Raw genomic sequence first — 248,324 nt, forward strand, 5'->3', positions numbered from 1 at the left:
ACTCCCACGTAGACACACGGTACAGAATTTTATGCTTTTACTTCTCCACCATATTAACAAAATCATGACAATATCCTTGACTTCATGAAATCATGACAATATCCTTGACTTCATAAATCGTATACGACATATTATGTCGTGGCCATATCGTAGATTTGCTCATTTCATGAAATGGCCAATTTAGTTTGGCCAGATCGTTAAATCGTCAACATTTCACGATTTGAAAGAAAGAAAGAAAAGAAAGAAAGAAAACTCGGCACTCGCCAGCCGCTGCCGCGGCACGCTCGCTTTGCTCGCTCGGCTCGTGCGTTGTTTATTAAATTTATTTCGTCTAACCTAACTTTCTATTGAAAAAACCTTTCGATTCTGGTATTCGCCGGCGCTACCGCGGCACTAACTTAAATGACAATAAACAAGTTCTTAAAATATTCTGAATTTTTTAATGTTTTATGGACTCTCTAAGATAATTTATACGATCTGGCCAAATGTCGATGATCAAACTATGTTGGCCATTTCATGAAATGAGCAAATCTACGATATGGCCACGACATATACACCTATTGAAACAGTACCGACTACCGTACCTAGCGGCTAGCATAGAATAATAACTTGTAGGTAGTTAAGACAGCATTAGGCAAGTTTAATTTGGATAAACTGACAAATCTAAAGCTATCATCATAGTACACGACCGTACCTAGTAATAATATTGTAATGTGAAATGTAATTGTTATTTATTTTAATTGCATTTATATTTTATTTAAAACATGTACTTACACAGATAAGACAGTCGGTATTAATTTTGATGAACTGTCCCGTTTTCTACACCACAATTTTACAATGACCTATTATAAATAAATAGCGATCATAAGAAACCACGTCATAACCAGTAAACCAAGTTTTTAACCTTGTATGCGTCCTACGAAGACTTGTAAAGTGGGCGAAGTGACATCATTTCTGAGATGACCATATATGGTTCGACGCGGTATGACACAATTATGCTAATTAAGCTGGAGTACCTAATTTCAACTTTTTATTGATCGATGTTTAACCTACATAACTAGGTACTACGCGTGTACTTTGCAATTTTAGGTACTGGTTATAAGTACATACTGTAATTTTCTGAAAACTAAATAGGTAGGTATGTAGGTACCTACTTATTTGTTTTATTTCTTTGGCTATGTACCGGCTACGTGGTACATAATATATGTACCTACATCCTATGTATTTCAATTATAAAGTTGTTTCAATATTTACAATAGCTTTAATTTTGCAGATGTTTTGTTTTCTAGACAAATAAAAAATCTGTCATTGACATCTGAGATTATTGTACACTTAAAAGTTAAATTACAAGGCTAGGCGGAAATCAATCAATAAGTAGGTACATACCAACCTTTTCAAAATCTAATACATTAGGTTAATGAAAATACCCACTTTGGATTCAGTAGGTATGTAGGTAGTGAACAATGGTGTTTCCAAACAAGCAACTGCCTGTCGTCTGCCCACATTCATTTAGTACCTACCTAATTATTACGTGATAGCCGAAGCCCGGAAATACATTTATCGTAAGGGCACTAGCACAGTATTATCACAGACTAATAATAATAATTATGTACTACGTATGCTACGTATTATCTAGTAATCAAGTATACCTACTATCTGGTAATACTTTGTGATTTAAATACTATGTACATAGGTATATTTGATTTACAAAACCTTAAAAGGTTTTAAGGTTTTGTTGTAATGACCAATGACATATTTATAATATGTATTCTGATTATGGGAAATAAATATATTGATATTATCTTATTATTGTATGTGAATAAGTTGATTTGTTGTAGGAACGTGTAAAGGAAACGAAAGGGTACATCACATTTAGTATTTATTTCTCATTGAAATTGAGTGCGGAATGCTTTGAACTTTTAACTTAATATTCTTCAGCACCCTCGCCTTCACCCTCAGCAGAGTCCATGCCGACTTCTTCGTAGTCCTTCTCGAGGGCGGCCAAGTCCTCGCGAGCCTCGGAGAACTCGCCCTCCTCCATACCCTCGCCGACGTACCAGTGCACGAAGGCGCGCTTGGCGTACATCAGGTCGAACTTGTGGTCGAGACGAGCCCAGGCCTCGGCGATGGCCGTGGTGTTGGACAGCATGCACACGGCGCGCTGCACCTTGGCGAGGTCGCCGCCGGGCACCACGGTCGGCGGCTGGTAGTTGATGCCGACCTTGAAACCGGTGGGACACCAGTCCACGAACTGGATGGTGCGCTTGGTCTTGATGGTGGCGATGGCGGCGTTCACGTCCTTGGGCACGACGTCTCCACGGTACAACATGCAGCAGGCCATGTACTTGCCGTGACGCGGGTCGCACTTCACCATCTGGTTGGCGGGCTCGAAGCAAGCGTTAGTGATCTCGGCGACGGAGAGTTGTTCGTGGTACGCCTTCTCGGCGGAGATGACGGGCGCGTAGGTCACCAAGGGGAAGTGGATACGGGGGTAGGGCACCAAGTTGGTCTGGAACTCTGTTAGATCGACGTTGAGTGCGCCGTCGAAACGCAGGGAGGCGGTGATCGAGGATACGATTTGGCCGATCAGTCTGTTCAAGTTTGTGTAGGTCGGGCGTTCAATGTCGAGGTTGCGTCTGCAGATGTCGTAGATGGCCTCGTTGTCGACCATGAACGCGCAGTCGGAGTGCTCCAAGGTGGTGTGGGTGGTGAGGATGGAGTTGTACGGTTCGACGACAGCGGTAGAGACCTGCGGGGCCGGGTAGATAGCGAACTCAAGCTTGGACTTCTTTCCGTAGTCCACTGAGAGACGCTCCATGAGCAGGGAGGTGAAACCGGAACCGGTACCACCTCCGAAGGAGTGAAAGATTAGGAAGCCCTGGAGCCCGGTGCACTGGTCAGCGAGCTTTCGGATGCGGTCGAGGACTAGGTCAACAATTTCCTTGCCGATTGTGTAATGTCCACGGGCATAGTTATTGGCAGCGTCTTCCTTACCAGTGATAAGCTGTTCTGGATGAAACAACTGCCTATAAGTGCCTGTGCGAACCTCGTCTGTGAACAAAAATAAACAATGTTAGATACCATTTCAATTTTCATTTTGAAGCTCAATATGACTGAATGTACTGTAAATCTGATTTCATGAACAAATTATGTGTGAAATTAACATGTAAAATTCTATAGCCATAACTATCTTCAGATAATCTGTAAGTTAAAACTCACCAACTACAGTAGGTTCCAAGTCGACAAACACGGCACGGGGCACGTGCTTGCCGGCGCCGGTCTCGCTGAAGAAGGTGTTGAACGAGTCATCTCCACCGCCAATTGTCTTGTCAGTGGGCATCTGACCATCAGGCTGGATGCCGTGCTCCAGGCAATAGAGCTCCCAGCAGGCATTACCGATTTGAACACCGGCTTGGCCAACGTGTACTGAGATGCACTCACGCTGTAGGACAAGGTTTTATTAAATGGATGGAAGGTTTATATTGAAAATATTCTTATTGATTAAACGCATACTGTTCATCATTTGTGTATTATTTCTGTGTACAATGGTAAAAACCGAAGATTTTAGTAAAACAAAGGTTATTATACTTATAGCAATTAGCATGAAAGAATGATCTATTCAAAATCGATACGAACTAAGAAAATTTTAACAAAAAGAAATATCAAGAAAAAAAATCATTACTACTTATTTCTTAAATTCTAATCTAGGTAGCAAGTAGGTACTACATTGTTCAATGAGAGATAATCCCATGAGATAACGGAATAGGTCAATCACCTCTTTCAATCATGGTGAAGTGCAGAGAAAGTCGAGAAAGTACAGCCTCATTTTTTAACGCGAGTTTGTTATATTGTATTGAACTTTCTTGAAATTTAGTATTTACACCGAAATTAAGCGAAAAAGAGAGAATCAACCTTGAATGAGGTCGGAACACGTCAGCGACCGACGCCTAGTGTTAGTACTTATAGAAAATTTACTAAAAATCAATCTAAATAAAATAATATTACGACTTACGCTTAGCTTAGAAAATCAAGAATAATAATAATAATATTTGTAATACTTAGATATAATATTCAATATTGTATTTGAAACAGTTCATTATTAGCAACCGTAAGCTCATGTAAGTGACGTCACGTCTAGATTACCGACAGAAAACAAATTGTTGTACCTACTCGATTTGAAAAACAAATGATACAAAGACAGAAGTTAAGAATAGAATGCAAGAATCAATGAACGAAGTTATTTTCAAATTAAGAATGCCACACCCGGCCTCATGTACAAAATGCCGACAAGATGGCGCATCCACCCGGCATTTCAATTCATGTTAAACTAACAAAATAGCGAGAAAATTTACTGTAATGAAACATAAAAAATAAGAAATAACTGAAACTTACCATTTTGAAGTAGTTTGCTTGAACTAACGTAGAAATAAATTAATAAATTAATGTCAGTCGACGTTCAGCGTACCGGTTAAGAGGGTTGCCAAACGGTTAATAACGTTGAATTTTCCGTTACGAGAACTTATATAGTCGTGGGTTTGCGGGGGTTCGACGCCTCGCTTCCTCAACTCTGATTGGTGGATTCAGTGCCGCAGAGCAGTATCGACCAATGCGAAGAAAGCTGCATTATCTCACCATTGCGGGAATATGTGGGTTGCTGTCTGCTGATTCATACAGGGCTAAGTGATGTAAACAGTATTCAAGATTGATATCGATATTTCTTGCATGGTTAAACCAAAATTTCATGAAAATCCATGTTAAATATAAATTATTCAATGTATATTTCGCAATTTTTTACTAAAATTCACTCAAGAAATATAACAATGTATCAAAAAATTAAATAATCAATTGGGTACATGAATAAATATTCAATAATAAAAAAAATAATTTGGAAAATCCAAAAGTGCACGCCTCATAATTTTTTTTAATAAATATTTATTACTTAATTATTATTTTTGTTTATTTAATAACAATTAAACCACATCGAATCAGACCCTGAAAAATGAAAGGGTTCTATTCCTGAGCATACTCAAGCGTAAGAGAAAAAAAAAGACTCGATTAGTAAAGTATTTCGGTCGCTATCGTGTTAACAAGAAAAAGGATCCGCACATACAGACACACGGACGTCCAAGACAGAACTTTTTTAAACTGTTTTTTAACTAGTTTAAATAACAAAAATGACATCAAAAATATCATGAACGTTAAAAATAGTGTTTTTTCTTAGTATGTGTGTGTATGTATTATCTTACAAGTGCAATGTATGATACATAAAGACATTTTAAGTTTGAAAAATCAGATGTTTTGCGCGAAGTGACAGTAGTACCCACCTCAACGCTTCGCTTATGAGGCGTGCAATAATCAACTTATTTTGAATAAGGCAATATAATAGCAATAATTTAGTAAAATAAAAGTTTTTATCAGTAAATGATTGATAGATAACCCATAATATAATTAAAATAGTATACAATATCCATACTAATATTATTAGTTTGTTTGTTTGAACGCGCTAATCTCGAGAAGTGTTGGTCCGATTTGAAAAATTATTTCAGTGTTTGATAGCCCATTAATCGAGGAAGGCCATATCATCACGCTAAGACTAATAGAAGCGGAGCCGCAGAGCGCAGCTAGTATTTTATAAAACTACAACAGGAAGTTTCATTCCTTAAGTTTAAGTACAGTAATACCACAGACTAATAATAATATACTAGTAATACGATTAATAAATATTATGACATAAGTATTCAGATTTCTAATAATCACTATAATTAAATGGAGATGTTTAAAATTTAATATAATAAGTAGAACATTAATTTATTGTGTAAGTGTGTAAGTATATAATTATTAATTATGATAAAACAAACAATAATTAATACATTTTAATATTTCTAAATTTTATGTTAGAATTGTGAATATTGTGAATTTGATAAACAAATTAAATTTTAATATCAAAACTGTAAACATACTGTGCGGAACGAAAATTAGAAACTGTTTTCTTGCTTTCCAAACATAATTATTAATCATCAATATTAATTTTTCTCATGTCATTTAATTACGAGGTTTACGTTTCATTAACGGGGGGCTACAACGTACATCTTAGTTTGATTTTAAATAATTTCATGTAACCCGCCTCTGTCGCGTAAATAGCTTGATAATGCAGGATCGCATACGATTCATGCTCCATCGTCCGGGGCAGTGAGTGACATGAGACGTGTTCTGCTCATGCCGCATGCATGCCTGCCTCGCATGCCTCGCAGAGAAAGGAGGAGGCGCGCACGCGCGCAGCCGTAGGTGGTAACGGAGGTGGGCCCGTAACCGGGCGTCCGCTGCCAGGATCGTGGACGATTTCTAAGAGTACCCGCGGCCCCGGCTAACTGCGCGGCTCGACGGAACACAGTGGGGTTTTAGTCGGTAAGAATCCGACATAACCCTTGGCTCCATCCCCGGGGGCCGTGGGTATCTTTGGAAGATTTCCCCACTATTAAAAAAAATGTTGTGTGGTTTTATGAAACCACGGTAAAAGTGAAACTGTTCGAACGGTTCCGAACACTGCTTTGTGTAACGCATGTCGCGTGACGGTCGGCTGCCGAGTAGGTATACCTACTCGGCAGCCGCGATACACGCGACATGCGCTACACAGACTAAAAAGTTTGAGACGATGTAATAAAAGTTTCACTTTAAAAAAAAAAAAAAAGGATCGCATACGATTAGTAATAATAGCGTGTACCTGGAGAGAAAAAACTACATTATGGATCCATAATCAGTATTTCAAATTTCTTATTAATTGTAAAATAATAAGTTCTTTCAAGAAGAAATTGTCGAAAATAATTGTACCACGAAATAATGTACATAGAAAATAAATCATTTATCGATACAAGGAGTAATACATCACTGTCGTCTTTGTGTAAGTACAGCTGCGACATTATTATACTTTTGCACACATATAACGATCGGCACCGTCTGGACTTTTTTGGTTATGTTTTTCACGACAATAATAGAATTTAATATAAATTCAATTGAAACGAATAACATTAAAACTTAAAATTTATTTAAACTAGAAAATAATAAGATTACGTTAACGATAACAACAGGAATCAGAAAAAACACCCACCTTTTAATAAAAATATTTATATTACTTATTTGCTTTTCAAATTCATATTATGGTTACGTATGGGTTAGAATTTATAAACTTTATTTAGATGATTCAAAAAGTAATATAAAAATAAAAATAGGTACATAATATTTTCTTAAATCCAATTTCACAAATTGTATTCAACGCCATCTTTTAGATCGCTTGCTAACTAGCATAGTTTAAAATTTGAAAGGGAATGAAAGGAATGTTACGCAAAAAGCGCCATCTATTATAAAGATAGAAAATAATATTATTAAATTTTGTAAATTCGACAGTTTTTATCATTGTTTCAATAAATTATAAACTTAACTTAATTTTTATTCCGTAATTAAATTATTATTTATTACTTATCTATTATAATAGTAATTGTAAAATATAAAAGTAGTTTTTGTGGAAGCGAGTGAGATGTATATATCGTGACTGTTTATTTCCGCTTACGTTTCCCGCGCAGGTTCAAGCGGTTCCACAAGTGCGGGTTGCGTATGCGCGCTAAAATATCATTCAGCGCGCGAACGTTATAGGATGTGCGCTTTCGAACCTACGAATTTTTAAAAACGTACGGGATTCCAAAAATAGGCGACCTTCGATTATTATTGTTATAATAATGTTAACACTGTTTTATTAGTGCATTTAATAGTTACAATTGTGTGTGAAGTGTGGATTTTTCATTTATTTCAGACAGCGCGCTATAAAATTGTAAGTCATTAATTTTTATATGCATGTAACTATATTTTTTGGCATTTACTTACAGGTTTAAGTACATAGGTACATCTGTATTGAATTTTCTTTGGTGAAAAACAAAGTAACTTGTATCCATTTAAGGTCGTTTGATCTCCGTTATTTTCTCGGATATGGCCTTAGTGCCTAGGATCTTGTAGAATCTAGACTCGCCTTGGGCTGAGTTGAAAGTAGGTTTTAGCGGAGTATTGTATCAGTGTTTGTTATTATTATGATAACGAGTTTACTTTCTAAACATATTCATGGATTATGGATAATACCTGAATACTTATCGGTTTAGTTTACGCCAATGATTTTGCATAACATTTTGTATAAAATTCGCAACAGTTTCTTTAGACACGCATTTATTTATTTTTTAATTTCGCCCTCATAGTTTTCTTTCTTTTAATAATTTAATGAAAGTTGAGTCCAAATTCCAAACTCCAAGAAGATTGGTACCTACTATACCTACCTACTACCAATTAAAAACTCGAATTATGTCCCTAACTTTTGAAATTCTTAAATGTATGGCCGTGTTATTGATCTTACATTATAATTTATATTGTACCAACTAGGTATGAAAAACTTCATTCACACTTTTTGTTGCCGTACATTCGGGCCCAGTATAAAATAATAAATATAAACATTTATAATAAAATGTTATTGAAGTTGCAAATAGTCTTGCATGAGTACAACTAGGTATTTAATATTTCCAAAGAAAAATCACACTATTTTCTCATTCATTACAGGTTCTTTTAACTTTTTGTAAACATATTAGTTATAGGTAACTCATACTTAATACTTTATTCAAGGCAAGTTTTTTTTGTTAAATACCTAACTAGGTATATCTTTATTTTATAGAGCGAGTATGTAAATTTGTGATACTTAACATTTGCAATGTGTGTGCTAAATTAGTATTGTATATTATTTAACTGTTAATACTTTTAAGTTTAAACGAAATAAAAAGTAATAAAAACAGTTACCTACTTATAAATGAAATAGGTTTTTTTTTCGTGAACTCTATCTGCCTAGAGACAAATCTAAAAATTCAGTCAGAATGCTTATTGAACTTTTTCGCTGAGAATTAAAAGAAAAGAAATGTATTGAGCAATATTTTTTTTAATATTGAACGTTTATTTTAAAAAATCACATAAGTACCTACCTAGGTATGTAGATATTGTATACAAACCCACACTGATACCTACATAGCCCATAGGTCACAAATACACATACGATCAAGGACAATATTATCGCAAAAGCTCATCTTATGATATTATGAACTTTAACAATCTAACTGAAAAATAAATTTAAGAATAAATAAATTAAAATTCCTAACTATTTTAACTCCAAATCTAGGAGTAAATAAAGCATAGCTTGCACTATCTTAGCGACATATAAAATGAGATATATTTATACCTACTTAATGTTAACGCCTTGATATTGTTTAATTGTTTCGTTATATAATGGAGGAGAGGGGAAGGAGAAAAATACTTTTCAGTAGTAACTAGGTATACTCAGAATATTATTGATAAGATACTATAATATTTTATCTTAAGATACTGTTATATTTTATATTACAGTATCTTAACGCATCCGGTATCAGCGTTCGGACCATCATTTTTCTTTTTGTCATTGCGTAGGTACTAAGACCCCTGTAGAACCGCCATCCTGTTACAAATGACGCGAAATTTTGTGGGTCATTTGTAAAAGGATGGCGGTTCTACAGGAGTCTTAGTACCCAATGACAAAAAGAAAAATGATGGTCCGAACGCTGATACCGGATGCGTTAAGATACTGTAATGCTAAGCGTCCATTACAGGCGGATCGGGCCGGGCCGCATCGCAACGGGCCGTCTCTAATGGACGCGCTCTTTGCTCCTGCGTCCACCTGTACGGGGCGCGGCGGATCGCCTAGGCGGATTTTATCTAACAGACGCTCGCCGCTCACATCCGCCTGCCTGCGTCCACTAGACGGGTCGGGGCGGGCCGGGCCGCAGCGCACCGCCGGCAGAAATCCGCCTGCGAAGCGATATCCGCCAATGCGTTGCGGCCCGCCCCGGCCCGATCCGTCGCTAATGGACGATGTTTCATACAAAACATAGGCCGGCGTATTTTTGCGTTGCGATGCGGCCCGGCCCGATCCGCCTAGTGGACGCCAGCCATAATATAAAATATAACAGTATCTTATGATAAAATATTATAGTACTAGCTGTGCCCGCGACTTCGTCCGCGTGGAATAGTGACTGCATAGTAGGTAGTTACTACTTAACTTTTATAGAATAAACACGTACTACCATAAATAATTAAACGAACTGTTAGTAAAATTTATTACTAAACTGAGCTTAAAAATAAAAATAAATTCCTTCCTTGTATGGATGTTTTTGACAATATATATAACCGTTTCTACGAAAAATCTATTTTTTCATTCGCTGATCTCAAAAATAAAAATTCAAATCACCAGAACGACAGGAAATTTTAATAATTTATTTTTAATTGTGTTTTGCACAATTTTGTTAAATTACGACTGGATGAAAATTTTGTTCGTGGTCGTCGTCGTTGTTGGTAAGGTGAACAAATCCTTATCAAAACATCATACGCTTAAGACAATAATTAGTATAATAGTTTTGACGTTTGTCTCAGCGCTCAGATCTTTCCTGTCTCACGCCGTAGTAACTAAACCGTTTTGACCGTGCAATAAAAATTAAATAAAAAAAAAAACTCAACGCAACGAAGAAAAGTGCATAGAAAAAGGAAAAAATGTTGTGTGGTTTGATGAAAACCACGGTAAAAGTGAAACTTAGGCACAAAATTATCGTATTTGTACGATAATGACTCCGAACACTGCTTTATACCTACTCGGCAGCCGACCGTCACGCGACATGCGCTACACAGACCAAAAAGTTTGAGACGATGTAATAAAAGTTTCACTAATTTTACAAACTTCCCGAAGATCATTAAAAATAAATTTACCATTTTAAATATTTATAAAAATAAAAAAACAAAGTCATCGGGGCTGCCATACCATCATTATCATATCATATACAATTATATTTTTTTTATAATGGTACTTAATTTTAAAGATCGTCGGGAAGTTTGTAAAATTATTATTTATTCCTTTTCCTTCGTTGCGTTGGGTTTTTCTTTTTAATTTTTAAATTTTTAACTTCGGTTTCTTATGTTCATGTGATATTTTCAAGTGAGCGAGACCTACCTCTACCTCCATATTACATTCCTACATCATATTGATATCTATAAGTTTGTTGCTCCTTGACATCTTTTAAGCTGGGCCGTAACCGTGCACAAATTGTAATGGATCACAGTGGCAAAAGAAGTGGTATCTTTAGGAAAAAAAATTGCCAAGAGCCAGGCCTATGTGGCTTTGAGTAGAGTTCAAAATTTCCAGGCTGTGGCTATCCTCTCGCTCCCATATCCCCCTCTTCTTTCACAGACTTTCAACCCTTCTCTTTCCACACCTAGTAAATGGCAGAACCGATTTTGATGTAAACCATATTATCTAATTATACCTATATGTACACGTCATATCCTGTCGTTTGATGCTCCATTTGGTTTATTTATCTAACCACTGTCATCCCTAAATGTAATAAACGGATGAACCGATTTCGATAAAACACATTGCTCTTTTATATTTTGATATGCCGCTTGAGTATATTATTTGACCACATTCGATTATTGTTCATTCCCACTTTCACCGCTGTAATCTAATAAATGGATAAACCGAATTGGATAAAAATATAACTAATATTTTTTCCCACATTCCCACTTTTACCTCTATATACCTAGGTATAATAAATGGATGAACCGATTTTGATACACTTTATCTAAGAACCAGCGTCGGAAAATATGCTGCCTAACACGCATCTAATTCGTATTACCTGTTAGACCTATTATTACGGTGGCACAAACAGACAAACATAGCGGTCAAACACTTATCACCCATCTTTTTGATGGTTAAAAATGGTTAAAAGGGGTTAAAAATATAATACGACATAATTTAAAGGACATTTTATGTATAAAATTTACCTAGAAGTAAGCATAATTCTAATTTGACCCCTTCCCCCCCTACTACCTCAGCTTACCCCCCCACCCTTGGGTACTTTCGATATGATCACCTGGACATTTATAAGGAATAATTACTGTAGCGTATAACAGATAACTTACGTTTTATCGTACACTGTATAGTGTACAATAGAATGCCTTTGCAAATGTTCGCCGTGAATACTTAAATGGTCATAACTTTTTTATTTACAAACCGATTAACATGAAATAAACACTTAATGTTAAATGAAGATTACCACAATATATTAGTGAAAACCGCATCTAAATCGGATAAGCCGTTTCTGAGATTAGCGTGCACAAACATACAGACAAACAGACAAAAAAAATTATAACTACAGTTTTGGGTTTGAGATCGATTTAATAATAACCCCTGCTATTTTTTTTACATATTTTCATTGTACAGACATCACTTTTCTAGAATTTTATTATAATATGTATTGAATATTGATTGACCACGCGCAAGGTTACTAATTTCCACTACATCCTCACGCAAATCGTCAATTTTTATGAACATTGAATCTGTAAATAAAAAAAAAATCAAAAGATAAGTGTACCTAATTTTAATAAAAAGCTACTAACAAATTAAGTTTTATCAAGAACTAAAGTGACCTTCTTTGGGCGTATAATATAGTCTTGTAAAAGTTATACATGATAAAAATAAAATTTCATCATTTTCTTATTTTGTCATAACTTTAACTAATTAAAAACATGAGTCTAACTATATAATTATAATAAACAATAAATATAAAAGCTACAACTTACCTTTTGTGGGAACGCAAGAAGGCGAAAATTAAAAAAAAGCCGAAGATTTTTAAAAATGTAACCAATGAACACAATCACTGTTATCTACTATTACCCAAAGAGAATACAAATACTACGTCTATTACCTATATAACTGTAACTAACATCAAATAATAAACATCTACCCTCACTTATAAAAATTTAGCATATTCACATGAAATATAAGCGCACCTGAAATTTACTCTGGGAAGATATGAATTATTTATTTAACTTTAAAAAAAAAAACAAACTCACCAACATCATAATATTTAAATTATGAATTTCCAAGGAGCGTTAATATTATGTAAATTGATTTAATTTTAATGAAATCTAATAGATGGCGCTGTTTTAAATTTGTCTTTATACTACTAAGATTCATTATACTGTTTCTCTGCCAAAATTACTTAAATGATGTAGTTTTTATAGTGTAAAGGTAGACAATAGCATGGCTTACTCAAAAACAACATTTAAACATGAGTCTTTATACATTGTACGCTGTCGTAGTACACGGAATACGTAAGAAAAATAAAGGTTCACAGCTCCTCCCCCGAAGGTGATAGCATGATAATATGTATATAACAGCCTGACCCGACCTGTTAGTAATATTCATGCAAAATTTGAAGTAAATCCGTGCAGTACTTTCTGAGATTAGCCTGGACAAACATACAGACAAACAGACAAACCGACAAACAGACAAACAGACAAACAGACAAAAATTCTAAAAACTATATTTTTGGCTTCTATATCGATTATAGATCATGGATTATGTATTCTTTTAAAAAAATATTCAATGTACAGTTTTGACTTTCCTACGATTTTATTATATGTATAGATCTTCACCGTGTGTGACGCGCTTTAGGATCCATAGTGGAACCACAGTATTACCATAAGTATTGTAATACTGTGGTGGAACTATAGACTATTTTTTTTACAAAATCTAATTACGATAATCCTAATCCTAATACTATCTAATATCTAATATCTAATATATATATTACTAGCTTTCCGCCCGCGGCTTCGCCCGCGTTTTCAAAGAAAAACACGTTCCCGTAGGATTTCCGGGATAAAACCTATCCTATGTCCTTTCTCGGGTATCAAAATATCTCTATAGGTACCAAATTTCATGCAAATTGGTTCAGTAGTTAAGGCGTGATTGAGTAACAGACAGACAGACAGAGTTACTTTCGCATTTATAATATTAGTATGGATAAAGGCGAAAGTTTGTAAGGATGTATGGATGTATGGATGTATGGATGTTTGTTACTCTTTCACGTAAAAACTACTGAACCGATTACAATGAAATTTAGCACACATATAGAGGGTAACTTGAATTAACACATAGGATAGTTTTTATCCCGGAAATCCCACGGGAACGGGAACTATGCGGGTTTTCCTTTTATAAACGCGGGCGAAGCCGCGGGCGGAAATCTAGTTAGGGTAATTGCGCTGGTTTGCCGTCCAGTTTCGGTTTTCGTCCATTTGACTGACCTGCTACAATCACGTGCGTGAAACTTGAATACAAACCTACCTTCCCGCGCAAGTTTGCACTTTTTACGTTCCATAATGTGTAAGCAACAGTACTATCAACATGAAAATTTGATTTGACAAGAAGAGAGTTCAAAAAATTAACGTAAAAGTGGCCGCTTCCCATCCGTGCCTTGCAGATGTCATCGCGCGAGAGAAAAATTTGCCGGCGACAAAAGTTCATGGTAAGTTAAATCACTGTTTTAGCTAGTTTATGTAATGTTTTTGGTACGTATGTTTAGATATAAGCCTATTAAACGCAATTAGAAGTGTTTATTATACTTTTTTTATAATATTCTTCGAAAAATTAAGTGGACGGATACTAGGTTACCAAATTCTCAAAATATTTGGTTTTCGTCCAAGTGGACGAAAACTCAAACAGCTAAGTACGTGAATATTTGTTAGGTTCTTTTTACTCTATCGGACCTTTAAAATACTGAATAGTTTCTCCCGAAGTGATCTTTATTGCTATTAGTTTAGACTTTTTGGTTTCCGTCCACTGCTTTGACAGTGCAGCCAAAATAAAAAAATATTTAAAGAAGTGGACGAAAACTAAATTTAGCTTTAAACGTTTTAGTTTTCGTCCATGAATGAGTATTGGAGTGGACAAAAATTAAAAATAGCTATTCTTTTGCATTACTTTTCGTCTTTTTTACGTATTGAAAAGTTTTCTATTCAGTATCTTCCTTATAAATAATAATTGGTGAGGGCCAGAGTGCTGTAGGTACCTAATATTGTCATTCATTCAGTCATGTATCATTCTCCTTATGTGAAGTAGAGTCAATTATTCGTAGCATAAATGGGGGTAGGTCAGACATAATACACTGTATTTTTCTTGATTATCATTCACTTGAGACATCTTTTATTCTAGGTCTGTTTTGCCAATGCAATATTTTTTTATTCTTCTTACTCAACGTATCCTAAGAAAGATCTTATTGTTTTTAGATGGCCTCGAAGGAGTCTAAGAAAGCTAGAAAAAAAAACGCTACGTAGGTACACTGAAGAATCTTTAATAAAGGCATCAGTAAGACAATAATGCATAGTTCAGTAAGGTATAGTATAGTTTATTTTAGTAGCTAAAACGTATTATTATGGCTGTGTTTAATATAGTACGTTTCATTTGATAAACAAAGTATTAGAATGAATATTTCTGTTTTTTGATGTAATTTCTCAGTCCTATAATTATTACTTTATTCATTTACATTGTAAGTAACGCATTCCTTTCTTCATTACGAATGATTAAACAGTCATCACTAACGCATATAAAGACTGCCAAGTGCTACATAGATCTCTAGTCTCTAGTGTTGACTAGTTATATTGATTATTATTAGTAAAACTAAACCTGTAAGGTAGTGAGAAATTGTGATGTTGATTAAATAAAAGTATATATTTACCTGTAATTGGTTTTTAACTTAATAATTGACCTACCCTCCTTTTTCTACACGGTGGTCGAAAACTAGCTTACACTAGGACGAAAACCAGTTTTTTTGGACGAAAACTAGCATATACCCTACTTTTGCAGAAAATAATTTAAATAAAAAGATACATCAAAATGATTTATTTTCACTTAATATCATCTTAAAGAAGACTATATAAGGACTAAATAAAAATATTATATGTTTAAGGAAGGGTGCTCCAAAATATTTATTTCGCATCACAAAGTTGGCAACTCCCATAACTGGACGAAAACCAGCGCAATCACCCTATGTATAAAGGCGAAAGTTTGTATGTATGGATGTTTGTTACTCTTTCACGCAAATACTACTGAACCGATTACAATGAAATTAAGCACACATATAGAGGGTAACTTGGATTAACACATAGGATAGGTTTTATCCCGGAAATTCCACGGGAACAGGTTTTTCTTTGAAAACGCGGGCGAAGCCGCGGGCGGAAAGCTAGTATCTTATGAAAGAATAGTTATAATATATAATATTATAACAGATTAAAAATACGAATTATTCAGTACGTATGTATATTTTTTTATTCTTCAGGGTAACGGTATTTAAGGGGTCGTTGACCATTTGCATCGTCTTTTATTTTGTTTTAATTTTTATTATATTATTTTTAACATAAAGAATGAGATAAATTAAAGTTAAAAATAACCTGATAATGAAAAAAGTAACAACAACAAATCATAGATTCATAGACTATTCCAGTCATTATTTTTCTGTGAAACTGACGGTTCGGAAAAAGTTTGAAAACTTATTTTGTTTCATTTCTACATTTCTATATTTTATATTGCACGCCTCATAAGCGAAGCGTTGAGGTGGGTACTACTGTCACTTCGCGCAAAACATCTGATTTTTCAAACTTAAAATGTCTTTATGTATCATACATTGCACTTGTAAGATAATACATACACACACATATTAAGAAAAAACACTATTTTTAACGTTCATGATATTTTTGATGTCATTTTTGTTATTTAACTAGTTAAAAAACAGTTTAAAAAAGTTCTGTCTTGGACGTCCGTGTGTCTGTACATGTGCGGATCCTTTTTCTTGTTAACACGATAGCGACCGAAATACTTTACTAATCGAGTCTTTTTTTTTTCTCTTACGCTTGAGTATGCTCAGGAATAGAACCCTTTCATTTTTCAGGGTCTGATTCGATGTGGTTTAATTGTTATTAAATAAACAAAAATAATAATTAATAAATATTTATTAAAAAAAAATTATGAGGCGTGCACTTTTGGATTTTCCAAATTATTTGCTATGCTCGGAACTGTACTAATTAGGGTTCTGTATGAATTATATGAAAGAAAAGTTAGGATTTGTTGTCTTTTTGTTGTTTTAAACATAATGAAATATATTTTATAACTTTGTATAACGATAAGAAAGATATCTTTGCTTTTAATATTTTTTGTACAAAGCTCCAAATTTTATCATCAATAGCATCTTTACAAATTTTTATCACTCGGTAGGTTCGGTAGATTACAAGATTGTTAAAAAATTAAAAAAAAAATAGATTTTAGACTATATTTTCGGTATATCCCTGAATGACTTGTGTAACTCATAAAGGGTGTCCCGGCAAAATATAACGTTTGCTATAATATAGGTATTAATAAAAGTACGATTTATACGGATATGGATTACTGAACGTCTGAACGGTATATTTTATGATATAGTATGATACATTGCGGTTCAAACACTCAGTAAATTCGTAAATAGCCATGAGCAATTAGGACAAGGCCTATATGAATAACTCCTGGAATTGTTATAATTCATTGAGAAACGCGAAATATTCTTGTTATGACTCGAAACTTTGAAGGCTAATTCATATTATGCATATTATAAGGCTTTTTTCGAAGCTTGCGTAAAACAATGACGAAGTTGCCATATATGCATATATATATGCATATATGGCAACTTCGTCATATATATATGCATATATGCCATATTGACAACTAAATTTCCGCCCGCGGCTTCGCCCGCGTTTTTAAAGGAAAACTCGCATAGTGGGACTATGCGAGTTTTCCTTGGGATTTCCGGTATAAAACCTATCCTATGTGTTAATCCAAGTTAAATAATCTATTTTTACAAACATTAAACAATGATTTAAAAAAACATGATCGATTTTTATTATTGTTAGGCAAATTAATTCATTTTCTACACAATTATACCCACCTTCATATTATGAATTCTGGAATTGACTATGTTCAGATTTTTAATAGGAATTTGATAAATGTTTAGTTCAATAATGGATAATAACATAAAAAGCACATTTTATCAACAAGTATAAACCAATTAAAAAATCAGCCAAACTTTTGTTTTCAAACACCGAGGGCACGTGTACTGCCTTGTAATTAAACTAGATAGTGACCACTTCCGAGATGCACTGCCAAATTTGATTGGCACCAGTGCACTAGTTCCGTAAACTTACCAGCTACAGGATGACAAACTTTATATTTTTAGACTAGATAATCGATTTTACAAGAATCTATGCCTCCGAGGAATACACTACAATATCCTTTCTTTAACGCACACACACACACAGAAGAATAAGAAAAGAAAAAAGAGAGAAACATAGGCGCTCTTATCGCTTAATCAATATCCTTTATCCAGTAATGATAGGCTGTACCTCAGAAGGATAAAAAATAGTTAAGTATTAGATACTTTTCCTTCCTCCTGAATACCTTGTTTAGAAGGAAGGCCAATTGCTTGCCAAAAAGCTATATAGTTTTGTACACTGCAAAGCTCTCTTCAGCTGTGGTTTCATTCAGCCATCACATAGAGTATGGCCTAGAACTGCATAAAGGTACTAGACATTTATAGTAGTAACATAGTTTCTGAACATGGACATATGACCTGATTAAAATGGCAGGATGCAAGATGCGAGCTCATGGAAATCATCGTTTTGGAAATTTTCTGTTTTGTTATGAACATAAGATCTAATAGCTGATTTTAAAATGATGATATTTCCTAAGTGATCAAAATTCAAAATGCATTTTTGTATCTATTTAACTGTTACCTCATTTATAAATAGCGTTATTATATCATCATCATATACGTATATTTTTGTTATGCAAAATTCCCTTAAATCTGAACGGACCTTCGAATTCAACCATTCCATTCTTTTTTACTATCTCCTTACGTAATGCATGATGCATTGGCCACTCACCTCAATCGCACATGCATGAGTAAAGTTCTTAAAACATTGTAATCGAAGGATTTAATGTAAACAGTAGTATGACATCAGAGTGGACTAGCTATATTAAAACTTGGCGGTTCGCCATCCCGGCTCTATCGATATGGATCATAGGAGACGCGTTTAGAATACAATTCACTTTCGTTTTAGTAGGGTTATAACTGATAATCTATTAGGAAAATATAGCCAATCTATGGTTGGGTTTTATTTTATTGGAGAAAGCAGTTTCACTAGTAGTGAATAGTATTATAATTTGTGGTTTAGTAGAAAAGCTCTATACAGACCCGGAAATTGAGAGTAGCAGAAGAAACCATTAAAAATAATAGAAGGGCATTCAGACGTACTTTAACAAACAACTTTTGTCGGTGATTTCGCACTTGGCCATTTTATATTTTAAATATTTCTTGTAATTTAACACCTTGTAAGTAATTGGTTTTAATTTGTTTTTATTAATCATCATGTAAATAAAAATTTTGCACTTACCACATATAGATTTAAATTTTTCGATTGGAGCTTTATGAATAATAAAATGAACTTTTCAGGGTAGCTACCTGATAGTTAGAGCAAGTTTTTTAAAGCCAAACGAAAATCTTGTGATTTTATTTTTTTACGGGCCCTTGAAGTTGTGAACATACTGGATAATTTTATCTTTCTTGACATTCAATTCTTTTTTTTATTCCATTCAAAGATCTAACGATAGTAAATGTTACCATACTGAATAGTGAATTGGCCTATCTTTCAGCTTAGCACCCAAAAAAAAATCAAGCATCCACCCTAATAAGTCCCGTCACCATAAATAATACATATTACCACCACCATAAATCTCATCGTACTCGGCAATCAGTGAAAATTAAAAAAAAAACGCCATATCTCCGAAAATACGAAAAATCGCATGACATACTGATACATGGGGGTGATTCGGATAGCCCTAGAGGTTCTGTACCTCCTGGGCCAGGAGTCCAGGCATCAGTATATCCATACTTCTTGGGACACCCTGTATAGGCTATACCATAAATGTGAAAACAATGGACTTTTACTAATTTTGTTATTGTAGTTAAAGTCTCGATAATATTATAATCTCTCATAAGGAGTGGATATGTAAATGCGACCATTTCGTGAAATGATCGATCATATCATGAAATGAGCAAATCTACGATATGGCCACGACATATGCATTCAAGACAGAAAAAGACTGCCACCGAATTTCAGGAGAAAGATCTGATAAACATACTAATATTATTATCCACTATCAATGATCAATTTCAAATGGAGTTAAAATTATAATGTAAGTTTTAACACGTTACAACAAAGACTACGTGACCCACAACATTATAGCTGTATACGAAATAGGGTTTTTTATTATCCTCAACAATATCGAAGGCCCATGAGCATTAATGTGTCATTATTTCTCAAAATCGTGTCAAGAACAAGTCCTGTGATGACTCGACTTTAGGTCATTTGGTAACCAAAACAAAATATTACAAGTAATTATAAGTAATTAATAGTCATGTTTCTGTAAGCTTATTTCTGTTTATTTTTATTTGCATCATGTTTATTGCATACGCATTTGCGGTTCTTACACTTTTATTAGTCACTTTTGCCTGTTCGGTTTTTTTTCTAATTTTTAGGTCAAGTCTATAAGTTTTTACCAGCTTCATTCCAGTTTATTTTTTCTCTTACAGAAGTACGTTTCGCGGAAAAAAGCAACTAGAATGATGATAGTTTATTTATATACTTAATAGTATGTACCTAGAAAGTTACTATTGTATCACATTACATAACCTCACTCAATATACTTTTCCAAAACATAAATTACAATGCTCTAATATACTTACTTCTAGTATATATGTATATTTGAAAATCTTGAAATGTTATCACTCCACTAGCATTTAAAAGCCATTAGAAATAATATTCTCATACACGTCTCTAACATCAAACGTTGATGTTCCTTTGTTTATTTCGTGGCGATTCATAATGCCAAATTATAATTAGTTTTCTTAGAAATGACGTGTCTCTATGTCGCGTCGTGGCTATGATATTTTTGGTACTGGGGGCTGCCAAGTGGGTCTATAGGAATTAGGAAGTTGCATCATGGGCTTGTGTCTAGACTGATTTTTAATCTGTAAATGTCAAGTGCAGGTGAAAGTATGATTGAAGGGTGATACTTTATTCGGATTGTGCTTCCATTGGCAATGTTATATCACGAAAGTCATGTTCTTAGGTCAATTTTTTACATCATTAGCATAAAATGTACCTATCCATGGTTCTATCAGACAGTTCTTATTACATATTATTAATCTTGATTAAAATCTAATATATGTATATATACCTATAATAATCTATCATTAACATTATTTGTATACCTATAACCTGGCTCATAACATGTTCGTTTAAAATATAATCGCATATATACAGGGTGTCCCACTGTTGGTATACTAAGCCCAAAGGAGGTTATAGTTTTGCATACGCTAAGTACGTAAAAATACTTATAAAATTCCAAACACATTTTTTTTTCAAGTAGATGAATTCTTAAAACTCTTATGTGTACACCCATAACAGGCAACCCGCCCAACTTTGTCACCAGCACATGAGCTATCGTTTAAGATTATGTTTTCATAGACAAAATGCTCACATTAGAAAACGGTATATGCCGGCTGCTCGAATCTAGAGAAGAAAACATGGATTTTCAGGAAAAATTTAGCAAAAAACTTTTGACGTAATTTTGTTGCTTAAGTATTTTTTACGTGATCAGTGTATGCAAAACTACAAGTCCCTTCGCGCTTAGTATACCAATAGTGGGACACCCTGTATAACCAGACTGTTCAGGGTTACAAAAACACTTAAAATTCTCCATAAAAATTATCGAAGCGTTTTAATTAATACGATTTCGTATTTCCTCAACACGCAAGCCTAAAGTCTAATCTCGCGAATTTCTTATTTTTAGCATTTAAAATTCGACACACGTTATCAAGTCAAACCTGTTCCTTGCACCCATTTAGATAACCTTGCTTATCCGACGTGAAGTTAAACAAAATATAAATTATTTATACAACAAGCAATACTCCTAGCTGACTAGCTGTGACTCGCGGCTTCATCCGCAGTCAAAAACTTTCATTCAGGAACGGTAGACGAGAGTATTTGATATGAATTTCAGATTGATCGCGTTTCTTAAAAAACAGACCGACAAACGGATAACAAAGTCTATACCTAAGGGTTAAAAATTTTCCTTTTGTGGTTCGGAACCCTAAAAAGAAACCTGTATTTGACCTTGGGCCTTCAAATGTTTTCATTACAAATATTATCCAAATAAGCTATGGTGTATCCCTGAAAGATAAACAGACATACAGAGTAGAGTACAGACTTTCGCGTTTAAGTGCGGATACGTGTATAGTACGGAGTACCTACAGTTTTAATTGGCAAAATTGGTTTGTTTGAATGAGATCACAGGGCGACCTTCAGTTATTTCATTATTTGGCATTTTGAAGCAAATTAATGATGTAAATTTTTATATGGGCTTTAAACGTATTTAATTGTCGCTATTCGATTTTGGATTTTTATAATTTTGAGAATTTTTAGTGTTTGTTTTATATTTTTTAGTACCTATAACATACTAAAATTACATATAACATAACATAACATAGTCTCAACTCTCAAGTGCCTATATAGGTTGAATGCCCTTTCGACCGCTGATCGGTCAAAAACCTAAACAATTAGCACATTATTGCTCTCCCTTCAAGAATGAGTAATCGCTAATTACTTCACATTATTTTAGCACTTACAAGCAAGTATTTTATCATATGGAACGGTTCATTTGAGAGATTATTCCTTACAAATGTGCTCGTAGAATTTAAATAGTTTTTTACTTTTTTGGAATAAACGTTTATACTATATAAAGACTAAGCAGTACTATGAACTATTCTGTGCTATAAGTTGACTAGAAGCACACAATAATAACTACATAGTATCTTGCTAGAAGTCAGGGTAAAATTTACTATTGTAGTACACTCAAACTCAAAAAATCTTTTTTTTTTTCCAATAAATTTATTTGATTTCAATGTAAATATAACTTAAAACCTGTTTTAGAAAAAAAAAACATTTGACATAATATTCATATTATGTAGTTAGCAAACAACGTGAATGGTAAATAATTTGTTTTAAAATTAAAATACACACATAATATTTTTTTATTTTTACATTCATTATCATTGATTATGTAGTGTCACGTCATTTCATAAACTATTAACGTCAAAACAAAGACAGGCTAATATAATTAATTATGTATTCCTTTTTATTACCTTTATGTTTGCCGTGTTGGGCGTGAAATTATTTAGGTCATAATGTACTTTATTTAAGGCTCAATTAATTTATTTTTCTTCAGTATTTCAATAAAATTAACCCTTTAATTTGCAATGAAATATGCAGTTTTAATTTTTAACTACAAAATAAACTGAACATATTTATTTTGTGAATTCGGTTAATTTTTATCTCAATAGTATCAAGTCAATAACCTTCTATGTGCAATTGAGTAACGACTGTCATAGAAAACATCATATTCTTCTCTATTTAAGTTTACATACAGCAGTAACATCGTGAATTCGAATCCCGGTAGGATTATTAAAATGTTATGCTCTATTAGGACACAGAAGGCTGTTCACTGGTCCGTGTATTCTGCCCATTCCATAATACCTATAATAAACTCGTGTATTTGCCTCAATAACATACACAGTTTATAGCATAATGTATGTAAGTTGTAAACATTCGAATGACATTCAAGTAAAATCACGATATGACATCACTAGGTCGGGACAGGTTATAACACAAATATGGCTAAAGAGGTCAAGTGCATTATCCATAATCTTATCTGTTTGCCATTTATTATAAATAGCTCAGTTTGTATATATTCGTGAAGTACAACATTATTATCTCTAAACTATAAATCGGTTAGAAAATTGTCCTACAAATTCGGTAATAAATATACAAATCAAATAATTGTATCCTTGTTACCTCTGTTAGCTACCAAAATCGAGAGTTTCGTACAGGAAATTATTGGACGTCTCATCAAAATAAAGCTACTCACGGAAAATTAGCTTGATAGTAATCAAGACCAAAAATGGGCGATGAATCCTGAACTATTAGTTATACCATGTTATACTCAAACTCCTTTTCTGTTTGTCAATTAATTATACGACATTCAGAACCGTGCTTTTGCTCAAGCAGGCAATGTTCCATAAATTATGTTTTACTGAGTACCAAATTATAATAATAATTCCTTTTTATTTGCATACCTAACATGTATAAACGGCTTAGCAGTTAGCAGATTAGTTTTATAATAGCTGAGATAAAAACCTAATGAAAAACCTAACCAAAACCCAAATTACTTAGGTAATTTGTAAAATTGTAAATCTGACATGATTAAAAAGAGCAACTATGGAGTTTCTTGCCGATTCTTCTCCGTAGATACTGCTTTCCGAATCGGTGGTAAATGTTAAAAATATGTACTTAATGACGTTTCAAAAGTGCTTCTAGAAGAAGTCTAATTGAATAAATAAATGTTTGAGTTTGAGTTTGAAATGAATATCTAGTCATATAAATACCAGGAGATACATATTATGCTGATATTATTCCTGCCGAATTGTAGTCATAGGTAGGTACATAATACATACCTACTTTATAGCCCTCATCAAGCGATTCCGGGGCTATTACCGTCAGATCAATCACTTTTACGGGCCCCAATTCAGAAGCAATTTTAACCATTATTGTTCAAGTCATAAGATGTTATATCGCTTGCAGTAAATAAAGGTGCAAATTGATGATTGCTCGTAGGTGTAAAATCATTATGTCAGCAAGCGTTGACAAGGACGAGGTAGCGGTTTTTTGTGTGGGTTTAATGTCTTATGTAACTGAGAATTGATGAAACCTATAGAATTATTAAAGTATAATTTGTATCTACTGAGATTGCTTTCTCAGTATGACCAAGAAGATAATCAACATTGATAATTGAAAATAATGACAAAGAAAGTAAAAGATCAAAACGAATAACTTTGAAGCTATTAAAACATTTGAAACCTGTTAATAAAACCTGTAATGTTTATTTTTTGTTGCAAATTTTGAATCGCTGTGTAATTCTTCAGAAATTGAACCCCGTAAATTTGTATTGATTTTGAAATTCCCCAAAAATATAATTAAAATCTTTACGAAGGAATTAAACACCTATGCTATGCATCTTCAAAAAATAATTTACGTGAAGTATTATTATACTTGACTGGTTCAAGAATAGTGGCATCCATTATTTTCGGCGGTTTACTTCGACAGTTCACACCTAAATGATGAAACATTATAAATATAGATTGGCATATACTAGTCATTTCTAACGAAACATTAACAGTCCTACGTGAGGCAGTAAAAATAACGTGTTTGTCCACTCAAACCCGTGGGCGAAGCAGGCCCGCCCACAAAGGTTTTGCAAGTAAAGGCGCCGTAGTACCTACAGTATTTGCTAGACTAGAGAAAGGGCTACACTAAAATGTTAAAGAACTAAACTGCACTATAATACTATAACTAAAGTACCTATGTGACATAAAGATGTTTGATAGAGAGGTTCCTGTTGAAAGAAATCACAGAAGTCACAGAATCAACTGATTGCCTGAAAGTTTTTTTTCGAACCGAAATAGAGAATAGAGGGTTCATAATTACTCATGAGAGTAATTATGAACTCGAATAAGTAATTTGGATTCGTAATATCAATAAGAAATGCCAATAACTAAATAAGGAGCTTATATTATATCAATAAATATAAAAGTAAGTCTACCTACATTGTTTTGTAAAACTTTGATAAAGAAAAGTCAGAATTCAAAAAAACTTTTTAGGTCACGGTTCTCGATATGCACTCTGAAATATTTATTCTGGATTCCTTGAAGCATGTTTTGCTTATTTCTTTAAGTTTCAAGAGCACGTAAAATGTTCCAGATTGAGACCGCTTGAAGGTTGAATTCTCAATAAAAATAGAAGAAAACTAAGCTCATTTTTGTTCTTAATTTAAAACAACGGCGTTAGGGAATGTCTGGAAATCTGCATAAAGAATTTGATTCTTTTGTTATAACTGAAGTATGTTTAACCAAAAGTAGTTCATAAGTAGCCTTCCTACTTAGGTACTAGTTACTACGATCATAATCTATAGGCTGAATAACATTTTAGCCATAGAAGAAAATACAGCATATAGCGGTAGGTACCTTTAGGTTGTAACTCAAATGAAAAAGATTAAAAAAATAAAATTTATATAAAGACTCATCTTCTTCAATTGTGAGTAATGACGCTGTGATGACTCAAATATTTCTTAATTAAATAGATTGTTCACAATTCAAAATAAATCTTATTCAATTCACCACATCAATATTATGACCCAACACATAAGTCAATAATAAAAACACATTTATCACGACGTATTCTGAGCGAGTTCTAAGAAATTGATTCATTAGGCACATTCTATATTAAATCGTGAATTTCGTGTTACCAAGGGTGAAAGGACAGAGGAATGAAAATCAAGTAAAAAGGTGTAGATAGATAGGTGACCAAAACAACATTCGATCTTCCAAAACGGCACATTAATATTATAAAGATGTCCAAATGAGATGGCATGATTCAAAAATCAAAAGTCTTTTCAAAAGAGACGAAGACGAGAGAAGTAAAATGTGGCAAATTAGCAACATTTCGACGTGCCGCTCATGGAGCTCCAGTAGTTGAAATACCAATAAATTTGATGGAAATAGTTCGGAAGTGACACCTACGTGTTTTGTCTTTTTCTTATTTATGCAAATTTTCTGTTAACATTTTCCGTCTCACCCACACTCGGTTTCAAGGAGGATCGGTTTGTGAATGAGAATTTGTCTTTACATAACCTTGCTGATGTCACACCAGGTGGTGTAGTGTATAGTAACAATAAATAAGAGAATTGTGTGTTTACTGTTTAGCTTTGTTTTGTATATTGATAATCTTCACAAACCATGTTTTTGCATTAGTAGATTTTAGATAAGTAAATTATATTTATTAAAGCCTGAACTAACATCGTATTAAGCTCTTATAATACGATTTTAAATACGGGCATAAATACAATTTCTAGGTACATAATATTCCTTTATCTTGTGGTTTACTATCAGAGGTTCGAAGAATACATATTATACAGTCCGGTGTCTTAAATAAACCAAAATTCAATCCTGTTTTGCATACGCCACGGCCGACATGTTTAACTGCCATGCCATTGAGATGAGATATCTTGTTTCTGAAATAAAAAAAAACACTTTATATACCTTTCTTTATTCATTATCTTATATTCAAAGTGTTGCTTTTTATAAATTTATTACTGAATATATGTTACATTTTGTCTTTTATTGGTCCTTGTATTATATGTACTAGGTATAAGATAGCAAGCAGTTTTAGTGATACCTGGATTAAAAGCCTATCATTTATCTGATCAATAATCTGTAAATGTGTCAAATTTCTTACAGATCTGCTCAGCCATTTTCATTTCATGCGTAGGAGAACCATACATTCTTTATTATGTTCATATTGTGTTGACAATCGTAGTACGAATAGTTTAAGTATGGGCATGGGTACAGATTGCTTAATAGTTTGGTATGGGGCTTCACTTGTCCCAGTGACCTTAACTGGGTATAAATAATGTAACGACATTAACAACCATTCATAACTAGATGCACACCTACATCAATTTTCTCTATTAAAAGCCCGTTACTAGATCTCGTTAGAGTCGTGCCTCGTGCCTCGTGACATGCATATTGCAACCAAGTGGTTTATATGACTATGACATCAGTGTGAATATGACTGGCTACGAAGATGCTATTGGATTTAATTCCATTTTAATACTTAAGGGGGGTTAGGCAGTCAGCGAAAATTCAGCTATTCGGGCCTGGTAAGCGGTGAGGGGGTCCGCGTTTAGTATGGAATCAACGTGCTCGAAACTGAAAATCGTAAGCGCCATTCACATTTTTTATCAAAAAGTGAATGAAAATATTTAGTATTTTCTAAATCTAAAACAGTCACGAAATCGAGAAGGTAAATACCTATGTATTTGTTTTTTTATACAAATAATTATATTATCGTAAAATACAGTTGTAATGAGAATTTATATATAACTTCAGGATTTTTTTTATCGAGCAAAATTTTTCCAATCGTATTTTGGAAACAGTCATCCCATCACACATACGTTCTGTAAGTAATACATATTAGAAATTTCAGTGCGAAAAAACTTCAATATTTTCAATTATAGCTCATAGAAAACAGTCCATTTTGCCGTTTTCACCTACTAATTACCTATATGTTGCTCTATAATTTTATATCTGTTTTACCCCGTTCAAATCATTTTAGATGACAAAAGTGTCTTATAAAATCTTCCTTCTTCTATCTACATCTGTATAAAAATCCATTAAACTCCCTTCAATGGCTGAATCAAGAAAACATCATCAGGTGATCAGGCTAAGACCTAAGTTGACTGTACACGTCAACATGTGTAACGGTATGAAATGAAACAATGCTCAAATCAATCACACATCGACATTTACTCAAAACATCTGATTATAAACAGCTTAAAACATCATCTTATTTCTCTTCTGTGTGGTCCACACAGAACATCTTTGTTACAAGTTACAACCATCAACCATGTCCAAGAGGAAAGAGAGGGATGTAGACACATGTGTTAGAGAAGGAAAGGAGATGTGCAAAAATAAACGAAAACGCGTTCAGCGATGATGTCATACCTCAAGACGGATAGCGGTCAAGGTACCTGGGATGAATCCGTAAAACTGGGTATCGTAATATTGTTTGTGGCTAAAAATACTTTTTATAGTTACTCAAGTGAATAAATCAGTTAATATACTGGTACCTAATATGCTTGTGTGTAACTATTTGTACTAGGATTGTCCAATATTCAAAATATAATTTTTTTACTAAAATCTACACTAAATCTCTTGCGTTTCACAGCACGTGTCGCGATTATACACACGGTAATAATTTATAACAGCACAGCTGATTAGTAAAGACATAGTATCTAATGCTACTAGCACAGTATTACAGGAAATAATATTGTAATACTGTGCTACTAGTATATATCTACATATGTATTATATTAATTATCTGTGGTAATACGAAAATCTTTATACACGAAAATCACTAAAGCATAGCGTAAAGAAAACCTTACTTAAATCTACAAAAAATGCATTGTCAATATGACACGTGATGCGATTTTAGTTTTTTTAAGGGCCCTTGAACTTGAAGTGGTGAACATACTGGGTAATTTTATCTTTCTTGGCATTTAATTCTTTTTTTTATTCCATTCGAAGATCTAACGATAGTAAATGTTACCATACTGAATTGGCCTATCTTTCAGCTTAGCAAACAAAAAAAAATCAAGCATCTAGCGCAATAATTGACGTCACCATGAGTGAAAATATCATCGTACTCGGCGATAGGTGAAAAATTGAAAAAAACGTCATAACTCCGAAAATACGAAAAATCGGAAAACATACATGGGGGTGATTCGGATAGCCCTCTAGGTCCTCTACCTCCCAGCTTCCGTTCATCACTACTTTTTGGGACACCCTGTATAATATGTATAATGTATATACCAGACAGAGAAGAGACTTCACTTTCCAATAACCTTAAACTCAAAAACAGCCCTAGTTGATAGTTCTAAGGAAAAACAGCATCCTACATTCGTCACCGCATGCGCAGGCGCATGTTGAATGAATGACGCAAGCGCGCCCACGGCTATTGCCACACAACCTTTATTGGAAAGGCATTTGGTTCATGATTTATAAAAAACTAGCTTTCCGCCTGCGGCTTCGCCCGCGTTTTCAAAAAAAAACCCGCATAGTTCCCGTTCCCGTGGGATTTCCGGGATAAAACCTAGCCTATGTCACTCAGAAATGATGTAGCTTTCCAACAGTGAAAGAATTTTTCAAATCTGCCAAGTAGTTTCGGAGCCTATTCAATTCATACAAACAAACAAACAAACAAAAAATCAAACCTTTCCTCTTTATAATATTTGTATAGATATGAGCAATAAATTAGCTGTTATCAATATTGGTATAGTAAACAGACATACATCATCATTATACAAAATAGACTTACCTAGTTTAGACGTATGTAAAAGAAAAAAATATGAAGACAAATGTACGTCGGCCTACGAACATTGAATGTATATAATATTTAATTCAAAAATTCTTCCTATTTTTATTCTTAACTGATTACTGACTTACTTATTACATAGTTGATTATGGAGCCGAGTGACAAAGATTTTCCTGTATTCGAGCAAATTATCATACACGCAAAGTAAAAATAGTTCGAACTTTTACTGTAATTTTTTTTTTTATTTTTCTAACAGCAAGCAGTCATATAGCGATCATAATTACTTTGTAGCATGATTTAATATTAGATAGGATTTCATTGTCTACTTTACTATAATATTAATCTTACAAACTTTTTTTTAAACGTTTTTATACCATATTTCGTTTATGGTATACAAAGCAAATCAATATATTATAATGTATCCGCATTGTCTAAGAAAGCTTTATATTTCGCTCCTTAAGGGGGGTTAGGCGGTCAACGAAAATTCAGCTATTCGGGCCTGAGGTAAGCGGTGAGGGGATCCGCGTTTAGTATGGAATCAACGTGCTCGAAACTGAAAATCGTAAGCGCCATTCACATTTTTATCAAAAAGTGAATGAAAATATGCAGTATTTTCTAAATCTAAAACAGTCACGAAATCGAGAAGGTAAATACCTATGTATTTGTGATTTTATACGAATTATTATCGTAAAATACAGTTGTAATGAGAATTTATATGATATTTTAGAGGTAACTTCAGGATTTTTTTTTATCGAGCAAAATTTTTCCAATCGTGTTTTGGAAACAGTTATCCCATCACACATACGTTCTGTAATACATATTAGAAATTTCAGTGCGAAAAAACTTCAATATTTTCAATTATAGCTCATAGAAAACAGTCCATTTTTCCGTTTTCACCTACTAAGGGCCCTTAAGCAGAATAATTATGAATCTAAAAAAGGTTTTTCTGTCTTATGCTAAATGTATTTATCAGGATACGAATAGAATATATTTTGTTCAGTTTATGGTCATAATGATTCGCAATTAGCTGCAGTTCTAGTCATTTTATTTTACTTGAAAATAATCTCTGTAATGTAAAAATATGTACCTAATAATCTGAAAACTTGTACACATTTGAATAGATAATATTGGAGGCTTTGAAATAGAAAGTGAAAGCAAGGAAGGATTTGATACGAGAAAATAAACAACTGAAATAAGTATTCATTTTCCAACAAAAACCTAGAATAAATGAATGAAATACGTCAAGTTACCTAACTTTTCACCATGTCAAAAACGTCTTAAAAACCTTACAAAAGCTACAACCAGTCTCCAATATCCCATCACGACACATTAATTATCACACGGCAGTAGTTGATCTAATTCTGTCTAATTTACCGCTCAAATGATGTAACCGGCTGCGGACTAGACCGTATCTCATCTTTGATCTTGTGGTACACATTTAACCTCATGAATTTTTAAACTTATCGTATTACATAAGTTTATGTTTGTCTTTAGAAATATAGAAATAGCAACCTTAGTATTTAGTCCATTGAATAAAAAGTTCTACAGTGCGTGACTCGTGAGTTAGTAACGTAAGATGTTTCTTCGGAAACATGTCAAGAGTCCCTAGATAATTATATATCTGTGATAGAAATGAATATAATATGTGTAGTGTGTAATATAAGATTTACGTACCTATGCTATAGGCACAGAATAATAACGAAAGAAATTGAGTGGAGGTACCGTGATGGTACACTTCACTATCACTATCACTATCATCATCATCATCACTATCACTACATAGTATAAAACAAAGTCGCTTTCCCTGTCCCTATGTCCCTTTGTACGCTTAAATCTTTGAAACTACGCAACGGATTTTGATGCGGTTTTTTTTAATAGATAGAGTGATTCAAGAGGAAGGTTTATATGTATAATAACATCCATTAAATAGTGGAGAAGTAGTATTTTTGAGATTTCTAATGTGATGTCGTAAAAAATTACATTTTCTCCGCTTACATTGCAAACGCAGGCTAAACCCTACGGGTTTTATCAAAATAATGTACTAAGTATTATACACATTGAAAAGATCTACAGAAAAGTCCGCGATGGTATATGTCTATCTCGTATGGATAACCCACAATAACTTTTTTTTGTCATTTACTTTTTACGACAAATAATGGCAAATTTTCGATGATTTTTAACCAATACAGCATTAATCCTTAACCAATTAAATACCTTGAATACATTGTTCATTTAATATAGATCTATATGGCCCTTTACACCGTATGATTTAAGTGAATATTTTCGAAAATATTACAGATTTAAAAATTGCAGCGCTACAGGCCGGCCGCCCTTAAGACGGCCGCCCGGCTATCTATTTTATACACGTGCGAAGCCGGAGCGGGACGTTATGTTTTTATATATGTACAACGTTCATAGTTTTTCTGTAGTGTATTTACTATTTAGTATCAGCATTACACCCGTGCGAAGCCGGGGCGGGTCGCTAGTATGTCATAAAATATTTTTAATGTCTTTTGTCCTTCTCGCAATCTGTCTATTTGTTCCTAGAGGAGTGTTAATGCTCAAAGATTTGTTCCGACTAATTTTATTTTTGTAAAAGATATTGGATTGTTCGAAAAAAAAATTTAATCATGACTGGTTGTTCTTTTGAATCTGGTTAGTGATCTATTTGGTGATCTTGGAATGTTTGGCTATAACCAGCTATATCTACACCCTAATTATGAAACTTATGAAGAAATGAAATATAGTTTATTCTAATCCACATCAATAGTATTCACCTAAGTACATACAAATCGTATATTTGGATCTTACACGATTTCATAGTCTTCGATCAGCAACCATGAGACGTTGATTAATGAATTTCATCCTTACAGCATTGGGATAAATTGAAAATTGCTGTAAATATTGATTTTACAATGTTTATACAGTGGTTAGCTAAGTATTAACACATTGGTATGATGGTATCTGATTTCAACACGGATTTAGTGTTCCTAGTTTTAAATATTTACTACACGGTAAAGTGGTTAAAGTGTGGGCATAGGATTTGTAGAATCGAGAAGTCCTAGGTTCGATGTAACAGGTCTGTTGGAATCAATTAAAAACTTATTTCGTTCTGCGAAAACAAACACTATAAACAAGGCTTACCTACCACTTATACTAGTTCTACACCCGCGGCTTTGGTCAAATGAAAACCTGTATAGTTCCCATTCCCGTAAGATTTCTGGTATAAAACGGTCCACATAAACAGAAAAGACATACTTTTCTCAGGTATCGAGTTATCTTTGTACCAAATCTTATTAAAATCGGTTCAGTAGTTCAGGTCTAGGCGTAAAGAGGCAGATGCACACACAGCTATTTTTGCAAAAAATAAATACGCAGTATGGATTTGTCCCATATCTCACACTAAGTCCAACAACCCATACAAAACAATTTCCTTTTTTACTAAATAAGGACATAAACTCATTAATATTCCTGACAGCAACAATTTAAGTGATACAATTTTATAATTTATTCACAGTATGCTAATTAGGTATTGTGATGACAAGCGATTGACGGTCAGGGTTAGTTTGGACGTTAGTTATGTACAAATTATATTCTTTTTACTAATTACGCATCTGACTTTGTCTGCGAAGCGAGGATTTCGTATTCGTATTATGAATATTTATCTATGGGTTGATGTGGCGTCTTAAACCAGAATTAATTCCAGTGTGGGGAAAAGACGGAAAAAGACAGCTTCATAGCATCTAGGTTCTAGCGCCATTACTTCCCCACTTGGAAAATGGAAATGTACCTCCTGATCGATTTTCCAGGAACAAAAAGGGTCTCGCTAACCTTCATCGGTTATAGTAACGCTCACCCTCGAGGACTTATATATATCGTTCAAGATATACCATGAGAATCCTACAACCTTCCACAGCCTTTGCAGACGGTTGAATATCACCTTAGTGATACCACCTTAGACCAGCGTGGTAACTAGCTTCCCTCGAGGCGGCTGACCCCCGTTTCTAATTAACTAAACATTTTATTTATCACAAACCCTGAAAAAATTTCAACAGCGCGATTCAGAAACGATCATTGTTAATTTCAACCCTGTGCTTAGCACAAAAAGGTCTTTTTTGCGATACTACTCTCGTCTTACGTCTGTCGTATTAATTGCACGCCTCATAAGCGAATCGTTGAGGTGGGTACTACTGTCACTTCGCGCAAAACATCTGATTTTTCAAACTTAAAATGTCTTTATGTATCATACATTGCACTTGTAAGATAATACATATACACACACATATTAAGAAAAAACACTATTTTTAACGTTCATGATATTTTTGATGTCATTTTTGTTATTTAAACTAGTTAAAAAACAGTTTAAAAAAGTTCTGTCTTGGACGTCCGTGTGTCTGTATGTGCGGATCCTTTTTCTTGTTATCACGATAGCGACCGAAATACTTTACTAATCGAGTCTTTTTTTTTCTCTTACGCTTGAGTATGCTCAGGAATAGAACCCTTTCATTTTTCAGGGTCTGATTCGATGTGGTTTAATTGTTATTAAATAAACAAAAATAATAATTAATAAATATTTATTAAAAAAAAATTATGAGGCGTGCACTTTTGGATTTTCCAAATTATTTTAATCTACCCTCCTATAAAACAATAATTGATTGTAGGGATGTAACGATACATGATTTTGCCGATACGATACCGATACCGATATTTGTAGTAATGTATCGGCGATACCGATACCGATACCGATATCGATGGCTTGGTAGAAAAATAAATAGTGAATTATGCATAAAAAGTTACCAACATTTAACAGAGACAACTGTTAATCGTATTCTTTTAAATAAAAATGCCAAATCAAAAAACAACAAAACCATTTATTTTAGTATTATTATTTTACGAAGTCAGTTAAACTTTAAGTAATACACATACAATCAGTACCTAATAAAAGTTTACTATATTGGTAGAGTTTTTTCAGAAAACAAAGTGCGCACGCGCGGGCGGCCTCCCGCATTGTTCATTGGGCGCGGATTTTTGAATTATTTGATATCAAAAAAATTGGTTGTTTGTAAAGTAGGTTTACGATCGAGATGTTTACGTGATAACATAATGCAGTGGCAGCGCTCGAGATGAAACGGGAGATCGGTCCGTCTCTCTCTCGTTATACCTGCGATCGCGCTTGTGAGGTTTTGGTGTGACACAAGTTTATGAACATGTCACCCGACTAAAACGATTTTAAAAACGTTATCACGTTAAAAATTAAAAAAATTCAAAATTATTTCTTTCTTTCCTTTACATACCTAAACAAATTTGTGATTGGAACACTCCTAGTAAGCAAATAAAATGCTTGTGTCAGGAGGTTCCGCTCTTCCTTAACACTATTACAGAAACAGAAATAAAACAATATGAATGAATACAATACAAAAACATAAAAGAAAAGAAAGAATTTAATAAAAAAATATCGGTATCGGTTGATTTATTATCGGCGATACCGATATATCGGCATCGGTATCGGTATCGTTACATCCCTAATTGATTGTTATTGGCTGAATGTTGATAAACATATTACATATTATGATGAATAAATGCTAAATAAATGTTTTTTTGATTTTTGTTAGATCTAGATATTTCTACCTTTTACAGATTTACATTCAATTTGTGTTTTTATTTTATGTTTGCTTCTTTTAAATGCATTATTTAATAATTAATAAGAAAACAATGTATAATAACAAAATGATAAGTCTATAAACAAGTTCATAGCTATTAATAACAAGTAGATATACATAAACGGACGATCGTAACGTAACTTCCTGACACAGGCATATTATATATTGTATGATAGTGTGTGCCTGTGCCGCGCGGTTTAACCAGCATGAAGCATCCGCTCCTGTTGGTCTTAGCGTGATGATATATACCTAGCCTATAGCCTTCCTCGATAAATGGGTAACACCGAAAGAATTTTTCAAATCCGGTAAGTAGTTCCTGAGATTAGAGCGTTCAAAAAAACAAACAAACTCTTCAGCTTTATAATATTAGTATAGATTTACCTAAGTATGTCATGCTTTATTCTCTTATGATTCCGCCCGCGTTCCCGTGAGATTTCCGGGATAAAACCTATCCTATGTGTTAATCCAAGTTACCCTCTATATGTGTGCTAAATTTCATTGTAATCGGTTCAGTAGTATTTGCGTGAAAGAGTAACAAATAAACATACATTCACATTTCACATGCATTCATCTTCACAAATTTTCGCATTTATAATATTTTTTAATATTTTAAGTAGGATAGGATAAAATGTGGATAAGACTAAGTAAAATTAAATAAAATAAGTCGTTGAAAGAAAGGCTTGTGCTTTATGCCAAAATTTATTAAAAAGTCGATTAAAAAGAGGGTCGATGTAACCAAATCGGTTATAATATGAACTTCGAGTGATCACACTTGGAGTTGAGTGGTCGCGATGTAGTAGGGCCCCCAAGCATACCCAATGATCGCGACTCGACTCTTCCCCGGGGCAGGGAGATTGCCTCCACGGCCTCAAATGCTATGCTATATGCACGCTATATGACTGTGACGTGCGATACGTCACCGAGATTAGACTTTCGTCCCATCTGAATGGCGCCACCTTGGACCAGCGTGGCGAACTGGTTCCACTCGAAGCTAGGACCCCGATGTAGGTATTACTTTGGGTGTATAAGATGCGCGGGGACGAAAAAATTTCGCTTGCGCGATTCAGAGCAGTGCTAAATTTTAGGTTTTAGAAAGATTTATTGGCATAGTAATAAGTTTTACTACAATTCCGTAATTTTATGGTAATATGAATGAGTATCATTTACCTATCAACACAAAATTGTATAATGTACAGCTACAAAAGTCAGTTTTCTAGCACTTCTCTAGTACTTACTGCTTTTATAAAACGTTTTGAAGAAATCAAACTGTTTCATAATAAATCATGAAATTATTTAAGATAATGGTTCAGAAAAAAAAATAATCCTTTCATTTATTATTATATATTAAATGTGTGATTTCGGTTTAATTTATAATACTTACTCAAGAATTAAGGTTACGTTGACAAATTAATGTTTTACCAAATATTTTAACTGATTTTGAATCAGCCTCCACCTGGAATCGAACCTAGAACCACTCAGTTTTCTCACGCCTTTTTCTAATAAATAACAAAATACACTCACGTTTATCGATATCTTATATTATGTAAAGGAAACCAAAAAACATCCAAAACACATCCGCCAATAAACATTACCATACAAAGCTAAAACAAATCGTGAAAACCATAAAATTGCGATTTGCAGAAACAATTACGTCACCCCGCGATAATATGTAAAAGTATTTTGCGAAATGCATACGTTAATAGAATTTAAATCTTATTTTAAAGTAACTAAGTTGTGTTTCTACTGAAGGGGTAAATGACGTCACCTCTCTGTGGTGTGTAAAGAGAATTTAATCAATTTTAATTAACAAATATTGCTACGGAATATACGTTACTATATAATCATTTATAAGATCATTTATTTAAAATGCTAAAATGAACTTTTTAGGACATCTTTAGAAGAATTGTAGGTATTTAACAGATTAACTGAAAAATTATGCAAACTAAGTAAAGCTAGGCAATCTAACTACTCAGGAAAACAGGAATTCAATTTAATTTGTAGTTTAAGTTAGGTTCCTTCATTTTTTTACAAAATAAATATTACAATATTTTCCTAAATTAAACAGCTTTTTATTTAATGAAAATAGCAATTTTACATATTAATCTAATTTCTAGTATAATTATGTCTCCTTCTTCAGATTATATTGTATTTAGTATTAGAGCATTAAACCATTAATGCTCTAATAATTTAGTGCTGTATAAAGATTCAAGGAAATAAATAATAATTATGAATCATATGTATTCAAGTCAGTAACATTGATACAAATAGCCTTCTGTTGGTCGCATATTAACACCTAACCTAAGGTCAGGAATGGTCATTTGTAGCAATAGAAAGATTACTAATAGTATGTAGATAGTAATTTACTATCTACATACTAACTGAAAATGAAAAATGAAAAATGAAAATGAAAATGAAAAATTATTTATTTCAGCAAAAACACAGTATGTAACAAAACAAAATTTAACAACATCATATTTTGCTGTCACTTATTATACAATATAATTATTAACTGTAGCTCCCACACTAAGAGAACTTGTGTCGTGGGAGCTGGTACTAGTTTCATATTTTGTCTAATATTCTAGAAGCATTTTAAAAAGTACCTAATGCTAAAAACGTCTATAAAGCTTTCTAGAGAGACTTCTGTTGCTCCCCAAAATAATGGGGTAATGTAACAAATATGCTTCCACAGCTCATCTACATATATTTATTCTAAAACTAGCAGTGCCGCGCGGTTTCACCCGCATTGTTCCGCTCATGTTGGTCTTAGCATGATGATATATAGCCTATAACCTTCCTCGATAAATGGGCTATCTAACACCGAAAGAATTTTTCAAATCGGACCAGTAGTTCCTGAGATTAGCGCGTTCAAACAAACAAACTCTTCAGCTTTATAATTTTAAGTATAGATCACAGATCACAGAAACTAAAGGGTAAAGATTCATCAATATTTTTATCGATTTTGTCTATTTCACTTATTATTTAAGCCGACTCTTCAGAATAAATTACTCATTGACTGATACACTAAAAATATTTATAAGTATATTGTTATCAATTGCAAAACAATAATAAACTTTCATAAAAGGATGCTGTACGTGTCCCTTCTGTATACAAAGTATTTTGCAAATAGAATAGCTGTCTATAATATATCTAGCTAGTTAATTAATTAAGTCATCTAATATAGTTATATTTTAAATAGTCTATATTTTAAATAGGTAAATATATATCCGAATTTAAATGAATGAATCGATTTAAATTGTTTTTCATTGGAAGATAAGGTTACATACCTATAAATAAGTCGTAACTACAGCTACCTACAGCTACGGTATACGGTAGGTATACTATTTAAAAAAAATTGTTCCAAATACTTATTCTTATTTTATTGACATTAATTTTTCCTTCCTAAATTATATCAATGTCTTTTGTTTCAGATAACAGTAAACAATGGCTACTAAATCGTACAGCAAACACAAGGAATACAAGGAATATTCGAGCACAGGCACCGTGCCCTACACCGACGAACAATTCGGTAATTAGATATAATAAATAATATAATATAATTAATATAAATAATAAATAAATAATAAATATTATTAATTATTTTTTAAGGTTTTAAAGCATTCCTATTTAAGTCAAACATTCTAAGAAAGCCTATTTGTGTGCATATAGGTAAATAAAACGACTTTAAATACACCTATAGAATATTGATAACAATTAATGAACATAATATACCGCTGCAGCCTGCAGGGCGAAGTAATTATTGGGGCATTTCACGCGAAGCGGACACAAATTTCAGGGTGAGGTTTCAGATTTCGGTTATATTTTAGTATGTTACACCTGTATATATCCTCGGTATGTATACGAAATATTTTTGCATTTAGAAGCTTAGTTTTCAAAATACAGGTCTTTGAAGATGTCAGTAAGCGCGAGGTATGGGTGACTTCGAATGTAATTATCAGTTCAAGAAAAGTAATTTTTAAATAAATTTATGGCTGAATAATATACCCCATTAAATACACTTTTTATCCTCATATTTCGAATTTCGAATTTATATTTAAAATCCTTAGAAAAATAAAAAAATATTTTTCTTTGTCATTTTTTACAAACTTTGCGTATTTTTAATTTTTTTTAAGATCATTAAATAAATGGCTTATATTATGCTTTAACTTCATGCAAAGTTCTAGAGTGGTCATGGCAGAAGTTTAGAAGCTACATGTATTATAATGGCGAAGCGCGGCAATATCCCCATACTAGGGCCACAGTATTACAATATTATTTCCTACAGTAAGGAATCGCCTTTGATGTCGCGCGATGCCGCCGCCAGCGTAGGTACTTACGCTGCCACACGAAAATACGCTAGGGTTGCAACAAATGGGAAATAAAACAATTGTGATTATTAATATTATGATGAAATCATTTATTCATATGTACATTCAAAATAATTGCGATTATTAAATCTGATGTAATTATTTGTTCATAAATATATAATTACAGATATTGCACTGCTAAATATTATTTACGTGGACACTTTATTTTTGGATGTTCTTAATTGTATATTATAACATTTAACTAAGTAATGCATTCGCATTGGGATGTACAATCTGATTAGAAAATAATGAGGACAACATATACATAGCTTTGATTTTAATTCAACAGATACAATTAATACAATCTTTCTGAAATATTGTTTCCTTCTGGGATTTCAATGTAGATTTACATCCGTAAACGGAACAGTTTGTGCGCGCCATAATAGAATATGTAAGTACCTATGTATAATAAAATTATTACACAAAAAATACGACTGCGTCGTCCTTTCGCGCTAGGTAAGGCAAACTAAGCGTGTTTGCCTTACGCGGCCCGCGTCGCCCGACCCCCGCCAGTTCCCCTCCGTTTCTCTGCACAAGTACATTCGTCGCACTACTGTAGGAAATATGGTAATACTGTGCTAGGGCCTAGTTGGTTAGCGCACCGTACTGAAGTATTTATTTCACTACAGTTAGTTAATATCATCGTTTCAGGTTTTAATAAGGTTTTAAGTGGTAAATAACAAGCAAGAAAATATTACTTTTGTTTTCTTAAAAAATAAATATTCAGTAAAGTAATATGACATTTTTACGACTTTGAATACGGATATCTCGTCAATTATTTATTTTAGCATAAAACTTATTCATAAACCTTCAATTAATTTTTAAAGACCTATCGGTTGACACCTAATTTAATTCAAATTTCTCGAATTTATTTTTCTTCCCCGTTTGTATGAATACTAAAATATAACCGAAATCTGAAACCTGACCCTGAAATCTGTGTCCGCTTCGCGCTAAGGCTTCGCGTGAAATGCCCCTATTATGTATATTAATCACTTATAATACCACAAGAGCTTCAAAATTATCGGGTATTTTCCGATAGGTTCGTTGCAAACAAATGAAGGAGTCAAGTTTTTAGTCAAGGTTAAAAAATCACGAGCGCGAAGCGCGAGTGATTTTTCCTGAAAAACTTGACGACTTTATTTGTGTGCAGGGAACCTTGAGGGAAATGCCAGATAATTTTGAAGCTCGTGTGGTATTCGGGGGATTATTTTTCCGTCCCAAATGTCGGCCAATAATTTCACAATTGAATTCAACCTGTCAGTTTGATGTCAACGACCAGAGAAAATTTTCAAAAAATTATCAGTATAATACCATGTAGGTTGTACCACGTGACGTCGAATGATGCAATTCTATTGGTCGATATTTGGGTCGGAAAAATAATCAGTATAATACCACAGACTAATAATAATATACTACGTATATAATACCATGTAGGTTGTACCACGTGACGTGGAATGGTGCAATTCTATTGGTCGATATTTGGGTCGGAAAAATAATCATAGTAATTGTTACGATTAGGTATAAATTGTAGCTGCGGGCTTAAACACCAAATAAATAGTACGTTATAGTTTAATTGGATCAATTAGGTAATTAAGTAATTAATAAATTTTAAATATTATTATTTTAAAATGTAACAAACCCCTACTAGACTAGAGTAGATAATTTTTGAAACAAAAAAAATCGCAGTCGGATGAAACTCATTAGAAAAGGAGGGGAATATGATGAAAATAAAAGGAAAAATAAATTACGGTCAATCCGAGTTCGGGAAGTGGGAGGGGGGAGCTTTTAAGAGAAAAAAATGGTTTCTCTCGATTTCCGACAAAACTACAAGTCCTACGGAAAAAAATTCAATGGCAAAGTTGTAGGTAATAAAAAGATCTACAACTTTTGTACTGACAATTTTTTCACATAACCTCAAAATTTAGGTGAAAAATTAAAAAAACCAAGTTTTGGTTTTTTATTTTTATCTACTTCAAAATTTATTTTTTTTCTACGAAATTTGGTGGAAACTTGCTTTATTTAGTCCCAAATACACTGTAATTTATTTGATTGAAAATATTTATTTTTTCGCCTTATTTTGAATTAAAACCAAACAAACAACCTAATTTTCAATCGAAAAGTCACCCGTCAAAATATCGGCTGTTTTCAAAACTTGGGGAGCCTTTTATTCATTGAAATCTCTACTTTCATATGGTGTAAAAAAAATAAACATTACCAAAGTAAATGTCCTCAGGAAATGCATACAAACAGTGTGAAAATGAGCTTTTACTAAATCAGGCACACTTCTCAAACTACCTGAAATGTTTTTATCGACATCATTTTGCTTTTGAATATATTGTCAAATATTATATTTAGAACAGATACTTTTTTTTCTTTTGAAATATTACCGAAAAGCCGATACAAGAGAAGATATAGAGTTCGAAGAAGTGCCGACAGTAATCAAACCATGTTATCCATACATATATGTTAATCCTTATCCAATTAAATGATGTTTTATTATAAATAGTTTCAATACCAGCAAAATACTTTTAAATATAAAAAATTGGATATTCCATTCAAGAGATAGTGCGGGACGGGGTAAAGGTGATTTTCATGTGATTAAAAATTAAACCTATAGTAGACTTTTCACTGTCGCGATATCGCTATCTATGCGGGTGAAACCGCAGGGCATTGCTAGTTATATAATAAATATAGTCTATTAAAAAATGTATTAAAAATGGGTTTGCTGGAAAAATCCTGGACAGGACATTTTAATTAATTTTTAAAAAATATTTTTTTTTAATTAATTGCAGTACTTATCAAGACAATAAAAAAAAATTATAATAGACTTGAAGTATGAAACCTACAGAATGTGCAGTCATAGGGTTTTCTAATATTTACCTGGACAAACTGCTAGGTTGGCAGGTATAAACAGAATGATAGAAAAAAATATATGTATCAGCATGAGCGCTGTTGTATAACAAAATTGTTTATTGTCTCAACACTTTAAAAAAAGATTTTTTAATAATTAACTAAAAATATCCTGTCCAGGATTTTTTCAGCTAGATTTTTTAATCGACTACATTTATTATAAAATTGGTCTCTTTCTATTATCACGCCGGTGAAGGTCTACCTATGTTCGGATCTTCTACTATAAGTATATATACATATACATATTATCATATAGCAGAAAACCATCCAAGTTTATAATAAAATATTTCCCTTACAGACATGATAAAATCCGACCTTTTACCAAAAGGAAGCAAGTTAGACTCTCTGGGGAGGTCCGTGGGAGGGAAACGGGAGTACCACTACGAATATAAGGAAGAGAAGCTGCCAGGGGGAGGAAAGTATGATAGGAAGGACTTCCATGCCGTTGAAGTGAGTATTTTAGTATTTTATTTAGAACTTTATGTAGAAATTTTACAAGTTGAATGTATAGGGCACCTCACTTTATTTATTTTTTTTAATGAACACATTAATTTGTTGTGAGTTGTTCAGTTGTGAACTTCACAACTTGTGACCCGTAGATTAAGTATACCTAATAGTGGTAGGTATAGTAAATTGTAATTATTGGTTCTATTACCCAATTGCACAAGCACAATATTATGTTTGATTATTTAAAAAATGTGAATACCACGTTACGGGATAAAATCCTTTGATTATAAAATAATAATAGTTTAAAAAAACTAAAAAACACGCTTTTTATAGAAAACCGAACTAAAAAATAGAAAATTTTATCAAATTAGTGTATTGTCATCGGTCCTCAATAAATCTACAAAGTTTGAACGAAATCTGACCGTTTAAAGTGGATCAAAATCGCGCCCAAAGAAGTCGGTTACAAACATACAAACATACAGGTGAAGCTAATATAAAGCGTGTAAAAACAGCTTTTATTCACCATGATCGGAATTACCTACATACTTCCTCAATAACACTACCTATTATTTCTTTTATTTGTTATTACTCATTATATTTAAAAATGATATTTATTTATCCCTAGGAATTCACAATACCAAAAAGTAAGCCAAAAACGGCAGAAACCAGCTATTACTACGAGCGGGAAGAACGCGAACTGCCCGCGGTCGGCACTAGGACATATAACTATGAGACTACTGGATCTAGTCCTGGTAAGAAAAATTTAAATTTATCAATGGAACTTACCACTTCTTACCTATTCTTTACCTATTTACTTCTTAAAAAACAAGAGCGTGTGTTCCGAGCACACCTGTTAGAAGTGAAACTTCTTTGTCAAGATTCAAAGATACCAATATCGTTGCCTTACTCCATGACGCCATGATTGCCATGACGCGACCTTGAAGTTTTTCTCAACGCGCCTATAAAGAAGTTTGATTTCAATAACTTATAAAAGTTTTGACGCATAAAACTATCGGCTACTTATTACTAATTATCGATTTTATATACTTCACTACAGTTTAGTATTTCAAAGTTTTCAACCCAAAAATTTACGAAATGTTACCACAGATATTGAAGTTCGATTACCTGTTTCTTTTCGATCAATTCAAAATTGTTAACTAGTTTTATAAAATACTAGCTTTCCGCCCGCGGCTTCGCCCTCGTTTTCAGAGAAAAACCCGTTCCCGTAGGATTTCCGGGATAAAACCTATCCTATGTCCTTTCTCGGGTATCAAAATATATCTATGCCAAATTTCATGCAAATTGGTTCAGTAGTTCAGGCGTGATTGAGTAACAGACAGACAGACAGAGTTACTTTCGCATTTATAATATTAGTATGGATTTCCAAATTCAAAATGTTCAACTACAACCAGTATTTATTTACCCCCAGGTTACTCGAAAGTGAAAAGTTCCAAGGTGACGAAAGAAATGACCCAAAATGTTGATGAGCTGGATTCACTTCTGGACGATTTGCAGAAGGACCAAGAACGACAGCTGTATAAGAGTAAGTTATTTCTATTTACGAAATTACACTTAATTTTTTCTTACCGATAATCATCAAATCATGTTGTCTATGTTTCTTGGTATTGTAGTTAGCAATTAAAAAAGATATTAGAAACTTGTAAATTTTGACTTAAATTTTTTTTCGATTTATATAAATAAATTATTTATACAGGCGGTTACGCATCAGACACTGCTGAGAGTACATCGTTCGATTACCGACGAGGGTAAGTAAAAAAATTTGATAAAAAATATTTTCTCACTTATTACACACATACCACAAACCATCTACAAACGCATATTATCCTTGTGAAAGATTTTATATTCTTTACATATTCATAATACCTAGACCTAAATGTTTTTAATGTTTTTATAAATACTTTGACACACACACATCAACAAAAGCTAGGAATGTTCTATATTTCAAAGTATATGAAGAATTTTGAGATATTGTAAAAAAATATATTTTAATACATATTATTATTTAAATTCCAGTACTCCAGCAAAAGCGCCATCTAGCGGATACTCAACGCTAAAAAGAGAGGAGCGTTTAGAGAGCTCCTGGAACTCCCCCCCTCCCCCCACCGTCACACGCGCCGCGGAGATCCGACAAGAGATGTATAGAGAGGAGAAGACAGGTAAGAGAGAGGACTTCCACGTATGTGCTATTGTTATCTCAAATCGGTGGTAAATGTAAAAATATGTAATGTCGATTCAAAAGTGCTTCTAGAAGAAGACTTCTTTTACGAGCTACGTATGTTAGACTAAACTAATTTTTTTTACTGTTTTACACGAAGTTTTATAGGAAAAACAACAGAAAGAATAACAACGTTTCTTACCAGTTACCATCAACTTTTATGGACTTAATTTCATAAAAAAATAGCAAAAAAACTGTTTTTCATAATTCACGTTGTTATATTTCAAAAAATTCCAAAAAAATGTATTGTCCCCAGAATCCCGCGTGGTACCGTCCCAGATATCGCCAGCGGTCCCACAGGTGGTCCCACCCGCTGTGTGTCATAACTGTCACCACACGTCCACTACTGGCACTGTGAGTATCAAAATCTTATATGTATATAAAAATGAATCGCAAAATGTGTTGGTAAGCGCATAACTCGAGAACGGCTGAACCGATTTCGATAATTCTTTTTTTATTATATTCCTTGAAGTACAAGGATGGTTTTTATGTAGAGAAAACGTAAACATGTACCACGGGCGAAGCCGGGGCGGACCGCTAGTTTAAAATAAATATGACATTTAAATAGTTTATATAATACAAAAACTATTTATAAACGTTACAATAAAACATCAAAATTTAGAAACAACGATCAAGATTATTTATCTATCTAAATTCTAAGTGCTTTATCCCATAAGTGTTCAGTTTTATTCCACGTTTTAAAATGGCTGAATATGACATTCCAAGTATTCGAACACCAAAAGATTTTCATCATCATATATTATTGTGCTATGAAATCCTGTGAAAGTAAAAAAGTGTAATCCAATCTTTTAATAAGGCTCAAAAATGCAAGATTACACACACACACACAAACCAAAGTAAAAGCTTGTTAAACATCATCACCACTAATATTCATCACCATTCCAGCTGCCCCGCGCCAGCACGCCGATGAACAAAGTGACGACCACGGTGAAGACTTACACGTACGAAGTGCCCGCAGACCGGGACCCCACCACCGTGCCGATACCGGCCGATCACCAGCACATCACCGAGGAGATTAAGTGAGTGGTGATGAGTTTGTTTTGTGAAGTATAAATGTGTATAGGACGTATAAGTGACTGGTGGAACGTACACGTGTCGGTACTGATCGATTATCGACACGCATCAAAGGGGAGATTAAGTGAGTGGTGATGAGTGTTATTTTTTATTTATTTATTTTTTGTTTTTGAAGTATAAGTTCGTGTTACTGTACCACTGAAAAGCATAAGTGAGTGTTGATGATATTTTGGAGTCGTTTTAGTAGAAATGTGAATTAGTAAAAACATGTTTGAGTATCTAGTGAAAAATTTTCACTACTTCACTGTGAAGCATAAGTGATGATGTTTGTTTGTTTTTTTTCAATTAGAATAGCAATACATATTAATTAACTACGTCTACTACGTCACTACGTCACTGATAAACGTAGATAAGTAAGCGGTTATGACGTTTAAGATTTTTTTTTTCAATTTTAATTACCTGACATTTGTAAATGTTTCCATACATTTTCCCCTAAAATAACCCAATACATACAATTGCAGCACATCATCGCACACAACGGCAACACTCCCGAAGCCCCAGGCAGTACCGGCTCCAGGCTGCCAGTACTGCACACACTGCAACACCACGCTCAGAGAGTATCGGACACATACTTCAGGTGTGTACTACAATTGGGATCACTTGGAATTAGGAATTTGAGTTAGGATATACTAGGATAAGAAATGAATTCAAATTTCGAATTTGCGTAGATATTTGTATCGAAAATGTAGACATATTTTTTCATAATATGTAATCCTATTTACTTAGTCAAAATAACGATAATGAGAAGAAAATTAGTTTTTGTATAAACCTTCACTTGTTCTTGTTTAAATACATCCCTAATATAATATCCGCTGGGTCAAGATAAATAAAATATCTTTTTTGCAAAATTGTCGCTTTTCCTTGATTGAGTAGGACACAAACATCCAAACTTTCGTTTAGTATAGAAAACTCAGCATTCAACACTGTTAATCATGATATTTTACTGGGTTTGTTACGCCTAATTAACTTCTCCCCTACAGTACTCGAATGGTTTCAAAATTACCTGGGTGATCGGCGGCAGCGTATCTTGTTGGATGGTAAACATTCTTCTTGGTGTGCTGTCCCCGCTGGTGTACCTCAGGGTGGCGTCTTATCACCTCTCCTATTCGCCATTTTCATAAATAATCTCTCCTCTCGTATAACTTCTCTCTACCATATGTTTGCTGACGACGTACAGATCTACCTTCACTCTACACCTAGTAATCTACCCGATTCTATTAACACTACTAGCTGTGCCCGCGACTTCGTCCGCGTGGAATAGTGACTGCATAGTAGGTGACTACTTAACTTTTATTGAATAAACACGTACTACCATAAATAATTAAAAGAACTGTTAGTAAAATTTATTACTAAACTGAGCTAAAAAATAAAAAATAAATGCCTAGTTAATTTTCTACGTAAAATGTATTTTAAATTATGTCATATTATTTTTAGGCACCAGAAGGGAAGGGAGCAAATTTATTTTTTTTCCTTCCTTGTATGGATGTTTTTGACAATATATCATGCAGCAACTGAGCGCCGAGACAAACTTCAAAACACAAAGGAATAGAATCCGCTATCGATACTAATTGACATAAGCGTATGATGTTTTGCTAAGGATTTGTTCACCCTACCAACGACGACGACGACCACGAACAAAATTTTCATCCAGTCGCAATTTAACAAAATTGTGCAAAACACAATTAGAATAAAATATTAAAATTTCCTGTCGTTCTGGTGCTTGGAATTTTTTTTTTTTGAGATCGATGAATGAAAAAATAGATTTTTCGTAGAAACGGTAAAATTATCTATAAAAAACTTCAAATACATTGTTTTCTAGGAGCCACCGTTTCTACGAAAAATCTATTTTTTCATTCGTTGATCTCAAAAATAAAAATTCCAATCACCAGAACGACAGGAAATTTTAATAATTTATTTTTAATTGTGTTTAGCACAATTTTGTTAAATTACGACTGGATGAAAATTTTGTTCGTGGTCGTCGTCGTCGTTAGTAAGGTGAACAAATCCTTAGCAAAACATCATACGCTTATGACAATAATTAGTATCGATAGCGGATTCTATTCCTTTGCGTTTTGACGTTTGTCTCAGCGCTCAGATCTTTCCTGTCTCACGCCTGTAGTAACTAAACCGTTTAGACCGTGCAATAAAAATTAAATTAAAAAAAAACCAACGCAACGAAGAAAAGTGCATAGAAAAAGGAATAAATAATTTTACAAACTTCCCGAAGATCTTTAAAAATAAATACCATTTTAAATATTTATAAAAATAAAAATGTTGTGTGGTTTTATGAAACCACGGTAAAAGTGAAACTTAGGCACAAAATTATCGTATTTGTACGATAATAATTATCGTACGGTTCCGAACACTGCTTTATACCTACTCGGCAGCCGACCGTCACGCGACATGCGCTACACAGACCAAAAAGTTTGAGACGATGTAATAAAAGTTTCACTTTAAAAAAAAAAAGTCATCGGGGCTGCCATACCATCATTATCATATCATATACAATTATATTTTTTTTATAATGGTACTTAATTTTAAAGATCGTCGGGAAGTTTGTAAAATTATTATTTATTCCTTTTCCTTCGTTGCGTTGGGTTTTTCTTTTTAATTTTTAAATTTTTAACTTCGGTTTCTTATTTTCATGTGATATTTTCAAGTGAGTTTTTGACCTCTACCTCCATATTACATTCCTACATCATATTGATATCTATAAGTTTGTTGCTCCTTGACATCTTTTAAGTTGGGCCGTAACCGTGCACAAATTGTAATGGATCACAGTGGCAAAAGAAGTGGTATCTTTAGGAAAAAAAAATTGCCAAGAGCCAGGCCTATGTGGCTTTGAGTAGAGTTCAAAATTTCCAGGGTGTGGCTATCCTCCCGCTCCCATATCCCCCTCTTCTTTCACAGACTTTCAACCCTTCTCTTTCCACACCTAGTAAATGGCAGAACCGATTTTGATGTAAACCATATTATCTAATTATACCTATATGTATTATGTACACGTCATATCCTGTCGTTTGATGCTCCCTTTGGTTTATTTATCTAACCACTGTCACCCCTAAATGTAATAAACGGATGAACCGATTTCGATAAAACACGTTGCTCTTTTACATTTTGATATGCCGCTTGAGTATATTATTTGATCACATTCGATTATTGTTCATTCCCACTTTTACCGCTGTAATCTAATAAATGGATAAACTGAATTGGATAAAAATATAACTAATATTTTTTCCCACATTCCCACTTTTACCCCTATATACCTAGGTATAATAAATGGATGAACCGATTTTGATACACTTTATCTAAGAACCAGCGTCGGAAAATATGCTGCCTAACACGCATCTAATTCGTATTACCTGTTAGCGAGCTACAGTGGCACAAACAGACACACATAGCGGTCAAACACTTATCACCCATCTTTTTGCGTCGGGGGTTAAAAATATAATACGACATAATTTAAAGGACATTTTATGTATAAAATTTACCTAGAAGTAAGCATAATTCTAATTTGACCCCTTCCCCCCCTACTACCTCAGCTTACCCCCCCACCCTTGGGGACTTTCGATATGATCACCTGGACATTTATAAGGAAAAACTGTAGCGTATAACAGATAACTTACGTTTTATCGTACACTGTATAGTGTACAATAGAATGCCTTAGCAAATGTTCGCCGTGAATATTTAAATGGTCATAACTTTTTTATTTACGAACCGATTAACATGAAATAAACACTAAATGTTAAATGAAGATTACCACAATATATTAATAAATAATAATAAATCGCATCTAAATCGGATAAGCCGTTTCTGAGATTAGCGTGCACAAACATACAGACAAACAGACAAAAAAATTTATAACTACAGTTTTGGGTTTGGGATCGATTTAATAATAACCCCTGCTATTTTTTTTACATATGTATTTTTATTGTACAGACATCACTTTTCTAGAATTTTATTATATGTATTGATTGAACACGCGCAAGGTTACTAATTTCCACTACATCCTCACGCAAATCGTCAATTTTTATGAACATTGAATCTGTAAATAAAAAAAAAATCAAAAGATAAGTACCTAATTTTATTAAAAAGCTACTAACAAATAAAGTTTTATCAAGAACTAAAGTGACCTTCTTTGGGCGTATAAAATCTTGCGTCTTGTAAAAGTTATACATAAAAATAAAATTTCATCATTTTCTTATTTTGTCATAACTTTAACTAATTAAAAACATGAGTCTAACTATATAAAAGCTACAACTTACCTTTTGTGGGAACGCAAGAAGGCGAAAATTAAAAAAAAGCCGAAGATTTTTAAAAATGTAACCAATGAACACAATCACTGTTATCTACTATTACCCAAAGAGAATACAAATACTGCGTCTATTACCTATATAACTGTAATGGTGTCTTGTTTGACATCAAATAATAAACATCTACCCTCACTTATAAAAATTTAGTATATTCACATGAAATATAAGCGCACCTGAAATGGACTCTGGGAAGATATGAATTATTTATTTAACTTTAAAAAAAAAAAACAACCTCACCAACATCATAATTCATAATATTTAAATTATGAATTTCCAATGAGCGTTAATATTATGTAAATTGATTTAATTTTAATGAAATCTCATAGATGGCGCTGTTTTAAATTTGTCTTTATACTACTAAGATTCATTATACTGTTTCTCTGCCAAAATTACTTAAATGATGTAGTTTTTATAGTGTAAAGGTAGACAATAGCATGGCTTACTCAAAAACAACATTTAAACATGAGTCTTTATATTGTACGCTGTCGTAGTACAGAGAATACGTAAGAAGAATAAAGGTTCACAGCTCCTCCCCCGCAGGTGATAGCATGATAATATGTATATAACAGCCTGACCCGACCTGTTAGTAATATTCATGCAAAATTTGAAGTAAATCCGTGCAGTACTTTCTGAGATTAGCCTGGACAAACATACAGACAAACAGACAAACAGACAAACCGACAAACAGACAAACAGACAAAAATTCTAAAAACTATGTTTTTGGCTTCTGTATCGATTATAGATCATGGATTATGTATTCTTTTAAAAAAATATTCAATGTACAGTTTTGACTTTCCTACGATTTTATTATATGTATAGATTAACGCTGAACTTGCAACAATAGTAAAATGGTGCGATGAATTTGGACTTAAGATTAATCCTTCCAAAAGCCAAGTGATTGTTGTTGGAAGTCAGTATCTTATATCAGAGATTGACTGGGGAATTCTGCCGAGTGTTAAAATTGGGTGCGAGGGTATTCCTTTCAGCAATCAAGTAAAGAATTTAGGTGTAATTATGGACCAAACGCTTTCTTGGTCGCAGCATCTCCAGCATATCAGTCGTAAATTATACGCTGCATCTAACTCCTTACGACGCCTCCGTAACTTTTTACCCATACCGACCAAAATTATGTTAGCACAGTCCCTTCTCCTTCCTATTCTTGACTACGCTGATGCTTGCTTTCTAGACTTAACATCTGAGCAATTGGATAAACTTGAGCGACTTCAGAACTATTGTATTCGGTTTGTTTACGGTCTCCGTAAATATGACCACGTTTCTCATTTTCGTAAGAAGCTCAAGTGGCTCCCGATCCGCCTTCGCCGGAATGTTCATTACCTGCAACTCCTGTATCGAATCCTCTTCAATCCCAAAACTCCTTCTTACCTAAAAGACCAGTTCCAATTCCTGCACTGTGATAACTATTCTCTGCGATCGGTGGACAGGTTAGTGCTATCTATGCCTCCGCACCACACACAGTTCTACGGTGGCTCTTTTTCCGTAAGGGCTACCAGATTATGGAACTCCCTGCCAGTTAGCATCCGACAAGCTCAAACGCTGTCCACCTTTGCCAAACAAGTCCGAAACCACTACTTGAACTTGGCATTTAACTCGGATTAGTAAGATTAATTAATTTATTTATTTGTGTTTTACTTTATTTTTTCTATCTAAACTACAGTATGAGTTTATGTATATATATATTATATTTATTATATTATATTTATTATTTGAATGTGTATTATATTATATTATATGTAATATATATAATATTTTATATGTATGTATTTATTATAGAACATATATAGCTATATATATATTTTGTACTTCCTACCTACCCCCTCTTTCATAATATTACTCCACACAGTAGGTTGCCTGGAAGAGATCACTCTTAAGTGATAAGGCCGCCTTCTGTGCTGGACTAGTTTTTAAGTTTTAATTTTAAGGATTAATTTGTATGCCAGCACAATAAAGTGTAAATAAATAAATAAAAATAAATAAATAAAACTTTTATTTATTCGTTTCAGACCACTCAAGCGAGCGCACCTTCGTACCGGCTGAACCGAAATTGCTGCACCCTGAGCCGCTCAATGGACACGGCCCACATGTGAGTTTCATTTTGAAAAAGAGCGTGTGTCCAGCACACGTGTCAAAAGTGAAACTTCTTTGACAAGATTCAAAGATAACTAAATCGTAACCTTACTCTATGACGTGACGGTTTTGCTTACCTTGAACTTTTACTTCTCACCGCGCCTACAGAAGTTTCACTTCTGATATGTGTGCTCGGCACATAGGCACGTTGTTTTTTACTTTTTTAAAATAAATTAATCATTCTATTTGTTCCCCCAGGGTCCAACAAGCTACAAGTACTCAGAGACGAGCTACTCGAGCGCCAACTCCCGCTTCCCACCCTCCCCCTCCCCCTCCCCCCACCCGGGCACCTCCCCCTCCCCCTTCCCCCGACCCACCACCCCCTCCACAACGCAGCAACCCCCCAAGAGGTTGGACGATCTGATGGCTGATTTTCCGGAGGCGGTGAGTTGATGGAAATAGTGAAAATTTACAATTTTTATACACATAAATTGTTATATTAAATTTATAAAGAATAGAAAAAATTCGATCACGAGGCGGGACTCGAACCTGCAATCTGCATCCCTTCACGCCAACCAACTTAGCCACCCGTGACCCGCCAGAGCGATCGAATTTATTCTATTCTTTATAAATATAAGCGTTTTCAAAGAAAAACCCGATCCTGTAGGATTTCCGGGATAAAACCTATCCTATGTCCTTTCTCGGGTATCAAAATATCTCTATACCAAATTTCATGCAAATTGGTTCAGTAGTTAAGGCGTGATTGAGTAACAGACAGAGTTACTTTCGCATTTATAATATTAGTATGGATTTGAATGCCATAAAACCAAATAAATACAACACAAACAACAAATAAAATCAAATTCAACGTAAATTGTTGTAAATTTTTACAAAAATATAACTAATATTAAGTTTGAAAAACGAGTCGAGTCCGCAACAATTTATCTGGTTTATGTCATATGGCACCAATAATATGAGCCCAATTGCAGCGCTTCCCCACCCAGCCGGACGGCATCACGCAGCGCAAAGTGGAAATATCCCGGGAAACCCGCGAGTCCCGCGACACCCGGGACTCCCGGGACACGCGGGACAAGCGCGAGGCCCCGGGGGCGAAGTCCCCGCCCGTGGGCAGCAGCCGCAACGTCGCGGGGCCTGCTGTGTACTACCCCCCGGGGCACACGCCCTTCGCTAAGGAGTCGGGCTATCAGGCTAGCGTGAGTATACTATTTATTTATTTATTTAGCCCTTATATTCCATGACATTTAGATACAATTTACAACAAAAGATACAAGTGTACTATACATATATATTGCGTACTCGACGTATGCAAAACTATAACCCCCTTTGAGCTTAGTATACCAACAGTGGGACACCCTGTATATTATAAAATAATTAAAAACATCAATCGAATTAGAAAATAGATAAAAAACGTTCAAAAAACATTGTTGAAGGCGATTTTGCACGCAAAAATCAACTAATCTATACTAATTTTATATAGCTGAGGAGTTTGTTTGAACGCGCTAATCTCGGGAACTACTGGTCCGATTTGAAAAATTATTTCGGTGTTAGATAGCCCATTCATCGAGGAAGGCTATAGGCACTCATCATCACTCTAAGTCTCTAAGACAAACAGGAGCTGAGCAATGCGGGTAAAACCGCGGGGCACAGCTTGTTATAGATAAATAGATTAATTGTTCGTTGTATTTAAAAACACATAGGAAATCGACAAAAAACATTGTTGAAGGCGATTTTTCACGCACAAATGTTTTATATTTATGTTTTTGCATACACAAAAAACATCGCATTCCATACGTATTAGCAATATTTCAGTTGTCTTAATAGAAAAATCAGTATTAAAAAAGTTTTTTGCTATATAGGAATACTAGCTTCCTGCCAGCGCTTTCAAAGAAAAACCCGCATAGTGCCCATTCCTGTGAGATTTCCAGGATAAAACCTATCCTATCTCATATGTGTTTGCCAAGTTTCGTTGTAATCGGTTCAGTAGTATTTGCGTGAAAGAATAACAACCATCCATACATAACACAAACTTTTACACCCTACTAATTATTATAAACGTGAAAGTTTGTGAGGTTAGATATCCATACAACCATCCGGATGTTTGTAATTCTTATCGCAAAAACTACTTAACTGATTAAAATGAAATTTGGTATGTAGGTAGCTGAAGACCCAGAATAAGACATAGGCTAATTTTGACCCCAGAAATCCCAAAGAAACAAGAACTATGCAGGTTTTTCTTGGCAAACGCGGGCGAAGCAGCGGGCGGAAAGCTAGTTCAAAATATTAGTAGGATGGATGGAGTTAAATAAAAAAAAAACTTTAAAATTTCAAAATTATTTATTTCAAACTTATAAACATAACATAAGCCAGTATATGCACTATACATATTTATTATAACCCATGGTTGTTCTATACAATATAATCTTCTATAGCTAATACATATAATAAAAATGAATCGCTAAATGGGTAAACTAAACCTAGAGAACGGCTGAACCGATTTCGTTAATTCCTTTTGTATAATATTCCTTGAAGTACTAGGATGGTTTTTTAATTATGGAGAGAAAAAGTAAACATGTACCACGGGCGAAGTCGGGGCGAACCGCTAGTAAATAATACATATTACTATACATAATAATAAATATAAAATATATTTAATTCCCACAGGCGATGCAAGCCGGGGGCGGGAGCTATGCGTCCGGTCGCGCGATGTACGAATACGAATCTGGAGCTCGTTCTAAGGAAAAGCACAGCGAGAGGAAAACCGCAGTTCCCGTGTGTTTGCCGCTTTGTTGTGCCATGCCTTGCGTTATTTTGTAGAGAGACGTGGCGTGTGACGTCATGGAGTGACGTCATAGGGTGTGTGGTGACGTCATCGTGTTACGGAAGATACACCAATCATAATATGATGTCTGATGTTAAAGATGTAATGTTGATGTTACACTAATGATAAACGTTGAAGATTTGTAGCGAATTTTTATTAAAATATAATAAAAAATTACAAGATTAAATTTGTATAATTACTCGCGTTAAAAACTCTCTGAAGAAAAGCGTTGAAAACTGAATATTGACTGTTTCATTATGGACTTCTTGAATATTCAAATAATAATGTTGCTGTCGCATTACGGCATTAGTGTAACATTAACTTAGAAAATAGAATTCGGTACTGTACTATATAATCTTTCTGAAATCAACGAAGGTTGTAAAATGTTGTTAAAAAATAAGTAAATAAGAAAATGTATTTTTTTTGTATTCGTATGAAATCAGACTCTTTTACAATTTATTCTTATTAAACAATTGATAGATCTTTGTAAACTACTATTTCTGTTTTTACAAGAAAATATATATTTACATAATTTGTATGAATGTGAAACTTCAAATTACTTTTAAATAAAATAATATAACTTTTGTTCTTCAAATTAAGTTTGTATAACTTTTAAAATATATTATTATAATGTAAGTAACAACGGGATTTGATCCCAAAATAACTATAATTAACGTATGTCAATTTGTATGTTTATTGGAATATTAATAAAGAATCTCAATGTAAATTTTAATTCAGCGCCATTTAGCGGGCGTGTCTATTTATTTTATGAAAGAGAAAAAAATAATTTTAATAAAAAGATATTTGCATTAAACTAACCGTGCCATTATTGTTAAGTTATTGTGAACGTCTTGTCTCTGTGTAAAGATATTTTTATTATTAATAAACTCTAATTAACTAGAAACTTGTGTTTTATTTTTCTATACAAACCTAAAAATATTCAATAGAAAGTCAAGCCTTCAATCTCCTTTTTATTCCTTTTAACTCAGAGAGGTCAAGCTTACCTGTGAATTGTGAAATTCTTTTTTGGGTACATAAAGGCAGCCGATTTGAAAATTTCGATCACAAAGATGGATTCAAATCCGCGTCTGTTTTTTCTTACCGGGTCAACGCCTCGACCACCCGTGATCCCGCCTGCATCCATAAAAACTATATTTATTTTGAGTTACAAAAAAGAGCAAAGGGACGTACAGTAGGGATCTGTATTATTGCCGTAACATACATGTCTGTGGCCGTAACATTAAATTATCTAATATAGTCAAAACATTGTATTGTCACCGATCGCGATCCCTTGATATGTTAACAAATTGAATTTAATCTGTCCGTTTAAAGTGGGTCAAATTCGAGTCTAAGGAGTCGGTTACATAAAAGTGCAGGTGAAATAAATAAACTTTATGCCATTATGTACATCTAACAGTAAAAATACGCTATCGAGCCCCGCTTCATGATGAAGATAAGCTCTCAGTAGTAAGAACTAACGAAGTAGGAATAAAAAATGCCATCTTTTGAGATATTTATTAATATTTATTTTGATTAATTCAGATAGGACTGTAATCTTTACTTGAAGTACATATGTACAACATATTATTAATTTTTTATTTGAATTTTAAGTAGTTATAAAAGCTCCTAAGAAAAGCTCATACTGGCTCCGCTCGGAAAGCGAAATGATTTTAGTAGGTATGTAAAAATAAGGAAATATAGTATTAGCTAATGTATTAACTGTGATTATGGTCTGATTTTCATCGGCATTTCAATACGGACCAACCTACAATAGTCAGTCCACAGTTAGTCAATGAGGTTTCTTTGCAGATATTAAGATGTAATATTGTAACATATTTTTGTTGGTGAGCATTAAAAGTTTTCTGTTCTATCGTCAAAACTTTCCATTGTGCGTGCGTTGAAAGTAAGTTTGTGGGTTCGCCGCCCTTATCCTCACTAAGAGCTAGCGCGCACGAGCAACTTTGTCTCCGCAACTATTTTGTCTCTCCCACCTATATTACTTGCTCTGTGCCACCTATGGGCTAGTATGAAAGTGCGCGCACGTAGCGACGCAACTCCCCATACAAATTGATGGGAGAGACAAAACTCTTAGGGATCGCTATTTTTTTTCTAAATTAGCTATGTTGCTCAGTGACAATATTATAATGTAGTAGTATAAGGTCGCGTTAGAGATATATATTCTATGGTATAAGCGAAAAAAATATTGAAATCGTTCTAGAAGTTTTTGAGTTCGTTTGATACACATACTGCAAAATAAAAACCTTCCCCCATAATTACTAGTTACTACATAATATGTAGATTATAGATCGGTGCAGTATATAATAATTAAAAAAACCGGCCAAGTGCGAGTCGGGCTCGCGCACAAAGGGTTCCGTAGCAGCAAATATAATAAATTACAGTTAAATCAACCTATCTCAAAAACTATAAGAGATACTTTGATCAAACCAAAAATCGTTGAAAGAGTTAATTAGCATGCATCACCTCTATTTTTTTTAGAATTTTATACCCCGTAGTTATAAAAATAGAGGGGGGGGGACATACTTTTTACGACTTTGAGAGCTGATATCTCAAAAACCGTTCACTTTAAGAAAAATGTTTTTTAGAAAACTTTATATCATTTTAAAAGACCTTTCCATTGATACCCCACACGGGTATGTACATCGAAAAAAAAAATTTCATCCCTCAGTTACATGTATGGGGGGCCCCACCCCCAATTCTTTTTTTTACTATTTAGTGTCATATTTTTGTAGCGGTTCATACAACACATATTCCCATCAAATTTCATCACTGTAGTACTTATAGTTTCCGAGTAAATCGGCTGTGACAGACGGACAGACGGACAGACGGACAGACGGACATGACGAAACTATAAGGGTTCCGTTTTTGCCATTTTGGCTACGGAACCCTAAAAATGTGTATATTAGTTATATGTGACACATTTACAGTAAGTATCTCGTTTCGTAGATATTTTCCAGTTTTTGCAATTGCGTTTTGCGTTTACACTGATTTTTGAATAATAATTATTATATTTACTAAGAAAGGATTATCAATGTTTTACATAGTTACTGATGTCCAGAAATACATTATATTACTCAATATCGGGTATCGAAACCGGTGATTTATACCTTTTATAGATAGCAAACTGTGTGGCAAACAGATATATTTATTTTGCTATACGTTACCTTCGAATTAAATTTACGTACAATTATTGTAGAGGTTCAATGAAATAAAACATATAATCGTAATAAAAACACATATATTTTGCTTTTTTATATTATACCAAAATTTTGGATCAAGTCCAACAAGGCAGTCTCCGGGTTACTTCGACGTCACTATACAAGCTCCACGCCCGGACTCTCCCGCGCTTTATACGTAAGGCCTTTCGATTTGCACAATTACAATGGGTCCACGTCACATTGGTTATACAACAATATAATGTACAGAGAGCCTATAATAACAACAACAATCTCATTATATAGCTAACTTCAAACGTACAGTGCGGTCAAAGCAAATACGTACGTCTATTCAGCTATGATATTAAATTAACTTACAATTTATGATACTATTTTGAGCAAAGATTTGGCTAAAGTTAACGGCCAATATAAATGATATCGTTTAGAATTTATAAGGGACTTTGGATTAGATATAAAATTTATAATATTTTTCACTATTTATATTTTAGGCATTAATCGTTATTTATAGCTAGTTTGGTACTAATATACTTTTCAATTACAAATATAAATATTGTTTATTGAAAGTCTTCACAGATAACCGTCACGAGACATGATTATGTACTAAATTACAACATTTATAACAACCACTCAATTATCATTCTGTGACATATATTGTATGTCATATCATATGCGTTGTTATTGTGAGCTATAAAATAACAAATCTAGTTAAAACATAAAATTAACAAGTTGCTTAAAAGCATCATTCCATACTGCATTTATGAATAAAATTATTAAAAATGCACATAGACTAAACAAAATTTGTATCAAATCTCTATTTTGCGACTAAATTAGCGTGTATTTGGTATTAGTTTAGAAAGCGATAGTTACTTTTATATTATAAATACTAACACAACACAAAACAGCACCGATTGCACGAAGCATTGACATTCAAAAGTGTTGTCTTAAAAAATTCAAAAATGTTGGTACTAAATTAGCAATGTTAGACTAGTATTAGCTAATTTTGTATTAAATTACTGTTTGTTAATTTGTGATTTTACATAAAAACTGGAATATATGCTGCAAACTAATCGAGCTTACATATCTAACTAGATTTTGTAACCAAAAATTCAAACTTTATTTTATGCGACCAGTACAGCTATTCAATCATATCAATAACACTTATATAATCTGAAAGCTATAAAACACAAACATACAAAAAATAAAACCGGCCAAGTGCGAGTCGGGCTCGCGCACAAAGGGTTCCGTAGCAGCAAATATAATAAATTACAGTTAAATCAACCTATCTCAAAAACTATAAGAGATACTTTGATCAAACCAAAAATCGTTGAAAGAGTTAATTAGCATGCATCACCTCTATTTTTTTTAGAATTTTATACCCCGTAGTTATAAAAATAGAGGGGGGGGGACATACTTTTTACGACTTTGAGAGCTGATATCTCAAAAACCGTTCACTTTAAGAAAAATGTTTTTTAGAAAACTTTATATCATTTTAAAAGACCTTTCCATTGATACCCCACACGGGTATGTACATCGAAAAAAAAAATTTCATCCCTCAGTTACATGTATGGGGGGCCCCACCCCCAATTCTTTTTTTTACTATTTAGTGTCATATTTTTGTAGCGGTTCATACAACACATATTCCCATCAAATTTCATCACTGTAGTACTTATAGTTTCCGAGTAAATCGGCTGTGACAGACGGACAGACGGACAGACGGACAGACGGACATGACGAAACTATAAGGGTTCCGTTTTTGCCATTTTGGCTACGGAACCCTAATAAAGGAAGCTTGCTGCTGATTTTTATCCTTATAAAATATTGCAGCTGTTCAATGAAATAATTGTTTTTTTAGAAAGCTCTTAATACAGAATTCTGATCTCTACCGTTATATTATTATGTCCTAAATTCGTGGAGCCTGTACAAAAGTGGAACACTTAATATAAAAGGAAGGCACTTTCAGAGGTATTTACTCGATACAAAAATTTTGGTCGGAGTAACGAAAAATATACTATTACATTGATATGAAATTATTTAAATAATTTTTTTCTTTATTTAAATTACCCTTTTTGTCGCGGTTTTTTATACTTTTCCTCCAAAAGCGCCTGTAGATAGAAATTGTATGTTGCAGTGAAACAGAAAACTTTATCAATATGATATTAGACAATGTATGATTGTCTTAAAAGTCTAAGATATGAATGAATATACTTCTAGTTTTTCATTGTGTTTGATGATAGACATAAAGTGATCATCGCCATACTGTTCTGAGATATTTCAAAACAGAGAAAACACAAAAGAGGAAATAATAAGTGTACTTAGAAATAGACTACATGTATACGACAATAGCAAAAATTGTATAAATTATTCACAAGTTCAGGTGTATATAGTTTTCAAATAAATTGTATTGACATAACCACTTTATTTCTTAAAACAATAATGTACATAAATATTGACTTTTTGCTTTCATTAATCCAAAATAACATTTAATCCTTAGACTAGACACTGTTTAACAATGCCATTCAATTATTTACAAAACCAAACTGTCATCGAGATAATATAAATAAAAAGTGGACAATTTTCGAAATGTCCACATTCGCTATTCCACTGCAACACGGTAAAGATACACGGCCATAATAATTTATCTGGCACATTAATGTGGCACAATCGAGAATAAATGGACCCATTATAATTGTGTTTCAGCCCGCGGCGCGACGTCCAAACACAACTCGAACATAATTTTGTTAAAAACAAACAAACAAACAGTTGCAAGTGTCGCGAGATATTTTCCCTAACGCAATGTTGCAATAATATTAAATATTTTTTTTGCTGGCAACATATCAATATAATAATCATAAATGTACTATATTTTATCTGTACTGTCAATGTCATTGTCATATTCTATCTGTATGTCTATTTTTGTATTGCAATATAATTTTAAAATAGCGAACATTGCCAGTATCGAAAATAGTTTTCAAAAACTGAGATTTTAGAAATCATATCTTCCGAAATTAAATAATAAATAATATAACACTTATATAGAAACTTGTCTAGAAATAATTGTATATATCTATTGAAGGAAAAAATGTTTACCTCGTCGACACTGACAACTTTTTAGTCAGACAACCACTAGTTAACAATATAACTATAATATTTAACAAAAACAAACCAAAGTTCAAACATCGCCACGGGCTTCACAGATAATTCCCTAATTTTGTTGCAACATACAAAATATAAATCATTTTTATGATATTGCCAACTAGAGGAGGGAAAGAGGTACGTTATATAATTATTTTACTTTTTAATAGCATTTATAAGAATAAAAAACCTATCAGCATACAAATTTCTTTTTTAATTGATTGCAAATTTAAATAAACAGATAACAAATCCAGATTTGGCCCCATTCAATGAAACATCTTTGAAATCTTGTTTATTTTTATATTTGAAAGTTTATTTTTGAGGAGTAACTTGAAGTTAGCTAGAAAATCCACTGCCTATCTATACTTACATACAAACCTTTCCTCTTTATAATATTAGTATAGATGTATGTATGGTTTTCACGCATAAACTGCTGGACCGATTTTGATGAAATTTGGCACTGATAATCTTTAGACCCTGAGAAAGAACAAAGGCTATCTTTTATTGCGAAATGTATACCACGGGCGAAGCCGGGGCGGACAGCTAGTAAAATCATAAAAGCAATCTACAGTTACCTCCGTCCCTCCTTAGTTGTGAACACCACATAAACCTTCAGACATTCTGACTGCTAGAGCAATATATATGTATAATATACAATTGGAACTCCTATTATTATTAATTATCTAATTTTTTATAGATCACAATGGGTAACAAGTTAACGTAATTTGAAACAGTCTAGAGATTTTGTCAGAGTCTCGGGCCGGCCCGATATCACATCGCGACACTAATCTCCTAACATTTACACTACACGAACACACTCGAAGCTCTTTGGAATACGACTTTGCGCCGTTAAAAGGTTTTATATAATATGTATACTTAAAATATTTTACATTCAAAAACTCGTCAGTTCACATCTAGGAAGAGTTCTTATAAATGCTTTTTATCTAGTTGATTTAGCCGATTTTGATAAAATAAAGCTTTAATATATCGATATTAAACATTTATCTAGGGCACTAGATGTATACAATGTACGATAATAGTGATATACTCCCGTCGGAGCATCTTCGTGTAATGTAAAAGCCATCCACTACAACTCGTCATCGCCCGCACTCCGGTCCCCCACTCGCGCACGTATTCGAGTCGCACTTTCACTATTTACACTTGCACTTAATCTAACGTAAGGACACTTGGAACACCGAAACGCCGGAGGCTTCGGTCGAGGTCAGTCGATGACGACGTAGGGCAGCGCCACGAGGTCCCCGAGCAGCGCGCACTCGTGCCACTCGGCGAAGTGCGCGGGCTTGGCGGGGCGCCCGAGCGGGTCCCGCTCCGTGCCCGCACCGGCCAGCGCCCGGCGGACCGTCGCCTGCACGTCCTCGGTGGGGAACGGCAGCACCGGCGCGGTCGCGGCCTGCGCGTAACTGTAGGGCACAGAGTTTATACACGACACACACTTTTCGTACAATGTCCGTCCGTCTATGTCGTCTTTCGTCCGCTCGACCGTCCTGTGTTCGGGTGACGTCACCGAGAACTTCTGTTCCGGCTCCTCTCTCGTTTCCTTCGTCTCCTCTATCCTCTGCTCGCTCTCCTGCGGGGAGGGGGGCGGTTTCAGTCTCTCGTTGACATCCTCACTCTCGTTATCTACGTCCACTTCCATGGATTCGACTTTACGATCGCTGTCTGTTTGTATATCTAGTTCTGTTTTCAAATCGCTAGGTTCTTCTTTGAGTTCACTTGTTTCTTTTAAATCTTTTATTTCTTTCGCCTCGCCCGCCGGGAGCATATCCTTCGAGTCGGACGTGTCTTCGTCGCCGGATTCCTCTTTGCACTCTTTAGTTTGTGGGGGCGTTTCATCGATGGGGTACGGTCTGGGCGAGGGCGGGGGCGGGGGCGGGGGCGGCGAGGGGGGCGCGGGGGCGAACTCGTCCGCGGGGAGGTGCACGCACACCGGCACACGCGCCAAGTTCTTAGCGCAGTAGTCATCTGCGTAGTCCGAGTACTTGTACAGCGGGACCACGTTGGCGAACAGACTGGGATCGTCTTTACTGACGGCTGAGCGGACTGCGAACTTGTGCGGGTGTAGAGGGGCCCGAGTCCCGTTGACGCCGGGCACGTACGCGTTATGTAACGCTACCACGTGCGCTGGGTGCACTGTAGTCCGGGAGTTGGCTGGACAACTTTCGTCTGGCTCAAGCTCGGGGTCGCAGATACAGGGCGCCCACTCTTTCTCGTCTTCTAACGGCACGAGAGGCCAAACCGGCGCAGGCGCAGGTTCGGGTATGGGCTCGCTGCTCCCGTTCCGTAGGGGTGAATCTACTTTTATGGCGCAATCTGAAAAAATAAAAGATGGAATAAGTTACAAAGATATAAAATATTAAATTAGCAGTCATCACCGATGATAATATTTTAGGACTAGCGGTCTGTCCCGGCTTCGCCCGTGGTACATATTTCGCAAAAAAAGGCAGCCTATGTTCTTTCTGAGGGTCTAAAGATTATCTGTGCCAAATTTCATCAAAATCGGTTCAGTAGTTTATGAGCCTACAAACAAACAAAGTTTTCCTCTTTATAATATTAGTGTAGATAAGAGTTTCATGTAGTGTGTAATGTAATGTATGTGTGTGTCATAGTATACATATGTACATATGTTTTTCAGTTTAATACAATATACTGCAGATTAGTTTAGAAGTGTTTCATTTACCACCAAACATTGCATTGATAAGAGAATATAAATACATAATTGTAAAACATCTCAGAATAGACATTACTTCTACTTTCTCTCTTTATTTAGTATTTTTCTATGCAATAATAAAATTTATTTTAGCTGAGAAAAGTATTTGCTAACATTCACTACATAATCATGTTTTAATTTATTTTTCCTCGTATTATATTATTTCAAATACAAATAAACTAACCGTCCGGCTCTATGAGCATGACGTCAGGCGAAGCGGGCGAACCGGGCGAAGCGGACCGCGAAGGACTAGCCTTGCCGCGCGACTGGATCTGCTCCAGTAACTCTTGTGTTGTTTTCACCTGAAAATGTTCGTTTGTTTCATAAGCTAACTGGAGGATATAATAATATAATGTCATTTCAAAATAAAAAATAATCACACAGAATTAGAAAACGGAATATAATTCAAAAACTGCATAACGAAATAATAAAATTACCATAAACATGCAAGCTCCACGAGTTAAGAAAAAATTATACCAATATTATTAATGTAAAAAATAAAAATATCCTCAAAATTTTATTTTCCAACGTCTTTTTGTTACATACACATTTTTTTGTTCTTAAATTTTTCTATAACGAACAAAAATTATAACTTTCTTATTATTATTCTACCTATAATACGGTTATTCGACCCCGTGTCTTTTTGCCATGCCACGACTCACGTGTCCTACGGGCTAGGCTTCACCCTGGCTTGGCAAAAAGACGTGGTTTCCATACCCGTCTCGTGATCTATTTTTCTAAATTCAAATTCAAATCTATATATGTATGTATATAAAAGAAAGCCGTGTTAGTTACTCCACTTATAACTCAAGAACGGCTGAACCGATTTAGCTGAAAATTGGCAGATGTAGTTTAGAGCCAGGAGAAGGACATAGGATACTAAATACGTACCACGGGCGAAGCCGGGGCGGACCGCTAGTTATATTTATTTGCAAGAATGTAGTTACAAATTTTAGATGTTTTGTTTACAATATTATGTGGCTAATACATTCTACCCATTGATTGGGTATGCAAATATCTATTAAAACCGTCCCATATTATGATACCTTCTTGCCCCCCGCGGGCGGCAGCCTGTTGACGAGCGCCGCGTACGGGTCGTGCGCGTCCCGGCGCCAGCCGTTCTTGCGCCGCTCCGTGGCCGCCCCGTTGCGCGCCGGCCACGCGTGGGCTGTGGGCGTGGGCGGGGGCGGGGCCGGCGGGGGGCCCGCTGGCGTCTCCGTGCCCAGGCCCGCTCGGCTGTGGCCCCTGCAATCGAAGAGTCAATAAAGTTATAAAGGTCAAGCGCTTCCCTATCTAGAGTAAAAAAAAAAAGGAAAAATTGTTAAGTTCAACAACAACTTACGTAGGACGCGTCCTTTACTGGACAAAAAGGCTTCTCTCAAAGATTTCCAGGACGTTAGGTCGTTGGTTGGATTCGATTTTAAAATTAATAATTGCTTTTGCATTAAAAAGCTACGTTTTTTACCAAGTAATATAGAGTATATTGTTTTTTTTTTGTAAGTATACATTATTGAATATTTTTGATTGACATTACTAAAGTATTAAATTTACTATGGCCATCTTTCGTATAGATATGTATTTACCTTCGTTTTTTAGGTTTCTTATCCCTTTTCGCCTTCTTATCGTCGCTCAATGGCTCCGGCGAAGGCGGTCGTTTCACCGCTGTAATACATTTGTTCTATACTAATTTGTAAATAGTATTTTTGACGCAATTACTTTGATATATTCTGAGATTCAACTTTAACATAATGATAACATTCGACTGTCTGTATGTGTGTTATAAGGAAGAGGGGTATAATATACGAACCAAGGAGTATCATAAAAAAATAAGCAAGCGGAGTTTTGAACATGACGTGTAGGTATTAGATATATGAAGATAGGGCGTGGGCGTGCGTTTGTATTTATGTGTGCGTTATTTGCGTACACGGATGTATCCACATATTATGTGTGTGCGTATGTGCATGTTTGTGTATTAGTTTGTGCAAAGCGCAGGTTTGCGTGTTCGTGTGCGTGCGTATATTATTGCGTGCGCGTGTTAATGAACGCACGCGTGTCTTCTGCCTGCATAGTGGAAGACTGTATGGTGAGTTAATTAAAGTTGTGTTATGTTTTATAATTGTTATTTTTTTACACTCAAGCAATGTGCCAGGCGAGTGTGTGTGTGATGTGTTATTACACAATCACACCCCGGACACTCCATACAAAATTATCGAATAAGTTAATTTGATTAATGTTGTCAATCTTCGTTGCGTATCGTCCTTGTAGAAAAATGCGGACCATTTTTAGCGTGATCGTGCGTGGTGAGGTAAGTGTTTAATTTTGGCGGGAGGCGGAGTGTCCGTTCTGTAGCGTTTAGCTACTATTATGTATTCTGTGACAGTTTAAAGCTTGTATGTATGTATGTGTATACTCACGCGGTGTGTTGGGCTTGTGCGCTGCGAGGGGTGCGGGGGGTGCGGGCGGCGCGGGGGGCGGCGGCAGCGGCGGGGGGGGAGGGTCGTCGTCCACCAGGATCACATCCTGCGAGTCCGACTCGTAGCCGCCCCATGCTGGAATAATAAAAATCATTATTACTTGAAAACAAAGCTCTCTTAACGATAAACTGCTAATAATTGTAGCCTGTGACACTACCATAATTCTGATAATTACAACGAGACCTCAAATGTCGAACTTCGTCCAGTGGTTTGGGCAGTAGGGATTATTTATTTATTTATTTATTTATTTTGAAGAAATACATATACTCCTTTTGCAGTAGGGTATAATGCAGTTTTTCTGGTATTGAAAATAAACATATAAAAAAAAATAGAGAGAAATATTAAAGAATAGTGATTGTTGTAACAATTATCTCAACTATATGAAATCCAGATAGATATAATAGTTAAGATACTAAATTACAAATATTACAATTATACAATAGTCATGCAAATTACCTGGCCTTGACGGAGGTCTCGGGCTAGGCACCGCAGGACTCAGACCATGCTGTAAAGAACATTAGTATTCAACAGCGTATTGTAAATTATATTAAGGGCCGATTTTTCAATGCTTGGATAAAACTTATTTGTCGAATAATGTATAAAACTACCATTTTAAAAACGTATTCTAATTGCCCGTGTTTGACAGTTTACGTGACATTTTAATATTATCGTGCAATACTTAGTGGACAGATAAGTTTTATCCATGCATTGAAAAATCGGCCCTAAATAATTAAAATATATTATTATAGAAATAGAAATAAATTTTTATTCATGTTGTAATTGTTAAAAAATCTATTTTCCCATAAAAATTATGACTCAAGATGATTAGAAATGACTTCTTAAAGTGCAACAAATGACTTCTTAAAGTGCAACACACCTTCACTTCTGATACAGAATTTTTTCATGTTAAATCATTTTCAGAGTGCAGAGTGCGCATGCGCACGTAACATTTTTTATGAATTTTCATTATAAAAAAAAACATTTTTCCCTTGTTGAAGTGAAAACTTCTTTAGCGGCGTTGGGTATAAAATCTTAAACTCGCGTCAGGACACGTGGCCTGATCGAAAAAGCGTAAGACGGATGTATTTTTTTTTTTAGCCCTTATTTTCCATGCATAAGACGGATACCATTCCAAAATATCAAACATGCCGAACGTTAATAATCAAGTTTTCACTTCTGCCGGCACTCCCGGAGTGCAACACGTCTTTTTTTTTCGCATATGATATTGAATTAATTTTTAAGCGAAAAAAAATTGTATACTGACCCGCATAAGCGCTGGCGAGGTGAGTGGCGTGCCCCCCGCGCGCCTCGTCTGCCGCTCCGCAGACGAACGGTTTGATCCTGTACAATATTAGCAATATGTTTTCAAAATTGTATTAACTTAATACGCACTTTATATGTATTTATATGGATGGATTTTAATAAGGCTTATAAACAGTAATTTTTTGGAATGAAGTACTTAATATAAGTTACTTATTTTATATCTTTCTTAAACGCTTTTCATAGTTTTATCTGATAATGATAAATAATTAAATAAATATTCCAGGACAATTTTCACACACGGCATGATCAGATCCCATAATAAGCTTTCGCTTGTGTTATGGAAACCAGATAGCCGATAAACATACATATATATAATTTTAAATAAATACTTATATAGATAATTAACACCTAGACACAGAGCAAACATCTATGTTCATCACACAAATATTTGCCCCGGGTGGGAATCGAACCCACGACCTCTGGCTTGGAACTACCAACTACAAACCAAGCCAACCGGCCAGTCAGAATGATACAGTGAACTAACTTGTTTCCAAGCCTAGCTTTTTAATTAACCGGCGTCTAATATTATCTTTATTCGAACAGTTAGCAGTACTTTATTTCAGTGGCAGTACTTTACATTTTAGCCTACTAAACACAAAGAAAAAGGTAGTAGCATCGAATTGTTCCTGTTATTCTCATAGATCAAAACTCACTTGTATTGTTCAAAGTCTCTTACTCCTTTTAAAATCAGAGACTATACAAATTAAAACTACACATACCGGTATGCGCAGGCGACGCAACATTGGGTATGACGAGATCCCGCCACCTCTTGACCAGAACTTTGGCACGTCTGGCGAGCGTCGGGTCTGCTGTCTTGCGGCGCAACTCGTTCACGTGCTTACCCAGTCGGGTGGTCTGCAATTCATTATAAAACAATTTTGTTTTGGGTCTCTGTAATTTTCTATCTATTATTGCTTTTATATAAATACTAGCAGTCCGCCTCGGCTTCGCCCGTGGTACATATTTACGTTTTCTCTACATAAGAACCATCCTCGTACTTCAAGGAATATAATAAAAAAAGAATTAACGAAATCGGTTCAGCCGTTCTCAAGTTATGCGCTTACCAACACATTTTGGGATTCATTTTTATATTATAGATATGTATGCAATGTAATGCATCTTGGATTAGACCAATGTAAGATGCATTAAATCAATGTAGGATAAGTAAATAATTATGCCAAAGCCAGCTAAAAGCTTCTAAAAGAAGTCTGGTTGAATAAATGATTGATATTGATTTCTGATACTATTTTTTTATCATAAATAGGTATAAATAGGATAGGATTATATGCAAGATTAAATGTTTCATAATCTAGTTGCAATTTGAGTAAAATAGGGTAGTGTACATAATAGAAAATAAAAATGTTATACATCAAAATAGAAACCTATGGACACAAGCAGTATACATGTTCATCATAACTATGATTTCCCACATTTGAGTGTCCACTAACAGTTGTCTTTGGCTAAATGGACTCACTAGAGTGTTACTATGCTAAGCTATGATAAATAGTTAGTAGTAAGCTTAAAAAACTTTGAAAAGAGGAGCTTTTGAGAGTTCTTACAGCTTTTTATTCATAGCTTTTGGCCATTCAACAAAGAAATGAATTCTAGCTTTTGTGTCCTTAGGCTGCACTGACAATTAGATTATACAACATTTGCTTGAAATACCAATATAGCATTATGCAATACTTTTCAAAATATTATCAACTTAAACTTGCTATGCCCTAAGTTATAACAATGGTCAAAATGGGTATTTATATTTGACCCCAATCTTTGTCATTATGTCTTATTTACTAAAAAATTTACACAAATTAGTGCTGTGCTTTAGTCTTGATAGCGTAACAGACTGACCGACTTTCACATCTATACTCAATATTATAAAGCTGAAGAGTTTGTTTGTTTGAATGCACTAATCTCAGGAATATCATATCATGTTATCATCACGCTAAGACTAACAGGAGTGGAGCAACATGAGTAAAACCGCGGAGCATAGCTAGTTGAAAATATTAGTACAGACAGCATAATCCTTCTAAAACACTAGAAAATCTTGACCATCCTACATTTCTGTGTATTTGGTAATAAAACATAGTCTAAATGTGATATTTATGCAAATTCAACACGTCTCACCTCCAACAGCTCTTTTGTGATATTGAATTTCTCCAAAATGGATATAATTTCATTAACTGCCTGCATGTCGACGACCTGAAATTTTAAATCATCCTTGTTAATCAACATAAATAAGGTTTTGTTTATCACATAAACATAATCACTGATAGATTTATAATTATCACAGTACATTAATTAAATTTCAAATCAATTTCTTTTTTATTTAACCAAGGAAACATATTTTTATACTATTAATGGTCGAACCTTCATTCAATCCCTTAAAAAACAGTCATAATATCATTTTTGCGTTCAATTGAACAATCATATTGTTAATTTATGTAATTAGTAAATAAATTTACCCCATATTGGAACTTTTTTTATTCAATTATTATCATATAAATCAGACCACTTCAATATCTATCACAAAAGTAGGCAGTAACCAATTAACATTTAGAGATTCATATCAGATTTGTAATAACTAATAATAATAACAATATGCCACTTGAAGTCTTCAAAAACCAGACTTTTCCTTATCAAGTATGCACAAAAACCAAATAAAAAGCGATTGGTTTTGCTTTTATTGTAGCTAGGTATCACAAGTTTTATGAACAATCAACAATCTGTATAAAAATAGAAATAAACTTGCCACTAAGATGCAAAATTTAAGAACTTTTGATTTTTATCAATTTCTTGCTTGTACTGGCTTACAGAATTAGTAACAAACTTATAATATGAATTATGATGTATTTTATTATTTAATTGTGAAATTGATATAATATTTGAGACTATTGTAAAACAGATTTTTTTTTTATATTGTGCAAAAAATTTAGAAAAGAAAGTTGTGTTAAAATTTATATGTATGATAGTAGGTATATTAATAGCATATAAGTACATAATTTCTAATTTGTTTATTGTGGAAACAAATAGATATTTCGGTTGTATAGTTTGCAAAGCGCATCACTAGAAAAGTTGTGTCATCCTTTCACTTGAAAAAACATTTTTAATGCATATCTTTAAACAAAATCATATCAGATGTAATTTTTGCTTATTAAAACAACTTTATTTTCATACATTTAAGTTGCATAATATTTTGTACATTCAAGGATCGATTTAAAAACAATAAATGATATGGTTTTAATCACATATTCTGATAACTGATAGTAAAGGTTACTAATCAAATTTTTAATGTTGTGTGTAAACTAAATAAACAATTGGACATTTTTAGCACTGCCTGCAATGTTACTAATGACTACAATTTAAACTTATTGTATTCAATGGAACCCATTACAAAACTGTAATAACATAAGTTATAGTAAATGTTTACATATGTATCAGATTCTAATCTCAATAATACAGTCATGTAAAAGAAATATTAGTTTTGTCTACAACAACGCCAATCTTGTGTATGGTTTATGCATTGACTAAAATTTAACATTACTATTAAGTTGATGTAGAATTTATAATATACACTAGCTGTCCTGGCAAATGTTGTTTTGCCTTACGCTTATATTAGGGTATGAAAAATACTTGGCCAAATCTAAGACCTACCTGATATGCAGAGAAAATTTAATGAATATCAGTACAGCCGTTTTGGAGAAGTATGGTAACTAATATTGTGACATGAGAATTTTATAAGAGATAAAGGTACATTTTTGTCCACAGTTTAGGGTGTGATGTATTGTAAAAGTTAATGTGACTCTTAGATATTTGTTGTGAGCTAAACTTGATTAATTGTAGCGTGTGTGTCTTGAACTATTTAAAAATTTTGTTGTATTTTGACAGTCGCAATGTAAACCAGTCAATGCGATAGTTTTTGTGTTGTTTATCCGTCATATCTCTTGAAGCAAATCATTTTTGAGAAATGACATTCCAGCTAGAATTGAGGCATATTATTATGTAGGTGTAGTCTGAATATGACAAGCTAGAAATTTATATTTTAAGAGTACCTACCTAGAAATAAAGATAATAATTCAACTATTGGAAAATTCAATTTTAAAAGCCTAGTATTTTAGCAAGTTTGAACAAGACAGCCTTCAATATCCAGGTATTACTCAATCTCACAACAAAATGATGAGTCACATCTCAAGCTGTTTTTGATTGAGAGATTTTCATGATACTATATTTTGAAATTGTCAATTGTATAACCAACATAAATTATTATTTGTAAAGACACTAATAGCTAACGCAAAATAAATTAGCTTTTTTTATCAGTCATTATCATCAGGAGTCTATATTTCAAAAAAGTATTGGTTCAAATGAAACCATGTGGACACTCCCATGAGAAGACGAAAACACCATAATGCCACATGGTGGTATGTTAATCAAGACTTGGCAACAGACTACCATAACCTTATATAGAAGGGTTTAAATGACCCCAAAAAAGGATTTAACATTGAGTACATATCAAATTGACCCCCTAGCTACTTCCTTTTGAATTATTAATGATAGGGTCATTGAACATGTGCATGGTATAATGACCAGTAGAGTGTGCAAAAACCTAAGTTCATAGAGGGTTATGAATAATTGAAATATGTTATTTCATGTTGTTTACCTGCAATTTGACAATATAACCTATAAGCTTTACGAGTTGTTTGCGAATTTGTATTTATTCTCATCAAAGCAATACGAAAAATATGTCATACCACATGCTAAGAGTAGCAACTGCCAGTGTCTGGTGTAACGGGAGACTTAAAAACTGGACTGACCTGCGATTGCACCATCTAATATGACTAAACAGAAACATATCATCCGATCTTGTTGAAATATTGCATGGCATAATTAGCACCCAAGAACTCCGCTCACACTGCCACCATCCGTACCTATATCCACGTAAGGCCATAACTGACGATAAAACAATCTCATTCCTCATTTAACATCTATCAGGGCCTAGGCCATCCGATTCGACGAGAATTTACAAGAAAATTCACGCGTGGCACAATTCCATACTTTCACATTGCAAAACATTTGGCACTAGGGACGGAGGGACGAGAGGAGAGCTGACGACGTCAGTGGCCCAGTACATCACTTGCAACGCTCACGTATTGAAACACACACACTACATTTCCAAAACTTATCTTATATTTCACGTGTTATCGCAACTTTTATGAGATTTTTTTAGTATTGACGGTCGCACAGTGCAAGTTTACTGCTTTAAAACAACCTCTCAGGAGGTAGAATCGTAACTCGATTCGGGTGTCACGGGCCCGAGCAGACCGTTTCCATATCTCCGACTTGCATATCGGACATTCTATCTTCAAAATTCGGAAACTTACATTGTAATTGCTATCCAACGCATTCAGAAGCCGATTACTTAGCTCATGAGCGTTATTACTCATTTATAAACGAAAATATTTAACTAAATACGACGAACGTGTCTCGGCTGCGTCGTAATGGCGGACCGACGACTACGTATGCCCGTGCCAGGGCATTTTAGCCGAATAATTCAGCTGATATCTACTAGAGGCGACGCACACTCGTGTTTTTCCGTTTCTTTTGACGGGAAAAACTGTGTATTGTCACATCATAAATACTAGATGGCAGCATTGAGTCGATTTTATCTTAAAAAATAGAATATTTATGTTACATCAGTTACCCTAATCATTTTTAAATATAAAAAATTTACATATTCACAAGAAAATTTCCCTAAAAACCATTTTATTAAATGTAAACTACAGTAGCTGTCAGACATTACTTTCACATTATGGCAATATTTTTAAGATGGCAATCTAAACTGTACTAGTACATGACAAATTACCTAGATAGAGCTAATAAAAATATTAGAAAAAAACCAAACATGAATTTGTGGCTATATAATATATATTATTGAAATTTTTCGTTTTTCAAGCAAATAAAACTCTTTCTAATTTCATAAACGTCTATTTAATCAAAACTTTTTTTTTAAATGTTAGTTAATAATGATTATAGTGGTTTTTTTATGTTTGATAAATAAATTTATAAGATAAATTCTTATATTATATGACTGGGAATAATAGCTATAGGTTTGTAGGAGTTTGATTAAATATATTTATTTCTAGAAAGTGCTAATCCTTCTCATGTAATGCTTATTTTTGTTATACATGGCAATACCTTTTCCATCCCCCTTCTATAGAGTAATGAGTTCATACAGAGCACACTAGATCTGTGACACAGAGAGAGCAGCAAGTAGTATGTACTATGCACAGATACTATGTATTACCTAATATTACAGATATTGGCGAGCAGCTTCGCGATGCTAAGTTTACATGCGAACGTGGTTCAACTGAGGACCGACAATTGATTAAATTCATTTACTGTTATTATGCTGTACACATGAAAAATAAATAGATATTTAAAATTATTTTTCTCTCTTTTTGAAAAAAAATTCTATAAACATCTCTTCCCCTTTTCTTATACTTTTCTGCTACTTTTTTTAAACCCGTAGTTTGAGAGATAAAGTACTACCTCTATATTTGACTGACCGGTTGGCTTGGTTGGTAGTGGCCCTGCCTTTCAAGCCAGAGGTCGTGGGTTCGATTCTCACCCGGGGCAAATATTTGTGTGATGAACATAGATGTTTGCCCTGTGTCTGGGTGTTAATCTATATTCTATACTAATATTATAAAGTGGAAAAGTTTGTAATTATGTATGTATGTTTTGTTTTCACGCATAAACCTCTTAACTGATTTTGATGAAATTTTTTGTCACAGATAATCTTTAGACCCTGAGAAAGGCTACCTTTTATTGCGAAATATGTACCACGGGCGAAGCCGGGGTGAACCGCTAGTTATATAAATAAAAAAAAATAAAAAAGTATTTATTTAAAATTATATATGTATGTATGTATTTATCAGCCATCTGGTTTCCATAATACAAGTAAAAGCTTTATATGGGATATTGATCTAAGATATTTTGGTCATGAGATGAGATTCGAACCACTGTTTTTTGACATACTTTGGTGATCAACACCCCGCGGTACGATACCGATACCGATACTCTTATAAAAATATCGGTGATACCGATACCGATACGCTTACTTGGAATTCAAAAATAAAAATAACTACAGTGCGACACAAAAGAGATGAAAATAAATGAGGGCGCCACCGTCGCTCATATAGCAACACTGATACTGCGACGCAAGCGATCTTGATACTAACTATAGAATAAAAATCCAAAAATCTATATAATATAATCTAAAATAAATACCGCGATTTAAACCGTTATAATTGTTTCATTGTAGCAATAGTGTAAATTTAAGACAAAAATACATTAGTATTTTAATTGACCTACCTAGGTCAAATTTTACTTATTAATGTATTTGGAATTAGTTATTTTATAAAAATCGGTCAAGTGTTTAGACTGCAGAGGCGCACATAGAATCAAACATACAAACAAACAAGCATACATGCAGCTCAAACACATTACCCTCTTTCTGGGTCCGTCGGGTAGAAAAAAACAAGGCGATTTGAAAACCACATATTTTTATTTTTTTTGTAGATAAATTTTGTACATTAATATAATTCATCAAAATCTAAATATTCTACTCCTTCAAAGGACTGATCATCACTCTGTTTCGAAGTACTGGCAAGAGGGTACTGGGCATCTTCAGTATCTGTAAATATGATACAGTAAATATGATTTTTTTCTTATGTTTTGATTGATTAATAGATAGATAGCTGTATGAAAACAGTTATCACTATACTTTGTAGTAAAATCTAAACTAGGTACTTTATTTGAGGCTGGTTGGATTGGATATAACTTCTTGACTCAAATTGTGCTGGTCGCACTATAAAAACTAGTTTTTGTTTACATACAAATAACCTCAAATTAAATTGCGAAAACGTAATAATCGCCATACATACATACATTAAACACTCGTCACTAATGGAATATTCTATTTTACGTAGTATTGAGCAAAAATAAATGGAATCTCACCGGTATATTCTGCTGTACGTTTGTAAACGTTTTCCAAATCAGTCAATAAATTTCCAGCTTGAAATTCGGACAAACACCGAATAAAAACTTTATACACCACATCACGGACATCGCTACGTTTAACCTTTTTCATGATGTCTCCTTTTTTATTTAAATTTCTTGTTCTAAATAACAATTTTATCTCAATAATTCTCCACTTCACGAAAAAAACAACAAATTTTTATTCAACTTGACAGCTACATTGCCAATTCAGGGTTGCCAGGTAATGAAAAACGAATTAGTTCCAAAATAATTAATTTCATCTCTTTTATGTCGTACTATATTAACTATGTTAAAAACAACCTACTTCAAACCTATTTGATAAATAGCACATCTAAATAATATATAGTAATTAATAATATCAAATCATTTTTATTTTGCACGCCTCATAAGCGAAGCGTTGAGGTGGGTACTACTGTCACTTCGCGCAAAACATCTGATTTTTCAAACTTAAAATGTCTTTATGTATCATACATTGCACTTGTAAGATAATACATACACACACATATTAAGAAAAAACACTATTTTTAACGTTCATGATATTTTTGATGTCATTTTTGTTAATTAAACTAGTTAAAAAACAGTTTAAAAAAGTTCTGTCTTGGACGTCCGTGTGTCTGTATGTGCGGATCCTTTTTCTTGTTAACACGATAGCGACCGAAATACTTTACTAATCGAGTCTTTTTTTTTCTCGTACGCTTGAGTATGCTCAGGAATAGAACCCTTTCATTTTTCAGGGTCTAATTCGATGTGGTTTAATTGTTATTAAATAAACAAAAATAATAATTAATAAATATTTATTTAAAAAAAATTATGAGGCGTGCACTTTTGGATTTTCCAAATTATTTTACTTTTCTGTTTTTGAAGTCGGTTGTTTTTAACTTAGTTATTTTTACTTAATACTTTTTAGTGTATTTTTCAACACGAATCAAACGAGCCCAAACTCGATAAAGTTGAGTCAATTACTGAGTTCCTATGGCCATCTACCGATTCCATCATCAAATCAGCTCTATGTCATGATAACGTTTCATCGCTATCCAATTTACATACTTATACAAAATTTCAGCTCAATCGGTTACCGGGAAGTGAATCAAATTTACTTACTACATTTCAAATAAGTCATCAAGTACAGACAAAAATGCTCATAAAATAAAAACTACTGGGCCTATCCGAATAAAATTTTTACGGAACCAATTCGACACTATCCCGCATCGAACAAAGAAAGAATCACGTAAATCTGTTCAGAAACCTCGAAGTAATCGGTGTATATACTTACATAAAAAATAAAAAAAATATACCGGCCGAATTGATAGTTGATAAAATTGAAGTCGGTTAAAAATGAAGGTATAATAAATAAATCACAAGTCAGATTTTCCTTTTATTAATATAAAAAGTAGAGACATAATTAGGCAATTAAAAATTTTAGTAATTAAAATTAACATTGATATTTTTGTTTAAAAAACAAAGTACATAATCTTAAGTTTTGCGGAGAAAGCGATTTCGCAAGTCTGTTTGATTATGACCTAGGGCGTATTCAGAAAGAAAGCTTGAAACTTATAAGCGCTTATAAGCGCTTGCTTTCTTTCTGAATACGCCCCTACGCTGGAAAATAGTCTCTCAGATGCAACAGAACTCATTAGTACTTCTGCGCCTTAGATGAAGGATTGGTCTCCGCGCGCGCGCTACGACTAGATACCGCACCACCTAAAAACAATAGCTCTGCGAGTGCGGCAACTCATTTCTGTAGTGTGTGTTAGGCAATTTGTAAAGACGCTAGTGTGTGTGAAGAATTGGGCTGCCAGCTACATAAATTTTACCTAATAAATGGGAAATCTGGCATCTTGGAAAGAAGTTTGAAAAATATTTCTTTTCATCCTGACCTGGCCGGGAATCGAATCCATGAACATGCGACTCAAATCCACTTGCAACGCTACTATACTATAGTCACAAAGGTTGTTTAAAAGTAAAAAAGCGGAAATAAAAAAAAAACATATTACATGAGTCAGTTAAACATGGTTAAACAGAAATAAATTATTGTTATTATACTTTTTTATACATGTGTTAGTAATAGTATTAAAAAAAAAAGTTCAAATTATTGCTAAAAGATTTCCTCAACCACGTGTATTTTTTGGATATGCAGTACGGCAACACTGTATGGCGTCGTATTTTCGTAGAAAAAATTTTCGATGTAAAGGAGAAATTTCGATTAATACGAAAGTTTGGGGATGGTACGTGATCCTAGTGTCTTTCTTATTTTTTGTTGTATTATTTTTAAATAGTTTTATGACACAAATAGGCATTTTACTTCAGATTTTGTTCAAAATCTTTATAAACTATCGGGTCGCCCTCTCCACACAATGCATGTGACACGACTGGCTTGGGTACGCCGTGGGTACGCCGAATTCGGCGTACTATTAGTTGCCGCATTTTTCAAGTACGCCGGCGGTATCTAGTCGTAGCGCGCGCGCGGAGACCAATCCATAATCTAAGTTCTGCGCATTTTTTTTTTCAAGTTTGGGTATAAAACGTCATTGCGCCAGAAAACGAATGGACATAATTAGGCAATTAAAAATTTTAGTAATTATAAAATTAACATTGATATTTCTTTTTAAAAAACAAAGTACCTACATAATCTTAAGTTTTGCGGAGAAAGCGATTTCGCAAGTCTGTTTGAATAAGACCTACGCTGGAAAATAGTCTCTCAGATGCAACAGAACTCATTTGGAAATTAAAGTACTTCTGCGCATTTTTTTTTCAAGTTTGGGTATAAAACGTCATTGCGCCAGAAAACGAATAGACCTGCATCTCTCGATATATTGGGACAACTCAACAACACTCTCACAAGCGCAGGGTTTCTCCGAGCATTGTTCATGCCTCATTTGTAACGGAATAGACGAGACAACACGCTCGTTTACACTACATTTTTAAATTAAAAAATATCGTTGTATCGGTCATTAACTTTTTCGAGGGTAGGCGTGAAAAAGGCAACAGTTACAAATTTCGATCTGATAATTCTTTTATGTTTAAAAATATTTAAAAGCTATATTTCCACCTAATTCTATGGAATTCTAATTAATTACACCTACCAGCACTAAATTATTTAATTTGTCTCCTTTAACCACGCATAAATTTAAAATTTCACATCAACTCTCTCTCACTATGGATTCACTTAAAGAAACTATGGCACAGATGACAGAAAACTTCAATACAAGGATGGAGGAGTTTCAAAAGGAATTGCAGAACAACACTTCTCCTGCTACCACAAACATATCCACGGATTTCGAACTCTTCAGAAAATTTGTTCTTTCATCGCTTAAAAACATCCAAGCCGAAATTGAACTACTCTACAAGCTTCATGACCTCCAGGAAACTCGTTCTCGACGTAAAATGCTCCTGATCCATGGTGTTGATGAAGATAAGAAGGAAGACACTCATGCGTTAGTTTTGAAAACTTTATCCGACAAGCTGCCGGCCATAAAAATCTCTTCTGATTCCATCAGCCGTGTTCATAGAATGGGACGAGCTGAAGTCAACGGTTCAAACTCCAAGCCCCGTTCTATATTAGTTAAATTCAGTGATGTGCAAATAAAAGATAGCATTTGGTTCAAAAAATCTAACTTAAAAAACTCTGGCATTACACTTTCTGAATTTTTAACTAAGAGTCGCCATGAAACTTTTATAGCTGCTCGTAAGAGATTCGGCATAAACAAGTGTTGGACACGGGACGGGAACATTTTTATTATTGGACAGAGTGGTGATAAGTTTCGTGTAACCTCCTTAAATGAGTTGGACTTGATTCCGTGCACAACTTCGGGCGCAACGCAGGTGATTCCTAATGAACAATCTATTAATGATCCCAAAACTTCTAAATGTGTAGTAGCGTCCAGGTCACGAAGGTTAGTTAAACAAACTAAGTAACATGTAATTTTTGCACATATCATATCCTTCTGTCATGTGATTTTAGTCCTTGTCACAATTGCTAACAATTAGTTTTCGTACTTCTTGCTTTTTTATCTTCTTGTTACCCACTTATAAGTAAACAAAATGTTAATTTACCAACTTTAAATTGTCCGTATTTAAGCAAAAAGGAACCACCCAACAAAAACGCACTTCTGAGATATCAAAGGATTTACAAAAACATTTGCAGCTCTGTCAGATGAAGTAAAATTAAAATTTATTTTATTTAAATTGTTTGATAAATTACTTATTTAAGTATGTGTATATAAATTTGCTCTGAATATTCTTAAACTTTCTAGATAATTAAGAAAATGTGCATGTGGTTCCTTTTAACATTTATCAATTGATAGGTTTTCTCTTATACAAAAAGGAACCACATCCCAGGGATTTAATGATATAAATGAAACTATATATTTATAATATCGTAATTAAAGCTTTAATTAATAAAATATATAAAATAATACATATATAGGACGTTTATTCGACGTTATCATCAAATTGGATTTCGAAATCCACCGTGTCTAGTCCATCTATGTGGTCTTCTATTGCATCATCACTAATGAGACCGTTATAAAAACTGTGCATCTTGTGGAATGAGATGTAATATGGACTGAATATCGCTAGAAGGTGAAGAAAGCTTCTCCAGAGGCAGCGACGTATAAGGTTCTTCGTTATCTTCTGTAATAAAAAGAAAAAAGCTTTAAATCAAAACAATAAAGCCGCGTGGCTTTTATACGTAGGTAGGTATATGGCGACAGCAAAATATTATTAGTTCTTATAAAGCTGTGTCCCTACTAGACGACTAAGTATGTTGTATGTACATGCGCCATATACAAAAAACTGGCTAAGTGCGAGTCGGACTCGCGCAACGAAGAGTTCCGTACCATTATCTATAAAAACGGCAAAAAAATCACGGCTTATTGTATGGGAGCTTCTTAAATATTTATTAAGCTATTGCATAGCTTCTATCGCGGGCCTTGAGCGCGGGGACCGAATCGAGAAATTCCGTAAAGAAAAAACCTCACTCCGACGGGCTCGGAGGTGTGGCTTGAAGGCATGCTATGCAATAGCTTTACCGCGGCAGTCCCCGAGTGCCACACGTCTTTTTTTATTCTGTTTTTTAGTATTTGTTGTTACAGCGGCATCAGAAATACATCTAAACGTATTTTACCAAAATAGTAGGTAGGTACCTAGATCATCGACAGTTATTTTTAAAACAGGGTTTTAGTAGTTTCATCTCACAATGACAGATGAATCGTAACAAAATGACTCTTAATTCGACTCGCCTTCGTGAACAACGACATTGTCGTAAAAATACGTAAATCCACAGAGGATTCCTCTTGTACTTACTTAATGAACTATCTTCTTAAAATCACACCACAATCGGGAATGAATCAAAAGTGGATAAAGCGTACCTGCATCTCAGATTCAATAAGTACTTAAATGCATTAAATAAAACTACTTACCCGTTGTATCTTCATTATTATCTTCGGTGTTCGTCTCCAATGCTTTTCTTACCCATTGCTTGCTTATTTATTTATTACTAAACATTTTCACATTTAATTTTAAAGGTAATTAACAAAAACAATAGAACTTACTTCGCGGAGGAAAAAAACACCGTCACGTATTCGAACTACTTCGCTGAATGTCACCTATATTGACATATGTTCGACGTTTTACTTAAAAAAATTGGAGTTTTGCACTTTGAGCTATTTAAGTAATGAAATACGTTGTTTAAAGATGAGAAGCATTGTAACAAGTCAAGGCATTTGGTTCCATATAGCGATGATGACTTTCAGGATATTTTACAATATTTATTTATGCATAATAGAACCGAATGCTTGTGGTTTTATTTTGCAATAAAAAATTACAATTAAATTATGTATTTATTTTACGCATAACCATACCACAGAAACCTGGTTCCATTTTGTGTATTAAAAATAATTGTTATTAATAGAAATATGTGTAATGTATAATGGTACCAAGTAGGTGTGGATCTGTTTTGTATAAAATGACATGATAGTAATTTCGTTTATTTGTTTGAACAAAGCAGTCCCGTGGTGCTGTGGTTCGGTTTTGCTTAATATGTAATTATTCGTTGTTGCTGGTGGTTCCTTTCTGCTTTTAGTATACCCTGTTTCCAACGTAAAAATCATGTGGTTCTTGTTTGTATAAGAATTTAGACCACTTTTGGATGAGTATTCTTCAATAAAAGCAAAAAACGAAATTTGTCGAGTGGTTCCATTTTGCATAAATACGGACAATTTTAATATTATTGTCATTATTGATTTTTGAATAGATCACATTTGGTTTGTGTCAATGTCATGTCAATCACTGTCAAGTGTCAGATGTCATTAATTGTCAAAGCGTTTCGGATAATTATACACATTTTAAATGCGTTCATTTATGTACTCAATTTATTGCTGGGGTGTAGTTAAAATAAGTTATTTAAGTTTTACATTGAACACAATATAAAATCATTGTATCTCAATTAATATTTTATTTATTACATTATTGCCATTCTATTTAAATTTGAAAATATTTATTCATCTATTTTAACTAGTATTATTTATATTTTATTTTTTATTATTAGTATTTTTTTATTCTTATTAGTATCATACTTATTTTAAATTTATATATTTATTGTATATAATCTATAATATAATTATTTTTTATACATATATATAGTAGGTATATTGTATTTATACATATTTTCTTATACACATATAGCATAGAATATAATATTATCTTCAAATCAATATGTTGAACGATAGCACATCTAGTAATGTTAATTATCTGTCTTTCTCCTCTGAAGATCTTGGTAGTGAGGACAGCTTCCACAGTACTTCCTCCTTTACTCCTCTAAACAATCTCCTATCAAACTGCTTCTCTAATGATTCTAAAATATTTAATGCGGTTCATATCAATGCGCAAAGTGTCCCAGCACATTTTCCTGATATGTTAGCAACTTTCGATTCCGTCAACATGCACGCTTTACTTATATCCGAGTCTTGGCTCAAACCCTGTCTTCCTTCCTCCTGCTATTCCCTTCCTGGTTTTAACCTGATACGAAATGATCGGTTCGGCAAGGCTGGTGGCGGTGTCGCGATTTACTTAAGGTCCCATCTCACTTACAAAATTATTAGCCTCTCTCCCCAGCCTCCACCCTCCGATGCTGCCGAACATATCATCATTGAAGTTACCTTACGCCACACCAAGCTCCTGCTTGGTGTGTTCTATAGCCCCTCCCTTTCCGTTAACTACTTTCACTCCTTTGAATCCATCCTTGATCAACTAATTCCTATTTATGAACACTCCCTAATTATGGGTGACTTCAACACCTGCATCGTCAAAAACGATTCCCGAGCCAAGACTCTTACAACTATTATTGAGTCAGCGAATCTTCACCTTCTTCCTCTTAATCCAACTCATACTTTACCTAACTGCACTCCTTCTCTTCTTGACCTCATTATTGTCTCCTCTCCTAACCTTGTCCTTCAGCATGGTCAATATCCTGCCAATGCCTTTTCCCATCATGACCTCATCTACATCTCCTATAATATCCGTCCTCCTAAACACAAACCCAAGACCTCCTTGCGACGCAACTTTGCCGGAATGGATGTTGATCGCTTGTGTTGTGATGCTCAAGATATTGACTGGTCTATCATTTATTCTCAGGACAATGTTGATACTAAGGTTGAACTATTCTCATCACTTGTTACCGATCTGTATGATAAGCATGCGCCACTTAGGCCGGTAAAACTAAAACACCTTCCAGCGCCTTGGTTAACGGATGATCTAAAATCACTTTTGCAGCAGAAGTCTAAAGCCAAAACCAAACTCAAACTGAAATGTAACGACGCGAACAGGGAGAAGTATACTAAGATTCGGAATCGTTGTAATACATGTTGTAGAGATGCACAAAGACGTCACATTCACTCGTCGGTCGAGAACGGCGACCCTGCTAAAGTTTGGAAGTTCTTAAAAACCTTAGGAGTTGGCTGTAAAGATCCCAAAGCTGATTTCAAAAATTTTAATATTGAATTACTCAACCAATTTTTTGCTGGAACTCCTCACTTTGATAACACTACTAAAGTTATGACTATTAACACTCTTTCTTCTATTCCAACTCCAAATTTTCCTCCGTTCTGTCTGAATCAATTTACTAGCAGTGATGTTAAGAAGAATATCATGTCTTTGTCATCTAATGCTGTTGGGAGCGATTGCATTAGTCGTAGCATGATCCTACCTATCCTCGACATAGTCGTTCCTGTCATTACCCACATTTTAAACCATTCCATTTCCACGGGTACCTTCCCCACGGCCTGGAAAAAGGCTAATATTATTCCTCTCCCAAAAAAACCTAATCCTTCTTCTTTTTCCGATTTCCGACCTATCTCCATTTTGCCATTCCTGTCCAAAGTCCTTGAAAAGTTAGTACATAATCAATTGAACATATTCCTTAATAAGAACAACTTATTGAATCCTCTCCAGTCCGGCTTTCGTCCTGGTCATGGTACGGCTACTGCTCTCACTAAAGTCACTGATGACATTAGATTTGGCATGGACAACAAGCAGCTCACATTGCTTACGTTACTGGATTTTAGTAACGCCTTCAATTCCGTTGACTTCGATGTCCTTGTGAGTCTGCTTCGTTCACTTAACATATCTCCAACTAGTATTGATTGGTTTCATAGTTATCTAGGTGGACGCCGGCAAAGGATTCACAGCGATGATGTCACCTCGTCATGGTGTGATATTCAAGCTGGTGTTCCTCAAGGTGGCGTTTTGTCTCCACTCCTTTTCACTATTTTCATTAATTCTATCTCGAAATCCTTATCTTCTCTCTACCACATGTATGCCGACGATGTCCAAATCTATACCCAGTCAACTCTTGCTGAGTTGCCGAACGCTATTCAAACAATGAATAATGACTTGAACTCTGTTGTTGAGTGGAGCAACCAGTTCGGATTGAAAGTCAATCCACTAAAAACGCAAGTCATCATTGTTGGTAGCCCATCGCTAATCGCGAAGGTTGACTGGGTTTCGCTTCCTTCAGTTCATTTGTGCGGCGCTCAACTCCCCTACAGTAAAATCGTCAAGGATCTCGGCATATATATTGACCAAACATTGTCTTGGGATCCTCAACTGAAAGAAGTGAGCAGGAAGCTGTTTGCCTCCGCTGGTGCTTTGCGACGACTGCGTAATCTTCTACCCATTCCGACAAAGTTAGCGCTTGCTCATTCCCTTCTCCTGTCCCACCTTGACTATGCTGATACATCCTACCTTGACCTTTCTGAAGCCCAGTTGGATAGGCTGGAAAGACTCCAAAACTTCTGCATCCGATTTATCTTTGGTTTGAGAAAATTTGATCACGTCTCCGACTTCCGTAAGAGACTGAAATGGCTCCCTATCCGACTGAGGCGAAACTCCCATATCCTTCATCTTCTGTACTGTGTGTTGTTTGATCCAAAAGCTCCAAGCTATCTTCGAGAGAAATTCAAATACTTGAGCTCGAGTAATCTACGCTCCTCTACTAACCTTTTACTTCTGATTCCGGCTCACAAATCAAAATTCTTTCACAATTCGTTTGCAGTTCGTGCGGTTCAATTATGGAACTCTCTGCCCACAAAGGTCAGATGTGCTCAAAATTTGAACGCTTTTAAATTGTTATTAAAAAATTATTATCTATCTCTTGTGTAATTTTGTATACCTGTCGTATTTACGTTTATTTTTATTTCTCGTTTTATTCTATTTTTCTGATCCCTTCTTTTCTACATAGTTACTAATATTTATGATGTATATGTGTGCTATGGATATATATTCGTATATGTATTTATGTATTTATTTTATGTATTGTATGTAAGTGTATGTATAACTATTTATTATAATTATTATCGTATTTATGTATTTATATATTTCATTATTATTATGTATTTTATATTACTATTAGTAAGTAGTTAGCTTTGTATATGTTTATTTTGTACATTTTTCAATGTGTTAGTATTGCCTTATTTTTGCTCACCCACATCATATTGTTAAATTTCCTCTGACTGTTGGGTTGCCTGGTAGATATCGCTACCTAGCGATAAGGCCGCCCTTTGCTGTTTCTGTAGTATTGTCTTTGTTATATGTATTTATATGTATTTTCAATGCAATAAAGTATAATAAATAAATAAAAAATAAATAAATAAAATTAACGTCATAAAATATCGTCGATACCGATATATCGGCAAACCCGAAGTATCGCCGATATATCGGTATCGGTATCGATATCGGATGCACCCCTATTTATAATAATTTTTCATTCAGAATTCTTAGAGCATTCCAGAATTGCATAAATTCACAGAATTATTGAGAATAATTAATAATAACTAGTGTAATTATTTACTACTAGCGGTCCGCCCCGGCTTCGCCCGTGGTACATGTTTACGTTTTCTTTACATAAGAACGTGATAAGAACCATCCTCGTACTTCAAGGAATATAATAAAAAAAGAATTATCGAAATCGGTTAAGCCGTTCTCGAGTTATGCGCTTACCAACACATTTTGCGATTCCTTTTTATATTATAGACTAGCGGTCCGCCCCGGCTTCGCCCGTGGTACGTAATATTTACATTTTCTCTACATAAGAACCATCCTCGTACTTCAAGGAATATAATAAAAAAAGAATTATCGAAATCGGTTCAGCCGTTCTCGAGTTATGCGCTTACCAACACATTTTGCGATTCATTTTTTGTATATAAGAAGATAATAAAGCTAGTTAACTAAAATGTCAAAAATTGTCCGTGGTACCTACCTTGTCTGTGTTCTGTGGAAGAACATATACATATATAATATTATAATGAGTTTATTTTTGAAGTACTTTGGTAATTGTAAAAACGATTTTAAACAATAACAAAATAATCACTTTCTTATTTTAGCGTAGTATTATACAATTATTATCACCGTGATTTTATCTTCAGAGCGGGCAACATTGGAATATATTCTCTGTTTCACTCAAAAGTTGTGTATCATGGACAGTCAAATCATAAAAGAAAAAGAATGAGCTTGCAAAATGACATCTAGAAAAATTATTTACTATTTGTCAATTTGTGAGAAGTGGTATGTCGCGTAAATTTATGATGGCTTAAAGTATTTTAAGAGGAGCTTGTTGTCGGTTTTAGTATTAAGCGATTTATTTCGCTAGTACGGAAGCGAGATAAATTAACGTGATATATTGCTGTGATGGAGAATAAACTGAATTATCGTTTGTGTTAATGGCGAAAATATTAGTGTGTCGGTGTGTTGTTTAGTGAGAGGCGATGGATCGTCGATGCTCACAGTCGGTCCGGACGCTGGTTTTCGACGATTCCGATTCTGATCCACCTAAAAATGAACAGAAGAAGAATTTGTCGTCGTCCGTTGCTCCATCCTCCTTGAACCAGAGCGCTGAAGGTAAATCATAAAGCATTATAGTTATATATTTTGTGCATATGGATTACTGTTTTATTTGTATGCGCGGAGTTTTCTTGATTCTTGATTTGCTCAGCTGTCATATGTTATAATAAGAAGGCGTGACTTATCGGCCTGCTAACCGCGTTATTTAGAGACAATTACGATGATAGCATTCCGCCTACCTATAAATATATAACGTCCTAGCACTCACGTTGACTGTTATGAAATGTTTGGGCTATTAAAATTGCACGACTATTGATTTGAAGTGATTGAATGTGGTATAGAAATCTATGAAAACACATGTTATACACGATTCAAATATAAATAAATATTATCGATGTACCCACATTATTTTTCTTTCTTTTTTATTAAAAAACGATTTTAGATTCGAATCGATCGAATTACGAAATATGTATGTATATTACTATTTTCCTACTTCAATACTGTGTTAATTTATCACATATCCACTATTTTGTAAACAATGTAGTAGACAAAATTAAAGATAAAATATATAATAGATTTCAAATATAAAATATAACAGGAAATCATATATTTTGTCCATGTCCAATATTCCCAAACAACATAATGATTGTAAACACTCTGTAGTAATGTTCTATTGTATGACTAAAATAGAACAATAGGGATGTTATTGTATGTTTAATAGTTCATGTGTCCCTATAAAATTACATTGTAAATTATTGTTCCTACATAGTAATATATCAGTGTAGTAGTATATCAGTGGATATTCTATTTAAAGTAATTATTAATTCTGTGGAGTTTAAAAGAGAACGCAATTGCCTCAAAATTATATGACCAGACTATTCAATGTGGGGATTTTTAATATTAAAATTGTGTTAGTTGCTAAATTCCTTGGAAATGCCTTGACCAATTATTATGCACAAATTAGTTCAACATAATATTATCGTCTATATTATTTTAAGTTCAAGATTTTACAAGTAAAGAAAACAAACTTAGGAAAATACCTAATATGTAACAGCGATAATGTTTAAAAACAGTCTTATCACAGTTTAGTCTACCCGTTAATGTTTAGAGCCATTATCATCTCAGTTAAATTGAACAGGCCATTACTCCTATCTGGTGCGTTTGATATGAACGTCTTTTGAGAATTTCAGGTTGATATTTGGGTGGGTGTGGATCTTTAACATAGTTATTTTTCTGTAGCGCAAATATTTCAACAATATATATTTTGATTTATTTCTATTGTTTCTATATTTGTTATTTATCTCTTTATAATTATTTTTGCTTGCTATGCCTGTGTGAATCTGTTATCTACTGCAGTAGATATTTAGCTAATTCATATTGGTGAAAAGTATGTATGAATATAAAACCTGAACCATGCAGGTGATAAACAATTTATCTTTTTTTATCATTTATTTATGGGCTTATAAAGAATTGTTCATGACAGCCCCTTTGCAACAAGCACCCTTACTATCTAAATACAAATCAAATAAACATTATATATAAAAGAGAACAATGAGAGGGCTTAGGAGCCAGCTTTATTAACTGTAAGAAAAGCTCTTACCAAGCTATATACACCATTCCTGCGCTCTCCAAACAAGGGTTGGACACCCAATTTACTTTTAAAACATATTCTGAATAGTAGCCAAGGGAGAAGCATTTACTAAAATAGTAAGAAATAGTACCCATCCTTTTCCAAATGTCCTGTCACACATTTATCTAAAGAACAAGTTTTTTCTAATGGCTACAAGTTATGCAAAATGTATGCTGGTTTTGAATAAAATCATCTTTTCAGACAATTTAAGTAGTCATTTGCACGGAGACAGGGAAATTGGATTCTTAATTGCAATTTTTAATTATACATTTATAGTAGAGCCATTTTAATAGGCAACATTTGACAGTTCAACAAAATTCAACAACGTAACCTAGTAACGACGACATAGAATAACATGATATTTCGTTTTGTTAGAACTGCACATTTGCTTAACTTTTTTCAATTACGATTACATATTTATAATAATAATGACCGATACAAGTAATTTTAGGATTTGATTTTACTGATAAACCATTCTAAACATAATAAACAATTTCTGATTTAAAGAACTGACGTCGCTGCAATTTTGTGTCAATAAACCTTTTTTCTTTTTAAATACCAGAGACGTTACTCTAAAAATCTAAATCTGACATCTAGAATCGAATGCATTGATTACTTGGGAATAAAAATTATCATAAATTATTGGCATGTGTTTCAAGTTCGATTGACAAATGTTTCAAGTCCGTATGGTACGGGAGCTGTTAACGTTAAAAAAAAAGTCATTTTAGTATAGTTGGTTTTTTGATATACTGTTCCTCTTGCTATTTCGGTTAGAGTCCGGGCTGTCTGGCTGGCCGCAGTGGTTGCGTTTTTTAGTGCGCATCTTATCTGCACAGGATAATTTCCTTAATTTTAAGTCATTTTTTAACGCGTAATCTATACTAATATTATAAAGAGGAAAAGTTTGTAAGTATGTATGTATGTATGTATGTATGGTTTTCACGCAAAAACTACTGGACCGATTTCAAAAATTGTTTCACCATTAGAAAGCTGCATCTTTACTGAGCAACATAGGCTATATTGCATTTTCAAAAAAATTAGAGATCCTTACCAAAAATGCAATAATGTAACCCAAGGTGTAAAAAAATCCTCAATAAAACTTTTGTCATCGCGTGCGCTGCGGAATCTATTGAAGATAGAACAAAAAAATGTTCTACGGTATTATAGAATGGATCAATATCTACAAGAAAGTCCGCGATACCATATGTCCATCTTCAGTAGTTATGTTACTACAACAACTTTTTTACGTTTTCAAAGTAAATAGAAGTGCCGACAGTAATCAAACCATGTTATCCATACACATATATTAATCCTTATCCCATTAAATGATGTTTTATTATAGACTGTTTCAATACCAGCAAAATACTTTTTAAATGAAAAGAATTGGATATTCCATTCAAAAGATATAACGAATTTAAAAGTGTCAATCTACAGAAAATAGTAGGTATACTGTTCGAGCAGGCCGTAGTGCGGGGGTCACGGAGGAATTCTACCAATATGCGTCTTGACGGAACACAGTGGGGTTTTGGTCGGTAGGAATCCGACATAACCCACGGCCCCTCCCCCGGAGGCCGTGGGTATCTATGAAAGATTTCCCCACTAAAACAAAAAAAAAAAAAGGCCGTAGTGCGGGACGGGGTAAAGGTGATTTTCATGTGATTAAAAATTAGACCTATAGTCCGACCTATAGTAGACTTTTCACTGTAACGATATCGCTATTTATGCGGGTGAAACCGCAGGGCATTGCTAGTTTTTAATATTTTGCCTTTAGATAGATCCATCAGACATAATTTTTTTTATTGCAAGACGTTTTTTTCGTTGTTAAATAGGTGCCAGACGCAATTTTTTATTTCGTTTTTATAAAAAATTCAAATTATTTTAGAATGTCTGTAAATTTCATATTATGTTCTTCAAACATAATATAATCTAAAATTAATTAGCCAGACGCTAATTCGATTGTTAAGTATTAAATATGTACAAATAAAAACGTAGTGAAAGTAGGTAAGTATAACAATTTGGTGATTGTGTATATGGAGAGATAGTTTAAAGTGCAAGAGAGATAGAAAGGGTCGGCCGCGAAAATTAAATAACAATAAAAAATAACTTTTTTTTTTCGAAAATATACGATGCATAGAAATTGAATTGTTCCTACTCTAGGATTCCCTGTGTTGTGGGAACAAGTACCTTCCATTGGTACATTTTATTCCTTAGGCTAAAAAATAAACTAGTATTAGGGTACATCAACAATCTTCTATACAAAACAATTTTTTTTTATAACTAACTAGCGACCCGCCTGGCCCTGGCTTCGCACGGGTGCAATGCTGATATTAAATACACTACAGAAAAACTGCAAACGTTGCATATAAAAACATAGCGGCCCGCTCCGGCTTCGCACGGGTATAAAATAAATAGCCGGGCGGCCGGCCGGTACCGCCGCAAACGCTACGTCCCGCAATTTTTAAATATCTGTAATATCTTCGAAAATATTCACTTAAATCATACGGTGTAAAGGGCCATATAGATCTATATTAAATGAACAATGTATTCAAGGTCTTTAATTGGTTAAGGATTAATGCTGTACCTATTGGTTAAAATCGCTTCGAAAATAAGCCATTATTATTTGTCGTAAAAAGTAAATGACAAAAAAAAGTTATTGTGGGTTATCCATAAGAGATAGACATATACCATCACGGACTTTTCTATAGACCTTTTCAATGTGTACTATTATAGTTAGTACATTATTTTGATAAAACTCGTAGGGTTCAGCCTGCGTTTGCACTGTATGTGGAAAAAATGTAATTATTTACGACATCACATTAGAAACCTCAAAAATAACAGTACTTTTCCACTATTTAATGGGTGTTATTATACATATAAACCTTCCTCTTGAATCACTCTATCTATTAAAAAAACCGCATCAAAATCCGTTGCGTAGTTTCAAAGATTTAAAGGGACATAGGGACAGAGAAAGCGACTTTGTTTTATACCATGTAGTGATGATGATAACAATATTAATTCATTAATCTTAATATATATACATAAATCTCGTGTCATAATGTTTGTCCTCAATGGACTCCTAAACCACTTAACCGATTATAATAAAATTCGCACACCATGTGCAGTTCGATCCAACTTGAGAGATAGGATAGTTTAAACATGTAGGTACCACGGGCGAAGCCGGGGCGGACCGCTAGTGTACTAGCTATATAAATTCATGCTAACTACTTTAGTTAAATTCAATACAAACTTAAACATGCGAGTGTGTACTGTGTGTGTGTTCACGTGTGTGTGTCTTGTGTGGTGTGGTGTGTGTGTGTTGTGTGTGTGTATGTGTGTACATCATTATTGAAACTAATTTTCTAGTTGTTTACAGATGATGGAATATTGGAAAACAATAACAATTCCTTAGACGATAACATAAATAATTCTGACAGTGTGAGGGAAGATGATGATGATTATGAAGATGGCTTTTTAAATTTAACAATGTAATTGTTTAACCTTCATTGATAAGTATAGATTTTACTCTATTTTCAATGTATGGTAACTTTAATATTTTATTTTTCACTTTTATGTATTTTTTTTTCATTTTAGCTTTTATTTATAAGAACAAGTGTTAATAATATTGTATTCTTGCAATTATTTCCTGTCGCATAATTAAAATACACTAGCTGATGAGCTGCATGCTTCATTACTTTTTTTTATTTATACACATTATTTAATACTTAACAATCGAATTAGCGTCTGGCTAATTAATTTTAGATTATATTATGTTTGAAGAACATAATATGAAATTTACAGACATTCTAAAATAATTTGAATTTTTTATAAAAACGAAATAAAAAATTGCGTCTGGCACCTATTTAACAACGAAAAAAACGTCTTGCAATAAAAAAACTATGTCTGATGGATCTATCTAAAGGCAAAATATTAAAAATTACGCGTTAAAAAATGACTTAAAATTAAGGAAATTATCCTGTACAGATAAGATGCGCACTACTAAACGCAACCACTGCGACCAGCCAGACAGCCCGGACTCTAACCGAAATAGCAAGAGGAAGGGCGTTTGTCCACTACAAGGAATTTTACGGTCCGGCATTCCGATTTTTTACGGTCCGGTATGGCACACCATTAAATCTATAGACTAGCTTGTGCACCTACGTAATTTTACTGTCCGACATTTTACTTTTCCCTATTCCGGATGGTTTTTTGTGTCTACGAGTCGCTGTAGGTATAATTGTTTTCGAATGCCCACTTGCTTGGATTTTACTGTTTTTACTGCATATGCCAATTGAAAGCAAGCTCTTGTTTTACTTTCTTTTAGTTGGCAATGAGATTTGAGAAGTCGGTATTGTTATTTTATATACATTGACCAAGCATTGACCTATAATTATTATCTAAGTAAGTGTTGGTAAGTTAAAGTTCAAGTGGGAATAGCTTTAGCTCCTCGTCACCGATTAAAATAAATAAGTGAAACACGCATTTTAAATCTCTTACGGAACTTTACTTTTTATTATAACGAAATAATATTATATTTCACCTTCTATATTTTTTACTCGTTTCTTGAAAAATGCAAAAAAAATCATTTTTGGCATTATACCGCCAAACTTCCTTGAACTGTACCACACTGATCCGAGTAAAGACGGACAGGTGCACAAGCAATTCATCGGTTTTTTCATGCCACACCGGACCGTAAAAAATCGGAATGCCGGACAGTAAAATTCCTTGTAGTGCACAAGCGCCCGAACAGTATATCAAAGAACCAACTATACTAAAATTCTCACTTGTCAACGTCGGTAGCTCCTATACGAGTATCGATTAATTCACTTTAATCGATGTTTTTAAGCAGGTTACCACCCTATGAAGATAAAATTGATAGACGTCAAATGTTGCCTATTAAATTGGCTCGACAATAAATAAATATAGTTGTAACATTGTAATCTATACTACTTATCTATACTAATATTATAAAGAGGAAAAGTTTGTAAGTATGTATGTATGTATGTATGTATGGTTTTCACGCAAAAACTACTGGACCGATTTCAAAAATTGTTTCACCATTAGAAAGCTGCATCTTTACTGAGCAACATAGGCTATATTGCATTTTCAAAAAAATTAGAGATCCTTACCAAAAATGCAATAATGTAACCCAAGGTGTAAAAAAATCCTCAATAAAAAATCTGTCATCGCGTGCGCTGCGGAATCTATTGAAGATAGAACAAAAAAATGTTCTACGGTATTATAGAATGGATCAATATCTACAAGAAAGTCCGCGATACCATATGTCCATCTTCAGTAGTTATGTTACTACAACAACTTTTTTACGTTTTCAAAGTAAATAGAAGTGCCGACAGTAATCAAACCATGTTATCGATACACATATATTAATCCTTATCCCATTAAATGATGTTTTATTATAGACTGTTTCAATACCAGCAAAATACTTTTTAAATGAAAAGAATTGGATATTCCATTCAAAAGATATAACGAATTGTTAAAAGTGTCAATCTACAGAAAATAGTAGGTATACTGTTCGAGCAAGCCGTAGTGCGGGGGTCATGGAGGAATTCTACCAATATGCGTCTTGACGGAACCACATGAGTAGACGGAACACAGTGGGGTTTTGGTCGGTAGGAATCCGACATATTAACCCACGGCCCCTCCCCCGGAGGCCGTGGGTATCTATGAAAGATTTCCCCACTAAAACAAAAAAAAAAGGCCGTAGTGCGGGACGGGGTAAAGGTGATTATCATGTGATTAAAAATTAAACCTATAGTCCGACCTATAGTAGACTTTTCACTGTAACGATATCGCTATCTATGCGGATGAAACCGCAGGGCATTGCTAGTAATATTATAAAGCTGAAGGGTTTGTTTGTTTGAACACGATAATCTCTGGAGACACTGGTGCGATTTGAAAAATTCTTTTGCTGTTAAATAGCCCATTATCGAGGAAGGCTATAGGCTATATATTATGATCACGCTAAGACCAACAGGAGCGGAGCAATGCGGGTAAAACCGCACAACACAGATAGTTCATGTATGAATTTATATGATTACTAGCGGCCCGCCCCGGCTTCGCTCGTGGTACATGTTTACGTTTTCTCTACATAAGAACCATCCTCGTACTTCAAGGAATATAATAAAAAAAGAATTATCGAAATCGGTTCAGCCATTCTCGAATTATGCGCTTACCAACACATTTTGCGATTCATTTTTATATGTAAGACTAGATTTCCGCCCGCGGCTTCGCCCGCGTTTTCAAAGGAAAACCCGCATAGTTCCCGTTCCCGTGGGATTTCCGGGATCAAACCTATCCTATGTGTTAATCCAAGTTACCCTCTATATGTGTGCTAAATTTCATTGTAATCGGTTCAGTAGTTTTTACGTGAAAGAGTAACAAACATCCATACATCCATACATCCTTACAAACTTTCGCCTTTATAATATACTAGCTTTCCGCCCGCGGCTTCACCCGCTTTGTCTAAAACCTAATAAATTATATACGAAAACCTTCCTCTTGAATCACTCTATCTATAAAAAAACCGCATCGAAATCCGTTGCGTAGTTTTGAAGATTTAAGCATACATAGGGACAATAGGGACAGAGAAAACGACTTTGTTTTATACTATGTAATGATGATAACATCGTGTAGTATGTAGATGTAAGATCTTTATTATTTACTAGCAATGCCCTGCGGTTTCACCCGCATAGATAGCGATATCGTTACAGTGAAAAGTCTACTGTAGGTCGGACTATAGGTTTAATTTTTAATCACATGAAAATCACCTTTACCCCGTCCCGCACTACGACCTTTTTTTTGTTTTAGTGGGGAAATCTTTCATAGATACCCACGGCCTCCAGGGGAGGGGCCGTGGGTTATCTCGGATTCCTACCGACCAAAACCCCACTGTGTTCCGTCAAGACGCATATTGGTAGAATTCCTCCGTGACCCCCGCACTACGGCCTGCTCGAAACGTACTATTTTCTGTAGATTGACACTTTCAAATTCGTTATATCTTTTGAATGGAATATCCAATTCTTTTCATTTAAAAAGTATTTTGCTGGTATTGAAACAGTCTGTAATAAAACATCATTTAATGGGATAAGGATTAATATATGCGTATGGATAACATGGTTTGATTACTGTCGGCACTTCTATTTACTTTGAAAACGTAAAAAAGTTGTTGTAGTAACATAACTACTGAAGATGGACATATGGTATCGCGGACTTTCTTGTAGATATTGATCCATTCTATAATACTGTAGAACATTTTTTTGTTCTATCTTCAATAGATTCCGCAGCGCACGCGATGACAGAAGTTTTATTGAGGATTTTTTTACACCTTGGGTTACATTATTGCATTTTTGGTAAGGATCTCTAATTTTTTTGAAAATGCAATATAGCCTATGTTGCTCAGTAAAGATGCAGCTTTCTAATGGTGAAAGAATTTTTGAAATCGGTCCAGTAGTTTTTGCGTGAAAACCATACATACATACATACATACTTACATACATACTTACAAACTTTTCCTCTTTATAATATTAGTATAGAATATAGATATTAGAAAATATTAGAAATATTAGAATATTAGAATATTACATGTAAGAAGATTATTAATTACATATATATGTTAAATATTATGTTATGAGACGACTGACCTGAATCACTTTTAACTTGTACATTTTACAGTTAGATATTGTGTTTTTTATGTTGGGAAATTCTCATGGGTTCATTAAAGGCTTAGTCATGAATGTCTTTTAATGTTATGTATTAAACTTTAATTTAGTATGGTATGTTTTTATTGGAAGTTGAAAATTTCATTTTATTCATTGTCTTTATTTTGATAATATGAAGGTAAAAATATTTATCCATTTTAGGAATGAAATAAACAGTCTAACAATGCTCTTTTTTATTGTTTGGAAGTAAAATGCTAATGAAACATGGCAAATGTCTATTTATCACAACTAAAGTTGTTATTAGGTATTCAATTATTTTTACATTTCTAAATGTTTGACATTTTATTTTTTACATTATTTATTATTTCTTAATAAATCTTTTAAACACTGATTTATCACACGATGATATCATGATATACCAGTACTTTATTTATGTCTGACTCAGTTCGGGTTAAGGTGTTTATTTCAATTAGTGTACCTGTGTAGACTATTGATTGCAGTACAAATAATTATAGACTCACCGTACCAATATGTTTTTATTGTTGTTGTTTCCTTATCAAGATAAATTAAAGTACAATATGGTACTTGATTTCAGTAAAATTGTATTAAAAAAGCTGAAATAGTTTTCAGTTACAGATAAAACAAAGTATTGCATTGATTTTTTACAGTGAAACTTCTTTAGGCGCGTTGAGACTTGAGAGTACATTTTCAAGGTCGCGTCATGGCAATACCGTCACGTCATGGAGTAAGGCGATGATTTGGGAATCTTTGAATGATGCCAAAGAAGTTTCACTTCTGACACGTGTGCTCGGCACACACGTTCTTTTTTTGTTGTACTGTGTTGATATTATTATTCTATTCCGCTTAATTTTTATAACACATAAAACTTTTCCCAGTAGCCAATAATTTATAACTATTAAAATAATTATCAACCGATAAAACAATGTCATATCAGATATTGAACCCTTACATACTGCAATCATATATCTAAATCTAAATTTAGTATAACTATCTTTTTGGCAAACTTGATTGTAAAACTAGGTGACATGAAAAGAATGTTGCACGAACAAATATCTTATACTCTACGACAGCTGATAACATCAGTACACTGTATTGATTTGTGAAATGTATTGATATTGTCAATAAACATTTATTATGAGTGAGGTCAAAGGCTTTAGGCATTGTTTCGTAATTTTCGAGAATGTAATTGAGTCGTGATATGAGTTTGTTTGCAACTATACCCTTATCCCGGTCAATTTTGAGGATTCTGAGCCTCAAAAGGAAAAGACCGGTGAAGTGCGAGTCGGACTCGCGCACTGAGGGTGAACAAACTTATGTTTAGGGTTCCGAACCTCAAAAGAAAAAACGGTACCTTTATAAATTATCACTTTGTTGTCCGTTTCTCTGTCTGAAAATTTCCACTAATCAGAAAAAATCTCTGACGGGAAAATTTCTCTGTCGGGAAAATATCTGTCAGAAAAATATAAAATATATAAATATACATATACATATATGTATAAGCCAAGAAAAAGTTCATAATAATATATATAATAAGGAAAATTTCCATGTCAGGAAATTAAAAAAGTACCCACATTATAATTAATCTATACATCTATACAAATATTATAAAGAGGAAAGGTTTGATTTTTTGTTTGTTTGTTTGTATGAATTGAATAGGCTCCGAAACTACTTGGCAGATTTGAAAAATTCTTTCACTGTTGGAAAGCTACATCATTTCTGAGTGACATAGGCTAGGTTTTATCCCGGAAATCCCACGGGAACGGGAACTATGCGGGTTTTTTTTTGAAAACGCGGGCGAAGCCGCAGGCGGAATGCTAGTATTACATACAACAGTTTCAAATCTTACAAAAATAATCGATGCACTTTGCCTGCGGTTTTTACGCGCATACAACATTTCACTTTTATTAGGATTATATTATACATATACAAGTTTTGTTTTCGTGACAAAGGCAGAATTCTTTGCATAATTTCATTCATCAATGTAGTGAATGTAGAATGTGACAATATTTTATGTATTTATTTATTTTATTGTATATCTATATATATATTTATGTATAGTTATTACTAAAGGTCTATATAACCGTTACCAATTGGGATATTCGTCTCTACGATTTCGGCGCGCGTCAGCTGATCCTTGTGAGTTGTGTACGCTAGTGGGGATTGCCTGTGTACTTGTGTAGGCCAATTTTAGTTGATTTGCTAGACATTAGTTTGTGATTAGCTATTAATTAATATTTTATTGTGTCATCATTTTTATGTAGAAGTTAGGATGTGGAAGTTATGTGTGAACTGTGAACTAACAATTTTATTTTGTAAATCATTGAGAAAAGCTTTCTTAATTATGTTTGTGATTGTGATTGTTATTTGGTGATCATGGGGTAAATGGAGGGACATATTTAATAAAGTTAAAATTATTAATAAGCTAGGAAGGTATTACGATGATACTGTTATCTAATACTCAAGCACACCCCGGACACTCCATACAAAATTATCGTTTTGACAGTCACACTGTAGAGACTGCAAATAGTCCATTGAATGAGTCCCTCCAAAGGGGGTCTAGAGTGCGTGAGTTAGTAACGTAAGATGTTTCTTCGGAAACATGTCAAGAGTCCCTAGGTAATAAACATACTAAAACCCCGGGCCACTAGGAGGAGCCCCGGAGTGGGGGGAGGGGGGAAATGGGTCCATTTTTTCATTTTTCGCTTAAATCTCAAAAACGGTACATGTTAGAGAAAAACTTTCAAGGAAAAGTTGAAAGGCCATAAAATTATCTACAAGTTGTACCTGAATCATTTTTTCCTATATCCTACCGTTTCTGAGTTATACGCAGTAAAACATGATTTTGGCTCAAACAATTTCCACATCAATCGATCAAAAAATATTTCTTTCTTCCAAAAAACTCAAATGTGCAACTTGTGACCAGTACTGATAGATTGCTCTTAATTAGGTCTATAATTGGTAAAATAAACACATTCCTCCATGGAAGCTTTTAGGAGGAATCGATTGTCAAAATATTATATTAGGGCAGTTTGAGTTACTGAACTTGATCTTTTTATTTTTTTCTTCCAAAAAACTCAAAAGTGCAACTTGTGACCGTTACAGATAGATTGCTCATAATTAGGTCTATCATTGCTAAAAATACCAGATTCCACCACGGAGGCGTTTACGGGGAATTGAATTTTATCAGGGTAGTTACGATACATGAACTTTTTATTTTTTTTCTTCCAAAAAGCTCAAAAGTGCAACTTGTGACCAGTACAGATAGATTGATCATAATTAGATCTATCATTGATAAAAATACCAGATTCCACCATGGAGGCGTTTACGGGGAATTGAATTTTATTAGGGTAGTTAGTTAAAAAGTTCATGTATCGTAACTACCCTAATAAAATTCAATACCTCCTAAACGCCTCCATGGTGGAATCTGGTTTTTTTATCAATGATAGACCTAATTATGAGCAATCTATCGGTACCGGTCACAAGTTGCACTTTTGAGTTTTTTTGGAAAAAAAAATAAAAAGTTCAAGTATCGTATCTACCCTAATAAAATTCAATTCCCCGTAAACGCCTCCGTGGTGGAATCTAGTATTTTTATCAATGATAGACCTTATTATGAGCAATCTATCTGTACCGGTCACTAGTTGCACTTTTGAGTTTTTTGGAAGAAAAAAAATAAAAAGATCAAGTTCAGTAACTCAAACTACCCTAATATAGTATTTTGACAATCGATTCCTCCTAAAGGCTTCCATGGAGGAATGTGTTTATTTTACCAATTATAGACCTAATTAAGAGCAATCTAACAATACCGGTCACAAGTTGCACTTTTGAGTTTTTTGGAAGAAAAAAATAAAAAGATCAAGTTCAGTAACTCAAACTACCCTAATATAGTATTTTGACAATCGATTCCTCCTAAAGGCTTCCATGGAGGAATGTGTTTATTTTACCAATTATAGACCTAATTAAGAGCAATCTATCAGTATCGGTCACAAGTTGCACTTTTGAGTTTTTTTGGAGAAAAAAAATAAAAACTTCAAGTATCGTAACTACCCTAATAAAATTCAATTCCCCGTAAACGCCTCGGTGGTGGAATCTGGTATTTCTATCAATGATAGACCCATTTATGAGCAATCTATCTGTACCGGTCACAAGTTGCACTTTTGAGTTTTTTGGAAGAAAAAAATAAAAAGATCAAGTTCAGTAACTCAAACTACCATAATATAATATTTTGACAATCGATTCCTTCTAAAGGCTTCCATGGAGGAATGTGTTTATTTTACCAATTATAGACCTAATTAAGAGCAATCTATCAGTACCGGTCACAAGTTGCACATTTGAGTTTTTTGGAAGAAAGAAATATTTTTTGATCGATTGATGTGGAAATTGTTTGAGCCAAAATCATGTTTTACTGCGTATAACTCAGAAACGGTAGGATATAGGAAAAAATGATTCAGGTACAACTTGTAGATAATTTTATGGCCTTTCAACTTTTCCTTGAAAGTTTTTTTCTAACATGTACCGTTTTTGAGATTTAAGCGAAAAATGAAAAAATGGACCCATTTCCCCACTCCCCCCACTCCGGGGCTCCTCCTAGTGGCCCGGGGTTTTAGTATGTTTATTACCTAGGGACTCTTGACATGTTTCCGAAGAAACATCTTACGTTACTAACTCACGCACTCTAGAACTTTTTATTCAATGGACTAAAATGTGTGTGGCACATTTTTGACTAGCGTAAAAAAAAAATTCGCGTTTTTCTGATGAAATACATCCGTAAACAGCACAATATCTAAACATTTTCTCCGAAAAACGATAAATTTGATTAATGTTGTCAATCATCGTTGCGTATCGTCCCTGTAGAAAAATGTGGACCATTTTTAGACTGATCGTGCGGGGTGAGGTGAAGTGTTTACTTTTGGCGGGAGGCGAAGAGTGTCCGTTCTGTAGCGTTTAGGTACTACATATTATGTATTCTGTGACTCAAGAATAAGTGAATGTTAGATATTGTGACAAACTTTATGTAACATCTTGACGTACAGTAGGTTCCTACGTATGTGTGTGGTTTTCGGTAAGATCAGTATCAAATGCAGGTAAAGTTTCGAGAAATATCTTGGCTTTGAATATTTATTTTTATTAAGTAAATTATAATGTGCAGATGTATTTTAACTTGCTATAGTTGGAAAAAACTCAAAAAAGCATCAAGTGGACACTTTTTACAACAATAATTTATTGAAGATTTATTGTATCGAATTAAAGCTTACTACTTTTTATATCTACCTGGTCAATCTCGTGATTGATCATAAAACAACGAGCATAATATTTAATGCGAATTTAACCTTTCAGTAAGTATACATACCTATGTACCTACATTTTCAAAACTAGATACGGTTTCGATCTCCATCTTCGCTCGTATAATAATATTACCAAAAACAACAGTACTAGAAAATAGAAATAGCCATTTATAATGTACCGGTTACATGCCACCGACTTTTTAGTCAGATCGAAAGAGCGTGTGAAATGTCTATTGTTATTTAAAAAAGTGTGTCTTCATACTCGCTTTTATTTCCCGTGTAATGTTCTTCTATTTGATTGCTTATCTGTAATGAAGTTAATCGAGATTCTTGGGGCCTTAACTTATTACGTTTATAATTTTATCCCATCAATTAGGCACATCTGAGAATACAATCTTACATTTCTATAATATTAATAATAGGTTAATTATTATACCAATTCTTTAATGATGCACTTACCTGTTTATCAATATATTTAGTTAATTAGGGAGGAAAGAAAAGCCCGTAAACTTTGCTTTCAGGGACGTATTTAGTAACTCAAATTATACCTTCTTCCAACTTTTTGTAAGCCAATGTAGAATGATGTAACCATCTAATGTATACCAGAATAAACCTGTGTTTAAAAGGAAGTCCTAAATAATAGACCTACGGAGTGGCTGTGGTGTAATTTAGCCAATAAATACATACAGTTTGATTTGAAATTCCCGCTCTGCTTCCGCTCAGCTTCCGTTCGAAAATGCATTTCTCGCAAATTTATAGCTTCCGTGTGACTGAAATATACTCGTATGCTAGCGAATAACAGATGCATTTTTTTATTACCTATATATTTATTATTAAATTACAATTGATACAGTGTATCAGTGCGGAGATTGATCAGATAAGAAAATAAAGGTCATAATTTCAACTACACATAATATAACATACCTACCTATGTCGATGTAATTTTGCGTTGATTACTTTGTACTTCTAATATTGAAAACCTATTTAAGTAAATAATATTATAGAGACCTTACTCATTATTTCTAATTCAAGGTATTATATTTGGTTTGTACTTTGTAGATTAATTACTTCCAAGGACTTTGGTTGACAATTAAAGATAATATGACGTCTTTAGTTAGGTATAAGCTGGTGAGATGTTTTGTTTCTTGCTTTATAATCAGGAAGGATACACTCGTTCGATTTCCGCATGTGTCCGTATTATCCGAGTTGTAAAATGGATAGATAGAAATAAAATAAATCATTTTAATTATGTATTATGTAGGTAATTAAGTTTATCTAAATTTGGTTTCACTGAACCCATCTTCATATTTTTTAATCTGCTAATCTGCAAACAATGTCGTGTCCAGGACACTAGCATTGATAAATCAGTTGTTCTAATACAACGTTATCACTTATCACTGATAGTACATAGTTTGTCAGATGTCGCAGGCGCAGCTTGAGCGAATGACACTTGATAAGAATATTATTGAATACCAGTGATTTGCAAACAATAACAAATGGATTTTCATTATTATGCTCAACACAAAGCTGTCTAGACAATGCCTGAATTAGAATTGAAAACGATATGTGTACGCTCGTTTTATCGAGTGATTTGTTTTGGTCACAACAATAAATGGGCCCTGGAGAAATGTTCTTTAGGGAAATGTAAAAAGTGTTTATGGAAAACAAACTTTTTTTAATGAGATATCGGATAGACAGCATGAACTTCTAGGCCGCTTACTGCAGAATTATAATTTGTTCAAACACATCTACTGCCATTTTGTAGATTCCTTAAAAACGGGTTATATAGAATATGGGTTTAAATTAATCGTATTTTAGAAATTATAGACCGTTCCGTTCCGTTCCAGCCTTTTAAGACGTCCACTGCAGGACATAGGCCTCCCCCAAAGATTTCCATAACGACCGATCACCAGCGGCCTGACTCCAGCGGCTCCCCGCCACTTTATTATAGACTTATTATAGACTACCTTCATAAAAATTCAATAATAAGACTGAAAATGTATGTTTCACGACTGTCTTTTCAAAGATAAACACAACTTTTCGTTTTAAAACGGTCATGCTCATGAACACTACAGTAACGTTACTAACATCGTCTATTCGTCTGTTACACACGTAAAAGTGTGTCAAAGAAATGCCGCTCGCAACACACGATTAGATTGTGTGAACAGCTGTTGGCTACCAGTTCAAGGCCGCTCCTGCGACCCTGGCTCAGTTAGCCGCCCTTCACGCGTCACGTCTTGGTAATTGCACGCCTCATAAGCGAAGCGTTGAGGTGGGTACTACTGTCACTTCGCGCAAAACATCTGATTTTTCAAACTTAAAATGTCTTTATGTATCATACATTGCACTTGTAAGATAATACATACACACACATATTAAGAAAAAACACTATTTTTAACGTTCATGATATTTTTGATGTCATTTTTGTTATTTAAACTAGTTAAAAAACAGTTTAAAAAAGTTCTGTCTTGGACGTCCGTGTGTCTGTATGTGCGGATCCTTTTTCTTGTTAACACGATAGCGACCGAAATACTTTACTAATCGAGTCTTTTTTTTTCTCTTACGCTTGAGTATGCTCAGGAATAGAACCCTTTCATTTTTCAGGGTCTGATTCGATGTGGTTTAATTGTTATTAAATAAACAAAAATAATAATTAATAAATATTTATTAAAAAAAAATTATGAGGCGTGCACTTTTGGATTTTCCAAATTATTGTTTTAATTCGATTACCTCTCTTGAGATGTAAAATGAGTCGATTTATTCATTATACATATTAGGTATAACCCCGACGCTTCGCACACTTTGCAGCGAGCGTGAACACGCACTGAAAATCCGTTAGTCTATAATTTCTCAATGGAAAATACTCTCGTAAAATCAAACACAAGAAAATATAGAATGAGTGATTGTTTGGTTGGTAAGTGGTGCATTGTAAGATGAAGAAATAGGAACTTATGGACGTATAATACTGGTTGGATGATTGTTTTAGACTGTTATATTAATTGTTAGTTAAAGAAATGGGAACGTAAATTAATGATATTATCAATTTATCATAAATCATAATATTTTACGTGTTTTTGACAGAAGTTGTTAGTTGAGATATAAGTAAATTATTATTGACCTCGCTTATGTATTTAAGATTGTTTGTGCAATTTAGATTATGTACTTAAAATGTAGTCGAACTACTATTTATTTTTGCAAGACTTAAATGCTTAATCTAGTGATTAAGAATCGGGGCTAAGTTTTTAGGCTGTAACGGAAGCTGCGCACGCGCCGTGCAGTGGTGCCCGATTTGCACAACTAGCCTATATGGTGTAATGATACGCATTTTGCGATTTCTGGTATGTTCCGGGTTTGATGTCCGGATGAGATCGGAATGAATTTAATAGTGTACTATAAATATGAATTTTCGCAATTGTAATTAATTTAATATGTAGTGTAACTAAATATAGTTCTTTTATAGTATTTATGAAAGGAACTAATTGAAGCACCTACCTACCTATTTATTATTTTTATTTATTTTCATTCAATTGATATTTTCGTTGTATTTTATAAGGGACATTTTGGAGGTGCAATTTGTATGTTATTTATGAATTTAAATATTTCCAAAAATTCATGTCACTCGTTTATTACGATATTACCTGTATCGTGACACGACACGAATCACGATATCGTCACGACATTTCCATACGCACGATACGATGCGACTAATCCCTCCTGTACATTGACCTGACACACTTGCGGTTGACATCTGACGTTGGGTGCGATTTGCGAACCTATGACTTGACCTGCCTCGTTAGGATCGTGCTGATGGCCTGTTTAGTAATGTACCTTATTGCTATATAGTTTGGGTATAATTTACCTTAATGAACAGGTGTGTTTATGAAATGTAGGTATATAGGGAATGTGTAGATTGGTCTGTCTTTGACACGTTATCGTAAACTTTATGGATATTTACTTGAATAGTTAGGACCTTTAAAATCGGAGGTAGTTAGGCGGCACATTATTTGTATAAAAATTTATAATACATATTTAATTAATTAGGATGGTGGTTTACTATAAAGTTGTCTCATAAACTAACTTTATTTTGCAAATAATTACATAATTGTATAAAAATTAAAAATTTGCTCCGATAAGTGCTTTATTAAAAGAAAAATCATTTTTAAAGAAATGTGTATTCAATTCGTTGCCATGTTGAAAATAATTTTCCATTCGTTATATATCAGTATTCAGAGGAAACATTAACTTTTGTTTTATAAACTCGGGGAAAAGATGACGAATTCACGTGGCACGTTTCTTGTTTTGAATTGGTGAAATATAATTTTATATTGCAATACTGAGCTTTTAATTATCTTGAAGATACCTATTCTGTTAAGTTAATAGAAGTGAAACTTGTGTGTAAAATTTCATAATGCCGTCATGGCAATACCGTCACGTCATAAATTCGTCGTTAAATTTAGGTACGGACGTAATTTCGTAATTTGACTTTTCGTCAAATAACGTCCAAATATTTTACAATTGTTTTTTTTGGATATTACGTTCAGCAAAATTAATTATTAACATAATAAATTAATAAGTATCTACACTAAGTTTTCAGTTTTCACCATAATATGTTTTCTTTTCATTTCATTCGAGTCATCGGTGAAGATGATTCTATAGTGTTGTTGTTGCTGTTGCTGTTGCTGTTGCTGTAAGGTACCTATAGAATTTCCGCAAACACTAATTTATTTGAAACGTGTACATGTTTACAATTTACCGTGTTTTTGATACAGCCCGTAGGAAAGTCACGTTGTGAGCTGAATGCAAATGGGCCAATCGGAGCGTGTGCCGTGCGTAGGGCTGCGTCTTGGAAATTTTTATAACCGAAAAAATCTATTATTAAAGTGAAACTTTTATTACATCGTCTCAAACTTTTTGGTCTGTGTAGCGCATGTCGCGTGTATCGCGGCTGCCGTCGACCGTCACGTGACATGCGCTACACAAAGCAGTGTTCGGAACCGTTCGAACAGTTTCACTTTTACCGTGGTTTCATAAAACCACACAACATTTTTTAAAACTGAAACATTTATAAATTAAATTAGACTTTTGCTATGCACTTTTCAATCGTCATAATATAGATTCACGCACCGTATTCTATTTAAATTAGGGATGTAACGATACATGATTTTGCCGATACGATACCGATACCGATATTTGTAGTAATGTATCGGCGATACCGATACCGATACCGATATCGATGGCTTGGTAGAAAAATAAATAGTGAATTATGCATAAAAAGTTACCAACATTTAACAGAGACAACTGTTAATCGTATTCTTTTAAATAAAAATGCCAAATCGAAAAACAACAAAACCATTTATTTTAGTATTTTTATTTTACGAAGTCAGTTAAACTTTAAGTAATATACATACAATCAGTACCTAATAAAAGTTTACTTTTGGTAGAGTTTTTTCAGAAAACAAAGTGCGCACGCACGGGCGGCCTCCCGCATCGTTCATTGGGCGCGGGTTTTTGAATTATTTGATATCAAAAAAATTGGGTGTTTGTAAAGTAGGTTTACGATCGAGATGTTTACGTGATAACATAATGCAGTGGCAGCGCTCGAGATGAAACGGGAGATCGGTCCGTCTCTCTCTCGTTATACCTGCGATCGTGCTCGTGAGGTTTTGGTGTGACACAAGTTTATGAACATGTCACCCGACTAAAACGATTTTAAAAACGTTATCACGTTAAAAATTAAAAAAATTCAAAATTATTTCTTTCTTTCCTTTACATAAACAAATTTGTGATTGGAACACTCCTATAGTCTGTCCACTATAAGAATTGCTTTTTGACAGCTCGACGGGTGATACCAGAAGTGATGTTCAAAAGATTATCGATTGTGATACCATTTCAATTATAAATTCAAAATATTTTTGCTCCAAAATGTAAATTGGTTGAGGTAAATTCATGAATCGAATCAGGTACGTAAATAATAATTACAACGTAAACGTACTAATAAGATATGTTATAATGTGACCACATATCATTTGTATGTTATACCCGGCGCGGCCTAAGATGATCCCTATGACAGTTCGTCTTAGATTGCTCGTATGATGGATCGTGTCGATACTTTACTATTTTATAGGCTAAGGCGTGGTTTGCATTCAGCCACGTCGGTAAACATGTTTTTACAAATATTATAAAATGAATTTTTAACGTCTATGATGTAAACGAAACGGTAAGTAAAACGAAAGTTTTCCAAAACATAAAAATGCACCTTATCATTTTCTCGTAATCTTTAACCCGTTTAACAAAGTGTATATTATTTTATCATGAAAATGGAATCCCCCATTTAATTTTTCTAAAAAACTTATATTATCATAGGTAAGTAAATTAACGCGAACGGTAATTAATTAATTAATTATGCTGCGATCTTCTGTTCCATTCAATAGAGAATGAACTATAGCTTAAGCATGGAAAACTCGTTTCCATTATCGAAATTTGTTTATCGATACTTTCCGCACTAGTCGATAAATGCCAACGATGTAAGTTTTGAAGGACGTAAACGTAAAGTCAGATTGATATAATTTCTCGTAAATGTTAAGAATTGTTATAATTCCAACGGAATATCATTGTAATGGCATAAAGCTACGTAAAAATTAATAAATGCCATTTTTAGACGCCTCCAATACGTTTCTAATTTAATGGTGACGCCATTAGAAGTTTGTCTCTTGAGAATAACTGTCAGTGTCATAGGGATCATCTTAGGCCGCGCCGGGTATAAAACTAAACTAAACTAATATTTTATTATTTATTGGTTTCTATCTTACAATTTGGTTGTCTTTACGGTTAAATTATATAACATAATAGAAGAGTTTTTCTGTATCGGATATATTTTACAGAGTATTTCTATCGATTATTATAATCTATCGACCCATCATTGAATAATTCTGTGTAGACATCACTAAGTGGGCGGGACTTGCCCATGAAGTACGATAATTATTTGTATGACATTTTAACATAGACAATACAATCCTACATAGGCGTGAAGCTGTTAAAAAGCAAATAATATAATGGACAGAGTATAGTAAGCAAATAAAATGCTTGTGTCAGGAGGTTCCGCTCTTCCTTAACACTATTACAGAAACAGAAATAAAACAATATGAATGAATACAATGCAAAAACATAAAAGAAAAGAAAGAATTTAATAAAAAAAAATCGGTATCGGTTGATTTATTATCGGCGATACCGATATATCGGCTTGCCGATATATCGGCCGATATATCGGTATCGGTATCGGTATCGTTACATCCCTAATTTAAATAAAACTCAAATTAAAAAGGCTATTAATTCAACATCTTCCTTGAATTTGAAATCATCTTCTTTGAAATCATTTTTAAACATAAAATCCATACACCATTAAGATGTATAGGTCTACCAGAATCTGATGGCATATTTATATTTCAAAAATACGAGATTTTCATGTGGCAACTTTATTTGACAACTATCAAATTGGTTGTCAAATTATTTGTGTTGATGATTAATTTTTAGGATTTTGTCTTCAAAATCTTCAAAATGTCGATAAAACCGCTGCGATCACAAGCAAGAGGTGTTGTTTACAATGTGTATAGAAAAATATTCGATGAAGAAGGGTCAAACACATCACAATTTTCAATTTTAAAGCGCGTGAAAGATTTTATTGCTAAGTTGGACTTACCCGGTTTTGATACTTTAATTTAAAAATGTTATAAATAGGTAACTATAATATTGTTTGTTGATAAAAATATAATTTTATGAAAACTTATTACAGGAGTTTCCAATTCGGCTATTTGTCAAGTCCAAGGTGTACAAGTCAATTTTATAATGTGATAATACTTACGAAAATAAACATGATTTTATTTTATTATTGTTTTATTTTATAAAAAATTATAAACAATCGTTAAATATACCTAGTAAATAAGTTTTGATCTGCATTATCATTACATCCATATTTTCACATGCCAAAATTATATACATACATATATTCAAATATAGGTACGTGTAAATACATAATATTATACATGTAATAAGTACCTACATAATAATACGTGGATATCTCATTATTAAATACAGTATTATCCACTTGTGTAATGTGACTAATGATATTGAGGACAAAATAAAAAATACGCAGTATCAAGATCGTTCAGTCCATTTTCCCTAGGGTTGCACACTCTAAATTTTGATTTCCCTAATTGCCATCAGATTCTGGTTTACCTATATCTTCATCATGGATCAGACATAGAAAAAGGTCATTCTAACTATGTACTGTGAAGAAGAGCAATCTTTAAATCCGTCATCTCGCTTACATTACAATTATGTATGTTTTGTTTTTTTTTATTCATGATTTAAGATTTGATATTGAAGAAATTATTATTACATAACATGTAGATTCATATTTAATACATTAAAACAGTAGTGTTGGTAGCCCTAGCCGTCACGTGTTCGTTTTCTCGTTACACACAATGCGGTCGCGTATTAGTAATTAATTGTTTAAATACAATTTGTATTATTTAGAACAAGTTCGCATATTTCGTATATTTGATAATTTTTTATTTTTTATTATATCTATGATATTTTCTATTATTACATTATGGGTTGTAAATAGTATTTTAATTTTTTAAATATTAACTGTAGGTACTTAATATATCTAAGGAAATGTTGTGTTACTTCTCTATTCTAATACATATTCAAATAAATTTATTTTTGGAAAATATAAGGAATAGGTATATGGCCAGTATTATTTACTTATAAAAGCTTGTAAGTAATTGATAATAATATGATGGGTCTCTATTTAAATGGAACTGAATATCTTGCTTGAAAATCATTTCGACACGGACCGAATAAATAGAAACTCCAACAGAAATAGAATTTCATATAACCTTTACGGGATAAATGTTAGGATAGAATGTTAAAGTTCAAGTTTGAAATCTATATTTATTCGTGCTAATTTTGACTTGTTGTCCTACTTATATTATAAATGCGAAAGTTTGTGAGGATGGATGTAGGTATGCGTCGTATGTGTATGCATGTGTGTTTGTTACTCTGTCACGCAAATACTATTGAACGGTGAACCGATTACCATAAAATTAAGCACGCATATAGAGGGAAACTTGTATTAACACATATGATAGGTTTTATCCCGGGAACGGGAACTATGCGGGTTTTTATTTGAAAACGCGGGCAAAACCGCGGGTGGAAAGCTAATTGTAATTATACATATTTGTGTAAGACATAAAACTAATTTGTATTGAAAATTGTAGGTAATATACGAATATTGTAAAGTAAACAAACAGCAGTAACAATTATCGAACAATTATACATTTATTAATGAGATAATTGAAGATCGATTCGCATTACATTTATTTGATTTAGCCATGACACTGCAGTCAGTGGCAATAGCCATAAATAATTTACAATTTAATAATAGTTATAAAAATTGTGTCAAGTGCATGCGTCGATTTACGTCGCTTCATCGAACCATCGCGATCACTCTGCTATCATGCTTGAGGCGACAATACTTTTCTATCCATTATTATTAGTATGAGAAAATAAATAATATAATTCATGTACATAGTTTTGAGGATCGCTACAGTTATTCCTTGACATAGGGGTCCAGATGATCATAGTTCAAGTTGACGTGCATATTCTTTTTAAACAGGTATATGACCTTTTTTTTTATAGTGGGGAAATCTTTCAAAGATACCCACGGCCCCCGGGGATGGAGCCAAGGGTTATGTCGGATTCTTACCGACTAAAACCCCACTGTGTTCCGTCGAGCCGCGCAGTTAGCCGGGGCCGCGGGTACTCTTAGAAATCGTCCACGACACAGACCTGTGTCGTGGACGATTTCTAAGTTCTGTATATTCTGTATATGACCAAGCATAACTTTTTACAGAGTAGCCCGATTGTAATAATGTTCTTCTGGTGGATACAATAGGTATTCTAGAGTAGGTACTCTACCTAGGTAGCATTGTTCCAATATAAGATACGGGAAAAAAAGTTTAGAGTAAGGTTGGGGAAAAATTAATTCAGTGTTAAATGTCAGAAGGAGACAGGGCGAATAGCTAGTTTAAAATCATTGAATTCAATTAGCACCTGTGACCTGCGTTAAATAAAATAATATTAAAATAGTGTCAAGTGCACGCATCCATTAGCGACCCATCGTCGCTCGCAATACTTTACTGGCTTCAGCTTCGTGACGACTGACGAGTGACGTCATACGAAAGGGTTTAGAGTAGGGCATGCACCCGGGTTTACCCGGTTCCGAAAAACCCGGGTAAACCCGGGTTTTTTGATGATCTTGAGAACCGGGTCTGAATAGTATGAAACCCGGTTCTCCCGGTTCCGACCAAAATATTAAAATATAAAGTATTATTTATATTTTGCTGCATTATTTTAACAAATTTATTGTAACTGGCAACGTCAGACTCACGTGCATCGCGAATTTTCGTGCCACGCCTCAAGAGTGGCTCTGATTGGTTGTCTAACCTTAGATGCTATAAGTTTTCTACGATTGTATTACCAAAAAAATTAGGCTTCGAAAATGACAAAAATTAGGCTACAGAAATATTTTTATTAGATTTGTCGTGAATTTGAATAGCTGTTGATTTTACTGTTTCATAGTTATAATGATCCAGTAATGTTTTTGTTTTTGGTATCAAGCTGAAATTTATATCGAATACTCCAGTCTTCGGTCTTCAGTCCCTTTTATGTGAAAAAGTCAAACTCACAAGCCAACGCATCAAAAGATACAGCCGTAAATGCTGAAAGTTTTCGCAAATTTCGACATTCGCATGGGACTCAAAACCTACAGCTGGGTACTTTTCATGAACACAGAGCCTATAAATTTGGTAAAGGAACGTCTTTAAATTTTAAAGTTACAACATTATAAAAAATAGGTTTGTTCGGAGCCCTCGGAGCGCGAGTCCGACTCGCACTTGGCCGGTTTTTTGCTTAACAGTTTGCAGTTAATGAATAAGGTTTAAGTTTATAAGTGATATTATGATAACAAGGTACTTTTATAAGACTGATAAATAAAGAGAAGTATTGAAATTTTGTTTCTTTATTAATTTAATAAAATAAGACACAAGCCGCGTAAAATAAAAGGCCCATCAGGTACTTTTAGAGTTACTTTTGTTTAATTTCGTATTTTTTTCCGAAGTATTATAAAAGAACCGGGTAACCCGGTTCTACCCGGTTCTACCCGGTTCTGAGCTCGATTTGGAACCGGGTTTCAGAAACTTGGAACCGGACTCGGTTCTGCATGCCCTAGTTTAGAGTGACGTATGTATATTGTATAGTGTATACGTATAATCCAGTCTGTAGGTATTTATGCTCTACAAAAGGTGGCGTAGAAAATGTTTTGAAACGATATTGTTTAGGTATGAAAGGTTAATCAAAATCCAAGTTTTCGACCTTGACGGACCCAGGCGCTAGCCGCCATCTTGAATAATAGGTGCTAAAATTAGGTATATTTTAAATAACTTCTCAATTGTTTACTTAATCACAAAAGTGTCTATGAGGGGTTCAAAGAAGACAAAATTACCTACATTTTTTTCATACATGATTATTCTGTAAGTCTTAAAGGTAAAAAGTTACAAGCGACGGAAATAATAATATTTACAGAAATCATATAATTTTAATTTTGTTTAAAAATTGTACAGCTATCATTTTTTAATTCTCTTTGATGGCCCGGGCTGGTTAATGGTGGCTTCTTCATTATCGTCGCTGAAATTTTCTGTTTCATTGTCTGTATTTTTAGTTTCCAACCATGAAATTTCGTCATCATGACCAGAAGAAATTGAAGACGCTGGAGCACGCTTTCTAGTAACTTTTTACGGAGGGGACATGGATAAGGAATCCTTAGAAGATATCCGATATGAACGATTCATAAAGTTATCAATAAAAAGTAAATTTAATCGACGAAATTTCATGGTTGGAAACTAAAAATACAGACAATGAAACAGAAAATTTCAGCGACGATAATGAAGAAGCCACCATTAACCAGCCCGGGCCATCAAAAAGAATAAAAAAAGATTGCTGCACAATTTTTAAACAAAATTAAAATTATATGATTTCTGTAAATATTATTATTTCCGTCGCTTGTAACTTTTTACCTTTAAGACTTACAGAATAATCATGTATGAAAAAAATGTGGGTAATTTTGTCTTCTTTGAACCCCTCATAGACACTTTTGTGATTAAGTAAACAATTGAGAAGTTATTTAAAATATACCTAATTTTAGCACCTTTAATTCAAGATGGCGGCTAGCGCCTGGGTCCGTCAAGGTCGAAAACTTGGATTTTTATTAACCTTTCATACCTAAACAATATTGTTTCAAAACATTTTCTACGCCACCTTTTGTAGAGCAGAGGCTTTTACATTTCCCCACAGACTGGACTATATGTATAGCTCGAATTATATGGGTATTACGTGCGTAATTACTTTAAGTTGCGTAATTGTGGTGGTCAATTGGGATTTACTTAAGTAAGGAGAAGCTTGTAAAACCGAAGAAAAAAGTATCAGATGTCTAAACGGGAGTTAGACTTGTTTACGTGATAAAGGATTTGTTTTGGTACACTTATTATCAGTAAATGCACAGATATCATTAACGATGTTTTATAGCTCCAAAAAATGAGTAATTTAAAATTTTAGGTTTGACCTTCTTGCAAAAGGTTGCTGGAATATCTATTGAGGGAGGTTGTACTATAATATTTAATTTGATTTAAAAGCGCTCACGAAAAGAGGTCTAGATTAATTCATGAATGCTGCAGCGTAAAGGGTGAATTGAAATATGTAAGTAGTAGGTTTGTAAAATAGTATAGGCTTTAGAGAATAATATAGAATACTTTTACGTCATCATATTTCGTTTTTCTGTTGTTGGAATGGTCGTATCATAACTTTTTCACTCTAGTTGAAGAAAAGTAGACATTCAGATATGACCTTTCACTATTTTACTCTACTTTCTATGTCTATACATTTTTGTATTAAAACATTTTAAAGGTATTCATAGGTCCATTCAAATTGTTAGTGCTTTCCGAACCGGTGGTAAATTATTTGAAAGCGCTTTTTAAACGAAGTCTAAATTTTGAAGTTAATGGTAATGAATTTTTGGTAATTATAGAATTTTTAAAAGCTTTTTATTCATTACTGACTTCCGAATTTATTATTTACTACCATTGAATGTTATATTGACGCGGTGACTCATAAAAGAGTTTCCCTTATAAGGTGGGTCTTCACTTCAACATGAAGCGTAATTTGATACATTTTAAATGTATGTATAATATCTTCCACGGATCGTAGCACACGAATGAATGTCTAGTGGAATGTAAAAAGGTAATAAAAGCTCGTTTACGTATTTACGCTTGAAACAAATGTATGAAGGCATATTTCTAAGTCTTATATTTATGGTGGTTATTTGGTTGACGTATGTCTTACTTCTGTGGAATTTTCTTTTAATTTAAGTGAATACTAATAGATCATGTTACACTTATTTGCGAGTTACAGCTTGATATCTTTAATGTACAGTTTACATTTCTACTAGCCCACGGCTTCGCCCGCTTTGTCTAAAACATAATAAATTATATTATACTAAAGTCTAAAACCTTCCTCTTGAATCACTCTATCTATTAGAAAAAACCGAGAGATAATCTACTTATTGCTGCTTCTCAATTAGTAAATTAGCTAGTTGGTTTACTACTTGGTTTGAACGAATTCTAAGCCGAGTGAAACAAGGGCACTTGGATAGTTATGCATATTTCAGCCTACGCAAAAATGCATATATGTAAACAGCTATAAATGTTATAGCTGGATGATCTTGCTGAAGGTTGCTACTCGAACTATTTTTAATTTTTATAATCATTATAATAACGTGAAAGCTAGTTTTAAAAATAATGAGGAATGCTTTTTGATATTACACGTTTATGTGAAAGTTTGTATGTTTCGTTTAGATGTTGCTCCAACGAAAACAGTTCGATTTGGATATTACGGAGTAGGTACTATACCTACAAAATGATTTCAGTAGTTAATTAAGAGGAGGTTGCCTTCAATAATTTCGGGCACTGAAAGACCGGTTAATTTTTGAATAAAAAATGAATCGAGCGAAAATGTAACAATAACGTAACTGTCTTGTACATGAAATGTAAAAGACCCAATAAATCATATACTAAAGTTCCATTTTGATTGTATGTGTGACTGTTTCAGAATATAACATAAAATTTAGGGAGCCTCATCAATTTATTTATTACTAGCGGTCCGCCCCGGCTTCGCCCGTGGTACATATTTCGCAATAAAAAGTAAAAGTAAAAAAAACTAAAAGTAGCCTATGTTCTTTCTAAGGGTGTAAAGATTGTCTGTGCCAAATTTCATCAAAATCGGACCAGTAGTTTATGAGCCTATTCATTACAATCAAACAAACTAACAAACAAAGTTTTCCTCTTTATAATATTAGTGTAGATACCAAAAATTTCGTCTAATATCAAAAGCATATTAAAGCTATAACACACTATACTCTGTCCATTATATTATTTGCTTTTTGACAGCTTCACGCCTATGAAGAATTGTAATGTCTATGTTAAAATGTCATACAAATAATTATTGTACTTCATGGACCGGCCCCGCCCACTTAGTGATGTCTACACAGAATTATTCAATGATGGGTCGATAGATTGTAATAATCGATAGAAATACTATGTAAAATATATCCGATACAGAAAAACTCTTCTATTGTGTTATATAATTTAAACATAAAGACAACCAAATTGTATGATAGAAACCAATAAATAATAAAATATTAGTTTAGTTTAGTTTTAACATAAAATTCATAGATATGTGGTCTTATTATTACATATCTTATTAGTAGGTTTACGTTTTAATTATTATTTGCGTACCTGATTCGATTAATGATAATATTTTGAATTTATAATTGGAATGGTATCACAATCGATAATCGTTTGGACATCACTTCTGGTATCACCCGTTGAGCTGTCAAAAGGCAATTCTTATAGTGGACAGACTATAACACGATACAAATATTTAAACGCTAATAAAAATGTTATTTTCACGCTCCCGCGATAATTGACGCTTTACCATACAACGCTGGCGTCACAACGCAATATAAAATGTTGGTGCAATATCACACTTGGCATTCTCGACTCAATGTAAACAAAAGCTTGGAAACGCGCCGACCGCCGCACGTGATGTTTTTGCACGGTTTATAATATTTAAAATATGGCAATAATATGCATACAGACAGATTCAGGTAATAATTCTATTAGCATATTAATTGTATGTATGTAAGAGTGTGGTACCAAAGCTCTGTCCGGTTAACCCGGGATAGAAAGTGACGATGATGTTACTCGGAAAAGATGCTTTTTAATGGTTTTTAAATAGGTGAAGAAGTTTTTGATTAATATCGCGACACAAATAAACCCACACAAAATATATTGATCGAAAAATTTATATTTGTTTGTTATCGGCAAGAACCGCAGCTTTGCGGTTAGCCGAACAGAAATATAGGCTGTGAGAATTTTTCAATTAAATTGTTTAGTGACAAATGATTGTTTAATTTTTAATTTCTCCTCTATTACACCTCTAGTGGCTGCCAAGAAAGTGTATTACAAGTATTATTACATATAGGCCAGTGGAAATTAACATTAAATTCGCAAAGCACGATGTAGATTTGAATTTTTGGTATGTTGTTTGGATCAGTTAGGGTGATGTAAATCCCAATTTGCAACTTCGAAAAAGTTGTGCTCGCTGCGCACCACGTGATAAACTGCGAAAATTTTGGACTTTTTTCACTTTTTGCTCTAAAAGTCATAAACTATGCGTTTCCGACAAGTATCATTCAGTACATAAATTAAGGTTATTAAATTTGCAACAATTTAAGCCTAACCGCAGCTCTCTAAACCTTATAACGACTAAACTGTGGCCATTCGAAGATGGTTCATTTTTCCGGAAATATTGAAATTTTTAGTTTTGCTCCCGTTTGAAGCAAAATATTGGCAAAAACCGCTCGTTCTATGAGAAGTTCGTATAATAAAGTTGTAGTGCATTTAATTTTCTTTCATAAGAGCATAGAACAAAGTCTGTGAGACAAATATTTCACACACAATATCTGAAAAACAAAAAGAAGGTAGAAATAGATTTTTAAAGAATTGAAACTGAGAGCATATAAAATCATAAAAAGAATAATACTTTTTTATTTGCAGGATAGGTAATTAACAAAATTACAAAATTTGGGAAAGTAGGAAAAAAGATTATACGCAAATAATAAACTGCGAAAATTTTGGACTTTTTTCACTTTTTGCTCTAAAAGTCATAAACTATGCGTTTCCGACAAGTATCATTCAGTACATAAATTAAGGTTATTAAATTTGCAACAATTTAAGCCTAATTAAAGCTCTCTAAATCTTATAGCGACTAAACTGTGGCCATTCGAAGATGGTTCATTTTTCCCGAAATATTGAAATTTTTAGTTTTGCTCCCGTTTGAAGCAAAATATTGGCAAAAACCGCTCGTTCTATGAGAAGGTCGTATAATAAAGTTGTAGTGCATTTAATTTTCTTTAATTAGAGCATAGAACAAAGTCTGTGAGACAAATAGTTCACTCACAATATCTGAAAAACAAAAAGAAGGTAGAAATAGATTTTTAAAGAATTGAAACTGAGGGCATATAAAATCATAAAAAGGATAATACTTTTTCATTTGCAGTATAGGTAATTAACAAAATTACAAAGCTAATTAAATTTGCAACAATTTAAGCCAAACCGCAGCTCTCTAAACCTTATAACAACTAAGCTGTGGCCTTTCAAAGATAGTCAGTTTTTCCCGAAAATTTCAAATTTTTAGTTTTGCTCCCGTTTGAACCAAAATATTGGCAAAAACCGCTCGTTCTATGAGAAAGTCGTATAATAAAGTTGTAGTGCATTTAATTTTCTTTCATTAGAGCATAGAACAAAGTCTGTGAGACAAATAGTTCACTCACAATATCTGAAAAACAAAAAGAAGGTAGAAATAGATTTTTCAAGAATTGAAACTGAGGGCATATAAAATCATAAAAAGGATAATACTTTTTCATTTGCAGGATAGGTAATTAACAAAATTAAATTTTCTACAACTTTATTTTATGACCTTCTCATAGAACGAGCGGTTTTGCCAATATTTTGGTTCAAACGGGAGCAAAACTAAAAATTTGAAAATTTCGGGAAAAACTGACTATCTTTGAAAGGCCACAGCTTAGTTGTTATAAGGTTTAGAGAGCTGCGGTTAGGCTTAAATTGTTGCAAATTTAATAACCTTAATTTATGTACTGAATCATACTTGTCGGAAACGCATAGTTTATGACTTATAGAGCAAAAAGTGAAAAAAGTCCAAAATTTTCGCAGTTTATCACGTGGTGCGCAGCGAGCACAACTTTTTCGAAGTTGCAAATTGGGATTTACATCACCCTAACTGATCCAAACAACATACCAAAAATTCAAATCTACATCGTGCTTTGCGAATTTAGGGTTTTTTAGTGTCGATTTCTACTGGCCTAATAGGTTTTATCGACTAGCGAAAGTCCAAGCAGATTATTCTTGTTTTATGTTATACTAGATCTTCGCCCGCGATTTCAAAGGAAAACCCGCATAGTTCCCGTTCCCATGGGATTTCCGGGATAAAACCTATCCGATGTGTTAATGCAAGTTACCCTCTATATGTGTGCTAAATTTCATTGTAATCGGTTTACTAGTATTTTCGTGAAAGAGTAATAAACACACACACATCCTCACAAAGTCACAAACTTTCGCATTTATAATTATTATTGTATTAGTAGGATAGGATAGGAAGTAGGATTAGTAGGATAGGAAGTAGGATAAGATTTTTTATTATTTTATTTTGGATTCAATATTCGTATGCAATTTTGTATAGGTATATGTTTGTCTGATTATATCTGGAAGTTGTTTTTAACATTATTATTGTTTAGTCTGTATCGGAAACCTTATCTTTGTCTTGACTTATTTTCAATGATATATCTATCATGCCCATGTACAATAGAATTATGTATTAATTTTTTGAACATTTAGGTACAACTTTATTTTTTTTTAATATTTCTGAATAGTTTTGTGAATCGAACAGGTTATCTTCGTATAGGTTCATGATAATCTATACTAATATTATAAAGCTGAAGAGTTTGTTTGATTGTTTGTTTGTTTGAACGCGCTAATCTCGGGAACTACTGGTCCGATTTGAAAAATTCTTTCGGTGTTAGATAGCCCATTTATCGAGGAAGGAGGCTATAACTATATTATATCATCACGCTAAGACCAACAGGAGCTGAGTAATGCGGGTGAAACCGCGGGGAACAGCTAGTAATAATGTAATGTTTTATCTATAGCTATTAGCTAACAAGTTATTTTGCTATTCTAGGCAGATAGAAGAAAGAAATAATTAGAATCGATATTTTTTTATAAGAAGAAAGAAGAAGAAGAAGAAGTTTACTTAGCTGTTCTTGTTTTATAAATTGTGTAAATAATGCTATTTTGTTTAAAACAATTATTATTAATTATACAGATAATGATAACATCGTGTTAATTAGGCGCGAGTGATACGGAGGTGTGACCCGTGACGTCACAGGTGATTATATTTACATGGAGTGTGCCAAAGCCCAAATTTTAGATGGCTGGCTATATTCTATGTTGGATATTTTTATTAAAGAAATTTAGACATTGTTCCCGCAAAGAATATGAGGGGTTACCTACACCTATTACGAATTAAATGGTCAGTTTTAAGAAATTGCCCTCTTAAAATATTCGTAACATCAGAATCCGTATAATCCATATGAGAAAGGAGATTATTATTCTAAATTGCCACGTCTATTACAAGTGTGTCTACAAAGATATAAATGTATGTATGTACATACATTTTTATTGTGATGGCTTGGCCAGCTAATAGCTCGTATGAAAAATAGGCCTGTAAAGATAATTGACATTAATTAATTGAATCGATAACCTTTTTAACCGACTTCAAAAAAAAGGAAAGGAGGAGGTTATCAATTCGGCCGGTATATTTTTTTTTACTAACAAGTTATTTAGAAAAGCAAATTCTATGATGAAGCTTTGTTTTTCAAGATATATAGGATCGAAAAATATTTTATAGTCATTTGAAATCCAGCCAATAACTACTTAGCTAAAATAAAAACTGTACAGACTATAAATTAGGGATGTAACGATAGATCGGTATCGGTACCGATATATCGGCTCATATAATAATCTACCTATAGTAAACTTTGATTACTGACTTAGATAATACTTTAACTGACTTTGTAAAATGATAATATGTACTAAATATTTCTTTTTGTTTTATTTGGTTTGGCTTTTTTTATTAAAAAAATACGATTTACAGTCGAGTCTGTGTTAAATGTAGGTAACATTAATGCATATTAAGCAGAGGCGGCTCGCCCTAAGGAGCGCTGGTGCAGTGAACTCCCATAAATAATTATAATAAAATCATACTCCTTAATTTAATTATTAACATTAATTATTACTATTTAAAATCAATCGTAATCTTTAAAACTACTGTTAATACCAATGAATATATCCATCATTCCATCATCCCATACACCTGTATAATACCTACTGTATTAATGTAACGCGCGAAGCGGTGCGCTCACGATTGCGATCCAATGAAAAAAGATTTAGTACATTTCCTAATACGAAATCCAATAGGAGTGAAAGAGAGGGTTTTGCCAAAGCCCTGCGCGTGAAACAAAAGATTTTCTATGGAAAAGTAGCAAAATTCGGAGCGGCGCACCCGCAAACGTTGCCGGTTCGTTTTTACCGCCCGGCAGGACAGCGATAGCGCGCGCGGCGCGGCGCGACGTTGCCAGTTACCACTTCTATTAATATAAACAAACACTCGAGTCAACTTCAATGCTCGCGCGCGATTCATGCAATTTTCTAATTAAAATTATAAAATACGTGTTGAAATAGCCTGTAGTTATAAGTATTACTTGTGAGTGTTAAAATGAACAATAATTATAATGTGGCGTTCATTAAAAAGTGTGATAAAACGTTACAAATTCGGCTTGAATGTAAAGCTAAGGGACCGCCACGGCCTGAACTTGATCTTACGCAAAAATGTACGACAAAAACGAAAACATATACGCGTGTGTTTAAATCTGAACAATATGTGAAAACACCGTGGTTAATATAAATTGTACTGCTTTACACTATGTATTTTCAGTGTTTTATTTCAAGTGAACACCCATAAAATTTTGTCACGAGCCGCCTCTGATATTAAGTGCATAATTCATAATCTATTGATTTACCAAGACATCGATATCGGTATCGGTATCGCCGATTATTTACCTCAAAATTTGAGGAATACTGCTACCGATATTTGAGGCTCAAAATTTTTTCTTAGCAGTCGCGTATCGGCAAAATGATGTATCGTTACAACCCTATTAGGTATGCTATATTTTATTTATAAACGAGAAGCGGAGGTGTGGTGTGTGACGTCACATTCTTGTAATGTTTAACGTATGATTAAGTGATTATCTAGTCGGTCAAGGTCCTAATTTTAGGTATATAGCATTCGTTTCTCGCGGTATGAACTAGAAAGTGAAATTAAAATAAAATATTGTTTGAGTAAAACTGTAAAATGCGTCATGTTTATATAAAACTAGCTTCCGCCCACGACTTTGTACGTGCATCCCCGTTTTTTCCCGTTCCCGCAAGAATTTCGGGAAATCCTTTCTTAGCGGATGCCTACTAACATCTATACATTATATCCATTTTGATTCCTTATTTCCTCTAATCAACAAGTTTCTTCGATGAAATTAGAGGAGCTCATATCTCTACAAAATTCAAAAAAATATTTGTCACAAATTTACCGAATTTTTACGCGAGATCAAAGCATATATCATGTACTTAAAAACATATTCGCCTATACAGGGTGTCCCACTGTTGGTGTACTAAGCTCAAAGGAGGTTATACTTAGTTTTGCATACGCTGAGTTCGTAAAAAATACTTATTAAATAATTCCTGACGCATTTTTTTTCAAATAAATGAATTCTAAAAACTCTATGTTTACAGTTTACTCCCATAACTAGCAACCCGCCCAACTTTGCCACCAGCACGTGAGATAATGTTTTCATGGACAAAATGCTCACATTAGGGAAGCGGTACATATTGCCGGCTGCGCAAAGCTAGAGAAAAACATGGATTTTCAGAAAAAGTCAGAAAAAATTTTTGATGTAATTTTGTTGTTTAAGTATTTTTTACGCGATCAGTGTATGCAAAACTACAAGTCCCTTCGTGCTTAGTATACCAATAGTGGGACATCCTGTATAGGTACTTGTAGTTTGCATTGTTCCAAAGTTGTGAACTACAAGTCCATAAAATAAAGTTTGCGTACGGCAGATTAAATAAACAAAGATAAGCCGGCGGGATATGTTTATTGTTTACACAGCACGTGTTGTTGTTACATCGATTGTAAGGAAGTGTTCGGTAGAAGGTTTATATTTTATTTGCACCGTGGGTACTTGATAAATTTGAATACATTTGTTAATAATTGTTCTGGAACTTTCTGGAATGCTATGTGTGTGCTTTGATTCGTCTTGTATGTTTATTTTCGTCCGTAAATGGCAGCATAAGCTTAATAGTGACCTACATATTTAGAAATGTAAATAATTACTGTTATTTGAAAACTGATGTCACATTAATTAATTACAGAGCCCTCAAAACCCATATCATTCGATTCCCTTGAAATGTTAATTAAAGTTAAATATTTTCCTTTGGGAGTCGAAATATAGGATGGTTTATTTGAAAACATGCCAGCATTACGCATACGATATTATATTATGATATTCATCAAATATATAATATTTAAAAGACGAGCTTTATCTTCGCGATCTCTACAGTGAAATGGACGCAAAGCGTCCGCTCTAATCATTTATTTTGATCATAAAATTTTATCACTTGTTGAGTTTTACAAACTTTTCATTCGTGCAACTTGGCATCGTAATTTGGCATTATTGTACAGTAAAATATCTTTTAATAAATTAGTGACATCTCTCAAAAACAATTTTTATGAGACGAGCGAAAATGAACCTGATGAATAATTCTATACATAATATATTATGTATTAAACAAAATACGTATTGAAACTTAGTATGTATTTTAACTTGCAATTAAAAAAAAACATACCGGCCGAATTGATAACCTCCTCCTTTTTTTGAAGTCGGTTAAATACATAATATGAATATTGATCGTCGATGTTGTAAGTCCGGTTGTGTTTGCAATCGTATGGACGAACACGTGTGATATTGTAGGTACTAGGAATTTGATATAGTGTATAATACGATTATTGAGGTAGGTACATGTAAACTGTTAAACAAAATTACGTGTCTTGAAGTTGATTGTTTGATATAAGAGATAGTTCCAATAATAGTACCTATTCATATTCGGTTTCAATAAGAAATAGATAACGAAATGGTAGAAAATAGACTCTATTTTTATCGCTCATTTTGTATTGTATTCTTTATCTATATATCTTTCATCATTAGAGCGTTATTCAAAATGATGTTTTCCTTACGTCTCCTGAATACGGAAACTTTCGAAAGCTCAATGATTTTTGGAATGTAGAACTGTGCTATTATTATAATTTTAATAAAGTATTAAAACGGCTAAAAAATTGTAGATTTTATTACTTTTATTTAGTTTTTATTAAAAAGGTTCATCAACAGTTGTCACATATGTAACTTTACAATAAATACTTGATCAAATTTATGGTTAATTAATTTTATCGTACTTGTATTGTTTGTATCCTTTCGTATTGTTTTTGTTATTGGTGCAAGTAAAGTAATTTCATTCATTTAATCAATAATTCAATAATTTATTTTAATAATTTTAATAATTTATTTCAACAGATGCGGGTAAACGCAGCAACTTGCTGCGCATGCGTCGCTCGGCGCTCGGCAAGTCGGCACCGACACTATCCGTCCACGTGGTGAGTTAGCAAAAGGATTAATATTTTATACATTAAAAATTATTTATTCTGAGTGCAATGTTCCACCTGGGGGCAAATTAATTGAAATTGGAAAAATTTAAGCTTGTGTTTGATACTGGGTCTTCAACTATCTTCGTTACAAATTTCATCCAAATCAGTGTTGTGATATATAGTCATATGTCGAAAGTCGAAATAGACAAAAAGACCAACGAATTTTTTAATTTATAGTAAGTATAGGTTTACTACAATAATTATTAATTATTATCTACTCTGCTACAATAATACAATAAATTATCGTGTGATGCGATTATTTTTATGTGTAATTATATTACTTATCTAGAACGTGACTTTTTAAGTGTACAAAAAATATAATCGCGTTTTAAATGCACCATAACTTTCCAAACTTCACAATAGTTACTTCTTTAAATCTTATATTGGTGCGGATATACATATTTCATACAAATTATGTAAAGACCTGAATCCGGACTAGTCAATAACCATTAACTATAGTTCAGGATCCATCGCCAATTTTTGCAAGTGATTACTATCAAGCTAATTTTCCGTGAGTAGCTTTATTTTGATGAGACGGCCAATAATTTCCTGTACGAAACTCTCGATTGTGGTAGCTAACAGAGCTAACAAGGATACAATTTTTTGATTTGATGGTTCTCAAATATTTATTACTAACTGAAATTTTTTTTTGTTCAATCTCAAGATATTTATCTAAATTATTCGAAAAAATATTTGTCCTACAAAATCTATGCTTTGATCAAAGAGTCCCCCTTTCCAATGTGTATCGATAACGAGGTCATCATAAATGATTACTACCCAGCTGATTTTTTTGTTTTCACTTAGTTAATATTTATATAATTCAACAGACATATTGTCCTACAAATTGCGTAATAAATATTTGAGAACCATCAAATCAAAAAATTGTATCCTTGTTAGCTCTGTTAGCTACCACAATCGAGAGTTTCGTACAGGAAATTATTGGCCGTCTCATCAAAATAAAGCTACTCACGGAAAATTAGCTTGATAGTAATCACTTGCAAAAATGGGCGATGGATCCTGAACTACTAATGTTAATGAGAAAGCAGCTCGGGTTAGTCCGGGATACATCGCCCATTTTTGCAAGTGATTACTATCAAGCTAATTTTTCGTGAGTAGCTTTATTTTGATGAGATGCCCAATAATTTCATGTACAAAACTCTCGATTGTGGTAGCTACCAGAGGAAACAAGGATAAAATATTTTGATTTGATGGTTCTCAAATATTAACTACTAACTGAATGATTATTTTGTTCAATCTCAATATAATTATCTAAATTATTCGAAAAAATATTTGTCCTACAAAATGTATGGTTTGATCAAAGAGTCCCCCTTTCCAATGTGTATCGATAACGAAGTCATCATAAATGATTACTAACCAGCTGATTTTTTTATTTTCACTTATTTAATACTTATATAATTCAACAGACATATTGTCCTACAAATTGCGTAATAAATATCTGAGAACCGTCAAATCCAAAATTTTTATCCTTGTTACCTCTGTAAGCTACCACAATAGAGAGTGTCGTACATGAAATTATTGGGCATCTCATCAAAATAAAGCTACTCACGAAAAATTAGCTTGATAGTAATCACTTGCAAAAATGGGCGATGTATCCCGGACTAGGTTATTTGTTCCGCTTTCGTACCTTTCAACATTTAAAAACATTCATCTCATGTTCAAGTTTAAAAATTTTTATTTAAGACTTCTTCTGGATCATATTTTGTTACGTAAAAAATATTCAAATCCAATCAAATGATACGCACACGATCTATTGCAGTTACAAGTAAGATTAAAAAGTAAAATATTGAACATATACGTAATGTCGTTTATCATTATAAATTCAAATTGATAAATTACATGGATGATGGACGTATTGTTCATTATAATTATTGTTGCATTTTTTTCCTTTAATTATATAAAGAAAAATTTGTAGACGAGAGAATACAAAATATTATCTTCTATTGACTTGATGAACTTTTGTACAGTTTTCAAGCCATTTTTATAATAACAATAACATTAAATCTCAATCCGATTTGCAGAAAGAGCCATGCGCGGTATCGCGTCGGCCGTCACGTCTGCCACCGCCGCCGCCTCATCATCGACTGTCTCTTGTGGTGAGTGACATTGTTCTATATTCTACTTTTTTAGTGTAGAGGGTAGTTGGAAATATTCGATACTCCGTGGCGTGAGTAAAACATAAATAGTGGCGTGAGTAAAACATAAATATTGTTTCTGTCGATTTTTTTGATGTTTTGTTGTATAAGTATCAATGAGGTATTTTGCACGCCTCATAAGCGAAGCGTTGAGGTGGGTACTACTGTCACTTCGCGCAAAACATCTGATTTTTCAAACTTAAAATGTCTTTATGTATCATACATTGCACTTGTAAGATAATACATACACACACATATTAAGAAAAAACACTATTTTTAACGTTCATGATATTTTTGATGTCATTTTTGTTATTTAAACTAGCTAAAAAACAGTTTAAAAAAGTTCTGTCTTGGACGTCCGTGTGTCTGTATGTGCGGATCCTTTTTCTTGTTAACACGATAGCGACCGAAATACTTTACTAATCGAGTCTTTTTTTTTCTCTTACGCTTGAGTATGCTCAGGAATAGAACCCTTTCATTTTTCAGGGTCTGATTCGATGTGGTTTAATTGTTATTAAATAAACAAAAATAATAATTAATAAATATTTATTAAAAAAAAATTATGAGGCGTGCACTTTTGGATTTTCCAAATTATTTTTATTTTGTTGTTGAGTTTCACGAACAAAAATACGAAAACACATAATCAATAACAGAATAGTAAACAGTAGAACACAATACAATGACACAATGTAAAATTAAAAGTAAAATTGAAATGATAGTGTCATTGTTTAGCCTTTTTTATTTAATTTAAATTTCTACCAATGATAGCATTGTTGTTGTATATAATATATATATATATATATATATATATATATATATATGTCTTAAATATTATAATCAATGAATTCCCTATGTATTCAATGTTTAATATACACAAGTCCAAAGGTGGACAAATCTTTGTTTATATCGCATTGTTGTGCTAAATACATATATCACAAAATGAGCACAATACTTAACCTGATCACGTATGTTTTGGTACGAAAATAAATGAAAATGTTTGTTAAAATGAAGTAATGCCTTACGTAAGACGATATGTCGCGTATTGTTACAATTTGGTAACAATAAATAGGTGGTTATGTAATAAGCTGGTCCTGTCAACTGTCTACTCGTATAAACTATAAAGCTCCATTAATCGTAATATTTACTAGTCTTTTGTTTAATAAATAAATATCATGGAGTAAGGCGACGATTTGGGTATCTATGAATCTTGCCAATAAAGAAGTTTAATTTCTGACAGCATTTTCATTTTCATTCCAGCACACATTCGATATTTTAGTTTGTAGCTGGGTTGGGTTGCGTTGTGGCCTTCTTTCTAATTGTTACAACTTTGAACTTATCATGTTTGGCTTGTGCCTTGTAAGCTTGTTTCATACAGCATACTTAGCGAAGCTAGGTATGACATGAATGTGCAAGAGAACACAATAAATAGTCTTCTGTGTAATAAATAAATATAATAAAGTTATTTCAATAAGTGCTTGGTAAGGTTCTTGTCTATATATATTTTCAACTCGCCCTCACCACATGTCATACCAATTAGAGAGATTTGTCAACTCGGCCTTGCCGCACCAAGTCACGACCAGCTTATAAATTTTAACGATCATCAAGCAGAGCTTCAAGCAGGCGTAGGAAAGTCTATAATATCTATAGATATGCATAGATTATCTTAATATAATCTTGAAATATTTACTATAAGAATCCGGTCGTGAAGACCCGATCCATATTTTTTGCAGATAGATTTTAGTATACGTTTGTCCCTTTTTTTCTTACGACTAATAATTTGAACGTGAAAGAGATCGAAAGATAGAATTGCTCGTGAATTCTGTGTTTAATGCTCCTGACTATGAATAAGTAAAGATTACGATTAACGAATAATAAATCAACAATGTTTATTTTAGTACTCAAGTCAAGAAGGGAATATTTACTACAATGTTTTGTGTATAGGTAGGAGTTTAGAATTTTTATTTCACTTTGGGCTTTATTGCACAATACCAAACAATTTTTCCTCGTATTGCGTTAGATTAAAAGGTTTCAGCTAACAGCCTGTCCGTGGCGCGCAATAAAAACTTTTTCTATACAATTAATAACGGAAAAAACTCCATTCAAAAGTGTTATATAGCGCATAAAAACTATTAAGTTCTAAGTATGAGAGCGGTGGGCGTCCGTCTATGACTCATAGAATGATGTCAAGAACCGAACCAAGGAGAATGTAGCAAAAAACTTATTATCTCTCAATGTTTATGTAAATAGGGAAGGTGTAATGAGGGTAGCCATAATGTCTACGTTTTTAAATCATTTTGTACAGGAGTTTTGCTCGTTTTGATGTGGTGGTTGGAATGTGTGTGTTTGTTTTATTTACTTAGATAGTTGTGGTATGTTTTGATGATATTGTTTTTAGGTTAGGTTGTTTGGTTTGGTTTTAGACGAGGTCCCATGTCTGATTTTGTTGACATACATTGTGCATTTTGTGAAAAAATGAATACAAAATATCCAAGAAAGCCTTTTAAATACGCGTTTGGTAACAATACTAGGTAATTCTCACCGAAAGTTTTTGCACTGTTGATGCGTATTGCGAAATTCGTAATGGTCCGGGAGCCAGCAGCAGATTTTATGACCAAGTTCCTCTCAAGCGGTAATTAGTAAAATGCATCAAAGTATAGTATTATGAAGCCTCGTGAACGTCAGCTGGAGCTCGGTTGGGGGGAAGAGCGGTTGTAGCCTCCCGTATCAGCTGACGGTTTTTCCACCAAGATACAGCCAGCTCCACTAGTTTTTAATCAGTACAAAAACTTTAAGGACATATTAGCGAATACATTATTATCATATGTATGATGTAAGAATTACATAATATCGATAAATAGCAAAGATATAACCATTTGTTTATTTAAGAAAGTCTCACTAAAATCATAGACACATTGCAGAGTTCATTGACTTATTCGTTGATAGTATTACCTAACCTTGGACAATAAAATGAAACAAGACATGTAGGTAGTTACTAACTTTATTTAGTTTAATTCCTAAATTCAAATCTCCCCTTCATAGGTACTTCATCCAGGCTCAGGACCGGCATAATTACTTTTTACAATAAATTAAATAGGTACGTAGGTATGTTATTACAAAACAAACAATATCAAAATAAAATAAGCTATTCTGTATTGAAAGAAAAAACGATTTTGGCGTATTTAAGAAGTTAGAATCAGCTCTATTTACGATACCTAATCTGTATTGAAAGAAAAAACGATTTTGGCGTATTTAAGAAGTTAGAATCAGCTGTTTTTACAATACCTAATTTGTAATGAAAGAAAAAACGATTTTGGCGTATTTAAGAAGTTAGAATCAGCTGGTATTTACAATAATCTTAACTAACCTTACAAGTATTTCAATTGTCCTTCAAAATGTCCACCACCATTGTCAATACACAGACGTGAACGTTTTATTAAATTGTTTTTTAACGAGAGAAGTACCTACGTTTTTTTGTCTTTTCACTTCATCCAATATGCGCTGTTTTAATTGTTCGACACTAACCGGCTCACTTTTGTTCACTTAATTTCACTCCACAAAAAGAGGTCCAAGGGTGTGAGATCAGGTGAGCGAGGACTGAGGAGCCCAAGCTGCAGGCCCGCTTCGACCGATCCACTGACTTCCAAACTCCGCTGTGAGAAATTCATGAACCGCAGCGTTATTCGACATTCGTACTACGTTGAGGATCCTCTTCAAAATACGCTAGTACATTACACGAAAACATTTTGTGACAACGCCTGCTGGTAAGCATTTACCACAGTTCGTACATTTGGCGATCGAGCGTTCGGGACTCGGGTACCTACTTCTTATCTGTACATACGTACTAGCACGAAGCATAAGTACATAATCCCGTGATGTGAATTGATATTATGACATCGTATCGGGAAGAACGTAAACAAACGCGACGAAAAAAAGCAAGTTTTCACTTCCGCTAACAATTTGGCACTGTTTGTCGCGTTGGACTTTGGATCGGGGGGCCGTTGGGGTGCGACGCGGGCGCAGGTCGCAGAGGGAAAGGGGGTGGCGGGGTGAGGAATGGCGAGCGACGCGAGTTTGCCGAAATTTATCAATGGATCTGTGCGGCGGACCTACTCGAAATCGTACGCTAGAAAATTACAACACAATACCTAGTGTGGGTCATTGATTAAATTATAGGTTTAACAATTTTTACATATTTATGTGGACAATTTTGGGACATTTCTGTTTGTTAGTGTTTTTAATTATTTCTTACACAAGTATGATTGGTTAAGGATACTTAACACCCTGTAAAATTTTTTGTACTGATTAAAAACTAGTGGTGTATATTTATCCACAGTTACATATAAGCTATCATCAGGTAAATTTTTGTTTGAGAGGAAATAACGGAAAATAAATTTTTCTTTAAATTTAACTTTCATGTTCGAGACACCAGCTGACGTATAATACACCATGTTGTAACCAGCTGACTATTTTTTTTCGTTGAGATATTGGGTTAGCTACAATTTGACAAATTTTTAGCTGAGAGGAAATGAATGAATGAATGTATTTTTTTCCTATGTGCGTGGGAGGCTACAACCGCTCACCCCCCCAACCGAGCGCCAGCTGACGTTCACGAGGCTTTATAATACTATACTCTCATGCGTCTGACGAATTATCTCATGAGAGGAAATAGTTAACCAAATTTGCACCTGGCTCCCTAACCATAATCTTTATTTACTTTCTTGCAAATGGACATCTAGAATAAATAGAAGGTTAGAACTGGAATGGAAATCAGAAAGTCAGCAAGTTGGTAGTGGTAATGGCGGGATGTAGGGAAACTTACTGAGCCAGTAAGAACTGGTCTGGTGTTATGTAAATAGCGTAAAAGTTGATATCGTAGTTTCTATATGATGTGCTTTCTTGGCGTGGAGGTATAGGTTTATATTTTTAAAGGTATAGTTTATTTTTTTAAGGGTAAGTAGGATTCAGTAGTGAGAATCGTTTTAATTGGTAGTTCCTACTACTTAGTTTATCCTTTGCAAGAAAGAAATAATTTTTTTCCTGCTTAAAATGTTAGCGTAAAAGTTTAGTTAAGGCACCGGCTTTGAGAAATACAAAGAATCATCAAAATAGGTTCAGCTCGTCGAAAGTTCTAGGTAACAAAGCCAAAAACGAATTACAGTCGAATTGTGAAACACCTCCTTTTTTGAAGCCAGTTCAAATAATAGGCATACTAATCGTAAAGTAAAATATGAAGTAACAACAAATTTGGCCAGTGGATTTTAAGTTTTAATGACGTATTTGACTCTTGCCCTGTAACCTTGCAACCCTATAATCAAAACACGTTGAAATATTCCTTGGAAAGTTCCCCGTTGTAAAACAATCATATTTTCCTTTAGATCTAAAATAATTTTGGTAGAATTTTATTCTATTGTTTGTTTCGAGTCGTGCAGTTTGAAATGGATACAGGTCCACTTCACGGTCTAGTAGATAATATATGTATAACATATAACATTACCAAAAACCCGCGGCGGAAATGATCAAATCTAGATTTTCAGTAGTTGTTCAGTTGTTTTGAAAACTTAATAATGACTGAGCTGAGTCTTTCAACACAGATTGACAGATTTTTTTATGAGTATCTATATTCTGAGTCGTAAGAGGAACAAAATAATAGTTTTTGAAAACTTAAATAGTTTATACAGTTTTGCGTGGCCTCAAATATTTTTTGATGATAATTATTTCTTTTATATCTCCCAAGGTCGGTTCAGGCAGATGCAGTTCTCCCGGCACGGGGCCCCTCTCGCCGGCCGAGGGGCCCCGGTGGCACGCACACCACGCGCACCCGCTGCACCACGCGCTGCTGTCGTCTAGCGTCAAACGGGGGAAGGATCTGTGAGTTTTGGTTCTTTGTAATTCTCCTTATACAGGTCGGTTCAGGTAGTTGCAGTTCCCCCAGCACGGTCCCCTCGTCGGCACGTGGGGCCCCGGTGGCATTCACACCGTATATAGTATAGTTTTTTTTATATACATTTATACGGTGTATAAAACTTTTATGCAACTAATGCTTTTTCTCGTAGTAATTGCTGTGATATTCCAGTCTGTTATCATGTGGGCTCGCTACTACACAAAGTAAGATGTGCAAATCATGCATTTTAAATACTTGTCGACCAATGAGGATATATACGTAATATAAAATATTATGTACGTATACAAATCGTAGAGAAAGTATTTGATGATTTGGACAAGCGACTTTAAATCGCATCCTACTATAAACACATAATATGTATATGTTACGGCTAAAGGTAGGTGAGAACATAAACTTAAGATTAGCCGGCTAAACTTAGGTTTATTTTCGACGAGGTGTTAATGTTAGTTTGTTCTATCTTTAGCCGGCTAAACTTAAGTGTAACCGCAGGCCCGTGGCTAAAAATGTCGGGGTGGGTAGATTTGGTTACTATAATACATGCAAGGAACAGGGCGAGTGTTTTCTGGCACTTCGCCGGCTGCTGCCGCAGCACGCTCGCTGCGCTCGCTCGGCTCGTGCGGGTCTTAAGAGTTCTAACCTAACCTAACCTAGCCACCAGCTTTCTGCCCTGAGTCGGGGTGGGTAGATTTGGTTACTATAATACATGTAAGGAACAGGGCGAGTGTTTTCTGGCACTGTGCGGGCCCCTCAAGCCCTCCACCGGCCCGGCGCTAACCAAATCTACCCACCCCGACATTTTTAGCCACGGGCCTGCGGTTACACTTAAGTTTAGCCGGCTAAAGATAGAACAAACTAACATTAACACCTCGTCGAAAATAAACCTAAGTTTAGCCGGCTAATCTTAAGTTTATGTTCTCACCTACCTTTAGCCGTGACATATATAAATGTCAAAGTTTGTATGTGTTTGTGTGTGTAATTTAGTATACAAAAGAGTTGAGTTGAAACAAAAATTGCACTTTTAATTCAAGTATATAATCGTAGCTGAAGTTATACATATATATATTGAATATTATTTTAAGACAATAGGAATAATATAGCATTTGAATGCCATAATACTAAAATATCGTATAGGTAGTAACCATCAGGTGATGCGTCTGCTACCTCATCTCTTGTAAAAAAAAAAGTCGAAATCATTAAAAGTACGTATTTGCTATGAATATTATATTTAATCCGAACAGCATCCATGTCCAGCTTCTTTTGCAATCGGCCAGAATTCGTTCAGTTTTATTTCCATCTAATGGTTTCCTACGATAAATCGGTAGTGATGTAGGAATCAGAGGCGGCTCGTGACAAAATTTTATGGGTGTTCACTTGAAATAAAACACTGAAAATACGTGGTGTAAAGCAGTACATTTATCAAAAAAATTACTTATAAAGGAAATACATACGTCTTTCTTTTTGGTGTGCAAAAATATCTATAACTTAAAGCGACATGACATTCGTAAATGTCTGTTGTTGCTTTCATCACAACCATACAACCACGGTGTTTTCACATAATATTGTTCGGATTTAAACACACGCGTATATGTTTTCGTTTTTGTCGTACATTTTTGCGTAAGGTCAAGGTCAGGCCGTGGCAGTCCCTGCTTTCAATTCAAGCCGAATTTGTAACGTTTTAACACACTTTTTAATGAACGCCACATTATAATTGTTCATTTTCACACTCACAAGTAATACTGATAACTACAGACTATTTCAACACGTATCTTATGATTTTAATTAGAAAATTCCCGAATTTGCATTCGCGCGCGTGCATTGAAGTTGACTCGAGAGTCGAGTATTTGTTTATAATATAGAGAGTGGCAATGTCGCGCGCGGCGGTAAAAACGAACCGGCAACGTTTGCGGGAGCGGCGCACCGAATTTTGCTATCTTTCCATAGAAAATCTTCTGTTTCACGCGCGCAGGGCACTGGCAAACCATCTCTTTCACTCCTATTGGATTTCGTATTAGGAAATGTACTAAATATTTTTTCATTGGAGCGCAATCGTGAGCGCTCCCCTTCGCGCGTTACTGTATAAATACAGTAGGTATTATTCAAGTGTATGAAAATTGGAATGATGGAATGATGGATATATTCATTGGTATTGACAGTAGATTTTTACGATTACGATTGATTTTAAATAGTAATAATTAATATTAATAATGAAATTAAGGAGTATGATTTTATTATAATTATTTATGGGAGTTCACTGCACCAGCGCTCCTTAGGGCGAGCCGCCTCTGGTAGGAATGCGCGCGCGCAGCCAACTCGCTCGACTAATCGAATGTTTTACGTTTACATGTCTGTCTGCTTTAGGAGTAAGGATATGTGAGTATCTCAAGTATTTTGTACGTAATGTGTTTTTTTAGTTTCACTTCAAAGAGGATTGTCGGACAATTTATGCTTATAGGTTCCTTTGGAGTTGGAAAGTTCTAGGATTCGTTTTGTATGTGACGACTGTAAAGGGGTTATATGTTACATATCTGGTTTTATTCAAAATAGGCTTATTAATTGCATTGATGGAAAAATAGTCTTTTATTCGTATAGCATTTATCGAAAAATATGATAAAAGTGTTTCTTGTAACAGTGAGGGCGTTTGTCCACTACAAGGAATTTTACGGTCCGGCATTCCGATTTTTTACGGTCCGGTATGGCACGCCATTAATCTATATACTAGCTTGTGCACTATACGTAATTTTACTGTCCGACATTATACTTTTCCCTATTCCGGATGGTTTTTTGTGTCTACGAGTCGCTGTAGGTATAATTGTTTTCGAATGCGACGACGCGGTTGGCGCAGTGGTAATGTAACTGCCTACTGAGCCGACGGTCCCGGGTTCGATCCCCGGTCAGGGCAAATATTTGTGTGATGAACTCAATTATTTGTTCTGGGATCTGGGTGTTATTATCTATACATATATGTATTTATTAAATATTATATTTATCGTCGCCTAGTACCCACAACACAAGCCTTAATTGAGCTTACTGTGGGACTAGGTCGATTTGTGTAATAATGTCCTATAATATTTATAATTATTATTTATATTTATAATGCCCACTTGCTTGGATTTTACTGTTTTTACTGCATATGCCAATTAAAAGCAAGCTCTTGTTTTACTTTCTTTTAGTTGGCAATGAGATTTCAGAAGTCAGTATTGTTATTTTATATACATTGACCAAGCATTGACCTATAATTATTATCTAAGTAAGTGTTGGTAAGTTAAAGTTCAAGTGGGAATAGCTTAATTAGAAGCTTCTAGCTCCTCGTCACCGATTAAAATAAATAAGTGAAACACGCATTTTAAATCTCTTACGGAACTTTACTTTTTATTATAACGAAGTAATATAATATTTCACCTTCTATATTTTTTACTCGTTTCTTGTAAAATACAAAAACAATCATTTATGACAGCATTATACCGCCAAACTTCCTTGAACTGTACCGCACTGATCCGAGTAAAGACGGACAGGTGCACAAGCAATTCATCGGTTTTTTCATGCCACACCGGACCGTAAAAAATCGGAATGCCGGACAGTAAAATTCCTTGTAGTGCACAAGCGCCCTGACTCTGTTGAATTAGGTAACTTGTGCTCTGTTATTATCTAAGTGAGAAAAAAGAAAGAAAGAAATTCAATAAGGCACCCAAAACATAAGTGTATTTGAATATGGTGTTATATTGATATAGATGCCGTCTCAGCGTTTGCTGCGATTGCATGACTGACTGTGCTGATTTTCAGTTATCTGTCGAACTTAGCATTAATTATTGGAATGTTATATTTACAGAGATGGCAGGAGATGGTCAGTCGCTTCATTACCATCGTCGGGGTACGGGACGACTCCGGGGAGCTCCAGTTTGTCGGTTGGTTCTTTTTTATTTATACAATAATTTGTAACAATATACAAGATAAAATAACAATGAAGTTTAGTTTTGATAGAATTCAAATGCTTTATAATTATTACTTCAAATCAAGGCGTAGCCCTGGAATGGCGAAAGACGCGGGTTCGATTTTTTTTATATTCTTTAAAAAGTTATGTGATCGAAGTTTTTGTGAAGTCACATAGATATTGTGATGTATGGAATTTGGAAATAGATGCAGTCATTGTTGATTTTATTAGTAACGATGGTACAAATATTATTATCTATTCTGTATGATATAAGTTTAGAAGGATATGTGATAATAACGGATAATAACGTCATACGGATGATGATTCAAGTCTATTAAGGAAACCTATAATGTACTAGTTAAGTACACTTTATTTGTTATTATAATTCGTAGCCCAACGCCGGTGATATTCATTACCTACTGGCTATTACCAATAGATATTTGTGTTTGTTTAACATTTATTTTGACAAATTTTTGATTACTCTATACCTGAAATATGAGAGAATTACTTTCTAAGCCAATGTTTACAAAAATCGTTTTGTGACTAAACCATTTTGGAAAACAGTGCATCAAGCATGAAACCAAATTCTTCGTAAAATGATGAATGGATATGTCATAACAGATAAAATATCCAAGAAATATCCTTATCTGTAGTGCATGTTGTGAGCAAACAATTATAGCTATATTACATATGAAGTCATATTTATTAATACATGATTGGTAACATGTGAGATTTTGTAAATAGATTGGCATATACTATTATTTTTTATCATGTGTGTTCGGTGTTTATCATGTAGTGGATATTATTATTTACGTTTACATTACTTTTGCATTTCTAACGGTGCATTTGCATCATACGAGTGATGTCGTGGCGAACGTGGCGATATATCAAATTATATTAGTGTAAACAGGCGTAGACCATTCTTTTGTTGTTCGTAGTGCGTTCGAAAAGATTTTATGCAATATTCTAATACTGAACAACATTGAATACGAGTTTTCGTTTACACTTAAAGAACACGGAAGAATGCTCTTGCTCTAGCCCTAGTTCTATGTTCGTTTGATCGTTCGTGTTCGTTCGTTGAATAAAAACGAGTGTTTAAAATATCAAACAATTTCATTAATATTAAAAGGAAAGGCCTTTTCCTTACCTTTAAGTATATTAATAATTTACAATTTGCTATTCTAATTTTAACCTTACGTATGCAGTCATAAGTGAAAAAATTGTTTGTGACACAGATAGTATGTACATTGTACACACTTTCAAAGAAATTTATGAATAAGATAAAGTATGTTTTATGACTCAATATGACACTTGATGCTACACTCATGAAACGTGTGTAAAAATTGCATTTTATTAATAATATTTTTTGTTTGAGTGCCAAAAGGCGGGATTATTGTATAATGATGATGTCCGTTAAATTTGATAACAGTAGGTATGACAAATCCTATGACTCCAATATTATTTTCTGAAAAACTTCTCTAGATAAAATTATATTTGTTGATACATATCAGATGTATTGATTTTTTTTTAACTTTTAACCATTTGAATCATGTAACACAATATAAAGTAACTTATATTTTTAAATTTAAATAATACTAGCTTTCCGCCTGCGGCTTCGCCCGAGTTTTCAAAAAAAAACCCGCATAGTTCCCGTTCCCGTGGGATTTCCGGGATAAAACCTAGCCTATGTCACTCAGAAATGATGTAGCTTTCCAACAGTGAAAGAATTTTTCAAATCTACCAAGTAGTTTCGGAGCCTATTCAATTCATACAAACAAACAAACAAACAAAAAATCAAACCTTTCCTCTTTATAATATTTGTATAGATTAGGGAATAATTTAAATAATTTGACGACGCGGTTGGCGCAGTGGTAAAGTAACTGCCTACAGAGCCGACGGTCCCGGGTTCGATCCCCGGTCAGGGCAAAAATTTGTGTGATGAACTCAATTATTTGTTCTTGGGTCTGGGTGTTATCTATATATGTATTTATAAATATTATATTTATCGTCGCCTAGTACCCACAACACAAGCCTTAATTTAATTGAGCTTACTGTGGGACTAGGTCGATTTGTGTAATAATGTCCTATAATATTTATTTATTTGGGCTATAGAGTATTATAAAATATATTTTATAATTCAAATTGCTTTATTTGCAGAATGTAGAATTACAAAGATGAAATACTCTATGGTACAGTGGTAACAGGAAATTAATTTTTTTTATTCATGTTTTTCCTTAATTTGTACAAGGACTGATTGAATTTTTGCCACTGATATAAGATTGAACCTTTGACCGACTATATAATGAAAGTTCTATCCACTGAACCACAAAGCTCTTATATTCAATTTTAAATTAATTTTGTTTGCTCAAGGAGCAACTACAGGGTTTCATGCCAACTCTTATCTGTAGAGTTCGAGAAAATATCTCAATAAATATTTGAATTTGAAACTAATACTTTTCCTTTAAATTTTATATATAAATCAAAATAAGTATCAAAATAAATCTGTAAATTAAAATATTATAAAGCTATTAGAATTTGGTTAAAATTAATATTATGAAGAGATTGTTTGTTTGCTTGAACATGCTACTCACAGGAGCCACGGGTTCGATTAAAAAAAACTCACTGCTTTATAGTGCATTCATCGAGGAGAACTATAGGTTATATTTCATAAGCTTAGACCAATAAGTGCAGAGAAATGCATGTAAAACCGCGGGGTATAGCTAGTTAATTAATAAATAATTACTTAAGGATGCTATAGCTAAGAATAGCAAATCACTTATTTACTAGCGGAGTTCGGTGTTGCGTGTCACATTAATTGGGCCCGGAAGCTCTCACTATATGAATCATTTTCTAAGAAAATAACACAAAGAGAGTGAATGTTTTTATGTATTTCATAAATGTAATGTGATCTCATTTATATTTATGGTTGATTTAATGCCAGATATTGTCAGGGTTGCCAGTTTATATTACAAGATGATTTCTGGTGATAAACACAGATATAAGAGTTATAAATGATGCTGTTAATTTCATTAACTTAAGACCTAAATGAGATATATAACAGTAGTGTACCTAATATAAAATTCCGGATTTAATTTCACCTTCAATAAATGTAATGGTTTATATCAACAGAATTTTTGGCAAAAAATAAACGATTTATTTTCTTATAAAACTTTATTAAAAAGGTGTGTGACACGCAATTGTTCACGATATATCGATGTCAGACGGTCATAATATGTTGTGATAGGTTCAGAGATAACGCGCAGGGTCCGATAAATGCAGTGCAAAGTGCTTTGTTTTCGCCGGGAATGCACTCTAGATAAAATGTACTGATAGCGAATATGTAGGTACATGATAGGCGCCCGTTTGTATTGATAAGGCTTCTGTTCTTTATGGAGATGAGATTGCGAGAGGAGATAGATTAAAAAATGTATTAATAATTGTTGTTGAATTAATTAATACTCGTTTTAATTTTATGTGTAAATATTTTTCGAGGACCCTGCTCAAAGGACCAAAAATGTAGTGGGAACAGCGCGGCGTACTATCATTGTTTTGTTTCTAAGTTATGGATCATTTGGAATCAAATAAACAACATCGAAGATAAAACATACGACTCCTTTAGAAGCGCCTGTTAAAACTAGAGGTATACAAGTTGCAATAATTGCACGCCTCATAAGCGAAGCGTTGAGGTGGGTACTACTGTCACTTCGCGCAAAACATCTGATTTTTCAAACTTAAAATGTCTTTATGTATCATACATTGCACTTGTAAGATAATACATACACACACATATTAAGAAAAAACACTATTTTTAACGTTCATGATATTTTTGATGTCATTTTTGTTATTTAAACTAGTTAAAAACAGTTTAAAAAAGTTCTGTCTTGGACGTCCGTGTGTCTGTATGTGCGGATCCTTTTTCTTGTTAACACGATAGCGACCGAAATACTTTACTAATCGAGTCTTTTTTTTTTCTCTTACGCTTGAGTATGCTCAGGAATAGAACCCTTTCATTTTTCAGGGTCTGATTCGATGTGGTTTAATTGTTATTAAATAAACAAAAATAATAATTAATAAATATTTATTAAAAAAAAATGATGAGGCGTGCACTTTTGGATTTTCCAAATTATTTTGATTATTAAACGCCTTATGTGCTACGAAGCGAATGACGCAAACGATGCCTTCAATTTTACTAGTTATAGTTATTATCGTATTTATAGTATTTGTTTTCTAATTGTTCCAGTCGCAATGTTCATCTCAAGAGCGTTTGCTAGCGGTGCAGGCGGCCTGCGAGCCGCCGCGTCACTGCCCGCACTGTCATCAACATCAGAATTCGCTCAAGTAAGTAGTTTACCTGTATTATGTAAAGTAATTTTTTGAGTATTACAGAAAATTCATTTAAAATTTGACTGTGTTTTCAACTGTCTGGCTCTTTGTGTATTTATCTGGATGTTTTAATCTGCATTGTTGTTACCTACCATTTTATACGCTTCTGTTGTTTTATTGATCCCACCACCATTTAATATTACCCACATGAATATATTACCCACTTGACTATTACCCACTTGACTTTTATTCACTTGACAATCACCCACGAGTATTATCTGGTCATCGTTATACTGATATATTTAGTATGTGTGTCCGTGCAGCAGCTCGCAGGGCAGCGGCATGAACTGGGCGTCGCTGTCGGACAGCGGCGGCAGCGGGCCGGCGCCGCGCGCCGCCTCGCCGCCGCACTCGCCCTCGCCCCGCGGCGTGCCGCGACGCGTCAGGAGCAGGAGCTTGAGGTCATCTCTATACACTCATATTTATTACTTTTTACGACAAATAATGGCTAATTTTCGAAGCGATTTTAAACAATACAGCATTAATCCTTAACCAATTAAATACCTTGAATACATTGTTCATTTAATATAGATATATATATGGCCCTTTACACCATATGATCTAAGTGAATATTTTCGAAGATATTACAGATTTAAAAATTGCGGGACGTAGCGTTTGCGGCGGTACCGGCCGGCCGCCATTGGGTCCCCATCGGGTCGCTAGTTATATACTAAAACCTTCCTCTTGAATAGTAAAAAAAGACCGCATCATAATCAGTGGCTTTATACTATATAGTGTTTCGAATGACATAAAACCCGAATATAAAATTCAACAAAACAGGTCGCGTTCCATATTGGTATTGTTCTTTTATGTGGTTGTTTAGGGTGTTTTAACATGTTTCTGATGTGGGGTTAGTGGAAAGGGGGCGATTTTAAATTATATTTAACACGTTTTACACAATAGAATAGTTTAAAGATTAATTTTTGAATGTTGTTATATTTTTAATCTAATTTCGAGATATTTGTTATTTAATCTTTACAATTAAAACCTTAATTATTATTAGGGGATTACCCCAAAACATTCGAAATTCCTATGCACTACAACCAACCTGTATGCATGCAACAAGCAAGTGCTATCACGTCTTTATTCATAAGTGAAGTATGTAGAATAACTTTGATCATATTATTAAAAATAATAAAAGTAATACCATATAATTAAATATATACTGTTAGATGAAATCAAGAATGCACATCACTAGTCGCGGCCACGTCCCCTCCCTAATGCTGGAGATGTCAGTCTATTGCGCGGGAAGAAAGCAGTGTGACGCGACATTCCGTTTGGATATATTAAAAGCTATTAATTCATTAAAAGTCTTTATTTAATATCTTATTAGATTCAGAAGTGGTATGTTTCTCACGAGCATAAACGATATATGTGATTTTTGGCATGATTAATTCGTTAACAAAAGTGTGTTGAAGTTTTACTAACCTAACTAATTGGTGACGGAAAACTTACTTGTTGAACTTTAATTTTGCAATAATGGATGCTTTTCACTGTTAAACGCTTAAACTAACTTTGGTGTGGGCTTTTGTTGTGTTTTATGGACAATTGTTGCTTTCTTAATGATAAATCTTATTGTGTGACCTTGCTCGCGGTACACGTGGTGACAAGTTTGAAATATAAAGTTGGTGTGGTATATTGTGCAAGAGACCTTGGTGAGCTCCATCCATATTGTTTTTTTTCATATTGTCTTAATTCTGTTTGGATTACTAGAACATTAAATAAACAATAACTAACTAGTGAATATTAAAACATTCTAAGTGTGTGGACTATTATAATAATAAATTTTAATATTTTGAATTTATAGAAGATAATTTAAAAAACTTAATTTTTATTTTATTTCTTGTGTGCGTTATATATATTGGACAATTACTATAGAATAACATAGAGGTGTATATGTGTGAATCAGAACAATTTAATAAAAACCTAAGTCTAATTAGATTCTTGATATAGAAAAATTTGTTATAAACCTAATTTTAAGTATATTGTAATTAAATAAATAAGAGTAATATGGGTCGCTCCAAGGATAGGAAACGGGCTCATAGTAGCTCAAGTTCTTCATCTTCTTCTTCTGGGGAAGGTGGGAAAAAGCTGAAAAGTAGGATAAGGAAGAAGGAAAGGAGGATCAAGGATTTGAAAGAATTAGTCAGACAGTTAAGAAAGAAGAATATGCCCGCTAGGAGTGGGACACCGCCCATATCTAAGTCGAGTACTAGTTTTGATAAGGATATGCGACCTGTTGTGCGTTATGTAGGGCGTAACGACTTTGTACCAGAATTTAACCCCCAAACAACATCAGTATCGATTGAACATTGGATTCGGAACTTAGAGAGCACAGCCAAGATGCATGGGTGGGATGAACGTACCCTAGTATGCAATTGCACCTCAAAATTGAGTGGGTACGCTAAAGCGTGGTATGAACAACAAGCTTCATATGAGATTAATTGGGACGAGTGGAAGGAAAAGTTAATAAAGGCATTTCCTTTCACCAAGAATAAACTTTCTCAGATTAGGGAACTCGTCAATAGGGTGAGGTTGCCAGATGAGGACCCAATTGAATTTTTCTACACAAAGCTGGGTATTGGAATGTCTTGCCATCTGAGTGATGAAGTCATAACTGAAGCTGTCATTGGGACACTTGGTAACAAGCTGTGGGAAGTTGGTGCTAAGTCAGCCGGGTGCCGTGATAGTGGTTCTCTTTTGCAATACTTAGCTAGCATTAATTCTGCAGATTTGGGCAATGATAATGGTCAGCCAAGCACCTCCAGACCTAGTGACCAAAAATTAAATAAAACAACAAAATGTTTTTCATGTGGCAAAATTGGCCATAAGGCTAGCAGGTGCTATAGGAGTACTAAGAGGACAACTCAAATTCAGAACAAAAATAAAACTGACAAAAGATGTTCATTTTGTGATCGGGTTGGTCATGTTGAAGCTGACTGTTTCAAGAAACGAATCCAGAAACATTGCAATTTCTGTGATATTAAGGGCCACACTCTTGATGAATGTAGGAAACGGTCCAGAGCGAGTCCTCAAAACAAACTGGTCCGAAAAGTTCAGACAGTATGCAATGATGTCTCAGACAAAAAGTATTTTAAAACTGTACTGATTAATGGGAACCCTGCTGAAGCTTTTGTTGATTTTGGTAGTTCTTGCAATACTATGAAGCATAGTTTTTGTGAGCAACAAAAATTGGAATGCACAACTAATAATGACATGGTTATAAAGGGTTATGGCGATGCTCTTACTCTACCTCTTGGTTTGACTACAGCTGTGTTGACGGTGGATGGACTTGAGTTGAAGACTAAGTTTTACGTTGTACCAGATCAAGTTCAAGATTTTGATATTTTAGTGGGACAGCCATTTACTGAAGCGGAAAATGTGGTGGTGGTTAAGACTGCTTCTCAACTTAGCGTCTTCAAAAGGGATATGGCTTTGGAACTCGCAGAGCTGTGTGAAGACATTGAAAAGGTGCGCCTCTACCCTTATGTTGATGTTGTGTTAAATCCAGGCTTGAATAAAGTAACAGTCAGAACTGAACCATTGGCTAGGGGTATCATGGATGTGAAGCCCAGTGAACAGAGACTGCCAATGCATGAAAAGGACATACTGAGTGGGGAAGTAGAGAGTGAAGATGGATCAGTCGTTATAAAACTTATAAATAGGACACATGGACAGATTGAACTAAAAAGTGAAGAATGTGTAGCTCGAGCTGAATTAAAGAACATGGTCAAAGAACCAGTGAATGTACCTAAATTGGGTGATCACTTGACTGATGAGGAACAGGAAGCTTTAAACTCACTTCTCAAGCACTATAGCGGGTGTTTTGCCGGCAACGGCATGGAGTTAGGGAACTGTAACATTGAAATGAACATAAAATTGACAGAAAACAAGGTAATTAATTACAAGCCATACCGGATGTCCTTTCATGAGAGAGAAGTGGTAAGAAATATTGTGGCAGAGTTACTTGAAGCTCGTATAGTGGAGAAATCAACTTCGCCTTATGCAAGCCCTGTACTGCTAGTGAAGAAGAGGGATGGGGGCTATCGCATGTGCGTTGACTATCGAGCATTGAACAAAATTACCGAAAAAGAAAGATATCCCCTACCTGTTATTCAAGATCTACTGGACAGACTTGTTGATAAGACAATGTTCTGTTGTTTGGACCTGGCGAATGGCTATCACCAGATTAAAATAGCAGCAGACTCGAGACCTTACACGGGTTTCGTCACACCTGATGGTCATTTTCAATACCGGATGATGAGTTTTGGGCTTTGTAACGCTCCCGCCGTATTTCAGCGGGCCATGAATGAAATACTTGCTCCTGTTATTCATGAGTGTGCGGAGGTATACATTGATGACGTCATAATTTGGGGTAATGACGTCTCTAGTTGTCTGGACAATCTCAGGAAAGTTTTAGAGTTGATTGATGCTGCTGGTGTCAAATTGAAGCGGAGTAAGTGCTCATTTCTTACTAAAACTGTAGAATATCTTGGACATGAGATCCATGGAGGAGAGATACGACCATCTTCTCACAAAATAACAGCTGTTGCGGACTTCAGGGCTCCCAGTAATGTCCACGAGCTTCGTCAATTCTTAGGGTTGGCGAGCTACTTTCGCAAGTTTATTAAAGGGTTTGCTACAATTGCGAAACCACTTACAATGTTGACCAAGAAGACTGCTGAGTGGAGCTGGGGTACCGAACAGACTGAAGCTATGGAAACATTAAAGAGGGTACTTACTTCTGATCCAGTCCTTGCAATTTATAATCCGAATCGTGAAACACAGATCCATACTGATGCTTCGAAGTTGGGTCTGGGTGGAGTGCTACTACAGCGACAAGAAAATGGCGACTAGAAAGCTGTTGCTTACGCGAGCAGACAGACCACAGCTACTGAGGTAAATTACCATAGTTTCGAACTTGAGGCGTTAGCTGTCGTCTTTAGCATTCAAAAATTCAAAGTGTACGTAACGGGCATCAAATTTCGAGTTGTGACAGATTGTTCAGCTCTGCGACTGGCATGGTCAAAAAGAGACTTGTCACCTCGCATAGCGCGTTGGTGGCTTGATCTGCAAGAATATGATTTTGACGTGGAGCATCGACCTGGGACATCTATGGTACACGTGGACGCGCTCAGTCGAAATCCTATTACAATTAAGCATATCGAAGAGAAGGATTTTATTAACGCCTTACAAGATGCTGATGAGGATATTCAGTCAACTATTACGAATTTACACTTGGAGTTAGACGCTAATAAACACAAAAAAGAGGGGTTATCTAAGGACTACAAAATTGTAAACGAATTGTTGTGCCGTATTGTGGATGGTTCTGCTAAGCCTGTTGTGCCTAAAAGCGCGAGATGGCATATCATGAAGACCTATCACGACAACAATGGTCATTTAGGTGTAGAAAAGTGTCTGGAGGCTATTCAAGCCAAATATTGGTTTCCTAAAATGCGGAAAAGTGTAGAACGGTATGTGTCAAGCTGCATTGGTTGTCAGTTCGCCAAGAAACCGACTGGTAAACAGCCTGGGCTCTTACACCCGATTCCAAGAGCTCCTGTGCCTTTCGACACCCTACATGTCGATCATTTAGGGCCGTTTTGCAAAAGTAATGGAAAAACTTATATTTTTGCTCTGATAGATGGATTTACAAAGTTTGTGTGGCTAGAAGCTGTTGCCAGCGCCAATGCAAAAGGAGCTATTACTGCCCTAAATAGGATAATTCAAGTTTTTGGTTATCCCACAAGGATAGTGAGCGACAGAGGCACGGCATTCACCGGACGCGAATTTAAGGAATATTGCAGTGAGTTTGGAATAAAGCATGTTCTGAATGCCGTGGCGACTCCACGTGCGAATGGGCAGGTTGAGCGCCTGAACCGCACCATTCTTAATTCGCTAACCGCTCATATGGGCGAGGAGCAAAAAGGGTGGGATAAATACCTGCCTAAAGTACAGCTAGGCATCAACTCGACCGTGAGCCAAGGGACTGGCAAATCGCCGTTGGAGCTATTATGTGGTTTGAGACCCCGTTTAGCTGGGGATATACAGGGAGCGTCATATGCGCCATCAGAGATAGCCCCGAACAGAGAGGAAGCCTCCCGCAAAATTATTGATAACGCCGCACGAATGAAACTGCGGTATGACAAGGGTCGTCGTGCTAGTTTACCAATTGCAGTTGGTAGCTTAGTGATGGTTGAGCGAAAAATTATGCGACCAGGGTTGTCCAGTGGCAAGTTGATCCCTAAATACGCGGGACCATATAAGGTTACTGCAGTTTTGCCTAACGATCGTTACGAAGTCACGTCAGCTGCTAAGGGCAAAAAAGCCTATAAAAACATAGTGGCACGTGACAAACTGAAGTTATGGCGAGCTCGATGTGAGTCGTCATCTGATGATAGCGCTACCTAATGGTGTATTAAATTATTATCAATGAGCAGTTTCGTGTTTTGATTGGTTACTGCGTTGCATATATTGTGCCAATTAAAGTAGTTTGCCTATGGGGCCTTATACATTTGATTTTTATGTAAGAATTATGCCTCCGGGGCCTGTCACTGTCCGCAGTGGTTACCTCCGAGTATCTGATACAATACTTGCCTCTGGGGCCTAGTGTATTTGTTAACACTTGTTTTCGGAGCCTGTTCACACTGAAATAACCTATGTTGTCTGAGGGGCCAAAGCATCATTGTCGTGTTGTACGCTTGCCTTAGGGGCCTTAGCATAGTGAGCCAATGTCTTGTTTGCCGTGAGGGGCCTCAGCATTAACTAATATCCTTTTGCTTGCCTTAAGGGCCTCAGCATTGACAACGACTCGGTTGCTTGCCTCAGGGGCCTTAGCACTATCACCGAAGCTTGCGGTTGCCTCAGGGGCCTCGCAGAGTTGGCTTGCCTCAGGGGCCTTGGCAATATCAATAAATCCTGCATTGCCTTAGGGGCCTCGCAGAGATGGCTTGCCTCAGGGGCCTTAGCAATATCAACGAATCCTGCATTGCCTTAGGGGCCTCGCAGAGATGGCTTGCCTCAAGGGCCTTAGCTGAAGAGCTGCCGAAGCTGTCCGTTCGAGAAGCAAGAATCGTCGTGTCCGCGGGAATGAGTGAGTTCCTGTGGCCGGCCGGGTGAGCTTCCTTCGGGGACCGAAGGGTTGCAGGATGGCCGAGCTGTTAGATGAAATCAAGAATGCACATCACTAGTCGCGTCCACGTCCCCTCCCTAATGCTGGAGATGTCAGTCTATTGCGCGGGAAGAAAGCAGTGTGACGCGACATTCCGTTTGGATATATTAAAAGCTATTAATTCATTAAAAGTCTTTATTTAATATCTTATTAATACATATAAATAATCATAACATATAATTAAATAAAATGTATGTATATATACAGTTCGCCGTCCCGTTCCCCGGGCGGCGGCAGTGCGGGCTCGGACGGTTCCCGCGAGGACGCAGTCACGGCTATGTCTGCGCTCTTCGCAGCTCGGTTCCCGGCCGCACAACGCGCTATGAACGATAAGTGAGTACACACTCAGTGAGTTAGTTGCAACTAACTCACACTTACACCTAACTCATAATAACTGGATTCCTTACTCAATAAATCAAACTAACTCATTAATACTCGATAACACTAACTCATTGATACTCGATAACACTAACTCGTCCACTAATACAAATTTAATCGCATCTTACTTAACTGACTTAGTTATACCGATCAACTTATTAAAACTAATTCTAACAATAACACATACATACTGCCTTACTTACACTCAATCATTAACTAACACGTTTAATTACTGACCTTAATATAGGAATATAAATTAATACCTAAAATTGTTGATTACTCATTATAATAAAATTATATTTTACACTTACAGGTTGCATGGCCTCATAGATGAGTTAACAGAACTCGACAAGAAACCGGACCGGCCGCCCATCGAGAGATTTGTGCAACGACAGGTAATTACTTCTGGACAAGATTTTTATTTGACTGATTATTATATTATGTAATTGTTTGTTTGTAAATATTGAAATATCGAATGTAGAACTTACATAATGACTGACGATCAGTGTACAAATCAGAAGAAACAATTCATAGATGTTCTGTAAACAACACAATTTTTTCACCGTATTAACTTAGACATGGTCTTTTGTTTTCTTTAATGTAAGAAATTCAATTTATGGTCAGCAATAAATTTGTTTATAATACAAATAATAAATTTCTGTATAATATACTTGTTTTGAATAATTTGACAGGTTCTAGAAATGGCGCGCGACTGTCTCCACAAGTCGGAGTCGAAGCAAGTGACGAGCAGTTACTTCTACGACATGGCCGACAGCTTGGACCGGTTGCTGGCTGAGGTAATGTGAATTTGTTGTTTTAGTACAGTTACTAATAATTGAAGGAAAAGAATAAAATAAATATGTATTTGATAAATTAAATAAATGATAAATAAAAATAAACTACACGAAATTATCTTTTTAATCATCATCACCTTATTTTGATATTGTAATTTTATCATTGGGGATGTTGTCTTTTTCGATATCGCTTAAAACAATTGAAGTTTTATTAAACAATAATAGTACTTCTTTCACCGACGTATTGTTAATTAGACAACAATTTTAATAGGCATGATTATATCGTCAATTTTAGGTTCTGCCTAACGAAAATATTTATGCAAATTAATAATTTCCAAATCTTTGATATAGGTAATTCAAATAATTTTGAAAAAAACTAAAAAACAATAATTTTAATTTTGAACTTCACAGACACGCGAAAAATCCCCTGAAGCGGGGGGTCGAGTAGCACCCCTAGTGACTCGACTAACACTCGCGATGGCGCGACCGGCTCGACTACTGGAGTGTCTCGAGTTCGATCCCGAGCGGTTCTACCGGTTGTTGGAGGCCGCTGAGGGACATGCTCGGTGTACACAGGTGATAATAATCCACATCTCAATGGAAAAAAAAGGGTAGGGGGATTTAAATCCCCCAAAATTTTAATTAATGGGTTTCAACCCAACATAAAAGACCATTTAGTTCCTGAACTATTTTTTTTAGATAATTTTTCATTGATGTGTTGATCTCGTGGCTAATTATTTACCTTCTAGGTGCAACTGTTTATTTCAATTTAAAAATTTCATAAATGAGACGCGTGGTTGCGGCGCGTACGGGATAGCAGCTAGTTATGCTTTTTAATATGCACACAATGCAATCAGTCGCACCAATCGCGATAAGCGTGCGATTGTTCGAAGCTGTATCTTTGTTTGATGTCTTTACTCTTGTACGAACATACGCATAAAACGTCACGCAAAGAATTATGATCGTTTGGTGAATATAGAGGCCAAATTTTGCTGCTTTGCAGACGGGGAGTCCTTTTTGCCACCATTGCTATCTTTTTTTTTCTGTTCTGTGTTAGATTTATATTTTTTTCCATGGTGGCAAATAAAACGCTTTCTATTTCTTTCTACGCAGACGACGCGGTTGGCGCAGTGGTAAAGTAACTGCCTACTGAGCCGACCGTCCCGGGTTCGATCCCCGGTCAGGGCAAATATTTGTGTGATGAACTCAATTATTTGTTCTTGGGTCTGGGTGTTATTATCTATACATATATGTATTTATTAAATATTATATTTATCGTCGCCTAGTACCCACAACACAAGCCTTAATTGAGCTTACAGTGGGACTAGGTGGATTTGTGTAATAATGTCCTATAATATTTATTTATTCCGTTCCGTACCGTTATCGCTCCTACTATTCTATTTACTTATTTCTCCTACATTATCGTTTAATTAATTTAGCTGTACTATTAAACAAGTCCGTTTTATGAATTTAGCTGATAATTATGTTCAGGGCATATCGACGGACATCCCGCAGTACATAATCCACAAGCTGGGCCTGTCGAAGGACCCTTTGGCGGAGCTGGCCGTGCCCCCGCCCCCGCCGCAGCCCCCGCAGCCCTGCGAGCCCTCCAAGTGAGTTACATTTATTTATCTTTTATAATTATTGTTGTATGTTTATTTATCTTTTAAAATACAAAGATAAAAAAAGACGGGTTGCACTGGGGGAGTGCCGGCAGAAGTGAAAACTTGATTATTAACGTTGAGCATGTTTGATATTTTGGAATGGTATCCGTCTTACGCTTTTTCGATCAGGTCACGTGTCCTGACGCGAGTTTAAGATTTTATACCCATTACAGAAAAAGTGCTCAACACCGCTAAAGAAGTTTTCACTTCAATAAAAATATATTCATAATATATATTATATTGTTTGTCTGTCTGTCAGGTTGCGTGGCCGCACCTCTCCACCGGGGTCCTCTGGTGGGACACCTTCGGAGAATGATTACCAGGTCATCAAACTGATTTCAAATGGAGCCTACGGAGCCGTTTATTTGGTGAAGCACAAACAGACGAGACAGAGGTATAGTTTATATTTTCTTTGTTAGGTTTTGTAGGTATTTGAGAAACATAAAAAAAACAAAGATCGTTTATCTCCGAGCACACGTGTCAGAAGTGAAACTTCATTGGCGAGATTTAAAGTTACCAAAATCGTGTCGTTACTCCATGAAGTGACGGTATTGCCATGACCCGACCTTGAAATTTTACTCTCAACGCGAGATTTACTTCTACTCTCAAAAAGTTTCACTTCAAAAATTGTTTTTTTTTTAATGCTTAATGTGTAATGACTAATGATGAATGTGTTTAATTTAATACAGAAAATATTAAAAGTAATTGTTAAAAATCATTTTTCAATATTTTTAACTAAAATATATTCAGTGTTAAGGGTACCTTCTGGTTAACAGATACGCAATGAAGAAAATAAGCAAAAACAACTTAATACTACGGAACCAAGTGGAGCAAGCCTTCGCTGAGAGGGATATACTAAGCTTTGCTGATAATCCTTTTGTGGTAAGCATTATGTTTGATTATGTAATACTTACAAGTTTTCTAAATTAAAGTTCAAGTTATGTTCAACTTGATTAATCCATACTAATATTATAAATGCGAAAGTAACTCTGTCTGTCTGTCTGTTACTCAATCACGCCTAAACTACTGAACCAATTTGCATGAAATTTGGTATGGAGATATTTTGATACCCGAGAAAGGACATAGGCTACCTTTTATTGCGAAATATGTACCACGGGCGAAGCCGGGGCGGACCTCTAGTAGTAAATAAGCTTTTATTTTTACTGGCTAATATATTCATCTAAACATGTATCTGTGTCTGTTTGTGACTCCAATAAAGTACCGAGTGTATCAATAAATTTTCACTATCCTTACCTAATATGTTCACGCTGTTCGCTTTAAGTTTTAAATGCTTTATCGTCCATTAGCTTTCCGCCAGCGGTTTCGCCCGCTGTGTCTAAAACCTATTAAATTATATACTATAACCTTCCTCTTGAATCATTCTATCTATTAAAAATACCGCATCAAAACCCGAAGTGTACTTTTAAAGATTTAAGCAAATAAAGGGACTTAGGGACAGAGAAAGCGACTTTGTTGAAGTGAAACTTCTTTATCGGGGTTGGAAAAAAATTTAGTGTAACATTTTTTCGTTACGCGCCATCTTTTTCTTTTGCCTACCACGCGTGATTCGACGTATTTCTGTAAAGTTGCATATAGTAATTTTTTTTTTTAAATAAGGTTATTAAGAAGTTACGCTTCGTATGTGTGTACACTAGTACACGCACACATTTTTTTTATACTATGTGGAGATTATATGATTGATTAATAACTTTGTCCCCCCCCAGGTGACAATGTACTGCTCGTTTGAAACGAAACGTCACCTATGTCTAATCCTCGAGTTCGTGGAAGGCGGTGACTGTGCCACACTGTTACGTGCCGGTCCCCTACCGCCGGACATGGCGCGGCACTACTTCGCCGAAGCGGTGCTCGCCGTGGAGTATCTGCACTCGTACGGAGTGGTGCATCGCGATCTGAAGCCCGACAAGTGAGTGTAATAAATGTGACACTTACTGTACTGGACAAAATATAACATTAAACTTTATATAGAAAATAATACACAAAACACGAAACACTAGACACTAAACAAAATTCACCAATAAACACAACACTAAACGCCACAGAAAATAATACACTAAAAATTAAAAATACTAAGCGCCAAACACGTAAAACTAAACATGTGACACTAAACACGTAACACGTGATATGTACTAAATACATGACACTTAACACGTGGCACGTGACACTAAAAACGTGACACTAAACACGTAACACTAAATACGTAACATATAACACTAATCACTTAACACCAACACCCATACTACAGTAAAAGAAGCACTTGAAAATTTTTGATTCTTACAATATAATTATTTGTCACTTTATCTGGTGTAGATTATGCAGTGAGAAAACTAAAATGTATCTTTTTTTACAGCCTACTCATCACAGCCACTGGCCACATAAAGCTCACTGACTTTGGACTCAGCAAGATGGGTCTCATGTCATGTAAGTGTTATTATATACTAGTGGTCCGCCCCGGCTTCGCCCGTGGTACATTTATTTATTTATTTATTTCTGATTCCTTACAGCTATTCTTACAATAATTACATAATAATTGATCAATACGCCAATAAAAAGGAATTCCATTAATAGAATTATTATAATAAATACGTGACAAAGAAAATTGAGTAAGAAAGTAGGAGGAAAAGATATACGTTAAAATAATAAACAAAATACTATTGTGATGAGTGTAGGTGTAGGTATGGTGTGTAGTCTGTTGTGAGTGAGTGTGTGAATGAGAGTATGTATGTATGTACTTTAAGTAACTAAAAATTAAGTACTGAAACTTATATTATATATAATAGTTATTATGAATTATTGGAAAAAGTGATTTCTTTTTTACATATTTAGTATCCTATATCCTTCTCCTGGCTCTAAACTATATATCAAATCAGTTTGTTTTGACCCCTACTACACGCTCTTAACAGGAATAGGTCGACTTAACCTGTAACCCTGTATATATAGATTACTCATTTATCCAGGAAAATGTAATAATCATTTAGTGGTGGTGTTATTTTTGGATTGAATTTTTTCAACTTGAAATTTTTGTTTACTTTTTTCTAAAAAAAAAAATGACTAATTTTAATAATCGTTATTACGGATAGCTGACAAAGTATAATTATAGAATCAGATTCAAACTTTAATAATGATAAATAATGTATAAAAAAGCTTACAAATGAAAATAAAGGATTCTGGTTATGTATTTAAACATGAAAAAATAATTAAAAAGTTTATTTGCGCAGTGGCAACGAACCTATACGAAGAGTACGCTGACCGCGAAGCGCGCCAGTTCTCCGATAAGCAGGTCTGCGGGACGCCCGAGTACATCGCGCCGGAGGTCATACTGAGACAGGTAATCATCACCGTCATAGCAACAAACTTAATCTTTACTCTTTATTATAGTATCTAGATAAGTTCTGTTTATTAAAAAGTTTTTATTGATACAAATCGTAGGGCTACGGCAAGCCGGTGGACTGGTGGTCGATGGGCATCATCCTGTACGAATTTTTGGTGGGCTGTGTGCCCTTCTTCGGCGACACGCCGGAAGAACTGTTTGCGCACACTGTTAATGGTGAATATTAATGATTCTTTATAATTTTTTTTTAATATTTTCTGTATTATAAAAAAGGAATGATTTGATAGTTTTGTAAATTGGTTTCAAATTGATAAATTGGAAACCTAATTTGCTGGTGTAGTAAATTCTTTCAACAACAGAAGTTACAATAACATCTGAATGATAATATTATATATTATTTCCTATGTATGCTTTTTTTTAGAAATGATTAAAGAATAATTGACAGAGTAAATGTGAATAAATTGTGCGATTGTAAAGTTATTCAAACATATATGTTACTCTTTTTATGCTGTATTTTATAAATATTATTTTCTAAAATTAACGCTTAAAAAATAATAATTTTCAGTTACTAGCTTTAGAGCTTTATAAGTTTATCCAAGTCCGTAATAACATTATCTTATGAACAATATTCTCATTTGTAATTAATTGATATTATTCTCATAATATTTTTATTATTAATTATTTATCCCACAGACGATATAGAGTGGCCATCCGAAGACGACTTCCCCATAGCGGTGGAAGCGAGAACGATTATTACTGAGCTACTCGCGCGCAACCCGCGCGATAGACTCGGTACGGGGGGCACTCATCAAGTTAAGGTGAGCTTTTTATAGGGTTTAAAACATGAAGTACAAAAATCGTTAAAAAACAAAAAAGTTAGTCAAGAAAATTCGAGCGGACATTCATTGAAATTAACACCTTATTTCGTGGCAGTAATGTTCAAAATCGCACATAAGAAAACTCTGCCTACACGTGCATTTTCCTTCGGACGATTTTGGGCTTAATGTACATTAATTGTGTAATGTGCACAGTCAAGCAATATGATAATACATAATATGTAATTGGAATAGTATTATACCTGTACTTATAGTTTTTGACGTGAAAAAACATGACTCATGCGGCGTTACATCGCTCTGAGGCGTTCCATGTAAGGCTTGAAGTACAAGCGAGAGCGGGGATAAGTGACAAAGAAGCACAATCGGACGTTGTCACGTTCAACTATCGTCAGTAAACCGACTTTACAGACAACCAATTTTTACTTAGTGACAAGTAACTTTGTGTTGGTCCCGACATATATTGAGCTTAAAAACATATATTGTTCACCAGGAACACATATATTTCTACGGACTAGACTGGAACAATTTACTCCGTCGGAAAGCTGAGTTCATACCGCAGCTGGAGAACGATGAAGATACCAGCTACTTTGATAGTGAGTTACATTTTAATGTAGTGCTATATATAAATAAAAATTATTCGTTGTCTTTTAACTTGAGTCAAATGAATTTTGTCTCCATGAACTAGAAAATGTCCTATATTTTTATGTACTTGGTGTATGATTACAAGATATATATTGTTACTCTAGCATATTATATAAAAACTCATTCGTAATGTTCTTGGTCTTATGTGCAAATTGGCTAGATTGATTCGTCTGTTGCAACGGAAATAAACTATATCTTTGGCTCTTCTTTGTTGTTATAATATAATTTATCATTCCACCTCTCTATCTTTAGGATTATTTTTTCAATCTTTCTTTATTTCATATGTATGTACATTGTACAGGTCGCTGCGACCGTTACAACCACAGCGAGGTGGAGACGGACGAGACCGCGGAGGGGGAGGGGGAGGGGGCTGCGGGGGGCAAGGGGGAGGGCGCGGGGGAGGAGGCGGGGCTGTTCGCCGCCTTCTCCTCCACCTCGCCGCAGTGGAGGCGCCACTACCACTCGCACGACTCAAGGGTGAGTACGGGAGGGGAGGGGCAAGGGGGAGTAGGCGGGGCTGTTTATAAAATGTATATTGCAATTTGCAACATATAAACGCTCTGCATAATTAGCCACATTTCAACGTGCTGTTCTCGGAGCACTCAGCTTACACTTTAGTTTTAATTCATAAAATAAGAACTGCAATCACATTGATAGTTACATTATAAACACAAACCAATTAATTAACGGGCAAATTTCTTGTAAATGACTTAATCTCCTTTTTGATATCATTTTTGCTCTGTCATAAAAAGTGAACCATCAAGTCGAATTATTCTGCTAATAGCATTTACTAAACCGTGTTTAATGGTGTTGATCACCAATTAATTTTCTTTTGAGTCCATCTTTTGTTCTGTCATAAAAATGGATCAACAAGTCGTATTATTGTACTAAAAATATTAGACTAAACCTTGTTGAATGGTGTCCGCAGAGCACGGACAGCTGGCCGGGCACGCCGGACAGCGCGGGCCCGCCCAGCACGCCCACCGCGCCGCCGCACCACCACCCCAAGTGTCCGGTTTGTGTTGCTTTTAGTGCTTTTGGTGTATATACTGTATGTGGGGTTTGGGGATAGTGTACAATTTTTATGTTTTCTTATTTTTTATTGTTTTAACGTGATAACGTTTTTAAAATCGTTTTAGTCGGGTGACATGTTCAGAAACTTGTGTTACACCAAAACCTCACGAGCGCGATCGCAGGTATAACGAGAGAGAGACGGACCGATCTCCCGTCTCATCTCGAGCGCTGCCACCAATAAGACGTTATCACGTAAACATCTCGATCGTAAACTTACTTTACAAACAACCAATTTTTTTTTGAGAGAATGTTTGTTTGAATGATGGTAGTTTTAACAGTTGGACTAGGTATAGCAAGTTAAGGTAAAGTATCTTCTAAATGTATAATAATAAAACGGGATATTAAATTTGTAACTCTGCTTTTATTATGTTAAATTACAAACAAATAGATATTGTGAAATGAAAGTAGGTATTGTATTTAAAAAAAAATCCTTTAAACATTTGAATTAAACTGAATAATTTATAAAGTTGGAAAGGTTTCTGCGCAAAAGACAACCATCATTAAAACCATATCAAACTCCAAATTAATTTCTATCTTTATCCAGATGGTGTGCGGCACGAACTCCGCGGAGTCCTCACAAACGGACTCGGACGACGTGTCGCCCGCGGCCCGGCGTCGCGTCGCCCTCCGGCCGCTCGCACACGCGCACACGCACACGCACGTGCACGCACACGCGCACGCGCACACACACGCGCACGCACACGCGCACGTGCACCCGCCGTCGACGCTCGCTCAGCCGCCGCAGCAGCTGCATCCGGCGTTGCTGCCGAAACCGTGAGTTTTTTTAGTTTAGTAGCTAAAGAAGTGTATGCGCATGCGCATTTGTACTCTTTGTGAAAGTTATGTTTAATCTATATGGGATACATACTATTGACGTAAAAATTGCGAAATTTGTTCCTATAGCGTGTTCAATAAATTTGTTTAATTACATATTATTGACAATAAAGGTAATTCAAATAAGTTAAGTATACGATTCTCATGTCGCGTCTCAAAATATTGTAAAAGAATAATCAAACATTGCTTATATTGCATAACAATATACCATATATTTATTAGAGGACGTTGTTATATCAAAAAATCCCTTAAAATCATTGTTTTCCACAGTTCGGAAAGCAAGAAAGAGAAGGAAGAGAAGTCATACGACAAAGTGGACAAGATAGAGCGGGACAGAAGCAAGCCGATCGCGCTCGCGGCGCCCAAGGCGATGCGCCGCTCCGCCAGCACCAGCGGCCTGTCGTTGGTCATACACCCAGGTATATAAATTATTTATGGGTATACATCCCATTTCTATATTTTTTTAACATTCATAAAACTAAGTAACTATAAAAATAAATAGGTAAGTACATATTATTTATACCTTCAATAAACAAATAAATTTATAATCGCGTTTAGAAATTGTCCGATGCAAAACTCTGCCTACTCTTCTATTAAGCAGAGTTTTTAATGAGCGTATAATGAACATTGCTAGCAGACAAATCGATCGAGTAGATTTTGAGTACATTTTTGCGAAAAAAGAACTCGTTGCTTTTTGTAAGATTAGTTTAAACAAACATTGTTGATCTTCTTATCAAATATAATATAATAATATGTTTTTTGTTTGTATTTAACAGCGGAGGACAGCATAATAAGCGTGGGCGGTGGATCTCCATGCGCGGGCAACACGTCGTCGACGAATTCGTCGCGCGACTCGTCGCCGTGCCGCGACCCGCCTTCGCCCTTCGCTATTGCTAACCATTCGTGAGTAGAAAACGTAAAAGATAATAAAATTAAAGTTGTTTCTTATGTTAATCTGGCTAATTTCAGCAATATTGCCATATACTAATTTTACGAACTACACGAAAAATTATTGAAGGTATAGTAATTTTTGTAACATTCACAATGGCAAAATTAAATTATGTACTGTAATAATTTTATCGGAAAATGAGAATAATATAAAAATAAGATACAAGTTAAATTTTAATGACTGAATAAATATTTTAAAAGTAAGAAAAAATTGACTCATGAAAAAAAAAGACAACAGGCCTCCCATAAAACTCCAGCAGGAGCGGTAATGGAAACCATTGTCCAGCAATGGACATCACATCATGAATTCACACATCTGATACTAAAAAATTCCTGAAAAATAAAATAAAATACCATTTTTTCCTACAGGTTGATTCAATCATCAAAACCGCCCATAGTAGTGCGCCGAGGCCCGCGTGGCTTCGGCTTCACGATACACACAGTGCGTGTGTACTATGGAGACACGGATTATTACACTATGCACCATTTGGTTTCGGTAAGTGATTAAAAAAAAGACGGGTTGCACTCCGGGAGTGCCGGCAGAAGTGAAAACTTGATTATTAACGTTGAGCATGTTTGATATTTTGGAATGGTATCCGTCTTACGCTTTTTTCGATCAGGTCACGTGTCCTGACGCGAGTTTAAGATTTTATACCCATTACAGAAAAAGTGCTCAACGCTGCTAAAAAAGTTTTCACTTCAAAAAAAAGTGTTATAAAAATAAAGCATTAGAAAAGGCGCTGTAAGTTCTTAAGTGACTTAGCATTAGATTACTATATGGTTTTGCATGTTCAGCCGTAAAAAAACTTCCAAAATTTTCAGCACACAATAAGAGCTGGCAGATTTAACACGAACGAAACGAATTAAACTTCAAAATATAAAGATGAAAAAGTTTAAAAAAAAAGTATTGCCATATTTATTTAACAAGCATCCAAGCAACTTTCATAAAATTAGAGAAATAAAAAGAATATCTGGTAATAATTTGCCTTTTAACGAAAATTACGCTTGTTTTAATCTTGAACAGTCAGATCAAAGACTAACTATGTACTCCAATAAAAATATATGTTCTGTATCACTATCACTACATAGTATAAAACAAAGTCGCTTTCTCTGTCCCTATGTCCCTTTGTATGCTTAAATCTTTAAAACTACGCAACGGATTTTGATGCGGTTTTTTTAATAGATAGTGTGATTCAAGAGGAAGGTTTTAATATATAATTTATAATGTTTTTAGACTAAGCGGGCGAAACCGCGGGCGGTAAGCTAGTTATATATATATATTGTTTAATTTTCAGGCGGTCAGCGAACAAGGTGCAGCCTGGGCGGCGGGTCTACGAGCCGGTGATCTTATAACTCAACTCAATGGCGAGTCCGTGCAAGGGTTGCTTCATACACAGGTAAGAAATGTCAATTGCAATTTTTATTTTAGTTAAAATTCACTTCAAATCTGTATTTTTTCAAGTAACAGGAAAATTGTTCATCTGCGATAGAGGTTCGCTTCTATACGCTTCTATAAGCGTAACCTCTATCGCAGATGATATTCGGTAATAAAAATTAAAAAGTCAAAGTAATGTTCTTCATCTAATCATTAATTATGAAAAATCTAAAACATCAAAATAAGACCCAACTCCAACACAGTTTTGTATTATATAAATTGGTTAATCTGTGTTTACTTTTTAGCCATATTTTGAAATGATCCTTCGAGTCTTCAGTTAAATGCTTGTATTTAATTTAATGTTTTACTTTCAGGTGTTAAGGTTGCTTTTGGCGGCTCCGCATGCTACACTCCGTGCTACGCCTCTGGATCAAACTACGATACAGGTACGCTTTTATTCTTGATTATTCACACTTTGACAAACTTGACTTTCTATATGACTATAGAATATATTAAATCTTCGATACGTACAAGTTTTCAATCAGTGTTTTTTAAACCGTTGATAAATAACTTATCTCCTTGAAGTATTAAATGTGAAATATAGTTAAATGTCGTGTCTAAGTATAAGTATTAAAATAAACGCGGCGTTTCCCAGGCGGGCGGACGCCGTCGTTCGGGCGGTCGGCGCGCGTCTGCACCGCCGCGCCCGCGGCCGAGACGCCGCTGTTCGCTGTTTAGACGCATTTCCACTAAACGCGCTTCGCAGGAGATGCATCAGGTATGAATGAGATGAAATTATTTGTAAAAAAAGTAAGACAGAACAAAAAGAATACACGAAATTACCCAAAAGTATCTAAAAACAAAAACGCAAATAAGTAACTAATATTATCGAAAATTCTCTTTTTCTACTTCATTCTCTTCCCTTTGGATACAGGATTGTCTATTAAAAAGATTATTTTGTCAAAATATTAATTACAGTAATTTATTAAACGCTTTATTTTACTTTCTTCATGTCTCAACAATGTTCTCTTTAAACAACTACTAAATTAAACTAGGTGAGATTTAGAAACAAAGTTGATACTGGTTTAGAATTTGACCTTTATTTTTGTGAAAGTATAATTTCCAATAAATATAATATTTTAAAAGCCATATTTATTATAATTAATAATGATGATTTCCAGATGGTGTCAGGCGGCAGTAGCGAGAGCTCGTCCCCCGCGCCCGCCGCCGTGCCCGCGCTCGCTGACGCGCCGCTGCACAACGCGGCCACCACGCACTATCAGCGGTCAGTATATACGTCAAGAGAGGGAGAGTGTGAGGGAGAGAGAGTGAGAGGGTGAGTGTGAGGGGGAGAGAGGGAGAGAGTGAGAGGGTGAGTGTGAGGTAGAGGGAGTGAGAGGGAGAGAGAGTGAGAGGGGAGTGTGAGGGAGAGGGAGTGAGAGGGAGAGAGGGTGAGGGAGAGGGAGTGAGAGGGAGTGAGAGGGTGAGTGTGAGGGAGAGAGTGAGAGGGTGAGTGTGAGGGGGAGAGAGGGAGAAGGAGTGAGAGGGAGATAGAGTGAGAGGGTGAGTGTGAGGGAGAGAGAGTGAGAGGGAGAGAGAGTGAGAGGGAGAGAGAATGAGAGGGGAGTGTGAGGGGGAGAGAGGGGGAGGGGAGTGTGAGGGAGAGAGTGAGAGGTTGAGTGTGAGGGAGAGAGAGTGAGAGGGTGAGTGTGAGGGAGGGGGAGAGAGGGAGAGGGGAGTGTGAGGGAGAGAGTGAGAGGTTGAGTGTGAGGGAGAGAGAGTGAGAGGGTGAGTGTGAGGGAGGGAGAGAGAGGGAGAGGGGAGTGTGAGGGAGGGTGAGTGTGAGGGAGAGAGTGAGAGGGTGAGTGTGAGGGAGAGAGAGTGAGAGAGTGAGTGTGAGGGAGAGAGAGAGGGAGTGAGAGGGAGAGAGAGTGAGTGGGGAGTGTGAGGGAGAGAGAGTGAGAGGGAGAGAGGGTGAGTGTGAGGGAGAGAGAGAGGGTGAGTGTGAGGGAGAGAGAGAGGGTTAGTGTGAGCGGGAGAGAGTGAGAGGGAGAGAGTGAGAGGGAGAGAGTGAGAGGGCGAGTGTGAGGGAGTGAGAGGGAGAGAGAGTGAGAGGGGAGTATGAGGGAGAGAGAGTGAGGGGGTGAGTGTGAGGGAGAGAGAGTGAGAGGGTGAGTGTGAGGGAGAGAGTGTGAGAGAGAGGGAGTGAGAGGGAGAGAGAGTGAGTGGGGAGTGTGAGGGGAGTGTGAGGGAGAGGGAGTGAGAGGGAGAGAGAGTGAGAGGGAGAGAGGGTGAGTGTGAGGGAGAGAGAGAGGGTGAGTGTGAGGGAGAGAGAGAGGGTGAGTGTGAGGGAGAGAGAGAGGGTTAGTGTGAGCGGGAGAGAGTGAGAGGGAGAGAGTGAGAGGGCGAGTGTGAGGGAGTGAGAGGGAGAGAGAGTGAGAGGGAGAGAGAGTGAGAGGGGAGTATGAGGGAGAGAGAGTGAGGGGGTGAGTGTGAGGGAGAGAGAGTGAGAGGGTGAGTGTGAGGGAGAGAGTGTGAGGGAGAGAGAGTGAGAGGGAGAGAGAGTGAGAGGGGAGTGTGATGGAGAGGGAGTGAGAGGGAGAGAGTGAGTGGGGAGTGTGAGGGAGAGGGAGAGAGAGTGAGAGGGTGAGTGTGAGGGAGAGAGAGTGCGAGGGAGAGTGTGAGGGAGAGAGAGTGAGAGGGTGAGTGTGAGGGAGAGAGTGTGAGGGAGAGAGTGTGAGGGAGAGAGAGTGAGAGGGGAGTGTGATGGAGAGGGAGTGAGAGGGAGAGAGTGAGTGGGGAGTGTGAGGGAGAGGGAGAGAGAGTGAGAGGGTGAGTGTGAGGGAGAGAGAGTGCGAGGGAGAGTGTGAGGGAGAGAGAGTGAGAGGGTGAGTGTGAGGGAGAGAGAGTGAGATGTTGCGATCGTGTTGAAAAGTTTTTGTTTGTTTTATAATTATTTCCTTATCCATTTGTACATTTTATATGTCTTGAATTCGCAATCATGGAGAGAGAGTGAGAGGGTGAGTGTGAGGGGGAGAGAGGGAGAGAGTGAGAGGGTGAGTGTGAGGTAGAGGGAGTGAGAGGGAGAGAGAGTGAGAGGGTGAGTGTGAGGGAGAGAGTGAGAGTGTGAGGGGGAGAGAGGGAGAGGGAGTGAGAGGGAGATAGAGTGCGAGGGAGATAGAGTGAGAGGGTGAGTGTGAGGGAGAGAGAGTGAGAGGGAGATAGAGTGAGAGGAGAGTGTGAGGGAGAGAGTGAGAGGGGAGTGTGAGGGAGAGAGAGGGAGAGGGTGAGTGAGGGAGAGAGTGAGAGGGTGAGTGTGAGGGGGAGAGAGTGAGAGGGTGAGTGTGAGGGGCAGAGAGTGAGAGGGTGAGTGTGAGGGAGTGAGAGGGAGAGAGAGTGAGGGAGAGAGAGTGAGAGGGGAGTGTGAGGGAGAGAGAGTGAGAGGGTGAGTGTGAGGGAGAGAGAGTGAGATGTTGCGATCGTGTTGAAAAGTTTTTGTTTGTTTTATAATTATTTCCTTATCCATTTGTACATTTTATATGTCTTGAATTCGCAATCATTATTGTATAGCAATAACATACCGTCGATCTGTAACATGTGACATACTGTGATGTCTGTACGTTTGCAGGCCGTCGTCCCTCCACGGGCTGAAGCACAAGCTGGGCGCTGTGGCCGCGCACGCTGGCGGTGCCGGTGACGTGCGGCGCGGCTCGCTGCAGCACATGCCGCTGTCGCCGCTCGCGCGCACGCCCTCGCCCTCGCCGCAGCCGCCCGAGCCCGCCAGGTGAGAGTGTGTCGTGCGGCACTACGAGTGTGTGCCATGCGGCACTAGGAGTGTGTGCCATGCGGCACTAGGAGTGTGTGCCATGCGGCACTAGGTGTGTGTGTGTGCCATGTGGCACTAGGAGTGTGTGTGTGCCATGCGGCACTAGGAGTGTGTGCCATGCGGCACATCGCTGTGAACGCAGGCAACGCACGCAGGCGACGTATGCCGTGATGTAGATGTACATTGTACATATAATACGTGCAGCTGCAAACTGCGCGCATTCGATTTACACGCGGGTGGTGCACGCGGGAAACATGCATGATGACGTAAATGTACAAATATACAAACTGAGTTGGGCGCAGGAGGCCGTGTGTCGTAGATGTACACGAACGCGGTACATCTACATCACACACGGTAAGTCAGGAGGCTGGTTTTTAATTATAGCAATCGATAGTATCTCTAATAAGGTGCAAATTCTGGAAAAAAAATACTTGGTAAAAACTTTAAAATAAATCAAATCTTAATTTTTTTTATGAAACTTGATACTATATTCATATCTATCTTACGACTTAAACTAAAGAATTTAAATAAAAAAGTCACCCTCATTGTTTTATGTCTCGAAAGTCATGCATCTGTGACTAACATACACAGATCAAGCAATAATAATTTGGTCCGGGAGCCAGCAGCAGATTTTATGACCAAGTTCCTCTCAAGCGGTAATTAGTAAAATGCATCAAAGTATAGTATTATGAAGCCTCGTGAACGTCAGCTGGAGCTCGGTTGGGGGGAAGAGCGGTTGTAGCCTCCCGTATCAGCTGACGGTTTTTCCACCAAGATACAGCCAGCTGACATATATATTTATCCACAGTTACATATAAGCTATCATCAGGTAAATTTTTGTTTGAGAGGAAATAACGGAAAATAAATTTTTCTTTAAATTTAACTTTCATGTTCAAGACACAAGCTGACGTATAATACACCATGTTGTAACCAGCTGACTATTTTTTTTCGTTGAGATATTGGGTTAGCTACAATTTGACAAATTTTTAGCTGAGAGGAAATGAATGAATGAATGTATTTTTTTTCCTATGTGCGTGGGAGGCTACAACCGCTCACCCCCCCAACCGAGCGCCAGCTGACGTTCACGAGGCTTTATAATACTATACTCTCATGCGTCTGACGAATTATCTCTTGAGAGGAAATAGTTAACCAAATTTGCACCTGGCTCCCTAACCATTGGATGCAAGCCACTTATTTTATGATATAACTATCGCAAATCAATTTGTCTTTATTTTCTTTTTTTTCTTTGTCCATCCGGCAATTACAATACAATTAAAGGGTTTTTGTATGAATTAGTGATAAAAATCAAATTTTCAAAATTAATTCCAATCACTAAAAAGACAAATTTTATTTGCGATAGTTACGTTAAATTCAACTGTCATGTGGTACCATAATATGTGTCTGTGAAGTGCTGAGCGTATCAAAACGAATGCTATCATTGTATTGTTTGTCTGATAATATGTATGATAACGGTTGGTAAACAGTGGTAGTGGTTCTACACCTCGTTTGGGATAGATTTATTTGTTTGTAATAGAGATATTACAAATGTAATAATTGATATTTCTTTATAATTACAAATTTATGTGACAGAATAAATAAAATAATCTACGATTTTAAAATATTAAATAGATAATCTTTAGATACCGTTCTGAATATTTTCCGAACTATTTCACTAGTTTTAAAAGTTAAAACGTTTCTCATTCTTTCCGGTAAAATAATTACAGCTCTAATCTATCAAAATAAGTAATTATAAACGTATTCCTTCCTGTCAAAGAAATGGTTCAATTGCGTAAACAACTTCAGAACTACCCTACTAAGAAAGTTCAATCAATATAACCGCAACCACTCCACTGTCGACCAATCAAACTAGCCCACACAACTAACCAATCCCATGGCACACAAAGCCGCGGGTGCGAGGCGCGCAGCCCGTCGCCGCTGGCCGCGCGCGAGTGCCGCCGCGCCTGGCCGCGCCGCGACCCCGCCTCGCCGCTGCTGAGGCGCGCGCTGTCGCCTGACAGGTACACACACGTACACGCACACGTACACGCACACGTACATGCACACGTACACGCACACGTACACGCACACGTACACGTATACGTACACGTACACGCACACGTACACGTACACGCACACGTACACGCACACGTACATGTAGACCGTAACGCGCTCACACGCACACGTACACGCACACGTACATTAATGTACGTACATTAGCCCACAGTGTAAGAACTACGAGTACTGGCACAATATAATGTCTGACTACAAAGACACTCAATTATTCCTTTGGACTACAAATATAAGACAATGAGTTGCAGTTTTACATACAAAAAACATTTTACATATAAACCAAGCACATACGAATTTTTATTGAACATATTATTATGTATATTAATAATTGCACTTGTATGTCATTAGCAATTTTATCATTTTATGTTTCACTGTTTTGCACTGTCAGTATGGCACCTTGTTTTTGGGGTAATTTAGTTTCATACTCACTATACATTTCATACACTGAATGTGGATTGCATTGTTTTGTAGACTTTCGTTTTACAACTTTTTTCTACTATCTACTTAAATTTGATGTGAACCAAAATTTTTATACGTAAATAAGCATTTAGAAGTGATAACTTTCACTGATTCGCAGATTAGAATCAGTGATGTGCCAGTGCCATTATATCTGAACTGTTTAAACTTTAAAGTGTGTGACCAATCAAAAGTCGTAACATTCTAGAAATAGTCAATGAATTATTTCATTCCAATTCACAACACCGGCTTTATATCTCAATGTGTAGAAATTGAATTCTAGCATACTGGCTAGTTTATACTTTATTTCGTTGTGTCACGTATACTGTAATTTTAAAGTGATTTTAAAGTGTTATATGAGACGAATACACACTTCTAACACTTAAGGAATGTGGTTGTAATATTTTCAACTCGGTACAGACTACACCCCCGTTCAGCGGAAGCCAAGTGCTCCATATCCCCCCTCTGCTGTGGGGGGGTGAGCACAAGTGCGGGGGGTACAGTGGGCCCCCCTCGCCGCGGGGGGACCTGGCGAGCCCCCGCCCCCGCGCCCCCCACCCCTCCCCCCACGGATAAGGGGGATGAGCCGCTGTTGCCGAGGATAGCTGAGGAGAAGGACTCGCCTACGCATCATGCAGCTAGATTGCCTACTAGGTAAGTTTGGTGGCGATATGTACATTTTAGTGTAGATTCCGTATATTTTTTAATGAATTTTCCTTAAAATCTAGTTTAGTAAGGTTAAAATAATATTTTCAATGAAACTAGAGACAGATTGTCGTATATTATGGTAACTTTTTAACGTTTCCTTGTAATTTTTAATCATTTGGGAACGTAATTTGTTTTGCGTAGTACCTATACAGTTTATTTAGAAATACCCACTACAATTTGAGAAAAATTTTTTGCTGAATAATTATTTTACATTTTATTTTACACTTTTAAACAATTAGAAATCAGATAACCATTAAAGTAAACTCAGGATATTGTACAGGACGCCGGCGAAGCAGTGCACGCCGAGCATCTTCACGTCGTCCCCGAAGGCGAGCGTGGACAAGTCGTTCGACGCTAACGCTTCGTTCGCTTCGCTTTCGCTGTCAGACGAGTCGTTTGTCGACACCAGCGTGGATGCGTCCAATTTGGACACGTCGAGGGAGATGCAAGGTGAGCAATTTGTGTTACCACTTTCATTTGTATACAGAATGCATTGAATACTTTTCGTAAAATGCACAAAGTCCCAATAGTATTTTTTTTATCAATAGCTTTAATTGAGATTGTAAGTCTCTTATCAAATGTATGGTTCTGAATTGATATATTAATCTTAAATTCCTGAAACTGATGTCAATTTCATGAAATTGAACTCTCCTTTGAATAGTGTGGAAAGATAGAAGATAAAATATATAAGCGTAGGTATATAGAGCAGTGTACGTGTTTTGTATATTTTATAATAATGTCTTTCAAATGCCAGTTACAGACAATAGCCGGTCCAGTACAGATACAAGCATTCCATCGTCTGAAATGAGCAAAAAGCTCACAACAACCCAAGAGTCGACCTCAATACCGGATATTCAAATGAAAACACGAAAGAAGTCCGACTCGAGTCTAAAGGACGAAGATTTCAAAGCGAAAGAGAAATCTAAATCGAAACAGGAGAAACAAGAGAAATCAGAACTGAAGAAACAAGACTCGATGAAGAAGAGTGAGAAATCGGAGTCGAAAGAACTGAAAAAACAAGACTCGATCAAAAAGATAGAGAAAGTAGATGTGAAACCGGAAAAACCTCAAGAGTTGTCGAAGTCTGATGAAAAGAAATTAGAGAAAATGGAACGGAGCGGGTCTGTGAAGCGAGTGGAGACTAAACAAGAGAAACAGGAGAGAGAGAAAGAGTTGAAGGAGGCGAAGAAACAAGAGAAGCAAGAGAAAGCGGATAAGAAACAAGAGAAGATGGAAGCGAAGCGGTCCGAGTCGATGAAGAAGGAAAACCTTAAGAAGCAGGAGTCGGTTGAGACCATTAAGGTAATTTTATGATCATATGACTAGGAATATATTACATATTATCAGACTTTGATGAAATAATGTAAAAAATTTGGTTATTGCCATATTGTAACGGATTAAAACGTGACTTCCGTTTATAAGACGCTTTTATTAGACCTGTATGTTTATAAGTAACCGATTCCTATAGACTCGATATTTTATTCCTTGATAAGTATCAAAAGATGACAGTACAAAATGTTTTAACTTATTTAATGGCGTGTGAGGGAGAGATTTTAGTCCGCGCACTTTTTTGTCCGCTAAAATAGATTATTTACAACTGTATCGAGCAATACAAACGAAGTGTGATTATTTCACAAAGTAAAATTAAGTTAACTACATATTTTTTTTTTATATATAATTTTTTTTTCTTTTCTCTTTTACTTTTTCAGCCACCCGCGTTACATTAATTATATGTATTATGTATCTATCCTCTACCTTAGGTGGCCTGGAAGAAGTCGTTTTAAGCGATAAGGTCACCTTTTGTACTTCACATCCAAACAGATATATATTATACTGTACATTGTAATATTAAATGGTGTGGTACAATAAATGATTAAATAAATAAATTACATATATTTATTGTTATTTCAGTCGCCGGACACGGACACGAGTGAGGGCCGCGGTAAGAGCGTGGTGAGCAAGCTGCTCGGCGTCATGGGACGCAAGCGGGACGACGACGAGCATCGCGGGCGACGGGCAGACAAACATGCAAAGAAAAAGGTATGGTACAAAGTACAGATACTACACACCTCTACACACCTCTATAATACTACTGAATCCAGAAAAAGGAGTGTATGTGCCGATCATACGTGTCAAAAGTGAAACTTCCTTGGCAATATTCAAAGATATTCACAGATAATAAGATATGATGAAGCGACCTTAAAATTTTACTCTCAACGAGCCGAAAGAAGTTTCACTTAAAAAATTTGCACACGATACGGGATTCGAACCCGCGTCTTACGCCATGCCGGGCATGACCTTACAACCACCCGTGATCCAGTCAGAGCAATCGAATTTATTCTACTCACTCGGTTTCATGTGTCTAAGGGACACTCCACGCCATCTATTGAGATGATTAAACACGTCCTGTTTAGTCTATAATATCGTTTTCTGAAGATTTCGTATTTTTTTCACGTTTATAAATGTTACGTTTCATTTCAGAATACCTCCGCGCCCCAATTTCAGATGCAAATACCAACGAAGCCGTGTGACGTATCCACGAGTGACAAGAGCTCGGAAAAGGAGATCGAAGACAAAAAAGCGAAAAAGCGAGGCAGGGCCTCTAGCTCCTCCTCTGGGGAAAAGTGAAACGGATATATGCTTGTCAATGTCACTTTTGTAACTTAAAAAAAAAAACTCGACTGTATTTGACAGTTTCGAATTTGCGCGCGGTTTTCAAAGTTGGAATGTGTATGTTTTTTTCAATGTGTGTGGGATTTTAAAGTTTGAATATGGCAAAGGTTGTTCGATGTGTTTTTTTAATAGTAACGTGTCTTCTAGTATTCATGCAGTAAAGTACATTTTTAAATAATAAAAAATCATTTCTATTTTTTGTATTCTTGTAACCGTTTTATATGCAAGCTGCGTATTGCTATTTCTTACAGTGTAGTTTTAACATTTCAAGCTATTATTAGGAACAATGAGCACTGTAATGTGTAATGGTCGCCATTTTTAGAAAATAGTTAAATTTAAAAGTGTGATTCGGATACGGATACTAGATTGTTCTAATTTTTCTATATAGTGTTAATGTGGAATGAATTTGAGACTTGTGTTTATCGTGATGGGGTTTCTAATGGTTTGTGTAAGGATTTTTGTAATGAATGCTTTGCTACTCCAAATATTTCTGTATAGACGTTAGTTGCGGCTTCACGTGACGTTTGGAGAAATTTTAATATGAACAAGTCATTTCTTAAGGTTGTCATCTTAGTACCGACTTGAATGAAATAAATTTCATAATACTTTTCATACAAAATAACTTTTTTCGAAATTCCTGAGTGTCGTACTTTAACGTAATATTTAAAAAATCTAAGCTTTACCTAGACTATGTATTTTATAAAGCGTTGTAAAGTGACGAATAAGATATACATATTAGAGTGAGACGGCACGCTCTTAGTCTAAAGGTTCTTTCAGGCGAGTTGGAACTTAAAAAATGTACTTTTTTTTTCAGTATTACAATGTTGAGGCATATAGATTTAATATAAATATCACACTTTTTTAAAGTTGTAATTATTTTTTTGTGAAAGATTTAAATCTCATCGTACTTGGTGTTTAGGGTAGATGTTTGATTTAGATAATAGATTTACTAATTGTGATAGTAATTTTAATAGGTTTTATTTTTGTTAGTTTTTTCTTTGATTTTCGTTACATTTCATTTTTATATAATAATCAATAAACGTGAATAAATTACTAAACTGTATTCCGTAGATATAGTATTTTGTAATTTCATACGTAAACAGTATGTAAACTTAATGTGCTTTTTTCATTTTGCATCCGTACATTATGTTATTGTTTATTTGCAATAATTTCATTTCTCACTATAAGTGCCATAACTATGTTAACTGCTGCTGCTTTCTTAATCAATAAGAGATTTAATAATATAAAATATCTACCAGTAACATTTGTTAGTTTATTGTTTTCCGCATTGAGACGTTCTTTTGTCTTCCAATTTGTTTTTATTACTGTTTCGTTATTTAATCCGAAATATTATTATTTAACAAACTGTTTCACGGAATAAATTCTGTTTTTAATTATTAACGAACGGCTGTAGACATTCCACGTGAATTTATAATTTATTGTCAGTAATATTCGGCTCACCGTTTTGTTGATTGTTCACGAAATACTCATTAGTTGTTAAAATTTCTTGCTACGTATAATGGTGATACAGGGTTAACATATAACTACCCTATTTTATATATTGTTTAAGCTTAAATTGTTATTTTAAAATTACGAACGCCTGATATTGTTTTTGGGACCATAATAATTTGAAATTATGTATATTGTAAAGTTAACTATAATTTTGTATGATAATTTAATTAACATTTAAACGTTTTAATCACAGTTAAAATGTTCGATATCGATGTTATTCAGCGTAGGATATAATTTTATCGGAGCATGTGTAAGCTAATAATGTAGATTCGTCATATCTTCACCTCTGTGTTGTTTCCTGCCATGAATAATGCTTAATTTAAATTTGTTTAGTGTAATGTTCAATGTGATTTATAAATAACAGTCTATAGTGAATGAGGAGATATTTTCTTTAGAATACGTGTATGAATTGATACAAATACGAATAAAGTCATGAATTAACTGTTCTTAAATTTTGTTTTATTTAAACACTACCTTAACTTTACCTATAGGTACCCAACGACGTCATACTATACTAGCACTCACAGAGGGTCGACTTCAAGCTACCTAAATGACAATTTTCATCAAAATATTATGTTCTATACATAGAAATCTAAATAACAAGACACTAGAAGTCGTAAGCGTGCGTGACACGCGTGACCTTGTCGCCACTCAGGTGATTTTCACATCACCAGTGCATTCGTCACTGTTCAGTTGCTCTGGAGACGTATGAGTGTATACATGGTGTGTTTCAGCAATTCCCATTGCGGAAATTCTTCCACAAGTTGTAATTATATAAAGGAATAATACTTCATCGGAAAATATTTTTTTTTAGAAATAATGCTGTTTTTCCTTAAAATTATAGAATATTTATAAGTATTACGAGTGTCACCATAGTAATCGAAATAACAATGAATGACACAGTCGACCATTCTTATTATCACGTTTGTTCGTATTGGAGCAAAAAGTCTCATATACTTAGGGATGTTATTCTAAAATAAACCGTAAATTCGTGCGTTAGGATACATATTCAAAAGCTTAATTTAATAGTTAAGTTAGTTTTCACTAAAATCAAGCTGTCCAATAAAAGGCATAGTTTACTTGTGTGTATTGTTTAGCTTTCGGTTTGAATGTGTTGATTTTGGCGACAGCGGTTTTCATACGAATTATGACATTATAGCACTTCTATGTGTCTTGTTATTTAGATTTCTATGGTTCTATAGTTTTTCGTATTAGTGTGTACGAAAATCAACATCTGTCCTACTTATAGGATTGAGTGCATAATGAAAAGTTACATATCTCATCACTACATAGTATAAAACAAAGTCGCTTTTTCTGTCCCTATGTCCCTTTGTAAGCTTAAATATTTTGATGCGCTTTTTTTAATACATAGAGTGATTCAATAGGAAGGTTTTAGTGTATATATTAGGTTTGAGACAAAGCGGGCGAAGCCGCGGGCGGAAAGCTAGTCTATACTAAAATGCAATTTAATGAATAAACACACAAAATTATCTAGCTTGCAAAAAGAGGCTGATCAGATCTGGATGAAATATACAGTATACTGATGGTATAGATTATTCTGAACAAAGTCTGAATTAGCATAATATAATTTACTAAGTAATCTCATTAGCTAATCAGCTCCTGGAAATATCCAGGGAGACCAATAGGAAATTACTAATTAAAACGCTATAAACTGTATAACTTTGTAAAGAATAGAAAAAATGCCAACACGAGGCTAGATGCAAAAAATGGGTCGCTAAAATGTTATGAAGCTGCTCATTTTGTATTTTAAGGTCCGGCGCTACAGATATGGCGCAGAGCAGTGCAGCGCATTTTTAATTTTCAAACTACTATCAACAAAGCTATCAGCATTGTCCACATTGAAATTACATTCAAAAAAGCGCATCGCGCTTCTTTTCGCGTGTGACGCTTCGATGATCGTTATTTAATGTGAACAATGTCGATAATAGTTTGACAATATTCCTATCTGCCCCGGTCCTAACTCATAAGTGACTCAAATTGATGTCTGTTAGTCGCTGTTCTATTCATTTTTCGTCGCTAGCAGTCAGTTGCTCACCTGATACCCGGATTAATTATTTTTGCCACTCAAAACTATAATTATTGACAGTCACTCGTTTTAATACCTACTATACACATATTGTTTGAGTCTAGTAAAGAAAGTCTCACTCGCCAGCTGGACTAGTGCTACATAGTCGACATACTTGATAACGCGCTAGTTACTTCTCTTCTCACTATGAAACCTATTTTTGATATCTATGTACTAAACTAGAAATTGAATGTACCTACTATTAATTGTAACAAACTACTATGTTTAAAATGTTATTGTTGTATTCATGTACGATGTATTAGAAAAAGTACTTAGGCACATTTATAGAACGTAAATTATTAGCATGAAATACCTATATTATTGCTGTGAAGTTGACAATTTTGGATGAACTAGCCAACTCCGTGTTTTGGGCCTGTTTATTTATTTAATATTTTAAAACTATATCTTGTTTTCAGTTCCAAATTACTTTATTGAGTGTCAGTTTTAACTGCTTTAGTTAAAACTGATCGAATCAGTGGTAAAATATAATTACGTACTTTTAACTAGTTAAAAAAACGTTTTCACTGAAACAGATTGAGGTTTTTCAGAGAAAAAATAATGTTATATATTTTTAATAACATTCTTATTTGATAAATTATACTTTAGGAATACAAAAATAGTATGTGTAAAGGGTATAAAATAAAAAACATTTTTATATTTTAAAATTTTATTGAGGTGTCCATTTTGATGTATAATAACAACAAAAATCAAACGCTTAAATCCGTAGCAAAGCTATTTCTTCAAAATTCTATGGAGTAAATAGTAACATACGAACAATAGGGCAGGTTGAAAAAAATTTTGTGCGCAAAAAAACAATATATCGACGATGAAGTATCAATACCTCCTAACTAACATTTTAGCGATTTTCGTTTTATAGCATTTTCGTACTTAAAATAGAGTAATACATAGGCCCATAAAGGTCATTTATCTGTAAACAGTCAATTTGAGGAAATATCAAAGTGTAGCAATACCTTATAACAAAAGTTGCGTCATTTTTGCTGGCAATATATTCTAACTACACCCTGACGCCTCCGCTCTATGTTTTTAAGCACGCTTTCCTTGGCTCATTTACCTACAGTTTATTTTTGGGTTAAAAGTGGTGAGTTTGGCATGCTTTCAAACCAAGAAAAAAGTATCCTAACACGTGCTATTCCATCAAACTCAACAAAACCATCGAAAAATTGCCATTCTTGACGATTTTTTAGATGCTTTTCCAAAACTACCATCGCATTATGAGCGTAAAGATACCAACAAATTGTTCGTAGAGTCAATTAAATTACTAAGCATTGTACATGTATGACGAAACAGCTACTGACCTGACGTCTAGCACTTTTGTTTCGTTTGTAATTAATTACCTGGAAAAGCATTGTGTTAGCCAACAGCTGCCAATTATTATATTTTCTGACGGATGCTCTTACCAAAATCGCCTATTTTGCGTGAGAGATGGAGCTGGAGGAAACCAGCTAAAACTGAAACCACCCGAGCACATGAAGCCAAGCAGCTTGTGAGGGCTGCCGAAGGCTTCAGGGAGGGACCCGGGAGACTCCAGGTGTCTTGCCCTGTACTCTGCAACCCCCGTATATTCCATGATGACGTGGGCTGCCGTTTCCTCGGACGCCATGCATGCTCTGCATAGCGGACTGTCTGTGATCCCTAAATTAAAGAGATGTTTGTTGAAGGGGCCGTGCCCTGTGAGGGTCCCTGTTATTACACGTAGTTGCACTCTGCGTAGGTTGAGAATCCGACGTGCAAGTCTAGAGTCAATGTTTGGTAGGGCTTCTCTGGCATGCTTGCAGTCAGATCTGCTTGAACATTCTGCTTTTTGTGCAGTGCTACTGAGCTGGGTAATCATCAGCCGGATCCAGCTTGCAGGTAGCGGTATAATGGGAAAAGGTCCCATGACCGGTGTTTGAGATGCTCTTCTGGCTAATATGTCAGCAGCATCGTTTCCTCGTGAGTTACTATGTGTCCTTTTATTCATTGTAGTACTAGGGACTTTCCCAGATCACATACCCTAGTTAGGGCTAGGTGACACTCAAGAATTAACCCTGAAGTGATTTCATGGCTTTTGATTGCCACCAGTGCTGCTTTGCTATCCGATAGGATCCGAATCGAAAAGTTGTTACATTCCTTTTGATTATGGCTGAAGCTGCAAGTAGAAGTCCTAGGCATTCAGCCGGAAAGACTGTATTACGGGGTCCCAAGGAGTGCGAGATGTTAATGTTTAGGTCCTCAGAGAAGACCTCAGCACCCGTGCCATTTTCAGTCTTGGACCCGTCCGTGAAGACGAGTAAATCTTCGACGCTGTTGTGCTCTGATGTGTTCACGTAGCTGTATCTTATATTTCTTGACTTGAACGCCAACTTAAGAACAAAGAAATTTACGTTCCAAGTGATTATGCCACTATAACCAAAGCAGCAAGAATATCTCGTCCATATGAAGTTGAACAAATTGAAATAATGTTTTATATTCAAATCACTATCTTCGAGCATAATCACGTGTAGTGACAGGATTTTAAATCAACATTTTACTATAGTATTGATACAAAAACCTAATATTAAAATAAAAAAATGTTGTATTCTTTAGAAAAATTTCTTCTAAGTATATTGGCAATAAATTGTATCTAAAAAATACGGCTTTCTGTTTAAATACAATTACAAGCAATATCTAATATCTGCATGTTTTTTTAAAAAGCTGTGAAATTACATTTAATAAATGATTCCATGATATCTAATATCCTTTGATAATGAACGTAAGCTAAAATAATAATTAAAAACAGTAACGAAAAAGAAATAAAACGTTTTTTTTATCTACTGAAAAATGTAGTTTTTGTAGTTAGCATATATTGACACTTCATCGTCGATATGCTTAGTATCAGATTTAAACATGACATTTAATTGAAACAAGGGTTTAGTAACAATATAACATTGAAATATTAAATGACAAATATTCGTAACACGTAATAGTTTAACAAATTCCTTATATAATTGAATACAATAAGTTATTAAAGGAAAATTAAAGGGTACCTACATTTCTTTACACAGCAATAAGATAAAATTACATCAAAGTTGCAGTAGCATTTTGTAAGGTTTGAAATTATTGCAACAAGACATGAAAATTAAACGTAAATATTCGTCCATTTATATTAAGTAAATACTATCGAAGAAATAACAGGCACCTAAACATTGTATATATATCTACTGGAAAATTCTTCAATCAATTCTAACTTTACCCTGTTTCTACGGAATACCATAAATTAACACACTCGAGAAACAAATAAATTAGTACATTGTAATTGTAACTGCAATCGTACAGTTGAATGAGTTTACGCCTAAATTGTGTTAAAAATCAGATCGTCCGAAACATTTTTCCCTCACCCTCTTAATGAGATTTTCATCGGGAGTTAGTTTCCACTCAGGCCGTTTAAAGTCCGTCTCCTCGTTATCTGACTGAGATTCGAACATATCAGCGGACAAATGTTTTGGTTTATCCAACTTTCTTTTGAAATAAACGTCTCTCTTATCTTCCTCCTTATTTATATTTTCCAATCGTATCCGCGGAGTTTTCCATTTCGGTTCATTCGACTGTTTTATGAGAACATTTGGCGGTGAAAAATAAGAGAACAGTGGACTCGACTGTTTATTCTCCTTTCTGTCCTCGTTGTGGGACATTTCGAGAAAGGAAAACGTATAATCTGCATCGATTACTTGCTCCCGCACGTAAGAAGTGACGTGACGGTTTATCGAGTGATTTACACCGTTGATATTACGCCGTGATTCATTTTCTTGTTTATCATATAAATTTTGAGACTTTTTAACGTCCATAATAAAATCGTAAAATTTGTCAACGTTATTTGCACATTTATAGCATATTGTACTCAAGTAATCAGTTTTTTCAATAACAATTTTTAAACACACCAATATTTTATCAATCATATTGCACCTTTTACTGTAATTACTGAAAAGAGATACATTAAATTCCGAAACAGATAAGCAAATTCGACAAGACTGTGGAGATAATTCCATAATTTAAGCTTAAATGTATTTTATTATAATACTTTCAATAAATTACTACTAAATCGCAAATCGCAAAATCAAAGTTAACATATAGATTATGCTATCAATATTCCCGCCAATTTAATGCTTCCACAGACCATAGATTATATAGAAGAAGACTAATGTAGATTATTATAAAATATATGCTTTTTTTATAAGTAGTTTTGATACAAAGCTGTAGAAATAATTCATTGACAAAATATATTATTTTGGTTTTATTTCGCAAAAAAATACTACTTTGGACGGCTAGCAAATGCATATAGAAAGTATACATAGCCCTTGTTAATTTTATTTATCAAAAAATGAACGAATAAGTACTACATTAGTGAAAGTAATTAAATAGTTCTACTTTGTAAATTTTAATTTATTGTGATATTTTTAATCATAATTATTTTTGTTACTTTTAAAAAAAGTAATTAGTTAAAAACGAGATTGTTGCAATTTGCGTGATATTTCAATTTCTCCCAAATATTGACTGACCACTTTCTAATTAAGTATGAAAGATTTTATCATTATGTTTTATATTCGATTCGTTTAGCAATTAATGTAGGTTGGTTTTTTTTTCATTTTAAGATTATAAATTGTTTTCCTTTGCATTTTTAAACAAAAAAAAAAAATTCCTATGGACGGAAAGGTTGTTACAAAAAAAGTACAATGTTAAATTGTTAACTATGTTGTTTATTTGTTGCCAGAATTGAAAAGGAAAGCATGTGACAAAAATAAAAAGATTTAATATGACACCTTTTTCGTTCTTAAATTCTTGATAGGTAGTTATTTCCGTAGGAGTAGTAGTAGTAATTTTCTTTACGTTTATTAATTAACATTAAAATAAAGTACTTAATTATGTAGGTACAAAATAACAATTAAAGATGAAACAATCGAAATTGGAACTTATTGTAATTATATTAATATTTATTTTTAAATGCTATAGGGGTCCAACCGTATTGTTGTCCTGCTTAGAGTCAATACTCAATACATACGATAATTTCATAAATCACACTATAATTCTACATCGACCAGATCATATCTACTATCACAAGCCACCACACTCCTATTTTATAGACAGTGATCGTTATTATACAATAAATAATAAACATACATAATATTATTAATCGTCGTTACCGAAGCGAAGCTATCAAATACATAATTCCTACGTTTGTTTGCAAATCGCGATTTATAACCATAGGATAATTAGCCCATTATTGTATTAAATGCGATGTTGTGTGACCTCACCCTATCGAACATACATGCTGTCTCGTTCACTCTTATTGGAATCGAGTTATCGCGAAAGAAACAGAATGTCTATTCGAAAATTGACATTTCCCAAGCGAATGTCATAATGAACGAAAATGGCTGATCTGTCAGATTAAACGTCATCTTCTTTTTTGCCCCAGAACTTGTCGAACCTAGACCGAGCTCGGTCGAGCACTTCGGCGGCCGTCAGACCTCCGGTGCTAGTGTTGTCGTTCACTAGTGTTGTGTCGACGACTCCGGGCGCGACTTGTGTGGCCTCGGTCGACTTTTTAATCACTTCCTTTTCCTTAATCGTCTCCTTCTCCGGAGTTTCGGGAGTTAGCTGGTTGCTGTTGACTCCGTTAATGCCGTTCACTTTGTTCAGATCGAGAGCTTTGGTCTCATCGATGGGAGTGAGACTAGTGGGCGTCGTCGGGGTTTTGTCCACGCGTTTGCTCAAACTTGTCGGCGATTCACTCTTTTTCAGCGAACGTATTGGCGACATTTGCTGGTGATGGATTGGGGCGATTTCTGAAACATTTCGTTGTGACTATAGCGAGACGCTCTTATAACATGGAAGCTTCAAACATTATGATCATAAATAAAGTGAACATTTGAAACTCCCATTACGTAACATCGACAAGCACACATAATATTTACCTAGTCGTATCTCTAGCAAAGGTTAGTTAGATCGCTATGTTAGTCTTCTTTTTAATCTATTTACAATGTGTTTATATTGTAGGTACTTACTTTTAGCTACACAATTTTAAACTATGAATTTTATCAGCTAAATCGTTGCTATTTGCTACTTGAAAATGTTATAATTGGTAGTGATAAATATTGAGAAAAATATAACATTGTTATATCATGCTATAATATAAAAATATACCGCCAGGCGCCACCAACATTATTGAAGATATAGGTACTATAACCTTCTACTAACGTCAGTTAGACGTATTCCTACTGAGTTTAGAATAAGCCAATTAGTTTATTATTCACATCTTATTCTACACAATTTTGGCAATTGGCAAGGTATGCCGTTGGCGTTGGCACACGATAAATCTTGTTTCATGCTCGATTCTCATAAAGAGAATGTGTTATAAACCCACTTGGGATAACTATTACTGTCGAGGGTCATGCAACGGTTAATGAAGTTGGAAATAGCGATTCTAGTCCAATCTAACCTATAAAGTTATGAAGAACAGTAAAGGGCTATAACATTTAGAAGGGTTAGACGTCAACGTGACGGGAGCAGGCAGCATGCATGTCATGGATGAGATGGAAGGGACAGAAGTGCCAAACGTGAACGTGTACGCAAACATCGAAACAGACACACACACACAAATGTATACATACGTGGTCGACGTCTCATCGGAGTACGGTCAAAAAATAAAAGCATCTCAATTATTGGATTAACACAATTTAATCATGAACTATTCAATAGATATAATATAAAACAGGTTATAGATTCTGGTGTCGCTCGTGTGTCGTGCTCGTGTGGCAGTGAGCTCTATGTCTCAGAGCGTAGAGTTCACTGTCGCAAGTCTGTTACACTCATTAAAACGTGATGTCTCTAGGGCCTAGGCGGCGGTCGTCGTACCTGCCGGCTTCGCTGCGTCCTCGCCCACCGACCCACCCTTACACTCTGCGCTAGGGCGCTTTACGCTCTCATCTGAAATATGGTGAGTGGTTGTATGCTCGATGATGGATCAACTCTACTGTCTACGTCCACACAAAATGTTTCATTCATTGTTTAATCTCTTGTAAGGTGTACCGATTTATTTGAGTTCATGGATGATCTTCGTTGAATTATTTCCAAGATAGAGTTTTGTTAAATTATTTATTTATCATAATAATTGACTTCTTCAGTGTCTTATTTAAATAGTAAATAAAATAAGAAGTAGTAGTAAATATCTTAGTTGAAATCAGAATAATAAATGAGAAAAAAAATATTTGGTCTGTCTGTTTTGGCGTTTCAATTTGTATGGCAACATTTTGTGTGGACATGAAAAACAAATAAAGTATGATAGTCAAACATAATCACAAAATGTAAATGAGAACTAAACGAATGAACAAATTTTAATGAGTGTTTTCATTAAACTTTTTCACAGTTTGTTTCTTTGTCAAAATGCACATGATTTTATAGTGTATTGGTGTCAGTGTTGCAAGCCTCTATGTCGTTACGTGGGGTCGCTATACACACGTCAAACTTATGCCGGTATGATGTTACCATGTACGTCTAACTCGACATGGAGTGGGTATGACAGTGTGATGGCTTTCCGCAATAAAAATTGATCACCCAATCGATGAAAGCTAAACACATAATTAACTATTTAATTGTCAATATCGAAATACAAAAAAGGGTGACGAATTTTTCGAACAACTCCCTCAATTCAAGTGTTATCATTATAGTAAGACTTAAAATTTAATGCCGTCTATCTACTAAGAGTGTCTTTTTCAAGGAGTTCCATCCATCCAGTATTTAACTAAGTGAAAGTGCTTTACATATTTAGTGTTTGTGCATCCTTCACCGTGAATAAGACGCTCTCGAAGCCACATACATCACAATCCCTGACCTACCGTAGACTAATAAAATACAAAATATCGATTATCCAACAATAGAATGGGACTAACTCAGTTTGAACGTGACAGTCAGCTTGCTGAAAAGGGACTCACCGCTTTTGACGTTCTGCGTGACGGTGAACGTCTTGCCGGTGTCGAGTGGAACGGTCCAGTTGACGGGGTCGGGCGAGCGCATGTTCATCTGCTCGGGCGACTTGACGCGCGTGGGCTCGGGGGGGGACTTCACCACGGGCGAGTCGTCGAACAGCTGGTCCTTCGCTACCGACGCGCTGCGGTGCGAGGGGATCTCGTCGTCTGCAATTTTGGTTTATTACTGTTAGCGGTTTTGTTAATTGTATTTGGATATGAGAGGCATTGATACCATAGTGGAAGTTAAATTCTACTCATAAGAGTTGCAATCATAAAGATAGATGCACGTTAAATTTTAGTATTTTATTTAGATATAAATGGGACGTTAAAAGAGATGTACCTACACACATATTTATTTACAATTGCATTCCCAAAAACAACACAACATCGACATTCCATAAAAATGTACAACTTCTGAAACATTTAAAATTCATCATACTTTCTATTCAGTAGGTATATCACAAAACACAATTTCCTAACACAACACACAATTTCCTAAAAACAACACCAAAACTCTAAACACTACACATTTACTAAACATTTATTTTCAATCATGCAAGAGGCAGAAAGAGACAGAGTGAGTAGAAGGAAGAATTCAATTTAACGATCAAAAAATCTAAGAGGCATGTTAGTTACCCATTCATTAAACAATGACAAATTAACAAAAAAGAAACACACTCAAAACCATATTTTCAGTAAATACATTTGTAGAGGACCTAGGGATGTGAACCATTACCATTTATCGATATCGATATAATTCGTGTAATTTACATCCAATTTTCCTGTGATTTAGGTGCAAGTGTCACACAACTCCACGTTGAAGCCAATCAAGGCCGGTGCAGCCAATGCGAGTGACTATGTTGCGTAGACGCACTGACAAACAATAATTTGCTAAGCCACACCACAAAAGCCAATTTAACTGCAATTTTGTTAATGCTAAGAAAGCATTCGCCACCACACTATTTAAATTTGTATTAAAGATTTGGATATTTTTTTTTATTTATTCAAATAATAAAACAAAGCATTTGATTGCTGTTGCTCACAATATTATATTCTAATTATGTATGCTTATGATATAACAAGGTAAACAAAAGCCATAAACTATTTCATCTACTTCACCGCTCGACTGCCTAATATTGATAGGCGTTTTTAATTTCTAATATTGTTATTGACTTTCGTAAATTTTCAATATTTTTTTCACAACAAAAGCATATATAGAGTTTTTTTAACTGCTCGAAAGAATTATTTAACAGTAGCCAGAACCCAGCAATATACCGGGTTATATAAATGCATTATTACCGCTTGGATAAACTTAAAAATTTCTTGGAAAGAAACCATTTAATCGCAATAAAGTGTGGTGGCGATAAAGCCAAATTAGTGTACCCTTCGCCAAAATACAACACAGAGCGTCGACGCAACTGCCACGGAAAACCTTACGCACCCAATTTTATGCCCACTTTTGAAGTACTGCGGCTGCGTTTGCCCCGCTCTATCGTCCCATTCACTTCAACTGGCCCATTTGCCCCTGGCCCAGTTTTAGGAGGCGCGGACGGTGACCTGCCCCCCCTTGACGATGACCTAACCCTATTACTACTGCCCCTACTTAACGGCAAACCTAAGAAGAAATAGCACACTAGAATGTCTACAGTAACGACTTTAGGCAGGGTTTCAGGCAACAGGCAGGATTTACTTGAAAACATTAAAGTTAGTATCATATCTTAACTAGTCACGTTGGAGCATATTTTAGTATCTAAGCCACAGGGTACAGCTAACATATTTTTTTTTAAATATAGTAATAGAATAAAGGGTTCTTTGTGCCAATGAAATTAAGGATAGCCTTCCATTTATCCCGATTACGCGAGCATATTTAGCTGTAAAGTTTCTAGTATTGTAAATATTTGAAAGATTGTATTTTTTTGGATCGATTCTATTAACATAGTACCTAGTTATTATACGACCCGTATAAAATAGGTGCTCTATAATAGAGTCTCTGTAGTAGAATATCGTAGTAAAAAAAACATGGCAAACACGTTGCATAATAAGCTATCGTACAGATCTCTTCTAGGCTTATGTCGTATTTTATAGGATTAATAAAGTGACAATATTGAGGTTACTGAATGGTGAATACTGCTTATTCGCGCATACCTACGGAATGTGAAATAGATTTTTATCATGTATTTGTTTAATCTATTGTGAAATGTGCTCCAACGTGATCGTTCTTGGTCAATCAATTATAACATTTAAGAAAACGGAGCTACAAATTACTTCTAGTCCAGTTTATGATACAAATCTGATGAAGTATCTAGCTTATAACGTAGCGGATAGTTACGGGGAATACTGGTTATACATTTTGTAATTATTATTTGTAAATAAACGTTATACAATATGTACTTTGTTTTTTTATTCTTTTTCAAATTACACTTTACTTTGATGGTTATTTGATTGAATTTTTAACGTGATAACGTTTTTAAAATCGTTTTAGTCGGGTGACATGTTCAGAATCTTGTGTCACACCATAACCTCACGAGCGCGATCGCAGGTATAACGAGAGAGAGGCGGACCGAACTCCCGTCTCATCTCGAGCGCTGCCACCAATAAGACGTTATCACGTAAACATCTCGATCGTAAACCTACTTTACAAACAACCAATTTTTTTAAATCAATTTAACATGTATAATTATTGTATAACTATGTAGGAATTCTGTTAAAAGTCATGTCTAAATGTATAATACCCATACCTACTATATTAATAGCTGTAGCTTATACTTAATCGTAAACATTTGCAACAAAAACAACATGTACACAACACTAGTACACTCACCCGTGGGCTTAACGGGTCGCGCGTGGGCCTCGTGTCCGTTGGGGAGGTGGCGCGCGGGCGCGGGCGCGGGGTCCGCCGAGCGCGGCCGGCGGCGGGGCGAGCGGAACGCGCCCTCTTTAGCGCCTTGTGTAAGTGTAAGTATATAAGTATAACAGTATAAGTGTAAGTATAATAGTATAAGTGTAAGTATAAAACATATATCTTTATTTATAAATTCATAGATTTTGTTACAAGTGTAAGTATTGTTATAGTGTAAGTATAGTGACTTTTATACAGGAGCGACTTTACAATCCTTCGTGAAAAAAAATTCATAAAATAAAGTATTACACTATAAACATGTCACCTATAAAATGTCAAAAGATAGGCAGTAGAACACATTTTTGAAATGGTTGTTAAATACGTTATTCTATGAATAATTTTTAAACAAGGGTTGAAATATCGCTCCAAAGTGAAGTATAATGGTATAAGTGAAGTACATATTAAAGTCAAAGTCAAACACAAAAACCGCTTTAGTCATGAAAATTTTTACAAGTAATTATGGATAATCATTTTTAAAACTACCACCAATGTGGATTGTTGCTTCCATCTAGAAAAATCGGCAAGAATCTCGATAGAAGTGCGGTAGTATTATAAGATAGTTTTTTATTTTATTACTTATAAATAATAAATTTTGCCTTAGTTGTTCAAAACTGATTTGAAAATTATTTTTGTCGAAAACAACAATGTTTTAGAGAACTGTAAGCAATATTGTAAAACTATAGGAAATCAATTTCATAATATCTGTGACAAAATGTTACATACCTTCTTGGGCAGCACCTTCATCGAAGCTGTGGCCCTGCAGCTTCTTCCTCTGCTTCTGAGGCGAGGTCTTGTGAGGAGACCGCTCTAAAGCTTTGGTCTCCTGCAGCTTGGCGTGGATGGACTGGTGCGGCGCCGAGCGGAATGACCTGAACTTCTTCGGGGAATGGCTCTTCGACTCCTTCCCATCTTTTTCGTCACGAGGCAGCGCCCTGAAGATTCAAATGTACCTCTTATTATTATAGAAATAAAGTTTATTTTAAAATTCAGTTTACGTAAGGGTGCTCAGTTCAATCCAAGCCATCTATTCGCTTTAGCTATTGGCCGGGATGTGGGTCGGAAGGAGCATAATGCTCCAAAATCGTCAAACGTGATAAGCTTGGTCCTTCGAGCCAGTGCGTACAATCTAGTGCATCACTTACTTGTGATTGGTGGAAGCGAGCGACAGAGCCGACAGCGAGGACCGGCGCGACACTTGGTACCAGAGCTCGATTTGCTTATTGTAAAGCTGAGTGATGTGGTCCGGAGCCAGCTCGGTCCCCCAGCCGCGGTACTGTCGAACAATGGCATCGGTATGAAGCGGTGGCGTCACACCGCGTCACAAATGGATACATTTGATCGGCGGTACAATTGTGAAGTGATTTATTGTGATTTTAATTCTGCCTAATCTAATACATACTAACTTCATTGTGTTAATACTGTTGCGGTTCGACGTTTGTGGTGGACCGTTTTGTGACAAATAGTAACAAAAGGATTTGCTGAATAAGATCAAACTTCCAGTCATATTCGATAGTAGAGACCTATCCTGTTCGAGTGTAGTGTTATGAAGAAGGGTAAGTGAAGTGAGCGCAGACCTTGTATTCGCCGGCGCGCTTGCGCAGGTCGAGCACCTCGCGGTACCACGAGTCGCCCTGCGCGAGGCCGAGCGGCTGCAGGCCGGCGGCGCGCAGCGTGCTGGCGCTGTCCTCGGCCGCGCCGCCCGCCCCGCTCGCCCCGCCCCCGCCTCCCCCCACCTCCCCTTCGCCCACCAATCTCTCGCTCGCCTCCTCATTCGACTTCCCTTTCCCCCTGCATTTCGTAAATGTCCCTTTAGACGCCTCGTACACGTATTGAGAGAACGGTCTAAATTTCTTTTTGTACTCGCTTTTGTAACGTTTCCTATTATCTTTGGAACGATCCTCCCCGTTGTATATGAGGGCCGATAGCGCGCTACGGAACGTTGATTTTCTGCAAAATTCGATTTCAAGTCAGACGCTTGGACGTTACGATGATATGCGGCAAACGAACGGCTGGCGCCGAGCCTGGTTAGTGATCATGCTCAAATAATTGTCAAGCGCGCAATGCGGTCGGGATGTTAGTCCTCGGAGTCTAGAAGGGCCGCCGTGTCGGAAGTGTTAGGTGATACAACGAAATACATTCTAACAAAAACTTTGGACGTTCACATTGACAAGGTGCAGGTCACATCGACAGTCTATAGCTGACATTCCGAACTAACTGATCTAATTCTACTCGGCCTCGAAACCGCCACCGTGAGAAGATTTAGATAAAAGCAAATATCAAAAACGAAATTTAGACTTGTTCTGCTGTACCCAGTAGATGACGGAACGAAAGATAGGGCAGAACAGTTACGGGGAAACTTTTACTGGAAACGGTGCGATCTGTGTGGCCGCGGGTATAACGAGCTGCTTCTGGTGTTAATTAAAAGCAGCCCGCGATTGATACGGTAACTTTTTGTGTAGATATTCACAGAAAAAACTACAACAATAGCGAGCCAAATGTATTGTGTAGATTTTGTATTGCTTCTGAGAATTGCGTGACCTTGGCCCGAATGACTTGACTTGGCCTGTTCATGGAAAATATTTATACATTAAAAACGACTTTGCATCCATTTTGGTATGCATATTATTTATTCAAAATTGCATAATATTCTTTCGAGATTCAGTAAAAATTTCCTCCGCTATTGTATTAGTACACAAACTATACATAGATTTGAAAGCATAGCAGTGACGATATTTTTTTCTGAAACCTGAAAAGTTAACGTTTTTTAACTACATATTATTTGGGTTAGATCGGAAGATAATCATATATACAATACATATTTATACGCCCGGAAGTTTACGGAGTTTTTAATTATTAAATAGATATATATATACATATAAATATTTTGTGTTAGTGTACTCGGGTATGGTCTGTGTTAATTACATAATTACTTTATTATATGAATGTGTAGCAAAGAAGCTGCTTTAGCCAAAGCAAAGCGCTTATGACCAGGGAAAGATGAGAAATATAGACTGTTCCTTAGAAATATTTGCCAATATTTGAATAGTTATTATATTTCTCGAGTTAGTGAGGAATGTGATAAGGATACAAAAGCATGCAATAAAAATAGATATTGGAAACAATCTATAAATTGTAATACGAAATAAAAGCTTTAATGAATACGTGTTCAAGCTAAAGCATAACAAAATTAGAATATAAGTACTTTAAATATACATGAGATACAGTGGAAGAAATTATTTGTCCATATTTTAGAAAGTTCATAAAGTATTTTTGTAAAGTACTTAAATTCGATAAAATACATATTGATCTTTACTTGGATAAATAGTTGAAATATTTGAAATCACGTCATCAATTCATTTGTAAATTACTATTAATATCAACATTTTAAAGTTTTAAAATTAATTAAAATGAATGTTAGCTATGGAAACATTCATTCAACTATTTCAACCATTTCAGCTACAGTAAAGATCCAATTCATACAAAAGTTCATCAGTATTTTTGTACGTACCTCTGTACACCCGGTTTCTGTCCGTTCCAGAGATAATCTTCTATATATCTCTTGTGGTCCTCTTCACCGTCCACATGGTTCATGAGAGGTTCAGCTTCTACAGAACCTAGAATGGAGTACTCTATCATTAATGTATTAATTTTGCTGATAACTATAGAAGGAAAACAGTCCAAATGTTAAGGCGAATATATCAGGAGTTAAAGTAAGTTAAAGAATTTAAAACAGCTCATAATATCTTTAGATATCTGCATGAATTTAAAACATGTTAGATGTGACATGTGGTAAGAAAAGATGAAGCATGTAAATAGTTTGGAAAATCCAAAAGTGCACGCCTCATAATTTTTTTTTAATAATTATTTATTAATTATTATTTTTGTTTATTTAATAACAATTAAACCACATCGAATCAGACCCTGAAAAATGAAAGGGTTCTATTCCTGAGCATACTCAAGCGTAAGAGAACAAAATAACCATGAAAATGACACCCATGACGAAAATATGTAAAATTTTCGTCGGCGCCATCTTGGATTTTAGTTTTGACCTCATATTGGTTAATAGCTACCCCAATAACCATGAAAATGACACCCATGACGAAAATGTGTAAAATTTTCGTCGGCGCCATCTTGAATTTTAATTTTGACCTCATATTGTTTAATAGCTACCCCAAAAACCATGAAAATGACACCCATGACGAAAAGATGTAAATTTTTTGTCGGCGCCATCTTGGATTTTAGTTTTGACCTCATATTCGTTAATAGCTACCCCAAAAACCATGAAAATGACACCCATCACGAAAAAAAGTCAAATTTTCATCAGCGCCATCTTGGATTATAGTTTTGACCTCATATTCGTTAATAGCTACCCCGAAAACCATGAAAATGACACCCATGACGAAAAGATTTCAAATTTTCGTCGGCGCCATCTTGGATTTTAGTTTTGACCTCATATTGGTTAATAGCTACCCCAAAAACCACCCACATTTGCAAATGTGTTTGCTACTTAGGAAAAGTTCAGAGTAGGTAATGTGACGAATTTAATTTATTTCATTCCGACTGTTTCTCGGAATAACATACATTTACTAAGAATTGCATACAATGCCGGTTTTAATATATTGCCGGTAACATAATATTATGTATGATAATAATTCTTAAAAAAGTATTTTATACATTTCTTAAAAAGCTTCGATATTGTATACAATAATACAATTCATATTCAAATTGTTGTAAAATAGTCACACTTTTTTAAGTTGGTTGAATACACTAAAATACTTATAAGGATCGTACCTACTAATAAAAGTAACAAAATGAATTTTTAAAGTTCCCAGTAATCTTCTGGAATCAATTTCAATAAAAATATAAAAATTCACTTCAAAAAAAAAAAAAAAAAACATCCAAGTTTTTTTTTGTTTATTTAATAACAATTAAACCACATCGAATCAGACCCTGAAAAATGAAAGGGTTCTATTCCTGAGCATACTCAAGCGTAAGAGAAAAAAAAAGACTCGATTAGTAAAGTATTTCGGTCGCTATCGTGTTAACAAGAAAAAGGATCCGCACATACAGACACACGGACGTCCAAGACAGAACTTTTTTAAACTGTTTTTTAACTAGTTTAAATAACAAAAATGACATCAAAAATATCATGAACGTTAAAAATAGTGTTTTTTCTTAATATGTGTGTGTATGTATTATCTTACAAGTGCAATGTATGATACATAAAGACATTTTAAGTTTGAAAAATCAGATGTTTTGCGCGAAGCGACAGTAGTACCCACCTCAACGCTTCGCTTATGAGGCGTGCAAAAAGGTATGATTTACGTAGAGAACAACACACTAATTATTATAGTAGTAATGTTTTAATCAACCAATTTAGATTAAAAACAAAATAAAGGAAATCCAACAAGCACATCATTCTTGTAATTTTTAATCAAAGAACTATTCAGTAAAATTTACCAGCAGAAGCCAGGACTCATATTCTGCTTCCCTTTTTATATCAGTGTTAATTTTTCATCATCAAATTGCTAATCGTACGGAAGATTCTATTAATAAGATTCTAAGTAAATATTCCTGAATTTCTGTTCATCTTTATTTTACCTTACATAGTTATTTATTATTTACATTAAAGTATAAATAAGCATCCGACAGTTGTTGAAATGTAAAGTATCACATTTCACGTCAACGCAACAAGTTTCAACTAATTTGAATACCAAGTTTGAGTGACTGTTTCATTAACAATGCAAATTGTTCACTTGAGTTGGGAGTGAGCAATGAGTTTAGCAAATTGGAGCATTTTGAGTGAAGTGAGATTGATTGAGAGAAGTGATTATTAATTTTTTCGTTTTCCTGATTTTCCGAGAAACTGTTATTATTCACAAAATTGTGAGTTTTTTGCTTGTTTGAAGTTCTTCAGCTACGTAAATGTTTTAGCATTCCTAAAAGGTAAGTACTAGAATATTTTATGGGAGTGAAGTGAGATTGATTGAGAAAAGTGATTACTTTTTCGACTAGAATTTGTTATTTTGCGGAATTTCGAGATATTTTGATTTGATTGTTTGTTGCAAAGTTCTTCAGCTAAATGTTTTAGCACTTGTAAAAGGATACTTGCAGATCATATTTTTATGTATAGTGAGATTCATTGAGACAAGCAATTCTTCAAAGACTTAGAATTGCTTTTTTCGTCCTCGTTTGAAAAAGGATTGAGGCAATAGATGCTTTAACGATATATGTCGACAAATCAGAAAATACAAATAGATCGATGATTTTGTGAGATTGGTGTGCAAGATAACTAAGATGATTTATATATCTGGGATATGTTTAATAACATTTGCAAGTCAATTATTAGCAAATATATATAGTGATTCATAAATTAGTTTTTTTATAAAATTTTCAGCTTTACGTCGGTAGTTATAAAAATCTTTAAACTCTTTGCTACATTGTTTCACTTTGAAGCTAAGGTGTATTAAATATTTTATTTGACATTCAACCCTCGAGAAATGTGCAAAATGCTAAATTAAATTCATAGCGTAAAATTTCAACTGAAATCATGAAAAGCAAAGGAATGTCACAAACGAACGCTAAGAGCTCTCCGGTCGCCATTTGCAAAATGTTTTATGTATTCGTAAGTTTCAAAATGGCGGATTAGTTTTTCAAAGACGCGTGTAATCTCCTTGAGTGAATGTTAATATGTAGGTTAAAGTTGAAATAAAATCAACCTTTTTATTTCTTTCACGCGGTCACTTCAGAATTCTGTGCTTTCATGCTTTTTCGTATGAATTTATAGGTATAATATCGTAATGTACGGACTATATGATTTTTATAACATCGACAGAAGTCGAGATGGAAGTTTTTTTCCAAAGACCCTATCTAATATCTAATATCTAATCTAATATATATTATAAAGGCGAAAGTTTGTAAGGATGTATGGATGTATGGATGTTTGTTACTCTTTCACGTAAAAACTACTGAACCGATTACAATGAAATTTAGCACACATATAGAGGGTAACTTGGATTAACACATAGGATAGGTTTTATCCCGGAAATCCCACGGGAACGGGAACTATGCGGGTTTTCCTTTGAAAACGCGGGCGAAGCCGCGGGCGGAAATCTAGTAGCCAATATTTTAGTTAGGGTTACGTAATGATGTCTTATTGTGAATTAATTCCTGAACATAATAATTCCCAGCTTTCCTTGATTCAGTCCACCAGAAATATTCACTATCATTCCGGATGTGCTCTACCTGATACAATTTTAACTGTCAAGATTTCTTTGTCCATTCCACTTTCGTACGTACCTTCTGGAGATACTTTTCCTGGGAAAATCATAATTCTCAATATTTTTTAGTCCATTCCTGAAACCTTTACCTTCAGCAGCCGCAGCCTTCTTCAGCGCGCCCATGGAGATGCTCTTCCTGGGCGCGTCCGTGGTGTCCTTGGGCCATGCGAACTGGTTGCGGTACTCTGTGCTCACCGGGTCGGGCTCCTTCGCTGCTAGGACTTCGCCTAGGGCTGTGGTCGCCTGCGTGGAACAAATTAATGTAATGTTTATGTAGTGTAATGTTTTTTTTCAATTTATTACCAATGGATTTATCACGTTGCTGACTGCGTGGAATTTATTACAGAGCGATATAAGTATGCATCATGATGGATTTTCCCATAGGAATTCCATTGCGACTTGACGGAAAGACAAACAACATACATGTCTGTGCAAACAACGATACTAGATTCTACAGTATCTAAGTGAAATATATTAAACATTTTTTTTAAACTGACTTCTGCTACAGATGTTGAAAATTTATATCATGTTTCTTTTAATGGACTTAGGTCTCTCTTTTAAAGTTTTTTTTTAAACTGATTTTAAATGTTTACCTTAGGTTCAACAGTGTCAGTCCATCGTGGCTGGCGAGGACCTTCAGACTTGCTGCGCCGCCCGGCGCGGTCTGTCTCATTTCTCTGAGCACTCTGCAAATATAATATATTTAAAAACACAGCTATACAATTCAAAAAGAGTTTTAGTATTACAAAGTCTTATACTGGAACAAAACTAAGAATCATCTTAATTCTTCCAATGCTTTTTGAGTCAATCGTTTTAGCGATTTATGAGTTAAAACAATTATTTTTTTAACAGATGGAATTAGTCAAAAGCTAATAAAAATTTCAATTCACTTTTAAAGTAGCGCGCTACATATTCATTACATTCTACGTTCATTAATAGTTCAGACAGCTTCGATCCTCTAGATAAATGATATAAATGCTACTCGTAAGCCCAGCAATCAATCAATCAGGTCTCAAGCTAGAGCAAGATATACTGAATTCATTAGTTTGGCTGTCAACAGGACTTCTAAGACTTCGATAATGAGTATTTATAAGCTAGAGGAAAATATACATGTACCTATATCTATCTATATATCTAAATAATATCTATTTACTTATATTGTAATGATATGTAGATATAATATATTTTTACTATCAAGTTACTTTATAAATACAGTTTTAATTTTACGGTGTGTAAGTTACTTATATACTTACTTGATAAAATATTTACTGTTTGTTTGTTTCAGAATTACTTAGAGATATTGATCGTTGAATCTTAAATTGGAAATAGGAGATAATATGTCCCTAGTTCTCCAAAGGACTCGATATTACAATGCTGTCTTTATATTGAAGGTTTTTTTAATCATAAAGCTTTCTCTTTAGAGCCTGATGTTTAAATAAAAAAAGGATCCTTTGTAGTTCGATCCGTCCTTCGGCCCATTAAAAAGTATTTTACTTTTCAAGAATACTAATTACTTTTGAAATATATTTTTTATAAAAATTTGCCCTAAAAGTAAGTATTGAATTAATGGCTTGTACATTTAACAGAAAAATAAAATGATAATACTATTCTCAAGAGGTAGCCTAGTTATTCCCATAATGTATTCCAGGAAAAAGGATAAAAATGATGAAAAGAAAAAGTAAGTAAGTAATAGATTGGTAGTTCCTTGGAATATAAAAGATTAAAAAAGATCTTGGTTTATTTATTTATTTACATTTTTATTTGGAGAATACACAGGTACAATTACAAAAATAGATAATAGCATAGCATTATGGGAACATTAGGTGTTTAAATCTAAATTGCACCCTCAACGTCTCACTGTGTACATATTAAATACATAAATAACAAAAATTACAAATTTGTTTCTATGGAAATTACAAATAAACTTATAAATAATATGTAGTTTCACTTCACCAACGCGTTAGCACCTACATAATAATCCATACTAATATTATAAATGCGAAAGTAACTCTGTCTGTCTGTCTGTTACTCAATCACGCCTAAACTACTGAACCAATTTTCATGAAATTTGGTATGGAGATATTTTGATACCCGAGAAAGGACATAGGTTACTTTTTATCCCGAGAAAATGACGCAATCCCGGAAATCCCACGGGAACGGGAACTATGCGGGTTTTTCTGTGACTGCGCGGGCGAAGCCGCGGGCGGAAACCTAGTTCTATATAATTAGTAATCCAGTAGATAATTAAAGAAAGCTATTAAAGTTAGAAATTCAGGTCACGTCCTTTGCTGGCACAGACTTTTGTACATAAAAGTATGTTTACCTACTTGAGAGTCTTTGTTACAAGCGCTATGTAAAAGAAAAAGAGTATTTTCAAATTTTAACTCGTAAATGAAACTAAGCCATTTAATTATTATTAAATTTTATTAAAAAAAATCTATGATATTCGAAGGAGAACTTTGTATATAACACCCTCTTTTTTTTTTTCTTGCATTAAAAAAAACCTGAGTCAGCAATATTATAATCTCTTGATAATACTTAGAATTAAAGCTTTGCTTTAAAGCTCTGTATGATGTAGATTCTAAATTAAAATAAGTAGAAGCTGAGACATGAACCAGACAAATCTAAATCCTAGTAACTATTCGAATCTTCTGGAAGATTCTTTTCTTGATTCCAGATAACAGGCGAAATTCAATAACACTGTGAAAATTGTACTTTATTTTCCCAATCTTTGAAGGTTAGACAAATAAGGTTTTACTTATGTAGGCTGAACAAATCGGCCGGGATTCTAAGAAACAGATGGTTTATCTTTCAGCATGCTTACCCTAATATAAAATATATTCGTACATTAAATAAAATTCAAATATTTGTTTTATTTTATTTAACAAGACTCCAGAAAGGCTTTTTAATCGTCTAAATACTTAATTTAATTATTTTGTATTTTCTATTAGTTCGGAAAGAAGTTTTTGCAGAAAACAGCAATCAAGAAACTCTGTAGGTACGTAGTTGTTCTTTTAAAATCATGTCAGTATTAAATTTTGACTATTTATTCTGTAATTTTAACTAGAATAGATAGAGACGACGATAGAGATCTAGACGATGGATAGAGATCTAGAAACTTCACAAAAACCTTTATTTCTACCTTTAACAGTTACTGTGTTTTATATTTTTATTTGGCCTTGTACTTTGACTTTCACAAAGTAATTGTCACTGCCGAAATAATATTAAAGTTTTCTTCTTGGAGGTTATAAAATGCAATTAGTTAGTCGACCATGAAATGGATTGCGTACTTGGTGTAAATTTGTTTATTTTTGATGTTTAAATGTTAAATATATATATTGAAGAGTACCGGCGTAAATTTAAACTAGGTATGAAATAATTTTTTTAACAAAAACTTGACAAAAACGGTGTCTTTTATCATTTATGTAAGATCCCTAATTTCTTATGTACATGATATTGTGAACGTCAAACTCAAACTCAAAATAAAAACTGCGCTCTTTCATTCTCAAGTATAAAACATATTAAATCTCGTCCGCTTTCACGAGTCGGGCAATTACCTAAATTCAATATTTCCATTCATGAGATAACTTGAACTATAGAAACATGTTTGTCATTTCTTGCGTGTTCAGCGTTATTTAAACGATCAATTAAGCTGATATAAAAATATGTACATACCCGGGCTCTATCCAGGGTCTGTGGCCTGATGTAATCCGAGGGTGCTGGGTCGAACAGCTCATTCGTCTTATACGCGACACCGGGGTACTTCTTTCGACGAGGTAACGCTGGCTCGATTGCTCCTGGACAAAACAAGTTTAGTCTATGGTCACTTTTTGGCACTGTTGGTAGACCATAGAGAGTAGAAGATGGTGATGATACGTGGAAGAAAGTATTACGAAAAGACGTTGGTTGTAGTAGGTACTTATTGACAGCCTTTTTATTGCAGTTGTATTGTATACGGTTGTTGTAGAAGTAAGTAATTGTAAGACATGTAATAAAATATAAAAAGAACCTGTAGTGTTGGTATATCTTAATCATCAAACCATAGAATGCATGACGATCTACTGCTCAAGAAAACTAAGTTCCAGTTGTGAACTTGTGACACAAAATAAAGGTATAGTAAGATAGTATAGAACAAAGAAACGGGAAAGTTAGTCATGCAGTATACAGCTTTGTTTACGGGAAAAGGATAAAGAAGCGCTATTCAAGTGGTTTCTTCATCATCCATTTGCAGTTAACGTGGGGCTGGATCTTGCTTCCGTAAACATAGGCTAGTAAGAGAAACCTTTTTAAACTACGGTATGCCGTATGTTTCCGACATGGGACTGGATTTTTAAATCGATACAATATAATAATGTAATAAACCTTTGTAATAAAAATAATAAACCTTTAAAAATGATACTAATAATGGGGAACTTAAAAAGAACATTTTATAAATATAACACGGCATTGTGTTAGGCTGGCGCTACACATTGGCTTCAAAGTTTGAGCAAACATTTGACCAAACTTTGAAGTGAAAACTTTGACGCAAACACGATTACAAATATGCCTGCTAGACTTGTTTTCAAATGTTTTACGGCACAGTTATTGCAAAGATGGCTGATAGATCGGAAGACGATTTTTGTTGTCTCTTTAATTTTTTTTAAATTATCCCTATACTGGGTTAGAAGGCTATTTCTCTTTCTTTTTAGTTCATCTACCGTAAACGGTAGTGATAAATTATTTTTTATTCGGACCCATGCGTCGTTTACAACGTTACGGTTTTTGTGGTCTTTGTTTTTTGGATCCCATATGGAGGGTTCCGCTTCAAGTAGCTGAAGAAATTCGATAACTACATCATTACTCCACTCCATTATGACACTCAAAATACACACACACAAATGCTCCGGTCAGCGGCGCGCGCGTTACTAAGCATTGCAACAAGTGTGGCAGGGCGCACAAACTTTGAAGCAACTTTGAAGTTTGATTACTTTGATGTTCGCAGAAAACATTCACATTCACATGTCTAGCGCCTGCATAATAAACGTACGACTCGTATCTACTTCTCTTGTCTCGTATCGCTATATCATAATTAATCAACATTAAATGTCAATTTATATTGTATTTTAAATGATATCGTTCCGCTTCCTGAATAATGATATTAAGTATGTAGCTAAATTCAAAACTCGAATGAATAAATTTATACGTGTTTTGCATAAAATCTTGGAAGCTTTATATTGATGGCTTTACCTAAGCGCAGTCTCAAACAAAACATGTACCTAAAGTAAACAAACAGATTCAACCTCCGAGCTAGGGCTGGCACTAATTGGGAGTTAGCGGCACCGATTTTTTTAAGAAGTAAGTAATGTAAGTTCGTATTTTTTTCTGATTTTATGCGAGTAGTAGCTGTGCCCAGCGGTTTTACCCGCATTGCTCCGCAGCTGTTGGTCTTAACGTTATGATATATAGCCTATAGCCTTCCTCGATAAGTGGGCTATCTCAAACCGAAAGAAATTTTCAAATCGGATCAGCAGTTCATGAAATTAGGGCGTTCAAACAAACAAACTCTTCAGCTTTATAATATTAGTATAATATATTGTAAAAATAATATCAGTCTGCACTGACCACGGTCGCTGTTAAGTGATCGAAACGTCAAGATAAATTGGTAAGTACATAACATTATTATCTATGAATAGACAAAGTTATCCGTAATAACATTTTTAATTTCTAAATTCATTATACTCGCGTAAAATCGAACACAAGAAAATAGAACGAAAGCTTTTTGCTGCTATTTTTAATTACAAACATTTTCTCCACATTTTTTAAATTTAAAACTAAAACAACCATATAATACGATCCGCTGTAACAACAGTAGCAACCTTACCAATTGATCTTCTACTTTCAGCTTAGACTAAAATAAGGCACTTCAAGCGTGTCTTGTTTCATAAAAGAGCTTTGTAGCAGATTAGAGAGTCTGACTCAGGAAAGCTCTTTGAGGCTGTTTTGAACGTAAATATTGTCGAATAAGTGCTTGGGTTTAATGTTTATGTTTAATTATAAAGTATATTATAATGAGTACGGTTATTTAGGTACCCTTTCTAATGGAAATAGGACCAGAAGCCTTAACGTTCCTACGTTCCTGCTATGTCCTACTGTCCTATCCTACTATTCCTACTACTATTATAAAGGCGAAAGTTTGTAAGTATGGATGTTTGTTACTCTTTCACGTAAAAACTACTGAATGGATTTGAATGAAACTTTACCACGATATAGTTTATACATCAGAATAACACATAGGATAGGTTTTATCCCGGAAATCCCACGGTAACGGGAACTATGCGGGTTTTCCTTTGAAAACGCGGGCGAAGCCGCAGGCAGAAATCTAGTAATATTATAAATGCGAAAGTTTGTGAGGATGTGTGTGTTTGTTACTCTTTCATGCAAATACTACTGAACCGATTACAATGAAATTTAGCACACATATAGAAGATATCTTGGATTAACACATGGGATAGTTTTTATCCCGGATATCCCACGGGAACGGGAACTATATGGGTTTTTCTTTGAAAACGCTGGCGAAGCCGCGAGCGAAAACCTAGTTTACTATAAAAGTTATAAATAATTCTGTGAATCCATAGGCACGTTTTAGCATTATTACATTTAGTAATGAGAAAACCACAGGATATACTATATTTTGTTCTTTATTATATCCGAATTGTTTTTTGTATGCATAAAATGATGTTGTTTTTATTTACTACTAACAAGCTCTATAGTACTATTTTGCCCGTATTTGCTGCCCATTACCTCTAGCGATGGGCAGTGCGGAGGGCGGCGTAGGGGCCGGCTGCTTGACCACCCCTTGCTGCTGGTTCTGTTGTTCTTTGTACTCGTGCCATCTGTACGTGCTGCGGTACTCCGAGTGCAGCTGCGGGCAAAAGATAAAGTTATAAATATGGTTATGTAGGTTAGAAAGTTTTTAAGGAGTATTTTTTTAAAGATGATATTTAGTGCAGAAACTGGTTTCCAGTTATTCATCATTGATTGTTTTCTTAACTGCGTTATATTATTTCCACCCAATAGTAATACATTAGTTTAATGTCTATTTTTATTATGTTGTTCAAAGGAAAGCTTATCAAGTTTTTAAATAGTATCTGTCTCTCATCTCTGGCCTTTTAGTGGTTATAGACTACATTAAAATGTACCAAATCTTTTCATTTGAGACTATTATTAAAATATCATCATTTATTAAAGTGAAACTTTTATTACATCGTCTCAAACTGTTTGGTCTGAGTAGCGCATGTCGCGTGTATCGCAGCTGCAGTCGACCGTCACGCGACATGCGCTACACAAAGCAGTGTTCGGAACCGTTCGAACTTCTAACAGTTTCACTTTTACCGTGGTTTCATAAAACCACACAACATTTTTTTTTTATACGGTTTAATTTAAATCTAAGTCACTACACTGTTTATTTACCTTTACATAAAGTTTGTAAATCGAGTCATAAATTAGGTGATAAACTAATCAAGTAATCTGCAGGTAATGAGATTTTATGAAAGTTTCCGCCATTTTGTAATTATCCATTACACGGCTGACCCAACAGCCTAATAAATGTTTTATGGATACATTACAATTACAGTCTGCTGTCTGGGAATTTTAATAGTTTACTGTGGGCTATCGACCATAGTATAGAATAATTAATCATAAGTGTATAGTACAGAATAATAACTAGTAGCATAATAGTAAGTATAAATAACAATAAGTGTATTTCATTAAGAACAATAAGAAATTTCATAGTTGCTCCATAATGTTTGTTAACTAAAAAAAAAGCATGATGCTTTTTGCATCAATAAAGAAATAACACACAGAAGACATCATACACTTATGTATTACAGCTATCACATTCCTATGATGAATTAATTTAACGGATTTTAAACGCGATTTAACGCAGATTAAATCACGTTTAAAATCCGTTAAAATCTTTGATTTCTAAATCCTACTAATATTATAAATGCGAAAGTTTATAAGGGTGTGTGTGTGTGTTTGTTACTCTTTGACGCAAATAATACTGAACCGATTACACTGAAATTTAGCAATCATATAGAGGGTAACTTGGATTAACACATAGGATAGGTTTTATCCCGGAAATACCACGAGAACGGGAACTATGCGGGTTTTTCTTTGAAAACGCGGGCTTCGGCGGAATGCTAGTGTAATACTCGTGTAAAATCAGACACTAGAAAATATTACATTGATATGAAACAATTCCATGAAAGCCAGTGAATGTTAGAACTTTATACGACGACATTTCTCAAGTTAATTTAATGTTACCCGATGTTTTATGGTCGTGATAATGTAATCTTTTTGGCTCGTTACCTGACCCACTTTGGGGCTAGATTTTCTTACATAATAGGGTCGTATGCAGTTGGACAATATTACGCTAACGTGTTTTGGATAGGTTATGTAAGTGTTGTATACAATTAACTATTTATGTATGTTATTTGGGTATTTATTTTGAAAGTAGAATGTTTAAAAAATATTTTCTAATGTTTGTTTTAAAGAAATAAAAAATATAAACTGAATTCCATATTTTCAGATTGTAGGTACTGTTAACTACTTACTTGCAATTTTAATTTAAAAATGTCTCTTTTCTTACAGATAAAATCTATTTGTAAAATAACATAAGAGCAATTAAAATTACACATTCATGCATTTAATTTTTATGTGAATTGCAGGAACATAGGTCACAGTATATCTTAATATATATAAATCTCTTGTCACAATGTTTGTCCTCAATGGACTCCTAAACCACTTAACCGATTATAATAAAATTAGCACACCATGTGCAGTTCGATCCAACTTGAGAGATAGGATAGTTTAAACATGTAGGTACCACGGGCGAAGCCGGGGCGGACCACTAGTCTTATTATAAATTATAATATCTAATTATAAGAATATCTATAAGATATATAGAGTACGACGTCGGTAATGTAGAGTCAGTCTGTAAAAACAAACCTTCTTTACGGTAACTTGATATAGATGTAATAGTTATAAAGGGGTGAAAGTATAGCTCATTTGGAGTAAAAAGATATTACCTACTCGAAACCAATTAGTTTCAGAAAAATATGATTTATCAAATTCTTAGGGAAAACGATAAAAAGTAATAAAAACGTTTTTACAAAATAGAAACAGCGCTACATCATTTATAATGATTAAACAACAGCCCCACGAATTGCGTCAACTATTCGAAACGAAGGTATTCGAAGCAGATTGGAAATTGTCCTAGATTCCTAATTATCCTAATAATCATCAATATATAAACCAAACATGCTAGACATTAAAGCGATATAAAAGGCAAGATAAAGAGAAAAGTCCATAAAACACGTAACACGTGGTGATCATCAAACGGATAAAACGACGTGAATTATCTACGGCAGTTGTGTAGGGTGGCCATTAGTTTGTTTGTTATATTTATTGCATCGCTTCTATCGCGGGCCTTGAGCGCGGGGACCGAATCCAGAAATTCCGTAACGAAAAAACCTCACGCTCTCCACTCCGATGGGCACGGAGGTGTGGCTTGAAGGCATGCTATGCAATAGCTTTACCGCGGCAGTCCCCGAGTGCCACACGTCTTTTTGGCTTTTATTTTTCCACATAATTGAGTAAATACTAATAAGGTTTAAAAAGGATCAATCACGCATTTTGCATCAGGTGATATTTATGAAAAAGTATGTAGCATGAATGTCTTTATTAGCAGGATATTTGAAATTATATTTATTTATGTATGTTCTGTAATAAAACATAACATTTCTCTAAGTTTTTCTATCTCCTAAATGTAAACGCGAAAAAAGGAAAGCCCGCCGCCATCTTTCGTATAAATAATACCATTTCATGCAAAGGTAAGCGGATATTATATCGGAGGTTTCGCCGAAATCGCATGTAATTCAGGAAATATACCTTTAGTACCCGCAAGAACGCGTGGAAAGCTCTAGATTATAGCCCATTATATAGATAAGCTGAATGCGTCAGGGTTTAGGGTTCATTGTGGTGCGTGGAGTAAATTATGTTGAAAGTCATCAAAATCATAAACATGCTTATACTTTTGGGAACATTGTGGTAAGGATAAGATAATAAAATTTACTTTTCTCACTTCTACAATGATGACTTTTGCTCTTGGTATTAATATTGATTAAACTAGTACTTGAGAAATAAAATTTGTTAAAGAGGCTGTCTTTGTTCATCGACGACAGGAATTCAAGTTCATGGTTCCAGCAAAAACAAACATTTTAAAAGCATTGACGACGTCGACGATAGCTATTTATTAGCTCTATGAAAATAAATATCCTGTAGTGTACTAACAATTCGATACACTACAAATGAAAAGCCTAATTATTATGTGGCTATCAAAATCAATAAAAATCCACAAAAATCCTATCAAATACATATCCCTCTCACACACAAATCATGGCCACACTACAGATGATATATGTTACTCAATTAAAACGTACCTCGCGCACTGCACTGGTAACCCGCTTTCGTGGAATAGCCACTTTCAAGTGCATTCGATTTTTGCCGGGTTATACCTAAGTCCTAACGTGACCTATTGGTAATTTGAATTGAAATAGGTATATATTTATATATGTTTATGCTAGTAATTGATAGAGGTCAATAATCGAGTAAAGTTAAAAGAAATTATAGATAGGTAGTACATATTCATATACTATATTACATATTCATAAGCTTTAATTAACATCATTCTGTTTAACAATCGAATCCAAAAAATAATCATTTTTCACAATCATAAATTATATCTGTTGTATGAAAGAAAGAAAATCTACGTAGCAATATCTATATCTACTTAAACTACGCTTATCTTTTTCTATATTCTATTTTATATACAAAACTGCATTGCAATTTGCATAATATCAAAAGATATAATCATCACATAATATTTTCCCACCGAACAGTAGGTAACCATATTATCTAATCTGTGACGACTTACAAGAATCAAGTCTACAATACATCAACTAGATAGTACCCAAAAGAGGTCATTTAAATATTTGTCCAAGTCTAGTACTACATTTCTGTATATCTTTGGACAGTCATATTATATTCTCAACGTAATATGAGTCATGAGAATGAGATTAGGGACATGACATTTGACGTCATATTAGAATGAAAGGTCGAGGGGTATTTTATATTTTGCGGACATTTATTGTTTAATAATGTAAAAATATAACGGAAAAACGTTCCTTAGTTTTATACTTTGTAGTGATGTGTTACCATTGCGTATTACATTCTATTCTATAAATAATATTTTTCGTTTATTATCTTTGCATAATATACCTATAATCTATTTCTAATTAATTAAATAAAATATATACTCAAACAAATAGGGTAGAACGTATTTTAGCGTGACAGCCTCGAAATTTGATAATTGCTATCAAATAACGAAACCTTCACTGGACAGCCCGAAACTATAGAATGGACAATAGGTGTCGTTTTACCAATTTTCGGTAAGTATACTAATGGAGTAAGTATTAGCTTGTATTCTATTACATACATGTTTTTGGGTCGCGCAGCTCGTGCTATCTATTGTATGTGCAGAGAAATGTTTTATCTTTGAGTGGAGAATGTAGAAGAAAATCTATAAGATGTGTATTTAGGTATTTGCTTAGTTCAAACAAATCATATTATATTTATACTTTGCAAGATATTTTGTGTTTCTTTAAATAACTAAAGAAATTAGAGATAAGTTTAATTTAAATTCGTAGCTACACTGCTCAAATATTTGCTGTTTAAATTTATTTATCTAAAGAATTAACTGTCTTTCAGATATTGAATCTTAAGATTCTCTTCTTAACTTATTTTCCTATCGGAAAATTAGCGTATAAAGGCATAGAAGGCACAGACAAACATCGTAAAAGCTAGAAATGAATATTGCAATAAATAAGTATACTTCGAAAATTAACAAGACTAAAGATTAATTTAGAATTATTAAATGCATTAGTTATATAGTCGATTATAAGTGTAGGTTTCAAAGTGAAGGCTGATGCATGATATTATTTTTAATATCTACTAAGTGTAACCGATAAATTTTAACTACTTCCTCATGAGTAATTATAAGAACTAACGTAATATTATGATAGAATGATTCATTGATATTGTTAATTATAAAGGCAATGAAATATCTTTCTTTATTTTACACAGGTAAGTTTAAATTTAATTCACGTTTGGCCTATTTATTGTATTTACTTATAATAGTATAATATCTTACAAATTTAAAGTGTATGAGGTATTTTACATACAAATAATCTTCAAATAAGTTTTATAGAAAACTATCGATATATTCCAGAAGATGTAGCACATCACTAAAATCAGGCAATTTTCGTAAAGGCTTCCGGAAATAGAAAACCTTTCGGGGTACATTCTGAGGCGAGTCAGCGATGCGGATAATAAAAGGAAAAAACTATCGATTTCGATACGAACTCACATCACTACCGGGCAATTTTGGTAGAGGTTATATTTTTCGTAAATAAATAATTTAGAAGGTATTGTGGCTGCTAGTGATGTTAATGGCAAATTTTTATGGTTGTGAGCTTAATAGATTCATTTGGCATATAGTACATTTGCTGTTACGGGAAAATGAGCGAAATTGCTGGTTGGAATTACTTTATATATTAGTTATATAGTATGTACCTATTAATATATTGTGTTTCACAATTGGATTTGTTTTTAAAATTGATTGAAATTTAGTAGTTTTGTGATATTTTTCGTCTCTTTGTAGACGCACAGGCGTATTACCTCGTTATTATAGTTCATTATGCCTTCATATTATATCCTAATTGATGTATAATAATCCTCGTATAGTGAAACCTATGCTAGACTGGCTGGTAATATAAATTTTAACGAATCGTGAACGCGTGACCCGCAATTTAAATATAGCATCCGAAAAATGTCATACAATTCCTTATGTAGAGCCGTTAATGTTGACCCAAAACTTTAAATTAAATATGTAAATTATAATTATTTTCTAACAAAATTTAGCAAATTTGCTTTACCTATATATTCTTTGCCACTCGCTATACTAATACGAGGGAAAATAATAACAAAATATAAATAATGCAACGAATTGGTAATAAATTATGCACACATCACTAATTTCAACATTTAACATACTTATTTACATATTATTATTTAAAAAATAACAAATTGTGCTTTTTATCATAATTTCACAGCACAGATATAAAAAAAAATATTCGAAATGCAAATTGAAAGAATATTCAAGCGTGCAGACGCGCCAACGGAATATTTAAGTGGTTTTGAGGTTGAAGCCGAGCCCCGGTTGCCTTTGAGAGGCGTTGAGCACGTATGCAGGATAAAACGTGTGTTTGTCAAATGTGATATTTGAGAATTTAAATTGTATTTAATGTATTCAATTTGATAATTCGGTTGAATCTGTAATAACAATATTTATAAAATGACTATAGATTTATAGGCTATAGTATTTGGCACTACATTTAAGTTGAATTATTATACATAAAATACACCTATATTGTTAAAAGCACACAAAAGATTCACGATCATGCTCATATTTTAAACGTTAGTCTTAACTAGAGGACCTACATCTGTCTATAGCGATATGTACTTGGAAACATGGAGACAAAAGGCTACTTACGTCACGAAAACAATACTGTCTACACGAGAATACAAACAGATACAAATAGCAATTATCATCATCACTTTGAAAAGCGGTGATAAATGATAATTTCACGAGCTATGCCCCGTGGTTTTACCCGCATTTTAGCCGTATTAGTTGTATCGTGATGATGAACTATCTAAGACTGAAATAATTTTCAAATTGGACCAGTAGTTTCTAAGATGAGCGGGTTCAAGCAAGCATACAAAATCTTCAGCTTTATATAATAGTGTAGATACGTAATTAAATCTATATAAATACCTATTATAATTATTATGTATGATTTTTCGCGATTTAAATATTTAAAATCAACGTACATTTTCAATGAAAAATAAATTGTTCAGTAAATTCATTAAAACATTAATTGAAAGGATTTTCTCAGTTTATGAGTTGCTGAGTTGTAAAACCATTTTAATTTGATTCGAAATAACAAATTCAAGAGGAATTAATTGTACACGAACGGTAAAATAAACCAAAAATTTGTTTTACCTTTATAACATTAAATCGTAGGTTTATTATAATAGTTATAAAAGTAAAAAGTATGAGTACTTTTTAACGTAGGTATAGATACATAAACGACTGAACCGATATTAATAACATTTTGCATACTTTGTGCAGTTGTTAACTTAAAATATAGGTACCTACGATAATTTATACCTCAATAATGATAAAAAAATTCCCAAGTCGGGTATGAGGATTAGCTTATAGCTATTAGAATACAAATTACACTGCATTTTAGAAACATAATCTCCAACGGGATGACAAGTAAAGAGGTCAAAACGATTACATTATGACGTATCACATCACGAGTGAGTCACATCTGTTATCGAGTTCGCACTTAATCTATATTTAGGTTACGGACATCTTATGCGCTGAAAATTTTCTTTTTTATTTTGGAAAATTATAATTATTATCTGTAAAAAGCGAATGATGATGATTAGATGTGGCTGGTATTCGAAATTCGACTACAGCTGTTAACATTTTTATATTCATTTTCTAGCCTGATTGCACTTAACGTGGTTATACAAACACTGGGTAAATCTGCGTTTAAAACGAAGACTTAGCGTAACGGTGCATTTACATCCAACGAGCGAATGCTCATTCTAACCCCACTATGTCAAATTTCGTGTGTAAACAGGCGTATAGCATTCTTACGTTGTTCTTAGTGCGTTCGAAAAGATTGTATGCAATGTTTTAAATTTTAATACTGAACAACACTGAATACGAGCTCTAGCTCTATGTTCGTATGATGTAAATGCACGGTCACATATGTATATTCCTCAGTTTTGACACACTCTAGGCGACATATCAAATCAATTATCAATGATAGTTTGGACTAGGATCGGCCTTCAGTCGCAATTCGATTATCCTATCGACTCTCTAACCTGATTTTCACTGCACGGAACGATGGCATATCTACAAATCTGTTTTGCAATACCAAACAATTTATTTCATGTTATGTATGATAAGCTGACCTATAAGACATCACGAGGTGCAAAATATAAATTGAATTGGTCAGGCGTCCGCCCCGGATTGGCGTGAAAGACGCGGGTTCGAATCTCGCCTCGTGATATAATTATCTATTCTTTATAAATTTATATAAAGCGATTGTATGCCATAAAACAAGAAGATATCAAATTCAACGAGGTGCAATATTTTAACAATATATTGAAAGCAATACATCGATACAAGTTATTAATATTAAAACATTTGCAGGTCCAATGAGCGATTGCCATAAACCTAATAACTTAATAAATAAGTAGGTAAGTACCTAATTACGCCCTCTATAAATTATATCTACCTTAAGAGCTAGCGCGCACGAGCAACTTTGTGTCCGCAACTATTTTGTCTCTCCCATCAATTTGTATGGGGAGTTGCGTCGCTACGTGCGCGCACTTTCATACTAGCCCATAGGTGGGAGAGACAAAATAGTTGCGGAGACAAAATAGTTGCGGAGACAAAGTTGCTCGTGCGCGCTCGCTCTCGCTCTTGCTCTTTAGTTGACCTATATTAAAGATTTTAACAGATTTTAAACGCGATTTATTCAATTATATTATTATCTCGACGTTTCGTTTTTGCTAAATGTATAATACTCGCGCAAAATCAAACACTAGAATACAATATATAGAATACATACTACATCTACCTATGTAAATAAAATTTATAACGGTCTTGCCGCCTCTTCCCTGTAAATACGTATACTTATTGGACCTTTGGTACCTAATTGTCATAAAACTATGACGATTCAAAAGTGCTAAAAGTCGCTATAACAAAAAAGTCAGTTCTATTTTAAATCTTAACGAGTGCGTAAACCTTGTGACAATGACTAGAAAATCAATATTCTCATAGGTTTCTCTGCTCGATGAAACTGAGACTATCTAGATTCTAGACATGCAATAATTGCTAATCATACGTCTAAGCTACGACTAATTTCTATACAAAGAATTCTCTTTCAATTGCTCATCTTTTAAATTATAAATATACTAGCTTACTGCCCGCGGCTTCGCCCGCTTTGCCTAAAACCTAATAAATTACATATACATATACTAAAACCTTCCTCTCGAAGCACTCTATCTATTAAAAAAACCGCATCATAATCCGTTGCGTAGTTTTATTAAAGACTAGATAGCCGCCCGCGGCTTCGCCCGCGTTTTCAAAGGAAAACCCGCATAGTTCCCGTTCCCGTGGGATTTCCGGGATAAAACCTATCCTATGTGTTAATCCAAGTTACCCTCTATATGTGTGCTAAATTTCATTGTAATCGGTTCCGTAGTTTTTACGTGAAAGAGTAACAAACATCCATACATCCAATCCAAGATTTAAGCATACAATACATAGGGACAGAGAAAGCGACTTTGTTTTATACTATGTAGTGATGTATTAACATCTGTAAATCTTTGATACCACCTTTGAATTGAATTGAATTTGTAGCAGCTTCCTGTTGAAGACAGCACTAGTCTTTAAATTTGATTTTGAATAGAATTGATTCAGATAAAATATTGAATTTGTTGGAGATGAAGATAAGATAGACGTGATTGGAAGACATTCGAATTAGATTCGATAGATTTCAGAGGAAGCACTAGAACTTTAATACATTTTGTTGAGAAAGTTTTATGTGTTTCTTATGGTGGTTGGGATAAATAATTTTCAAGGAAATTGATGGAGGAATCCTAAAAAGATAGAGAAAAAGACATTTAGAAGGAATAGAAGAAAACATGGGGCAAATTTTAAAGCAAGCTAGAAAAACTTTTGACATGATAATTATGATATCTACCGTGATTGTGACTTGTGAAACTTCCTTTGTAATCAGCTTACGTTCAATGCTTTCTCTTCTGTTTTTGGGCGATGCTTAAATTTTTAAGTTGGAACTTGGAAGTGATTCGGGACGAAAGTTCAGACTTGAACTTAATTTTCAGGTGAAAGTTTTCTATGATAAAATGTTGTTTAGTGTTTTACCTATTATATTATTATGTTATAATAAGGATAATTTATATCTAAAATGTTTTTACCAGGTATAGTTATCACTACATAGTATAAAACAAAGTCGCTTTCTCTGTCCCTGTGTCCCTTTGTATGCTTAAATCTTTAAAACTACGCAACGGATTTTGATGCGGTTTTTTTAATAGATAAAGTGATTCAAGAGGAAGGCTTTAGTATATAATTTATTAGGTTATAGACAAAGCGGGCGAAGCCGCGGGCGGTAAGCTGGTAAATTATATAGTACTTATAGCTTTATCCTTAACAACAATCTCTATCAACCAAGAGTAACATCAAACTCCTGTCTTTATTTCATATCCTGTAATCTCCGTGTAATTCCGCTATTATCTTCAAGACCGGTTACACATCCACTCGTGTGCATATTTTCTTTTCAATAACAATAGAATTGGTTTGAATATTAAAGAAAACAAAATTATATTATTCAATTGAATAGTACTCTGTAGTGCATTTTATTACCCGACTGCGAAAAAAGGAGGGTTATGTATACTTCGAGCGCATGAATATAAATTTCTTTGGTATTATAATATCTTCCCACCTTGCTTTGACTCAATTGGAACTGTTTTATTATTTTGGTTTTCACAGGAGACATGTGATTACAGGAGAAACAACATAAACATGAAACAAACACATATAAGTGAAGAGCTTGTGACTGAATGAATATGCATGCTATGTATTGACGTATATTATCTGCATATCCTCCCAACATGATAATAATATAATCATTTATTCAATTGGTTAAAATCTGTTTCATTATTACGACCTGTATTTAAAAAAAAGTCTCTACAGGGGAACAACGACAAAAATACATAATGTCAAAACTTGCAGTTTTTTTTTAAGATAAATTCAATCCATCTCCTAGCAACGGGTTATGTTGACCCGATGGAACCGTTACGTATCGAATTGGTTCGCTGGGTCTTTATTGCGTTTGTTTTTTATATAAAATTGTTTCAAAATGGCTACTTGGGTTGTGATGTTGGGTTGATACTAAATTATAGTTTAACCTCAATAATTATAAGTGATTGATTAAATTGAAAAACGATCCCTTCTGGTACAGTAGGTACTGCCCTTTAGGGCTTGCATAATTTTCATAGATTGAAAAATTTTAAGTTCCCTCATGGTATGTGTGGAGATGACCTCTGAAACCACATTAATAAATTTGATTTAAATAATATTTAAATCAAAATTTGGAATACCAACTTAGTTAATATTTACTCTTTATATTTGATGTGACTAATAACATAAACTAGTTTTAAAATTTTAAATAAAAAATAAACCGCATAAAATCTGATCAACCGTTTGTGAGCTACGAAAGATACATTTTCATTCGTTAAACTTATATAATACTTATTCTCAAAGGGACTCCAAATGTTCTAATTTCTAAACTCTTTCTTTTAACTTCACAAAATTCGTTCAAAAACTTACATCATACAATGTACCAAAATTGGAATTGCATTGTCGTTGAAACATTAATTGCATTACGTAGTATTTAACAAATCGCGTGACCGTTTGTGAAATATTGTATAATTGTGTTCTTTCCTTATACATATTTTGTGACTGAGACTAGGCCATTAACGTGTTCTAATAACATTTTATTACACTGCAATATATAAATTGTAATTTAATTTAAACTTTGTTATAAGTGCATTTAAATTATGTGAAAAACATTAGCAGCTAGTACATAATCATAATTTTTATGAATAGGAGAGTATATTATGTATTTTTTGTTCAAAAATATAAAATATATTCCTGTTAGACCTGGGGACTGCCGGCCGCGGTAAAGCTATTGCATGCTATGCCTTCAAACCATACCTCCGTGCCCGTCGGAGTGGGGAGCGTGAGGTTTTTTCGTTACGGAATTTCTGGATTCGGTCCCCGCGCTCAAGGCCCGCGATAGAAGCTACGCAATAGCTTAAAAAAACCGCAACGAAATCGCTCTTTTCCGTCACAAGTTTCGATGCTACAGATAGACAAAAACCTAGTACACCTCTCTCATAATAGTAAAGTAAGTTTGATCAATTCAATTCCCAATGGTAACGATGGCTAGGCTTCAAAATAAGAAGTTTAATTTTGTTTTTGAAGTTTTTCTGTAGCTCCTAAGCGTATTCCTTGGTTATTGTGTGCACATTTTTAATATAATTCCTGTATTCGCATCATAACATCTGCAGACACAAAAATAATAAGCCGCTCGTTTGGAACGATATCTATTGTATAATATTTTGGATAATAAGGATTCATTTAATTTCTTTATTCAGCGTCATATCTATAAACAAAACTGTAAGAGAAGTTTTAAGTTAAAACTTGGCTTTCATTCAATCGTATATCTAAAAAGTCCATAACTATTCGCAGATAACAATTTTATAGCATTTTTATGGTTTTGTGGGAACTGGAACTTTTGGTGTAACGAGCTTTGCGTATAACCATTTTGATGTATAGCAGTGTTTTGTATTTGCATGTTGAAATAGAAAATAGTTTTGTTAAAAGCAAGCTTAAGAAGTTTCAAATTGACTATTAGTCTGTTTATACCCTGTCTCTATGTAGAGCGCACGCTTACCGAAATTGTTTTTTATTTATAATCTATTCTATATTATTTAATACTAGAGGTCCGCCCCGGCTTTGCCCGTGGTACATATTTCGCAATAAAAGATAGCCTATGTCCTTTCTCGGGTATCAAAATATCTCCATACCAAATTTCATGCAAATTGGTTCAGTAGTTTAGGCGTGATTGAGTAACAGACAGACAGACAGACAGAGTTACTTTCTCATTTATAATATTAGTATGGATGTAAAATTACTACATACAAGTAAGCAATGTTACAAAAGTCATAAACGAACACAATTGAATATAATTCTCTGCAATAAATACAGCCTAAAATTCCAATTATGTGGAATAGGGGATGAAAATTGGCAAGGGGAACCGTCACGCGATGGCCGATGACAGGAAGAGCACGCGAGCGAAGCCGTGTGTGGAATGCTAGTGTAGGTATATAATATAGTATGTACTATGTAGAGTAACACAAAAACTGCTGAACCGATTTTGATGTAATTTATATAGTAGAAAGATAAATCTGCTATAATGGCTTATTTTTCAGGTACAATATACTGCAGGAAAACCACGAAGTATGATGTTTATAATTTTTAAACAGAATTTATTAATTAATTCAAACCAAAATTTGTAAATTTAACAACATTATAATTGGAAATATTAAACAATATATTAAATTGCATATAAATAAACATCATTATAGATAGTATTTTTGTTTCAGGTGCAGTTCTCCTATGAGGGCAAGGGCCACAATCCACCAAATTTTGCGTCTTGACAATAACGTCACGTCATGAAGTAAAGTTTCGGATAATCTTTGAATTGCCAAAGAACTTTCACTTCTGACACGTGTGCTCGGCACACACGCTCTTTTTTGATTCATGGACTTACGGGTTCCTTCATGATGTCTTTAAGCTTCCTTCACTGATTGAAGCAGTAATAGACAACGTGTAGATAAATGGATAAAATCAATAACATTTATGGCACGCTCGTAGGTATAGTTCGTACCTTTGACCTTTATATAGAAAAGGTCCTTACAACTAGGGCAAAAGAGCTTCGAAGGAAAATCTAAATGCAGTTATAATTTCCTTAAAATATACCCTTAACTATATAATGACTAATGAGTGTGTACCTAATGATAATAACAAAGAATTACTAATAATTGTTATTTTAATGAGACACACACACACACACACACATATGTAGTGTTGATGTGTGCGTTAAGATTATATTAAGTGAGATTAAACAATAAAAAACAGAGAAGATAGTAAAAATAACTTTCCGGCGATTAAACATGTATACGTATGTACTTAATTAATAAAATAAAACAATACTTTCTTGTATTGGTTTTAATTATTCGTATACTTACTTAGGTATAGAGAAATAATCTAATACAAAATAATCCAACAATTATTATAAGAGTAAATATTAGGTGTTTTAAATAAAATATACCTAGCTAGTTATTAAATATAACTTGATCATATAGTCATGTATATTAAAACACAAATTATTATAATATTACTAGCGGTCCACCCCGGCTTCGCCCGTGGTACAAATGAAAAAAAATTTGGAAAATCCAAAAGTGCACGCCTCATAATTTTTTTTTTAATAAATATTTATTAATTATTATTTTTGTTTATTTAATAACAATTAAACCACATCGAATCAGACCCAAAATGAAAGGGTTCTATTCCTGAGCATACTCAAGCGTAAGAGAAAAAAAAGACTCGATTAGTAAAGTATTTCGGTCGCTATCGTGTTAACAAGAAAAAGGATCCGCACATACAGACACACGGACGTCCAAGACATAACTTTTTTAAACTGTTTTTTAACTAGTTTAAATAACAAAAATGACATCAAAAATATCATGAACGTTAAAAATAGTGTTTTTTCTTAATATGTGTGTGTATGTATTATCTTACAAGTGCAATGTATGATACATAAAGACATTTTAAGTTTGAAAAATCAGATGTTTTGCGCGAAGTGACAGTAGTACCCACCACAACGCTTCGCATACGAGGCGTGCAATAGATGTTGGCCGATTCTCAGACTTACCCGATATGCACAGAAAATTTCATGAGAATCGGTCCACCCGTTTCGGAGGAGTATGCAGACTAACATTGTGACACGAGAATTTTATATATAAGATTAACAAATTAAAAAAAAATGGGGAACACGTTAGTACGTAGGTACTAGGTACCTATAAGCTAGTAATATTTCGTAATAAAATATTTCTGATGTCGTCGATGTGTCTAAGGTCATTACTACAATAACAGGTACGTCAATGTTAGAACAAATTTATAATGTATTGATTTAAATTTTAAATCTTATTTGATTAGAAAAAAAAATACTTTATACGTGAAAAAATTAAATTATTCTAATTTATATTCAATACCATATTATCAAATTCTTATCTCCCAATCAGTAAATTCTTTGAAATATAGCACTAATTTTCTATTCAGTTTCTCAATGGAAACCAATTTTCCAGCCCCGCCCACTGTGCTGAAAATAATCATAACATCATCTCCAGATAAGAGTTATCTATGCTCTCATATTTATTATCTATATGTTTCAACTAAATAATAAACAACAATTTCATTAACCACAGACAGCGTAGACATTTTATAGTCTACCCATAGAGCCTCCATTTATTCAGGCTAGGTCAAAGGTCAACGCACACTGCCAAAATAATTTAAAGCACTTACTTCAGAAGCCCATTGAACCCGCCTCGTATCGCCGTTTCTTTCCATTATAAACACACACACAGACTCACGACACCATCTCACTCTAACACAGACTAAGGCACAAGACACACGTCAAAATTTTCGAAAAAAAAAAAGAATTTCGTTTCGTTTACGCGGCAGATTTCTAACGTTCGGAAATGTCGGGAAAATCGTCGATGTCTGTTCCGCGGCTGCGCGGTCTCCGCTCTGAGTCACCCACACAATTCGCTATGACGCGACGTGTTGCAAATTTTGCATTTTTTTAAACTCTGGAACTTAGTAACGTATCCGCCAAATCAGCTGATAGAACAGACAGCGAAGAAACGCGATAGCACGCTCTATCGGGTTAGTGTAACGATAGGGACACCTATATCCTCTATCTCGCTTTATCTAGGGGACTGGCGTGATAATTTGCATCTGAGAGACGGCTGATAATAATTTCCTTTTTTGCATCCTATTGTTAGATTATTACGGTGAAAGCAATTATACAAGTCGATTAATTTTACACTCGATACGGAATATGCTCGTTAATCAGTCACAATTACGTTGTTATGGTAAATTGAGACGAAACGGGTCAGCATGAATCACGTAATTAACGTTCAACACTGCACAAAATTTGAGGCACGGGGTTTGACACGTTTGAATTTCGAACACAATTCGCGCGGGAATTTGGACGGTGACAGTTTATTTTATTTATTTTTTATTATGGACGAAGGAGGTTTTATTGCGAGTTGTTTCTTGTCGCGAGGCGACAGTCGACTAGTGGTAAGAAGTAAGAAGCGAGGGAGTGGTGGTCGCTTGGTGGGATCGATACCATAGTCTGGTCGACGCAATGACCGTTCGTTCCCCACAGCCCTACACTTGGATTATAGGATAGTTATCATTCAAGGGTGGGCCGGCTATATTTATGTTGGATAATAAATCAATAATCTCGTGGTGGCTTTCTGAGTAATACATAGATAATGTACTCATTATTACTCCCGCAGGTACTTTTCATGAAGTATGAAACATGCCTAGTAATAAACAACCAGTTATTTATGGCAATGTGATAAACATTATTATACAACGTTATAATTATTTTAAATTCCATTCAAACACGGCATTTATTTAAATTATATTGTAATAAAGTAATTTTATTCCCGGATTGTACATAAGCACGCCTGTTTTGGCTTCAACTGTTTTAAGTAGAATTTAGTTGTAAGTTAATATGTAAAAAATAATAAATTTTTAGTAGGTTATGCAAAAATACTGAACTGATTTTATTATAAGTACCTACAAACTGCATACAAAATAATATAGCAGTGAGATGAGCTCTTTCGAATAGGACCGCATATTTCTTCAGTGCATCTCTACCTACTGGTTGTCTACCAGTGGATATGGTAAAATCTGAACACTTTTTCAAATATATTTTGTTAATTTCCTATATAATCTGTAAATTGTTTTTATTTTATAATTAAACTTTCATCATAGCGCCATCTAGTTTTTATAACGGTGAACGAGGGGAAATATAATAAGTACCTACCTAACTACTACATACAATATATAACATCTTCGAAATTATACATTTATCTTAGGTATATATAGGTATATTAATTATTAAAAAAAATAGTAGAAAAAATTAGATAAAAAAATTATTTGCTGAAAGCAGCATCAGGTTTTTGCCTGTTAGGTATCTGTAAAAAAATGAAATTATTACTACAGTTAGTGTTACCGTAGGTAGTATATTATTATTAGTATGTGGTGTTACCGACGGCTCTAGATTGAACCGTTCAATTTAACCCACTGTCTCTACGTGGTCTCTACATGCGAAATTTGATCTAAATTTGTTTAACCATTTATTAACCATGTGGGCACATAATCATACAAAATTACACAATATTCTGTTAACCTAAATCTTATAAATATATAAGTGGGATAGAAGGACTGTTATCCTAAATGTAGGACGAATTTGACACAAACAAAAACATTTATTTATATTTTATTTATTCAATAATTACGTAAAAAACTATGTTTAAGAAATTCATGTTACTATTTTCCTACATTTATTATTTAGTAAATAATCAAATTATCAGGTCCCATAATATATTATTTAAGAAGATACGCATGTATGTAATTCGCTATCCAATTTCCTTTGAGGGCACAGACCCTTTGAGACTCGGAGCAATTATCAAGCCTGGAGAAGTAACAATTAATTGAACAATAAAGCACTAGTTTGGCCTTTTTGGCTTATGGCAAAATGTCATGCGAAAAAAGAGAACAGATATATGTCAGTTCGACAGTTTGAAATGACATGGCCCATTTCAATTTGTTTTGATCACCAGTCTGGTGATCATCGCTTGGTTATTTTAATTATTTTGTTTGAAGTGAAAAACGAGTGTTTTAGTTTAATTTGTTATTTTATGAAAAGACAATTAACTAAAGATAACATGGCTTGTGTTGCTTACGGCTGTAAAATCCGTAGTAATGTGAAATCGGACGAAGATAGAAATTTGTCATTTCACAGGTTAGTGATTTTGATCAATTTTTGGCTAATTGTATTATAAATCAGTGAATTTGCGTTATTTTCTAAATCATCTATGTTTTATCTACCCTTGATCATTTAAATGAAATCATAATTAGTATATTTTTGAGAGAAAATGCAAAATATTACTTCCATAGTGTTGTGCAATTATCGATACTTTAATAGAAACGAAATATTCAAATATACGTACTTTGCTAAGGTACTTTGACAATGACTGCTTTAAATCAAATAGGTTAGGAGAAAAAAGTTATTTAAGTATGGATTTTATTGTTATTTGCAGGTTTTGGGCTTGAGAACAATTAAAAGATGTTTGGGTTAAAGCTATAGCACAGGGAAAATTGGAAGCCTTCAAAACATTCTCGGCCTTGTTCAAATCATTTCTAATCAGACGGGAAGAAAAGTAAAGTGCTTTGCAGAGATGCTGTGCGACAAGTTTAAGGTGGCATCTATTTTAAATAATAAATATTGTAATTTGGTAATTACCAATTACACTTTATTTCGACACTTAATTAAGTGTCGAAATAAAATGTTGTTAAAAAAATAAATGTTTATTTGTTTTATTTGAAGCAATTTATTTTAAACTTTTACCAATTTTTTCCTGTGGGAATGAGTTATTTTCCCGCGGTAAATTGTAGCCTATATGTTATTCTGATGTTTAAACTATATAATTGTAAAGTTCCATAAAAATTCATTCAGTAGTTTTTACGTGAAAGAGTATCAAATGTCCATCCATACTAATATTATAAATGCGAAAGTAACTCTGTCTGTCTGTCTGTTACTCAATCACGCCTAAACTACTGAACCAATTTGCATGAAATTTGGTATGGAGATATTTTGATACCCGAGAAAGGACATAGGCTACCTTTTATTGCGAAATATGTACCACGGGCGAAGCCGGGGCGGACCTCTAGTTCTTATATATTTTTGCTTTTATAATATTAGTAGGATACGACTATTGATTTGTAAAAAGATCAACCAAGTGGAAGTCAGATTCGCGCACGAAGGGTTCCGTAGGTATAATTCTATGAATGAATCTATGAAAACAGGAAAAAATACGTACCTTTTTACGAAACCATAAAAACAACCTAAACCGAAATACCTAATAATATTTTGCACGCCTCGTAAGCGAAGCGTTGAGGTGGGTACTACTGTCACTTCGCGCAAAACATCTGATTTTTCAAACTTAAAATGTCTTTATGTATCATACATTGCACTTGTAAGATAATACAAATACATACACACACATATTAAGAAAAAACACTATTTTTAACATTCATGATATTTTTGATGTCATTTTTGTTATTTAAACTAGTTAAAAAACAGTTTAAAAAAGTTCTGTCTTGGACGTCCGTGTGTCTGTATGTGCGGAGGATTTTCTTGTTAACACGATAGCGACCGAAATACTTTACTAATCGAGTCTTTTTTTTTTCTCTTACGCTTGAGTATACTCAGGTCTCAGGAATAGAACCCTTTCATTTTTCAGGGTCTGATTCGATGTGGTTTAATTGTTATTAAATAAACAAAAATAATAATTAATAAATAATTATTAAAAATATTAAAAAAAAATTATGAGGCGTGCACTTTTGGATTTTCCAAATTATTTTATAAATACCACTACCATACAATGCAAGGCAGTCAATACGCATCGTAAATGAATAATTCCAAATTAAAAGAATCTTAAAATTTGGAATTACCTATCCATAATTCAAAATTAAACGAATCTTAAATTATCTTCAAGCAATTTTATATCTTAATTTTTTTATTTATCGATATTTTAGTATTCGATAAAGTGTCAAGCACTACCTTTTTAGAACAAAAAGTGGCTACATGTGGATTTGAATGCCAAGCAGATAATAGTGTGTTGTCTCTTTCTATCGCATGAATAAGGGTATTGAATAAAAGAGAGCCACTTTATAAGAAACGTTCAATTAATTGTTACTTCTCCAGGCTAGTTAATTGCTCCGAGCTTTGAGAAAACAAAGTTCACGGCATCAAGGCCATTGCCCAAACGACCAATAGGAAAGCGGGACCGCACAAGTTTCGCAAAATCAGCCAATCACAAAGTCGCATGGCTCTTTTCATTGGTTGATATTAAAGTCATGAATGGAACCGAAGCTTTATTGAATTTTGCCGCCTTTTATGAATGGGGTCCCGGTCGGCTGAAATTCGCGCGATATTATTTAGTAAGGTCTATTCATAAGTTTTTGATCTTTTAAAGCCTTAGATATGAGCTAAAGCCAACCTTTTCCGTCAAAGGACTGCATCCATGATTACTTCACACGTCTAGAAATATTTTTGTCATGAATATTCCTTATTTAGACTGGAATATCTTTGAATTTTCGTATAGCGTATGGATTGAAAAATAATTCATTGTGTCTTTTTAGTTTTTGTATAAAATTATGTTTACTTTTAATACGAGTAGGTATAGTAATTTCAGATTTATATTAAAAATTTCCTTATTCTTTATCTCACTTTATTTAACTTTGAAAATCGATTTAGCATGCCGAAAGTCGTACATTTTCGACATATTTAAGGGGGGTTAGGTGGTCAGCGAAAATTCAGCTATTCGGGCCTGAGGTAAGCGGTGAGGGGGTCCTCGTTTAGTATGGAATCAATGCCCTCGAAACTGAAAATCGTAAGCGCCATTCGCATTTTTATCAAAAAGTGAATGAAAATATTTAGTATTTTTTAAATTTATAACAGTTATGAAATCGAGAAGGTAAATACGTGTTTGTGATTTTATACGAATTATTATCATAAAATACAGTTGTAATGAGCATTTATATGATGGTCCGGGAGCCAGCAGCAGATTTTATGACCAAGTTCCTCTCAAGCGGTAATTAGTAAAATGCATCAAAGTATAGTATTATGAAGCCTCGTGAACGTCAGCTGGAGCTCGGTTGGGGGGAAGAGCGGTTGTAGCCTCCCGTATCAGCTGACGGTTTTTCCACCAAGATACAGCCAGCTGACATATATATTTATCCACAGTTACATATAAGCTATCATCAGGTAAATTTTTGTTTGAGAGGAAATAACGGAAAATAAATTTTTCTTTAAATTTAACTTTCATGTTCGAGACACCAGCTGACGTATAATACACCATGTTGTAACCAGCTGACTATTTTTTTTCGTTGAGATATTGGGTTAGCTACAATTTGACAAATTTTTAGCTGAGAGGAAATGAATGAATGAATGTATTTTTTTTCCTATGTGCGTGGGAGGCTACAACCGCTCACCCCCCCAACCGAGCGCCAGCTGACGTTCACGAGGCTTTATAATACTATACTCTCATGCGTCTGACGAATTATCTCTTGAGAGGAAATAGTTAACCAAATTTGCACCTGGCTCCCTAACTATTTTAGAGGTAACTTCAGGATTTTTTTTTATCGAGCAAAATTTTTCCAATCGTGTTTTGGAAACAGTCATCCCATCACACATACGTTCTGTAATACATATTAGAAATTTCAGTGCGAAAATACTTCAATATTTTCAATTATAGCTCATAGAAAACAGTCCATTTTTAACCGACGTCAAAAAAAAGGAGGGGGTTATCAATTCGGCCGGTATGTTTTTTTTTTTTTTTTTTTTTTTATGTATGTACACCGATTACTCCGTGGTTTCTGAACCGATTTACGTGATTCTTTTTTTGTTCGATGCGGGATAGTGTCGAATTGGTCCCATAAAAATTTTATTCGGATAGGCCCAGTAGTTTTTATTTTATGAGCATTTTTGTCTGTATTTGTAAATGTTGCAAGTGCAAGTTTGAAGTCGGTTGTTTTTAACGCAGTTATTGACTTGTGCCGTTTTCACCTACTAAGGGCCCTTAAGAACGAAACCCTGGCTCGTCCATTTATATAATAATAAACTAGAGGGATTACGTAAGCTAATTTACACCCTGTGTTTGCTAATTTATAAGACATAGATTTTTATTTCCTAATACAATAAGCTAATCTAGAACTAAGTTGATCACCAAATTTTCCACGCCAGGTTAGTACGGCTTCTGTCTACTTGCTAATCCTATTTTAGTCTTTACCTACATAATAATTAGGTCCTATTTCATAATTTAGGATTAATATTATTAATTACCTTGAAATTTGATCTAGCTGAAGCGAGACGTATCAGATTCTATTAATTTTGTAAAAGACTTAAAGATGAATGCTTATTGCATGTAATTAATTCAATTTGGTTTTGCATAGTAGGTACCTAGTTATTTAAATTACCTAATCATTACATAGTATAAAACGAAGTCGCTTTCTCTGTCCCTATGTCCCTATGTCTCTATGTATGCTTAAATCTTTAAAACTACGCAACGGATTTTGATGCGGTTTTTTTAATAGAACGAGTGATTCAAGAGGAAGGTTTTAGTATATAATTTTTTTGGGTTTTAGACAAAGCGGGCGAAGCCGTGGGCGGTAAGCTAGTTTCTATATTATATTTTATAATTTTTATACAACATACACACACAAGGTGACGGTCCGCGATATAGTTAGAAGTAGCGACTACAATGTATAGTTATTAACCGATATGAAATTATCAAGATTATGAATTAATTAATTATTCGATGAATAATTAATTTATCTCTCTCTGCCACTTAAACAAAAAAATACATTTATTTCTATTATTGCAGTCCGTTATCCTAAATAGTAAATTTCAGCTTAAAAATCAAAATATTTTAGATTAAAGCTATTAAATTAAAAACGCCTCTTACATGAACGACTGTTTTATTTCTGAGTATTGCCATTATATTTATGCAGGCGTAGTATTTTTATACCACTTAATACAAGTAACATCTCAAGAATGGCTGAATAGATTTGATTTATTTTCAGTTTGATGGATTTGCATCGATAAGGATATTAACTTTTAAAAATTTGACAAATCTTCAAAAAAAAAGCCAACTCGAGAGGAGCCGGGGCGAACAACTTAGGTAGGTACTGTTATAAAAAATGTTCAATATTACAGACAAGTATTAGGTCAGCTGTTCACACACTATTATCATTTTCGCATTACATCGCGAAGTAATTAAAAATGCAGACGCAATCAGTGCGAGGGCCTTGTTTAAAGTTTAAACATTCATATAAATCGGTTGCCCATAAAGTGTTGTAGTGAAACAGTAAATCATTGATTTTTTTAAACAAATTCTCTGCTTTTCCTATAATATAATAATATAAAATATTAAACATTATAATATACCCGGTATTTTCTATTTTGAAATCATTTTTGCATATATATTTTTTATGCACTATCGTTAATTATTTATACAAGAATATCCGTGTATTTTTCATATATTTTATCGGTCTTATAAAAAAAACTTATTCACTCGCAATGTCATCAGTGATCAGACAGACACATTCGTTCTTTTATCTGCCATACCATGACCTACGGCTACATACCGCATACGGTCTTTTGAATTGTCTTTTTCTTTTTATCTGTCTAATAACTGATTACTACTAAATATTTACTCATAAATTATATAAGACATATATATATTTATATTTTATACATAGGTATAATTACCAACAACACAAATTCATAATTATTTGCGACCTTATTTCAATTTTCAATATGTAACCCACATATTGTGACCAAGTAGCCTAGTAGGCTATGTTATTGTTAAAACTGTCCATTTAGGGCGTTATGAAACCGTTCACATATTTTGAACAAAAGGAGGTTTAGGATGAAGATTAAAGCCCTATTGTTTATGCAACAATGACCGTTATCAACACGGCACATTCGGAACTGTTATTAAAATGACTATAATGTTTTTGAGGTCAACTATAGAGTAATTTGGCGATGTGTGATTGGATATCGAAAATCGAAATGGAAATTAATTAAATGTATACGTAATATACACTAAGATGTGGAAATAAATGTAGAGAGAGCCAAAAGCGAGCGCGCGGAGAGAAACAACTTTATTTTATAAAAGCCTCTAAGCTTTGGCTTTTGCCCCGGGATAAAAAATAATTATTAAAGTGTATGTGACACGGTTGAAATTTTATAATTCAAAATTCTAATGCTAGGCCAATATTTCTTCTGTGTGAAATATGAATTATCGTAGGTAAATTATCAAGTTGATTATATTTTTTTGTGTAGATAGTAGAATTGAATATTACCTATTATGTAATTGAATTATATAATAATCTTACCCCATTTTAGTTCATTAATAAATAAAGATACTTTTTAATTAAAACTTTTATGAATGATTTACCGTTCAACTTCGCTAGCTTTGATACGAGACTGGGAAAATTTTATTTTCATTTTATTTTATGTATGTATAATGGAATTAAGTAAGTAATTTATATGTAATTAATTTAATTTTATCATATATTTAGATGGGCGTATCCCAGAATTCAGTAAAGTTCGTGTTGATTTTTTTTTTTTAATTTTAATATTTCAGCTTTTCAACTAAACTTCTATAAACTAAACATAATATTATGTTTATAATTAAAATATCGTATCGTATATAATATGTAATCACTTATTTAACCAATACATTTCGTTTCGTATAGGTATTGTTTTTAGTATGTCACAAGAGACTGATATTTTTTAAGTATATTTATTTATAACTAGCGGTCCGCCCCGGCTTCGCCCGTGGTATATGTTTACGTTTTCTCTACATAAAAACCATCCTCGTACTTCAAGGAATATATTAAAAAAAGAATTATCGAAATCGGTTCAGCCGTTCTCGAGTTATGCGGTTACCAACACATTTTGCGATTCATTTTTATATATAAGACTAGCGGTCCGCCCCGGCTTCGCCCGTGGTACATGTTTACGTTTTCTCTACATAAAAACCATCCTCTTACTTCAAGGAATATAATAAAAAAAGAATTATCGAAATCGGTTCAGCCGTTCTCGAGTTATGCGCAAAATGTGTTGGTAAACACATTTTGCGATTCATTTTTAGGTATATATAAGAAGATTAACAACCCATCCAAACATTTAGAACAGACAAATCATACAATATTCAACATCCGTGAAGAAAAACGGGTGTGGAAGGAACACTGCTTGCTACCTCTAATATTATACGCCTTTGTATTCTAGACAGGTCTTACATATTTAGGCATTCTGGGCTGAATTTCAGAGGGCTCATTAGATTTGCTCATAACTTGACGAAGCGTCTAGAGTGACGAGATTGTATATTTTATGGCACTTGAATATGAAATGGTTCATGGTATTATGCTATTTATCTGAACTTAGTATAAAGAAGAGAAATCTTTTGCTGGAAAATGTAGTATATATCTAAAGCAGACTGTATATTTTGGAAGGGTTTTCAAATTTTCACCAAGAATATACGTTGTTTCTGTTTTAATCAAACTGGATAATAAAATATAGGTTGAAAAAAGCAGACATCTTTAAAATTTAATTGTGTAGTAATTATAATAACAGTTTCCAAAATATAAGTACTTACCTATTAATTATTTTCCTCATGATTTCCCAGGATGACAATAAATTATTAGAACATTGTATCCTGTCTTGTGATATATCTCAATTTTGTATCCTTATTTAGTATAAGGAGTACCTAAATAATGTGCTCAAAATTAGAAGGTTTTCGTAACAGAACACGTCTATGAAGAATACCTCGTATAATTAAGCACCATACAGAGTATTCCTCTAAAAATCTACACATAAAAATAACTTCTATTCTCCAAGGAATAAATTCCACTTTACCTTATCCACAGGCATGGATGGGCACGCACGACACAAATTCCAGAATGATCCGATCATCTGGTAGCAGCCGGTCGGCTCGTGGACTGGTTCAAGCGTCTGCCCTGCCGCCCTCAGGCATGTGCTGCTGCTGAAATGGGAAAGAAGGATTAGATAAATCAATTTTGAAAAGAAACATTTTTTAGGGTTTCGAACATCAAAAGGATGGAACCTTAATGGGATCATTTTGTTGTCCGGCTATCTGTCAGGGTACTTCCCATGAACGCAGCATCTTGAAGTTTGATAAAAGCTTATTATCTTTGGGCCTTTGGCACAGATAAAGGAAAAATCCTTGAAAGCATTTATTAAGGCAGGCAGGAGTCAGGCTCGGTACGATGCCGAATCTAATACTAAATATTACAAAGCTGAAGAGTTTGTTTGTTTGAACGCGCTAATCTCAGGAACTACTAGTCCGATATGAAAAATTTTTTCGGAGTTAGATAGTCCATTTATCGAGGAAGGCTATATATCATCACGCTAAGACCAACAGGAGCGGAGCAATGCGGGTGAAACCGCGGAACACAGCTAGTCTATACTAATATTATAAAGAGGAAAAGTTTGTAATTATGTATGTATGTATGTATGTATGGTTTTCACGCATAAACTACTGGCCCGATTTCAAAAATTCTTTCACCATTAGAAAGCTGCATCTTCACTGAGCAACATAGGCTAGGTTTTATCCCGGAAATCCCACGGAAACGGGAACTATGCGGGAAATTTTTTTTGAAAACGCGGGCGAGGCCGCAGGCGGAAAGCTAGTAAATTATAAAAACATTAAACAACCTCTATGTCGTAAACGACTATAGCAAGAAATAATTATAAAACTTGCTTCCTATTTCTGGAAGTATCTCTTTTAAGCTGTTTAAAAACCTAGATATTATTATTAATTTTATTTAGTATATATTTATAAACTCAATCAAATTAGAACATGCAAAATCGGATGGTTTTGTTTATTTTTTGAACTATAACGAACGAGATTGAAAATGGGAATCCATAAAAATGCAATATGGATCTTTGCCAAAACGTATTCATTGCAAATAGTTTTGTTTTTATTGTGATTGTGTTTAGAGGTTTAAGCAATCAGTTTTTTTTTACTATATGGCTAGATACTAGCCACTCGTCCCGACTCGACGTGGAATAAAAAATTAAAATATAATCTGAGATACTCATAGATAACATGGCTTTCAATTGGCTCGAAAACTCACAAAGTACCGTAATGTATGATTTTATGTCAATAAATATATTTTATTCATTTATTTTATAGTTCGTGACCGCATTTAATAACATGGTGAAATAGTAAATGGAAGAAACAGGCTCCTGAAAAACATTTTTTTTTACTATCTTGGGAGACATGGGTCATTTTATTTTGTTAATTTTGTGCAAATAAATGATTTATTTATAACAATATTAACATAGCATCCCAAAAATATATAGATACTTATTGATTTACATTCGTAAGAAATACGATTTAACATAGTCATATAAATTAAACGTGAATTTTCTCGCTTCAAGGAATGCAATCTCGTGATTGAATGATACTAAATTCATTCAATCACGAGATATTGACGGTATCTCGCGAGGGATGCTGCTTTTCGTATTGAAAGTCTTCTTAATTTTCATCATCATAACATAACTATTTATGAGAGCAGTTCATTTGATGTGTAATTTGGTTTTGCAATCACGAGGTATTAATGGATTTCCCGGGGCATGTTGAAAATCTTAATAATTTCCATCAACGTAAGATGTAAAATGTAAATAATTAGATGATACGTTTGTCGTTGTGTTTGGTTTTGCTTTTACAACATACATATATCGATCTCCAAAACTGATGTACTTTTTTATATACCTATGCCTGTCTAGATACTTGTATAGAGACTTAGAATTAGGGAAATTTTATCTATTCTTACAGAAAAGAGCCATTCGCTCTATATATAATTTACGTGCTCGGGACTCACTAAGAGATCATTTTAAGAATACTGGTATCCTTACTGTACCATCACAGTATATATTTAATAATATTTTGCATGTACACAAAAGCTCTGACTTACACACAAGAGTAGGAGATAGACACGATTATGGCACAAGGAACAAGAATAGAATTGAAATGCCATTTTTCCGATTAGCTAAAGTTAAAAATTCATTTATGGGTCAAGGTATACGCTTATACAATAGAATTCCTCACAATATTAAAGAGTTTAGTAGTTCTAAATTTAAAACTTACATAAAAAATGTACTAGTTCAGAGAGCGTACTACAGTATTCAGGAATATATGGACGATAAAGACCCATGGAGGGTTGTCGCGTAAAAACCACAGGACAGTTCTTTGGCATATTATGTAGTTAGGTAGATATAAGTTACATATTATGTAAATTTATTGACATTATTTAAAAGAGCAACTATGGAGTTTCTTACCGATTCTTCTCCATAGATACTGCTTTCCGAATCGGTGGTAAATGTTAAAAATACTATGTAATGACGATTCGAAAGTGCTACTAAATAGTTGTCTAATTGAATAAATGAATGTTTGAGTTTGAGTTTGAGTTTGAGTTTATTACCTATTTGCTAAGAAATAATACCTACTTCGATTAGTTCTTTAGTTCATTAGTTGTTTTTCATGTACTAAAAGGTTGCAGCCACAACCTGAGAATGTCAGTTAGGTACCTACCTACATAAAACATGCTAAAAACCCAAGAATTACAAAGTTTTCCCAGCAGAATTAAATCAAATTCATATACTATAAAACATTCAGTATACGTATACAAAGTTTATCCTAGTTCCTACCATTAAGTGAATTACATGAACAGATTGCATTTCCGCTGCCAAGTTACCCGCTGCAGTGCAAGTTAAACTGGGTTCTGATAATGTTGATGAAATCAATAGTATCAATAGTTCCTAGTTATCTTACTGTGGTTTGGGATATGGGTAATTAATTAATAAATGAGAAGAGGTTAGGAGGTATAACGAAAAAATATCGTCTCACATAGGTATGAATGACTGAACGAAAATTCTTTCAAACTCAAACATATTATTTTATTTATTCAATAAGACTTATTAAAGAAGCACTTTTGAAACGTCATTACATATTTTTAACATTTACCACCGATTCGGAAAGCAGTATATCTCCGGAGATGAACCGGCAAGAAACTCCATAGTTGCTCTTTTAAATCATGTCAGTTTCACAATTTAATTTTACAAAATACATATTATGTAACATCATGTATTATATATGTATTTTGTTGTGTCTTTATTGCATTAAAAAATACAAATACAAAGGTATACAGGAACATAATTGAAGGATTATTTTATGTTAGTAGTAATTTCTTCTTGTTATGTATAAAAACAATCGAACCAGAACCATCGGCAAAAAATAGGTAGGTAACACAGTTGACAGATATACCTACGTACATATAGGTAATTATTGAAAAACAAATACAAATCCTTGTGGAAGATAATAACATAGGTAGGTAATATACAGAAGATAATTTTTGAAAATAAATTAGTGTAATATGAAAGTCGCATATCTAAAACAAATCAATTTAATTAAGAGAATATCTTAAAAATAAACCGTTCATTCAATGAACTGAATTTGGATTAGAAGCTGTAATCTGATATGGCTAAAAATGAATGCTAAAAACGAATTGGAAAGTAGTAAAAAGTAAGTATAAGTAAGTATGCTATCAAACAAGAAAAGAAAGTAGATAGGTACTATTTCTTGTCTTATTTTAAAAGTAATTTCTTCGCCAACCAGTGGTTTTATATTATAAATTATAATTATTTGACCTGGCTGTAAAACTTTTCTTTGATTTTTTAAATTTATTATATCCAGGACAAATACTTATCAAATTAATTTAAGTTGACTATAGTGGTGACAAAGAAAAGGATATTTATTTTTTAAATAAAAAATCATAAAAATAAATAGTCGAGCCATATTTTACTCCTCGAGTTATACCTACACTAACTTACATCTATTGACTTAACATGCCAAATTAATGTTATAAATGCGAAAGTAACTGCCTGTCTCCGTCATCTCGCCTCAACCTCGGAAACGATTTAGATGAAACTTTGTATAGAACCCATGAGACCCGAGAAAATACATAGGATAGTTTTCAAATGCCATAGGAACGGGAACTATGCGGTTTTCCTTTACTACGCGGGCGAAAAGCTAGTTCTACACAAAATCTACACTCAATTAATAAAGCTGAAGAGTTTGTTTGTTTGAACGTGCTAATCTCAGGAACTACTGGTCCGATTTGAAAAATTATTTCGGTGTTAGATAGCCTATTTATCAAGGATGGTTAGGCTGTATATCATCACGTTGAGACCAACAGGAGTGGAGCACTGCGGGTAAAACCCCGGAACATAGCTAGTATTGAAACAAGCGCACGCACAAAATTGAAATAAAAGTGTCGAAGTTTAACAAGTTGGTAAGAATTAAATCCCAAGAAAGCCTTTTCAATATCACAGAATCTATATCAGGTTCCACATTACTAGGAAAGCTAGCTTAGTGGAAAACGTTTGTTCAGACTCAACCTCGATATGGGTACTTGTAGAATATTGGTTTTCACTTAGAGACATAGCTTTAATATTGGGTCACATATTTATTTTGATAATGTAAGTCTTGTCTCTGTGTGGGAAATATTTCGTCGAAAGTAAAGATGAGATGAAAGGAGATACAGTGGAGATACAATAATCTTTTTGAGATCTTAAAGGTAACTTAATAGTCAAATATTTCATTTGCATGATATTAGTCCGTATAGTTTTATTGATAAGTATAACTGTAGAGGCTTTTATTGTTGGGATAGCTTACGGATAGTATCTTTGTATTGAAGCCAATTACCAACTGAGGTACCATAGTGACAATACATAATGTTAGTGAACTTAGCAGATCATTTTTTTAGCAGATTAAAATAAAAAAATGTGAGTTCTTATCGCGTGCAGTTGAGTTCTACAGTTCCTGATACTTTTTAGAAATACTCGCGTAAAATGAAACACTAGAAAATTTATTTATGTTATATTTCATCACGTCGTAGCACCATTCCGTAGCAGCTTGCCGTAGCATCCTGCCGTAGCATCACGCCGTAGCATCACGCCTTAGTATCATGCCGTAGCATCATGCCGTAGCTTCATGCCGTAGTATCATGCCGTAGCATCATGCCGTAGCTTCATGCCGTAGCATCATGCCGTAGCATGATGCCGTAGCATCATGCCAAAGCATCACGCCGTAGCATTACGCCGTAGCATCACCCCCTAGCATCACGCCGTAGCATCATGCCGTAGCATCACGCCGTAGTATCATGCCGTAGCTTCACGCCGTATCATCATGCCGTAGCATCACATCGTAGCATCACACCGTAGCATCACACCGTAGCATCACACCGTAGCATCACGCCGTAGCATCACGCCGTAGCATCACAGCGTAGCATCACGCCGTAACACATGCCGTAGCATTACGCCGTAGCCTCACGCCGTAGCATCACAGCGTAGCATCACGCCGTAGCATCACGTCGTAGCATCACGTCGTAGCATCACGTCGTAGCATCACGTCGTAGCATTACGTCTTAGCATCACGTTAAGCCGGGTCCAGGTCGGGTTTTTTCAAATGTCGTTTGTTAAGGTAAAAACGCCAGAACTATTTCTAAAAAGTATCAGGAACTGTAGAACTCAACAGCACGCGATAAGAACTCACATTTTTTTTGATCTGCTAAAAATTATCTACTACGGGAAGTTGGCAGATCATTATATCAAATGTCGTTTTTTAAGGTAAAAACGCCAGAACTATTTCTAAAAAGTATCAAGAACTGTAGAACTCAACTGCACGCGATAAGAACTCATATTTTTTTTGATCTGCTAAAAATGATCTGCTAAGTTCACTAACATCAATACATATAGATTTCATACGACGAGAACGTACTATGAACGCACCAAAATGCTGTGGGATCTTAGACTGATGATACGTGATGAATAAGTAATATGCAATGTGCTAACGGCACATAGCTTTCCACTAAATTTGAAAAAAAAAAATAAAAAATGTATGCGTGTACTAGAGTACACACGTAAGAAGTGAAACTTCTTTATGACCTTAAAAATGTCACGAGTATGGCGTAACGCAAAAATGTCACGCGTACGGCGTAACGCAAAAATGTCACGCGTACGGCGTAACGCAAAAATGTAACACTAAATTTTTGTCCAACCCCGATAAAGAAGTTTCACTTCAATTATTAAATTGATTACGATTTTTAGGAAAACGCGCGGGCAAAGACTTTCTATGAAAAAAAAATGTGTGCGTGTACTAGTGTAGGTACACACGTACGAACTGAAACTTCTTTATGACCTTATTTTTCAAAAATAATTTACTATAGGTATGCAACTTTACAGAAATAGGTACGTCAATCACGCGTGGTAGGGATAAAAACAAGATGGCGCGTAACGGAAAAATGTCACGCGTAACGAAAAAATATTACTCTAAAATTTTTCCAACCCCGATAAAGAAGTTTCACTTCAATAATCCTTTAGTAAAACTTTTTCAGTGATTAAAGGACTTGAAACATTCGTGATATAGGTTTATAAATTGAATAAAACATGAGCAACACAAATCGAGCATAAATATCAGACCGATTAATTAACCACAAATGTAATTAAGAATTTGGGTCGCAGTTTAAGCCTTAAAAGTTATGTTACCTACGTCACGTGCCTATGTATTTTTGTAAAGTTCACTATAAAGTATAAATATCCTATCCAATCCTATCCTATATTAATATTATCCATCAGTCCCCGGAATCACAGACACAATAGAAAATCTATTGTGTCGTGGCCCGATCGGGGCGCTCGGTGGTCAATGGGTGCGAAATTTTGTGAGGATGGATGTAGGTATGTGTATGTTTATGTTTGATACTCTTTCACGCAAATACTACTGAACCGATTACAATGAAATTTAGCAAACATGTAGAGGGTAGCTTGGATTAACACACAGGATAGGTTTTAACGGAAATCCCACGGGAACGGGATCTTTATGCGGGTTTTTCATTAAAAACGCGGGCGAAGCCGCGGGCGAAAAGCTAATAGGTATCTAGATATTAGACACTATTAATAAAATGAGAACCTGATTACGTGAGAAATTGCTCACTGTCTTAATTGATGTAAAATATTTATAAAATATAAGTAATATATACCTAACAATCCTGTAATTATTTTATTAGTTTCTTTTTGCAATTGTTTTAAACGCATTTACAAAAAATAAAATATGTTTTTAATCAATTTTATCGACGAATCTCAGCTACAATATAACCGACTCGAAAACACACAAATCCTCTTTCATTCACAGTTGGTTAAACTATAATAGATAAGGAAGCGAGCGTGACTCAATTCTAGTCCCTAAAAGCTCTTATCTTACGACAATTACTCGTCTATTATTTCTCGAACTTTGTAATATTTTCCTGAAAATATCCTTTTATCGTAGTGATTTGTTTGTCTCTAGGGATGGCTATCATTTGTCATGACGTCACTTTTTGGTTTTATTTTCATATTCCTTACTTGGATCTACCGATATGATCTTTTTTGTAGTTCTTTTTATGTCCCTTAGAAGTGAGAACATTTATTGGAAAAAGAAATGATATTAATCATGTTATATGACAATATTCAACGTCAAATTCTTTAAATATTTATACGATGATGATTTTATATGATATTTATATGTAAATGAGTATAAATGTACAGCGGCATCCTCATTTTTTATTTATTTAAGTCGTTTAAAATATTAACTGTAAACGTTTTGTGTTGTAAAATTATCCATCTATAAGTTAACTTTGTATAGGTACTACTGATGTTTTAAACGAAAAAAATGCATTATGCAGTAATATTTTCTTTTGAACACACAGACAGCACAATGCATAGGCTTCCTTATGTTTAAAAAAAAACGTCGTATGTGATACTAAATTAATAACACACAAACGAAGCCGCGCTAAAACATAGTTCTAACATAGCTTGCAAGGCCTAAAGACATGAATGAATATTGAATAAACAAAAGAATGTAGTTCCTGTGTGTACAATATCTCTCACAAGAACTTCCTCCTGAACTAATTTACAGGCTTGTACAGTAAAGTGTACATTGTATTGTTGTTTGGTGGAACTGCATTTTAGGTTTTACATTATTAAAATAGACATTCTGGCTCCCAAAAGGAAAATATTAGCAACATTTTTGATATCTGCAGCTGCATAGTAAAAGAATGGATTATTTTGGATATTCAAAATCAAAATCAAATCATTTATTTATTTCTCCTCACAATTCCCAATCACATAAATTAATCTACATGCATACAAAATTATCAAACAATAAGCTGGAGTTGGAGGAGCTGGTGTCTGAAATGGGTTTTAACCGGTATCACAGATCACCAGGTCCCCGCCCTCGGAACCAAAAAACAATTACAAAAATATGTTTCACATAATTCATAAGTTTGTGGTTAGGTAGTGAGAACGACATAAGTTTATTGTTATTTAAAATTTACAAAAATAAAAATTAAAAATATACCTACATATGTGTTTGTGTGTGTGTGTGTGTGTGTTGTGTGTGTATGTTTGTGTGTTGTGAGTGTGTGTGTGTGTGTGTGCGCGCGTTTATGTTAGTGTGTCATACATATTTTAAAATTCATCCATTTGTTTATTTATATTTTAAATAAAAATAATTTACACTGAAAGCAATTTTATCATTTTACCTACTGTAATAAATAATCTATTATTAGATATTATTAATATTAATTTCATATTTACTAACATCACAAATTTCACAATTTAAAGCAAGTTTTCTGTAGCAGCATAATCCAATTTTTGAATCCATTCCTTTACCACACGTTTACACTTGTCAGTTGTTAGTGAAAAAATTGAGAGAATTTCGTTTAATTTATTGTAGATATTAGGGCCCTGGTAACAAAAAAAGCGATGTGAAAATTTTGTACTAAACTTATTTGTTTCACAAATTTTGCCCCTTCTGCGTGACGCGTTAGCCCGCTCAAGGCTGAAGGTAGTAAGAGAATGTTGGCGTACAGCTGTGTGAAGAATAAATAATTGTCGTACAGTTAGTACCCTGGTCATCACATAAACGTCCTTTGTAGGGTGAAAGAAAGGCAGAAATTTTATAACTTTTAAGACAGCTCGTTGTGCTCTTTCTATCTTAATAAAATAAGTTTTAGGAGCACCACCCCAAGATGTTATGCAATAGGTCAACAGTGACTGGCATAGGGCTTTATATACTGTTATAATGAGTTCTTCATCAGCAACATGTCTTAAATTTTTGAAAATTGAGATAAGCTTACGGGTGCGAGTGGCTATTAAGACAATAGATAGAGCTTATCCCTACTATATTAATATTATAAATGCGAAAGTAACTCTGGCTGTCTGTTACGCTTTCCCACTTAAACCTCTCAACCGATTTTGATGAAATTTGGCACAAACAATCTGTAGACCCTGAGAAAGAACATAGGCTACCTTTTATCAAAACACCACGCGAGCGAAGCCGAGGGCGGAAGCTATAGACAATGTGTTATATTAAAATTTCGACTCATTTCGATAACTTTACGATATTGTTTATGCTCGAATCATAAACAAGATCTATAGTTACGTTATTATATTGATCATTTGGCTAAACTTGAAACTTTGTTTAAAGGCTAATATAATAAGACTATCGATATATTTTCTGACGGTTATAAAAAGTCATCAATCAAAGCAAGGACGAAACTTATCTATTATTGGAAATTCGATAAAAATAAATATTATATGAACATGTTAATTTTAAAAGATGCAGTCATGAAGACATGGTTTGAATTTTGCACAGGAATTTTGCTTTGAAAAAAAAATAAGAATAAGAATAGTTATTTAATATTTTTAGTTGTTTTTAGTTAAAAACACATTTATGCATCTCTAGAAGCTTAATACCAATATAGCTACGCTCTACACAATTGCACGCCTCATAAGCGAAGCGTTGAGGTGGGTACTACTGTCGCTTCGCGCAAAACATCTGATTTTTCAAACTTAAAATGTCTTTATGTATCATACATTGCACTTGTAAGATAATACATACACACACATATTAAAAAAAAACTCTATTTTTAACATTAATGATATTTTTGATGTCATTTTTGTTATTTAAACTAGTTAAAAAACAGTTTAAAAAAGTTCTGTCTTGGACGTCCGTGTGTCTGTATGTGCGGATCCTTTTTCTTGTTAACACGATAGCGACCGAAATACTTTACTAATCGAGTCTTTTTTTTTCTCTTACGCTTGAGTATGCTCAGGAATAGAACCCTTTCATTTTTCAGGGTCTGATTCGATGTGGTTTAATTGTTATTAAATAAACAAAAATAATAATTTATAAATAATTATTAAAAAAAATTATGAGGCGTGCACTTTTGGATTTTCCAAATTATTTGCAATTCATTTCAAATGAAAATAACATAGCTTCTCACAAACTTTAATCCCTAAGTTCACCCCTGAACCAATAAAATGAAATATTCTATCAAAATTTATCTATCCTTTTTGGTTGGAAAATATTTCAGACATTGCCTCTTTTCTTAAAACTTTGTACACGGAATACTGATTACAGTACATTACAAAAGGCAAGCAATTTCCATCCAGTCCTCCGGGAAAATGTATCTTATTCCCTAATAAATAAAGCTCTAACTCAAAGCTACGGATATTCGGTAATGCAGTTTTACATTGGCAAACTTCCCAGATGATTTAAGTTAACATTTATTTGGGCAGCTCGTTGCAAAACTGCCATGTCTTGGCAATGCACCATGTTTTTAGGAAGCTAGTTTACGGTGAGTTTAATCGAGATATTAAATTTCGAATAGAACAAGATAGAAAGCATACACCTAAACTTTAAGGTACAACGCCCTCTTGAACTAAGCAGTATATTTTGTTGTATGAAAATTGAAAGGTAGATAAGTTATAAAATATAAATAGGTATGGTAACAAGATTGGTGTAAAAAATGTAAACATTAGGTACGTGCTAAATATCAGCAGACCTATAGCAGTTATACATTTCGTTCAATCTCGTTTTTCTAAAATTTATAATGAATATAAATTATTATACACTAAGTTACACGTTGTTAATGTTTAGCGCACTCGAATCTGCATAAAAGTAGCCTTAGATATGTTGGCCTGAAACTAATTGAACAATAATGATAATTCATTCGTGGAAAATATGAAAATACGTTTACGTTTTACATCTATTACATTAATTTTAAAGTAATGTAGGCAGTCAAAAAGTCGTATCAAAAGATTAATAACAACATAAACCAGCTTCATTTAAAAGTATAGAACTATAGGTTGTTCATAAAATTGAAGTAAATGTAAGACAAAAGAAATTTACAATAGCTAAATAATTGTAAACGTAGTCTTATTAAAAAAAATCTTTAAATTAACTAATTTAACAAATTGAATTTACTTATACCTATATCAAAAACAAATGAAAAAAATTAAGTCGGTTAAAAATACGCAACTAAAAGTACGTAGTTTTTTGTAAGCTTCAGTTAAAATGCAACATTCTTTGATAAATTAATTGGATGTTAGACCACGTCGTTTTCTTTGCAGTGTTTGCTTACAAAAGTTAACGGAACCCGGCTTGAAATTTCGGATTATATTCGCTTTACAATTTCAGTGACGTTTTAACAAAGCACAGATAATATAATGACAATACTATACTACTATTATCAAAATAGATCCAACATGATTTTATAATAAATACAGTATTCCTTGTTAACTTAACTATCCAAAACCAAGATATTTTTTCAATTTCAACGAACTATTTCTAAGATAAACACGTTTAGATATAAATGTTGTAACCCGCCTAAACTTATAAGACTTGAAAATTAACATCTTAATGTAAAGAAAACGCAAATGAGGAACGCTGTCAAAATAAACAATTAGAAAATACAACGGAATTAAAAGGACACGCAAATTTTGCACTTTAATAAAATAAAAGTTGTGGTTTATCACCATCCAATTTTAAACGTAATACACGTTTATTATCTACTGTGGCATTTTAACAACTAAATTGTTACATATACATAGTATATTTTTTAACATTATGTAGTATATTATATTATAAATACGACTAGAAAATAGAAATATATACACAATAATCATATTATTTTTCCCGTGTCGAATATATTTTTCTATCGCCTATAATAAGTAAATACAGACATTATCAAAACGCGCGTTGAACGCTTGTCATCTGAACGTACCCTAAACAACATATCCACATATGATGAAATGGCTTTAGGAAGGTTTTTTTTATACATTGATTAAGTTTTAGCCAAAGCGGACGTGAAAAGCTATTTTGTTATAAAGGACTGAACCTAGGACCTGCCTATTGAAATCTTTACGCACTTATCCCCTGTACCAAAGAAGCCAGAAACACAAGATTATCTAATGTAATAAGTTTTTGTAAAAAGCACCCTTGGGCTGAGACAATTCTGGCAATTGCAAAAATATAATTGGAGAAATAAATGGCATTGTGGGTTATAATAACTTTGGGGATGAAACACCCTTACGTAGGAAACGTGGTTATATTGTTCCGTTTTATAATATGGATAAAAGCAAATTTTAACATATTCATTTTTGTTGAGCTGAACGGAAATTAAAATTTGAAAAGTGTGGGATAAAATTGTGTACAGGTTTATATGTATATACCTTAATAGTTATGTGAAAAAGTGTGCATATTTCGATTTTTATTTAATGAATTTCATTGTACACGTTTAATTTATAGACTGTATAAACGTATATGAATTTTTTTAACATGTCGGATGTAATACGGCAGTATCAGACTTAGAATTCAAATAAGAATTGCAGTAGGTTAAAAATAATATCTAAACCAGTATCTATATGCAAGTGGTTATTGTTAAAACTCATCAAATACACATACTGGATAGCGTTATTAATTTGATAAACAAAATAAGATTTCCAACAAAATAACGCAGACAGTCATAAAATTCACAGCCACATAACCCATAAAGTATGAGTGCGTGAACTAATCTCCTACCATTTACTGCCGAGATGACATATATCTCACTCCATGTAATTGCTTATGCTAAACTAATGAGTCCTGGATGCGAGGACGAGTGACGTCACCATCAACATGGTGTTAACGATCCGTGACGTCACATCCTGCAGCCTTCTTGGGGTTAGTCTTAGACAGATCTGTCGTCTCGGCGGAATCGATTGACGGTTAATTTATTCCCCATAAAAACCTTATTGGACAGTGATTGCTTGTAAAAATGAACGTTTTTCACACAGTACGTACTAAAGTGTATAAACAAAATCTGGCCATGGCGAAATTGGTAAGAATTTTTATTCTTTTTTTAACTTTTTATAACGATTATAGCGTATTTATGTCATACATGTGTCAATCAGCTGATGATGATTAGCCATTTTGGTTTGAAGAGAAAGACATTCGAAAGGTTGTTTGTGTATTATTCAATAAATATAATAAATTAAAGTTCAATAGCGTATGGTATCAATTAAAACAGATTATAAATTAATTCAACGACACTTACGATAACTCCCAGCACAGATCAGCACACAAAAACTAAAAGGTTTTTCCGATGTTCGAAACTCAAAATGCGATAAATTTTTGAACGTTAAAAGCGAATTTTGTATCGCGAAGCGCGGCACAGATGTGTTTTTCGCGCTCGGCACCGGCTTGACGGGCGACTGCCGCAAACTCGGAGAAAAATCAATAGCCACCCCCGACCAGTCGCCGCATGCGGAACTCGGGTTAAAAACCGACACTCCTCACCCATTTCCGTATTATGTAACGTTGATGGAAAGAGACGAGCGTATATCACGCGTAGCGCTCTATAAACAACCCTTCGCAGCGCGCCAATGAGCGCTCACAAAATGGCCGACTGACGTTTGACGTTTAGGCGCTAAATCTGACATTTGTGTCAATTCGAAATTACTTTTCAATCGATTCGATTGCTTCATTTTGATTCGATGACATAATGGTCGGTAGTCGGTACAGGCTTTGTTTTGTGCGTTATTATAATGTAACATGAATGTTCAGAATGAATTTGTGTTCTCAATGGCCATTTTTATTTTATCTGCCGCTTTTAATCAGAGGGTTCACTGATCGACATCGATTTTTTATTGCTTCATTCGTGGAAACCTTCGATATAATGAGTCTTTAGTATTTGCACGTTTTGTGCAAAAAGATAGCTCTTTTGTTGCAGAAGATTCGAAGAAGGCTTTTTATAAAGAGGTGCTAGCTTTTTGTCGTCGTTTTCTCGTTACCAAACCAATATTAGACGTAGATTAAGCTTTTTTTAGTTCGTGATTTCTAGTTGTTACTAACTTTTCGGTGTAAGGTCAGTAATTTGACTTTAATTTTAGTTCATGCCGATTCAAAGGATGTCAGATTTTTTGTTGGATTTACCTACAGTGTGAATGTAATAAAAATATGCTATTATATTTCATAGAACATCATTACCCTATTAATTTGTCTCTTATTTTTATGGTAGTTGTAGGTAATCGTCTATGTAGGTATTATAAAATCCATCTATTCAATTAATGATTAAAAAAAACGTGAAAGGAAGAAATAACTGAGTACAAACTACTTTATACGTAGATATACTTCTGGTAATAAGTACCTATTACAAATGAACAATATGTTTGTATCACTGTATTTAAAAAATTACCTATACATTATCGATATGTTTTCAATAATAACGGTAAATTAGTAACAAAAGAGGGTAGATTAAGCAACTTTGCGTAGGCTGTATATGACCGTGAAAGGTTGATGCCCTTGAAAGATTTTCAAGTGGGTGGGCGAGGAAAATTAACGTTTGGTGGGATTAATCATATACTACACAATTTACCCTATAATAGTATAATATAACAATTAAGTTGAATTGGTTGGTAAATACGGGTTATTTTCCCTGTAATTATTGAACCGTAGATATTATGTATCTTAACTTAATCTTAATATAATATAATATGAATCTCGTGTCACAATGTTTGTCCTCAATGGACTCCTAAACATAAAATTCGCACACCATGTGCAGTTCGATCCAACTTGAGAGATAGGATAGTTTAAACATGTAGGTACCACGGGCGAAGCCGGGGCGGACCGCTAGTACCTACTTATATATGTATAGACATTATAGACTGTTTGTTTATGTTTAAACTATCTTCGATCATTAATAAAATTGTTTTTTTTAATCGAAGCTAATTTTTGTAGAATTTTCTGAGGGGGCTCTGCGGTAGAATTTTAATTGATTTCGTAAAATTTTGATTTTTCAAGGAATGTCTTGTAATAATGTTTTGTAGTCTGTACAATAAAAAATTGGCAAATGTAAAAAAAAATATTCTACATAGGTAATAAATAATAATATTATGTTCCACTATAATTTTATCATATTAGAATAGCTATATAATCCATACTTTAATATTATAAATGCGAAAGTAACTCTGTCTGTCTGTCTGTTACTCAATCACGCCTAAACTACTGAACCAATTTGCATGAAATTTGGTATGGAGATATTTTGATACCCGAGAAAGGACATAGGCTATCTTTTATTGCGAAATATGTACCACGGGCGAAGCCGGGGCGAACCTCTAGTTATATATAAATAAATAGGTAGCTAATAAATAATAATTAAAAATAATCTTCAAGCCTTCAAGATCAGTACCTACATAGCATAATAATATGTTGTAGGTACGTAGCTAAAATAAATGTATTAAATAAAATTATCGTATAAGTATCAGCTCTATTTAAATAGAAATTAATTCACCTTAAAATAAGGAATATCCATTATCGAATGATAAACGTTGACAATGTGTTTTAATTATTTAAGATGTGATTTTCTTGCTTCTTCATATAATCATAATTTGAAATACACAGAAGTTACTGTACCTACCTAATTGCTATAGAATAGGTAAGTGGAATAAGCCCTTATTAAAGCTTCTAAAAGCAGTCTAATTGAATACATAAATGTTTGAGTTTGAGTTTAAACAACAAAACAATTTAATTCTGAGAAATAAGGGGAGATGAGCGTCTGTACGACGCCAAGACCCAAGTATACACATATTATAATATGTATACAGGGTGTCCCACTATTGGTATACTAAGCGCGAAGGGACTTGTAGTTTTGCATACACTGATCACGTAAAAAATACTTAAACAACAAAATTACGTCAAAAAATTTTTGCCAAAATTTTCCTGAAAATCCATGTTTTCTTCTCTAGCTTCGCGCAGCCGGCATATACCGCTTCTCTAATGTGAGCATTTTATCTATGAAAACATAATCTTAAACGATAGCTCACGTGATGGTGGCAAAGTTGGGCGGGTTGCTTGTTATAGGTGTACACATAAAGTTTTAAGAATTCATCTATTTGAAAAAAAAAAATGCGTCTGGAATTTTATAAGTATTTTTTACGTACTCAGCGTATGCAAAACTATAACCTCCTTTGAGCTTAGTATACCAAAAGTGGGACACCCTGTATAGTTTATATATAGTGACTAGTGGCGCCTTGGTTAGTGACCTAGACAGGGTGTAAGTTCAATCTTTTAAATAGAAAATATTAAAACAACGTACTTTTAAAACTTCTTATTATAAGATGCTTTACTAGATTGGAACTTGATAAAAAATAGAAGAGCTGTTTTTTTCGCGAAAAACATGACTGCTAACTCACAAAGCTTCGTAATTATAACATTCCTACATAGTATAAATTCAGTGATATTGCTCTACTTATTAAAATGCCAAATTACCTCTGAATTTATTTCTCATCTCTCGCATCTCAATCGAAATTGAATAAAATTCGCCAGTGCTGTCCAAAAAATCATCGAAGATACGATTAAGTTATATTTTATAGTAGGTATGGAATAAGAAAAATAATTAATAACTTAATCTATAATAATACATATTATAAAGCTGAAGAGTTTGTACGCGCTAATCTCAGGAACTACTGGTCCGATTGGATAAATTATTTCGGTGTTAGATAGCACATTTATCGAGGAAGGCCACAGGCTATATATAGACCAACAGGAGCGGAACAAAGCGGATCAAAGCGGGTGTGCCCCGCACAGTTTTTTTTTTTAAATACAGAGACACAGATAATACTAAGATTGAGTTGACTTTGATGTTTTTATTTTTCTTATAAATTTGGTTATACATTTCTAACCTATTCAGGTCTAAGGATACCTAAAAATATAGTGTTAGTGGCAGTGCACTTTAAAGTTCAAGTAAGCAAGCTATGTCGCAATGCAGTAAGTATGCCATAACTTACTGCAGTGAACTTAATATATTGTTACCTACTTGTTGACGACTTACATCTTGAAAAATATATTTAAAAAAAAGTTTTGTCAAAGCACACAATTGTAGGTAATTGATTGTTACATAAACTTGTTTCCATCCTCAATTATTAAACTTTAAATAAGACTATTTCAAATTTCTATAAATTATATTAGGTAGTTAGGTACCTACTAAGTAGGTACAACTTTTTCGGTTGGATAAGACATGTTTGTAATATGTATAAAACTTTTGGGATAAATATTTTGAACAATATTATGTTTTGTTAAGTTAGGTTGAGCTTACCTCTTTTGTAATTTCTTTTGTTCCAGTTACTTTGAAGAGATATGTAAGAAACTATTGCTTATCCTATTTGAAAAGCAATTAATTAAAATATTATAGTTACCTATACTATGAAATTGTGAATACATACAGTAATAACTACACCTTTTTTTTTTTTTTTTTTAAGTGGGGAAATCTTGCATAGATACCCACGGCCTCCGGGGAAGGGGCCGTGGGCTATGTCGGATTCCTACCGGCTAAAACCCCACTGTGTTCCGTCAAGCCGCATCAACGACGGGGCCACGGGTATTGTAGAATTCTTCCGTGACCCCGTCAGGTAGCTATGTTACCTAGTATGTATAATTATAAGAATACTTATTGTTCTTTGAGCATAATATTAAAATTTGTATACGTAGTATATTATTATTAGTCTGTGTTAAAATCTTTATTCTACAATAGACGGCTCTGCTTTTAAAAATGCTGCCATCTATACGATAATACAGTTAAGCACATTATGCAGATATCAACCTCGAACAGTACCAACCTGTGGTACCAACTAACAATAGTGTTACTACAGAAAAACAGATGGCGCTGAAACTAATTTGTTCTAATAACAAAAACCAGATGACAATAAAATCTGTGATAAAATATTGAACAGGCGGGAAATGTAGCAGGAAGTGTTTGTTTGGCTGGTACTTAATTATTTTTATGTAAATATTTTGTATTCCGCAATTTGGGAGATTGCGTTGGCGGGAAAATATTTTAGACATTAGCTAAGAATGTTTACTTACCTACTGGTTAGTACCACAGTTTTATCAAACGAAAAGTTTTTAGAAGTCAGCATTGATTTGGAACTTGTAAAATATAAAATTATGTAGCAATTAGCTAGTTGACCCGTCATTATACAATATTATTTAATCGTAGTTAAATTTTACAATGCCGAAAAGTAAATGAGTAAACAGTATGTACCTACACATAAAAACCGGCCAAGTGCGAGTCGGACTCGCGCACCGAGGGTTCCGTGGTAGTAAGTTTAAAATTATTAAAAAAATATATATTATGTGATGTAACAAAAAATTTATGGTTTTCGTAATTTTTCCTTTATCTATGCTTTAAGACGTTGCTTCGTACCAAATTACAAGATTCTGAGTTCACGGGAAGCACCCTGTAGGTTTTGATTCCCTTGCAAGTGTCGAAAATTTGCGGCATAAACGGCTGTATCTTTTGATTGCGTTGGCTTAGAAGTTTGATTTTTTCACAGCTTCAAGGGACAGTAGACCTGAGTAATTGATATAAATTTCAGCTTCATACCTCCACGCGTTCCTGAGAAAAAGGGTCTTGACAGACGGACGGACGGACGGACGGACAGACGGACAACAAAGTGATCCTATAAGGGTTCCGTTTTTTCCTTTTGAGGTACGGAACCCTAAAAATGAAATCCAGTCATTAAATAAAGAGTAGTAGGTATTATAATATCTACTAAATGTCACAATTATTAAAAGCATCTTCTGATAAAAATATTTGTCTACTTAGAATTATTTAGATGTACCTATATATAAAAGCTTAGGCGTCACCATTGACCGAACACTATCTTGGCAACCGCAAATAAATGAGCTCAACAAGAAAATCTTTGCCTCATCGCATTCACTCATGAGAATTCGCAACTTCTTGCCCATCTCAACCAGAACTTCTCTTGCACAATCCCTCCTCCTTCCCATCCTCGATTATGCCGATGTCTGTTATCCCGACCTGACCGAAATCCAGTTGGACAAACTTGAGCGTCTCCAAAATGTTTGCATACGCTTCATTTTTGGCTTGCGCAAGTATGACCACGTCTCGCAATACAGGACAAAGCTCAAGTGGCTACCAATACGTCAGCGTCGAAATACCCACCTTCTCCAACTCCTATACCGTGTCCTGTTTAATCCTAAAACTCCTGGCTACCTAAAGGAAAAATTCCAATTTCGAGAGAGCACCGACTTTAATCTGCGCTGCTCTGAAAATTTACTTTTAAAAATTCCACCTCACAAGACAAAATTTTACCATAACTCGTTTCATGTGCAAGCTATACTCTTGTGGAATGCTCTTCCAATAAGCATAAGACGCGCTCAATCACTAAACATATTTAAAAAACTCATATTTGACCATTTCTTTAATCAGCTATAATATTTGACATATTATATTTAGATATAAATATATTTATTTATTTATTTATTTATTTACTTATGTATATATATTTATATATTTGCATGTATGTAAGTATGTGTATTATAGTCTATATTTTTGTATTAATATATGTATATAATATAATGTATTAATATCAGTATTTATACCTGTATAAATATATTTTTATTTTTATTTTTAGTCTGTTTTCTTTTTAATTGTATTTAATTAAAACACCACCTATCTCATTCGATTTCTTAAAACTAATCCTATCCAAAGGTTGCCTGGCAGAGATCGCTTGAAAGCGATAAGGCCGCCTATTTAACATGTTGTATCTGTCTTATATGTTTTTTTTTTCCTTTTCTTTTCTTTTCTTCTGTATGTGTGTGTTAAATAAAGAATTTTGTATTGTATTGTATTGTATTGTATATATTAAAATTATACAATAAAGCTCTAGTCCCGATGCATATCTGTTGTTTCTGGATAAAGATTAATAAACATCAATCAATCATCTTTCAACACTCGAAATTAAGCTTTCATAATAGTAAAACTACTACCATAGATTAGAGAATAGTTACTTCGTAACTACTACATTCTAGATATTTATTTATTTGATACAAACACAAGTTTGAACGTTAAACATTCCAAGATACTTTTTAGTTTAATTTCGTAACCTGCTCTTAATATTATGTTGTACATAGTACATATTTTGTAAGCTGAGGCTGTGTCTGTGTGTGTGTAGTGTATACGTCGTAGCCAGTTTGTTAAATCAGACGTTTCATCAACAGCCTAAGCTCTTGATTTTTACCTGCCGTTGAGTTAACTACCTACCCTGAAGAATATCTAGTCATAACGTTTAATACAAATGTCAAATACGTATAATTTAAGAAAGATTACTGAAACGTTGCAATTTAGTAAACATCTGTGACTAGTCACTGCGACATACAACATTGACGCAACAGAAGCCGGGGTCAGACGCTAGTCTAAACGTATTTTCCAGCAATTTTGCGGTCGCGTATGTTTAGTAAACGTACGATACCGTTTTATACGATACGAAGAGTTACAGAAGTACGGGATTTGGGGTTGAATCTCACGGCTGACCTTTCGTTTCGAGCACATATTACGCAAATTTGTAAAAAAGCGTATAGAAAATTGGGTTTTGTACTCAGGCAGTCACAGGGGTTCACCAACATAACGGTAGTCAAAACCTTATACAATAGTCTTGTCAGAAGCTATTTGGAACACAGTGCGGTCATATGGGCACCGCACGAAGCAAAGTACACGGTTATGTTGGAAAGAGTACAAAATAAATTCATGCGCCACCTGTACATGAAGCTTTATGGCGTATATCCCTTCTATCCCCTAATGTATCCCACACTGTTTGTACTGGGCATGGTGGGGTACAATGAGTTAAGGGCAAAGAGTACTATAATAATATGGTTAAGGGTAAGGCGCGAATTTAAGCTGGTGGCATACTTGGTGGGGGTTTTAAGGGGCAAAGAATACAGTCCCGGAATATTAAAGGAAATGTATTTAAAGGTTCCAGACCACTATTTAGGAAAAATAATCTTACCCAATATACTGTATGTACCAGTAGCGAGAACTAATCTTTTAGCCAAATCGCCTCTTGTTTGTGCATTTCGTACAATTAACGAATTGCACAATATAATAGATGTGTTTTCTTGTAGTTTGAGCGAATTTTCAAAGGTACTACTAAATATATTATGCTATCAGCAGAAATGTTAAGTTTATGAATTATTGAGGCTTAATAGGCTATTCTTGTGTTACAACGTGTTTATTTTTATATTTTTATGAGATATGTTTGTTTTTCTTAATTTATAAAAGAACTCTGTCGAATTAGGTTAACCTGTAATGATAGTTAGTTCTATGTGTGTGTGTAAATAAATGAATGGTGGCTATTATTATAACTTCACTGATCTTATTTTATTTACGCCTTAGCTTTGATGCCATGACACGGTGAAAAAATATTTTTAACAAGGATACATTTAACAACAATACAATTATTATATAAAATGCGTGTGTGCCGAGTATAGGTACGTGTCAGAAGTGAAACTTATTTGGCAAGATTCAAAAATACCGAAATCGTCGCCTTACGTGTTTCGTGACGGCATTGCTAATTTCAATAACAAACTAGGTATATTAGGTGTAATAAATTATATTATGTACATTGTAGATGGTATATAGGGGTAAATGGTGAAACTATGTTATGACTTATGACGATTCAAAAGTGCTTCTAGACGAAGTCTAACTGAATAAATAAAATATCGAGGTTGAGTTTGATGAGTCTTTGAAAAAAAAAATTGTTTAAATATATTAATGTCTCATTTTTATAATATTATGAAGAATACTTTCCACCCGGTATGGTTGTCAAAGAAAATTCCTACGGAAAATAATATTTCACTGAAAAATTAGCTTAAGTTACCTACCTGGCCTCCTAACTATCTCTAAACACGAACCTTAAAATCGATGTGTTCGACGTGAACAAAAAAAAAAAAGTTTATAATATGTATTATAAAAGTTTAATATACCTATAATAATGCGAAAGCTTGTTTGTCCATCTTTAACGTCGCAACAGCGATTATAATTATATGGTAAGATTTTTAGGACTGAACGTAGTTATTTTATTTTGATTATGCGGATGAAGCCGCGAGTAACAGCTAAAGCATAGAACTATATAGTCTATACCAATATATTACTTTTTTATGTCAGAGCAAGCATAGGAGCAGGTGGGCCACCTGATGTTAAGTGGCCGCACATAATACCGCCCATAAACACTTGTAACACAAGAAGTGTAGGTGCTTTGCCGGCCTATTATGGACAAATAAGCTCTTTTTTTGAAGGCCCCGATGTCGTTGTTGGAACACCGCAGGTGGCAAATCGTTGTCTGCGGACGCGGTTCTACCGAATACCCGCGGCCCCGTCAATAAAGCGGCACGGCGGAACACAGTGGAGTTTAGTCGGTAGGACCCTGCACTCGGCAGGGTGAGTCCGACATAACCCAGGGCTCTTCCCCCGAGTGCCCTGGGTATGCCTAAATGCATTCTCCACTATAAAAAAAAAAGGTGGCAAATCGTTCCAAAGTTTCACCGTACGCGGAAGGAAGTTGCGGG

At 34.4% G+C, this 248,324-nt stretch overlaps 6 protein-coding genes across 14 annotated transcripts; 3 read left to right on the top strand and 3 right to left on the bottom strand.

Annotated features, from left to right (window-relative positions):
* Positions 1–1,862: 1,862 nt before the first annotated feature.
* LOC149897832 (tubulin alpha chain) lies at positions 1,863–4,553 on the bottom strand. The gene is made up of 3 exons (XM_090115661.1): positions 4,393–4,553; positions 3,220–3,442; positions 1,863–3,051 (listed from the first exon to the last, which is right to left on the bottom strand). Exons 1-3 carry the CDS (start codon positions 4,393–4,395, stop codon positions 1,925–1,927), a joined length of 1,353 nt encoding a protein of 450 aa, XP_089971787.1. The 5' UTR covers positions 4,396–4,553; the 3' UTR covers positions 1,863–1,924.
* Positions 4,554–7,609: 3,056 nt separating this feature from the next.
* Positions 7,610–56,294, top strand: LOC149897833 (uncharacterized). Its single transcript, XM_090115898.1, has 14 exons — positions 7,610–7,822; positions 39,098–39,195; positions 43,242–43,393; positions 44,016–44,142; positions 44,820–44,933; positions 45,105–45,156; positions 45,425–45,567; positions 45,883–45,980; positions 46,533–46,666; positions 47,183–47,298; positions 53,056–53,135; positions 53,378–53,563; positions 54,109–54,333; positions 55,802–56,294. The coding sequence occupies exons 2-14, from the start codon at positions 39,111–39,113 to the stop codon at positions 55,952–55,954; spliced, it is 1,665 nt and encodes a 554-aa protein (XP_089972024.1). The 5' UTR covers positions 7,610–7,822; positions 39,098–39,110; the 3' UTR covers positions 55,955–56,294.
* A 4,641-nt stretch (positions 56,295–60,935) lies between these two features.
* Positions 60,936–74,361, bottom strand: LOC149897834 (uncharacterized). 3 transcript variants are annotated; one of them, XM_090115724.1, is made up of 10 exons: positions 74,185–74,361; positions 70,934–71,008; positions 69,529–69,664; positions 68,751–68,827; positions 67,943–67,991; positions 67,427–67,561; positions 66,596–66,674; positions 66,059–66,257; positions 65,197–65,314; positions 60,936–64,615 (listed from the first exon to the last, which is right to left on the bottom strand). In XM_090115724.1, exons 1-10 carry the CDS (start codon positions 74,245–74,247, stop codon positions 63,507–63,509), a joined length of 2,040 nt encoding a protein of 679 aa, XP_089971850.1. In that variant the 5' UTR covers positions 74,248–74,361; the 3' UTR covers positions 60,936–63,506. The 3 variants fall into 3 exon arrangements, with proteins under 3 accessions (XP_089971850.1, XP_089971852.1, XP_089971851.1); XM_090115726.1 differs by lacking the exon at positions 74,185–74,361 and adding an exon at positions 73,732–74,112; XM_090115725.1 differs by lacking the exon at positions 74,185–74,361 and adding an exon at positions 73,618–74,112.
* Positions 74,362–83,578: 9,217 nt separating this feature from the next.
* On the top strand, positions 83,579–86,474 carry LOC149897835 (uncharacterized). The gene is made up of 4 exons (XM_090115675.1): positions 83,579–85,030; positions 85,313–85,459; positions 85,706–85,975; positions 86,415–86,474. The coding sequence occupies exons 1-4, from the start codon at positions 83,579–83,581 to the stop codon at positions 86,472–86,474; spliced, it is 1,929 nt and encodes a 642-aa protein (XP_089971801.1).
* A 1,440-nt stretch (positions 86,475–87,914) lies between these two features.
* On the top strand, positions 87,915–172,999 carry dop (microtubule-associated serine/threonine (MAST) protein kinase dop). 4 transcript variants are annotated; one of them, XM_090115798.1, is made up of 37 exons: positions 87,915–88,255; positions 125,741–125,820; positions 127,911–127,985; positions 133,759–133,892; positions 137,753–137,828; positions 142,095–142,192; positions 142,501–142,638; positions 149,616–149,741; positions 150,100–150,181; positions 150,479–150,583; positions 150,992–151,156; positions 152,072–152,193; positions 152,504–152,638; positions 153,021–153,126; positions 153,969–154,168; positions 154,613–154,683; positions 155,481–155,590; positions 155,692–155,809; positions 156,287–156,411; positions 156,920–157,022; positions 157,373–157,548; positions 158,000–158,086; positions 158,690–158,919; positions 159,250–159,398; positions 159,756–159,882; positions 160,297–160,423; positions 161,223–161,324; positions 161,677–161,748; positions 161,958–162,080; positions 162,484–162,587; positions 164,931–165,086; positions 167,033–167,146; positions 168,075–168,308; positions 168,643–168,812; positions 169,117–169,664; positions 170,274–170,402; positions 170,844–172,999. In XM_090115798.1, the coding sequence occupies exons 1-37, from the start codon at positions 88,123–88,125 to the stop codon at positions 170,988–170,990; spliced, it is 5,097 nt and encodes a 1,698-aa protein (XP_089971924.1). In that variant the 5' UTR covers positions 87,915–88,122; the 3' UTR covers positions 170,991–172,999. The 4 variants fall into 4 exon arrangements, with proteins under 4 accessions (XP_089971924.1, XP_089971926.1, XP_089971925.1 ...); XM_090115800.1 differs by having other exon boundaries at positions 169,123–169,664; XM_090115799.1 differs by having other exon boundaries at positions 142,504–142,638.
* A 6,400-nt stretch (positions 173,000–179,399) lies between these two features.
* LOC149897837 (uncharacterized) lies at positions 179,400–216,015 on the bottom strand. 4 transcript variants are annotated; one of them, XM_090115802.1, is made up of 15 exons: positions 215,790–216,015; positions 215,227–215,318; positions 199,593–199,713; positions 196,488–196,609; positions 193,406–193,498; positions 192,902–193,055; positions 189,041–189,146; positions 187,107–187,479; positions 186,675–186,805; positions 186,256–186,464; positions 185,455–185,577; positions 184,075–184,248; positions 182,598–182,798; positions 181,522–181,593; positions 179,400–180,452 (listed from the first exon to the last, which is right to left on the bottom strand). In XM_090115802.1, exons 2-15 carry the CDS (start codon positions 215,269–215,271, stop codon positions 180,055–180,057), a joined length of 2,322 nt encoding a protein of 773 aa, XP_089971928.1. In that variant the 5' UTR covers positions 215,272–215,318; positions 215,790–216,015; the 3' UTR covers positions 179,400–180,054. The 4 variants fall into 4 exon arrangements, with proteins under 4 accessions (XP_089971928.1, XP_089971930.1, XP_089971931.1 ...); XM_090115804.1 differs by having other exon boundaries at positions 187,107–187,320; positions 215,227–216,015; XM_090115805.1 differs by lacking the exon at positions 184,075–184,248 and having other exon boundaries at positions 215,227–216,015.
* Positions 216,016–248,324: the final 32,309 nt, after the last annotated feature.

The sequence above is a fragment of the Colias eurytheme genome, chromosome 24 (assembly GCF_061535395.1).
Source record: "Colias eurytheme isolate Ceu_HAF_F1 chromosome 24, ilColEury1 Martin Lab GWU primary, whole genome shotgun sequence".
Taxonomy (NCBI): Eukaryota; Metazoa; Arthropoda; class Insecta; order Lepidoptera; family Pieridae; genus Colias; species Colias eurytheme.

Coding starts and splice junctions, on each gene's coding strand:
- LOC149897832 (XM_090115661.1), bottom strand. Junction 3,052..3,219: donor CTTGGAACCTACTGTAGTTG/GTGAGTTTTAAC, acceptor TTTTGTTCACAG/ACGAGGTTCGCACAGGCACT.
- LOC149897833 (XM_090115898.1), top strand. CDS start 39,111: ATGGCTACTAAATCGTACAGCAAACACAAGGAATACAAGGAATATTCG. Junction 44,934..45,104: donor AGAACGACAGCTGTATAAGA/GTAAGTTATTTC, acceptor TTATTTATACAG/GCGGTTACGCATCAGACACT. Junction 45,981..46,532: donor ACACGTCCACTACTGGCACT/GTGAGTATCAAA, acceptor TCACCATTCCAG/CTGCCCCGCGCCAGCACGCC.
- LOC149897834 (XM_090115724.1), bottom strand. CDS start 74,247: ATGAGTAATAACGCTCATGAGCTAAGTAATCGGCTTCTGAATGCGTTG. Junction 66,258..66,595: donor AAGAAACCTAAAAAACGAAG/GTAAATACATAT, acceptor CTTCGATTGCAG/GGGCCACAGCCGAGCGGGCC. Junction 64,616..65,196: donor CATGCTCATAGAGCCGGACG/GTTAGTTTATTT, acceptor TTATTTTTTCAG/ATTGCGCCATAAAAGTAGAT.
- LOC149897835 (XM_090115675.1), top strand. CDS start 83,579: ATGTTGAACGATAGCACATCTAGTAATGTTAATTATCTGTCTTTCTCC. Junction 85,031..85,312: donor TGTCTTTGTCATCTAATGCT/GTTGGGAGCGAT, acceptor AATCCTCTCCAG/TCCGGCTTTCGTCCTGGTCA. Junction 85,460..85,705: donor CCGTTGACTTCGATGTCCTT/GTGAGTCTGCTT, acceptor ATCTATACCCAG/TCAACTCTTGCTGAGTTGCC.
- dop (XM_090115798.1), top strand. CDS start 88,123: ATGGATCGTCGATGCTCACAGTCGGTCCGGACGCTGGTTTTCGACGAT. Junction 137,829..142,094: donor CGGGGAGCTCCAGTTTGTCG/GTTGGTTCTTTT, acceptor TAATTGTTCCAG/TCGCAATGTTCATCTCAAGA. Junction 153,127..153,968: donor TTGCTGATAATCCTTTTGTG/GTAAGCATTATG, acceptor GTCCCCCCCCAG/GTGACAATGTACTGCTCGTT.
- LOC149897837 (XM_090115802.1), bottom strand. CDS start 215,271: ATGGAAAGAAACGGCGATACGAGGCGGGTTCAATGGGCTTCTGAA. Junction 193,056..193,405: donor CTGACACTGTTGAACCTAAG/GTAAACATTTAA, acceptor TGTTCCACGCAG/GCGACCACAGCCCTAGGCGA. Junction 186,465..186,674: donor CTCGCTTCCACCAATCACAA/GTAAGTGATGCA, acceptor TTGAATCTTCAG/GGCGCTGCCTCGTGACGAAA.